Genomic DNA, 217,683 nt, shown 5'->3' on the forward strand with positions numbered 1-217,683 from the left:
GCAGAGGGTGCTGATTCGACCATAGAGGAAAGAAAGTGGGGTGACCCCTATTTATACCATTCTGGTTGGTGTACGTATTTATGATATTTTTGTCTCAAATGAATAGTCTCGTTGTTGCTACCAGTATATATAATTAAAATTATAATATTAATAATATCACTAATAGTGTATTAGTAATTGATGATGCATGTCAAGTCCATTAAAAATCAAGTTAGATCAGATGCAGGGCTCGTGGCATTGCCTATTATGCGTCTATAAATGTTGCCAACTGCTTGTGGACTTTCCCAAAGATGGGCCTTCCATAACTAAATTAGACTTTGACAATAGATAAAAAAGATAGTAATTGAGACCAAGAAAATAGGATAGGTGTCACATCCATGTAATATCTCGTATCAAGTGATAAGAAGGACCGGAATAACTTACCCTGATGGACCTATATGAACTTTCCAGGGAGGTCACACATCCTTGGATTACCCCATGTCAAGCATGTTTAACTTCGGAGTTTTTTGCCAACATTTAGCCCAAAAGGTATTCAACTGGTGTTGTTTCCTTCCTTACTTATCCTCGATATATACTTCTCTTCTCTGAGCTTTCGAGGTATTATATCTATGCATGCATATAATACCTCAATAATTTTTCTTTTTTACAAATTTTTGGAAAAAAATGTTGTGTGTGAAAAAAAAAATAATATAATATATATAATGCCAAGATAGTAATTTTCTTAAATAGAAAGATTCATAATTTTTAACCAAAACAAAGTGAAATGAGAGAATCTGCAAATTTAAAGGGTTGTGGAGGAATCAAAACATTAACAGAGACCAAAATGCAATTTTAGAAGCATCAAGTGAAAAACTAGAAGGAAAAGAAGGGCATGGGCGTAATTCTCAAAAGAGCCACGAGAGTCAATGTAAAAGTTCAAGAAAAAACTTGCACATCGATCGATGATGATGCATTCTTACATGGCAGGTTACGATGAAGGTACTCGAGCAACTTACTACCTCCAATGAGTTCCTAGTCTAGCATTAGTCAATTTAGGAGGCTAGGCGATCGAGTAAGGCCTATAAAATGGAACATTGCCTTGGCCCAACGATTGAAGGTTTAGGCTAAAGGGATACCAGCCCCTTGACATTTTATCATTTAATTATTTTGTTCCTTAACTTAAATAAGGATATATTAGCTCTTTCAACTTTTAATTTTGAATCTTACACAAACCTGGGTCAACGCGTGTATTACACACGCGATTGAGGCGCATGCAGCACATCACCTCTTTCTTCCTTGTTATCTCCGGCGACGTCTTCCCGCTCGCTACCTCTCTCTCGCTCTCGCTCTCTCTGTCAGTGGTTGCCAGCAGCGTCCGAGGCGTCGACCGAGACTGGGGGGACGTCGATAGCAGCGGCCAGGCGTGGGCGGGCAAAGGGCGATGGCGTTGATTGGGGTCGGGGGGCGGCATGGGAGGTGGGTCACAGGCAGATTTGGCCGTTGGGCGTCAATTAGGGTCGGGGGGCGGCGATGGCGTCTTCCTCTTCCGCAGTCATCTTCTTCATCTCTCTCGCTTTTGCTCTCTTTCTCTGTCGGTCTCTCTCACTCTCACTCTCGCTATCTCTCTGTTTGTATCTCTCGCTCTCTCTCTGTCTATATCTCGCTCTCTCGCTCTCGCTGTATCTCTTGCTCTCGCTCTCTCTGTATCTCTCGCTCTCCCTCTCTTGCTCTGTATCTCTCGGTCTCTCTCTCTTGCTCTGTATCACTCGTTTTCCTTGTGCGGGTGGCCGACTATGGCGTCGGAGGGCGGTGCAAACGTCGATTTGGGGCGGGTGGCCGGCTATGGCGTCAGATGGAGGCGGTCGTCTTCTTCCTCTCTCTGCCTCTCTCTCGTTCTTTCTTTGTCAGTCCCGCTCGCTCTCTCTCTCTCTCTGTCATTTCAGGCGGCTATCCACCGCCGCCCGCCGCCCGCCGCCTCTTCCTCTCTTGCAGATGGAAACACGTGGCATGCTCCCATTGGCTTGATTAATGTGGGGCCCACCGCGTGTAACTCATGCCCAAATGCTTGCTGCAGTAAGGTATGTATTTGTTACAAAATTAGTAGTTGAGGTACCTATTATCTTTAAAATTGAAAGTTGAGATAGCTAATAGGTCATTCTTTAAGTTAAGGGGCTAAATGGTTAAATGATAAAAGGTGATGGGGCTGATTATGCCTTTAGCCTTTTACCAAATAAATCATGCCATTTTTCCAATGGTTTGGTTGAATTTAGGATAGGGTTTTGCTCTAAAAGACGGAGTAATCCATAAATTCCACAATGAGGATGTTTAGATGAGATTTAAAGGAGAAGCCAATGAATTGCCAAAAGTTGTAGATCACTAGAACCAAGAGAATTCCAACTTAATTTATGGGGTTTCAACTTCTTTCCATGACATTTTGAAGGCTAGAGGGAGGTAAAGGAAGGAAAAAGAAAAACAATGGTAGAAAAAGACCTAAAAATAAGAAAATATAAACTCAGACGACGAATGATAGAAATAGGAAGAAGGTCGATGCATGGCTTGTGAGGCAACACCAATAAATGCATGGCTTAGGTGCTTAAGGGCACATGGTAAGTCTATAAAATTTAATATATATATATATAATATAATATAATATGAAAATATGGAATAATAAAAATGATACAAAGTATTGATCCTTATTTATATTTTAATAATGGACGTGAAATTTTTATGTATCTAGATTTGAAATATTTGTACTTGCACACAAATAACAAGACAAATACCTTGAAAAGTAAGTGAATGATTCTCTCCTTAAAGCACTTAACTTCTTTTATGCTGTTTACATATATGCTAATATGTTCTTGATACAAAAATTACATGCACAACATTGTGATATAATAATTATCCATGTTTATGTAACTTCTTAATTTTTTTTTTTGGCCTCTTTTTGTGTGAAAAAATTAAATATCAAATCTTAGATTTATATTTTTCTTTCATAGGATAATTTTCACAAAAGGTTCTATTTTGTCCCTAGTTTTGTAATTAAGCAAAATTCTAAGATATTAGTGTAAATTTCAGAATGATGCCTGAAAATGGTATAGATGAAACCTAAATTTGTATCACTGTGAAATAACATAAATTTAAGTGTCAAAATAAAATTATTACATGAGTCAATCAAGTTTAATCACTTGTAAGAAATTTAAAGATTTAAGTACAAAACCCAAAGGTAATCCAAATCTTCTAATCTTTTATGTTCTCATTAATTTTCAATGTGTTAAGACTATCTATAAGCATGTTTGAATATGTTTAATTAAGTGATGAACCATTTATTAACTCTTAAAAATTATAGTTTTTCATACAAATGATTTTAACATATGATATGCATGTATTATCTGCATCCAATGATAACGAATGAGGTGATACTTGTCGTTTAATGTTTATTAAGTGAATCCACGCCATTTGATTTAGGGTAAAATGCTAATCACCCTATTGATAACACAATTTATTTCTCCGTCTATCCATCAAGTCATAATAGAAAATAATATTGTCATATATACATGCACAATGATAAATCGAGTTTAAATGTAATAAATATAAACTTTATATTTTATAAATTTTGAGGATGTAGTAGAATTTATGCCAAATAAACGGTCCTATATGCAATGAAATATAACTTGCAAGGTTCTAGGGCAATTTGAGCAAAACAAAGGTTATATGCATAATGAATTAAAAATAGAAAATCTAAGTGCAGTGATCCAGAATTTTAAGAGTAGAAGTGTCACTTGAAGAAGTTCAGAAACTTGTTGAAATTACACCCCCATTTCCACAAGGTTTTTACAGATCACGCCTACATTTTTATTCTTCTTTGATAACCTATATTGCATGAAAACACTTCACATGAGTCGTTTTCCCATTTTAAAATGTTTCATATTCTCATTTCAGATCCTATTTATGCCTATTTTTTTAGAAAAATGTTCGTTTTCACGTTTCCGTTTCCGTGGAACATAGTTGATAACCACCTATTTTATGGAAAATATAAATAAATTGGCTTTTTTTATGGAAAACGGTGGTAATAGTGGCCCTGTTTGTTGCAGCTTAATTAAAGAAATTATAGTTTCTAATTTTTAGATTATAGCTTCTAAAACTTAGAATAAATTGTGAACTTGTTTGTTATAACTTCTCAGAAGTTGTAGTTAAATAATTGTGGTGTTTGATATCATAAGCTGTAAAATAACTTATTTCTGTATAATTGTCCATAATACCCTTAATAGTTATAGAATGATAATTTAAAAATTAATTAGTGTATATGCATAAGTTTCAAGTGTTATAAAAAAATTAATTAGTGTATAGAGAGAAAGGGAGATGGCGAGAGAGAAGAAAGAATTGAAAATGGAGATGGCGGTAGAAAAGAGAGATCCTTAATTGCGTGGACAGAAAAGTAATTATTTGTTAAAAATAGGGCAAAATTGTCAAAAAAAATGTAACTGTTTAATCAGAAATGGTAGAAGCTGGGGTACCCTAGCTTTGAAAAAGTCAGTTTCTATCCCTTTCTAAAAGCTAGTAGAAACTATAAGTTAGAATTCTAAAAATTAAAACAAATACTACATACCCACTTTTTTTAAACTATAAGCTAAAAGTTACAGCTTTTAAGTTGCAACAAACAGCCTAATGATTAGCACATAACGATAAGCATTTTTCTACTATCAATAACAGTTTCAGATGATGCTAGCAGTGGTTGAAGGCTCAATCTCTGACATGCATTTGATTATAAGTGACTTATAAGGTTGCATTTTTATTTGGATGAATTTGATGTTATTCATCATGACAACAGCATGAAAGGTTGAAAAAATGGTCAAGCCAAACAAATTAATTCATCACAAATTCAAGTGCAAATTAAACACTATGAATCAATGCAATAAAGCAAGGAAATATTAGATCAAAGATAACTTTTTTTTATCTTTTCTCATTTGATTTTTGTTTATTCAATGAATCGTTGTCATAGAAAAATCCTAGGTTTCCCATGTTTGTTGGGACCATAGAACCCTTGAAACCAATGAACCATCAAAATTCATCATAACTCCTGTCTTATTGTTTTTGAAAATATTAATTGCCATTAATTATGTATAGTTCATTAAAATATTAATTGCCATTAATTATCCTTTTTTCATTTCTCCTATAATTGATTTTGACTCAATTTCAAAACCTTAACCCAATTCGATAAACCGACTGCACTTGAGATTCCTAACTATTTGGCTACTTAGATTTTAGCCAAGATCTGACCTAACTAATTTAAGTTAATTACATTTTAAACCTTTAGGTGGTGTTCTCTTTGTATTTTAAGTTTTGAATTTTGAATTCATTTTCAATTTTGTGTTTTGAGTGTTTATTTTGAGATTTTTGAAAACGTGTTCTTTTTGTCATTCTGAAAAACTATTTCTGAAAACAAAAAATTAGAAAACACGTTTACTTTGAAATTTTGAAAAATTATTTCTTTTTTGTTATTATGATATTTTATTTAATAAATTTAATTATTAATTAATAAAATTAATTCTTTTAAATAAAATTTTACCGTTAAAGTAAAATAATAAATTACTAACATACATCTTAACAATAATTTATGTTAAATTATACACTTAATAATATAACATATGTTATCTCATATTTTTAGTTATAATCTAGATATATTACATTTTTAAAATTTTAAATAAATATATAATTTTATTTTTAAAATTTAATAATAATTTTTTTAATTATGTTTTCTCTTTTTTTTTTTGTTTTTTTTCTTTTCTTCATTTTCTTTTTTTCCTTTTCCTTTTTTCTCTTTCTTCTTCTCCAACGCCCTGCATCTTCTCCGGCGCCGACGACCACCACCGGTCGGACATATAGACGATCAGAACCTACCATTAGAATCTCCAAGACAAGGGGGTTAACATACCCAAAAACTAAGAAGATCCAACGGCCAAATCTCCTTAGATCTAAAGTTAATCGTTCGACCCATCTGCCTATCGTGCTACCAGTCGCCACCGACCACCATGGCCGGTGGTTTCGAGCGATCTGAGGTAGTCATTCTACACCGCCCATCAACCAACATACCCAAAAATAAACAAGAGAAGGAAAAAGAGAGATGAGTAAACAGAAGAGAGAGAGAGAGACGAAGACTAGCAAGATAAAACGGCGGGGGCGGGGGCTGGCGTAGTCGATGGCGGTGATGGCGATGGCAGTGGCGAGCATAGTCAATGGCGGTTCACGACGATGACGAAGATGGCGGGTGTAGTTGATGGCCGACGCTGGAGAAATGAGACGAAATGAGAGAAGGAATGAGAGAGAAGAGATGAGAGAGAGAGAGAGAGAGAGAGAGAGATAAGTGATTTGGAGTTGGGGGGCCGAGATTGGGGGGGGGTGTTGCGCGCGTTTTCCATGTTTTGGCGTTTTCAGTGAATTTTAATTGAAAACGCCCAAAACAACAAAATCTTGTTTTGGGTTTTCTTTACAAATTTTTTTCTTATTTTTGAAAACACTTTTTTGAAAATAACAAAGATAACACGTTTTCAGTGTTTTGAAAAATTAAAAACAGAAAACGGGCCGAAAATACCAAAAAGAACATGCCCTTAGTTTTTAGAAATTTTAAAAGGCTTACAGTGACTTAAAGGTAACTACAAAAAAACCCTAGCATTCTATAAAATTATAGAAACACTCTCGTACTTACATAAAGCACACAAACACCCTGCAAAAACCATTTTTTTTCAACTTTGTACCCTATTTTTGAGTGGTCTCCCATTTATTTTGGTTGGTTACATGTTAATCCCTTCATTATTTTCCCTATTTCATTCTTTAGACTTTACCCAAATTTTTTAGAGATAAATATTGGAAGACTTTCTTGTTCTATTTCTTTAATTGTCCTCTAATTTCTCATAAATTTAATAAATCATAGATCTCCATAGTTGATCGATTTTGATCTTTAAAATTGTCTTAATAATTAGTTTTTGTTGTCTAGAGTCATGCCTTAAAATCCCCAATATCATAGCCTAAAATTCAAATTTAATTTGGATTGTTTGTAAAAAATTTCACCACTTTAATCAAATGATTTGTCTTTACTGGTCGATCAAACTGTCCAAGGTGCTAGGTTGAATATTTTTGTCTCAGTATTTTCAACCAAATGGTTTAGTTTGGTCAACAAAACTGGTTTAGTGAGTTGGACATTTTTTAACTTTCATTCCGATTGACTAAACATTGAGTTTGGTTGATCAAATTGATCTAGTGAGCTTGACTAGTTCTTTTCTTCATAATTTAGTCGACCAAAGTTCCTATACTTTCATCTTTGATCGATTGAAAGTGTCCCCAACGATTTTTTATCATTGTTTCGTCTTTATTTGCTCTCTTAATCTTTTAACTATCTTTTATGCCTACCTTAGGCATGAATGCCTCTCATTGAAAATTTTACGCGATTCATTTGGTATGATCGGGTCTTGCTTGATTAGGCTTGAATATTCAATTTATTTCAAAATTATCATTAAAAGTGTGTTTGATATTATGAAAAATACATTAAAAATATTCCATTCAATAAATTGAATTTTATATTTATTGTTTGATATATTATATTTTTCATGAAATTAAATTTTGTGGTACAACTATTAAAGTATTATTTGACCTATTTTTCATGAGAAAATTCATCTAGTGAAGGTGATTTTTGTTTTCCACATAAATTGAAAAATATTTTATTTTTTAATTAAATGTTATCAAACACACCCTAAGAAATTTAATTAATTGAAACAGAAATAAATGCCCTTACACCATCAATACTGGTTCAAATATTTTAAGTTAAAATCAACTAAATTCTTTCAAAGTTTATAACTTGAAACATTTAATCTGCTCATAATTTAACTTTTGACATGTAACCCGATTTGATATAATTTTTTGACCATTTAAAGAAGTGTTTGTGTGTTTGAATTTAAAAATTTAAGGTTGTGTTTTCTTTGTTTTTTAATTTTTAATTTTGAGTTTTAAATTTATTTTTAATTTTTTATTTTGATAATCTATTTTTAGAAAATTAAAAACAAGTTCTCTTTTTCATTTTGAAAAATTATTTCTCAAAACAAAAAATTAAAAAACGCGTTCTCTTTTAAATTTTGAAAATAATTTTTAATGATATTTTATTCAATAAATTTGATTATTTAATAAATTAAAAATATTTAATATTAATATATTATTAAAAATATATATACATTTTAAAGTTAATGAATTTTGTAATATTTTTTCCATTACAATAATAAAATATGAATAAATAAATAAATATGTTTTGAGTTTGAAATTTATTTTGAATGAAAACACTCATAATAACTTTTTGTTGTTATGAGTTTTTTTTTATATTTTTTTTATTTTCAAAAATACATTTTTAAAAATAGTAAAGAGAATGCGTTTTCATTATTTTAAAAAATTAAAAACTAAAAATAACTTAAAAATAGCAAAGAGAATACAACCTAAGTTGTTAAAATGTTTTGTCCAGAATGACCTTTAATCCCAAGTCAAGTAACGTTCTTACAATTTTAAACTCAAAATAAATTCAAAGTATTTAGTAATATTTATACAAAAAAATCAACCTCACTCAAGAATTCAAACTGTCACAAGCCAATAATAGGCCATCCATAGCATGTCGAGCCTTGTCAAAGGTCAAAAGCGTAGCTAAATGAACTATACCTAAAAACCAAATAAGGAACATTAAGCATATAATCCAAAAGTATTGCTTTAAAAGGGTAATATTATTCATCTTCAATAAATATGAACATCGATGATGATGAGAGTGTTTAATTGATATTACACATCTATTTAGGTAATGTTTGTTAAAATGAGTAAGATAAGAGAGTATCAAGATAAGTTCGGAATGATTTTCGGATCAAAATATAGAATGATCAATATAAGGTTGAGAAATATTTCAAAATTTTTATCAAACTGTTTATTAAATTCTTTGGAATGCATTTGAAGTCACAAGCGTCATTTTTTTTTATATATAAGGACCAAGATATTTTTATCTTGAGGGAGATGAGAGATATGCATATCTTAAAAAATAAAAGTAAGAGGTCACAAGATGATTTTTCCAAACATAGTCAAATAAGTTTAACAAACATGTTAAAAATGATAGAAGTTTGAAATATATCTCATAGCTTAATTTTTTTACTCTATATCTTGATTAACAAATATCCTTTAAAAAATATAAAAAATAAAATCTATTAGGTACCCTTTTACCTTCTCCCCACAAACTCAACCAAGCATTAACGGTGCCACCAAGATAAATAAAAACAAATTAATAACCAGGACACAATTAAATATTCCCCTGCCAACCAAGCCAATATGATGAACAAATAACAAATTAAACATAATAAATAAATAAATCAAAAAAACAGAAACATCGCAGTCACAAGGGCTAAAAATTACGAATCGTTTAATAAAAAGTAAACAGGAACTTAAGTTTAAGTGGTTTGAGATGACTACGTAGGATAAAATTCTTGAAGCAAAATTCAACAATTGCTCCTGACCTGTCGATATATAAAATTACAATAATATTTCTATGCGCTAGCAGTCTCGCTCGCCGTGTGAATTGTCTGAGAGATCGACACGTGACAAGTCAACAATTTGGTACGGAGTTTGAAAAATTCGAACTGAACTGCGAAACTCATTCTAGCTTGATTGGAGTTTCGGAAGTCGTGCCCGTTGATCTTGCCCATTTTGAGTGTTGAAGTCTACTCTTAGGGATTTTAGTCCCGTCACTCTATTGTCTTGTAAGTTTTATCATCGAGGTTTGATATTACTGAGTTCGACATTTTATTTTCGAGATCCATTCTCATAGGTGGTATGTGGTGGTCGGTTCCAAAAATCATCATCAGCCTCAATTCACCTGAAAAATCTCCTACGTCCTTGGGGGTTAGTGATTTTATTTTTTTATTTTTTTTTATTTTTTTCCTCTCAAATTAACCATCAGGGACAAGAAGTTTGGTATTTTTGCATTGAATTAATTTATTTATTATGTGTAATTATTTTGGATTATCAAGGCATATGTTAATTTTTTACCGGTGAATATAATTTTTGACCAAAAAATATGTTGAATAATATTTGTTGTTAAAAATAAAATTATAAAAAATTAAATATTTCAAATCATAAATAAATCTTAAAAGAATTGAATGGGCTTTACCCAATATTTTATGAAAACTAAACAAAACGGAAGAATTGAGATTTGAGAGCCATTACCACATCTTGAGTTTTTAACGGAATTCACTGCCAAACACACCTTTCACGGCTTCCCATCACACGTCAGTGTCCTTGCCGTGGGTGAAAGCGGCCAGCCACTTCGTCCGCGTGGGAGGAGAATTGATAACGTCACCATGCAAGATGCTGAACCACCAATCAGATTTAAGATTCCGCTGGAAATTCGAGTCAACCGCGACATGATTTAACATCCCGCGGCCAATCGTGTTCCACGTGTGAAACTTCTGGTCCCCTGTGGTCATTTAATCTTTAATTTAACCAGCTATCCGTTCTTATAATCGTTCGATTACTGACCCGTTTAATTATTATTTATATTAATATGTACGCAAATATTTTATAAAATCTTCTTAATAAAATATTATTTCAAAATATTGTTTTATCTCATTTAAACTTACATTATTTTTAATAATTTCCCCATAAATATTGCATCCGAGTTTGAGATTATAAAACACTTAATTTCTTATTCAAACCCAATAAAATAAATAATTTTTTTGATTATTATCTTTAATTACTTATTCATATAATAATTACTTATTTTAATTTGATTTTATAACTTTTAAATAGGATTATAATTTATTTAAGGTTCATATATTATATTTAAATAAATTTAAAGACAAATCTAATGCATAAACACCCTGATATGGACGAATTAATTAATGCGAGAGATTACGTATATCTTTTTTAACTTTGTAATCAGAATGAGAAAATAATATATTAATTAAATACCAATAATGGTTTCCCATCGATGGGGGCATAATCGTTATTACTGTTACTGTAGGCCCTTGAGACTAAAATTAGAATCTATATATATATATATATAAATTATAAAGAAATCTGTGGGATTGGATGCAAAAGGAAAGGTGATAGGATACTAACGAAGGAAATCCATTTCTTCTGCCATTAATGGGCTTCGCTGCAAAAGAAACGAATCAATTTCTAATCCATTGGCATAATAATTAGCAACTCTTTTTAGGGTTTTCTTTTTTAATTTTTTATTATAGGTACAAATTAAATTAATAAAGTATATATATATTATATTATTATTATAAATTACAAAGCAAGTGAGTAGATTGAATATTATTCAAATCTAAAGTATAAAAATATTCAACGGCCTCTGGCTTAGCAAAGGCTCCATTGGCGGGCGGTTTTGGGTTCTTAATTAACCCAGTACTTAATGAATCAACCCACCCACTAATTGCATTTTTTTAATCCGTTAATTGATAATATTAACGGCCCCGGTTGAAGGGAATCACTTCTCTCTCTTGCGCTCTCTCTCTCTCTCTCTCTGTCTCTCTCTCTGTCTCTGCATTTTACGCTTCTCTCTGTCTCTTCAATGTCCATTTTCTAGGGTTTTCGCTTTCTACGCAAGGCAAAACTCCACGTATCTGTCATTCTATCCATACAGGCTTCGAGCTATTACCCCTCCGTTGAGGAAGAAGTTTCGAGGGCTTCAATTCGAGCAATAAACAGTTCTCAGATGAAATCTGGCCGCCTGATGTGATGACTCTTCTCACCATCCAATGGCGGCGAAATCGAGTTCGAGTTCGGGGCCTCTTGCTGCTGTTGTTCTCCTTCTTCTCCATTTCGTCGTTTTGGTTTTGCTAGTGATACTCATCCCAAACCCTAGCTCGTCATTGGCCCTTGCGAATGCTTCGCTCGATGATTTCTCTATTCTCGGTGTCGACTCGGACCTCCTCTTCCACCAGGATTACTCTCCGCCGGCGCCGCCTCCGCCGCCGCCTCACCCGCCGTCGGTCTCATGCGAGGACGATCTCGGGGGGATTGGGACCGTCGACACTATGTGCAAAATAGTATCTGATTTGAACCTAACACGAGATGTGTATATACAAGGGAAGGGCAATTTTTACATCCTTCCGCATAGGACTGTGAATTGTTTGATTTCTGGGTGTGAGATTACTATAAATGTTACCGGTAATTTTAGTTTGGGCGAGAATTCGACGATTGTGGCTGGGACTCTGGTGCTCGCGGCTAGAAATGCGACGTTCGGCAATGGTTCTTTGGTGAATACCACGGGGTTGGCTGGTTCTGCGCCGCCCCAGACTAGCGGGACGCCACAGGGGGTCGAAGGGGCCGGTGGGGGGCATGGGGGAAGAGGGGCTTGTTGCTTAACTGATCCCGAGAAGCTGCCAGAAGATGTTTGGGGCGGGGATGCGTATTCCTGGTCATCGCTGCAGGATCCGTGGAGTTACGGCAGCAAGGGCGGGACAACGAGTAAGGAGATAGATTATGGCGGGGGTGGAGGCGGAAGGATTAAGTTGATGATAGGGATGCTTCTTGAAGTAAATGGTAGTTTGTTGGCTGATGGGGGTGATGGGGGTCTCAGAGGTGGAGGTGGGTCTGGGGGCAGTATCTTCATCCAGGCTCGTAAGATGTAATTTCTCCCTCCTTTTAACTCTGATTGGAGTGATGCTTCACTGTTGCTTGGAGGTTTATCCGATCATCTATTTGCATGCTTATGAGTTTTCACTTTGACCTCAAATAGTCTTTTTGGAATGACTTCAGGTGTTGAAGGAATGCCTTCTTTTTGTTCCATCACCTTTGCGCTGCTAATGGAATTATGAATATTATTATTTTTAAATAAAAACGTGAGTTTGTGCCTAACTTATTTTTGCCTTAATGTTTTGCAAACGCATGATTTTGTGTTATCTGAAGGCCGTGTTCTTCTGCTGGAACCCATTCATAGGTTATATTTATTAAATCTGATTGAAGAAATTTCTCTCCAATGTTACTCAAGATTGGTATGAGAATCCTATTGGATGTTGTGCTCTTGCGTAGTGCAAGCTGATAAGAACCATCCTTGCTGCTCCCCTTTATATTAGACATTGAAGCAGAAGATGGGGCAAGGATTCCCATTCATTGTACACGTGCAGCACCAATCCAACAATGCCCTGTTTCTAAACAATTTCTATCACTAGAATAGTTTGATGCGCGGAGTTCTAGAGGAAAAAAAAAATCATAATTGAAGTTGCCTAGATTTAATTTTTGTCCTAAAAGTTGCATTTGATGCACTGGTTTTTGGGCTATCTAATGCAACATTTCTCCTTTATCCAAACTTAAGACTCTGGAAGAACATAATGCTTGAGTAGCAGTCATCACTTATGTTATGATGTTGATAATTGTAATGCTTATATTGCTGTTGTATTGTTATAAGTAATGTTCTGTTAGTTAGGCTGTTATAGATTGCAACAACAATCTGTTATTAAGGTGAGTTAGAGTATAAAACTCAGCTACACCTTCTTCCTCATGTAACTTTGTCTTACATTTCATTTCACCAAAATTGAGCGAGATCTGTTCTTTCTTCTCTTGCGAGTTTCTTTTCATGCCCTAGGTTTCTGCTTCATGGTATCAAAGCCACAAACCTATGTCAATGGCGTCTAATCCAGATCTTAGTTCCTTCTCCTCACCTCCTCGTTCTTCTTCCTCCATGTCATCCGCCTTGCAATCTGATTTTGCGGTGGTGGCAAAAGCATTCAGTTTTATCCCTATCAAGCTAGATTCCAGCAATTACATTTTATGGAAAGCTCAAATCCTGGCAACGATTAGAACATTTGATCTTCTGCCATTCCTCAACAAGTCTTTACCTCCGACGAAGTATGTGGCAGATTCGACAGTCGGTGAGTATGGATCTCCTATGATCAATCCCGAGTATATGAATTGGATCAGATTCGACCAATTGCTGCTTGGATGGCTATTCTTTACAATTGATAAAGAGGTATTAGCGCAGGTTATTCATTGTGAATCATCTGCAGAGGTATGGTCTTCTTTGGAAAATCTCTATTCTTGGCAAACTATTGCTAAATCATTTCAATTAAAGCAGCAATTGAGATCAATTAAGAAGGACTCGTTATTTGTAAATGATTATATCCTAAAAATCAAGACTATAGGGCATGCTCTTGCTGCTATTGGAGAGCCTTTAAATGATAAAGATTTACTACGTGCAATTCTCAATGGTTTAGATCATGATTATGAGACTGTTGTTAGTCTCATCACTTATTAAATGGATGACGGAGATCTAGAGAAGGTTTAATATTTGTTGTTGATGCATGAACAAAGATTAGCTGCTAAAAATATGCCACAATCTGTTGTTAATTTTGAGTTTGTTATGCCATCATCTATGCATGTCAATATGGCTTCATATTTTTCGAGAAATGGTAGTGGATCTGTGAACAATAGAGGTGGTTTTGTACTAAGAGGAGGTGGTTATATCAATAGAGGAGGAAGAGGCCGTGGTAGAACACCTGGTAGGAGGATTTACTATGAGTAGTGTGATAAATCGGGACATTTTGTTGATAAGTGTTATCACAGATTTGATAGGAATTTTCAACGGACACCTAGTCCAAATTTTGGGAGATCTAGTACTATTGCTTAGTTAGATTCAAGAGCATATATAACTTCCCTTAGTAATTCTAATGAAGCCTTCATAAGTGAATTAGGGTCAATTCAAGGGGCTCATTATGGTATTTTTTCACAGCCTTCAGAAAACCTATCCTAATCTTCTTTGCTAGAACCCTCATGGTTTGTTGATTCTGGAGCAACAAACCATATCACTTCTAGCCTCAACAATTTGTCTTTGCATGCTCCATACAACGGCGTTGACAAGGTTGCCGTTGGAAATGGTAAGAAACTTCCTATTTCTAATATTGGCGTTAGTCAATTATACTCAAACCAATCTTACATCCATTATTTCACTACCTAATGTTCGTCATGTTCCTCATATGAAGAAGAATTTCATTAGTGTTTCACAACTTATAAGATACCATAATGTTGTTGCTGAATTTCACTCTAATTCTTGTTTGATTAAGGACGGGGGGGTGTTACTTTGAGGACACCTTAAGGATGGGCTTTATCAATTGGCTTTAGCATTTGGTCATGCTACTAACAACAACTCGGCCCAATCCATCAAGCCTGATTTGTTTGCTAGTAGTGATTTTTCTTTGAATAATTGTAAAAGACAACATTCATTTTGTCATGAATTGTCTTCAAATGTCAATGTAGCCCAAAACAATAATGTGTGTCAACAATGGCATGCAAGATTGGGGCATCCCTCTTTTAATGTACTGCAATTGATTCTGAATAAAACTCATGTTTCTTGTTCTCGTTCAGCTATTTCATTTTGTGATTCTTGTAAGATTGGAAAACTTCATTAGCTTCCTTTTGCTGATTGTGAAATCATGTCAAAGAAACCATTAGAATTGGACTATTCAGATCTACGGGGTCCTTCCCTTGTTGTATCTACTGAAGGGTATAGGTATTACATTATCTTTGTTGATGCATACATTTATGCATGGCTATGTCCTTTGAAATTTAAGTCTAATGCATTGGCCACCTTTATGACCTGTCATAAGTTTGTTGAGCTTCAATATCAAACCAAACTTAAGGCTATCCAAACTGATAATGGGGGGGAATTCAAAGCCTTTTTGCCTTACCTTCATAGTCATGGCATTTAGCCTCGATTTACCTACCCCTATACCCACCAACGGAATTGTGTAGCTAAAAGGAAACACAGGCATATAGCTGAGATGGATCTTACATTATTAGCCCATGCTCACATGCCTCTAAAGTTTTGGGTCGAAGCCTTCCAAATCGCTATTCACACCATCAACTTGCTCCCAGCTCCTCCAACACCCCATTTGAATTACTCTATCATAAACGACCTAATTATCTACTATTGCAATCCTTATGGTGTGCTTGTTTTCCTTACCTTAGACCCTATAACAAGCACAAATTTGATTTTCACTCCACAAAATGTGTTTCTTGGATATAGCCATGCTCAAGCTAGTTACAAGTGCTTGCACCCATTGGGAAAAGTTTATGTTTCTAGGTATGCGCTGTTTAATCCTGATGAATATCCATTTCCTACTTGTTTTCATCCTCATCCTCTTCTTCTTTTACACCTCAACCAGCTTCTAATGGCTTTTCTACTTCGTTCTTTCAATCCCTTCACTCTCTTCCAATTCTTCTTCTCCTCAAGTAGCACAGCCCTCAATTCTTGCCTTATCTACTCATGTCTTTGCTGATTCTTCTTCCTCAACTAGTGATCACTTGACTCCTATTCATGAACCACAACCAATTCAACCTGAGTTACCTAAACCTAAAGCTGCTCCAGTTCCTTCTATTCACCTATGCTTACCAGATAAAAGTCTAAGTAGCTTTTGGTCACTTCCCCTCATGCCTTAGTGAGTTCCCTAGAGCCTAATTCAATTCTTGAGGCTCTATTAAACTCTCGATCGGTTAAGGCTATGAAGGAGGAATTTTCTGCTTTGCAGCGCAACCATACATGGGACCTTGTTCCTTTTTCTAAAAATATGAATCTCATCGGCTTCAAGTGGGTGTTTAGAGTTAAGTGCAACTTTGATGGATCAGTTCTTAAGCATAAGGCTTGGTTAGTGGCTAAGGGGTTTCTTCAAACTCTAGGGGTTGACTATGTTGAAACTTTTAGCCTTGTTATTAAGGCTCATACTATTAGGTTGTTGTTCTCATTGGCTGTTACTTTTGGATGGGACATTTAGTAGGTAGATGTGAACAATGTTTTCCGCAATGGTGACCTAACTAAAGAGGTCTTTATGTCACAGTCGGAAGGCTTTGTAAATTCTCAGTTTCCCACTCGTGTGTAGACTGAAAAAGTCACTTTATGGCCTTAAACAAACTCCTTGAGCTTGGTACACAAAACTGAGATCTGCATTACAGAATTGGAGGTTTTCAAGGGTTGTTTTTGATGTTTCTTTGTTCATTAAACGAACTTCTAAGTATGTATTGTTCATTTTGGTGTATGTAGATGACATTCTTGTTACGGGCTCCGATTCTACAGCCCTTCAAGCTTGCATTCAGGACTTGGATACTCACTTTGCTCTTAAAACTCTAGGGTCTGTCAATTACTTCCTAGGGTTTGAGGCACATAGAGATAATAGTGACATTTATCTCACTCAATCCAAGTATACTTTGGACTTGTTGAAGAAGGCAGCTATGCAAGATTATAAACCCTGTGCCACACCTGTGAATTCAATTCAGGTGTTTCTTTGACTGATGAGGGTGATTCCTTTTCTAATCCATCATTATATAGGACTATCATTGGTTCTTTACAATACTTGACATATACAAAACTGGACATTGTATTTGTGGTTAACAAGTTGAGTTAGCTTTTGTCTGCTCCTAAGCTGCAACACTAGTTGGCTTGCAAACGGTTACTTCGATATCTTAAGGGAACTATTGGTTTGGCCCTACTGTTTTCTCCATCTCCTAGTGATCTATCCTTAACTGTGTACATGGATGCTGACCATGTAGGCTGTAAGGTTACTAGGAGATCCACCAGTGGGTTGTGTGTGTTCCTTGGCAAGACTTTGATAGTGTGGGGCTCACAGAAACAATCCATGGTAACTAGATCAGTTGGAGAAGTTGAATATAGGACTATTGCATAGGGTGTTACAGAGGTTTTGTGGCTAAAATCATTGTTCTTTGATTTGGGATATTCATGTGTTAATACTCCAATTATTTGGAGTGATAATCTAGCCGCTAAGAGCATTGCTGAAAACTTGTTTTCCACTCACGTGCTAAGCACATCGAGATTGATGTGCATTTTGTTCGAGAAAAGGTGGAGAATGGTGAAGTTGAGATTAGATATGTTCCTACTTCTCATCTGGTGGCTAACAATCTTACTAAATGGTTGCCAATGAATCGATTTCAATTTTTGTGTGACAAGCATGGTCTTAAGTTGTCATTAGTGCATCTTAGTTCTAGTGACTCTTCAGATAGTCCCAAGATCAAAGTTTCTTCTTCTGTCATGGAGTCTAATTTGAGGGGGAATGTGGAAGAACATAATGCTTGAGTAGTGGTCATTACTTATGTTATGATGTTGATAATTGTAATGCTTATATTGCTGTTGTATTGTTATAAGTAATGTTCTATTAGTTTGGCTGTTGCTTAGGCAGTTGCGACTGTTTTAGATTGCAACAACAATCTGTTATTAAGGCGAGCTGAGTATAAAGCTCAGCTACTCCTTCTCCCTCATATAACTTTGTCTTACATTTCATTCTCAGTAAAATTGAGTGAGATTTTACTTTCTTCTCTTGCGAGTTTCTTTTCGTGCCCTAGCTTTCTGCTTCAAGGACCATCGATGAATAGGAATCCATGAAAGTAGGGAAACACACATATCCCCACCTCCCTATTAGTAGTTACTATTAGCCTAATCAAATTAGGTAAAAGCTTGCTCAACGATCTATAACAATGCCAACTCTTCATCTTGGAATTACCTTGGATGTATTACCACCTTGAAACTACACATATGTCGCAAATTGTTTGTGCACCTTCATTATACCCTTCAGGGTCATTGTTTGTTGGGTAGGGTGAGGACATATGGGTATGATGTCCATTGTAAGGGGGGACATGCTTTGTCCAATCTTGTTATAATCCCCTTTGGTGCAAAGCGAAAAGAGGACACTGGCTTTCCTTAGAAAGCCGTGTGAAACTCCAACTTTCCCTGCTTGTATTGCCTTCTTTGGGCAACTGTTCGTTATCCTATTCTTACTTCTGAATACCAGTAATGTGTGAAGTTTTAGACAGGAGATTTTGGAGGTTATCTTAAATTAGTAGTGGTGGCACTAAATTTCACTTGTTTTCCTTTTCTTACACTTGTTGGAGTTTATCTTAAACTAGTGGTTGATGCTTGTATTTTGGGAAGCTTGGAGTAGAGGGATAATGCATTTTGAGGGTGGAGGTTGAAGGCGCTTATATATTAGCTCTAGCTTGTCAATATTTGTAGAAATCCTCTTTTTGGGAGAATAATACGATGTGTTTATCCCCTTGGGAATGCCACAAATATATACACAATGGATCCTAAGAATTCTCCTAGATTTTAGAGATTAGATTCTTACTTTGTAGGACTAGATTATAACAACCTTAAATACAAACAAATCTAATAAAAAATAACTAAGAAAGATAAGATGTGACAATAATATAAATCAAGATAAATCCCGGAGGATAAATTAGCAGATAACGAGCTCAATAGCTCGACCATTAGCTCAGCAGCTCGGCCCTCTATCGACTCGGCTTTCCCTAAGCTCGGCTTTCCATTAGCTCTGCAGCTTGGCCTAATAGCTTCCGATCTACACTCCCCCTCAAGCTGGGTTGAATATATTATTCAAGCCAAGTTTGGTACTTATCTCATCAAATACTCTTCTTTGTAATGGCTTAGTTAGAATATTGTGGCCTAGCTGTTTGTAGAAGTGTAGCTTAGCTGAAAAATTCTTTCTTCTAATTTCTCTTTGATGGAGTGCCTGTCAATTTCTACATGTTTTGTTCGATCATGGTGGATAGGATTTTTAGTAATACTGATAGCCGATTGGTTGTCACATACTACTAGTATTGGTTGTGCCATAGTAACTCTCTTACCAACCTTTTTAGCCACATACCCTCACAGAACCCATGAGCCATAGTTCTAAACTCAGCTTCTGTGCTATTCCTAGAAATCACTGATTGCTTCTCACTGCACCAAGTAACTAAATTTCCCAAACAAATGAGCAATATCTCGAGGTTGACCTCTTATCAGAAATTGAACCTGCCCAATTAGCATCACTGTAGATTCACCCCTATGTTCGCTATTTTCTTGAACATTAGCCTTTTGCCTGGAGTCAACTTTAGATATCTTAGAATCTGATATACAACCTCTAAGTGTCTTTCTCTAGGATCAATCATGAATTGGCTTACCACACTTACAGTTTTCTGGTATAGTATGTGACATGTTAGAGTAGAACACAACAATCTCGCTAATTCTCTCAACTCAGTTACTCATTGCCTGAAATCACTCACCACCTCCAAGAACACAAACAACATAAGTGAAGCAAACAAGAATAATGAAAATAGTAAATAACAAACAAATTTATCCTGGTTCAGTCTAAAAAATGAGACCAACATCCAGACTGAAGCTGCCTCCTTCCAATCCACTATCTTGAAACAAACTTTAGGATGATTACAAAAAGTACTCGAATCCTCACCCAGTCCATATACCCTGAAAGCTAACTGGATTCCCGAGATTACAAGACTTATCCCCAGCCTTACTCTTAGCCTCTCAATCGATCCCAACCCACAAGATAGAAACATGAAACCTTCTCAGAGTGAAGCACTCTACTGTCTTGCCCCACGATCCCTATTTATAGACTATAGGGTCGTGAGTTACAACTGCCCTATCGCTTGATCGAAAATAAGTAATAACTAACTCGGTCAGCCATCCTTCTAGAAACATGCCTTCTAGAAGTATACTTATTCTAACCTTAAAACAGAAATGGAAACATACGAATGCAGTCATACAGAATATTTGTTTACACGTAACTCCTAATCTAATACAAATGTTATAACATGACAAGTATTTCAGTTTTCCCACCAATCTTTGATCCCTTTATCCACTGGAGCACTTTCTTTGCCAACATCCAGTTTTGAAGTGGTTTCCATTGGTGTATAAGTTGGTTTGCATCCCAACATACCTGTTTCAGTAAGAAGATCTAGGGTATATTTTTGTTGAGAAACTGAAATTCTTTCTTTGGACCTTGCTGCTTCCATGCCTAGGAAGTATCTTAGGTTTCCTAGATCTTTGATTTCAAATTCTCTCTCCAGGACTTCTTTAAGATCCTTGATTTTAGGAATATTATCTCCTGTAACAATTATATCATCAACATACACAATAAGAATGGATATTTTACCTTCTAAAGAATGCTTGATGAATAAGGTATGGTTTGCCTGACATTGGCTATATCCATACTTCTTGACTGCTTTTGTAAATTTCTCGAACGAGGCTCTAGGAGACTGTTTGAGCCCATAAAGAGATCTCCTTAGTTTGCATACCTTGTTTCTTGTGAGGTTAGTTTCAAATCCGTGAGGAATTTCCATATATACTTCTTTTTCGAGATTTCCATTTAGAAAAGTATTCTTCACATCTAATTAGTAAAGTGGCCAATCCAGGTTTATAGCTGATAGTATTCAATTTTGCCACCGAAGTAAAAGTTTTTTGGTAATCTATACCATAAGATTAAGTGAAACCTTTTGCAACTAGGCTCGCCTTAAATCTGTCAATTTTTCCATCTTCTTTGTATTTGACTAAAAAATACCCATTTGCAGCCCACATGATGTTTTCCAGGGAGTAATTCTGTAATCTTCCAAGTCCCATTCTTTTTCAAGGCCTTCATTTTCTTGAGAACCACCTCCTTCCACTTAGGATGTTGAAAGGCCTCCAGAATAATTTTAGGAACCTGCACCTTATTGATATTTGATACAAATGTTCTGAAATTAGGTGAGAGACCTTTGTAAGAAATGTAATTGTGAATGGAATGTTGAGTGCATGATTGTACTCCCTTTCTCAATGCTATAGGTCAATGTAAATCTTCATTCATAGCAGAAATTTCAGAATTCTCACTAGCAGTCATGGTATTCTCCTTTTGTAACAATTCCGGATCCAAGTTCGGATTAGACTCTTGATTAGTCCCGGGACATGCTGGTTCCCCACTTTCTTTTTGTTTAAACTTTTTTCTAGAATAAACGTGAAGTTCATGAGGATAAGAAGGATTATGACCAATAGGAGGTGAACTGAAAAAGACTGATCTACTTCTGACTCCTCAAATTGAAGGCTGGGAGGAGAAGACAGATTTGTAGGGTTTGTAGGTGGCTGAATTTCAGGCTGTTGTTGGTATTTCCAAAATTGATATTCTTGAGGATTTTTTGGTGTATTCTCCCCCTGAATATCAGATTTGGGATAATAAGGCTGGTCTTCAAAAAATGTTACATCCATTGAGGTGAAGAGTCTCTTAAGACTTGGAGAGTAACATTTGTAACCTCTTTGGTGGAGAGAGTAGCCAAGAAATATACATTTGATGGACTTTGGGTTAAGTTTGCTTTGAAATTGAGGGTGAATATGAACAAAAGAAGTGCAGTCAAAAATCTTGAGAGGAAGTTGAGAAAAAAATTGAGGGTGGGGAAAAGAAGCAAGGAGAAGCTGACTTGGAGTGTGATGTTTGAGGATTCGTGAGGGCATTCTATTTAGAAGATAGGTGGCTGTAAGAATAGTCTCACCCCAAAAATATTTAGGAACATGGATGGAGAACAATAAGGATCTGGCCACTTCCAATTGGTGTCTATTCTTGTGTTCTACAACCTCGTTTTGTTGGGGTGTATCTACACAAGAACTTTGATGAATGATGTCTTGTTGTGATAGATAAGTGCCTAGAACTGTATTGAAGTATTCTTTGGCATTATCTGTTCTTAGAACTTGAATTTTAGTATTAAACTGCCTTTGCACCATGGAATGGAAGGTTTGAAAAATGCAGCCAGCTTCAGACTTTTATTTCATGAGAAAGACCCAAGTAAGACGAGTATGATTATAAATAAACCACCGAGCCCCAGTAACATTTTTGACTCTAGAAGGCCCCCACACGTCACTATGGATCAAAGAAAATGGATAGGATGGAGTGTAAATTTGACTAGGATAATTAGTCCGAATATCCTTAGAATATTGACAAATTTCATATTGAAACATGTGTAAATCTGAATTCTTGAACAAAAAGGGGAACAATTTTTGAAGGTAAGAAAAGTTTGGATGACCTAATCTATAGTCCCAACATATTTGCACTCTTATTTGAATGAAAAGTAGAGAAACAAACAAGTGGAACAGAGTAGCAATTGCTGGAATTTACTTCAGATTTTGAATAAGTCCTTTTAAGATGTAGAGCCCCAAACATGCCTCAGCACTGCCAATCATTTTCTCCAAAGTTCAATCCTAAAATTCACACACATCTTTTGAGAATTTTGCAACACAATCCATATCAGTAGTGAGTTTACTAATAGATAAGAGGTTGCAATATAGGTTAGGCACAAAAGTACAACATGTAGTTTGAAACTGGTGGACAACACAATCGATCCAATACTTGCCACCTTTGATAATGAGCCATCGACAATCCTTACTTTCCAATCTTAGTTACATGGTTGAAAATTAGTTAACAGTGCACTATTTCTAGTCATGTGGTCAGAAGCTTTGGAGTCAACAATCCATAGAGTAGATAGCTTACTTTTAGCAGTAAAAAAATGTAGAGGGTTACCTTTGTGGGCTATAGAACCTGTTGCTATTGTAGAAGCCTGAAGCTGTGTTTTACCAAAAGTATTATGTAACCACTCCATCTGTTCTTTGCTGAATAAGCTCGGATTTAAGGTAGTAACAGTGTCTTCGACGGCTGTTAGGTTACCCCTGCTCTTTTACATGCTGGTTTCCAGTCCGGAGGCTTGCCATGGATATCCCAACTTGTATCCTTTGTGTGACCGGTCTTGTGACAATGGTCACACCAAGGACGACCTTTCTTTTGCTTGATATTTGTTGGGTTGCCTCCTCGGGTAAATAGGGCAGAGTGTTCCAGGCTTGGATTTGAAGGCTCTAACATCAGTTTCAGCCTACTTTCTTCTCTACGAACCTTAACAAACGCCTTCTTGATACTTGGTAGAGGTTTTGTGTCAAGAATCCTACCTCTCACGCCATCTAGATTTTTATTTAAATCAACCAAGAACTTATACAACCGCTTCTTCTCCACTATTTTCTTGTATTGTGTTGAATCTTTAGTGCACTTCCATTGAATAATGTCACACTTATCTAGTTGAAGCCAAAACTTATTCAAGGAATTGAAGTATTGAGTGACTTGAGACTCACCTTGCCTTAGATCATTGAGAATACTCTCTATCTCAAACAACTCGGAGGTATTCTCAATATGGGAGTAGGCTTCCCTAGCAGCTTCTCAAATTTCTTGTGCTGTGTCGTATAATAAGAAATTCTCACCTATCTTATTGTTCATTGAATTAATCAACCAAGACATCACCATATTGTTCTCGACCTTCCAGATCCGGTGTTGTGATTCCTCCTCCTTCGGTTTGCTAGCAGCTCCGGTTAGATAATCTTCTTTTCCTTTCCCACATATAAACATCATCATCGATTGTGACCATTGAATGTAGTTTTGGCCATTCAGTTTGTGACCAGTGATAGTAAACGGACTGCTGTTATCTGTGTTTACAGAATTAGTTGTTTGGAAAGGAATAATCTCGGATGACTGGCTGTTTTTGTCGGCCATGATGTAAGTCGATCAGGTTTGGCAGCTATAGAAGTGATGGATTAGGGAGGCGGCGGATAAAGGCTAGGGTTAATAAAGAGAAGGGAGAAAAGAATTCTGCTCTGATGCCATACATAAATCCTCTTTTTGGGAGAATAATACGCTGTGTTTATTCCTTTGGGAATGCCACAAATATATAGACAATGGATCCTAAGAATTCTCCTAGATTTTAGAAATTAGGTTCCTACTTTGTAGGACTAGATTACAATAACCTTAAATGCAAAGAAATCTAGTAAAAAATAACTAAGAAAGATAAGATGTAACAATAATATAAATCAAGATAAATCACAGAGGATAAATTAGCAAATAACGAGATCAGCAGCTCGGTTATTAGCTTGGCAGCTCGGCCCTCCATTAGCTTGGTCATTAGCTCGTCAGCTTGACCCTCTATCAGCTTAGCCTTCCATTAGCTCTACAGCTCGGCCTAACCGCTTCCGATCTACAATATTCCTACTATGTATTTTTTTAAATGCCATTTTTGCCATTTTTCCTACAAGTAATGGGCTGATGTTTTGGATGTTCTGCTTGTTTATGTTTTGAGCACCATTTCTTTTAGAGTGAAGTTATATTATCTCTAAAAGCATTGAGATTATTTGTGTTGGCAAGACCTACAGGATAAGGCTTATACCCAATCTTGAATTAGCTTTTCTTGTTTTCCCCATATAAGCATAGGTAGAAGCATTTTTTTCTCTTCTCTTGTGTTGCCATCAATTCAACAATGGAGCTTCTATACAACTCACGTGCCATTTTATCATGCTTGAGGTTGTGCTTCAATTCAGAACTATGTTTTGTGTTCCCTCTAAGAAGCTTGTAGATCTGAAAATTTCTTTTTGTAATATAACTCAACTTAGTTCCCTCAAGGTTTAAACGTAAACAAACTATTTATTTATGTCTTAGGTAATGTTTGTTAAAATGAGTAAGATAAGGTTACATCAAGATGACCGAACTGTAAGGTTCAAGATAACTTATTCAAAATGGGAGAGAGATAAATTTATCTGGAAAGTTCGATAAGAAGTCACATGACTTCTTTTCAAATAAATTTAATAAATACAATAGAAAACACTTTTGTTTGGAATGTTTTTCATATTCTACTTTTTTCGGTCTGTATCTTGGTTAACAAATATTACCTTAGTGTACAAAAAACTTGAAGAAAAAGAGGCAATACAACTATAAAAATTACCTTAATTTCTTTGTAATAAGGCCTTTTCTATTTGATATTTAAAATTTCAAAAATACTTGCTGTTGTTATCTGCACATGTAATGTTGAAGTTATGCATATGCGGGACATGGTCTGGATGGATCCTCTGTGATAAAAAAACTTTGAATCATCCTTGGCTGTACATTCCTTTCTTTCATTGTTGAACTTGTTCCCACATTGTGCTTTTTAAATGATTCCTTTCCTTTTTTTTTCTGTTGGATATTCATACATAAAATTTGTGCTCTTATTAGCACTCAAGACTCTGAGCTTCTTTGGTTTTAGTAGTGATAAAGCTAGGATTTCGGCTCCATAGGTGCAAACTTTTTTTAGTATGATATCATAGTGCATTATACGTTTAATTTGAAAATTTGAAGAAATTCCCCATCTTCTTGGCTAATCATATTCTTGGAGAGAGAACTGATGATCTATGGCATTTTTCTTTTAATAAACTTGTCTATAAGTATAACTTATTGAAAACAAATATTCTAGCATAAAAAAAATATAATTTAAAGATTCATTAGTTAATAATACAAATAAGTATAATTAGTTACCATTATTTATCCTTGAAAATTAGTTTAACTAGAATATAAGATTTATAATATTAAAAAATAGAAGATGCGGATTTTTCTCCATTGACTTGTCAAAGTAAACTTATCATATAATTGTTAAAGATTTTTGATCCTTTTGCAATCACTTTTCTTCTTCTCTTTTCCTTGCTTCCTCTTTCTTTTCTTCTATTTTTTCTTTCTTCTTGTAACTCCAATCAGTTGTTCACAAAGACAAGATTTTTGTTTAGTTTGTCAAGAGATGAAAAGGGAAAAAATTATTTCTGGTATTTGTTTTTAGTCCACCAATCAAGATTCAAACGAAATAAGGTGACGGATCAGTTATCAAGCTTCAAAGGTGATAATGAAGTAATAAAGGCGCTGCTTGATTGTATAAGAAAACCTAATTTTGGTTATGTTTTGAAAATTAAGAAAAACAACATTTGATATCTTTTACTTATTAAATGTTTGTAAAACTACAAAATATAGTCCATTTCCTTTTCTTGGCCTGGAAGATTTTAAAATTTTATTTGATAATTAAATATTTTCTACTGTTTGTTAATTATGCTTTTCTTTAATTTTTTTTTTATCCATATTGACACACACTTTATATATTCAAGGGGGGGGGGGGGGGGCAATTTTGAAAAAAACATTAATTTTCATAACATATATGTAATTTTTATAAAATTGAGAGGGAGATTTGCCCACTCTTGGCTATGTGACTCTGCCACTGGGTTTTAACACTTGTTCTCTTCATGGACTAGTGCCCTTTATTGCCGCCTTCTTTTGCTATTTGCAGTATTCATACAAGTACATTCAAATATATGATATGGATATGAATGTGAAATATATCAACGTTGACGTGATATTATAATCTCTTCAAATTTGTCAGTGTGTGGGTTTTATTCTAGTTTCTACACCTGAAGATGCGGGATGTTATGCAAAATGTGGAACATGGATATAAATATCTTGTTATCTTTTTATGATTTTAATCACGTATATCTTGTGAAGAGCAGGATTGGAATTGGTAGAATAAGTGCTTGTGGGGGCAATGGCTACGGTGGTGGGGGTGGCGGAAGAGTCTCTGTTGATGTTTTCAGCAGGCATGATGACCCTAAAATTTTTGTTCATGGTGAGAATCAGTATGCCCTGTGTTTTTCTTTCTTTTTTTTTCCTCCTTGAAAGGTAAGAATCAATATGTTTGCTATTGTTTTAAGATGGCTTTGGGGAGCTCATTACCTCTCAAATGGTATATCTAATGAATTGATTTCTGTTTATAACCTGAATGTTATTGTTCTTTTCATGTATCTAGTGTTTTCTCTTTTAAGCACTTGTGGATTAGTAACAAGAGACCACAAATATCTGTTTTCGGTTAATGATGTGAAACCCCAAGTTTATGTGTTTTAGTTCAGTTGAATTGTTAGACATTTTATCTTTCATTTCAGCAATTCATCAAGTAAATTTCATACCGTTTATGAAAGACTTAAATGTTCATCAAATTCTCTTGGGGTTTCCGTTACACATATGCATTCATGAACTAGCATTCTCCATTAACAATTCATGACATGGAAAGAGCTTCATAAATGTGTTATTAAGTGAACTAGATAGTTTTTGGAAGTGCAATTGTCAAACTTAATTATAAAAAAGTGTAATTGTACAAAATTAAGTATAAGAAGCTTAATTTTACAACGAATTTGTTTTTGATAGATGAGAAAAGAACCTGAGGCCTAGTCCATGCACAATAAGTGTAGGCAAAGATCTCACAAAAGAAGCCAGACTCAAAGAAGCTTATCAAGAAAATGAGCAAGAGAGAAATGAAACTATTGCACCACAAGCATAATGAGATCAGAATGAAGTTCTTAAGTAAAAAAGTCGACTGTTCTATGTCCTCTAAGGCTCTCTTATTTCATTCCTGCGCCAAAGATGCCAAATTGCAAAGAGAAGCATCTACTTTCACATGTATTTTTAAGTTGAAGAAGGGGATTTCCTACCCTAAGCAGATGATAACTCTTATAACAAGGCAAGCATGATCCAACAGACACTGATGATGTGAGAGAAAAAAGGAAAAAGGAAGCTGGTATTGGGTAAGAATAGTGTTTCGATTTCTTGGCCTGTGGCTTGTCCAACTCTTGAGATTGAGAGAAAAAAGGAAGATGAAGAGGCCTAGAAGGAGAAAAAAGGAAAAAGGAATGAAACAGATTGAGAGAGCTGGTATTGGGTAAGAATAGTGACCAATTGCTGAAGTTCTTGAGGACAAGAACTTTTTCAAGGAGGGGGGAATTGTCATGACCCCGAGGATCCCCAAGGATAGAGTAGGAAATATAATAATTTTTAGCTTACATGCATTACTATACTTTGTAATTTCCTTTCTTCTTTCTGTTATAGCTAATTGTTTAGGCTATAGACAGTTATAGTCATTGTTGTAACTGCACATGGGTGCATGGGCAATGCTGTGAGGCTATATAAGCCACAGCTAGAGAGGATAGAAGGCATGCTTGAATTGATAATTGAAATCTGATTCTCTCTCTACAATTTCTCTACAATCTCCCTCTCATTTCTCTATTCTGCTCTCCCTCATTTTCTCTCTAATTTCTCCCCCATTCTTCTTCAATTTTCCCTCTAATACATTCTGCTCTTAGTCTTAATTCAATCGGATCTTTTCGATTGTCCATTTCAGTCCGTCTTGAACCCTAGGTTCATGACACACCTTTTCATATCACCAGGTGGCATCATTTCAGTATCAGATTTTGGATTATCTGAAATTCTATTAGTTTTCAAGAGTTTGTCAGTCCAGAAGATATGCCATCCGAGGAATATTTTGAGGTTGCAACTTTACTAACTTATATTATGTAATTTGTTTTGGTCTTGGTTATTTATACTGATTTTTATAATTTGATTTCTATTTGAGAAGTTGGCCTAGTATATGGGCTTTAATAGAAAAAGTTAATGAGGACCAGTAGATGGCTGGTGTTATAAGCCCTGTCACATGGACTTGGTTATGGTGTGTGTTGGTATGTTCTAAGTGTCATGTTCTTCTGATTTTATGACCAAGGACACAAGACAGCTTGATTTTCATTGTTTGGGTGGCCACCTTCTGCTTTCTAGGATAGAATAGTGAATACAAAATAAAATTGAGTATTTTATAATCATAACATGAATTTTATGCAATGATATACTAAATTACTAGCCATATGTACGTGGAATGAACTTTACACATCAGGTTCACTTACCTTAATCAAGTGTTAAGTGTATCACACCTATTTCACACATTTCAAGTATGTCTGTTGATATGTTTGCCTCATGTTATCCTAGAAGATCAGTGAAGACAGTGGCTTATATCGGCTAAGGTTTAGATAGGCAGTTAGAAATGATACCCTAAATGTGATTAGTAAAAGTTTGGGGGTTAAAACTGTAATTATCTAATTCCTGTTAGTTATGTTGGGATGTCCGCCCCTATTATAAATAGAGGGCGAGGGGTAGCCAGTTGTGTGTGGTTCTCATTTTCTGTTGTAACGAGTACTGTTTCGTTCTAAGAGAAAGGCTAGTGTTTTTGAGAGATAGGCTGATAGCTTTGTAATCTTGGGGAGCGAAGGTTTGATGTACTTGGGAATAGAAGGAAGGGAACTAGCTGTTGTACTGATTGTTCTTTTTGAATAAAGAAGACTGCTCGAGGGGTGTTTGACTGCTGGATGTAGGGTTACAACATTTGCAATCTGAACCAGGATAAATTCGGCTTCTTGTGGTTTGATTTTTGGTTTCTGTCTAAATTTGTGAATTTTTTAAATTCTGTTTGTATTAACAATTCTTTCTGTTGATCCGAGAGTGGGAAGAATATTTGAAAGAGGTTAGTTCATCTAAATTCGCCTAAACTAGTGAGTCTAAAACAACAATGTCTAATAAAGTTGGCTGGTATAGTCTCTCAACTTCTGAAACCATTTCAGTGCCTTTTGGGAACTTCTAGCCTTATTTGTTTTTGAAAATTCTGGGTTATCTTCAGCCATATTTTCATGTTTGCAGGAGGGAGTAGTTCTGGTTGCTCCCAAAACTCTGGTGCTGCTGGGACTTTCTATGATGCTGTCTCCCGGAGCCTTACTGTTAGCAACCACAACATGTCGACAGATACAGACACACTTCTTATGGAATTTCCTAATCAGCCGCTTATGACAAATGTTTATATTCGAAATCGTGCGAAGGCTGCCGTTCCCCTGCTTTGGAGTCGTGTCCAGGTCAGTGGGATTCAAGTTGTTATTTTCCTGCTATTCTGAGTGGACTTGGGAAATGTTGGCTGCAAGTCTTATTTCTGTATTGTATTTGTGTTCTTCAAAACTAGTAGAGTGTTAGGAACATAATCTAATTGGCCCTCATGAATAATCTGTCCAATTTGTTTCTGTCAGATAAAATGAATGTCTATTGTAACATCCTTCGAATAGATATGGTAATTAGGATGTTGTGAGGGGGAAGATATTATTCATATATACTTGTAAACTTCTTGTGGATGAATGGGCTTGTCTCTTTACAAGGTTTTTAGCCTTTCTCTTTGTGTTGGATGCATTTCTGATTCATGTTTTAACTTGAAGGTCTAATGCTGATACTCATGTTTTGGTTGCTTGTAAGGTGGTTAGAATGTGATGTCCATTCGGATCTCTTTTTCCATTAATCTGTGGTCCTTTTATTTCTTACCTGTGTGCATCCCAATATGGACTCCTGGAAGTCAGTTTTCCATATGCGTCCTTCGCTGGTGATCATCCTCTTTCCCAACCCAACTCCGCCTGCTCACTGCACAGAAAAAGGATTTATTTCCTGCCTGAGGGTTTTACTTGTAGAAGTTTCTATAAAGATCTTATAGAAGTAAGAGGTTGGATTATTAGGTGGCTTCATTGGACTTTCATTAAGGGCAGGTTGCATTGGTTACTTAAAAAACTCTGGAATATGAGTGAGCTTCTACATTCCCCAAGAGAATTGTGCAAGTTTGCATTTTTCAGCTCATAGGGGTTCCCACCATAGAAAAGCCTGTGTCCTATTGCCCAAGCCGAAGTAGGTTATTAGAAGGGAATCAATGTGAAACCAGGTTATTCCATACAACTGCAACTATGATAAATGCCTTCTGAGTATCTAAAGATGCCACTGGTTCTCAAATGCCATATTGTCTGTGGTTGTTACTTGTTTTCAGCCTTAAATTGAATGAATCTGTGTATTTTTTCTTTTTTTGAATTTCTATGTTGTTTTCTGGAGGTTGTTATATTTTCTCGTAGTGATCTATTTGTCCAATCCTTTTGCTGAACTAATCAGGTCCAAGGCCAAATTAGTCTGCTGTGTGGTGGAGTGTTGAGCTTTGGGCTAGCACATTATGCTTTATCAGAATTTGAGTTATTGGCAGAGGAGCTGTTAATGAGCGAATCTATAATCAAAGTAAGCTGGTTGCTTTCTGGGCTTCCTATGTAGTTTACATATTTCCTATTGATATAGGAGCTAACAATGAGTTAATCTGTAATTGAAGTAAGATGTTGTTCTCTAAGCTTGTTCAGTTCTTGGCTTTGATCACCAATAACCTTATCGAATATACAATATCTCCCTCTCTTTTTGATTTGTTGGTTTCTATGCAGTTTGTCTTCTGTTAAGTATTGCATATATTTTGCCATGTATCATCCAGCCAGCTTGATCTAACATGCCAGTTAAACAAATCCTTGCAAAAGCTTTTTATACATTAAGAAAAATCACAATTCATTTGAACAAATAGAAGACCAGAAGTAGGTAAACTCAAGGTATAATATGAGGTGAACGAAGCAAACTGTTTTTCACACTTGTATTTGAACTTAGATGAGGTATCTATGCATGAGCAGGCTCCCGGTTTGCTCCTAGAATATAGGAATACAAAGTACAAATTCAGATATGGTATAACAGATAGGATAGGATTCGAACATAAGTGATAGTTCTATCTTATCTTTATGGAACTACTTTATCTCTAACTTCTTATCCCTTCTTTATTGTCTCAAACCATTTTTAATTTAAAACCTTTTTTAATCTCTTCTTATCTCCAATCTCTTCTTATCACCACACGGCAGTAAATACTTCATATTTTCTTCCTTCGACATCATTAATTAAACTTGAATTCTTTGAGGAATGTTTTCGTTGTAGTTGCTATTATGAGAAATGGAACTGCTTTGGAAAATTAAACACAAAGTACAGTTCAACAATATTATAGTTGCAGGAGTTGCTAGGTGATTTAAATTTGGATATGATATTTATGAAAAAATATTAATAATAGGTACTGGAATACTTTCACGATCAATTAAAGAGCAAGTTGTAACCCTATGTCCGGAACAAATATTTTTTTTAAATTTTTTTCCATTGCAACTGCTTGAATGTTTTTTGTTTGCTATGTGGCCGAAATAAAACAACAGAAAAATAAAATATTAGCATTTTAAAGAAATTCCATGAGACTTGCTGAAACTATCAAAACTCTATGAAATGTCCAAATAATGAATTATTTTGTTGCCAATTAGGCATATGCTTCTAGTGATTTTTTTATTATGATAAAATTATAAAGAAAACAAAATTTAAAATTTATTTTCAAGGGGAGATAAAGCTAAAAGAGTATGGGTTCCCTTCTTATTTGATTGATTATCCCCTTCTCATTTGATTGTAATCAATCCTTCTGTGAATCTGTGTACACAGATTTGTGTATATGGTAGACATATGCCTTTATACACTTGTATATATTTATATTTATATTTATATTTATGCAGTGCTTGCTTATATAAGTGTATGCATGTATGTGCATTTGGGTTACTTAATTGGAGGAGAAATATAGGTGGAGGAAGAAAAGGAGAGGGCCAGTGTTGGTAAGATGGTGAGGAGAGAGATAGAAAGTAGAATGTGATGTTTTCCAATCCAATTTGGTAATGTGCTTTATCAACTAGACATATTGTGCACATTCATTATGTGTTGTCTGATCCCCATGCTTGATAACTTCAGGTTTATGGTGCTCTAAGGATGTTTGTAAAAATGTTCTTGATGTGGAACTCAACAATGCTGATAGATGGTGGTGGAGATGCAACGGTGGAGACATCTTTGCTCGAAGCTAGTAATTTAGTTGTTCTCAGGGTACCCTAATGATACATACACCTATTGCCATTTCCTATATTTTGATGCTCATTGGTCCTCATCAGTTACATGCCTTGCTATTTTTCCTTGTCAGGAATCATCTGTCATAAGTTCTAATGCAAACTTGGGAGTTCATGGGCAAGGATTACTGAACTTATCAGGAGCAGGAGATTGTATTGAGGCACAACGTCTGGTTTTATCCCTTTTCTATAGTATCCATGTAAGTAGATGTCTCATTTAATTTTGATTTTCTTCTGTTATCATCCCGAGTTAGAAAGCAGTTATTTATTTATTTTTTAATTTTATCTTTGTTATTGATCCATTCTCCTTTCTAATTTTTAACTAACATCCTTCTTATTGAGCATGCTCACTTGTCTTTTCGTTAGTAGTTTAAATTTGCTGATAAAGTCACCTATTGCCTCAAATGGATTTTTTGTTTATTTATTTCTATAGTCAGTTGTTTCAATATCAATCCACACCCTTTTCCATTTGTATTCTGATCACCGGGTATACTGTTAAGAAGAATGTAAAGTTATATGCCTTTTCTTAATCCACTTTAAAACTGTATTTTAGAAATAAATTCTGTTATCAAAGTTCTTAGTGATCTTTGGTTCTTGTCAATGATCTGTCTGATTAGTGGTCATTGTAGAAAATAGGCTAAGGAATATAGAAGAAAACAAGAATAAGTCAACAAAGAATGGAAAGATGCACTATACACTGTACAAGTAAACAAGAGATACAAAACAGAATTAGGAAATCTCTAAAACTGGACTGCTTTCTAAATCTGGAGGATAGGATCAGTTGTGATTTTAGAAAGCTGACTTAGGCGCTCATTCAATAATTCCGTGGATTATTCAACACTCCCCTTCCCAGCTTGCTTGTAAGCTCTTCAAACCTTTTGATAGGCAATCCTTTTGTTAGTAAATCAGCTAGCTGAGTTTTTGAAGTGACAAAAGGGATACATGTCATGACCCAAGGAATAATTAAAAGGGCAATAATGTAATTAGTTACCTTAGTTGGTTAGGAGCTATTTCTATTACAGCACATGAGTGTTGTTATTTTATTATTTTCCCTTTTTGTCTTGTAGCTTAGTTGGTTAGAGAGCTTTGTCTGATAGCTAAATGAGGCTATATATATATTGACTCAGCTTTAGGAAGGGGCATCCAGAATTAATGAATTGAATATTATTTCTCTCTAATATTCCACTATTTCTCTCTCGTTCTTCTTCCTCTTTATTCTGTTCTTCTATTTCTCCCTTTCTTTCTCTTAATATCTCTCCCTCTTTCTACTAATTTCCCCCTTCCTCCAATATGATTTTCTTCCCCAATTCCTCTTTTAACCTATCACGAACCCTAGGTTCGTGACAATTAGTATCAGAGCAGTACCATCCTCGACTGTGTTTCTGTTGCGACTCTGATTTGAGGTGAATCCGACTGGGGCTTGACGGTGTGCTGCTCACTTGGGCCGGAAGGTGATTTTGACTAGAGCTGACGGTCTTGCAGTCGAACGGAGTTGGGTCGACCGACGAGCACGCCAAAGAAGCGGACAACAATCGTTCGTTAGAAGCGGACAGTGGGGTGACGCGAACGGATGTTGTTCGTGAGAAGCAGCAGTCCGTCGGAGAGTTAAGCGGACCACCAAGCGTCTGCGAATGTAGCGGACGTCCCGAAGAAGCGTGAGTCCATTGAAGGGTGAAGCTGACGGTCTAGGCGCGTGCGACTGAAGCGGAAGACAAGTTGCAGGAGCTCCGCTGGAGTTGATGATAAGGGTGAGGAAGGTTGTCACAGCCAGTTCAAACGGATTCGGTGAATAACCCTTGTCAAACAAGGAAGGATTGAGGGAGAAGCAGGGTCAAGTGATTTTTGATCACCTCACGGACCCAATCGAAAGGCATCACAGAGCGATCTTCCTCGGCTAGAGTTCAAAATTCAAAATTCAATAGTGTTCGATTCGAGTTGAAGTAAGCAAGCTGGGGGGGGGGGGGGTGGTTCTTTGCGGCCAAGTCGAGATTCCATTGAGTAAGGACGCAAGTTTGGAAGTAATTGTTGAATCAAGGCAATCGCATGTTGGATCTGAAGTAGTAATTGATTCCGATGCATGAGAAGGTGAGGTTGGCTAGGATTTGAGGGAGACGTAGGAGGAGTGACCTCCAGCTAAGACGCTGGTCACTTGTTCGACATTGAAAACGAGCAAGGTAGGATGTTCCAACTAATCCTTGGTGGAATTCCTTGGTCACGGCTAACGACGAGCAGTGATTTTCGTTGGTGATTTGGAGGCGACTACTAAGAGGTGAGATACGGACATGACTCTTGGCGTGAGGCTCTAAATCGAACTCTAGAAAAGCTTCATTGATCCCTCAGAGACGGTTTTGGTGAGAATCAGGAAGCCTTTTAGCAGTGATTAAGGTAGAATTTGAAGGTGACTTCCAGAAATGAATTCTAGCCTAGGCAGACGGTGATTAGCGGAATATGGCAGAGATAGCCAGGTGAGTTCCGACTGATTCTACGCTATTACTTTCCAACGTGATTAATTCTCAAAATAGGAGTGTCAATTTAAATTGTGGAGGAGTGGAAGCTGCGAGTAAGGCGGGCAGTCTAAATTGAAAGTAAAAGCAAGACAAGTGACTGCCATTGAACTAGACAGTGGGTGCGGTGACTTCCGGCCTGAATCCGAAAAATTATAGCAATCGCATGGGAGCCGACTAATATTGGAGGCGAATTAGGAGCAGCCAATTATAAATCAGTAAGCAATACCAGAGGGGAAGCTGTGGAAAAAAATCAGAGGTGGATTCTGCTTGAGAAGCGGATTCTTCCAATTTATTCTGCCCATTGATTGTTGGTGTTTTAGGCTATGAGTAAAGGAAACAAGAGGTCGATTTTGGCTGTAAAATTTTGGCTAACTTTGGTTAAAGTGGAAAGGCAAAGAAGAGCAGGTGCCCCAGCTCTTGAGTTGCAATTGAGGTGAGTATAGAAACTGCTATTAAAAAAAAAAAAAAAAAAAAGCATGCATAAAACTCCCATTCCTTGGCCGTCGAAGTATGTTGTTGGTGAAAATTCGACCATGGGTAGCAGTGTATATATGAGACCATTGGAGTCTCAAGTGCAGCAGAAGAAAGCTTCCTTTTCAGCTGGAATAGAGTCTCAATGGCAGCCAAAGAAGGCTGCATTTTCAGTTGGCAGCAACAAGGAAAAGAAGAAGGGGATCAGCCAAGTTGACAAGGAAACAAGAAGTGTAATACATGAAGTGTGTAAGGAATTCGGTCGAATGTTTCACGAGAAGTTGTAAGAGTTTGCAATGATACTATCTAAGGAGTATCATTACAGTTTTCCCGTCGAATACTTTGATGACTATCATGGAAGTTTCAACAAGGAGGAGTTTCTTAAAATGGAGAAGCCAAAGGAGAAGATAAGAAGGTGGGAAACTGATTCATCATTGACTTCCGAGTATGTGCTTGGGTACTTTGAATTAGGCAGCAATATCAAGAAGGATGTTGGCAGCATCAGAGATAATATTAGTGATGGATTACATCCTTCAAAGGGAACTTGTAATGAACAGATTGATAGGGCAGCCAATGCAGAGGGGGATCATCTGATATTGCTGAAAAGGAAGTCCAAATAGAGGGGAATTGCAGCCAACAAAAGGAAAAAGAAGCTGCTGGATTACTTACATGGAATCAAGAGGAACAAACTGAAAAATCAATCAATATTAAGGAAGTTGTTGCTGGAATCAAAGCCAATTTATTAATGGTAACTAAGGATTTAGAACATGGAAGTAGATTGGATGAGGAGATCTGTAAAGATCACACTTTACAAGAGCTGGAAGCTGATAAATCGGGGATTGAAATCATAGTAGCCCCTAATTCCAACGCTCACAGACAACATTGGTCCGAGCACCCAAGGCAAGTGTACAACTCTTCATCACTATATTTCCAGGATGTTGTTGACTTTTTTGCAACAGAGATTGGCCATGGGTTGAATGGGAACACAGTAAAGGAAGCTATGGTTGTAGAGTCGTTATCCATCCTTGTATTGGAAAGGGAGACCGATTTTGGTCGGCCAGCTATGGCAGAAGGTGGGGGCATCGAAATTGAACTCGATCAGATTTCTTCAATTGAAGCTCTAGGCCAAAGTATGCTTGGGATGGATCTTGGAAACCTAAGAACGAAGAAGAAGAGACCTAAAAGATGCAAGCAAGCAAGAAGAATGAAACAACGGGTATTGGATGAAAAGTAATGAATAGTTGCTGCAAGTTCTTGGGGACAAGAACTCTCTCAGGGAGGGGGGAATTGTCATGACCCAAGGAATAATTAGAAGGGCAATAATGTAATTAGTTACCTTAGTTGGTTAGGAGCTATTTCTGTTACAGCACATGTGTGTTGTTATTTTGTTATTTTTTCTTTTTGTCTTGTAGCTTAGTTAGTTAGAGAGTTTTGTCTGATAGCTAAATGTGACTATATATATATTATCTCAGCTGTAGGAAGGGGTATCCAGAATTAATGAATTGAATATTATTTCTCTCTAATATTCCACTCTTTCTCTCTCGTTCTTCTTCCTCTTTATTCTGTTCTTCTATTTCTCCCTCTCTTTCTCTTAATATCTCTCCCTTTTTCTACTGATTTCCCCCTTCCTCCAATATGATTTTCTTTCCCAATTCCTCTTTTAACCTATCACAAACCCTAGGTTCGTGACAATACAATTCACTCTAGCTTCTATCTTTTCCTTGATAAAATGACAATCAATCTCAACATGTTTAGTGTGATCATGTTGCATTGGATTATGTGCAAATTGCTAATTGATTGTCAGAAAGTAATTTCATGGGACCATTGATAGAAACCTTTAGATCATCTAGCACAATCTTAAATCAAAGTAACTCACATAAGCCAAGAGCCATTGCTCGAAACTCTACCGTAACACTAGGCTTGGCTACCACACTTTGTTTTTTGCTTCTTCAAAACACCAAATTTCCTCCAAAAAACACACAGTAGCTTGTAGTAGACTGTCTATCCATAAGAGAGCCTCCACAATCAGCATCAGTGTAGCCTATGACTTCCAGTTCCTTCCCTGATTTGAACTGTCGGTCCAATATATCACCCAATAAATCAAGAAATAAGTCCACTCGACCACTCTCTCACCGATTCAAATATACAACAAAAACAGAAATTAAAGAAATAACAGGAGACAAAGATAGAACAATCAAACCACATGGAAGACATTGAGAAATATCATGGTTTGAACTGTTTTACACCAGTCCTACATCTAGCCTTCAGAGAGAGGAATCCACTATAATCTTGATGAAAAACAGTACAATCAATCACTCTTGCACACCCCCACAACCCTCACCGATACACTTGAGAACCCTCACTGCAGATTACAAAGCTTTCTCACACTTTTCTCTAACAGTACAACACTGAAGACTCAATGAGATCAAACAGTTTTTCAGGGGTTCATAAGACTGCCTATCGCCTCTTATTTATAGACATAAGACGTGTTAGTTACAAGAGGAAATACCCAGAATACAATACCCTAATTTACCCCTCACTTAAATACATGCAATTAGCCTTTTATTCCTAATTTTTCGCTGTCGAGTATTTAAACTAATATGCCCGAGTTCTTCTAGAATGTCCAGCCACTCAATGCAAAACTTGAATAACATGAACAAAAGACCCTTTCCTGGAGTTGCTTTGAGATAACATAGAATTCTTCTAACAGCTTGCATGTGTTCTTCAATAGGGTGATGCATGAATTGACTCACCAGGTTGACAATAAATGCTATGTTAGGCCAGGTGTGAGATAGGTAGATTAATCTACGTGCTAACCTTTGGTATCTCCCCTTATCAACCATCAGACTATCACTGTGACCTAACATCAGGTTAGGTTCCAAAGATGTGCTAGTTGCTCTGCCACCAAGCATCCTAGTCCCTTCCAATAGATCCATAGTGTATTTTCTTTGGGGAAGTAATATACCTTCCTTAAAGTAGGCAACCTCTATCCCCAAGAATTACCTAAGTTTGCCAAGGTCTTTGATGTCAAACACACGAGCCAAATTCTCCTTTTCGCAACTTTTGTTCATCACATTCATTTCCAGTGGAAATTATGTCATCTACATACACAAGAAAGGCTGTTAGAGTACCTTTATTTGAATGCTTGATGAATAGAGTGTGATGTGCCTTGCTTTGCCAATACCCCATTTCCTTCAATGCCTTTGAGAATGGAATAAACTAGGCTCTTGGGGATTGTTTTAGGCCATAAAAGGCTTTCTTTAATTTGCAAACATAACCTGCATCAACTCCATTAGCAAAACTTGGTGGTGGTTCCATAAAAACTTCTCTACGTCACCATGTAGGAAGGTATTTTTAACATCTAACTGCATCAACTCCTTGCCATAACAACTAGTCAAAGATAGTAGAATCCTCACTATAGTCATCTTAGCCACGATGCAAAAGTCTCCAAGTAATCTATGCCATAAGTTTGAGTGTAGCCCTTTGCTACTAATCGGGTTTTGTATCTTTCCAATGTTCCATCAACGTTATACTTCATATTAAACACTCATTTGCACCCACTAGTTGAACTCCCGTTGGTCTAGGCACTATTTCTTGGGTTTGATTTTTCTCCAAGGCCCTTATTCCTCATGCATAGCTTGTACCCAATTCTGATTCTGTAATCCTCTTCTACGGTCTTAGGAATAACTATGGAATCAAGAGAGGTTAGAAAACTCTTGTGATTTGGGGAAAGCCTGTGATAAGAAATGAATTGGGCAATATGGTGATGTGTGCAGCTCCTAACACCTTTTCTAATAGCAATAGGAAAATCCAAATCAGAATGTATAGGATTAGAACAATCAAAAGGATGAGAAACATTAGAGGGCTGAGTGAGTTCCAAACCTGACCGAGAGATAGATGATGGGCCTTGCTTAGCACATGGATTGGGCTGTTCTTTCCTCTTGTACACGTATGGTGAGACCTTGAACTTGACGAGAGATCTTTTGGGCTGAACAGAGAGTGGGGAATTAGGAGATGTTTGCAAGTCTCTTGATTCTATTGTCTTTGGATTAGGAGTAGTAGGTAAAGTTGAGGAATTGGGAGAAGAATGTGGTTGAGACACTTCCAAGATAGGTAAATCATGATCATCAGTTGCAATCTCCCCCTTAGGACTAGAAGTAGGAGATGGGAAAAAAGATTGATTCTCCACAAAAGTTACATCCTTATACACAACAATCTTTTGAGTAGGAGGATTGTAGCACTTGTACCCTTTTTGGGTAGGAGAATACCCCGAAAAGACACACCTAAGAACTCGGGAGTGAAACTTATCCTTGTGATGTTTAGAGACATGAACAAAAGCTACACACTTGAATACCTTCCTTGAGAGGAAGAGAAGTATGAAGATCAATTTTTGGGAAGTAGGAAGAAAGACACTGAAATGGGGTAAGTTGATCTAGAACTCTTGAGAGAACCCTATTGATTAAATAGGTTGTAGTTAGCACTGCCTCACCCTAGAAAGATTTAGGAACAGAATGTTGGTGCAAGAGAGCCCTAGCAACATTTAGGAGATGCCTTATTTTTCTCTCAACAACTCCATTTTGTTGGGGGATTTCAGCACAAGAGGATTCATGAACAATTCCCTCTTGTTGGAAAAATTGATTGAGGTGATGATTCAAATAGTCTCTTGTATTATCAATTCTGAATTTTTTGATAAGAGACCCCAAATTGAGTGAGTGAGAATCATCTTATAAAACAAGGGTAGGATGTTGCTGATGGCTGCCTTGTCTTTGAGTAAATATACCCATGTCATCTGAATGTAGTCATCAATAAATGATACAAACCATTTAGCCCTAGAACAATTGGGAACTCTAGAAAGCCCCCACACATCAGAATGTACCAAGGAGAAAGGAAACAAAAAAAAGTTTATTACTAATAGCATTGGGTACTCAATGGTGTTTAGATAACTCACACACATCACAATAAAAAGAATTGACATCAACACCTTTAAATAGACTTGGGAACATGGTTTTTAATAAAGTAAAAGGTGGGTGCCCTAATCTAAAATGTTGAAGCCATACATCTGACTGAGTATAAGTGAGCAAAGAGGAGTGGGTAAGGCTAGGATGATCTCCTGCAGGTGACTCACTGTTTCTTTGTAGGTAGTACAACCCATTCAATGCCTTAACAACACCAATCATCTTCCCTGTTGCTAGATCCTGAAACACAGCTATGAGGTGAGAAAATCACCCAACAATTAAGACTTTGGGTAAGCTTGTAAATTGAAAGCAAATTGGTAGAAAGGCTAGGTGCATAAAGGACATGTTGGGCAGGTAGAGATGGGTTTAAACACACATTTCCTTGCCCAACTGTAGGAACAACCTGGCCATTAGCAACTGTGATTTTTCTGGAGTCGGTTATTGGTTCATAGGTTTCAAAAACTTTTAGATTAGGTGACATGTTGTCAGTGGCTCTAGAATCTAAAATTCATAGTTCATTCCTAGTTGTATATGAGGCAATTGAGAGCTTAGAATTAAGACACATACCTGCTTGAGTTAAAGAACAATCACCTTGGAGAGTCTTTAGGAAAACTTCAACTTCCCAATCTCTTTTGCATTCAATTCTCCTAGGTCTGAGGAGGTAGTTGAATCAACCTTTTTAGTTGGCTCCTCTATTTCTTTGGTGGAGAGATGGGCTTTTCCTTGATTCTTTGGCTGTAAGTTCTTGAAACCTCCAATTTTGCTTAGTACTGCCTCTTTACCATGCATTTAAAGCATGTGTCTCTTGTTGTATGCCTAGGTTTTTTGCAGTAAGAGCACCAAAGCCCCTCCTTTGTCTACTTTGATGAGGATTGATCTTTGCCTTGTAGAGGCTTCATCCATGTACCTTGCACCTTCTATGTTCTTCACTTCTCACTATAAAATAGACCTCATTTAGTAAAGACATTTTTTCCTTGCTAAGTATTTGGGCCCGCCCTTGATCAAACTCAGGGTTAAGTCTTGCTAAAAACTCCACTATCCTATCTCTCTCTAGCATAGAGGTTAGAATGATGGCATCCTCACTACACACCATTTTTATATCTTGATAGTGGTCTAATTCCAGCCAAAATCCATTCATCGAGTTGTAATATTCAGTTAGAGTTATAGCCCCTTGCTTTGTACTATTGATTTTAGTCTTAATCTCATACACAACCAACGCATCTTGTACCTTAAAATAGGTCCTCTTCACCGTTTTCCAAATGCCTCTAGCGGTAGATAAAAACATATAGTTTTTACTTATCTCTGGAAGCATATCACTCCACAACCAAGACATCAACATCGAATCCTCCACATCCCAGACAACAAAGTTTGGATCTGTCACCTTAGGTACTAGTCTGGTGAGATGGGCTATTTTCCCTCGGCCCTTTAGAAAAGTCCTCACCAATTGGGACCACTAAAGATAGTTTCCATCATCTAGTCAATAGGAGTGGTGCATTCCCAGTAGTTTGTTGGTTGGAGCTCCACCGGCAGTCTGTTCAATAAGCATAGCTTCTCTTGTTGACATAGGAGAAGTGGTTTTAGAAATCTCCGACATTATAGGGAGATATAACACCAGAAAAACAAGACAAGAACAAACAAAGGAGGGATGTGGCAATGAAGGCTCACAAGAGTTCAAATTGAGGCAATGAAGGCACACTAATACTTAGAGGTTTTTGGCTCTGATACCATGTAGAAAATAGGCTATAAGGAATATAGAAGAAAACAAGTATAAGTCACTGTGTTCTCTTGATTATGCATGACATTACATTCCCTATTAATAGGGATGAGAATTACACTTAGAGGAAAGCTAAAAAGAATGGAAAGATACCCTATACACTTTACAAGTAAACAAGAGATACAAAACAGAATTAGGAAATCTCTAAAACTGGACTGCTTTCTAAATGTGGAGGATAGGATTAGTTCTGATTTTAGAAAGCTGACTTGGACACTCATTCCATAATTCTGTGGATTATTCAACCGTCATTATTGTTAGAGCTGATCACATCCTTCAATATCATTTACATGCCTTTAGTGTCTGCCTATAAGTTTTTTTTGATGGAAGGAGACTTGTGGTTGTTGCAGTAGGAAGATGTTCAAAATTGCTTCATTGTAATTGTTTATAGAATGAGATGCAGATAATATATACTTTTTCAATATTGGATATGATTTTTGTTACTAAATAAATTTATCTTCTTCTCTTTCCTTTTTTTCCCTTTGCTTTTTTCCTGAATGTAGGTTGGTCCTGGATCCATTCTGCGAGGTCCTTTACAAAATGCCACAACTGATGCAGTGTAATTTGACTACTATATTTCTTATGATCCAAAGTTCTTGCCAGATTTGTTTGAATTTATTTAACTGAATACAATTTTGGTGGATGTTAGGACGCCGAAACTTAACTGTGAACATGAAAGTTGTCCCTCCGAACTGTTACATCCACCTGAAGACTGCAATGTCAATTCTTCCTTGTCCTTTACGCTTCAGGTGTTTGCATAGTAATAAAATTGCTTGCTCTGTTATAGAGTTGGATAATTATTTATTTAGGCTTTTTAACATTTTTATTCATCTGCTTCTTTAGATATGCCGTGTTGAGGATATCCTTGTTGAAGGCCTGATAGAAGGATCCGTTGTCCATTTCCATAGGGCAAGAACTATTGCTATCCAGTCTCTTGGAATGATTAATGCATCAGGGTTGGGTATGCAGTTTTTTTTTAATAATGTAAATCCAGTAAATTTCTGTACATCTTCTGTTGTTCATTTACTGCCTTGAGAGAAAGAATGTTGTTATCACGTTACAGTTAGAAAAAAAATTGTACACTGCTTAACTAATATCTTTAGATGACAGGTTGCACTGGTGGTGTGGGTAAAGGAAAAGTTTTAAGCAATGGTATTGGTGGTGGGGGTGGCCATGGTGGTAAAGGTGGGGATGGATATTATAATGGCAGCCGTGCTGAGGGTGGTATTGCATATGGAGATTCTTACTTGCCTTGTGAACTTGGTAGTGGAAGTGGAAATGAAAGTTTAGCTCCAACAACGGCTGGCGGTGGCATAATAGGTAAGCAATAAGCTTGAATACTTTTATTGGTCTTTCAAGGATCAGCTTTTGTGGCACGCTCAAAACAGATTTCTTTGTTAGTTTTGTTTTGTTTTGTTTTTGTTTTTTGGTTTGTTCTCCTTTTGGATTAATATGTGCAGATCAGCTCTAGTGGTCAGATAGTGTTAGTTTTCTTGTTTCATTACAAAAATAAGAAGTTTTTCCTGATGATATCTACATAGTAGTTAGTCAGCAATTAGAAGGGCGGATGCCAGGTTCAAACTCTAAAATCTGCCAATAATTATTCTTAATAGAAATTAGGAAAATTTACTGAAATGTTCCGGGAAATCACTTGAGTGATTTGGTATTATCTCCGCATTTTTCTGATTTCAGTTTTGGAAAAAAGTGAGTTTTTGAGAATCTCTACTTATTTTCTTTATGGTTCAAAAGATTTGATGTAAATCCCCTTTAACAGTTAGATATTATTGATTATGAGTACCTGTCTTAGAGGTGGATTTTCCAAATTGACAAGCATGCATAGAATTGTCCACTCTGCTGATTTTTCTTGTGCTTGTTATTATTATTTGTTTTATGTTCTATAAATGTTTTATTAAAAAAATGTTGAGCCCATTATTGCTCAGATGATCCCAAGTCAATGGTCCATGGGTTCAAGGGAGACCGATGATGCTACTAACAGTGGTATAACAAGTTTAAGGGGGATCAATAAGAATGGTCTCCAACTGGGTATTAAAGATGGGCAAGGTGTGTTGGGGTTTGAGTTACCGTAAAATGAGCTCAACAGGGTGGCTTTGAGTTCTTTTATACCGTTTTCCTTGTGTTTTTTTTTTTTTTTTGGGGGGGGGGGGAGGGGGGGTGCGCAGCATGAAGAGTTGCTTATCTTCCCAATGGTATCCAACTGGGTATTAAAGATGGGCAAAGTGTGTTGGGGTTTGAGTTACCATAAAATGAACTCAACAGGGTGGCTTTGAGTTCTTTTTTTACCATTTTCCTTGAGGGTTTTTTTTTTTGGGGGTAGGGGGTGTGTGTAAAGAGTTGCTCATCTTCCAATGCGTTGATGCTGGTATAGACCCATAAAATCTGCAAGGAAATCTCCTTATGTCATGTACAAACCACATTACCAGTACAGAAAAGAAGCTGATTTATGTTATGTTCATGTAGTTAAAAGAAAATAAAGAGATAATATCAATGGAATGAAGAGAAGGATAATTCATAGAACAAACTGATTTTTGTTTGCTGAAGCTGGGGGAGTAAAAATGATGTTGCCTGATAGAAAGTGAGTCAGCGCTAGAGATAGGGCCCCTGACTTATTTAGTTGTCTTAGGTTTTTATATTATTTTACATTTCTGCCAAGAACCTTTTAGCAAACTAAAGAGGCAGGCCTTTGATCTTTTTTAATTAGTTTTTCTTGAGAGAATTGCCTGTTTGGAAACATTTTACAGCTGTTTGGAAACACTTAAAATCAGGAATTAGAATTCTAATTCCTCCTTGTTTGGAACCAACTGTTATAGAATTGGAATTCTAATTCCTTAGTTTTAGTGATTCTAACATAATTAGGATTTTGATTATTATTTCTTTGAAACAAGACTTGAAAAATTATTGGATTCAAGTTCATATGTTTGGAGTTAAGATGGAAATAGGAAGGTGTCAAAAATGGCTTAAAAAGATATTCAATCTTATTCCCCTTGCAGGGTTCCAATGAGTATATATACAAGATAGTCTATCGCAATAGGCAGCTTCCAAATCTAGATTAGGCAGTTTCCTAATCTAGGATATAACCAAAACAAACATAATCTTCTAGAAGATGTATCACACAACTATAGAAAGCAATATCAATCAAGAATATCTCGTGTAGTTTCCAACAGAAAGTAATAGTTTGACTTAACAACTCAATCAAAATAAAACGCTGATGTACAATACTAAAAATATAATTTTAGTTTTAATTTTTAGATGTTAACTTTATCAAATAAATAACATTGAGTTTTATATTATAGAAGAAATTTAAATAATTAAAACATTACAACAACATGAAACCACCTTTATCCCCTATGTGAGGTCAATTGCCTGAATTCTAGCTTTTTGTTCATCTCTATCTGTGACCTTATCTTTTTGTAAAGTCCATATGATTAAGAATCAAGCACCCCATTATTTAGTTAAATACTGTTGGTTATTTATTATTTATGATTTTATAAGGCTGCACTTACCTCATTATGTGTATCTATTGAAAATAATGATATAAGAGTATTTTTATACAGATTTTTTAAATGTGCGCCTTGCATGCAAAAGGCTCACGCCAAGGTTCCAAGCACTCTTGTTCCTCAGTGCGTCTTGAGCCTTTGACAACTATGGAGGCAAGCAAAGCCTAAATTTCCTCTATGATATTGGAGGTTACCTCATTTTGTTTGTAGGTTAAAATCTAAGCATTAAAATTATCTTTTTTGTGTTATATATAAATATATATCTTTTTTGGCTGACCCTAAAGTGTGATAAAGGCTTGATTAGTTGTTGTATATTTAACTTTTTAGTTTAATTATGATGTTAAGGATAATATGGTTAAGCTATTTAATTAATTCCATACATAAAAATTAGGATTCAATTTCTATTTTTGATGATTTGTTCAAAACTGAACACTTGAAATTCCAACCCAGTTGAAATCACTAAAACTATGGAATTGGAATTCCAATTTTATAAGAATTGGTTCCAAACAAGCTATTACTGATGCCAAAGGTACCTCTTAACAGTCTATATCCTTTATATTGGAATATGGTGTGTTATGGAACAATGCCATTATGTGAAGTGAAAATACAAACTCATCTTATGGAAATGGTGGTGCTCTTGTTGGACGAGTTTGTTTGGCACATCATCTTATTTTGCATGCAATGAATGGTAGACAAACTAATAATCAGCTGGGGTCATGGAAGGGGTTTGACCGCCTTTTTTACCTCTCCTCTTTAGTGAAGTTTTTGGGATGGCTTTTCATGTCTTAAGACATTCAATTGGTTTTTTTGCGCTTGTAAAGTGTTCACCTCCTTGAAGGCATTTAGTTTGTGTTGTTTCACGTCATGACCCAATCCCACATTGTTAATCTATTGAGAATGTCTTGGGTATATTATTTGGTCCATTGAACCTGTAAGTTACCTTGAGCTAGCACTTTGGATGAGGTCCTGTGGTGTTGCAATGATATTAGAGTTCACTTAGGGCCACTATTGAGGGAATGTGGGTTAGGAAGGTGTTTCAGATGACTTGGGTTACATTTAGATACAAGGGTTCTGGCCTGGCAACTGGCAAGGGCACAAAGAATTAGAGTAGTCCTGACCCAATCCCATGTCTGTAGTCTATTAGAGAGGTGGGGTATATTACCTTGTCCTGTGAACTCATTAGTTACTTTCATTTAGCACTTTGCATGAGGATCTGTTGTGTTATATTACAGGTATTGATAAAAGAAAAAAAAAAAAAAAAAACCCTATCAGCCAGGGGAAGTTGGTTAGACCAGTCCTCTAATGCCAGGTTCATTTGATTTTTGGTTGGTTAAGATGAATTTCGGGTGGAGGGCAGTGGTGGTGCTAATGAATACCTCTTTTTTTTGGCAATGTTGCCTGATATTCTGTCATTATGTTTTACCACTATGAAAATCTCGGCATCTCGTATACTCATCTCTTTCTGGAATGTTACTTGGGTTCTAAAATATTGCATGGACCTATGTCAAAAGCGTGATATATTCTGGTTGAGTTTGTAGTCTCTTCAAAATTTATCATACTGAAGGTTATATGTATTGCTAAATATTGATGACAGCAGTTTGATTTTATTGTTGTTCATTTATTTATGTTATTATTGTCATTATCATGCAGTAATGGGTTCAATGGAACATCCCTTGTCAAGCTTGTCTGTTGAAGGTTCTGTTTTATCTGATGGAGAAAGTTATGGAGAAAATAATTGGAACAATGATAGCAGTAGCATTACTGGTCCTGGAGGTGGATCTGGTGGAACTATTCTTGTGTTTTTACATTCACTAGATGTCAGTGAATCTGGCACTCTTTCCAGTTCTGGGGGCCGTGGTAGTCAAAATGGTGGTGGTGGTGGAGGCGGTGGACGGATTCACTTCCATTGGTCGAATATCCCTACTGGGGATATATATCAGCCAATAGCTAGTGTGAAAGGAATCATCCATACCAGGTTTGATCAAATAAATTTCTGTAACATTTTTGTGAATGACTGTTTCACCTTGTTTATACTTTATATCCTTGTGTGGATTTAGAGTAGGGGAATCATTTTATTGCTTGTGTTGAGTTTGCATTCCCTAAAGATTTTCAGCTATATGGTTTTTGGATTAAATTGCTTCTTTTCTTAATAGTTGTCCCATCAAACCTAATGCTCAAGCACACATGGTTTAAATTTAGTTTGTCTTCCAGTACATGCTTGAGGGGAGTTTCAGGATGAATTGGTAGTGGATATAGGAATAGATTGAAGATTTTAGGTTTTAGTTTTATATGTTTCACCAAACAAATAGTTTCTTGGCATTAGTCCATTGAAGGCAAATATAAAAACTCCTGTTTGCTTGACAAGTGACAATAGAGTAGTAAATTAGAAGAATTTTGTAATAGGATAATAAAAATTGGTTAGGTTAAATATGACAATGAAGAGGTGGAACTGGTTAAAATATTTTTTGGAGTCCATGGGAATACTCTAATTTTAATTTGATTAAAAAAATTTCTTGCAATCATGGTGGAACTGTTCTATGAAAGTGTTTTAGATAATGTGTTAATTAATCTAAAAAGAATATCAAATATTAATTCAACTTTACAGGAATCAAAGTTTCCCAAGTTTGATGCTTTGCCGGAATTTGGATTCCAAATAAAATACTGAGAAGAATACTTGTTTGGTAACTAGTTCAGACTGTGAATACAAATTGATATTGAGATGAATACTGATTTGGTAAATGAGTGTAGAATCCATGTTATTTTCTTTTGCTTTACGTCTCATATTTAAGCCTGAATTTTGATTCCAGTCATGTTCCATGCATGGATATATTTCATGATTTATATGGATCAAAATTTTCTTTTACATTTTTTGTTCTTTGTCTTGTGTTCTGATTCTTATTGAACTACTTGTGTAGCAAGATTTTCTATGATTTGTATAATTTAAAGTTGTCGTGTATGTTCTGAAATAATTTAGGAAAGACAATTCTCTTAAATTTTTTTGTACATATAAACATGTAAAACATATTTGGCATTGTTTATATTATAGTCTTCAACCTTGTCATTTCAACGCAGATCTGTAGAGCACCCGGACAAAATTTTTACGGTGTAGGGATGGTTGAAGAACTATAATATAATACAGTTAGAGCAGTTGCAATATTTTGATTGGGATCCTTACTGATGAAAAGGTTCTGCTTTTTGAGAAAAGGGACTGTGCTTATTTCATCGAGAAGACTTGTCTTAATATTGGTTGGTCACTTTAGGTGGTGGGAGAGGTACAGAGCAGACCTATAAATATGTTAGTGCAAATGGCTACTCTCAGACATGGAAATATTTGTCATGTTAGCTAAGTGCTTATGGTCAACTACATCAAAGTAGTGGGTCAAAAAGAAAAAAAAAAATCATTTTGCAGATTAAACGTGCTGAATTTCATTTTTATGATGCTCGGGCTGTAGCTTGTACCATTCCCTGCTAACATGTTGTTGTTTCCTTTCTATTACTGTAGTGGAGGGCAAGGTAGAGACCAGGGTGGTGCAGGGGGCAATGGAACAGTGTCTGGAAAGGCTTGCCCAAAGGGGCTTTATGGGACGTTCTGTGAGGTTGGTTTTTAGTTTTTATCACTTATGCCTTTTGAGTTTTAAAATATTTCCTTGTTATAAACCATCTCACTTTGAGGTAGTCGTGACATGTATGGCTAGCAACTTTATCTTCCTAATTGGATTGCAGGCTATAAATTGAGTTTCACATCATTCCAGCTTGAATTGGACAATACTTTCATAGCATTTCATGTGACTTCTGATATAGATACCCTTACATTATTCAATGTTACATTTTCTTAACATAAGTTCAGTATGTGATTGAATCCTAAAGCTTTTAATAAGTCACACTAAGAGATCATTGTCTTGAATTTGTTTGTAATTGTTTTTCATTTTTAACCTCCAACTATGGTGTTAAATAGTCAATGCTGACAGGATGTTATTTCCTCTTCTTATAACTGTTTTTAGAGATTATATCTTAAAAGGGTTAAATTTCTGCAGGAGTGTCACACTAAAGCTTTTAATAAGTCACACTAAGAGATCATTGTCTTGAATTTGATTGTAATTGTTTTTCATTTTTAACCTCCTACTATGGTGTTAAATAGTCAATGCTGACAGGATGTTATTTCCTCTTCTTGTAACTGTTTTTAGAGATTATATCTTAAAAGGGTTAAATTTCTGCAGGAGTGTCCGGCTGGCACCTACAAGAATGTTACAGGATCAGACAGAGCCTTGTGTTGTCAATGCCCAGCTAATGAGCTTCCCCATCGTGCTGTTTACATTACTGTCCGAGGTATATGTCCCTACTCTAATGAAAGAGATACAATGTACTTTCCCATTTTTGTGCAACTCTTTTCATGAGATATTGGACAAACCACATTCTAAGGGTATTATTGTTGTTTTCTAAATCATTACTGCTATTTTGAGCTGAAAAAAGCTGGTACATATGGACCTGCAGTTTCACTGGCTATACATGCTTTCTCTTTCTTTTCCAATTTTGTTTCTTTCATTGCTTTAGTTGTGTTAGAAAGATATTTAAATCAAGTATCATGAAAAATATGGTATCAAACATAATCAATATATCCTTCCCTTGATCTTTTATTACAGGTGGTATTGCTGAAACACCTTGTCCTTACAAATGCATTTCAGACAGATATCACATGCCACACTGCTATACAGCTCTCGAAGAGTTGATATACACATTTGGTGGGCCTTGGTTATTTGGCTTTCTGCTTCTGGGCCTTCTCATCCTTTTAGCTCTAGTCCTCAGCGTTGCACGGATGAAATTTGTTAGTGTTGATGAAATGCCAGGCCCAGCTCCCACTCAACATGGTTCTCACATAGACCACTCCTTCCCTTTCCTGGAGTCATTGAATGAGGTTTCTGTCTCTAGTTATTCCTGGACTCTTATACTTAGTTAATTTTCATTTCTCTCACTCTTCCTCTTCCCCTTCTCTCCTTGTTTTTGTCTCTGTTATCATGGGTAAGATGGTTTTAGTCTTGTTGTTCTTGGATTGTCACACTATCTACTTTCAGGTCTTGGAAACTAACAGAAATGAGGAGTCACAGAATCATGTGCATAGAATGTATTTCATGGGACCAAATACATTTAGTGAACCTTGGCATCTTCCTCATACTCCTCCAGAACCAGTCAAGGAGATAGTGTAAGTTAAATTTTCTCTTATCATATTGGTTCCCTTGCTGATTTATTTGTCGATAAAGATTATCTATATGGTGGTGAGGTAGATTTTTGACAAACAGCTATGCTATGGCTATATCCATGTTTTAGTTGTTTCCCTTTTCTTATTAATTAAATTATATATAGCAGTTGAACAGATAAGAAGTTGAATGTGCAGATATGAAGGTGAATTCAATAGGTTTGTGGATGATATTAATGGGATTGCCGCTTATCAGTGGTGGGAGGGATCATTATACAGCATTCTTTGTATTATTGCATATCCTCTTGCGTGGTCATGGCTACAATGGCGTCGGAGGATCAAATTACAAAGACTACGTGAATTTGTGAGATCAGAATATGATCATGGTTGCTTGCGTTCTTGTCGCTCTCGTGCCCTTTATGAAGGGCTTAAGGTTTGTTCCAGTAGAAATTTTGTTAAATACACTATATATAAGAGTAGTGAACTTTATGCGTTGTCCGTGTGTCCCTGTCTTGTCCGTCCCTTTTGTTGCATAGTTACCAGTACTTTAGATAAAGAAAGAACACTGGTTTGGTGTTCCTCACTTTTGATATGATGTCACAATTTTTTGTGATCCTTAAATGTTTTGCATATATAACCTTTTAGACACTTCTCTTTGAGTAATTCCTAAATAGTTATAAATATGGAAATTTGTACATGGTAGATAGAACTTTATTATTATCCTAACAGCATCAATCCATGGTTACCTTAACTACATAGATACAGGGCAAGAAGAATGTTGATGGAGAAAAAGTGGAAATTTGAAATAAATCCATGAGTACTAGGTCCATATTGCGTATGCATCTGTGACTTATAGTGTGTTTATAGTACTGTCTGTCCGTTCCACTGGGTGCTTTGTGATTTGTTTAGTTTAGACCCACATGCTTGTGCATCTTGTGATCAGTCTAGTATGGACATGCATGTGAAGCGTGCGCGCGTGTGCATTGTACATGTAATTTATGCTTCTAATTAAACAGCTGACATTTATGGGGAGGCTGAAATGCTGGACATACATAAACTGATTCAATCAGGGTATCTCCCAGGTCACTATATATTTGGAACCCCTCCACCGCAACACCCGTCCCCCCCCCCCCACCACCACCAAAAAAAAAAAAAAGGCTTGATTACAAATTGGATTACTTTCACTGCCTTACCTTATAGGCTGGCTGATCCTAACTTTAAATCCATTTCCATAAATATAGTAACTTCTGTGGTGTTTACGTTTGAGTTCTTCACAACTGTTCATAGATGGGAATCATCCTTTCAATATTTGTTATACAGTTTCGACACCAAGAAGGCCACATGGATCACAATATTCTTCTACAGTGGGGAAATTATTTTCACCCATTTAAAAAATTACATGGCACATGCAGTATGAACACACGAGATGTCATATTGCTGCTAATTCTCACCAGGACCTCAGAATACACTCACTGATACTCAGCTTCTTCTGTCTTCCTTTCTTCCAAGCTGGAGGAGATAAATAAAATAAAAAGAAAAATTAAGGTTTTTTGCACTGTTGGACGCAAGAGGGAATGTGCTGGGGAACAATAAACATGACTCTGTCAGCAAAGCAGTTGATTCATTTCCAATAATGTGTTTTTTTATCATGTGGCATACCACTTCTCAATACCTGTTTCACCTACCAAAATAGTCCATATTCTGAGTAACCTAAATTCTTAATTTGCTGCCATTTTCTTCTATATGCTTGAAACCTGGGTGAAGTATACTTATATTGCTCACTTTACATTTGTGGCTGTGACTTGGAAAAATGTTTTGAGTTTAATTGTTGAATTTTGTTCCTCATGCTGGTCAATTTTATGATCACATCAATGCTCTACTGTTTACACTCAATAAAGTTCAATTGGATAGGGGAATCTTATTCTTATTGGATTGTTAATTTTTGTTAATCAAGTTAAATTGTTAATAAGATTGTCATTCTTATTCTTGTTGGAGTTCATCACATCAATGCTCTACTGGTCAATTTTGGAGTTTATTGTTGACCTTATGGTTTAACTGGTATTCTTTCCCATGAAAATTTACTACTCAATTAAAAAAAGATTAGTGTTGGGCTATGAACCTCAGAAACTTCTCAAGCTTGGAGTCTTTGGTTTATGATAATGTAGGTGGCGGCAACGTCTGATCTAATGCTAGCATATGTAGACTTTTTCCTTGGTGGGGATGAAAAGAGGAGTGATCTTCCTCCTCACCTTCATCAAAGGTTTCCCATGTCCTTGCTTTTTGGAGGTGATGGAAGTTACATGGCTCCTTTCTCACTGCACAGTGATAATATTATTACAAGTCTCACGAGTCAGGTTTGTTATCTGATGCAACAGTGGAGTTATTATAATACGTATCTTATGTCATAAATTGATTGGCATGCCTTCTGTTTTCAGTCTGTTCCACCTACTACTTGGTATCGTTTTGTGGCTGGTTTAAATGCGCAACTGCGTTTAGTTCGTCGGGGACGTCTTAAAGTGCATTTTCGACCTGTCCTTAGATGGCTTGAAACTCATGCCAATCCTGCTTTGAAGATCCATGGTGTGCGTGTTGATATTGCCTGGTTTCAGTCTACAACTTCTGGTTATTGTCAATACGGACTTCTGGTATATGCTGTCGAAGAACAAATTGAGCATGCAACCTTTGATAGGAGCATTGGAGCAGCAAGAGTGGAGAGACAGTCTCGGTAAAAATATAATATAAATTTCAACCAATACTGATTCTCATGTACCTATATATATATATATCTATATTTATGTGTTTTTATGCATTACTGTGTATACATGTAAGCTTCTGGATAGAGATCATATGTATACTCCCAAAAAGATCACCATGTTCTTTCTTCTATATATTATCTGCCCACAAAAACCCCTAGAAGTTTATCTATTTGAAGGCAATAAAGGGCCACTTCATATATTAACAGTACGCACCCATAAAATATCATATATATTTACAAGTGTGTATAATTCCAGACAAAAATATATATAAAAAAAACGTATAATGAGGAAAGGACATCCTTCTGCTGCCAAAAGAGATGATAGAAGCCACATCAAGCCCCCTTCAGCCCTCATCTTCACCAAAGGCATTCTATCAAACATAAAGGGGCAGTCTCCCCCGTCTTTGCATGGTCTTTGGTGCAATCCGTACTTAAGCAAATGGTGTTTCACTGATTTAGGCACCCTCTGTTTGATATGGTTTTGGGTTTGGACATTCACATGCTGTTATCTTGAGATAACAAGGTCGATTGTCTGAAAGAGAGTCCATGACATAGCTTCTGTGTATTACCATATTATTCTTGAACTCTATTTGCCCCACTTCCAGTCTGGCTCACTTTAGGTTCATATTGTCCACATTGTGCCTGCAACCAACTAAATCTTGTAGACCTGTTATGCATCCTACTAGGACATGAGGGAGTCCATTCTAAGTTATATTTTGCAGTTCTCTATGTATGTTAATGTAGTGCCCAGCATGTCAATTACCAACAGTTTTATGGCTGAATTTGAAAGATAGCTACCACTTAAGAGGAAAAATACGAGTTGACACTAAAGGGGGAAATGGAAAGTGGTCACAAGTTGACCCATTTATTAAACTAATTATGTTGAGTTTTTGTATTCCTTCTTTTCTTTCAAGCAGGACTTATAAAGGAAATACAGTGGATCGTCAGAGAGAGGAGTTTGTCTTAAACCAAAGCCTGCTAAGCAATGAAAATCTTTTGCGGAGGAAGAAGACTTATGGTGGGATTATAGATGCTAACAGCTTAAAGATGCTTGAGGAGAAGAGGAATATATTCTACCCCCTTTCTTTTATAATTCATAACACTAAACCTGTTGGACACCAGGTATCATTCTAAAGTGGTGCATTCTTAATGCCTGTAGGATTACTTACTAGTTACCTTTTTAAGGCAATTTAAACTTTATAAGATTATTTTTGGTTTCTTGCAGGACCTTGTTGGTTTGGTCATCTCAATGCTTCTTTTAGGAGACTTCAGTTTAGTTTTGCTTACTTTGCTCCAGTTGTATTCAATTTCATTGGTGGATGTCTTCCTAGTTTTGTTTATTTTGCCGCTTGGGATTTTACTTCCGTTCCCTGCTGGCATTAATGCTCTTTTCAGTCACGGGCCTAGGCGTTCCGCTGGTCTTGCGCGTGTTTATGCATTGTGGAACATCACATCGTTGGTTAATGTTGTAAGTTGCTTTGTTACCCAAAATAATGTATGGCTTTATTGTCGAACTGATATTTGCTTGCCTTCTGTTTCAATGCATAAAATGCAATGATCTTCGTGTTTACTTGGGATTTTAGAAGACAGCATAGTGCAGACATTTCTTAGACGGTCTCTAGATTGTAGGAGAGAATGAATAAATTGAATATGAAAGGGGAACCAAATGGGATTTGTTTGCTATACTTGTATAAATTAGTCGTATTTGTTGGTTTTTCAACCAGTTTCACCTGTTGAACATGTCGTGTCCTTTGCATCAATCATCCATGTTGCCAAATTAAAAAAGTTTTTGACTAGTTAAAATTTCTCACCAATGTAATAATTATTGATACTTGATTATGCTTTCTGCGCTTCCTCCAGGTCGTTGCATTTATTTGCGGTTATGTTCACTATAGCAGCCAGTCAAGGAAGAAAGCTCCAATTCAGCCATGGAATTTTAGCATGTGAGAATATATGCTTGCACTCGCCATTTCTTCGGCCCTGACGCGGACTGGGTGATACTGATTTAGGTTGTGTTTTTCTTTGTGGGTGCAGGGATGAAAGTGAATGGTGGATATTTCCGGTGGGACTGGTATTGTGTAAATGCATCCAATCTCGGCTCGTTAATTGGCATGTTGCAAACTTGGAGATTCAAGATCGCTCATTGTACAGTACCAACTTTGATCTTTTTTGGCAGTCATGATTTTTTGCCAAAGCATAACAACTTGCAGAATGCTACAATACAAGCTGTATTTTTTCAAATTATGTTTGTCATTTTGTAAGCTGGTAGAGGAGAGTAGATGAATGATTGGCATAGCTGAGAGAGAGAGAGAGAGAGAGAGAGATGACAGAAAAGAAATAGATAGTAGTAGATGGAAAAGAGGTTCGGTTGGTTGGTTCTCTATTCATTGGTGTAAGCAACCATCTTTTGAATATGCATCCAAAGCTTTTGGACTCCAATGTAAATATATATACAAACAGTGTTTAACTATTCCATAACCCTTTTATTGACTTCATCCTTTTGGGGCTCTTGAACCCTTTTTGTTTGTTTTTTTTTTGGGGGGGGGGGGGGGGGGGGTGGTTGTGGGGTGTTGGTATAATCGGTGATTCTGGTGTGTGTTTGCTTGGGTTGATGATCGTTTGTTTTTTTTTTATATTTGGAACTCTTTTGAATTGATTATTATTAGTATACTTTTTTGTTTTTGTTTCAGAAGTATTTGTTAATCAAGATAAAAGAGAAAAAAAGTTAGATATGAAAAGTATGTCGAATGTTTGGTCATTTTAATGTGTTTGTTAAATTTATTCGATTATTTTCAAAAGAAATCTTCACGATTTTTTCTCCTTCTCAAGAAAAATTTATTTGATCACTTTTTTTAGATAAATTTATCTAGTATTTTAAAATTTATTTGATCATTTTTTTAGATAAATTTATTTGGTATTTTATAAATAAGTCTCAATTATTTATATGTTTTTATAAGATAGTTAATGTTATTTAATTTATTTAAAAATTTTAAATTTATTAAAAGAATTTATTCATTTAAATTTTATAATTAATATTATTTATTATATTTTTAAATTAGCATATATTTTAATAATTTTTAAAATTTAAATGACATTATTTTTTTTATCGATTTTTAAAATTTAAATTTCTCTTTATATATATTTTATTAACTAATATAATTTCTTTCATTAATTTTTAAATTATTTTATTTAATTTATATTTTATTATTTATTATAAAAATATATTTTGATCATTTTTAATTATCTAAGTATAATTATTATAATTTTAATAATAATTATTTTTATTTTTCAACTCTTTAAAATCTATTTTTAACATGAATTTAGAAAGTAAAATATTATTTTTAATTTTTAATTTTAATTTTTTAATAATTCATATTAATCGTAAAATATTATTTAATCATAAATTTGTTGTTAATGTTAACAAATAGTTTTAAATAAATTTGATAATAGAAATATTTTGATAAACAAACTCTTATCTTGGTGTTTAGTATATACATTAACAAACACATAAGAAGAAAAAGTACAATTATAAATAAATTTTAAAAAATTTAACAAACTGTTTAATAGAAATATTGAAATACTTAAAGGATTAATCGATCAATCCTTTAAACTAACATGATATTGTAAAACTTATAATAATTTTATCTAAAATCAATAACAATTTATAATAGTTCTATCAAAAATTAATAATAATTCATAATGGTGATTAAAATTATTATTAATTTTAAATAAGACTATTATGAATTATATAATATTAGATCAATATATATATAAATAATATTGTTATGAAAATATAGTAATTATTTAAAAGATATGAAAATTTATACATATTTTAAGTAATATGCAGAATAAATTTTTTTATTTTATATATTATATGTTACAAAACACACAATACATTAATTTTTAGATAATACATATTTGTTATATCTTATTTTTAAAGTCTAACGATTTATTTTTGCTATTTGTATTGGTAAAGATATAGTGATTCACCATTATACTATTTTGTTAAAATTTTACCACCCTATTTTATCAGATATATTAAGAATAAATTAAATTATTTTCAATACATCATCCATTAATTTAATAACAATTCTATATTTGTTTATAAAGTTTGTCTTTGTTATTAAATAGTTTCACAATTAAAAAGATCTATTCGTATGATCATTAAAATGAAATAAAAATTATAATATAATATATTTAATTATAAAACTTTTCAATTGTCGTTATTAATTTACATTATTAAGAAATCACATTACGCAAAATTTAAGGGCCAATTTGACACCGTTGTGTTGTGAACCAGGGGTTAGGCCAAGGCCCAAACATATAAGGAAGAAAACCTAGGGTTCCTCCCCCATTTTGTCGATTGTGCTTTCCAGTGAAACGTCGTTGGTCTCTCAACTAAAGACAATTATCCCTATCGTACTCTTCATTTTGTCGCTGCTTCGTTGTCTCAAAAAGAGAGAGAGAGACAGAGAGAGGTTTCTTCTTCTTTTTCAATCTGTCTACTGTGCACATTGGTAACACTTCTCTTTCATTAATCTTTAATTTATTATGTGTAATCATCTGTTTGTCATTTGTGCAAGTATTCTTCAATTTTATTGGACAATGTGTGTTTGATTCAACATAAAATTTGATCTTGTTTTGTTCCTTAGAAACCCTAAGAAAGCTAAAATGTCTTACTGTGAAATCTTTTGATCCTTCGAACTTGAGCTCGAGCCCGAGCTCAACAGAAGCTTGTTGAGGTCGGGTAAGGAAAGATATTCAATGCAAATTCTACCACATTGTTTTCGGAGCGTATCACTACCCTTGAGGCTTGACTTAACAAGGATAAGGTGATGTGGGGTTGATAGGGTAGCCAACAGAAGGGAGATCGATCATGTATAACAAACCTTAAGGATCTTGACCCAAATCCATCTAAAATCGTAGTTGCTACAACCTAGTCACTAAGAACCAGGTTTAATTACTCAATTAAACTCGTTAACGGATTTAACTATGCAACTAAACCCGGACCATGGGGGACTAGGTTTAACTACCTAATTAAACCTGGACATTAAACCCAATAGGTTTAGGGAGGCTATTAAATTCAGTCTAGGTTTAAATTAAGCTTGGTCTGGGTTACTGGGTTTTTTTTTTTTGTGTGTGTGTGTCCCATTACATCCATGGTGATAATGAATCTAATTTCTTCCTATGAATCTTGCAGCAATGGATATAGTGATGATGATCATCTAGTGGAATGGGGAATGAAATGGTAATAACTAGGTTGGGGGTAATGTAATGTGTGGGGTCAACAAGAATTTGACTTTTATCAATTTGGTTGACATTGTTTACATGGTGAGAAAAATTGATATAATAATGTACGACATCATTATTCATTATATAATCAAACTCTCGGGAAATGTTCCAGCTAGTAAGTTTCATATCAAATGTTAGTTTGATTAATGGCGAAAATATCCCAAGAGAGGGGTGAATTGAGATATCTATAAATTTTTTATTTTAATAACACTATATAGAGGAAGAAGGAAGGGGTTTCGAAATACACAATATATGTTTCAAAACTAAACTTTCTGTTTGACAAGTTTTGAAATGTGGATGCAATGTGTAATATCCCAAATTTTCTAAAGGGCTCAAGAGTAATTTTAACTTGGGCTATAAGTGAAATTACCAAAAGATTAGGGGTTTAAATATAATTTCTTATAGTTATAAGTACCGAATCGATTGTAGGGAATGTCCCGGAGTGTAAATGTCCAAAGAAAATGATATGATCTCGATGAGCGTTCCGAGATAGGATTTATAGTATTAAAAGAAATTGGAATCGAGATAGTTTTCAGTATACTTTCGATTTAGGCTGAAAAATCGAATCATAGTATGGGACTCCCAAGAAGTTAACGAGACTTTGAGGGAGTTCTAATTTTTTGTAAGGATCAACCCTGAAGTGGTTTCAGGACGAAACAAGGGTCTGACGAGGGCGCATGGATGAAATCATTCTTATCGACTAAGTCTTAAATTATTAATTTTGGATTTTTGGTATCATAATGCAAATTAATTTGATGTTTGAGGATGTAAATGCAATTAGAGAATTAGTTAAGTGAAATAGAGATGAATTTTGGGATTTAAATATGAAAATGTCCTATTATTATGAGTAATATATATAGTGATAAATATATATATATACACACATTTACAACTGTGCATGCGTGTGTGTGTGAGGCGGCCGAGAATTGCGCTAGATTTGGAGGAAATTTGCAGCATGATTTGAGGAGGGAAATCCGCAATAATTGATGGCAAAGGCTAGTGTGGGGCAGTGAGTTAACCTATAATTAGAGAGGAAGAATTTGAGAGAGATGAAAAAGAGAACTGAGAGAAGTAGAGAGTTTGGGAGAGAGGTTGGCCGAGAGAAACAGAAGGTATGGAGATCAAGAGAGAGAGAGGGAGAGATTGAGAAAGAGAGGGAGCTGGGTGTGGTGGCGGCCAAAAGAGGCAGCCATGGCTGCGAACAGCAAGCCACGACCAGCGGTAGTGGGCGACCATGGTCGCGGGCAGCAAGCAACCGTGAGCAGAGTAGGCACGACAACGGCCTCAACGGAGGCCGGCGAGGGCGTGGGCAGCAATCGGAGAGGAGGCAGTGGCCGGTAGAGGTGGCAGTGCGACTGCGCAGAGGGCTGGCATGGCAGTTCGCGTTGGAACAGGTCGCACAGATGAGGAAGAAGAAAAAGAAAAGAAAAAAAAAAGAAAAAAGGGAAAAAAGAAAAAAATAAAGAAAATAGGGGAAAGTCTCCAAAAATCCTAAAAATTAATTTGGGGCTAGAGGAACATGTTTGAGGCCAAGAAATTGTCCATGTGCTCATTTCGAGGTCAATGCACGCATTTTGAGGAAGCCTGAGAGGCTATGTCAAGGTGAGTAAAATTCTTTAGAAAATTTCAAAAAATTAGGAAAGTAATTTTATGAATTGTTATAGAGAAATATTTGAGAAAATAATTGAAAAATATTTAGTTGAGATTTATTGAGGAAAAATAGGAAGAAATATAGGAAAATTATGAGAAATTTAGGAAAAAATAGGATATTTATATTCTTGATTAAATATGATGGTCATGGTATATTGAGGATCTGAATTGAGCACGTTAGAAGCTTAGCACAAGAACCAAGATGTTATGAGATACGTTCAAAGTAAGTGGTTCGACCCAAAAAACCCGATTTTAAGTATATGGTTTATCATGTTATCATGCTTTGATGTGAGTATGTCATATAGATTACATTTACATATATTGATGATGAAATATGCATGTGTACATGATGATATTATTGATCATGCATTCGCATAAGGGTTTAAGAGTACGAGCCGGGACTGCTGCTCTTCCAATGGTGCACCCATACACCTCGGCTTGGTAAGAAAGTTGTAAAAATAGGGAGTAACATTAAGGTACGGTCGGCTCAAAATGAAATGAAGTGAAAAATGACATTTTGCATCCATGTACGAAATATGTTTATTATTCCCTTACTTATATGATTCATCATCTAACTTGGACTTTGCCCATGGAATATTCAATCATTCCAGATGGAGATTATAACAGAAATGAGGATGAATAAGGCATGAAATGACACTTAGCAAAATGCATGATGTAATGATTGAATGTTATGTAACCCATGTATTTAAGTTCTACTACTTTGAATTCTGAATGTTTTGAGGAATGATGGTGTATAACATTATTTATGGTTAATGTTAAAGTTAAGGTTCGATTCTAAGTTCCGCATTTGATGTTTATGATGATTCTCTTTCGAGATAGATGTATGAAAATTTTGAGATGAATATGAGAAATGATATGGTTTAGCAATAGTTTTGAAAGAAAAAAATTTATTATCCTATAATTGTTTCGAGTTATAACACACCTGAAAAAATAGGGTGTTACACAATGTTTCGAAATAAAGTTTTTTGATTTTAGATATTTCGAAATCTTAAGTTTATAATTCAAAAACTCAATTTTACCAAAGTAATGACTTTCTTGAAAAACAATAGGGGACAATGTTTATGATCAATTTTACTAACTTGCTTTGGTTAATAAATTTTTTTTTTAACTTTTAACAAAATACCTAAAAGTAATTGAGCAATGGACAATAAAGAAAAGAGAAATGAGAACACGACAATTTTAGAGTGGTTCGACACTAACTTCTAGTCCACTACCTTCAAGTCTCCCCACTTGAAGGATTTTCAATCCAATACTATCAATCAAGATAAGCAAGGGTTTTACCAAGGTTCATCCTAAAACCTTTACATATAATGAGTTTTTAAAGCTAAACTCAAACATTACAACAATTGATAAAAAAAAATTGATTTAATTTTACAGCCTCAAAAAAAATTATAACAATAACTCCTTACCAATGGTTGTACCAACCTCTTACCAAATCTTTAGACAATGAGAGCCTAGGAATAAATATACCACTTGAATTCACTTGCTCTTCCTTTTCATATTCAATGCACAAGATTGATTGAGAAACATAGTTTGATGCTTCAATAAATGTTTTTGTTCTTATCTTTCTTGTTTCTATCTTCAAACACTTGTTATTTATATCAAGATATAAAATTTTGGTCGTTTTTAGCCGTTAGAGACAAGTTTTCAGGAAGTTTGAAAATATATTTTGAAACACAATATATGAGGTTTTGAATCTCAATTTGCACTAAGGTTTCGAAACATATACCTCATGTTTCGCAATCTCTAACTTTACTGCTAGTTCTGCAGACTGGGATAGCATTTAATGCAAAACAAAAACTCTTACCCACCAAGATTTGCAATTATTACCTTTTTAAATTGAAATAACTTTCACAAAAATGGTTTTAATAGCTTGAAAAAATTTTAGATATAAAAAGAAAAATTTCCATAAAAATGTATTTTAAATTTTCTTTAATCTGCTATAAAAAACGATAGAAGTTTCGAAACATGCGAAACAAGTTTCAAAACATGAATACTTAGACAAAATCATTTGAACCAAAAGCTTATTTTAAAAAACATATTCATTATAAGATATTTCGAAACATAGTATAAAAATATGTTTCACAAAGGTTTCGGAATATACTCACCAAGTTTTGAAACATTACTAACAAAAACATATATTTCGAAATATGAGCAACAATGTTTCGAAACATTATGCACAAACTTTAGAATTTTCGAGCCAAAACCATACATACAAGATTTGAAACCTAGAATGGTTGGTTCGAAATATGAATTTAATACATTGAAATTTTAGGCTCTAATTTGATTTTTCATCAAACACTTTTTCTCATAGATAAAAAAATATGTCACATCATCAAAGACAACTATGGTGTCATTTTTGTTATGTTCAATGAATGCAAATATAAAGTGATTTATGTTGATATAATTTGTAAAGATATTGGAGTTTGTAGGTCTACAGCTTCTGTCACCCCTAACCTAATTCCTACATTCCCTCAAGTTGCCATAACCTGAATCTTAGCCCAAGTCAGCCGCAAAACCAATTTCCTTCATATAGTGGTGGTAATAAAGTTTTAGCTATTGTTGTTCCATTTACATCCGCACGTAATCCACTGAGAAGACTATTGGGTAGATCGAGACATGATCGGATTCCTTCCATTGGGAAAACTCGTCAAAGAAAAATTTGTGAAAAATGAGGTGCACAAGGACACAACCATCTTTGTTTCCCTAATGAAGGTATTTTCTCCATCGGAGAGTCAAGTACAGTCGCTACTTCAGAAGCTACAAAACAAAAAATGCAGCCTTTGCAAAGAAATTGGACACACTTGTCGTTGGTGCCCTGTACGATTTCAAGAAGGTACCGAAAATGTTGGCAATAATGCAGACAATCAATAGACATCTACTCATTCAGGTATGGTATAATGTCATCACTTTATTTTATTATTTTATTAATAGTTGTTAGGTCATTTGATTTTTTATAATAATATGATTTCTTACTTGCATTTACAAAAAAGATAATTAAGTGTTCATGGATTTTTTACTCACCATATGATCCAGTGACTTCAGATAGAATAATTGACGTTGGTAGAATAGCTATTGACACCACATTTTAAGTATTCTACTTGAATTCACTGGACCATGTGGGCATGAACAATTATTTGTAAATGTGGGTAGGATATTGTGATTTCTGTTTTTGTTGAATAGTTTGTGACATTGTTTTATTTTTTTTAAATGTAGGGAAAATAGGGAAATTTGAAAAAAATGTGGGAACTCTATCACGAGGCATCCAGGTTTAGTGTGGCAACGAAAACATGACCCACCGCATCAAAACAATTCAAAAAAAGCAACGAGTTTTCACATGGTTGTCCAATGTGATGAGTATGGAGGAGTGTATGACGCTGTGACAAAAGCATTGTTAGAAATACATGAATATAGTAGCCTAAGCGGGGATATGCAACTCCAAAGCTGTGGAACTTATGTGAAGATAGGAAGGCGGCCATAAAAGAGGTCATTCCATGCTTCACTACATGGAAAATGACAAAGGGCTTACGACGCCATAAAACGCTAAGGACAAACTTGTTGAAACAAACCCATGTGCTAAAGCTTGAGTGATCAAAAGCCACTTCCATGAGAGAAACATATCCTTCGTGTTTCAACAATAACATGCTCAAAAGTCACTGCCACGAAAGAAAAATGATGACCAAAAGACTTCTGACACAACATCAATCAAATCTATTTTGGTTGGGTTCCAAAAATAAATGTTGTTTTTTAAATTATTCTTTGAACTGGATTTCATTCATATTTTAGCAATTGTAATCTTTCGATTTCCTTTACCTAAACTTGTAAGTAATGATTGAAATGTTGTGTGGTAGTACATAGTTGGACAGAGAGACTGAGTCTAAATGAAATAGATAAAGTGTAATAATAACTTTTTATGCAGGTTCAATGGCCTGGATAGTAAAAAAATTGGGGAGATTTTGTCAAAATTTTAATTAACTATATTGTAAAGAAAGAGAAAAAGAAAATAAAGATAACCTAAGATAAAATGATACCATTTTGTGGCTAAAATTGAATTTTGTATTTGAGAACTAGTTAGTTTTAACAATTTTCACAAAATATGCATGTACATTATAAACAATTAATTTAAATTTTGATATAAATATACATGTACATATCTAATCAACATACTCAATGTGAGAAACGACAATGGAAAGAGAGCAAATGCACTAAACATAACATCAAGAAAATTGATCGAAGAAAACTGAAAGCTTGAATTTTGACTGTAAAATTCGGTTCTCCATTTTTTTTTTCCTCATATTTTTTCTTGATTACCCAAAAAATGAAAATTTAATTCTTTAACAATAATTTTTGGCCTCTTAGGTCACAATAAATTAAAAAATAAATAAATAATAAATGACTTTAAAAAGAGTATGATCGAGTTTAATTGGCCAATTAAACTCGTGGTTGGGTTTAATTGGTTATTTAAATCCGTTGCCAGGTTTAATGGGTCCATTAAACCCAGCCTAAGTTTAATTGACCTACTAAACCCGATTCTCAATTTTTTTATTTTATTTTGTTTTCATCTTTTCCTACCAATCCATGAGTTTCAATAGTTCTAAAATGATCTCTGGTGCTCGAAAATTATGTTTTTCAGGTTAATTAAGTTAGAATGCACAACAAATCACTGAATTGGTCACATTGGTGCATGGGAGGCCATTAACTGACTATACATGATCGAGTGTTTTTCTGCTAACCATAAATGTAATATCCCAAATTTTCTAAAGGGTTCAAGAGTAATTTTAACATAGGTCATAAGTGAAATTATCAAAAGATTAGGGGCTTAGATATAAATTCTTACAACTATAAGTACCGAATCAATTGCAGGGAATGTCTCGGAGTGTAAAGGTCTAAAGAAAATGACATGGTCTCGATGAGCGTTTCGAGATATATGGGATTTATGGTATAAAAAAAAAATCAAATCAGAGACGGTATTCGATATAGCTAAGTTATAGCCTAAAAGATCGAATGATGGTAAGGGGCTTCCGAAAAATTCACGAAACCTTGAAAATGCTCTAATTTTGTGAATAGAAGAACTCTGAGATGGTTTCGAGATGAAACAAAAGTCCTGTAAGGGCATTGGGATAAAATCGTCCTTGTCAAGTAAGCTTGGAATTATTAATTTTGCATTTTATGTATCGTAATCCAAATTAATTTAATGTTTGATGATATATTTGTAATTAGAGAATTATCCAAGTGAAATAAAGATGAAATTAGGAGTTCATGTAGTAAATATGAAAGTTTGAGGACTTGAAATAAGGGGTAAAATGGCATTTAGAAGAAGTTTGGGGTATAAGTTTTGGATTTCAAAATTCATTCCGTTCTAACTTTGGATTTCAAGCAACATTCAATTCTAGTTTTGAGTTTTTGGAGTACAAATCTTATCAAGGGACAAATGACGTCATGTGATTGGTCCGAGAAATCTATAAATAAGGACCACGAGTTGTTCTCAAATCATTCCAAGCGAGTTTGAGGATTGAGGCATTCTAAGGTGAGGAGCTTTCTCTTGAGAAAATGGAGGAAATTCTGCAAGAAAAAATCGGAGGAGAAGTGGGGGAGAACCAGTCTCGTTGGAGTTTTGGGTCTTCACCAAAGTTCATCCCAAATAGTTAGAAAAAAAAAAGCGAGGTAAGTCTTTTCTTTAATAATCCTGTAGAGGGGGAAGAGAGGGACTCGTAGATTCAAACGGGGGTCGAATCAGAGTTAAAATGAGGGAGATATGGCCGAAATACGAAAGTGACGCAGTGCTGTCATGGCTGCGCGTGAAGGCACGTGGGCCACCTTCATAGGGCGCGTGTGGGGCCCATTTTCATCGAAAATTTTCAATTATGACCCATATTTAATTCTCTTCAACCCTATGTAAAAATTTTGGAGGTTAGGTTTACTGAAACTCATGTTTTCTACAGAAACCTAAACCATGTACTATGAAATCGTAACTTCCAGAGATAAACCTTCAAGGTGAGTAATATTTCCTAGAAAATTTCAAAAATTCAGGAATGTTATTTTTATGAATTGTTATAGTGAAATATTTAAGAACATATTTGAGAAATATTTAGTTTGGATCTATTGAGGGAAAATATGAAGAAATATAGAGAAAAATATAAAAAATTATGAAAAAATAGGTTTTAATGCTTATTTAAATAAATATGACGATTAGAGTGCTTTGAGGCTTAAGTCGAAGTGAGTTGTGCGAATATTGATGTTGGCACGCAAATTGAGATGATACACATATTTCGAGACAATACGCGAATATCGAGATAGCCCGATAAGCTTGAGAAGGTAAGTGGTACTATTCAACTTGATTTAGTTTATGAAAATGGCTAAGTGGTTCGACCCCAAAACCTGATTTTAAATAAATGATTTTATCATGTTGCCATGCATTGATGTGAATATGTCATGTAGACTGCATTTATATGTATTGATGATAAAATATGCATATGTATACATTGATATTATCGATCATGCATTCGCATAAGGGTTTGAGAGTATGGGTCGGGACCGTTATTCTTCCAAGGGCACACCCATACACCTCTACTTGGTAAGGAGGCTGTGAAAATGGGGAGTAGCAATAAGATACGGTCGGCTCAAACCGAGATAAAATGAAAAAAGACATTTTGCATCAATGCACGAAATATGTTTTTGTTTCCCTTACTTAGATGATTCATCATCTAACTTGGACTTTGCCCCTAGAATATTCAAACGTTTCAGATGGAGATTGTAGTAGAAACGAGGATGAATGAGGCATGCAAAGGCACTTAGCAAAGTGCATTATGAATTGAATGTATGTTATGTAGCCCATGTATTTAAATTATGCTACTTCGAATTCTGAACGTTTTGAGAAATGATGATGTATAACCTTATTTATGGTTAATGAGGATGTAAGATTTGATTTATGATTAATGTTAAGATGTTAGGTTTGATTCTAACTTCCGCATTTGATGTATATGATAACTTTTCTTTGAGATAGATGTATGGAAATTTTGGGATAGATGTGAGAAATGATGTGGTTTAGTTTTAGTCAGTTTGAAGAAAAAAAAAATTATCCCAAAATTGTCCCAATTTATAACACGATTGAGAAAGTAGGGTGTTACAAAAAAACATTAGACCATGATATAATATTTGATTACCCAAAAAATGGAAATATAATTCTTAAACAATATGTTTTGACCTCTTGGGTCATTAGAACCCACCTCCCCCCAAAAAAAGAGAATAAAAGGTCAACCAAAAGGAGAACTGGGTTTAATGGGCTAATTAAACATGGTGATGGGTTTAATCTGCCCATAAAACTTGATTTTACCTTTTATCTTTTCTTTTTTTTTTTGAATTATGCATTGTCTTTTTGTATATTGATCATGTATATGAAATAGATTTTATTTTTTGTATCATGCATTGTCCTTTTGTATATTTGATCATGTATAACTTAATAAATAAAATAATTTTCAGATATATAATTTCCTCACATACAAAATCTCTCAATTATAAAAATTTATCATACATTTTTCTCCCCTATGCAAAAATATTATATCTTAAAATTACAACTTGCTCTCATACATACAATCTCATTGTTCTCCCCCTTTTTATCATAATCAAAAAGACATATTAGTGGAAAAAATAATAATATAAACAATAGAGCTTGTGAGAGACATTTACCGAGCATAATCCACATAAACAATATAATGAAAATATGAAAGATCATTTTAGTTAGAATAGCAAATAAACAATAATTACAGCTCATATGTCAGAGAATTACGTGCTAATCATTCAAACCACAAATCTAAAGTTACACAACATCTAAGAAAATAATTATAGAATATTCAAGGGGTATAATATCATTATAGAATTTACAAAGCAATAATCTAATTCACACACGTTGATAGTTTTGAATTTCGTCGATGCTTAGTGCTGATGATGGTTATCGAACACGACAGATCCAAGTTCATCGACATCACCTGGGAATGGCCACTTGCTTGCTGCTAGTTTCGACTATGTAATGTTGCAAACTAGCCTCTTAGAAATAAGGAAATGACACATTTTCTTCTGGGATGATTTCATTTTCAAAATTCCAAATAGGGTTTGGATCATCCACAAGTAAAGATCCATTGTCATAATATGGGTTTGAATTAGTTTCTAAGTGGAACCAATTTTGAACATTGAAATGGTTTGTATAAGAGTTTGCAAATAGTAGTTTCTCCAATAAAGTTAGATGAAATTGCAGATTGATAACCTGCTATTGGAGGGTAAAAATATAGGAGACACAGTCGTAAATGGGATCTTGAAGCCTAGCTTGAGCTTCATACAATAGTGTAGTGGCAGCCCCATAACGGTCACTTACCGGAAGCCGAGCCAAGAGTTTGGAGGCATTATTAGCACCAAAAACCTTGTGGATGGCTACAAAATCAGTAGATCATTCTTCATGGCAAAAGTAAGTGCAAAGACGCACGATTGGGTACATTTTCTTCTCAATTCTTTGCAAGCATCGCATGAAAAATTGATTGCTGACATGATCTTTTAGTTTTTTTTTTTTATTTTTTTAATTAATGATTTTTCGTTAGCAGAGTTTTGATCAACAGAGGCGAGAGGGCGGGGGCAAAAATAAGAGGGCGAGGGCAAAAGGGCGACAGAGCAGTGAGATGAGAGAGAGGCAGCGAGTGATGAAGCAGCAATAGGCGAGAACGAGGGCGAGGGTGAAGGGCGACAAAGTAGTGAGAGAAGATAAAGGCAATGAGCGATGGAGCAGTAAGAGGCGAGAGCGAGGGCAATGAGGGAATCAACTCGAGGCAGGGGATTTAGGGGCTGGTGAGCAAGCCACGAGCGTTGGCGACAACAGCAAGGATGCAGATGGCTGTAGATGCGACAGACGGCTATGGGCGATAGATTTGAAGGCCGGAGCTAGGTAGATCTGGTTGGATTTGGGCAGATCAAGTCACGACAGGGAAGAAGGGGGAAGCTCATAGGGGAAATCAAACATGCGAACAGATTTAAACAAGGTCGGGTTTCAAAGCAAACAAACATTTGATCGACGGAGGGTTAGATACGAGATAAATGAAGGAACAAAGAATAACTGAAAAAAATAAAAAATAGAAACTCACCATGGATCCAATCGGTGGGATAAGGGATTTATTATCCTTAATGTAACAATGGTCAAAATTCTAACTGTTGGGGGCACTGTACATCATTGTAGTGGTACTGTAGCTAGAGGTGTCAAAAGGGTCGGGCGACCCGCGGGCCGCCCAACCCAGCCCGTTATTGTTCAAACGGGCCGAGCCGAGCCAAAGAAATTATTGATATTGGATACTAAAAAAATTATTCTTTAGTAATTATTGATATTGGATACTAAAAAAATTATTCTTTAGTAATTATTGATATTGGATACTAAAAAATTTACATTTCACAATATATATAAATAATAACCATCAATTTATTTAAAATTTTTAAGTTAAATTTTTTATATATTTAAATTATAAATAAACATTCTCATTTTTATATGTACATTATTTTTCATATCAATTCACAAGAAAATTTATAAGGCATATAGAATTTTGAAATATAAAATGATGAAATAATATTTAAAACTTAAGAATTAAGATAAAAAATATTTTTAAAAGAAAAAAATTGATTTTTATATATGTATTATTTTGATATTTATAAATTTTATATATATATATTATATGCATTATTCTTAAAAAAAATATTTTAAAAAAAAAGAAAAAAAGGGCCAAGCCTACCGGGCCCTATCTACGGCAAAAGGGCCTGAGCTCGGCCCGACCCTTTTAGTAAAAGGGCCGACCCAGCCCGTTTAAAAAGCCTGTAGGCCGACTCGGGTCGGCCCTTTTGAAATCTCTAACTGTAGCAATAGTAAAAAAATAATTTTTTTTGTTTGAATTTTGCAAAATTATTTTTTATACATTTTAAAAATACTTTAAAAAATAATTTTAATGAAAAATAACATTTTTGAAAATAAATACACTATGAAAAAAATGTTTAATAAATTAATTTTAAAAATATATTTTTAATAGAAAATAATATTTTTTTGGAATACATATGCTATGAAAAATATTTTACAAATTAATTAAACATAATTCGATACTATAATTAATATATTTAATAAAAATACTATTTTTGTTAATAGCTAAAAATATTATATTTTGTATATTAAAAATTCTCTTTTTGTTAATAATTAAAACTTAATTAATATGAGCAAGTTGGTTCAACACATCGAAGCCTCCACTCTTATCCCATCCATCATGACATCTTCTTTCTCCTCTTTCGATGAGTCGGATCCGTGTAAAGTGGTTGATGAAATTGCCATGGCAATCGATCTCGCATAGATCGTTCGTTGACTGTAACCACTTTTCCTTGTAATTATATGAAAACTAATTGTTACAAAATGGTATTTCAGAATGATATTTAAACGTAAAAAATCTTAAATGTGGAAATTTACCTTGGAGCTTACTCTAGATGGAGATGTCTGGTCCTCCTCCTCATCAGGCATATGCTTGTCACAGTCATCGTGTATATGACCATCAACATCTATCTAATCACTACCTCGGTACTGATCATCTCCTTCTCGTTGTTGATCATCACCATCAACATCTATCTGATCATTGTCGTGGTGCTGACTTGCATCATCTCTATGGTGCTCTCGAGGTGTAGACATACAGGGATGATGAATAGAAGAGAATTCACCGCTATGCTAATCATCATCGTTGTGATATGGGGAATCAAGAATAATTGGGACGAGTAAATGAGTAAATAGTGTTTCCTGCCCTACAATAGTCTTCTTTATTGTTGGTCCCTTAAAGTATGGCCACTCAAAAGAGGGGTGAATTAAGTGTTTAAATTTTTTTTATCTCTTTTAATAAATATTATTGATTAATTATTTTCTTTAAGAATATATAAATTATTTTCTTTTAATTAAATTCTTGTTATTTAATTTTAAATAAATTAAAATTTTATAACTATGTATATGTGAGTTTGAGATTAATAAATTGTAAGTCATAAGATATAACAAGAATAAATAAATGAGTCACAAGACAATTTATAATGGTTCGATATCTCTACACACACTCACTCCACTCTTTCAATATCTCAATCACCCTTGGGGTTCCACTAATCTCACAAAGGTTTTCACACTAGGTCATTTTGAAAACTAGATACACTCCTAAATTATAATGAGTTATAGAAAAACCACCAACACCAAGGTTTTCTCCCTAAGTTACATTAAAAACTAGATTCATTTAGATTTTAATGGTTCTAGGAAACATATACAATCCATAATGATAATTTAAATCTTCACAAATAATCGTCCACACTTGGACACAAATAAGTAATTAAACAAAAAATATACAAGGTAATAATATTTAAATAAATAGATAAACGGTGACCTCGGTTTATGTAACATCCTGCATCGAGCGATAGAAAGGACCGAAACAACTTACCCTGATGGGCCTACGCAAATGTCCCAGGGGGTCACCCATCCTTGAGCTTCCCCAACTCAAGTACACTTAATCCGAGAGTTCTTTGCCTACATTCAGCCCAAAAGGTATCCAGTTGATATTGTTTTCTTCCTTACTTATCCTCGAGATATACTACCCTTCTCTGAGCTCTTTAGTCAAGTTCACTGTAACAACCATAATATATACTGTAGAAACGATCAAAATTATGACTGTTAGGGGCACTGTAGCAATAGTGAAGAAATAATTTTTTTTGTTCGAATTTTTTAAAATTATTTTTATATATTTTAAAATTACTTTGAAAAATAATTTTAATGGAAAAGAACATTTTTGAAAATAAATACATTATAAAAATATTTTAATAAATTAATTTAAAATATATTTTTAATATAAAATAATATTTTTGGTAATACATATACTATGAAAAATATTTTATAAAATTAATCTAAAAATTATATAAAAAATATTTTAATAGAAAATAATATTTTTGGTAATACATATGCTATGAAAAATATTTTATAAATTAATTAAACATAATTCGATACTATAATTAATATATTTAATAAAAATACTCTTTTTGTTAATCACTAAAAATACTATATTTTGTATATTAAAAATTTTATTTTTTTTAATCATCAAAACTTAATTAATATGAGCAAGTTGGCTCAACATCTATCCCCTTCGCAATCGCATCTGTTCCCTTTCTAGTTGCCTCAACCTGTGTGCTTATTTCACTCGTTTCCCTATCTAGTCTCTACAACAACTCCAACGACAGAGTGAACATCTCGGTGATATGCAAAAGGAAAAATAAAAATAAAAAATAATTACAAAGAAACGATTGCTCTTCATACAAAAATATTATTATAATAATAATCATACCCTAGATTCATACTATCCACAGTGAGTACTATGAGGGAGTCATCCCTCGTGCCTAAGCTTTGACCTTCTCTCTCTATGTACAGATTCCAATATAGACGATTCATTATGTCGTCGGGGCATCCGGTCGTGATGGTCGGACTAGGTCTCCTCTTCTCCCTCCTCAGACCCCCTACTTGCATCCTCATCCCTAACCATCCTACCTGCATCCTCATCCCCAGCCATCTTACCTACATCCCCACCCTCCTTGCCTTCACGCTCACCCCTTCTGCCTTCATTTTTGTGGAATTCAACTCCAACTGCATGCAGAGGGTTAAAATTTGTGTCCTATTCCACATCGGTGGACTTGAGCATCATACTCAATCATCGTGCCTACAAAATTGTATTATTTAGATAAATATTATATAAAAAAAGAAACAAAATTAAGTTAGGTTACACACTTAATTCCTAAGGCATTCATCGTAATTTATTTTTTATGGCCTTTTTCTATACAAGCACTTCCTACACCTTGAAATCGTGATTGGGTCAGAGAGTCTTACAATCCATTTACTCTCGGTCCATGAAAAAGTCTTGATCAACCACAACTATAGAGAGCAAAAAGATTTATAATAAAAAACAAAACAAGTCAAATGTTTACTTATTATAAACAAATCATATACAATAATATAATACAATACGAAAAAGGTATATATTACTAGTTGTATCTAAAATGCCTAAACAAAACCATAAAGGTTAATTTTCTTTTCAACCTTGCCATTTAGCTTGCCATCGCTAGTAACCATAGTGTAGATATATGTACCCAAGGGAACATCTCAAATGCTAGTAAATCCTCAATTATAGTGCACAAGAAATCTTCTACATTTTCGCGCTCATCATGACCCAACAATATCATGTTGACAACAACAATGTAACCTAGTTTGAGACATCCTCTGGATCCAGATCATTTCTGCTTCTGAGTAGTATTGTTATGTCATCCCCAACCACCATTTGTTGTTGCAGTGGGAATAATCGTATCCGTAAATTATCCGACCCAACAGGTCTCACTTCAAAGCTCTGTTTAACAATCCAGCCTAATCGGAGTCTAATCATTAGTATGAACTCTAGCTTCCCATACATAGCACACTGCCGATATCAAACCACAAACCACATTTCATCGTTGTGAGCACTAGGAAATGTCACCTCCTTAATAAGAACTTAATAGATCAATTGTGATGCAGTCAAATGGAAAAACATAGGGATCTGCAAGAAATGTCTTAGTGGGCCTTGCATGAACCTATTCAACACCTCTATAATGATGGAGAGCCTCTTGAATTGGCCCAAGATGGTTGATTCCATAGTAAGTGTTTACCCCGCGTTCCAGACTGGACTACTCGACGAGTGTGAAAATAAGTAAATGGCCTTATCTATTGATCATCCATTTGTAGAAAAAAAAAATACAAAAATAGCAAATGGATTAAGAAGGAGAAACATCGAATTTTCTGACTGAAAACCTAAAGACACATAAAACTTGATATCGAGATTTCATATCTCAGTGAAAACCTGATAACGGGTTTCATAAGGCCATGAAACTTGATATTGGGTTTCATGGCCCAAGAGTGAAACCCAAAATCGGATTTCATTGGCCATGAAACACGATTTCGGGTTTCATTGCATAATGAAACCCAATCATTTTTGAAGAAGATGAAAATCGGGTTTAATTATACAATGAAACTTGCTCGCTGTCGAACAGTTGTCTTCTTCAACGACGACATCCACGTGTGCTCCACAAAATCTCATCATAAACTTGATTTTTAACTCTAAATCACATCTCAAATTATATATAAATGATTTTTGCACGATTCTAAAAACAAAAAAATCACACAAAAAGAGAAAGAGTGATTCGAGGTCTAACCTTAGGCGTTGACGTCAGTGTTCTATGACAACGATGGTCACTTGGTTGGCAGTCAATGGTAGTAGCGGTGGGGCCCACAATGGTAAAGGTGGCCGTGTTTTAAAGAGAGAGAGAGTTTTTGGGTTTGAATGGTTTGTGGGTGTTTTTTTATGGCGAGAGTATTTTGGTATTTGATTATTTTTATTTTTTTTAAATAAAAAATACATATTTATAAAATTAGTTGACATGATCAAAATTAATAATGTGATTATAGCATGCAATTAATTTGTTTGAGGGGATAAAAATATTTTTTTCAGGAAAGAGCTTAAAAATGAATCTTTTATTTGAGATATGCTTAGTTTTTGTAATTTTTACATTGGAAGAAATAATAATAATAATAATAATAATAATAAAAGGGAAAAAGATGCAGCGGATCTGGGCGACCCAGCCCGACCGCCCAACTCGACCCGGTCGGCTAAAATACAGAACCAGAACCGGAACCGAAAGGTCCCCTCCAAACCCGCCCCCCCACCCCCCTCCCCAGTTCTCTCTCCCTCGCCAAACCATACTCTCTCTCTCTCTCTCTGTGGCTACCAAGCTCCGACGTAGCGCCACCAATCACCGACCACCTCAGGCATCACTGCCTCGCCGGTTTTCCGGCTCCGCACAGTCGTTCGTCTAACCATTGGTAAGGTTTGCGGCGACCTCCCAGCTTCTGATCTATATATATATATATATGTATATACACACACACACGGACAAAAGGGTTTTCCGAAAATTAAAATCTAGACCTACAAAGATCCAACCGTTATATCTTTCTGATTTTTGGATATGTCGGTCACACCGTCAAGACAAGTCCGATGGTCGGTTCCGATCGCCGGAATCTTCCGTGGATGGTGACCGGCGATGCTGTTCCAAAAACCGGATTTTTGATAAAAAAAAAAAATTAAGTTTTAGATCTGGCAAGGTTTAGCCGTTGGATCAATCTGTTTTTTGGATATGTGAACCACCGCAGTCCAGGGAATCCGATGACCGGCTCCGATCATCGAAATATCCGACCGGCGGTGGCCGACGGCAACAGTATGTCTGAAGATTAATTCTCAGATCTAGCCCAATCCGACCGTTCGAATTTACATGTAATGTTACCCTAAACATACCGACCACCGAATCAGTGGTCACTTGCATTTCCTGGCCTGTCTTCTTAATCTTCAATTACTCTGGCAGCGTTTCCCAAGTGAACTATTATTATATGCTGGTATGTGTGTAACTAACATTCACACACAAACATGTGTGATCTTGCTCCACTTCTTTATATTTCCTTCTTGTTAATATTGAATAATTCTGGCTGCTGGGGCAGATTTAAATGTGCTTTGAATGATAAGATGTGCGTTCTACTTGCCAATTTCAGAAACTCTACGATGTGCTTAATTCCGAATGATGAGATGTGGGTTCTACTTGCCAATTTCGGAAATTCTACATTGTGCTTAATTCCACCTAGCAAAAAAGGCAATCCGCGTCTGTCTTATTTATTATGCTTTCTGTATGTTAAATAAAGATACATATCTTCTGTTGCCACATTTGCTTGATGACAATTATAGCTTTCATTTATACTTATTTTGCGCGAATCATAGTTGCACCGGTGTTTCACTGAACTAATAAATTGGAAGAATAAGCAAGGTTGAAGTAGTAGATGTTGACAGGTCGAATGCGATAGAATTGAGTCGCTTGGGTCTGTTCGGAAAGCTTTTAATTACTTTGCCGGAATGACTTGACTTTACTGGTTTGTTGCAACAGTACAGGAAATCAAGAGAAATGAGGTCTCGAATCATGCTATTCAATTCTTCAAAATGAAGTTTAATGTTCTCTAAAATTTGCTATATTGTGGTACCATCTTCAAAGCTGAGTTAATTGTCCTCTTTTAAGTGTCATCTTTGTTTAATGTACATTTATTTTTATGTAAGTTTTTGCTGCATCTTTTGATTTTCCAATGATCCGGCACTAGCTTGGCCTAGAAGGTTAGACCAACTTACAATTGAAGTATCATTGGTGATCTTTCTCACCAGGACTTCTGCGTTGGCCATTATTGGCGAGAATGGCAACAGAAACAAGCAAACCTGAAGAGCAACAATCAGCTGCCACCACAAATCCAGCCATAAGCTCGTGTCGAAAGAAGAAATCAGAGTCTGCTACCTTCTTGCAGGATGTAAGGGATCATATTGACGAGTTTGTTCATGCATCAATGGATGAACACAAGACTTGTTTCAAGAAAACGATACAGAAGGTTAGAACCAACTCCATGATTCTAGCGATCTAACTCTGAACATCCATCTTGTTGACATGATTATCTCCTTGGCTATGTTTCAGATGTTTGGCATGTCGAAAGTTGTTGCAGAAAGGGTTGCTGCCACTGAGGAAGTTGAAAGTTCCCTGCCCCTTAGAACCATCGTCTCTGACTAGTAGAAGCTTAGTATTTAGCATTAGAACTATTATCATTTTGTTAGAAGCTAATAATTAAAATCAAGTGTGTGACTTTCTCATGTTGTTGGTTGGTTCAGTTCTGATGATGTACATGAATGGATTGGCTCGTTTTCGACATTGTACGTGTGTTGTGGCTTGAGAGTGACAGCAAGCAACCATAAAGTTGATCTTTTTATGAATAAAAAGCCCTGGATTTGAGTTGGAAGAGCATTGGAACGATTTTTTATTTTTTTTTATTTTACTCTTGCAAAGCAAGAAGCCTTGTGTAAGGCGAAGAATTTGTGGCTTACTACTCGACTCAACTCCCACTTTGATATCCTTGCACGTTTCAGTTAAAACAATTTAATTAATTTGGGTCCATAAAATGTAAATGGAAAGTACAGAACCATGTCTAGATGGAATAATCCTCTTTCATGCCGGCTCATTATATTATGCGTTCTATACATACTTGGAAAAGTGGAAGAAAACCTTCCTAGACAAGGTATCTGTCACTCTGTATTTATAGGCTTGTCACTTGCAAAGGCATGCCCCAATAAGATCTGGGAACATATACATTAACAAAGTGACAAAAATTTATATATTTATGCGTGTCACCTCAAGATTGGAAAGTGGTCATATGTTAGCAACAGAGGCTTTGGCTGACAACAGTCTAAAAGCAAAATCTGATATGGCAAATGGAGTCTAGCTTTTACCGGGATCTGCTCCATCTTGTGTATCCACAATACTCCTTTCAGCAACAACAGTGTTGCACGGAAGCAGATGTGGAGACATAATCATATGATTCTCACCGGTTATGCTTGGGCTCCTTGTCAAGTTGCCTTCGGGCAAAGGAGAGATCATGCTTACGGTCTCACTTTTGGGCAATGAAGCCGGTGCCTGATTTTCAGCATTCTCATTTTTGGGTAAAGCAGTAGAGGTTGATGTGTGAGCAGTAGCCTCTGCTTCACTGTATTTGCTTGCTCCATCTTTCCCACATCCTACATCAGGATTGTGAATAAAAGTTAGTGGCTAGAAATTACAAATTAACACTCAGACGTGGCTTAGGAAGTAATGGAACGCAATAGTCCCTTCTCGGATCAAAGATCCAACAAATTTCTAACATAGTACTCAAACAAGTAACCAGACAGAAAGAAATGTCTAAACTTGCAAACAACACCCACACTTACAGTTGGTTGTGATGAAAAGCAATCCAAACTTAAAAATGCAGCTTCCAACTTACTAGACAAAATGGGAAGGTCACTCTGCAGAGCAAAGCTGAAAGCCTGCGCTTCTCACTTTCTCAGCCTGCTTAAATAGCTTATACTTACCAAGTCTAATGGAGTAAAGGGAAGAGCAATTCTGAGTGTTTAGATGACAAGTATAAGCCTTGCAGCAAGCATAATTGCACCAAAATAAGATTTTTGGGGAATACAAGAACAAAGTCCTCATTCACTCGTCTCCTAACGCAAGCAAAACAACAATTAAGCCTTAGCACTTTGGTTCCTAGAAGAGCTGTCTTTTCTAGCTTCATTGGTGGCTTGAAGTCTACTTTCTTGATTACATCCTGATAACCACTTCAAACATAAGAAGTAAACTATCACTTAATTTCCATCATCAGGAGTTTGGGTAAATCCCTTTTGATTTCTGCTAGTTCTCTTTGTGTTGAAACATATTCAAGCTTTGACCTTGGTTATGTAGTGTTGTTTGGGTCTTCACATTATTTGCTATCCCTAAGACTGTTCACTCAGGAGTGGTTCCCTCAGTCTTGGGTCATTATAGAGTCATAGACCTCTTTAACTAGCATGGATTTAGTGTTCACAATGGGGACAAGTGCACAATTGGTACTCAGGGCCTGGGGGTATCTAAGTGCATAATTCGTATGATTAGGATCAATCAGAACAGCCTCACCCTCACCTTCTTCTTATGTGAAGGTATGTCATGCCCTGCCCAACTCTTATCTTCCTTCCTATGGGACATTGGTACGTTTCCAAAATACTCCTACCCACCTGTAGAGTCTCTCCGACCTTTGAAGTTGAACGCTTTCTCAAATAGTGTCTTAGGAAGCACAAACATTTCACTTAGGATGGATGCCATATTCGTGTCCAACATGTACTGAACATAAATACTTATCAAACACTCTAGGATATGTGTTGAACATCTCAAGTAGCACATCTTAGTATTTCATTATTATTTTCTCTTTTGGACGTGGCTAAGACATGCAACGAACAAAAGGTTTTTTTTTTTTTTTTTGGCTGGATGACACAAAAGGGTTTCTAGAAGAGCTCTCAAAACTTTCTCAGTGAAACTACAAATAAAATAAATTTTTAAAGATTACAAAACTTAATTAATATTCATTACCAACAACAAACAACAATATATCCAGCCTTTATCCCACTATGTGGGGAATTAATATTCATTACCATTGAGCAAAAATAGTTACTTTTTCCTTTTCTCATTTGTTGAATAATGATTATATTATCATTATTATCAATTTAATAATATCCTTACGCTGGTGGGGTATTTGTTAATACTTACATATAGTATTGATGTAGCACTGCAAAATTACCAAAATGGCCCTTAAGGAAGTCAATCCAAGCTTGGCATGTGTTCGAATCTCAACCCCTCAAGAGGATGACGTGTTGTCTCCTCTAGCCAAGACCTAGAGATAAGTCTTAGCTCCAAGAGTGAGACGTGTCAACGCCATGATGAAGACCCAAATCCAAATCTCAAAGGATTCAAGACAGACGGGGAGGATTCAATACCATCCTCATCAGATTTGGGAAATCCTTCCTAAACCCATGGGTCATGAGCTTGGGCCCGCTTGCAATCACCCTATAAGAGGTAGGGACTGCCTCCCAAGTATGTGATTGGACCTGAGTTCACTTTTAACTCTTGCCTTTACAGAGCCATACCTATCTCTCCTTTACTAACTTGAGCATCAAAAGGCCAAACCGAAGGACCTAGTCTTACCTCATTCTCTTGCAAGTGTACCTTCCAAGGTCAAAATCCTGAGGTGGTGGTGTGCCTTTCTCTTGTAGATGCAATCCTCGAGGTGCAACTCTTGAGGTTAAAATCCCAAGGTAGTGTGTGGTGATCGGTCCCAAAACTATCATCATTTTGGCGCCAACGTGGGGCTGATCTTTTAAAGCTTTTGCCTACCCCCTCCAATGCACCTACTCTTTTCAACTTGTAAGCCCCGTGGCTCTAAGATGTGATCCATCTCGCAATCAAACAAGTGGTACCAACTTAGAGAACCAACCACCCCCAGAGAACCCCCCCTCCACCTCTTGATCAATTGGCTTATTTGGAAGGACAGCTGCAACACCTTGTTGACCTACTCATGAGATACATCTGCCAGTCCAAACAGTAACACTAGGAAAAGCAATGCCAGACCGAGCAACAACGCTAGGAAAAGCAGCAATAGGAGAACCAAATTCCAGCACATCGAGTGTGAGCAACACCAATCTAAAGAGGAAGCCTCAAGTTCCTTCCCTTCCTGAGAAGGTAAGACCTTGTAGGAGAGGCAACCCAAGCTCCAATGTTTTGGGGGTGGTCAAGGACCTCATAGCTAGATTTCACTATGTGAAAGTCAAGCACATGCCTTGGCCTCAGAATGCAGTGGTGAATGCACTCTCGAAGATAGCCAGCTTCTCTATCCCCACCAACTCCAAACCCATACTCGTTGAGTCCTTACCCTTGAGAAGCATCAAGAAAGAGGTTGAGCATCTCTATCCGGACCTAAAGCCAAGTTGGATGGACCTGATTATAACCCACCACACTGATGTTGGCTTTTAGAGGACGATCAGGAGGCTCAAAAGCTCAAGCGTCAAGCCACCAAGTTTGGTCCCATTGGCTCCAACCTTTACAAAAAATCCTTCACTCAGCCCCTCCTAAAGTGTGCTAGGCCAACCGAGGCCAACTACATCCTGAGGGAGATTCATGAAGGTATTTTGTGGAAGCCACATCGAAGCTCATTCACTCACAAAAAGCTCTTTGAAAGGATATTATTAGCTAACAATGATTAGCAACTAATTCAAACATGCAAAAGATGTCAAAAAACTTCAAACCTGGTTCATATCCCAGCAAACGAGCTCACAAGGGGGCTCGAAACCTAAACAGGCCTAAAACCTAAACAAGCTCGAATTATGAGTGTTATTTTTACCCTAGTCTTCTTAAACAAATACTTGGATATAATTATTGTAATTGTAACATTCTCAAACAATGAAAAAACACCTAATGCAGTCGTGAATGTAGGCATTCTTTGTCAAACCACATAAATTCAGTCTTTCGTGTGTGTGATTTTGTTCCAAGTTTTCCTTATCGCTTGATTCGTTCCCTACCAGTATGGACATTCTTGGGCCCTTTCCCCCAACAACTGGGCAAGACAAGTATTTGATGGCGGTTATTGACTACTTCACCAAGTGGGTAGAAGCCGAACCAATGGCCACTATAATTGCCCAAAGGGTAAAGCAATCTCTCTAGAATTGTATTGTTTGTCAATTTGGGTTCTTGCGAGTCTTGGTGACTGATAATGGGACCTAATTTGAAGATTGCTCGATCCAGGAGTGGTGCCAAGAGCTAGACATCAGACAACATTTCACTTCAGTGGCCATTCTCAAGCAAATTGCTAGATTGAGCTAACCAACAGGACCATTCTTCAAGGACTCTAAGCTCGATTAAAAGAGCAGATGCCTAGTGGCTTGAAGAGCTCCAAAGTATCCTATAGTCTTCACCAAACTATGCCTCAAATAGCAACCAAGGAGACCTCGTTTGGCCTATGTTATGGCTCAAAGCCCTCATCTCAGGGGACAAAGGGCCAACCAACTTTTGAGTTGAACACTTTAACCTTGAAGTGATTGAGCAAGCCTTACAAGGCAACCTTGACATGTTGGATGAATTGTGTGACCGAGCTCAAATTAGACAATCCACTTATAACCAATAGGTGGACAGGTATTATAATTGACAGGTACATGCCAAAAGCTCCTTGCCAGAAGACTTGGTCCTGCATCAGTCCAGCATCAATCAATCCAAGGATACCGATAAGATAACCTCTAACTAGGAAGGACCCTATAGGATGAGTAAAGCCTTGAGCCCAAGGGCCCATCACTTGGAAGATATGAGTGGAAGACCCATAAAGCACCCCTAGAATGTCCAAAACCTAGGAAAATTTTACCAATAAGAAGAAAGGGACCACCCCACTCCGCATGTAATACTTGCATCATTTCAATAAAGTACTCTTTTCAATCATCTATGTTGATGTATAAAGGTTAAGCAAAGGGCAATCCCGATCAATTGTTACTCTAAGGATTGTCTCAAACTATTACAAGCGGGTACCAATCCCTTTGAGGGACACTTGGGTATCCTGGGGAGGTCAATAGTCTCAGTTGTATTGACCTTAGCCCAGACACCAAAAAGGTTGATAATAGGCTTGAGCCTCCTGTCTTAGCCTCACTCTAAGGTGCACATAGGAAGAAATTCCAGCTCCTTCCTTTGGGACTCCACAATATCTTCTTTCTCTTTTAAAAGGGTGTCCAATTCAAGGGTGTTCTTAGAATTTCAGGTCATGTGGTTGGAAAGCTCAAAGAAGACAACAACACCGTGCATATGACAGGTGTTGATGATTGAACTATAAGGACTTAGGCAAGAATACTGGTAGGATTCATAGGATTCATACCTGAGCCAAAAATATGCACATGGAAGCCTCCAAGACCTTCGAAGATATCTCTATCATGGCCTCCTGATTGACAAGGGTGGCTAATCCATGAACCAGCTTTTGGGAAATGTGACTTCTCTTGTTGTAGTCACTCTCTCACACACCCCACTAGGGGGGGCATGGAAGGGTGTGCGCATTAGGGACTTTACAAGCGTTGGGGAACTCAATGAACAATGAGCTATCATCGAGGACTTACCCTAGGAAGACCTCGCTTAGGAGGAGCCAACAAATACAGCCTCTACTTCAGGGTTTGATTTTTCCCTCTTTGGGGCTAAGCTACCCTCACCTTGCTTCTAGGCTTGTCAACATGCGACCGCTTGGTTATCCTTTTTCTTGCCCCAAATGTAGGAATTACTCATCATTTCTTCTACCAACATGAAAAACAAAGATTAGTTCAACAATTAATAAGGTTAAGTAAGACACAAGTAGTGGAGCCAAGCTAGGAAGGGATAAACAACCTAAGGTGGCATCTAGCTCAAAACAGGGATGCTTAGCCAAGCCGCCCATGTACAATGCTCAATCACAAACAAGCATTTAGGCACTAATAGGATTGAGCTTCCTCAAAGTCTTGACACTCTCTACGTCCTTCACTGTGATTTTGGCACTAAGTGTCTGTGAAGGTTCCCAGCTTCATTCGATGGGGAAGCCAAAAGTGGAATCCTCATCTTCTAAGCCGATAAAGAAAAATTTATTCCTCCACCCCTTGGTTAAGCTAGGATTGTCTCCTACAAATCCCCTTTAGTTGATAGGGGAGAAGGTGAATTAGGGCTCAAACTTATTACCCCGAAATAGTTTAAACATTCTAGCAAAGAGTTTAGCTTCATGAACAATTTGCCTAGCCTGACAACAAAGAATGAAGCATATAAGACTCCTCCATCCATTAAGCACGCGCTAGGATGGACACAAGATTCCATAAAAGGGTATTATAGTAATAGACTTAGCAAATTGTTAGGAGATATTTTGTAATGTTGTTACAGCACATGGATGCTATTATTTTTGTTAGGGAAACCTATAAAAGGCTGTTGGTAGGAGAAGGGAAGGAGGTTGTTGAATGAATGAAAATCTTATTTCTATCTCTCTCTCTCTCTCTAAATTCTCCTTCCCCTCTCCCGTCTCTCCCTCTCGTTCTTCTTTCCCCTCTTCTGTTCTTCTATTTCTTCCCCCCTCTTCTTCTGATTCTTTCCCCCTCATTCTTCTCATTTCCTCCCCAAAACCAAGCAATTCTTGGTTCTAAACCTATCAGATCCTTCCGATTTCTGATCTAATCCTAGAGTAAACCCTAGGATCATGACAAATTGGTATCAGAGCCTTACCATCCTCGGCTGTGATTCTGTTGCAACTCCGATTTGAAGGCGAATCCGATTGGGGCTCAGCAGTGTGTTGCTCATTTGGATCGGAAGGTGATTCCGACCAGAGCCAATCGATCCTCGGTTGTAAATTCAATCGTTCTTGTAAGTGAGTTGGTACATTTGGTCGACTGTAATTTCCGTCGCCGATTCATACCGGAGCCATCATCGATCAGTACAGAGGAGCATTCGTGATTGGAGTGGGTCGATAGGCGAGTATACTTGAAGCGTTACGAACAGACAATGCTCGCTGTTGGTAAGGGAGTTCGTCAAAGACGGTTGGATGAGACAAAGGCGCTAATTCTGGCAAAAAAGAAGGCGCGAAGTGGAAGCGAGTGGGGGTAGTCGTTGAATCTCAACAAACACACACAGAGCTTGGGCAATCTGAATCCGCTGTAATCTTGTGTGGAGAGCGATCAATGCAAGAGGCCGACAGCTTGCGGCTAAGATTCCAATAATCTTGTCTGGAATCGAAGACGAGCAAGCCAGGAGGATTCGCGACTATCCAAAAACGACTGGTACGGGAGATTCGCTGAAGTTGGTGACGGGACAACCAGAGGATTGCGACTGTCCAAGGCGAGCGTGATTCCATCGCAGGTGAAGCGGACGGCCCAGAGAGTAGCAACCAGACCGGAAGTCCAGACCGATAAGCTTCCTATAGGCGAGGCTGGGTGTTGCGGTTTTGATCGAGAATTCCGACCGGAGTTCTGTGGGGTGTTGTCGCTTGTTAGGTCAGTGATTTCGACCCAGACGGTAAGAAGCAAATCTGGGTGACTTCTTGAACCCATTGTAGTTGCTACCAGATTTAGGAAATACCAGGCGAGAGCAGTTCCTTGGCCACAAACTCCTTCTACTTGATTTAATTGAGTGCAGAATTGAAGGCGAGGCAGACCTAGCTCTTGGCGGGATTCCGTTTGAGGCGAATTAAGTCTAGGCGACTTCTTGAAGCAGTGGGTGAGGTGGCGCTCATTAGCTGTAAGCCGCAGATTCTGTGTGAGAAGTGGATGCTCCCAGCTCATCCAGCTCGTTGATTGTTGGTGCTTGAGGCTTTAAGCAAAGGGAAACAAAGGTTAATTTTGACTTTGAATTTTGGTTTAACTTGTTTGAAGAAGAGCGGTATGTATTGGTCTTCCAAGTGTCATGTCCGTGAGATGTCAACCATGGGAAGCAGGGCACACATGAAACAAAAGGGATCTCAATTGCAGTCGAATGATGCTGCATTTTCAGTGGTTAATTTTCAAGCAAGAGAGCAGCCTCAATTGCAGCGGAACAATGCTACATTTTCAGTGGGGAGTCCTACTCGTGAAGCTAGGGGCGACAGTGCATACATGAAGCAGAATGCTTCACTTTCAGCTGGAATTGAACCTCAATGGCAGGCAAAGAAGGCTGCATTTCCAGTTGGTAGCAACAGGGAACAGGAGAAGGGGATCGGCCAAGTTGACAAGGAAACAAGAAGTGTAATACATGAAGAGTGCAAGGAATTCGGTCGAATGTTTCGCGAGAAGTTGCAAGAGTTTGCAATGATACTATCTAAGGAGTATCATTATAGTTTTCCCCCTGAATACTTTGATGACTATCATGGAAGTTTTAACAATGAGGAGTTTCTTAAAATGGAGAAGCCGAAGGGGAAGACAAGAAGGTGGGAAACTGATTCATCATTGACTTCCAAGTATGTGCTTGGGTATTTTGAATTAGGCAGCAATATCAAGAAGGATGTTGGCAGCATCAGAGATGATATTGGTGACGGATTACATCCTTCAAGGGGAACCTGTAGAGAACAAATTGATAGGGCAGCCAATGCAGGGGGATCATCTGATATTGCTGAAAAAGAAGTCCAAATAGAGGCGAATTGCAGCCAACAAAAGGGAAAAGAAGTTGTTGAATTACTTAAAGGGAATCAAGAGATCATAACTGAAACTGCAGTCATCATTAAGGATGTTTTAGGTGATAATTGAGGAGGTCCAAACCAAGAAATGATTGGGGAAGTCAATCAAAAAACAGTACTTATGGGAGCCAGCAGGAAATTGGGAGACTTGGACATGAATTCGGCCACAACTGCTTTGCAACCAGCTCTGCAACAATGGAAAGAGCTAATACCTCGTCAGAACTGGCAGTTAAAAAATGAAGGATTATTGAAGGAAGAGGAAGCGGAGGATTTAGTTGATAAGCAAGCTATAAATCGTGTGGGAAAAGATGGAAAGGATGAAGTACATATGGCAGCTCCTAATTCTAAGGCTCACAGACAACCTGGGACTGCATATCCAAGGCAAGTCTATAGTTTCCCAATGTTGTATGTACAGGGTGTGGTGGATATTGCTGAAACAGAGCAAGGCCATGGGATGAATAGGAATAGAGTAGAGGTTGCTATGGAGGTAGGTATGTCATCCTTCCTCGTATTGGATAGGGGGATTGAGTGTAATTGGACAGCCATTGCAGGACTTGGGTGCATCGGACTTAAACTTGATAAAGTTTCTTTTGCTGGAGTCTTGCACCAACTTAGTCTTGGAATTAATCTTGAGAACCTACAAACGAAGAAGAAGAAGCCTAGAAGAAGAAAGAAGGAAAGAGGCATGACATGGATTGAGAAAGCTGGAATTGATTAATAGCAGTGATCAATTGTTGAAGTTCTTGGGGACAAGAACTCTCTCAAGGGGAGGGGAATTGTCATGACCCAAGATTCCATAAAAGGGCATTATAGTAATAGAATTAGCAAGTTGTTAGTAGATATTTTGTAATGTTGTTACAGCACATGGATGATGTTATTTTTGTTAGAGGAAGCCTATAAAAGGCTGTTGGTAGGAGAAGGGAAGGAGGTTGTTAAATGAATGAAAATCTTATTTCTATCTCTCTCTCTCTCTTAATTCTCCTTCCCCTCTCCCGTCTCTCCCTCTCGTTCTTCTTTCCCCTCTCTTCTGTTCTTTTGTTTCTTCTCCCTTCTTCTTTTGATTTTTCCCCCCTCATTCTTCTCATTTCCTCCCCCAAACCAGGCAATTCTTGGTTCTAAACCTATTGGATCCTTCTGATTTCCGATCTAATCCTAGAGTAAACCCTAGGATCATGACAATCAGCTACAAGCTTAGCTAGGGGGAACCTAAGGCAAGAAGCAATAGCATGCTCATACACAGTAGGCAACCACCAGGAGGCGCCTGATAGGCTTTAAGCCCACTAGCACCCTATACTAATAACCATCAACAAATCTCAATAAGCCGACTTATCTCATTCTCAATCAAGCAAGAATCAGCCTTTATTAGGTCTTTCGCTAGACCCATCAACTTGAAATCATCCTTATCACTACCTATTGGACTCAATTTGGAAGGACCCTCTTCTAACCTCTTGGCTCTTTGCCTCCTCAAAGGATGATCAGAGGCATCAAAGGGGTTAGACGACCATGATCTTGACCCCTCACCATCAAAACTTAGATGTCGATTTTGGGAATCTTCGAATGGGGACATTGCAAGAAAAAGAAAACTCAAGGTAGGAGGAAGAACTGACCAAGGGAAGTGCTAGTGACAGAACTCAAGGACCTCCTAATGCCGAAGCTTAACCTAGAGAAGAAACTTAGCTGGGAAAAGCTATTATGCCTTGACAGGACTTGGGGGGGTAAGAGGTTAAGAACTTCAACATCGACTTGCCTCAACTAAGTTGCAAGCTATCAAAAAGACCTAAAACAAAACATCTTGATGGTCAAGACAGGGCAACCCAAGCCGACTCGAGCTCATCCAGCCAAAACAGCTTGGATGGCTAAGCAGCCCGAACCTAACCACGACTTAAGCTCGAGGCTGCCCATGCAGCCTTACCCCAAGCTTGGAGGCTGCCAAGTTTGGGGCTACCCATAACACCGCACCAAGCCCGGAGCTACCTAAGCAACTTGGGCTTGGGGCCCTGAGCATGGTGACCTTGGCTTCATCCAAACTCTCCAAATCTAATTCCCTCAAGCCGCCCAAGGACAAATTCAGCCAGATCTGATAGGCTTAAGCCACCCATTTCAAGCCATACCTCACCCAAGCCAATCAGATCTAGTTAAGGAAACCCCAAGGTGGCAAGAGCTCAACACCAAGCTTTTGCCAAGCAAGAACTCAAAGGAAAAGACAACCAAGGAAAGGAAAGAAACTGAAAACTTTGGAAGAAGACTAACTTGAAAGCCAAGCTTTTCCTCTGAAGCCAAGTGTGGAGCCTTTGGGGTGAGGACTAAGTCTTATATATAAAGGGAAAACGCCACTATCTGGCATCCCTTACATCCAAACACCAAGCCATTGTCCATACCTCTAACAAAAGATAGGCACACGACACCAAAAATTCAAATTAACAATTGCCAGTCTTTCAATATTGGGGAAGGAGAGAGCCACAACCAAATAAAGTCAACAACAACAATTATCTAGGTTACTCCCTGAACTGAACTAGACTAGCAGCTTAGCTCCAAAGTGAGGGGGCAAGTGATGTGGCATTGCAAAATTACCAAAATGCCCCTCCAAGGAAGCCAATCAAAGCTTGCCACGTGTCCAATCTCAAGCCCTCAAGGGGATGATGCGTGTTGTCTCCTCTAGCCAAGATCAAGAGATAAGTCTTAGCTCCTAGAGCGAGACACATGTTAGCACCAAGATGAAGGCCCAAATCCAAATCCTAAAGGATCCAAGACAGATAGAGAGGATCTGATCCCATCCTCATCAAGTCCAAGAAATCCTCTCAAAACTCATGGGGCACGAGCTCAAGGATCTCAAAATCCACTCCAAGTACCCCGCTTCCAATCACCCTATAAGAGGTAGGGACTCCCTCCCAAGTATGTAATTGCACGCAATGTCACTTTAAGCTTTGCCTTTATGGAACCATACCCATCTTTCCTTTACTGACTTGAGTGTAGGAGGCCAAATCAAAGGACCTAGCCTTGCCTCATTCTCATGCAGGTACAGCTCCCAAGGTCTAAATCCCGAGGCAACGTCTCTTTCTCTTGCAGGTGTAATCTCGAGGGTGCCAACCCCAATGTGCAGCTCCCAAAGTCGAAATCCCGAGGCGACATGTGATGATTGATCCCAGAACCATCATCAAGATTCATTATATAAAATGAATGGTATCTTATATTGATTTAGTGATACTTTTGTAATATTCTCTGTGCTTTCAGGTTATTATGTTCATGAACACTACTAACAAAGCAAAATATTTTCCCTTTTGGGTACCTTTGTCACATTTGCATTCACTTTTTTTTTTTTTTAAATTGATATATCCCCATGTTCATGTCTATCCCTTTTTCATGCACACAATTGCACACTTGGTAAAAAAGAAATCTAGGTTACTTTATAAAAGCATCACAGTTGTTATGGCTGATGCTCTAAGTTATATTCTGATACAATTGCATTAAGTTGCTGACCCCATCTAGTGGGATTAATTATTAAGGCTTTCGATTGCTGTTGTCCTTCTTGTTAAACTAAGTACCATGTTATCACTTCTAATCAAATGATCCATTAGCCTAACTAACTAGTCAAAAATTATTATGGGAATTATATTTTTTTTCACTAGAAATAGATTGAAGTTATCTGTCTCTATGGTTTGTGCTTGTCTAAAACAAGTATGGGAAAGTTTGGCCAGCATGCTCTTGCTGACTAGTAGGGGCTTAGTGCTATTGCCTTATTTTAAATGGCATACTTATTTGCACCTCTCACCAAGAATTCAAGTGTAACTGCTGCCGCAGGGGCAGTACCACAAGGAACCCAAAGCCTGAGATACTAACCTTAAGCCCAAAACATTTGGCATGGTGTGGGTGCATAGAAAATAAGCAACATCAGAAAGATGAGAAAGTAAAACCAAAGTTGACCTGTATGAGAAGTTGCAGCAGCAGCAGCAGGTAAACTTGTATTTGAGGCTACTGACAAACTTCCAGGTCCCTTTTTCATCTTTGACTGCAACACAGAAGCATAATACAATATATATTAGTTCCATTAACAAATAAAACCTTTAATCTGCAACTTAACATTATTCCTAGTTGCTTTGGCCACTTTTGCGCACATTCAGGTTGAATACATGTTTAATCAGCCACAGAATCAGCCAACCAGTCACCACAGATTGTACAGGCAAAAGGACATTTTGGTGCTAGCTCTCTCCTACCCGCTGATGGTACAAGAACTCCTATTTTTCAGCAGATAGCAGTAAAGGTAAAGAAGAGGCACGCAGAGGAGGGGGGGGGACTGCCAAAGCATTTTTTCAAATCAAGTGTGCTTCTACAAACTGTAACACCAGTTAAAATACCCCTTGCATCTTATGTATTGCATTTTGTCATGCAAACCAAACACCTCTATAAAGGCTGTTCTAGTAAATACCTTGACATTTTCTTCACAGTACTTTATTACTGTCGAGATGCTTGTGTAACGGCCATGTAACAGTGTGTAGGCCCACAAGAGAAGCTTCCTTGGATTATTCAAATCAAGAACGCTGACACCATCCATGCCCAGGTAGAAGTGTCCAGCAGATGCTAACCGAAGAGGCACCACATACAGGTTGACACCTGATGGGAGCATAGCACAGTTGGTGTCCCTGCAGAAGCTGTAACAACCTCTAAGCAGAGTGGCAGCAGTCTCCTGATCTTGCACGGAAGCTTTCTTTACAATGACATTTTTGCATTTTGACAATAAAGCATCCCATTTAGTTTCAAGATTTTTCAGATGGTTTGGGTCCTCTGATGAAGAATTCCACATTTCATTTTTTTGCAGATCAATGCAAAGCAGCTGGCAGCTCTCTGAAGCAGTACCTGGCAGATTAGGGACTTGGATCTCACTAGAGAGCCCAGAATGTGATGGAGTGATTAAGGTCAGACTAATAACAAGTGACCTAAACCAAGCAACAGTGACATGCTTATAAACTTTAGCACAATTACTATTTGACAACTTTGGGTTCTTAAAACGCTTCCGTATCTTTTCACTTATTCCTTCCAGCACTTCCACCCTGATGTTCCTCTCCAATAACTGGATATATTGGTAGATATATCTGTAATAAGTAAACATATTAGAACATTCACACAGCAGAGAGGGCCTCGCCTTTCACGAGTTGGAATTCTAAAATAAAATGTTAAACCTTAAGAAAATAAATAAATAAAATAAAATGCTAAAGAATTATGCAACCAAGGAATGCACTCCATTGGATCTTGAGCCAACACTCGGATGGATTAACAACATTATAGAAAAGTTGATTGCCATGGAAACTCAGGAATTTAGAACTTGGTAAGCATGCCAAGTCAGTTACAACTTCAGAAAAGTTCAACAAATCTCTTTATAAGTAGAAAGTGGTGAGTCAATGAACCAAAAGGAAGATATACACCTGATGTCAATAAGAGTTCCAACAACAACAATCACAAACCTTAATCCTACTAAGTCAAATAAGCAATAAGAGTTCCAACAAATGATAAATTTTGCAAGTACATGGATGTTTATTGCAAACTATTGATTAGATTTCTTATACTAAGAAATGTTTAACAAATTTGCATATGATACAGGTTTCTTTGGAAGCCAATTTAAAAAAACCCTTACCCATATAAGCTGCTCTCTGATAATTCTGAGCTAACAGTCTCAGGCAAATAGCTTATATCTGACCATAAATTCATCTGTTCCATGAACAAGGAGAAAAATTTTTCCAGAAGAGGCTCAGAGTTTATTGCAGCACCAGAGACAACATTCTCAGCTTGATGCATGGATGAAACTAGGGCCTTGACATACCTCCCAAGAGCCACTGGAACGAGATCCTCAAGGCACAAGGAGAACTGGAATTACAATTGAAGTTAGAGACCAATTGTTTCAGAGAACAAAAGCACAAGAGAGAATGCACTAGTCTAGCTGGAGGAAAGGCATGTAACATTGCAACAATGATAACAGCTTCTTACAAAAGAATCACCTCAGATAAAATCAACTAGACGTGAACTAAGAGCTTATTTATGGAAAAATGTTGCACGTGTTGGATTTATTATGAGTTATTTCCTTCCATGTATTTAGGAATGTGTAGAATGTGTATATAGTCAACAGGTAATTGGCAGATAACTAGGGTAATTAGTCTCCATAATTTTAGACCCCATTTGTTGTAATTAGCCTATAAATAATAGAATTGAGAGGCTAATCTCTCAAGTTTTCTCTCCCACTCGCTCTCACATGGTATCATAGCTGTGTTGATGATGCGGTCACCAATCAAGACTCGGCCCAAAGCCGACCCGACCATGCCGGAACAATATTTTAATATTTCTTAAGTTTTTAAAATTCAACTTGATTTAGGATTTTATTTCATGTTTCTACTTGATTTAGGATTCTACTTCATGTTTGATTAGAATTTATTTCTATTAGGATTCTAGTTGGATTTTGTTTTCCAAATATTAGATGGATTTGGATTAGCCAAATACTATAAATATGCCTAGGATCTAGAGTTTATAATCAAGTTTTAATCAATCAAATTTCAGCAACCTATTTGAGTTTTCTTAGCAAAACAGTCTTGTTTTTGCGTCTTTTTGAAAGCCAAGCTTCGGCCATTGAAGTTTGCTCTTTTAAGGGTTTATTTTGGTGTGTTTTTTCATACACGCGCTACACGCTGCATCAGGTGGTATCAGAGCGGTTAATCAACCAATCAAATGGCCAATCTTGAAGGTAACGGTAGCAACCAGCCTCGTGACGGTGATCAGGGGTTGTCCGCAGTTTGGAGAGCAATCGAAGAACAGCGGGAAGTAACTCGTACTATCCAGCAGCGATTGGAGCAACATAGCAACCAATTGGGCACCTTACTACGAGTTGATGATGACAGGAACCTGAATAATGGGGTGAATCAAGCCAGAGCGGGAAGACTACCCATTAATCATGTCCTTGTTAATCCTAGAAGACCAGTGATTGAAGATAGCGATGAAGAGGATGATTTTGGTCGAGCAATAGCTAACCCTGGTGGTAGAGGGGTTAAGAGGAATGCACATCAGCACAACCACTGAGGCAACGATGAGTATAAACTAAAAGTTGATATTCCTACCTTTAGTGGAGATCTTGATATTGAGAGGTTCCTGGATTGGATCACTGAGGTTGACCGTTTTTTCGAATACATGGAGATCCCAGATGAACGACAAGTAAAGTTAGTGGCTTACAGGTTGAAAGGCGGTGCATCTATTTGGTGGGAGCGATTAAGAGAAACGAGATTGAGGGAAGGCCGATTGCCAATTCAGACCTGGAGACGAATGAAGAAGCTGTTAAGAGGTAGGTTTTTGCCCCCTAACTATGAACAATATATGTTTGAAGCTTATCAAAGATGTGCATAGGGAATGAAGAGTGTGAATGAATATACCTCTGAGTTTCTGCGATTGGCAGAGAGAAACCAATTGTCAGAAAGTGACAATCAACAAGCAGCTCGTTACTTGAATGGATTGAAGCCTGCTATTCGTGATAAAATTGGGGTCCAAATGGTTCTGAGTGTGCAAGAAGTAAGAAACTTAGCTTTAAAGGATGTTGAGTGAGAGATCTCGTAATGACAACTATCGTCGATATAGTGGGAATGAAAATAAACAACCAGCTTTTGATAAAGGCAAGTCGATTCAAGGAGCGCAACCCTCCAATCCACCCCATACAGTCAACCCTAATAAGGCTACAACGGGGGGAAACATTCGAGGTACTACTTCTAATCTTCCAAAATCCCCTAATCCTTATGCAAAGCCTATTCTTTTAAAATGTTTCAAGTGCAATAAGGTTGGGCATCGATCTAGTGATTGTCCAAGGAGGAAAACAGTTAACATTTTAGAAAAGGAAGAGGAAGATGTTGCTGAAGATGAAGTATATTGTGGGCCTGATGGGGAGGATGATGAAGAAGATTATGGACATGGGCAATATACTTGTGTAGTGAGGAAGTTAATGCTATCTCAAAAGAATGAAGATACTACTCAATGGCATAAGCTTTTTCGCACGAGATGTACGGTGAAAGGAAAAATCTTTGAGTTGATTATTGATAGTGGAAGTCAGGAGAACATCATAGGAAGAGACGTGGTGGCAAAGATGCAGTTAACTCCTGAAAAACATCCAAGCCCTTACATGATTGGATAGATCAAAGAAGTTGGTGGCATACATGTGGATGAACGTTGCAGGGTGCCTTTCTCTATTGGTAAGTACTCCGACGAATTCTATTGTGATATTGTTGATATGGATGCTTGCCATATTTTATTTGGGAGGCCTTAGCAATTTGACGTGGATGCTAAGCACTCGGGTAGGAAGAACACATATCAGCTTGAGAAAGGTGTGCGTTATACTTTGTTACCCATAGTGGAAAAGAATCAAACCAAAGCTTCTAAAGTGGAGGGGCGAAATTTTCTTACCATTACACATAAACACACTGAGTTTGTGAGGGAGTATAAGGATACTCGAGAGGTTCACTTATTGGTTATCAAGGGAGAGAGTGTGAGTGAGCCACTGAAGGTGAATCAAATTCCAGTGGAGGTGTAGGGATTATTGGAGGAATTTCATGATGTGGTTCCTAATGAGTTACCTAATGAGCTACCTCCTATGAGAGATATTCAACACCACATTGACTTGGTTCTTGGTGCTAGCTTGCCTAACCTACCACACTACAGGATGAGTCCTAGGGAGAATGAGATTTTGCATGGACAGGTAGAGGAATTGTTGAGAAAAGGGCACATTCAGACTAGCATGAGTCCATGTACAGTGCCAGCATTATTGACACCAAAGAAAGATGGGAGTTGGAGGATGTGTATTGACAGTAGAGCCATCAACAAAATTACTATTGGGTATAAATTTCCAATTCCTAGGCTCGACGACATGCTTGATCAACTTAATGGGGCTGTGATTTTTACCAAAATTGATCTTAGAAGTGGTTATCATCAAATCAGAATTCGACTTGGAGATGAGTGGAAGACAGCTTTCAAGACGAGAGATGGGTTATTTGAGTGGTTAGTCATGCCCTTTGGACTAACCAATGCACCAAGCACTTTCATGAGACTAATGAACCAAGTATTACGCCCTTCCATTGGTAAATTCGTTGTGGCGTATTTTGATGATATTTTGATATACAGTAAGTCTATTAATGAGCATGAGGGGCATATTCGGGAGGTGTTGAGTGTGTTGAGGGAAAACAAACTTTATGCTAATTTGAAGAAGTGTACTTTTATGAGTGAGAGTTTGTTGTTCTTGGGCTTTGTTATAAGCAAAGAGGGCGTAAAGGTAGATGAGGAAAAAGTGCGATCTATTAGAGAGTGGCCAACCTCTAAAAATGTCAGTGATGTGCGAAGTTTCCATGGGTTAGCAACTTTCTATAGGCGGTTTATCAAACACTTTAGTAGTATTGTGGCTCCAATTACTGAGTGTTTAAAGAAAGGAAAGTTCCATTGGGGTGAAGAACAAGAGCGAAGTTTCACCTTGATAAAAGATAAATTATGTACCGCTCCTGTCTTAGCTTTGCCAAGCTTTGACAAATTGTTTGAGGTTGAGTGTGATGCAAGTGGAGTGGGTATAGGTGCTGTATTGTCCCAAGAGAAAAGACCAATTGCATTTTTCAGTGAGAAGTTGTGTGAAGCTAGAAGAAAGTAGTCTACTTATGATAAGGAGTTTTATGCAGTAGTGAGGGCTCTTAAGACATGGAAACATTACTTGATTGCCAAAGAATTTGTTCTTTATACGGATCACCAAGCTCTTAAGTACTTGAGTAGTCAAAGGCAATTGAGGAGTGATATGCATACTAGATGGTCTACTTTTATTGATAAATTTCCATATAAAATTGTACATAAGTCGGGACAGCATAATCGAGTAGCGAACGCTTTGAGTAGGCGTGTGGATTTGATCAAGACCCTTAGTGTTGAGATTGTTGGATTTGAGTGCTTGAAAGAATTATATGCGACAGACGAGGATTTCAAACATGTGTGGGAACAATTCATGTCTCAGCAACCATCAGGAGATTTCTATGTGCATGATGGGTTTCTCATGAAGGGAAATCAGTTGTGCATCCCTTGCACATCTCTTCGTGAGAAAATTATTCGGGATTTGCATGGTGGTGGCTTAGCAGGGCATCTTGGCAGAGACAAGACTATTGAAGCTATTATGGGAAGGTATTATTGGCCAAGAGCAAGGAGAGATGTTTCTATTATTGTGGCGAGGTGTTATATATGTCAAACAGCTAAGGGGCACTCTTCTAATGCCTGGTCTCTACATGCCATTGCCTGTTCCCAATGCTATTTGGGAAGATTTGTCTATGGACTTCGTGTTGGGTCTACCACGAACCCAACGAGGTATGGATTTTGTTTTTGTAGTGATTGACAGGTTTTCCAAGATGGCGCACTTTCTCCCATGCAAGAAGACGGCGGATGCAGCAGCTACAGCCAAACTGTTTTTTAAGGAGATTGTTAGACTACATGGAGTCCCTAAAACTATTACTTCGGATCGTGATACAAGGTTTTTGAGTCACTTCTGGATTACCTTGTGGAAAATGTTCGATTCATCTTTAAATTTCAGTAGCACAGCACATCCCCAGACTGATGGACAAACCGAGGTGGTGAATCGTACCTTAGGAAATCTGATTCGCAGTGTTTGCAAAGACAAGCCAAGACAATGGGACCTAGTCATAGCTCAAGCGGAATTTGCCTACAACAACGCCATGCATAGCTCAACAGGAAGATCACCATTCTCTATCGTATACATGAAAGTTCCTAATCATGCATTGGATTTGGTAAAATTGCCAAAGGTACCAGGTTTCAGTGTTGCAGCGAGTGACTTAGCCGATCACGTGCAAGCAGTTCAGGAAGATGTCAAGCAAAAGTTGCACGAGGCGAATAAGAAGTACAAGGCAGCAGCTGACAAGCATAGGAAGCATAAGATATTTGCGGTTGGAGATGAAGTTATGATATTCTTGAAGAAGGAACGGATTCCTACAGGACAACAGAACAAGCTCAAATCAAAGAAGTATGGTCCTTACAAGATTACAAAGAAAATCAATGATAATACTTATGTTGTGGATTTGCTAAATCATATGGGTATTTCCAAAACATTCAATGTTGCTAATCTTTCTTTGTATTTGCCAGACGTTGAGTTGTCATACCCAGATCATAATTCGAGGACGAATTCTTCTCAAGTGGAGGTGAATGATGCGATCACCAATCAAGACTCGGCCCAAAGCCGACCCGACCATACCGGAACAATATTTTAATATTTCTTAAGTTTTTAAAATTCAACTTGATTTAGGATTTTATTTCATGTTTCTACTTGATTTAGGATTCTACTTCATGTTTGATTAGAATTTATTTCTATTAGGATTCTAGTTGGATTTTGTTTTCCAAATATTAGATGGATTTGGATTAGCCAAATACTATAAATATGCCTAGGATCTAGAGTTTGTAATCAAGTTTTAATCAATCAAATTTCAGCAACCTATCTAGGTTTTCTTAGCAAAACAGTCTTATTTTTGCGTCTTTTTGAAAGCCAAGCTTCGGCCATTGAAGTTTGCTCTTTCAAGGGTTTATTTTAGTGTGTTTTTTCACACGCGCGCTACACGCTGCGTCAGTTGAGAAAACCCTAGTCTCCCGCTGTCTCTATCTCTAGTGGCACTCAAACCCTATTGTTTCTCTCTCTACCTGCTGTTTCTTTCTCTACCCACAACTGACCTAGCCTATTGGCACTTTTTCCAATGCCTCCCCCCCCCCCCCCAAAAAAAAAAAAAAAACCACACCATCACCCCCAAACACCTCCAATCGACCTACCCTTGGTGCCACGCTGCCACCGTTGAAGGCACGCTCCACCACACACAATCTACTTCCATCTCCACGCGTTGGCGCGTGTAGACGCGTCTGTCATCGTCCTGCCTCCGGCCACCCTAGATCGAACCGCTGACGCCCCCAAATGAAACCATGACTGACCTCGGTGACACCATCTCGACCCCTGGTGCTCCCGTTTCAGCACCTAAAGCTTCCTTTGCCTCTCAAACCTTTGTCGTCTCTAACCTTGGGACACCCAACATCACCACTATCAAATTGATAGGGTTTGCCAACTATCTCTCATGGGCAGCCTCTGTTAAAATGTGGCTCAAAGGACAAGTCCAAGCAAATCATTTTGCCACAAAGGCTGAAAGTGTGCCAAGAGCCAACCAGGCTAAATGGGAACAAGTCGATGCCCAGTTGTGTAGTATCCTATGGCAATCCATTGATTCGTCAATCTTGCAACTCTTTCCCCCCTTTGAAACTTGTGTTAAAGTGTGGAAATAAGCTGAAGAGTGCTATACTAACGATATCCAACGCTTGTATACCGTGGTTTCCAATATCAAGAACCTCAAGCAAAAGACCTCCATGGAATCTTATCTGGGGCAAGTTCGAGCACTCATGCAAGAATTTGATGTTTTTCTCCTTACTACAACGCGTGCTAAACAAACTGCACAGAGATAGAAGTTTTTCATGGTTATTGCTCTCTCTGAACTAAAACCTGAATTTGATGCCCTCAAACATCAAATCTTGACCAGCTTCACTAATCCAAACATGAAGGATTCTTTCAAAAGGTTGTTGAACATAACAGGTGCGCACAGTGTGTCCTTTTCATCTACTGCTGCCCCTCCATCTGAATCTTCGACTCTTGTATCTCAGGCTTCCAACTCAAGAGGAAACAGGGGACGTAATAATGGTCGTTCACATCCACGGTGCACCTTTTGCAAGAAAATGGGTCATCTTGAGGAAAAATGCTAGAAGAAACATGGTCGCCCAGCTGCTCCACTTGCATCATATACCAGTGCAACTAATGTGTTTTAAAGCGACCCTAGTCCTGCCTCGTCTCCACTGGTTCACAGTTGATACCTATGTCTGTAGCAGAGTATGATGGTTTCCTGAAATTTCAGGTTGCACAACAGTCTCAAACTGGTAACCCCGTTGCTTGCATTGCTAAAGGTCAATCTCTTGGTCATTGGATTATAGATTCTGGCGCCACTAACCATATGTGGTAATAAACTTCTTTTCTCCTCACTTATCTATTCTGATACTTTGTCTACTGTTACCCTTACTAATAGCACCAAAAGTGTAGTTAAAGGGATAGACCAAACCACACCAAACTCATCTTTATCTTTGAAAACTATTTTATATGTTCCCGATTTCTTTTAATTTAATTTCTATTAACTAGCTCACTAAAACCCTTAAAAGCTCAGTCACCTTCACTCATAACTCTGTTTGTGTACAGGACTAGGGTACAAGGCGGATGATTAGCATCGGACATGAGTCACAAGATCACTAACATCTTGTTACGCTTGTTAAAAGTTTGCCTCAAGTCAATACGATCAATGAAGGCAATTGTGTTTAGCGGCTAAAGTATAGATAGGCAGTTTTTATTTGTTCCAACTGTAATTTAGTTAAGTTGGGAGGTTAAAACCGGTAATATCTAATTCCGGTAATTTGTATTGGGATGTGCTCCCACTTAGTCTATAAATAAGGGGGCAGGGGGTTAGTCGTTTTACTAAGAATTCTTGTGAGTGCAACTTTTGTTTTCATTCAGAGAGAAAAGGCTAGAAAATGGGATAGACCTTTGTAATGTTGGTGAGCGATTGAGGGTGTACTCGGGTATTGTTGTACTAATCGTTTGTCAATAAAGAAAGGCTGCTCTCAGGAGGATTCTAAGGTCGGATGTAGGTTCACTCTAAGAGTGAACTAAACCAGGATGTGTTCATCATGTGGTTTGATTTCTTGTTTCTATTTCTGTTCAATTTATTATTCTATTGTTTATTTTTCTGTTATGTTATTTCAATCAATCGTGAGTGTGTGCAATTGTGAGAGGCCCAATCCCGTCTAAAGATTAAATGTAGTGATCCCTTAGTTAACAACGCCTAATTCACCGATAGCCTACACTAGCATCACCTCTCTCGAACTCCTCTATCATCACCTTGGTAACCCAAGTCTCTATAAATTCAAGAAATTGGTTCCAAGTTTATCCTCTTTATTTGTTTTAGATTGTAAGTCCTATCAACGTGGAAAACACACTCAGTCATTTTCCCCCGTAGAGTCCCTAATCAAGCTAAGTCCCACATGGGGTCATCCTAGTCGTGTTAACTTTACTTTGGGCATTTCTTATTTTGTTACCTTTATTGACGAGTATTCTCGTTGCACTTGGATATTTTTAATGAAAAGTCATTCAGAGTTGTTTTTCATATCTCAAACATCTTGTGCTGAAATAAAGACTCAGTTTGGCGAAATTATTTGTGTCTTGCATAGTGATAATGCTCCAAAATATTTTTCATCTCAATTTACAACATTTATGACTACTCAAGACATTCTACATTAATCTTCTTGTTTACACACTCCACAATAAAATGGAGTAGTTGAAAGGAAAAATCGTCATTTGATTCAGACTGCCTAAACTCTATTATTACATTCTAATCGTCCTTCTAAACTTTGGGGTGATGCAGTTCTTACCGTCCGTTATCTTATTAATCATATGCTCTCTTCTATTTTGCAGGATCAAATCCCTCATAGTATTTTGTTTCCTACTCAGCCACTCTATTTCCTTTCTCTTCATGCCTTTGGTTGTGTTTGTTTTGTGCATTGTCTAACTCCTAGACAGGACAAGCTCATTGCTAAGGCTCTTAAATGTATTTTTCTAGACTATTCTCGGTTACATATGGGTTACAAATGCTATTCTCCTGAGTTAAACTGATACATCATGTTTGCTGATATCAATTTCTTTGAGCAACAGTCTTTCTTTTCGGTTACTCAACCCGACTCGCAAAGCATTGATTAGGTTTTGCTTATTCCCTTTTATTCTCCTCCCTTGCCTTCAGAGGATTCACCTATTCCTTTTTCCACATATCCTCCTCTTCTCACTTACCATCATCGTCCTCAAACTACCATCAAAGACAGCCAACCGACTAAGTTGACCCATGCTGACTCACTCTCTCTGCCAGACATCCCTCCTACCATAAATCTAGACCCAGACAGTCTCCCTATTGCCTAACACAAAGATAAATGGTCCACCCTTAATCCGTACCCCATTTATCATTTTTTGAAATATGACTGCCTATCACCTGTCTACTGTGCCTTTCTTTCGAGTCTTTCTTCTGTCCTTATTCCTAAAGGTACAGGTGAAGCTCTATCCCATCCTGGTTGGCACCAAACTATGATTGATGAGATGGAAGCCTTGCACTCCAATATGACGTGGGAAATGGTTCCTCTCCCGCAAGGAAAGACCATAGTTAGTTGTCGATGGATTTTTACTCCCAAGATTGGCCCTGATGGAACCATTGATCGTACTAAAGCACATTTGGTCGCTAAATGGTGCACTTAGATCTTTGGACTGGATTACAGTGATATATTCTCTCCGATGGCCAAGATGGCCTCTGTTCAGCTATTTCTCTCTTGAGTTGCTATGCATCATTGGCCACTCCATCAGCTTGATATTAAAAATGCGTTCGTTCATGATGACATGCAAGAAGAAGTGTACATGGAGCAACCACCTAGTTTTGTTGCTCAAGGGGAGTCTGGGTTAATTTGCAAACTCCGTAAGTCTCTCTATGGATTAAAGCAATCTCCTTGAATGTGGTTTGGCTAATTTACTACTATGGTTCAAGCATTTGGAATGACCCGGAGTAAAGCTGATCACTCTTGTCGACACTCACCATCACAACAATGCATCTACCTCGTGGTTTATGTAGATGACATTGTCATCGCTAGGAGTGATCAGGTAGGCATACAGCAGCTGAAGGAGCACATGTTCAAACATTTTCAGACAAAAGATATGGGACGGCTCAAATACTTCTTGGGAAATGAGGTGGCACAATAGAGAGATGGTATTTCTATATCACAGAGGAAGTACGCATTTGATATCCTGGAAGAAACTGGTCTATTAGATTCCAGACCAGTCGACACACCAATGGATCCTAACATCAAACTCTTACCCAAGTCAGGGGGACATTGGAGACTGGTGGGAAAGTTGAATTATCTCGCAGGTAACGAGATCAAATCTCTTTCGTTGTGAGTGTGGTCAATTAGTTTCTCAACTCCCCATGCAACTCTCATTGGGATGTTGTTCTTCATATTCTAAAGCATATGAGTGCAGTAGGGAAAGGATTGCTCTATGAGGATATGGGACACTCAAGAGATTTGTTGCTATTCAAATGCTAACTGGGTAAGATCTCCTTTTGATCAAAGATCTACTTTAGGGTATTGTGTTTTGATTGGAGGTAATTTGGTTTCTTGGAAGAGCAAGAAACATAATGTAGTAGCAAGGTCGAGTGCTGAAGTAGAATACCTAGCCATGGCTAATGCAACATGTGAGCTTATATGGCTCAAGCAACTCCTACAAGAACTAAAGTTGTGTGAAGCATCTCCAATGAAGCTTGTGTGTGACACTCAGGCTGCCCTCCATATCGCCACCAATCTAATATTTCATAAAAGGACTAAGCATATTGAAATTAATTGTCACTTTATCAGAGAAAATCTAGCTGAATGTGTTATTGTCACTGAGTTTGTTAACTCCAATAATCAACTAGCAAATTCCTTCACAAAATCACTCAAGGGTTCTCAGATAAATTACATTTGTAACAATCTTGGCACATGTGATATATATGCTCCAGCTTAAGAAGGAGTGTTAGATTTATTATGATTTATTTCCTTCGATGCATTTAGGAATGTAAAGAATGTGCATATAGTCAACAAGTAATTACCAGATAATTAGGGTAATTAGTCTCAATTAGTCTCCATAATTTTAGGCCTCATTCATTTTAATTAGCCTATAAATAATAGAATCGAGCGGCTAATCTCTCAAGTTTTCTCTGCCACTCACTCTCACAAGAAGCTTCACAAACTCTCTACTATCTAAGGAAAACTGCAGCAATCAATTCATCATCATCAATTGCACCTTATCTTAACCAAGTTAGGGTTGGTGGCATGGAAATCATAATGTCAATTAACTTCTAAAAGTCACATTGACAATACAAATACATGCAAAAGTACAATGTGACAAAATTTTATGCTGGGCACCCTTCCTAACACAACCCTCTAGGGAATGATGAGATAAAGTTCCAAGGCCATTTTCTTATGGAAAAGTTCCATGAGATGGCAGTGAATGAAGATAATCGATATGGCCCCGTCACATAGCTGATATTGTAAGACCAACTTGCATGACATGGAAATATGACTCACAACTAATATAACAAAATTGAACATGCATAAAAAATACATAGTAATAGAAAAAGAAAGCAACAAAAGAAACTGCAAATGTTAAGAATCCATCATTCAGTAGGAAAACCAACTGAAGCGTGCATCATTCTGCAAGAAAATGACTTATGAATCAAATGACCTGAAAAGAAAAGAAAAAGGTGAAAAAGAATAATGAACTACTAGTTATCTTACTTCATGTGTCCTTAAGAGTTTAGTTGAGCTAAGCATCAATTTTCTTCTGTTGAAACGTAAGTTCAGATTTCTACTGATCCAATTCAAATAATTGACAATTTATGCCCTTTACTTGACAGTGCTAAGTAGGCCTTTGACAAAATATATTTGATCAAGCAAATCTTTGAAATGAAGATATGGTTTTACCCTCTTATCGGTTCGAATAGAAATGTAAGCCCGGTCAAGTGTACAGACATCTCCCATCTCCTCCAGCAGTTTCCAATAGAACAGAATATACTTCCTGATGCAAGTGATAAATTTACGAGAGCTTTCTGGTAAGTGTACTTCAAGGAGCTTTCGGTTCCCAGAAGGCATTGGTGTTTTGCGCCTGACATTTAGAGAAGGAGAAAATGACAATAGTGTATCAAGGAAGCAAACAAAAGAATTTAAGTTTGTTTACATCCTTAATTGTTTAAATGAGTACATCATTAACATTTGAAGGATCTGTGGATTTCAATCTCATTTCAAATTAGTATGACAATGCCTTCCCCGTTTTCTTTAATTACTTAGCCATGTTCATAAAGACTATATGTTCTCCTTTTAATTACTTAATGGAGCCGAACAAGATACGTGTAATTATTTTCTGTGGTGTCCAAATGTACTACTGAAATAATTTGAGCAAAAGATACAAAAATAAGGGTGCTACCTTCCTTTTTTGACCATGCTATCAATCTCCCACATATTAATTGTAAAGGAAGAGCGAGATGACTTAAAGCAAAAGGAAAGCTCATCCTTTGCCCTCTCCAAATCCCCACTCTCACCCCTTTTGTACAGCCCTTGAGCTAGCATATATCTGGCCTTATGAAAATGTTTGAGGTCTCCTTCCACACAAATTTCAAGGGCAGAAAGGCAATCTCTGTAGAGTATATGCCACGCTTCTTCCAACTGATGTGAATCTGCTTGTGTCATTTCCTCAGCATTGATTTGGATTCTTTTACCCTCAACATCCATTGGGGACTCCAGAATTTCAGGACTCACTCTACTAAATATATTCATGACAGTTTCCTTTGTTGATTGGCTAAAGGAATACTTCGAAACAACCTGAGGTGGACCCAATAATAAGCACTAACAGTTAGCATAGACATCTACTAAAACATCACTTATTGAAGTAGGATTGTCAATAATTAAAATAAAATAACGCATGAAGAAGAAACAATTAACTAGAATCATATGCATGCATGTAGTTGTCTTCATGTTTTCCCTGTATTGCTATATCTCTTCATGTATGAATGAACACAATGCACAAGCTTAGTTACAATTGTATTATACCTTTAGGGAGTAATTTGGAAATTGTATTAATAAGGGAAAGGGGAAAGAAGAAAGACCACCCTGTTCCATTAATGGGAATACATGTGTACGATGCCTAGGGAAAAGGAGGGCTTTACTGTCCATTCCAGTCTTTCCCACGACTGTACACGACAAGGGAAGATTTGACATCCTTTAGGGAGTAATTTGCAGATTGGATTTTCCTAAAAGAGTTGCCTTCTGTGTTCCAATAGCTTCTCTCAATGCTATTCTTACTTCCGATAATGTGAGCAAGTGTAGGCAGTTAGTACTAGATTAGGGTTTTATGTGCAAGAGTAATGGCAAGTTGATGGACCATCTTCACTTAATTGTCCTGTGGCCTGAGCGGAGAGGTGAGCATTTTTGTTTTATTCTCTGTTGGTGTTTAGTGGGTAATGCTGGCCTCCGTCTTAGACTTTCTACATTCTGGAGGTGATGCTTCCTGCAAGCTAACCAGCGTAAAGTTTGGGATTCCTTTCCTTTTTTCTATTTTTGGTGTACATGCTGTGAAAAAAATAGAATAAAACAGGAGAGCCGGTTTCAAGATGTATTGAGTTATTTTAGACGAGGGTTAACAGAGCGTCTTCCTTTTTGCATAGTTCAAGACTGACTCTTTCTTTCTGTCGTCCTTTGTGCAGTTAATGATGATATTATGTCTCCTAGTTTTGGAGAGTGTTAACTTCTATTTCCTTATTGTTTCTTTTGTATGGGGTTTTGCACTCTTCTTGGCACTTTCTATTTACAACATATTTACCAAAAGAAAAAGACTAAAAAAGAACATGAGTTTATATGCAATTTTATTATACTTTAATGTATATCTTGCGTCCTCTAGTAGCATATAAACCATAAAAAGGACAAATCAACATTCAGGAGGAATGAAAATTATGAAGAAGAAACAAAAACTAAAAAAAAAAACAGAACGGATGGTGATCAGAAAAACAAAATGGAAGAGAAGTTCTAAAATGGAACAACCTTTAAAGCCTCTTTATTTTGTTTGCCACATGTACAAAGTAACTTCAAACGTGAAGCATGCATCCTGTACACAGCATCTACTGCTGAGGGATTCAAATCAATAGCCTTGTCATAATATGAAAATGATGTCTCACGTGAATATCCAAGCTTTTCACAAAGTTTACCCAAGTAAAATGCATGAGACCAATCTTTCCTGCAAGGGGAAATGTCATATCTGTTGGTTCAGTTCATATTTGAAAACAATAGCAAATTAATAAAGAATATCAAGTAGGAAGGCAGAAATACTTGTTGGCAAAAGCCTTCTTAAAATGTCTCATTGAGTTGTGACAAAACATTGTCCATGATGCATCCTTTGAGGGTACAACAGATCTCTGATCATAGATAGGAACCACATTTTGAAGGCCGTCATAGTACACTAATGCCAACAACTCATGTATCTCACCCTGGAAGAAAACAAAAACTTATCAACTGGCAACAACTTTAGTAAAAATATATTAGGACCCAAAAGAAAACCACTCCATCTTAGCCTACATCAAGTCATTTTTTCCCAAGAAAATTTACAGGTTACATTGCAGAAAAGTATGTTGGTTCCAACATGGGATCAGACTCCCTTTTTCAGTGTCAAAATGATCAAAATGGCACTAACAAATAGATCTAATGACCATTCAAATGATTAGGCATTCAATTGTTCATGACATCTAGTTAATACGGCATGCCTTTGTCACAGAATCTGTATTCTGTTGCATTTATGTTCTTCAATTTGCAAGCGATGCCTAAATATAAAGGTGAATTACAACATAGGCTTCAATGCCCCTAAACCAACAGCAGGACTGAGTGGAACCTGTTGAACTGGTGTCTTTGCTAAAGCCAAAGTCATTAATAGACATCGCCTACTTCTCCTACGACTTGTCTCAACTCTGTAAGGCAGTGTTTCATTCTTCCTCCAACCTGCAACGTTTATCTGCTTACTACCATCATTTAGCAGTAAATCCACCTCCTGCATACATAAAACCAAGGGAATACCAATGATCAAAGCACAGCTATAAACCTTTTTATTCCTTTTCTTCACATCATTCAAACCAAGAAATACAATAAAAAAACACAAATTTACCTCATCATAAATATTAGCAAGCCGTTGCCAACTTTCAAAGCGTGAAGGATTGTATAGTAAATCATATTTAAAGAGGTTTGCATTCTGCTCTACGAACTCTTCCCCTTCCTTGGTGAGTACAAAACCAGCCCATTTGTCAGTTGCACTCATTTCCTCTGACTGGGCAAGGAGATAATACAAGTTGCAATAAACCTCCAAATATGGGTCAGAGCTGCAATCAATTGACACCAGCTAGATAGCTCATTCAAAGTAATGGGAGTCTATAGATTAAGGCATCCATTTGGAAGAAAAAATTAAATAACACAAAACTACATCTTTGTGTGACTGTATACCTCCCTAATGAAGCTGTCTTCAGTTGTTTAAGCCCATCAGGAAATATGATCTTCATGATAGAATCAAGAAACCCATCAAATCCAGCCTCCTCTGAGAGTTTATCTTCACACAGATTGGGATCGTCTAGGAATTTATCTATTGCATTCCCAGCCAAAACATCATCTGGGGGTTGTGGAAAGTGCTTGCGTATTGCTCTTAACACTCTCCGAAGCTTTACTAATCCAGTCCTCTGTGACACAATGTTATGCATTCAATGGAGAAATCACCAAATAATCATCTGCAAAAACCAATGCTAAGGAAAGATAAAATGAAACCACAAAATAAGTAAAATGAAGGAACAGAAAGCACTAACAGATGACGCCTTTGCATATGGCAGTATATAATGAAAAACATCAGCGCACTGCTCTTTTGTCTGATAATTGCCACGGCTAGTGTTTTTATGCAACGCTAGATCGTCTTCATAGGATGAATCTGATCTAAGATTTAAACCATACAAACAGAAAAAGCATTGATCCAAAGCATTATCAATTCCTAGTTCAAGCTCCTCTCTTTCCTCTTCACTTAGTTCACTTCCAAGTTCATTTAATTGACTATTTTCTTTTTCTCCACTATTGGAAACACCATTGCTCCTGTCACTACAGCAATTTCTACAACCAAGTCCAGCATGCTCGTTCTCTGGACTCTCATGACAAAAAAGGCCTTTGGAAGGCATTCCTTCTAGAGAATCCTTCCCTTCAATATTGCCTTTATCTATATTAGGCTGATCCATGGCAACTCTCATTCCATCTGTTGCAACATTTACCATGTCTGGCTTTGATTTATCCAAAGATGTTCCGACATGAGTACTATGAAAAAGCTGCTCATTGCTTTGCCTTGTTTCTAGTCCCTTATTTAATGAATTAAAGTTTGATTTAAGTTTCATATCCAAACACAATAGATGCTTTATTGCGAATTTAAGAAATGTTCCTTCCTCCACTTCACCCTGTCCACTTGCGCAGCAAAGCCCATACTCTGCGAGCAAGTCATGCATTGCCACGATCAATTCAGTCTGGGATAATACATCAAAGAAAATGAGTGTTACAAACATAATGCAAAAGAGATAATTCATAGCACAGGCCAACACAAGTATGCAGCTTCATTTCTTCACAAGTAGGAGGTACCACTCACTTGAGTTTTGATAGAGGCATTAGGGTTCAGATGTTGAAGTTTGCAGAATGCAATGGCAGCATCAAGAAAGGAGTATCTTTGTATTTGTTCAAATTGATCTGAAACAAGTCCAGATGTTTTCCTGGAGAAGTATGTGCTTGCAATATTGCACATGAGTCCCAGCAGCAAAGACTGAATATCAGCAATGATTCCCAGTGGAGAAACATTCTGCAAAATGAGTCATGTGGTGCAACGGAATATGGTATAAGTTTATATTTGAAACAGTTCAAAAGCAAGATAAAAAATAGAAGATCAACAGGATCATAAATATAATAACCTTGCATCTACTTGAAAAACTGGAATCTGCTTTTAAAGACAAAAATTAATAAACTCACTAAACATATCGGGGTAGAGGTGCCTTGGTGTGAACTATTTGCATATGACATTTTCTTGCTGAATGAAACAAAAGAAGGCATGAATACTAAGCTTGAGACATGGAGGAACACTTTAGAATATAGAGGTTTTAAGTTGAACAGACTGGCAACCAAATATATGGAACGTAAGTTTGATAAAAATATAAGTGTGTATGATGTTATGGTAAAACTTGAAGACCAATCTAAGAAAAGATCAATTCAAATATCTGGGGTCAATCATAAAAAAAATGGAGAGATTAATAAGGCTGCTGCCCATAGAATTAAGGCAGGATCATGGAAAAGTGTGTTTGGTTTTTCATTGGATAGTATGATTCTGTTAAAGCTAAAAGAAAAATTTTATAAGATGGCTACAAGACCAGCTTTGTTGTATGGCATAAAATGTTGTGCAGTAAAACATCCAAATATAAAAAAGAAGTTTGTAACAAAAATGAGGATATTATGATGGATGAGTGGCCATATAAGAAACAATAAAATTAGAAATGAAATTAATTGTAATAAGGTCGAAATGACTAGTATTGAAGATAAGATGCATTAAACATGATTAAGATAGTTTGCTCATGTGAATCAAAGACCAAGAGAAACACATGCAAAGAGAGCAGATGGAATGGAACAAGTTGTTAGCAAAGTACAGGAAGACCAAAAAATCTCTGTGGGAGACTCACTGGTATTACATGAATTATGAAGATCTTATAGAAGATATTGTCATAGATAGAATGATTGGCAAGCCAGAATTTATATAGCCAACCCCACCTAGTAGAATTAAGGCTTGATATGCTGGCGTATCAACTATAAATAAACCAGCACGGTAGCACCTACAGTTGTAGTGGTGCAACACCCACTGAACTGCTTGTAGAAAAGGGAGAAGTTAAATAAAGTGTTGTACGTGAATGCAAGTAAGTGTTCACGGTTGACTCCTACAAATATTGAGGCTGCAGGCAGGATGAAGTCCAAACAGTAAATGTAGCCATAGGGTACAAACTGCCTAAAGATATTTCAAGCACAATGCATGGATTTTCTGTGTTACATGGCAACTTCTAGGACACTCAACCATCAGGAAAAGATAAGTATATGCATCCAACATATCTAGTTGATTAGAAATCTAGTAGACATGTCTAGCAACATGAACTCATATTTGGGTAAATTCAGATATAGTAATTTGAAGAAGAATCTAGTATTCACTCACTTGCACCTGATAACACTCCAGCCAATTAAATATAAAGTTCCTCAAACACCATACGAGAGACAAAAATGCACAGGACAGTTATGGTTGTTTCTCCCTTTTTTGAGGATAAATAAAAGCATCTTTTTGTGCACTTAGCTAAAACAGAAAAGCATCTTTCCTGCTCACCACCCAGCAGTAGACATACATGCAAAAGTGTGAAAAAGCCTATTCAACAGAAATAAAAAATAAGGGCAAATAGCCAAAAAAACCCCAAACCTTTTCACGAATTTGCATATTATTTTTTTATTTTTTTCTTACGTGTGCATGGGGGTCCCACTCATTTTTATTTTTTAATGACACGTGGCATGCCATGTCAATAATAACACACGCCTCACAAATCGATTTTAGGTGTTGGATAAAATTGTACCCTATTGAGCCAAATGGGACATAATTGCCCAAATTGAAATGATTGGATAAAGTTGTAAATTCGTGAAGAAATTTGGGTTTTTTTTTCTATTTGCCCTAAAAATAATAATAATAATCCAACCTTCTTACGGCTTGAAGTTATATCAAAGAATGTCTGAATGCCTTGTCACAAAACAAACCCATTTCCAAAACCCTAACAATTTAAGGTCCTTCTCTACAAACCATGTCATTTACCTGTTTCCCCTAAAATGCAACAAATATGGAGAGGTCTGGTGATATCCCCCACTCCACTCTTTGCACCTTCTATCTTACTACCTCTCTATGAAAGAAATAAAGGCCAGGGCTTCTAGAGCCACCCTACAATGAAATAAGATGAGAGCTCTAAGATGCATTGCTACATATGAAGGAAAACCATGTCTCAGAAGGAGTTCTATAGTTTCACAATTTAACATGTAAGGACGTAGTTGTTGAGAATTCATATTAGCTTGTGTTAGAAGGGTTGTATAGACTAGTTGTACATTGTACCTACCTAGGTAGCTTGTACATAGCAGTTACAATGTATTGGTATAAATACTTGTAACCCTAGCTTAATGGATTTGATTAATTCTTCTCTCTCCAATTCCTCTTTTCCTCTCTTCTTTTTCTCTCAGTTCTGTATATTATTTTTCAGTAGTCAAAGTTACTTGCACTGACCTCCACCATGCAAAAAAAGAAAAAGTAAAAAGAAAACTCCACCCCCACTGTCTACAATTCCAAATCATAGCCCATCTCAGGGAAATGGCGTCTTAAAGAATGCCATTTTTTGTCACTGATAATCAGCAACTAATGCAATGCTATTTACTACTACTAGACAGTTCAAGAAGCCTTCCCAACACCACCAAGCCTCTTATCCCTCCCCCCAACCCTTTGAACATGCTAATTTATCTCTGTTGACCGTTCCTTTTGCCTCTCCAAAAGATATGCCCAAGAAGAATTGTCACTGCATAGTAGATTATCAACCTCATATAAGCGGAGAGCAGCATAAAAAGATACAGACATAACAAAAAAAAAATGAAAACAGAAAAGAACATGCTCCCCCGCCCACAACCACCACAACAAGCTTTAATCCCATTAGGTGAGATCAATTACAAGCATTCAAGTTCGTCAACCACCACAACAAGCTTTAATCCCACTAGGTGAGATCAATTACAAGCATTCAAGTTCGCCAATCATCTCCATTCGTGACAATATCTTTCACCACTCCCAAGAATAAAAAGAAGGCCCATACTTGTCTGCCAGCACCTCCCAAAGTTCTTGGATTTAAGAAATTTATGGAATATTTCCTATAAGAACTTTGATGAAGGAAATTCTTCAGTCCCCAACCTCCAACCTAGATAACTTAGCAACTTTATCAAATCAACCAAGTAGTGATAGAAATTGTTGTCCCATCAACAATGTCTTTAGAACTTTTCAAGTGCTAACTATCAATGATAAAACTTTTGTAAGAAAAACCGTGTACATTTCCAGCACAATAGAACTCAATATATACAGTTCTGAGAGTTAACAACCCACTTCCTTAAAAATAGGACACACTACCTAACCAACTATCTTGAAACAAACAAAAAGATAAGCACCAAGAGTCAGTCCACTTTGACCATAACCATCAGATAAGGAAAATCAAAATAACCAACAAATGAAGGATAAAATAATAAGACACGAGCCACCAGATAAAATTGAGAAAATCACACTACTTATCTTCCGACACTCCCGCTCAAGCTGGTGAATGAATATCCTTCATTCCCAACTTGCTTGTTATCCTTTGAAAAACTACACCCGGAAAACCTTTAGTCAGCAAGTTGATTTCTTGTAGACACAAATAATGTACAAATTATACCACTTTCAAGTTTTTCTTTTATAAAATGTTTGTTAACTTCCACATGTTTAGGACATTCATATAGCACTAGATTGTGAACAATATTAATAGTTGACTTATTAACACAATATAGCTTCATAGGAGCCTTCCACCTGATTTTCAAATCTTCTAGAATTATTTTTACCCATAACAACTCACAAATTCCAAGGGCCATTGACCTGAATTCAGCCTCTGCACTTGACATTGTCACAACACTATTTCTTACTCCAAGTCACAATATTTCCCCCTAGGAATGTGCGATACCCAAATGTTGACCTCATGTCAATCATTGACCTTATATAGTCAGCATATGTATAAGCTTCAAGAGTTAGTTCTTGCCCTTTTTTGAACAAAATTCCCTTACCTAGTGTACCCTTTTAAGTAATACAAAAAATCGATGCACTGCTTTCAGGTGTATCTCTTTAGGATTGTGCATGAATTGACTAACAACTCCCACAGCATAAGCTATATTTGGCCTAGTATGTGACAGATAAATGAGCCTCTCAACTAATCTTTGGTAGAGGCTCTTATCTATTGTTGTATCTTCTGAGTTGTCACCAAGACGATGATTAGGCTCAATAGGGGTTTCAATAGGCCTACATCCTAGCATACCTGTATCCATTAATAGGTCAAGAATATACTTCTGTTGAGATATAAAAATCCCTTGCTGAGAGTAAGCCAGTTTTATACCCAAGAAATACTTCAGCTTGCCTAACTCCTTAATTTCAAACTCTTTTATCAAACACTTCTTTAGACTTTCAATTCCTTCTAAGTCATCCCTTGTCATTATAATGTCATCCACATAGACAAATAGAACAGTTACCTTTCTGGAAATAATATGACTTACAAACAAAGTGTGATCACCATGGCTTTGCTTGTATTTCGAACTTAGCCTAGCTTTAGTAAATCTTTCAAACCATGCTCTTAGAGACTGCTTCAAACCATATAGAGCTTTAATCTGCATACAACATCTTGTCTTGCTTTTGCCTCTTGATCAGCTTCTAAGGACCTCTTTGGGAACTTATTCCGGTACTAAAATTCAGCAAACCTAAATTCACTGAAACTTAATTCAGTAAACCTAAGTTGCCTCAATTGTTGCTTCCAGTTCAGCAAATCTATTCCGCTTCAGCAATTGCCGATGATCTAGTGTGACCTATCGCTGATGGTCGCAATCGCTATCCGCTTCCCATACGTGCCTTCATGACTCAATCGATCTGTCCTACTGAAATTGTCGAAATTTACGGAACAGACTCCTAAAACAAGCTCGACTCTATTAGCACCTCCTACAATTGATCGCTTCTTTTGCAGCTTCTTGAAAATCGCCTTCAATCAACTTCCGAGGATAGCCTGGCTATGTTTCACTATCAACTTCCAGCACTTGCCTTCTTGCTTCACCTCAATAGCACTTCAACAACTGAGAGTTGCTTGCTTGCATCGCGACCTAGATTGGACTTCAGTAGTGAGTTTTCACGGAATTGAACTATTGAGATGGTCAAATGACTTCTTGAAAGTGCAGGGCCATTTGGGGAAACATTCAAGGAATAATGTGTTACAACAAGAAAAGAAATCAAGGACCATAATAGAAAGCTAGAAGACTTTTTGATTCTATTTTCACAAAAATTTCATGATAGTATTCCAGCTGAATGTTTTTTTAAAGAATATTATGTTTCCTTAAATCAGATTGGAGATGAGTGTTGCAACGAAAAGTTTGATAAACTAAAACAAGAAGGATTGGTTACGGATTATCAGGTCAGGTTCTACTAGAGACAATAATATCCTTATGGTGTTCATTTTTGCAACCGGAGCAAAGGTTTCAAGATAATCTACACCATATGTTTAGGTATAACCCTTAGCAACCAATCTTGTTTTATATCTTTCTAATGACCCATCAAAGTTATATTTAACTATGAATATCTGTCATGAACCTAGGGTTTAGCTAGGATTAGATTGGAATTCAGAAGGATCCGAGAGGCTTAGGATTAAGAACATAATGTTTAGAGGGGAATTTGGATAGAAATGGGGGAAGATAACATATAGAATTGAGGGAGAGATATTGAGAGAAAGGGGCAAGAACAAGAGAGAAACATGAGGGAGATTGAGAGAGAATTCTAGAGAGAAATGAGAATATTCATTCAATCAATTCCAACATACTCTTCTCTACATACTTGAGCTTATTTATTGGCTATACAACTGAAAGAAACATCTAGAATAACAGAAATAACTCCTAACAAACTAAGGTAACTAATTACATTATTGCCCTTCTAATTACTCTTGGGTCGTGACAATATCCACCTACACCACACAGGTTTCTTCCCTTTGGGCAACCTTATAAGATCCCATGTCCTATTTTTTTCAAGTGCCTACACCTCTATCCTCATAGCATTCCTCCAATTCTCACTACTTAATGCCTCAAATACGGTTTTTGGTATTGGAAAGGAGCTTATGTTAGCAAGGAAAGCCTTATGACCAGGGGACAGATTTTTGTAGGACATGAACAGGTGCAAAGGATGCTTTGTGCAAGCTCTAGTACCTTTAGCAATAGGAAGTTCACTATTACTTGAGTTAGATGGGTCAGCAATAGATTCAATCTCATTAAGGGAGATGGAAGGAGAAGTGATTACCTCATTATGATCAACGTCAAGACCAAGCGTGGATTCGGATGCTTGAACAGGTGCTGGATGAGCAGTTGGTCTCTTTCTTCTTGAGTATACCTGAAATGGACGGTGTATAGGTTCCTAGATTGGACCATCTTGTATATCTACTCTTGAGTTTTGGAGTGAGTGTTAGATGTAGGTTGTGATGATGGAATAAAGGGGGGTAATGATGATGGAAATTCAAGAAGAAACAGGTCTCTATCATTATCCTCAGTTATTGAGGTCTCCCCCTAAAGGGAATGCTGAGCAAAATACTGATTTTGTTCAACGAATGTAACATCCACTAATACAAAGAATTTTTTGGTTGGTGGATGGAAACACTTATAGCTTTTTTAAGTAGGTAAATACCCCACAAAGATACATTTAAGAGCTCTAAGATCAAGCTTTCCCCAATGTTGAGAATGTAGATGAACAAATGCTACACACTCAAAACACTCTAGATATAAGACCAATAGAGATTGAGACCTGTGGAAAGAAATGAGACAACAGTTGGAGTGGACTTTAGGAATTTAGATTTCTCAAAGGCAATCTGTTCATAAGGTGAGTAGCAGTTAAAATGGTTTCCCCCTAGTACTGTTTTGGAACATTTCTTTGAAATAGAAGAGCCCTTGTAATAGTAAGTAGGTGTCCATTCTTCCTCTCGACCACCCCATTTTGTTGTGGGGTATTAACACAAGAGGATTCATGAATTATGCCTCTTGCTTGAAAATAGGAAGTAAGGAACTTATTAAAATAGTCCTTAGCATTATCAGACCGAATTCTTTTGATTTCAACATTGAATTGGGTTCTCACCATATTATAGAAAACTAGAAATATGGAACTCACATCAGATTTGTTCTTTAAAAAATAAATCTAGGTGACACGTGTACAATCATCAATAAATGACACAAACTACCGAGCCCCAATGATGTTAGGAATAGGAGAGGGACCTCATATGTCACTATGGATAAGAGCAAATGGAAAAGAACTCATTTTCCTATTAACTGGAAAGGATGTTCTCTTATGTTTTGCAAATTCACATATGTTACACTAAAAGTCTTCCCCAACTAATCCTTTGAACAATAAAGGATATATCAATTTAAGAACATTAAAAGATGGATGGCCAAAACGTAGGTGTTGTAACCAAATTCTCTCTTTACAAGACTTTAGGGACTCAATCAACAAGGATAGTGGGAGAACTTAGTTGCCCTATTCTCCTGTCCACTTTGTTCCTCAAGATAATAGAGACCTTCTTTCTCTCTAGCATGCCCAGTCATCCTTCTCGTGTCATGTTCCTGAATTTAAAAATAAGAAGGATGAAAAATCACCCTACAATTAGAATCTATGGTGAGTTTTTGGATTGAAACAAGGTTAGCAAACAACTTAGGTACATGCAAGGCATTTTTTAATATAAGAGAGTCACTGACGTAAGCATCTCCTTGGCCAGCTACCGTAGTTGTTGTACCATTAGCTATAGTAATCTTTCTATTGTTAGAATAGGGGTATATGAAATAAACTATTAGGAGGAACAAGTCATGTGATATGTGGCTCCTAAATCAATGATCCAAACATCTGAGAGAATAGTATTTGAGGCATTTAAAGCATGAGAGTAGAAAGAAATACCTAAAAAGGTTAAGGTACAAGTACCTAATCTAGTTGGCTTCTCTAGGGACACAAGTAACTGCTTCACCTTTGTAACTTCTTCGTTGTTAAATTCAGCTAGTAATTCTGAAGAATCCCCTTCCCCATATTGCTGAGTGTTTGCCACGTAGGCCTGCTCTTGACTTTTTTGCTTGCCTAACGTCCCTTTGTTCTTAGCTTGAGGTTTTCCATATAGCTTCCAGCATTTGTCTATTGTATGTATAGGTTTCTTGCAATAAGTACACCATAATAGATCCTTGTTTGACCAAAACCCATCTGGTGTTCTTTTAGCCTCACCTCCATGTTGTTCAGAACTAGTATGTTGGGGGTTCATTCTTCTTCTCATTAGAGTTGAATTCTCTATCGTAGGAGTCTCAAGCATAACTCCTCTCCTTCCTTCCTCAACACAAACTATGGCTAGAGTCTCATTTAGGGATGGCAAGTCTTCTTTCCCAAGAATTTGCACCCTCACTCCATAAAACTCAATATTTAAACCAAGAAGAAATTCATAAATCTTGTCATTTTCAATAAACCTTTTTAGAATGATTGCATCATCAATGCAAGTCATCTTGACACACTAATAATGATCCATCTCCTGCCATAAAGTTTGCAGGAGATTGGAGTATTCAGTGATTGACCGGTTTCCTTGCTTTGTAGCCGAGATTTTTGTTTTAATCTCATAAATATGGGCTGCATCTTGAACTTTAGAGTAAGTTTGCTTAACAGCATCCCAAATTTCTTGAGTTGTGCTTAGGAACATGACAATGTCACTTATCTTCGGAAGCATTGAATTCCATAGCTAAGACATTACCATTGAGTCTTCTTCATCCCAAGTCTTAAATGTAGGATCCCCTTTTTAGGTCCAGTACCAAGCAAATGGTTGAGCTTGCCTCTTCCTTTCAAGAAAGTGCAAACCAGCTGGGACCATTTCAGAGAATTTTTACCATTTAGCCTATAGGCTGCTTGGATATTTTGTAATTCTCTAGTTGGAGTTGTACCTTTGTTCTCTCCACTGACAATTGTTGTAGCAAGTGCCTCAAATGCACCACTAGATTCTGTTGTGGTAGACGTGGTCGCTAGATGACTCTTGCTTCATCTCTCGAGTCAAAAAATGGGGTAGAATCTGATCTTGCCATATTGCAAGTTTGTACAGCAAGGACATGAAGGATGGTAGAATCGATTTCCAGAAAAATCGCTTACAGCTCTGATACCATGATAAAACTTTAGCAAGAAAAATCGTGTACATTTCCAATACAATAGGACTCAATATATATAGTTCTGAGGGTTAACAACCCACTTCCTTAAAAATAGGACACACTACCGAACCAACTATCCTGAAACAAACAAAAAGACAAGGACCAAGACTCAGTCCACTTTGACCATAACTGTTAGATAAGGATACCAAAATAACCAACAAATGAAGGATAAAATAGTAAGACATAAGCCCCGGGATAAATCCAATAAAACTGAGAAAATCACACTACTTATCTTCTAACAATCAATCAATGAAAATGGACACAGCAGGGATGGGACGGCCAAACAAATAATACTGTCATGCCTCACCTCCAATAAATCTAGAAATATAAGGAGTCCCTAAATGTTTTGGTGGACAATATGGTTCAGTGTTTTGCTTACCAACAGAATATTTGAGAAACAAAATAATATAGTTCTGCATTTCTGAATAACCTAGAAATATTCTGAAGGCTCAAACCACTTTGATTAGCATCCAGAGAGTTCCAATTTCTAAGAAAAGAGAATAGATTAAAAACAGGATCCCTTCGTCTCAATATTCTCAGAGGAAAGGAAGACCTAGCTAGAAGCCTATTAACTAATTTGCAAGGTTCAAATCCTCTTCTGTTAGACTTGGTATGCTTACATGAGGCTGTAATCCATGAAACCTCAGAGATTCAAGAGAAATTTGAACTTATTCTACTTTGTGAAAAACTCAAGGAGCAACCTGGCAGCAAGACAGCAAAAGAATGAGTAGTTTATTTTAGCTTTTTGTATTATGGCTTAACATGATCTCATATCATTAATTCAAAGGTTGACCAAGTAGAATATGTTTTAACTTGGTCGTATCACTCAAGTTGGGGCCACCAACACTCAAAGTATTACTTCATGCGCTAGAATTAAAAAGTTACACCCAACTGCTTCTCTAACTGCAATGCAGTTGTGTTGCTCTAAGCATCATATGCTTGGTTGTGACTTGATTCAACCCAACATAAGAAGTCATTGGGCAGATGTCTACCACAGCTACTTGTTGAACTAGATTCATGGCCCAATGGAAGGGATCAAATAAGCATTTGAATATTTGAGGGTTCTGACATAATCATGATTTGAGGGCGCTCTTAAAAATTCTGAGATTTTAGAGGGCAATACTGATACTTTACTGTTTGTTGCATAATGTACATGACTGAGGTGAAAATAACCAATCTAAGTGGTCCTTCAAATACATCAGTTTTAACTAACAAATTATACTTGATGTGATAGAAATTTACAGGAATCACAGTTATCTAGGGAGTGAAGGTATAGAGGCTCTTTCACTCATATGTGATGGGTAATTGAGTGTATTAGGATGCCTTCAGAAGGTATTCAGATAAAAAACCAAGAAATGAAAATATAAATTTCTAAATATAAAGCAGACATACAGAATTTCCAGATGGATCAATGAAGTTCTTCATGTGTGATGCACATTGAGAGATTTCCTTCACTTCTTCTGCAACCAAGTGATTCCAATGTTTTCTTGAATTCCCATTTGATTCTGTTCCAGAAGCAGGAAGTGGTTGTAACCCTGGAATCTTGTAAATAGATTTACGTGAAGCAAGACATTCACCTATGCCAGCTGCAGCCAGGAGTATCTGCAACTTCCTCCTGTGGCAACTCAAGAACACCTCAGAGTCCATTCGCTTTACCTTTTCACATGCTTTAATTAGAACATCTATTGCTGATAATTCAACTGAATCAACCTCTTCACCTTTTTTCTCAGTAACACATAACAAATCAAGGTGAATGTCCTTCACAGAAAACAGAAGAGGAGCTAGCAAATCTACACACTCAAGATACATTTCTTTCTCAATCATCTTGCCTATATCCTCCAACAAGAAGTTGACCTCCAACAAATTAATCTCATGAAGAATCCTATTTACAGTCAACTCTTTAAAAACACTGCAGTGGGGCAAGAAAATAGACCCAAGAGGACTATTTATATTTTCTTTATCATTAAAAAGTGACAAGGAAAGACAGAATTCTTTCTGAGCTTTTGCCTTGTTGCCTTCTGAAAATGACACTCGCCCACTTATCCAGAAAAAGCGAATCCAAAAAGGCAATTTAGTGGTCAGACGAGAAAAGGTTCCAACTGAAGTTCCAGAACTGCATGAAGATCTACCTGTTGAAGAGTTACCTTCATCCCCAGATACACAACTTATTTGGTAAGGATAATCTAAAGCTACAGATTCTATGATTTTACATAGATGATAGCATGCCTCAGACATGAATTCAGACGACCTGGAGGAGTCAGAAGAACAGGAAGCAAAGTCATTATACAGCTCAGCAAGAAAAAGACTGCATTCAGGTGTCCTATCTTTTCCCCAGAACCTTGTCAATTTCTCCAACTCCAAAAATTTAACAAAAGAGTCCTGGTATGAAACAGCTCTGTTTGCAATCTCCTCTAAAAGCAAGTGAGCAAAGTGGTAAGCACCATAATTTTTTGAATTTTCTGTAACAAATCTTGTAACATCATTAATTTCGGCTTGTACAGGATTAGGCACATCAGGATAAGATACGGAACTCAGAGCATTATTATTATCTTGTGCTTCCACTCTACCCACAATAAAAGATTCTAAAATTTGAACTACGACTTTACCAAGATTCTTCTCATTAGCAAAATCCAATTCTTCTTTACCTGGCTTGCGACTTCTGAGCCTTTCAAGACGACTACTACGCCTCTCATGTGGTTGTTCTTCACAAACATTTGTTTCCTTTTCTCTAAAAGAACAAGGTTTTTCAGAGTTACAATTATTGACTGGCACACCCTCACCAACAGAGGAGACTGTAAGTCTATTCTTTTCCACAGTCCAAACAGTATTTTCTGAACCATGTGGCAATTGTATCCTTAATCTAATGTCACCAGATTTACACAATTTTCCAGAACCTTCTCTAGAATTGCTTCCACTTAACGGAAGTAAGATTCCCAGCAGTGCATCAGCTAGGGCAGTCCAGGAAGCTTCTGCAAGATGCAATTCTATATTCTGATTCAATTTTTTAGAAGGGCCCTCATCCAAATTTTCATCTGTTGCTTTTCTCTTGTCCAAGAACTTAAGACGTGCATGTTTTGGTTCCAGTTTGTCTATACCTTTTGGCGCAAATTGTATTGTTTCCACTTCTTCAATGGTATTTTTGACATGCAAAGCCCGAGAATGTGATGGCCAATACCTCAAAATTAACTCAGCAACAGAGAGACAAGCAACTTCATCGCCAATAGCAATCAAAACTTCCAAGAGTTTCTCCATGCAATTCCCTGCATGTATTTTCCAAATAGTAAAGTTCATAAATGACAACTTAACTAATGAAATGACTATAAGAGCATAAATTTCTAACATGAAATGAAAATGGCTGCTTAATAGACCAATGTAAATGCTCACAGTTGTTTGGGCTGCAAACAAGCCCCTGCTCAAATGCCCATCGGGAGATACTCAATAAGCCCATTGAGCATGATAATGTTCCTAGCTGATTCCAAACAACAGAATCCTTGGTATCAATCTCTACAGCTCGAAGATAACAGCGTAGAGCACCCTCATAACATGAAGGGCCTTGTTGAAAGAAAACAGAGGCAAGGTTCTTTAATGCCAAAAACCTGGAAAAAGAAACAGAAATTATAATTTTAAAATAGGAACTTGCTGAAAAACACAGAACAGGGTATCAAGATAAGTGGGTAACTCTATTGGAGAGTACAAAATCATAAAGTTCAACCAAAGAATCACTGAAGCTATTCAATAAGTGCATGATATCTATACAACTGAAAATATCTGGCATGCTCTCAGAAGAAGTCGATATTTGATTAACGTGCACAATAATTGTTACTGCTATCATGCACCCACTGATTTTTTCCAAAACTATAAAAATAAGTATGTTGACAAAACTCTTACATATTACATGATAGCTTTATCATATTTGGAACATCCTTTAATAAATTTTTAAGGTATAATCTTGGAGGAAATACCAATGCCACATCCCACTTAGGGTGAGACTGATTATGAACCTCAAGCCTTAGCTCAAGGAGCACAAAATCCTAAACCATAATGCAATTCTCTGTCATTAAGTACTCCAAAATATGCCATCTAAAATATTGAAATTAATTACATAAGCCAATTGACTAAAATGTTCACCCATAGAATATCATCCATGCAAATGTAAATATCCAAATTATTATAAGTCCTTCCAACAAAAGGAAAATTCACAAGCAACTAAATAAACTGCAGGACCTATACGTATCATGAAATAATGGTCCCCATGCCAGATCTGACTCTAAAACTACCCCTATTCACTTGAAAATGATGAACTTGAGCGATAAGCTCACAACTCAATGAACGATAATCATATAATAAATATTGTATAACCAGACTGAATGATAATCATATAAAATTTGTATGACCAGACTGTAATGATTTTCACTAGTACAATAAATAAAACAGCATTAGTTCCCAAAAGATTCTCGATTGATAAGTTAATTGCAACTGACAATGTTAAAGGTGGACCAAATCTCTCTTTGCCAATCTTCCAACTTTCCTGTCCATATCTCTCAATTTTCCCCTCTTTCTATTCCCCATTCCCTTCTCCTTCTTGGTTCTACTTGACACCCTCTCTCCCAATTTCTCTCACTCTCTGCAACTCTATCTCCATACTCTCTCCCTCTCTTGATCTCTCCCCCTCTTTCTCTGTTTCTCCATCCCTATTCCCCTTTTTATGTCTCTGTGTTTCTCCCCTTTATGCCCATTTAGAATGAAAAATCCACACACACACACCTTCCTCCATGAATCTACAGCCACCACACTTACACACATCTTCGCTTCTTTCAACTGCCACATGCCCCTACTCTCCATTCCACACTTCCACTCCCCTTTCAACCGTTCTGTGTGTGTTTGTGTGTGTTGTTGTTGTTGCTATTTTCCTATCTTTAAATCATAATCTAATATATTTTTGGGGTCATTAGAACCAATGTCAAGTGAAGCTCCAACACTAGGATCATATTGACATTGCACTTCACAATGGGGGGTCTTAAATGATTTTTTTTTTTTTTTTTTTGGTTGGCGTGAAAGGATTCTCAAGAAAGGAAAGAAGAGGAGGCAGCAGTGCAGTTTTTAGAATGTTCTATTTGATCTTGATTAAATTTGTTTCTTAAAACAGATTAAGAAACTCTCCTAATCTTTTGTACTATAATCTTTCCTAAACGTTTTGTAATCCTTCCTATTGTAAACTTCCTATAACTATATATTCCAACCCTATAACTAGGGTTGCATATAAATGAATCAATAAGCTTTTCCGTTCAAAATTCTTCATGATATCAGAGCCACTTCCGATTGCCCTCTGATTTCCAGCCTCAAGTTTTTTCCATGTTTCAGTTTCAGCCTACCCTCCGGCCTTCAATGCCATTCCTCGCCCTTCTTCCTTTGACTGGTTCTGGCCGTTATTACCATACTTCCAATCACTTATGTTTCAAAATCCCTTCCTGCCTTTGCCTTCATTGCAATAGACTTTCTTCCCTCTGATTATGTTAGAAGTATTTGAGGTAGTTCTAGCACTAGCGACCGATGAGGCTAATGCGGTTGATGCTCCAATGGGGGGACTATCTTCTGGCAATCAACTAGGGGTGCACCAATCATATCGATTGGATGGACACAACTACTTGCAATGGGTGCAGTTGGTTCGAACATTCCTAAAAGGGAAAGGAAAGATACGCCACTTGATAGATTCAAGCCCAAAGGAATCAGATCTAGGGTTTCATGCTTGGGATATAGAGGATTCCAGGATCATGCCATGGTTGTGGAATGCCATGCAACTTGAGGTTAGTAAAAACTACATGTTCTTGTCTTCTGCCAAGGACATATGGGAGAAGGATTCAAGATGTTTCGGTTATCTATGAGATTAAGATGAAATTACATAATACTAAACAAGGGGCTTCATCAATCACTGAATATTATAACAAAAATGAATGGTTTTTGGCTGGAACTTGACCACTACCAAAACATTAAAATGGAATGTGGGAAAGATGCAGCCACTCTTCATTCGATTTTTGAAAGGGATAAGAGTGGTGGATTTTTTGGCCGAACTCAACAATGAGTATGACCAGGTAAGGATTCAGATCCTTGGAAGAGAAAAACTTTCATCTCTTAATGAAGTTTTTTCAATTGTTCGAAGTGAAAAAAATAGGAGAATAGCAATGCTAGGAGACATGAGTTCTGAAGGATCAGCCATGTTTACAAACAAAGGAGCAGGGTCAAGGTTTAAATCGCTGCAAGGAAGGGCAGATAGACAGGGCAAGCCGCATGGAAAAGAGGGTGTATGGTCTGATGGATAGAACAAGATGTATGGAAAAGAAGGATTGTGGTGCTCACACTGTAAAAAACCGAGCCATACTCGAGAAACATGCTTCAAGTTGCATGGGAAGGAGGCAATGCTGCAGAAACTAAGAGGATTCAAGAATATAACCTCCAGAAATTAGGCTTATCTTTCAACTAAGCAAGAAGAAATGGTGGAAAAGGTAGAGGCAGTACCTGAATTGGAGCAAAATCAGCTGAAAACTAATGAAATCAGCAAGCTTGCTGATGAAGTTAGCAAACTCAAGATGTTCATGAAAACTATTAAAGATGAATCATGCTTCATTGCCCAGCAAGGTAATCAGTTAGGTAATAGCCTCCATTTGAGTTCTTTAACAGCCTCTAAATCCAATAGGAATGATATATGGATTCCAGACTCAGGAGCTACAGATAATATGTCCTCTAATCCAAATGTTTTTAATACCTATCAACCCCTTGTGACACCTAAACAGATTGTTATTGCTAATGGGACATCTATTCCAATCAAAGGTCAAGGATAGGTGACTTTTAACCCTAAATTCACTGTTAAAAGAGTATTGCATGTCCCTAACTTGTCAACCAACTTGATTTCAGTTCATCAACTCACTAAGGATCTAAACTGGCGAGTCATTTTCTCTCCTTATTCTTGTGAGTTTCAGGAAATGGCTACAGCGAGGATGATTAGAGCTGCTGAGGAGAAACATGAACTATATGTTTTGAGAAGGGAGACCTTGCAGCCTCATCAAATCAAGCCCAAACCGGCCTGTACTTCTCAATCTTCTCACAGTGATATTTGGCTCTATCACTATTGCTTAGGGCACCCACCTTTCCACTTACTTAAAACTATGTTCCCTATTTTATTTAAGCAAGTAGATCCTAGTATTTTTCATTGTGATGTATGTGCACTTTCAAAACATCATTAAGTTTCCTATTCTATTAGTAATAAAAGATCCTCTCATCATTTTGCTCTTATTGATTCAGATGTTTGGGGACCATCTAGGAGTCTCAATTGTTCTGGGGTTAGATGGTTTGTTACTTTCATAAATGATTGTTCTAGGATGACTTGGGTTTTTCTTCTCAAAGATAAGGTTGTTGTTAGTACTGTGTTACCTCACTTCTATTCTATGATTTTGACTCAATTTGGTTCTATTATTCAGAAATTTCGAACTGATAATGCAATGGACTATTTTCATCAACACTAGAATAAGTTATTCCAAGACAAAGGGGTTATTCATGAGTCTTCTTGCATCAACACTCCACAACAAAATGGAGTGACTGAGCGGAAGATGAGACACTTCCTAAACGCACTAAAACTCTTCTTCATCATCATAATGTTCCAAAAGGTTTCTAGGGAGAGGCTATCTTGACAACAACCTACCTAATCAATCGGGTGCCATCTTGGGTTCTTGGGCATAGTAGTCCCTTTCAGTGTTTTTCCACCTTTTTTCCCTCTCTTAGTTTGCATACTTCTCTTCCTCTTAGGGTTTTTGGTTGTGTAGCCTTTGTTCTTATTCCCCCACATACTCGAGACAAGCTGGACCCTAGGGCACTTAGGTGTCTCTTTCTTAGGTATTCTTCCACTCAAAAAGGCTATAAATGCTATCATCCCTCTACTCGAAAAATCCTTGTTTCAAAATATGTGACTTTTGTTGAGTCACAACCTCTCTTTGGTCATTCTAATCTTGGTCTTCAGGGGGAGCATCACAGGATTGAAGACCAAGTTGTTGATCCTAATCTTCTTAGCCTAGATCTTGACCTTGGCCTTCTTTCCTAAATTCCTCAACACCAATAGATTCTAATAATCCTACTCCTAACCTTGTTTTGCCTACTGATTCAATCTCCTTATCTCCTTGTGATCACTCCCTTGTTGTTCCAAATGATTACCCGAGCCCTAAGCAAGTCAGTCAACCTAGATCATCAACATCTCCGGTAAGGTTCAAGGTCTCCCCTTTTGTGTACCACAAGAAACAGCAATTCATGTCTCATTCTCAACATCAAACAACATCTAATTCCCAGCCAGATCTTGAGAAGGTATGTTCCCTTAAGCCTGTCCATATCTTTTCTACTGATCTGATTTGGATATTCCTATTGCCATTATAAAAGGTGTTAGGCGATGCACTCAGCATCTCCTAGCCAATTACCTCTCTTAAGACAAGCTATCCCCAAGACATAGAAGTTTTTTTATTGTTCTAGACACCATTGTTATTCCTAATTCGATGGAAGAGGCTTTAAAGGATAAAAAATGGGAGCTAGCCATGCAGGAGGAGATAAGGGCATTAAAGAAAAATAACACATGGGACTTGGTTCCTAAGCCAAAGGGAGTGGTTCCAGTGGGTTGTAAGTGGGTTTTTAACCTAAAATACAATGCAGATGGTTCATTGGAGAGGTATAAGGCTCGATTGGTTTGCTAAAGGCTACACCCAGATATATGGGATTGATTACTTGGAGACTTTTGCTCTAGTTGCCAAGATGACCACAGTAAGAATTCTCTTGTCCTTAGCAACTCACTATGGATGGCAGCTACACCAACTAGATGTGAAGAATACATTTCTTCATGGTGATTTAGAAGAAGAGGTCTTCATGGAGCAGCCACTAGGATTTAAGGAAGGAAAAGGAGATGAGGTGTGTAGACTTAAAAAGGCCTTACATGGTCTCAAGCAGTCACCGAGAGCTTGGTTTGATAGGTTCTCTAAAGCAATGAAGTGTATGAGGTATCAACAGAGTAAAGGAGACCATACTCTCTTTCTCAAGCACTCAAGGAAGGAAAAAGTGACTACATTATTGGTTTATGTGGATGACATCATTGTGACAGGGAATGATATGGAAGAACAACAAGATCTAAGAAACAAGTTGGCCCAAAATTTTGAGATCAAAAACCTAGGAAATATTTCTTGGGAATAGAGGTAGCCTACTCCAAAGAAGGTATATTTCTATCCCAGCATAAGTACATATTGGACCTCTTGAAGGAGACGGGTTTATTGGGAAGCAAAGGAGTATGCACTCCAGTAGAGTCTCATGTGAAATTGGGAGAAGACACCAACAGTCCACCAGTGGATAAAGGTAGATATCAGAGGTTAGTAGTGCATTTGATTTACTTATCACACGCTAGGCTAGACATAGCCTATGCAATGAACTTAGTAAGTCAATTTATGCATTGCCCTATTGAGAATCATATGCAGGCCGTAAGAAGAATATTATGCTACTTGAAAACTACCCTAGGTAAAGGAATCCTATTTAAAGCAAGAGGTTCTTTAGATATACAAAGGTATACAGATGCGGACTATACTGAATCTATAACTGATAGGAGATCTACTATAGGGTATTGCATGTTTTTTGGAGGAAATTTAGTCTCTTGGTGAAGTAAGAAGCAGAGCATAGTGGCGAAATCAAGTGTTGAAGCCAAGTTTAGAGCTATGACGCTTAATCTATGTGAATTACTATGGATGAGGATTGTGCTAGAAGATTTGAAGATTGTTGTCAGATAACCAATCAGGTTATTTTGTGACAACCAATCGGCCATAAGCATTGCACATAATCCTGTATAACATGACAGGACCAAGCACATTGAGATTAATCGACATTTTATAAAAGAAAAGCTTGAAAAATGTATAATTCAAATTCCCTATGTTCCTTCTGAGCAACAGGTGGCAGATTGTTTGGCCAAAAGATTGGTGACTAAGAGATTTGAATACCTAATATGCAAGCTGGGAATGATAGATATTCATTCACCAACTTGAGAGGGAGTGTTGGCGTGAAAGGATTCTTGGGAAAGAAAAGAAGAGGAGGCAGCAATGCAGTTTTTAAAATGTTTTATTTGGTCTTGATTAGATTTGTTTCTTAAAACAGATTAAGAAACTTTCCTAATCTTTTGTATTATAATCTTTCCTAAACGTGTTGTAATCCTTCCTATTGTAAACTTCCTAAAACTGTATATTCCAACCCTATAACTAGGGTTGCATGTAAATGAATCAATAAGCTTTTCTGTTCAAAATTCTTCATTTGTCAATATAAGGAATATACTGTAAAAAATGTAAAATATAGCTCAATTATCTCTAAAAACCCAAGAACTAGATTCTTAACCAAGCTAATTATATCTCACGCACTTCCTGTTTTCCAACACACCACAACAATGAAGTTGATCAAATAAAAGCAGCCAATAAATGGAGCTTAATCGGTTTTTTACAATAGAAATGCAACCTAAAACCGGAGGAGAGGAATTCAATAATCTCATGGATATCAATAGACATAAATGTTTGCCTGAATTGCTTCTTCGTCCTCAGTATAATATGTCTAGATGTCACAACATTTTCAGTTCATATATTAGCAGTACATCTAAAATTTCATAATTTTATATGATTTATTTTAAGTATGGTTTTATATAATAATATTTATCATGTGAAAATAATTGCATAGACAGATGTGTATGCATGTATATAAAGTAACAGGCATTTATTCATATCCATATAGACAACCAACATACTATAGTGTGTGTGTGTGTGTGTGTGTGTGTGTGTGTGCATTTGGTGGAATATTATTCATACAGGATTTCTGCTTGTATAGGACAATCAACAAGCCCAAAATTTTGGACATTCTAGACAGGTGCTTCGTGACTCCAAGCCTAGTTCTGTGGCCAAAAACAGCCTAAACCTCCCTCAATTTAAAATTTATTCCATCCTTGAGTGTGCACAGGCACATAATACATTATTTCATGCATCTGTTTCAATATGTAGCTTCTACAACCAACTTGGAAGAATTCTCCTTTAAGCTTTCCCCAGCCCTTCTCACTAGTGGACTCTTGGCGTACACAAATGAGTGTGGTTCATTCGATGAATTCCTACCTCAATATCTATCTCTAGGATGTTTGAATTTTTTTAAAAAACTCCATGGACATGAAGAAGATAAATGCTATCCCCACCCAAACCAAGACAGAACTTGCATGACCCTGGATCAGTTCCCACACCAACACTGTCTTTAGTGCATATATCAGAACTACATTTTCCAAATCCAGGACAGCATAGAAAATTAATTCTTCATTTCTGTATAAGTGATAGAACTATCCTTCACATATTAACTTTCGTTCATTATGGGGCAGGGCCATATAACATTGACTAGTTGGTATTCCACTTGACAAAAACTGTTGATATCAGGTTGCAGGGCTTATATATATCAGAAAGATTATAAGTATCAAGTGTCACCAGGGCCATTAATAGATTCAGTAGAAATAGAAACGAAACAAGAATGGATGTTCAATGGCTATGGCAACTTATTTAGAGAGAGTAAATAATCTAACAAATAAAAAAATAACATAATTATATTAAAAGTAGAGGCTGAATTTAAACCTGAGTTGTAAAAGATGACCATCACCGCCCGTGCTATCCACCTAATGAAAGAAAAACACCAGTAAGAAACCGTTCACAAACTAGAAATTTACTTTAGGCTCTTGAAAACCTTTGAAGTACATGCTACCTGAGCACTAGAGATAAGAGGATCTTTTAACACGGATTCTAATAGTTCACGAGCCTTTTCATATTCCTTGGACTCTAACTTAAGAAGTCCTTCATGATAAATTTGTGAAAGATGAAATTCCTGCATCAACCAGAAAGAAAAACACCATATGAGTAGAATGCCATAAAACAACGACAACAATCACAAGCCTTAAATTCCAATTCTACTTGATGGGATTTACATGATAATAATAATTTGAAATTATCATAGCAATAAAAGAACTGGAAAATTTTTTGATGGATGAAAAGTCAGTGACTGCACCCCTAAGTTAGCTAAGCACCTAAGAAATCCAAGAAAAAAAATTTGCATGACATGACAGGATAATAAACTGTCCATACCAATGCTATCGAGGAAACCACTAAATGGAGACATTAAAGAGGAAACACCCAATAAAGCTTTGCTTCTCAGTGAAAAAGTTAGTCACCAGAGCAACAGGTTTGTCTGTCAAAACCCAAGTTAAATAAAACAGTGGCATTGGGTTGAAGTGAAGTAAATGAAGCAACTAGGTGACGCAAGGCATTGTTCAATTAACATTCAAATACATACACAATTCCCAAAATAAAACTGCTGCATAACTTGTTCAGTTCTTAGAAAGTCTAATTCTTCAAAAAGAAAATATACAATTAACAAATGCCCTGCCACTGAATTTCTTCAATTTCATGTCCTAATAAACCCATGGACAAAGAAGTATTGCACAAGGACTTTGTCTGGTTGTATTAATTCATCCTAGGTAGCAAAAAACTCAAAACTAACAGATATTTCAGTCTGATCGTTTTGTCGGCAACCAAAAAGACCGACAGCGCCTGCAGTGATGCAAAAACTAGTTGCAAAAATCAAAAACACGTTCCCCATCTCAAGTCAAATCAAGAATTACAACTGAACATATGCTTGTATACTCCAGTAAGTCCACTATATGCGCACAAATGTATGAATAAATGAACACGCAGGGGGAGAAACTTGCCCGAGCTTCTTTGGTTGGGGCCAATGGTTCCCACTGGCTCTTTGAGTCGGCGTCATTGATAGCTGCAATTGAGAACTGAAACATGGGGCAATGAACGAAATAAAGAGAACCAAAAGGTCCAAAACCATCAGAAATCATTGTATTTGGCGGTGCAATTGCAATAGCGAGATGTGTGAAAGGTTGAACGATGAAAGAAACAAGGAAGAAGCTCATAGAAATTGCGTACCATGGCTTCGATCTGCCGGAAGGGAGAGTGCCCACCGACTGTCCGGCCGTTTGCGTGCGGAGGCTTCTTTGCAGCTCTGTTTCAGGCGGTTTGGGGCTTGAAGTTGTCCAACTCGGGTTTGGACGGGACAATACAGAGGGAGCAAAGGAAAGCAAAGGAATGACAGTGTTACTGAAAATAGAGGGCCAATATGGGAATTTCCCTCTCGTCCACGTGTTTCGGCCCATTTGGCTCGACAAATAAATTCTCTTTCAAAACGATGGTGAATAAAAACATTCTCCATATCAAATCGAAATGGAAATAAGAAACCTACTCAATAAACGAAATAAGAAAATGTATTCGATATAAATAAAAAATGATTTTTTTTTTTAAGTATGAAACAAAAATGTGGAGTAAATTATAAATTAAAAAAATATAAATATATTTTTTAATATAAAAAATAAAACCCACACATATAAACAAAAATGACCTAAAGATGAACAATAAGAACCAAAATACATTGAAGCCAATTAAGCAATCAATGACAATCAAAAGAATGAATAACCAGCATCAATTGTGAAAATGACCAATGACTTTTGATAAGACTTGATCTTTAGGATTCAATGTCGAGGGAATGGTATCAGTAACAGAGTAACAAGAAACAACGATGATGTTAAATGAGAGAGTAACAAATTATAATGCACAGCAAAAGAACTTCAAAATTTAAAAACACAAATAATAAGAAAATTGAACACTAGATCTTAATTATATAGTGCAATTCCATTCTTAACATAATCGATTGTCAGAAATGCTTATCTAGCCTAAAAAATATTTTTCAGATCATCTTTGTTATTTTCAAAATAAGAAACAGTTTAAAAACGCAAAAATAACGTTTCTGGATGATTTATGTGCATTAAAGTGAATGACACATTAAATTTGGGAGCATTAAGCGTAAATTATTATTTAAATTTAAATATGAAATTTACTATATTATTAAAATTTATTATAGCTAATTTTGGAGCATTCCAAACTATGAAAAATATTTTTTATGTAAACAAAACAGCAAAAAAAAAAAAAAGAAGGAAGAAAACCCTAGCTATAAAGGATAATCGAACGAACTATCAAATTTTCGATTGTTGCGGATCCGATCCGATCCGATGCAATGCGAGGGCGTAATTCTGTTCTTACTTTACGCAGCCCAATTTACTGATTACTAGCTGTTTCTTTCTCCAGGTTTAGCCCTGTTGTATTTGGATATATTTTGTTACTATTTGTGTGTTCTACCTGATTGACTGTTTCACTGATTTCCTTGGCATTTTGTTTTCAGAATCATCCGGCATCACCAATTGGGTCATAATAAATCTAGGGTTTCGTTTTTGTTTTTTTGGTTGGTTGGTTCCTGAGTAGTCTCCAAAGAGAATTTATTGCTCAATTGTTGTGTTTTTCAGTATTGGGAATAATACAGCAGTCTCAATTGTGGTTTATTGACTCACTGTCCTTTATGAGTTGAAGTTTTATTATTGTTTTTTGTTCTTCGGCTTAGCAGATGGTCACTGATGTTGAGTTCTTCTACTGTGTTTATGATGGCACTTTATCTGTCATTTCAATTCAGGTGACTATCAAATTATTATTAAGATATTTTTACTAGCAATTTTGCATGAAACCGTGATGATCAAAAGCTATAATTGGCAATTGTTTACGGACCTTTTTGGAGATAGCATTGTGCGTGCAATTGAATGGCTTTACAACAATGTGGTGTCATATGGCATTTGCAGTGATACATTGGAACCTTGGGTGCTTAGAAAGGAAAATAAACCCCATAGAAGCAGATTGGAATCATAATCTAAGCCCTTTTCCTTTTGCCTTCGGAAACAACCTCTTCACCATGACTTGTACTACTGTAATTGGTAACATTTAATCCCATCCAAAATATTTTAACTTTAAGCATCAAGTCCAAAGGTGCATCATCATCATCATCATCACTCTTTAATCCCATCAAGCATAGTCTATAACGTAGATTCTAGTTTTCTAATAATCTCTATTCATGACCATATTATATTCCCAAAGGTTAAAACTTCAATCCAAACAAAAAATGCCGCCTTGTTGCAACCCCTGTTTTCCATCCAAAGAGGCAGTTTGGCACATCTTTCTAACATAAACATAACAATATTGGACCATAAGACCCTGTCTTATAGCCAGAACATCTTATGATCCCAGTTCATATCACCTCTACCTTGCACGAAACATCTCTTTCACCATTCTAGCTTTAACTCTTACACTGCTGTATAAAGGAGGTGCTCCTATGCAACTCCCGTCTCGAGCAAGCACCAAGCTGCAATGTAGACGTTCCCATGCAACTACTCCCTTGTCAAACAGGAACCTATCAGCTGGTTCCTATTATGTGGGGCCAACTAAACAGCTATGGAATATAATGGAGTTGTATCTGGACTTCCTGCTCCTGGTTATTGATTATTTGATTAGAAAATACTTGAGATGCATGCTGAACTGACAAATTGGAATGCTTACCTGATACCTGTATGAGGTTTTATTGGATTTTAATTCCGTATCAAAATTGATGGAATGAGATATAATGGATCTCTCTGTGGCGTCATTTTACTTTATCATATACATTTCTGTTTATATGCGCGTGTGCATGGCTATGTACCTGTTTTCTTCCAGGAACCTACTTTGATGGATTAATCAATCCTTGCATTACTTACATGTACAAGCTTATCATCTACTATGCATATATATCTCACAACACTTTGATGTGTTCTCTTTGAAAGTTTTGGATCTGTCATGTATGGATTAACTAATGTTGACTTTATTAACTTGTCTAAATACAGGATACTTCCCGACAGATGAGCAACCCAATTAACTGATGTGCAGTTTGAGCTTCCAAAAGGCTTCCAGCACACTTCATTTTTTATTTCTTTTTCAATTTTTCCTATTTTGGTTTTAACAGAATGATTAGTGCGTGCATGCAAAACTTTCTTATCCTCCACTTCATTATGTGTGGCATGCCATATAGTCTTGGGGTTATGTAAGTATGCCTTCAGGTGTTGAGCTTTGGATTTGTTTCATAGTTCCTTCAGAAATATCTCACTGGCACCATCTCCTTTAGTTGCATTAATGGAGTCTTATTTGTTACACAACTTGACAGGACTAGTAGCACGATGCTGACTGTTGAGGTGGAGCTATCGAAGGAAACTCTGCCATTGCAAATGGGTTCTCATCTTTACCAACTGGAAGGGCTTAAATCACGTAAGTGAAGATATCATATCCAGCTTCTGTATGTAGAATCAATCTTGTCTTTGTTTTTTTTTTTTTTTCAACATTTTATTTTGAAAGCCTACTCATTTTTTGGACGAAACAAAGACCTTCTAGCTTTTTCCTACTGCTGACAAGAGGCAATTCAAGCTCATGGCAGAATTGGAAAAGAAAGTTTCTCAGCACTGAAAAGTTAATAGTCAAAACTGAGAACCTGGACTTGCCTAGTGACCAGGTTTGACAATACATCAGACTGCCTAATGGTTATCTTTTGTTTTAAGATATTTTTTTATTGAAAGACTTGTTCAGGGGGAGTTTATGTCCTCGTGACTGTGGAGCCTGTTGGGGTTATCGCAAGACCATATTCACAGGAAATAAAAGAAGTCATTTTTAGCATAGGTAATGTTGAATTCCCCCCACCCCAGTTGTTATTTATTTATTTATTTTTTCATTTCTTAATGTTTACCCTCAACATGTCTTTTACATATACAACAATAAGAACATGAGTTTTAATCTCACTAGGTGGTGCTAATTGATAAAAGATCCAATAATTTTCATGCCAGCTTCTGGCTTCGTAATGCTACCCTCCTTTTCTTGGGCTTCAGACCGACTGAAAATAAGAGGAATACCTATAGCACTTGAACTGTTGAGGTGAATAGGGTTTACTCGATCCATTGGCAGAATTTTCTCCAATTCATACAATTTTTAAGTTTTGCTGATGTAAAAGTATTTTTTGAACCATGAAACTTCGTTTTTGCCAGTTTCATAGGATATCCAGGATTGTCATTTAAATCTCCATTTTGTTTCAACTTATTTTGGGGATTTCATTTCAATGCCCTCTATTACTTGGATCTATATTATTTTTTCAATAATATGCACACATATTGTAACAACCCATAATTTTATCTCTTATTTTGGAAATAATGGAGTAAATTGGAAAAAAATATTTATTTTGAAGGAAAAATAAAGAAAATAGCTTGAGGCTAGTAAATTCTTGAAATCGAGTTTATAACAAGTAAAAGGTGACCCATTAGATGACTTACGGGTTGAGTGGCAATTTTTTTTTTTTTTTCAAATTGCAAGGATTTAATTTAATTTGAGTTGGATAAGAGTGAAGTTAAATTAGAATAAGAGATGGTGAAATTATTAGTCAAGTTAGTAATTTAAAAATATATACAAATATTGGTATGTGGAAAAGGAGACGAAGAAGACAAGGATATATATACACACACACATAACTACATATATTAATGGCAAAAAAATTAAAATTAATTAAGTGGCGCAACCTGGCGAGGCCTACTCTTGCTGGCCAAATAGTCAAGGGGACCACTTGTATCCCCTTCAACCCAAATCACCCTTTTCCTTTTCTTTTCTTTTTTTTTTTGAAATTTCAAGGGGAAAATGCCAAAATTAAAGAGTGCAATATAAATAGAAGATGACCCTTTCATACTCTCATTTTTTTCTTTGAGCGTAAGTGCAAGGGCAAGTCAAGGGAGAGCAAGGTTAGAGAGGATAAGCTTGAGGGTAGATTCTTGAGAGTTCTGTGGAGTTGGATCATCCCTCACCAAAGTAATGAGACTAACTTCATTAAGAATTGTTTTAAAGGTGGGAAGCTTATTGATTTGAGGTTAACTAGCTTCTAAACTCATCCTGGTAAGTCCTCTACCCTTGTTTTCATAATGCATAGAGCATTCGTTGGTATGACATATTGTTGGTTTGCTTGTTAGGTGCATTATCGCCTTCTATATACATGTCATGGAGACGTGTTGGGGCTATGTGCGTGAGATCTTGAGACGAGAATGCTTGAGTTTAGGGGCCACCATCAATAAGAGATCAATGTGTAAGATTTCAAGACGAGAATACTCGAGGTTAGGTGCTACCATCTTTGGAAGTCCAAATGTCCTTGGTCATAGAAACCTTAAAAATGTGGAGAATGTGGTTGGGGGTAGCATTTCATGGTTTGTGTTCTTGGACTTACTAAGCTTTCAAAGCTTATAGTTGCATCTCCATCATTTTCAAATGCGTGCGAAGGTATTTCAAGTACTAGAACTCGTTAGAAGACTATCATTTGTAGTTTAAGGTATTTGGTATTAGACTGTGATGTGATACCTGCTACTTGGGACTTAAACGGGGTAATTAAAAGTGGGCCATGCATTGTATTGTATTTTTATTAGAAACTAGAATGTCTCATGGAACTTTCGGCACAAAAACCATGGGAAAATGATTTTTCCACAAATTGTTATGAAATTTCTCATAAACCTTGTCTAAATAATTTGAGATGAAATACGGCGGTACATCAATATGTTTTGGTGAGTTGCTAAAAATTGTGGGTAAATCACATCCAATATCAGAAAATTTTTGACCATTTTTTCTATTTTGATCACTAAACTTTAATTCTTTACAATATGGTCACTAATGTTTGAATTTTTTTGCAATGTGATCGCATTTAAAATTTTTCAACAAGCCCCCTACCGGAGTTGGTGACGTGGTGCTGATGTGGCAAATAAAAAAACTCACACGTTAATTGTGCAATGGAAATCAATAAGATTTTGCCACGTGGTAGTGCAAATCCCAGAAACCCCAAAGAAGGGGAGATGAGGGAAAGATGGGTTTTCTAGGGTTTGTACTGTTACATGGCAAAATCGTATTGGTTTCCATTGCATAATTAGCATGCGAGTTTTCCTATTTGCCATGTCACCAACTCCGATAGGAGGCTTGCCAGAAAATTTTAAACGTGACTGCATTGCGAAAAATTTTAAACATTAGTAACCACCTTGCAAAGAATTAAAGTTTAGACCAAAACAGAAAAGGGTCAAAAGTTTTGTGATATTTTGTGTGATTTACCTGAAAATTGCTCATGACATGAAAAATTTTGAGAAAATTTCACATAAAGTAAAAAGAAATCTAGCTTCTAACAAATTTGGTCCCACTGTTGTTCGAATTTTGTAGAAAGAAATATACCCATTTTAGTAACAACTACTATGTGTAGTCATGCCAGTTCAATTTGACCCCAACTTGGGATTGTCAAATCTTCATGAAATAAAATGAAATTTGGATATATTGTAGTTCATTGAGTAAGCTTTCTGATGGCATAGGGATGGTATAAAACAAGGAATATTTGGTTAGTGAAATAATTAAAATATAGAAGTGTGCTGTAACTACAACGTAGTTGTGAACGGCCGGCTTCTTGAAATTTCTTAAGGGATCAAGTGGTGTCCTTTAGAGTTGGTATTTCTACATAATGTTGATTTATGGACTTTCTAATTTTTGTAAAATTTTCAAGATTTTACATGATGGCTTGAATAATTTAAAATTTAACAGAAGGTCGGGTGGTCATTATCTCGCGTGAGCCGGAAGACCAGGTAGCTAGCTAAGAAACCCCAGGATTTCCAATTAATGGCTCTGCTTTGCAACCCAGTCCCACATTTAAATATGGGAAATAAGTATTACTTTGAATATATTTCAAAAAAAAAAAAAATTAGTCCCTATTTTCTTTCTCATATATAAATTAGAAATAAATGACAGGTGATGCATATATTTTACCATGTAACCTGGATTTTGTTGGCATACGTGTGGTAGTTTACCTTTTTTCTCCCTTTTGTGTGTGCACAAAGACTGTTGTGTTGGTTTTGGCACCTTATTTTTTGACCTGCTTATGTGTTGGAGAAAATGGGCATGGAGAGAAAGTTCAGGGCATTATTAAATTAAGAGACAGATTTAGTAACCTTGTATTACATTTACACATCTTTCGGACACCAGAAGGTTCACTGGACTAAATAGAAATGTATGAAATCCCACAATGCTATTTTTATGGAACCAGTCTTAGGGCTTTGGAAGCAATGGTAAAGTAGCTCCTTTCTGATTGGAAAGTTATGGGTTTGAGTTATAGAATAGTATCCTCTATAAAGCTAGGTAGGTTAAGACTGCATATAAAAACATCTCTTTTCCGACCCTTGCAAAGTGAGAAAGTTTGTGCACTTGGGGACACCCTATGGGTACTAAAATTAAGATGTAGTTGGCTGATTTACTAGCCTCCATATGTTGGGTTTTTTCACAATTACGCCTCTAACATGATGTACATTTTCTTTTTTCATGGCTGAACTGACGTTAGGCGTCCCTAGATATGCCTGGTGGGTTGTCATCTTGGTATTGCTTGCTTTGCGTGATGCCAGTGCTTTAATTTGTGGCTTTCCATTTTGTTCCATCATTTCTGCCGAGCCAAAATCGAAGCCCACGGTTAGTGAGTGATAATGATATCATTAACAAGGATTCATGAATTTGACATGCTACTTGGCACTTGGATCAGACAGGTTATGCAATAGACTTGTTTATATAATAATGATAGGAGTTATGGGTGTGTAGCATTTTTATTGAAAAAGACTAAACTTGATTATAGAATAATAATATGAGTATGATTGATGATATCGTCATCAGTCATATGTTGTATCTTTATTGGAGAATGTGTTAAATAGAGAAGAGAATAATCTCCTTAATCAACATTAGTTATGTGTCGTATTTTTATTAAAAAATATATTAAGTAGAAAAAACAATAATAATATCTTTAACAATTTTTAATGAAAATGCGTTTAGATAACTGATGACAACTATTAGCATTATTTTTCATTATATTTATGTAACCAACTTCACAAAATAAGAACTTGACAGTGCTATTGTAAGATGAATTGCATTGAAGTTTATATAATTGAAATTGCAGAATAGAATAAAGACCAAAGGAAAGGAAAAAATAATTTTATATACCCACTCTACACATGCACCTAGATCCCCTTAATATAACGATTTGTTGTGTGTTTACAATTTATATTGTTTGATTCAATAAATTATTAAGTACTGTAAATCTTCTCTTTTATTTGTCCCGTAAGACTGCTTTTACATTCAGAATTCATAGCCAGATCAACACAATCCAACCAAAAGTCGCCACTGCATGGATTGTTCGGTAGAACTCATTGGTTAGCACCGCCGCCTCCACCACCACCGCGGCCGCTGCCGCCCTTAGTTCAAGACCCTTGAGGACCCACCTCCTGAGCCTTGTGCTGAACATACTCTTCGGCCCTCTTCTTCATATCCCTGGCCTTGTCGGCGATCCTCCTCCTTGCAGAAGGCAGAGGTTCCGCCCTTGGCCGGTGTCTTCCGGGGACACCGGAGCATACCCAGAACAACGCCGCCAAGCTGCAGCTGCTGGACACCACGAACCCGGCCGTGGCAAAGAGTAGCAGTATCCCAGCAGGAACCAGAATTGGGCTGAACAAGATCAAAACCGAGGTAGCGACAATCAGGGATACCACTGTCGCGGTTAAGGCTAATCCCGACAGGAACAAGAGGGAGGCGCCAATTGCTGCCGCCCTCAAAAGCCTGATGGCCTGGCGGCGGCGGCTAACCGAGGCCGAGCCGGTGAGGTTCTTGGTGGTGGGTATTGATCGATCGGTCATGACGGACAGTTGTGGCTAAATTTGGGTGTGATCGGCGGTGGTAAACGCTCGTCGGCCGGAGATAGGACTAGAAAGGAGCAGCCGGTGGTTATGTACATATGTAAGCGATAATAGGGGGATGGGGGACAGGTGTCAGCAGATGCGGAATCATCTTTTCGTGACGTGTTAGCCGGATTTGGGGTTGGGACCACGGGCAGCTTTGGTCTGTCAATGTGGTGAAGGGTTGCAAATGCCAACATTTGTGGATTTAGATAAAAGGTGAGCGTGCGGACAGGCGAGTTGCAAGCTGGAGTTCGTGGGGTCTACCCTTAAATAGATAATAGATTATTTGGATAAGGCTCGAACTCAAGATGTTATTGTAACTTGAGCTTTTAAATGTGTGCAAAAAATTATATCTCTTACCCCAAAAAATTCAAGTCCCGTTAAATCACTAGAATGGTTTAAGTTTAAGTTATTTGGTATATATTTTTTATAAAATAACTATAATTAAATTTTAATTTGATAATTTATCAAACATTATACGTATTTATATTCATCTCATCTTACTTTAATCCTAAATAAAATATATATAATTATACAAACTGTTATGTTAGCTGACGTAATCTTATAAGGGTAAGTGTGTAGGGTCCATTTGCCCCTTATAGGGCTTATGCCCTCTTCTCAATCTGTCCATATTACATAGATATTATGTTATCTAACTCGAACAATATAATATTTTTGTTTGATCATAAATATATATATGTATATGGATATAAATATATTGTAATTAGGAATTTTTTTTAAAACAATAAGCATGTTATGGTAAATTTAAAAATAAGATAAATATTATGGAACTTTGCCCAAGGATTTTTATTTGTTATTGGGGTCAAACTTGAATAAGGGAGAAATATAGTGTTAGGAAGATAAAATAAACCTAAATTTTGGGCAAAACAAAAATAAATGAAAATTTGTACTCATCTTATTTACTTAATCTGTAAATTAGTGAACACATTAGATAGTTTATTTTTGAAATTTGTGAGTTCCGGTAGTTTTTCAAACTATTCTTTTTATTGGGTCAATATATATATTTATTTGGTTTTCAAAATATACAATCCATTGGTGGAGAGGTGAGGTGACGTATGGGCTATAGCCACCTCACGGGGCAATTTCATCTTTCTTTAAGCCAATGCCATTTGACTAAAATAAACACATCAATAATTAATTCACTATCTTAACATGATCAAATGAATAATATAAATTTAAATAAAAATGAAAGTATAGTACATGTTGAGTTCTTGGAACTCTGGAATCTATAATTTTTTGGGGGGAGTTTGATGTGGAGGTTCTACATTGTTAGCGTTTAAAAAAATAAAATTATCTCTGTTAATAATTATAACTTACTGATAGAAATAGTATAATTATGAATGACAAAATTCAAGAGAAAAGTACATCTCAGGTTCCAATCCTAGGGATGGGATTGTGAATTGAGATGTTAGTGATAGACTACAAGCGGAGGTGTGGTCCTCTTTAGTTGGTTATAACTTTTGACATGGTGATAAGCGTTTGATCCTACATTCAACTAGTATTAGAGCGAGGTTGCGAATTCGAGCTACCACATAAATAATTTTGGGAAAGGGGTTGTTGGGTCATTGGTACCCATACTTTTTTCGAGGGTTCATCGTGGAGGTTTTACACTGTCAAGGTTTAAAAAAATAAAGTTACGTCTTTGCTAATAACTATAGTTTGTTGATAAAAATGGCACAACTAAGACAGGGCTCAAAAGATAAGTAAGCCTCTGGTTCAAATCATATGGAAGGGATTATGAATTGAGTGATTTTTGTAAAGTGGGGTGTAGCCTTCTCTTGCTGGCTATAGCTTTTGGCACTATGGTAAACGCTTAATCCTGAGGTTAATAATATTAAAGAAAGTAACAGTTGAATACATAATTAAAAACACAATATAATCTAAATCTTTGTGTTTGCAGTAGAATTAACCTAATCATAAAAGACAGAGTAAACTTCACAAAACACTCATGAGGTTTGGTCAAATCACAACTAGTATCCTTGTGTTCTTGAAAATGCCACCTATCTCAATTCTTGTTAAAAAAAATTACTAAGTCAACTATTTCTCTCTTATATTTTAATTACTTTTTTTTCCCTTATCTTTCATCTTAGCTATCATTCTTTTACTTCTCCCGGACCTCTCTATTCTTACTATTTTCTTACAAGTCAAATTTGCTCAACATTTATCTAGTACCATTTTTCTATCATTATCATCTCTATCTTTATCTCTTTTAATCTTGTTGGTCGTTAACGATCGAGGTAAAAATGATTAGATTGATTTGGATTTGACAAAATCCTAATCTCTAAGTTCATCAAGTCTAGATTTAATCTCTCATTTTTTAAGAAGTTTCCACCAATGGTAATTAGGTTTTCATAAGTCGTTAAAGATTTTTGCATTTAGGCAAAACAAGTGGAGTCAATGGCAAAAACAATGAATTCTAACAAGTTATTATATTTCTTTCGTTCACTATTTAATCTAGATATCTGGGTTCAATTTCTTTCTCTCTCTTATTAATGATTGGTGATGTATATCGTCGATGACAATGGAGTTATTCTTATTTTTTTAATTTTAAATTTTGTGTGATCTTAGAAGAATTTATGAGAATGAATTACATTTTGAAATTTTTTACAAAATTTAGCATGAGAGTATGTATTTCACAATAATTAATATTAAAAAATATTTGTGTCATTTTTAAAAATACAAATATAGTCAATATAATTTAGATAAATTTTAAGAATGATTTGTAAAATTTACCCCTAACATATAATGCTTCAAAAAAGAATCAATTATATAAGTTGACATTTTTTAATAAATTATTTAATCAAATGAAAAAACTTTAAAAGACATTATCAAATCTCAACGTTCTTTATCCCACCCACCTAAGGTATTTTCCCAAACGAGGCTCCCCCACATGTAAAAACTTTTGAAAAGGAGAACAAACTCAAGCGGGATTGGTCCACGTGTTCATCCTTACAAATTCCGACCGTTGTGAGATCCTTCTTCCTATAAGTTCAGACCAAAAACGTCTAATTTTGGTCTCTCTCTCTCTCTCTCTCCGCAATGGCGATCGCTGCAGAGACACAGCCCGCTGAGAAGGTAAAATACAGGAAAAAGTGTTCCGATTTATTCTTTTATTTTATCCGTTTCAGGTTAAGGATTTATATTCTAGGTTTTTCTTTGGCTGGATTTAGGGTTTTTTTTATTGTTTTCCCGTTCAGATCCCTAGTTCTCCTAGCAACTATGGTTTCCTCCTTCAAATCATTTGGAGGTTTGAGAGCATATGGCGTTGTGGGAAAAGAAATAAAACATTTGGATTTACGCTGTATTTGGTACTTGGATTTGTGGAGATAAAGGAAGAGAAAAGAAAATGGTAGGAATAGAACACGAAACGATTCAACCTAGATTTTTAGTGATCGTCTTTGGTTTCGTCAGAAAACCATCAGCGACTGAATAGGTATGCATACGAAAAAAATCTCAATTTTTGGTTCGATCGCCCACTAAAATGTATTTACCCTTCATCTTTCTTTTCCTTGAAAAGACTTAGTTCCAAAGACAGAATTCCTGCAGTTTCCCATCAATTAAACATATCTTTAAATTCTCTCCCTGTAACTCCCTTGATTTTCCGTAATTCTCCTCCTTTTTCTTTGGAAATGGAAGTTTTTTAATTAGCTTTTTGTGCAGCCTAATGCATCATCATAATGCAATTCCCCACCATTGTTTTGGGATTAGTGTTATGATGTAGGAATTAGGAAATTGAGGAATTGGTGTTTGTCTGTGTACTTAGTTTCTTGTTAACAGATGGGAAAGATTTTAGTTAAGTATGTAGGAACATCAACCTGGAGAGGAATTTTTTCTTTTTAACCGTGAAGAAAATTGAAGAGAAATGTTATTTTTGTTCAAGGTGTAAAGATCTTTATTGTGCAAATGAATGGATGACTTGAACAAAATTTCCCATCTGTCCAGAATCCTTAACCCTTGAACATAAACATCGGAAAATCCAGTTTCAAGTATTATTTTGGCTAAGAAGATAAAGTTTATAGTTAAAAGTAATCTTAAACAACAGCAGCTACAGGTTTTTTCAGTTTGCGTTAGGTCTGTCTCACTTTATTACAAATTGGCTGTGGTATTCAAGTATGGTAGGATTGTTAAATGCACTTTTACTCTGGTAGGCTTCTTCAGAGGTTGCTGCTGTGGAGAAGCGAAGGTGGACTCTCAATGACTTCGACATCGGGAAGCCTCTTGGGAGGGGAAAGTTTGGCCATGTGTATCTGGCAAGAGAAAAGAGGGTTAGTGATCTTGACTTCTATTTATGTGAAAAAATGTTAGTTTGGTCTCCTATTGTGGACTTGCTTTACTATGGTAATAGTAGGCTTTGCCATTTTGTGATCTTAATATATGGATATTTTGTTACCCTATGAAAGCAGGCCCAACACTTGTACAAATCCATTAGCTCCTCTACCTTGTTCTTGAAAAATAAAGGAAAGTTAAACAAATACTTTGTATTTACTTACTGCTTTATTTAGTTAAAAGGCAATTAGTGATGTTGCAATTTTTTACTTATAAACAGCCAAAAAATAAAGGGGTGCGGATCATGTTTCACAATTATAAGCGACCGTGTTATTCGTTTTCTATGTTTCATGTGGTACAAGAAAATACATACAATAAATAGTAACACACAAGTCAAATTGGATAAAAATATTTATATAAGCTTTGGCACAGAGGGTTTGACTGGAGAGAGATGATTTCAATACAGAGAGTATTAATTATAGAAGAAGTGCAATATGTATTGAGGATATATACAATAAATAGTAACACACGCCTCAAATTGGATCAAATATTTATATAAGCTTTGGCACAAAGGGTGAGACTGCAGAGAGAGATGATTTCCATACAGTGAGTATTAATTATAGAAGAAATGCAATATATATTGAGGACAGATTATTAGACAAATAGAGTGTTGAGAAGCGGGGTTGAAGCAAGCAATAGTATGTGGGAGGGAGAAAAAGAAAAAGAAGGGAAAAAAATAATGGACGCTAGAGAGGAGGCAAGTCTTTAATTTCAGTCCCGAGTATTGCTGTCAATTTATTGGGATATTTTTTGGACAATGTTAGGCTTGAGTTGTGGAACCCAGCCTCTTTGTAAATATAAGGTTGCATATAAAAATGACCTTCTCCCAAACCCTTGCAAAGCTCAAATTATTGGCATATTTTTGGACAATTTTTTGAAATGTAAAGGTAAGCTTTCTTATAAAAATGCCCTTCTCCCAAACCCCCCCTCTCAAAGCAGGGGAAGCCTCAAGCACTGGGACACCCTCTATGGTAAAATTATCTCTTTCACCGTGAACATGGTCAATTTGTGTTGAACCAAGTAAATACTATGTGTAATCTTTTCCTTTTGTTTGTGAGATCAGTGAATAGAATGAAAAAGCTTGTAGCAAAGAGGTGGAGGAAGATTAAAAAAAAAAATGGTAGATATGGTAAAATTATTTCTTTCACCATGAACATGGTCAAATTGAGTTGAACCAAGTAAATACTATGTGTAATCTTTTCCTTTTGTTTGTGAGATCAGTGAATAGAATGAAAAAGTTTGTAGCAAAGAGGTGGAGGAAGATTAAAAAACAAAAAAAAACAAAAAAATGGTAAGAAACACGCAGAAGAATTAAAACGTTTGCAGCAACAAAGGTGAGGAAGATTTTAAAAAACTTGGTAAGAAGCATGTAGGTGTGTTTTGATAGCATTTAGTTGAAAAGAAAAATATTTTTCAACTTGCATGAAAAACAAAAACCATCTCTCCCTAAATGGAATTTTCCATGAAAAAGAGGTAAAAACATGTTTTAATGATTGTACTATGAAATTCAATTTTATGGAAAATATAGTGTGTCAAATATCAAAGATGGAATTCAATTTCTTGGATGCGACATTTTTCATGTATTTTCTATTCTATCAAACATACCTGTGGATATGACTATGGATAGAAATGGTTGAAAAGCTAGAACTCATCTAGCTGCCTTACACCCTATTGAAACTACTTTTTCCTCGAAAATAGCTTGTTTTCGACCTTTTAAATCTTTCCATTTGATTCTTGGATTTTCTTTTTTTATCATTCTTCTTCATTTTTTAATATGGACTACCAATGGAATATATATTATTTTGGGAGCAGAGCAATCATATCGTAGCTCTTAAGGTGCTTTTTAAGAGCCAACTGAAACAGTCTCAGGTAGAGCATCAGCTTCGCCGTGAAGTTGAAATCCAGAGTCATCTTAGACACCCCAATATTCTACGACTTTATGGATACTTCTATGATCAGGCAAGAGTTCATCATATGTAACACCTTTCATAAATTGATTTTTACTTTCCTTTTGTGGATGCCTCACTCTCTTAGTTTACAATCATCGCAGAAACGGGTCTATTTAATATTGGAATATGCTGCCAAGGGAGAACTATACAAGGAACTACAGAAGTGCAAATTCTTCAGTGAAAGGCGTGCTGCTACTGTGAGTTTCCATGACACTCTCACTTAGTCTGTTTTTCTTGTTCATCCTTATTTCTAGTAGTCCTTTCCAGATCTAATTAGTTCTTTCTTCAATCTAGTGAATTTAGATATTTTGCCACATATTGAATTTGAGGACCTTCATCCACCCACTCATAATAGTTGTTATTTTTGTTTATGGAGGTCTGGAACAGTATATTGCATCATTAGCTCGAGCCCTTATCTATTGTCACGGAAAGCATGTCATACACAGAGATATCAAACCAGAGAATCTTTTAGTTGGTGCACAGGTAACTACATATTAGTTTTGTAATTAATTTAGAGATTTGAGTGATAAATATTGTCGACGTGTTTTTTTCTTTGTCAGGGTGAACTCAAAATTGCAGATTTTGGGTGGTCAGTGCACACATTCAACCGCAGACAGACCATGTGTGGCACACTTGATTACCTCCCACCTGAAATGGGTATGTGTAACTGATCTTGTTAAACGATTTTGACTACTAAGTTTTTCTCTATCTTACAATTCAGGTGTTCAAGTTTCCAATCTACTCGTTACTTTTACAGCAATTTATATTTTCATCTTTATTTGGGGAAAGAAAATATTTTTATGGGATATCTTGGATCAACTCGTTTGAGATATGACCATTTTGAAGCAACTCATTTTGATATCTGTTGTTCCATTCTCTTTGACTGTTATTTAACTTCCTACGTGCAGTGGTTAGCACTGAGCATGATTCAAGTGTAGATATTTGGAGCCTTGGTGTCCTCTGTTATGAGTTCCTTTATGGGGTTCCTCCTTTTGAAGCAAAGGAACACTCAGACACATACAGAAGGTTGAGATGGATAAATCACCCTCACACGTATATTTTAAGAGAATGAAGTACCTCAAAGCTTGGCCTTTTCAATAAACATATGTCAAATAAAAACATATGAATTCAACTTGTATTGCTTCTTGTGTGCAGGATTGTACAAGTGGATTTGAAATTCCCTCCAAAGCCTATAGTTTCTTCAGCTGCAAAGGACCTCATAAGTCAGGTAATTCTCTTTCCATCAATAGTAGAGATTTGAACTTTAGTATATGTCAATGTTATGAGGTAATTCTCTTTCCATCAATAATTTATTCTAGATGTCCAATTTGGAGTAGTCACAAATAACATTTTGTGAGGGGGAATGGAACAAGTTCACCAAAACTTCTAGAATAAATTCCACCAATTTCAGCCAATGAACAAAATCTCCCCAATTTGTAAGAATTTGCAAGGAAGCTAAATATGTAACTGTGTCTCCAAAAATCAGATCGGTCAGACCATGGATCGCTTTAGATTGTCAAACAGCTTCCTCCAAAAAACAAAGTACTATTCCGAGTATAAATTGCGAAGATCTGACCGTTCAAATTAAAGCTCCACGAGAATAGAGCACTTATGTAAAAAATTGTGAAGATCGGACCACGGGATGTTCGGATCGGCCATTTGATCACAACTGCGTTTTTTTCTCTCTTACTACTTTTCTCTGCTGCTCTAATTACAGCAAATGTGTTATATATGTATATAACACAAAATTGGGTCAAGAAAAGAGCTTGCTTTTTTGTCCACCAAATTTAGGCTTATCTTACCCAATTTTGTGGACAAAAGTTCATTTTAGAAGCTCTTTTTTAACCAAATTTTGTACTATATATATAGTTATTTGGTGGACAAGATATGAACAGTTAAACTTGCTTTTTTTGTAGACATACTATTTCTACTCGAACCAATATTTTGATTTTGGGATAAAGTTGTTTTGCAAGTGTTTCCAGTTTCGCGCAGTTGTGATCTTTTGCTTACATTTTATTCATTGATCAAAATTGATGGAATTTTATTCTAGAAGTTTTGGTAAATTTGTTTCGCTCCCCCTCTCACAAATTTTGCCCTCTCTTTTAACAACAGATGCTTGTCAAGGATTCTTCGAAGAGATTGCCATTACACAAGCTTCTTGAGCATCCATGGATTGTGCAGAACGCAGATCCGTCTGGCGTCTATAAGGGTCAATTTTCTGTATAAATAATAATGTGTTTGGCTACCACCATCAAGCCGGCTTGCCCCTTTGCAAACATGACTTTGGAAGAGTTGCAGTGTTCAACACCTCATTCAAAGATCACCAAACAAACCCTCCTTTGCAACTCAATTTTTGTAAGGAATTCCAGGGTGACCACAAAGGTTTTTCTGGGACAAGTTGGCAGTGAGATTTGTGCAGGATCTAACATCATTTGAGGTTCACCATTGTAGTTCTATTGCAATAAAATTATATTCTTTCGTGCTACATTGTAATTACACACATCCGAGACTAGTTGGGTTGGATTGATTGAGCATCTGCAGCTTGTTAGGAACAAAAACTTGTCCCCAGCTTTTGCAGGTTGGCATGCTGAAAGCTTGTTGAGCAAACACAAGTATCGGCAAGAAGAGGCTGCAATTGCCCCCACGGCATAGTCCAGCGGTTGAGTATGTTGATCCTGAAGAAAAGACTGCAATTAAGCTTATACAGAGACTAGTTACCTCAAAATATGCAAATTTAAGATTTTTAATTCATAATATCCAAGGAAGATTCTGGACATGAATTGGACAATTATGGGATATAGGGAAATTAAACTCAATCTTAGTTGTGTTTATGCTAGACATTATTTCTTCAACTTTTTGATAAATTTTTTATCAAAATAAAAAAAGAAAGAAAAACTCAAAGCATTGTTATATATTATCTTTTAAACTTATCTTTAATATTTATAAAATTATCGATGCATCTTCAAATAATAATTAATAATTTATAAAAAGTATTATTAATTTCTTAAAAAATACTTAATTTTATGTGAAAATCGATGCATCTACAAATGTTTAAACTTTGTTTGGTTCTATAATGGTGCAAGCAAACTCAAGAGGAGGGCGAATTGATTTTTTTTTTAAATTAATATTTTTAATTTTTGTTGAAAACTCTTAAATTTTTGTTGAAAAACTATTAAATTTTTAAGATTAAGCAATCATATGAACATAAGGAAAAATATATGTAATAACCCACCTCTGGTTGTGTTATGTCTTAGTAAATTTGAATTTTTTTTTTTTTTATTTACATTGCTCCCGAAATTCCCTAAGACCTATCTAGTGCTTAATTTACACACTAGAGATAAATACAATCTTATAAAGCGGAAACTGAATCGAACCTGCTCATGGCATTACATAAATAATTGAACATAACATTTATTATAAAGTTGGTACATAAGCTTCTAAAATTAAATTAAAATGTACATAATTCTTGAATTATTCATATTACAACATAACATGACACATTTTCTCATTTCTTCACGTCTCGCGTCACTACACATATTCAACCTCTATATCATCACTGCAAATCTCGACTGGAACATTGAATGTTCCGGGGGCGAACCCAAGTTAGACGATGAATCATTTAAGTAATGGCACATAATGCTATGTCATGTGTGTATGTAATGTCTTTCATCGTAGGTGTCAACTGCACCCCTCATGCTACCTACCATTTTAACGGCCACCTCCTTTGAAGCCGAGGTGTATGGGTGTATCCTTGGTAAAGCAGCGATGCCAGTTCGTACTCCATATAGCCTCGAATACGTGTGATCAATGACATCAACGTGTATTTATGCATTTCATAATCATGTCATGGATGTAGTCTACGTGATGGGTATATTTCATAGTATGTCAATATGATATAAGCATTCTCGAAGATAAACATTTATAACCGTACTAAGCTTGAAACGGTACACTTACTGTTAAGTTGTCTTGAAAGACGTGTCGGCCTCGAAAATCGCGTTGAGCGGCTATTTCTCAATCTTCTTGCCTCAAGGCCTCCTAAAACATCAATTTATTTTTAGAATATTATTTTACTATTTTTCATATTTTCTATAATTTTTCTAAGCCTTATTTCTTCAAAATTATGTAATAATTATCTAGACTTTCATATAATCCCATTTTTCTTTACTAATATTCCTTAAATAATATTTCTAGTATTCTGAAATTTTCTTGGATTTTTTCAAATTAAATTTCTATTTTTTTCCTTATTTCCATAATAGCAAAACTATTTAAATAAATGGCTAATTTAGTTTTTCCAGAAATATTTTTCACAAACAAGACATAAATAATATTCTAGATTTAATAAAAAATCTTACAAAATTTTATTTCTTTTATTTTTATTTTTATTTATTTCTTTTTTTCCTATTTATTTTCTGACGGGCTCGTGCAGGCCACGCCCCTTTTTCCTACTCGTGAGCACATGGCTTACACGTGCCCTACTAGTGCGTCTTCCCCTGCAGCCCTTTCGCCGCCAGTAACGCTGCCGGGCTCCAAGCTTCAAAGGAAGCTTCCTCTTCCCCTATATCCAACCTCCTGATTCAAAAAATGGCCTTAAATTTGCGAAAAAACATAGCTACATACCTTGATTTTGCGTTTTAATCCTCGGCTCCGGCGAGTGCTTGGATCTCCCTCTTCACTGCTCCGTTGCCCACCAAAATCACCAAGAAGTTTTCCCACGACTCAAGGACCAAGACCCCGCTCTCAAATCTCTCAAACACTGCCTCAAAAAGCCCGATCTAAGAAGCGAAACTCTCGGATGAAGGAGGCTGCTCGAACGCGGCTATTTATAACCGAAACTCCGTTGCGAACATCCCATCGAGACACCCACGTGTTCGGGAAACCACTCCGCGGTCACCTCGGCATTAAATACCCCCTCTCTGATTTCTTGCTTGCAGACACGGCCATGCTCTGGCCGCGCGTCTGCTCTGATTCAATCCAGATTTTCTGGATTTTTTGCTTTTTTTTTTTAATTATATACATATATACATATACACCTTTATATCATATATATATATATACATACGCATACATTTATACATATGCCTATTTATATTCATGCATATATACATATACATTTATACATATTACATGCCTATTTACATTTACATATACATTTATACTATATTTTCTGGCATAAGCATATCATATAAACATAATTAAACTAAATTAATTACATATCATTAAAAACATAAATTTAATAAACATTTAAAACTCTAATAATTTCTTTAGGGTCACATACCTTATATCATTAAATAAATTTCACTACTAAATTTATACATACTCACTTAAATTTCTTTAGGGCCTAAAATCAGGATATTTACGGTATTTCAGAGTATTACAATATATGATTGGAGAACTAAACATATAATCTCTTGTTTAAACTATTAATTGAGAAAAAATAATAAATTTTTAATCAAAACATAATTCCAAACGAGTCACAACTTGAGAATTTCGCCAGTTAGCAACACTTCTAGTACTTGAACTTTCTCACTCTTATTTGAATGTTCTATCACCAATTTGTTCTCTTACTTTGTTTTTGTATTCACCTCGTATTTATATAAGTTTCTTCAGTCAACTAGCTGTTACACAAAGGGGAGGGGTGAAGAGTATTTTTGAAATTAAAAAATTTCTTCAATTTTTCTAGGTTGTAACTAAAACATTTCAACATTTGTTGGGATCTTGGCTAACAAACATATCAAAAAAATAATTTTGTGCAAAATAAAATCAATTTGAGAAAGTAAATAAGGCAACCTGATAGATAAGCTTTTTAAAAATAAAAAGGCAAGAGGGTTAGAGACAATCAAATCAAAATCTACAAAAGCAAAATCAATAGAAAATTTTCTCAAAAAGATATTTAACTTTTTGCATTGATAAATCAGGCCATGATTTTGAGATACATGATAAAAACATATAGTAAAAATGTATAATTGGCGTGCAACAAAAAGAGACACAAAAAGCAATGCACATATAGAAATGATTGTTAAATTTCAGCTAATCTAAGTGAACAAGCCAACATTCTGGCCTACTTTTGTTGACCTAAGGCACAATTTTAGTCAAGCGAAGTTGTTAAGTGGCCAAAACCATATCTTTGGTCGAAGACCATATCGACCTAAGACATGAGGCTAAAGTCTCAACTTCAATCAACCAAAACTAAATTTATGTCGACTTAAATGACATACAAGAAGGTTTGAATATTCTATCTCACTTCAATCAATTTATACTAGAATCTCAATCGACCTAAGATACATAAACATGAAAAATAAGATTTTTACTTCACAATAGGCTAATAAAATACATTAATATCATAAAAATCATATATTATTTACTCTTGAATTTAGCAATTTATATATGGCCAAATGTGTAAATTTATCCCTTAACTTACACCTCTCTTTTTTTTATCAACTTTGTTTGGTTCCATTTATGCCAATCATTTAACATGGCATAAATTAACTACTCAACTTTTACATTTTTTAATTGTAGCACTTTAATTTTGCTTGATTCCAATTGCATCCCTAAACTATCAAATTTCACACCACATAACACTTAACTAGTTTTTGACACCATCTTTGTTCTAGTTTCAAAGTTTTTCAATATAACATAGCTAAATAATATTGTTTTTGCTCTGTCTTCCAAGAGATTTGCCTGATTCTTTTAGTTTAGGGTTTAGTTTTTAGTGGGTAGATTTTGGTATTACAAAAATGTTTCATTCAAGAAGAAAGAAAAAGGAAAAAATTTATCTTTTCTTTTAGTTTTTAGTTTTTAATACCAAATAAATGAATATTTCGCATTGTGAGTCACGTCGATGTCAATCAAGTATTCATACAACATAAAATTATCTAATTTAAGGGTATAATTAAAACTAAGTATCATAAAATTAATTGATTTAAGGGTGCAATTAAAACTAAGTAAAGTTGATGGTGCCACAAAAAAAAAGAATATAAAATTTGAGAGGTAAATTTATGTCATATTAAATTATTTAATGGTACAATTGACATTAAATAAAATTAAAAGTGTTATGATATATAAAAAAAAAAATCTAATTAAGAGTGTCATGATATAAAAAAATAAAAAATAAAAATTAAGGGGTGAATTTATGCATTTATCGCTTATATATTTATAAATCTCCCTGTCGCGCATTGTTCTCTTTTCAACGCGACCCCAAAGTATAGTTCACGAAGGTTCCTATTTCGTCGGTGGATACCCTCTGGTTTGCACTTCTTCTACTTCCCAAAACCCAAATCGAGTAACTCAAAGAGGGAAGGAGACTGAAAATTACAGTGGACAAAGATGTCTTGGCAAACCTACGTCGATGAGCACTTGATGTGCGAGATCGAAGGCAACACCCTCGCCGCCGCCGCCATCATCGGCCACGACGGCAGCGTTTGGGCCCAAAGCGCTTCCTTCCCTCAGGTCTTCATAGTTCCCAATTTGGGTTTGATTTTTTTTAACACCTTTTGATGTGTTCCAAGTGAAAATAATGGCGTGAGTACTATTGGTTTGATTGAATTGATATGATTAGTTCCGATTTGGGTTTGCTTGATGTCTAGTCGGGTTTTCTTTAACTAGGGCTTTGTTTGGCTTTGGCAGCTCTGGTTTGCTTTTAATTCTCAAATGTATCGAGATCCATGTTTTTGGAGATGTTGTGACTTCACGAAAAAAACGCTTTTTACAGTCTACATAGAATAAAAAATGGATATGATTCTTGCTCGAAGTTTTCTGTTGCGGCTATGTTTATTTATATGTTTGTTTTGTGCCTTGTCCTTGTTTATACAGGTTTTACTTTGGTTTTGAGAGCTCAAAGTTTTTTGCTTTCTTTGATATGTGTAATTTGTCTACTGTGAAGAAATCAGTTATAATGATCCCTCCAGCTAGGTCACACCTTTGCTGGGAGTGAGCGATCAGTTAATGGCTGCTTATAATGATCCCAGTTGCTCTTTGTAACTGGGACGTTACAAGTTTGAGTTGTGGAAACTTCTTTTTCTTCAAAACTGGGGTGAGACTATGTACAAAAATGATTCTCACCAACTCTTGCTAAGCAGAGAGTATTGGCTGTGGAGATTCTTTTTTACTTTTTTGGTTACTGGGTTGGGATAATTCACCGTTCGTCAAGAAACCACAAGTTGCATGATGATGGCTCATATTATGGGGAGATTCATTATACTATTTTCATTGTCTATAAAGTCTTTGAATGATAAATTAGCAAGGGATGTTGCCCCCCCCCCCTCTCACTATTTTCAAGATGATTGACCTGAATAACATGTCAAGAACTCAAGATGTTGTGGGTTTGTGATCGACATTACATAGGAGGTTGTGTTAACATATCTTATCTTGTCAAATCTATTTTTCATGGACTGAAAAGTAGGTCCTTCGTTTCTGCACATGCTACTTCTCTACTCAGCTCTCCGAGTGCCTGCGTTGTAAATGCATATTTTAGAAACATAATTTTTTCTGATTAGAACAGTCTAATGTATGGCTTTTAAGTGATCTCAACCGTTAAATTCTAGACTATGACAATTAATTTAAGCATTCACTTTTGTACAGGACAAATAAACATGTATGTTGATGTGCTGCAGATGTCAATTTCTGTAATTTTTTTTGTAGAACTAAGCTTTATTGTTTATTTGATTGTTTTTGCAGTTTAAGCTTGAAGAAATAACTGCTATTATGAATGATTTTTCTGAACCTGGATCACTTGCACCAACTGGGTTGTACCTTGGTGGCACAAAGTATATGGTGATTCAAGGTGAGGCAGGAGCTGTCATAAGAGGGAAGAAGGTAATGGTTCAACAAACTCGACAATATTCCTCTCTACTTTCTACTATATTATATAGTGACACCTTCTCAAAGGCTTTGTTGTTGTGTATCGCTCAAACCAAAAGGCCAATCATTCTCTTAGAACTACTATATATTTGGCAATCAAGCAAGGGCATGTTCGAACTAGTGTTTTCTACTTTTTAGACACTATGTCTGCATAGCAACTTTTCAGCTTTAATGTGATTATCTGGGAATTAAAAATTATGTCCTTTTCTTTTTCTTTTGAACCCTAAGAAATCTTAAATTCAGATATAAGAGAATATGTTTTGTGGTTTAATTTTGTGAATTTGATTTCAAAATCAGATAGCACAGAAGTGCAACAAGGCCAGTCTCATTCATAGGACCTTAAAAATCGTGCATTAGATTTATGCTCAAGCATTGATGACTATGCCGTCAACCAACTCAACAGATCCCACAGTTACCTGGGAGATAAACAGAGTTGGTTTCTCTTATCAGCCTAAATCCTCATATTGTATTGAGGCAGTGGTATCTGTCCTCGAACACACAACACATTTCTCAGTTTTCATGGTTTCCTGATTTTAACTTGGACCACATATATCCATTCCATGATTCATAATACTTTACTTGCATTGTTTTCACTTTCATGAGTGGTATCTTCTCTTATAGACCACTTGTATATCTTAATTCCATCATTTGGGATACTTCTTTTTTTCATGTATTCATAAGTGAATGTTCCCCACCTGATTACTAGGAATTTATGCTGAGAACACTTTTTAAGTCATTCTTATGCTCCATCATTAGGCAATAACCATTTTCATCCTCCTCCAAGTGCTTCCACCTTACATATGGCTAACCTATTTTTTGTGGTACAAAATATATTGTCTATGGACCTTGATATTTGGCCCAAATTGACTCCTTGGGCCAAGTGACCAACAGATTGTTTTTTCCCTTCCCATACACTGAGCTGATGATACGAAGGCAGTGGGCAGAAGTGACATTTTGATCACTCAGCCTGAGGAGTCGGACTGACTTCTTGGGCCGAAAAACATTAGTCATTGTCTATTCAAGAAAAGAAAAGGTGGCTTTACCAGACGGTAATCCTAGCGAATGCATTAGCATTTGCACTTCGGTGGACTTCCCTGTGAAATGCATGTGGTTGGCTGCCAACACAACTTGTGTTTTCCACCTGTTGACCTGGCCCCACACCCGCTAATTAATCTTGTGCTTCTTTAGTTCTCTTCGGTTTGACTGATACTTTGGTCTATCCTTTTTTCCTGAATTGACCATATTCTCCTTAATCTCCCGATTGCACTTCATTTGAATTGAAAATCTATATGGCATTTGTTCTTCACAGTTGATATAATTCATTATGCTTGTGCAAAAGTTGATTACTAATAGTGAATTATTTTTAGGGCCCTGGCGGCGTGACTGTGAAGAAGACCAATCAAGCTTTGATAATTGGAATATACGATGAACCGATGACTCCTGGACAGTGCAACATGATTGTGGAAAGGCTGGGTGATTATCTCATCGATCAGGGTCTCTAATCGCCTTCACTATCACTTTATTTTTCTTCTTTCTTTTCTTTTTTCCCTTTGCGTGTTCCCCACCCCTGCCTTTTACCTGTCTTTCGGGAGCTTGCTAGAAGTTGGAATTGTTGCAGTGTCATAGTATGTGTACCCTTGAAAGTAGTGGAGAACTGGGTTCTGATTGCTGCTTGAAGCATGGCATGGAGCTCTGCCTTGGCCGCCCCCCCTCATATTAGAAGTGTTTTTTGATGATATATAATTCTGGAATGTAAACATTTCCATATTTCAGTCTTGAATGGAAGTACTTCTGTTGGATCAGTTAAAAACTGCGAGCTTGTTTGCAGATTCTCTCTTCCTTCTGGTATCTATGAGAATTGTGTGGATAAATAAAATTAACAGTACAATAATATATAAAATTGAATGGAAGTAGTGTATGGGGTAGAGAATTGAGAGGCCTGTGTCATATACAGTGTCTTTAAAATAGATTTGTCTCCTCGTTGAGAGTGATAGAGATTCTTTTAAGTGTCTTGTCTTTTAGGGTATAACGGTATACAAATTTTAAAGTTAGCATAAACACTTTAAAATTTTTCAAGTGTCTGTCTTTTAAGGTATAACGGTATACAAATTTTAAAGTTAGCACAAACACTTTAAAATTTTTCAAGAACTTGAACAATGACAGAACACTATTAAGATATTTTTGTATGTTAAAATGTTTTGAAAAAATGTAATTTTTGTGCGGCACAAATACTCCATTTTTAAGAAAGAGAAAGGTCATATCTGATGGAAAAGGTTATCAGTTAATGGCATTCGTCGCCCTTGGCTATTAATGAGTTAAATCGGTTGTTATTGTTTTAGATCAACACTTACATGTTTTGTGAATCATGGCTAAAAAATAAAAATAAAAAAACCTGGAAAACTTACCTTGGTCCACGGTGTTGCATTCATTTACTTAGATCACACACTCCCATATACATTCGGTTTGTCGAGCTTGAGATTTGCACTCCCGTGTGCACGCACGAACAAGAAATAGCCTTTTGTCTAACAAGTTTGCTCACTCTAAAATGTGTAAACTTATGTAAACATTAGAATGTTATATTTCTTTTTTCATGTAGAATAAGAGCTTTTTTATTATTATTTTTCAACCCAACGGATATATTTAAGCATTAATTTCTCATTTACCCATTTATCATTTTGGACGTATAAATATACCAAATCGATCTCTAAAATAATTAATGGGTCTCACTTAATTTTTAGTCTTATTATGACATGTCATAATACTAAATTTGTGTCAATTTTCTAACACATTGACCATTGTAGAAGTAGATAACCTAATTGTTATGGCCTCTGTATTTTTTTTTTATTTCTTATTTAGTTTGGCCCCTGTTGTACAGGGACAATAACATGTTATTCTTTTATATTTAAAATGTTTTTTTTTCTATAACTAAAAATATATTAATCAAAAAAATAAAATTGTATATAAGTAACATTATAATATATTTCGAACACAATACAAGTAACCGAGAAAAATTAACACATAAAAGATTCAGACGTTAAGACTTAAAATTTTTGACCATGAAGCTTATAACCTAAAAAGACTATTAAATACATTATCGAGAGAGGTGCTAAATGTGAAATAAAGTCAACTCCTTGCAATAACATGGAAAATTAAATGGTGAAAAAATGATTTTAAATTGTAATTTGAATCAAGTGTATGAATTGAGGCTTTGCATGTTCTTGACTCCAAAAATACCTATTATTGCAGTAATACCATAAAAAATAACTCAGTCCTAAAATCTTAAAAGACTCGAATTTGAAAATATTTTCTTTTAAAAAATAAGATATAAGACTATTCGTACAAATGTTTTTCTTTAACCTATGCAAAGTGTAAGCCATAGGATCATGTCTTGTGCATGTCTATTAGATCTAGATCCAATAAGCCATAGGTTGGTCCAAATATATTTATAACTGGATTGGATATTTATGTTTTTATTTTAAAACTTTTTACTTACAAAAATAAATACATATATTATTTATAAATATACAAATAATGAATAGGATAGGGATGAAATGAAATGGAATGAACACAAAATCTATTTTTAAGAGTTCTCAATAGTTTGGAAATGGACAAATCTATATTTTTATTTTTGTATTTTCGTGTTTTTAGTGGTTATTCAAAATTTTTATTATTTGAATTACATTCTTGAATTTTATTTTTGAATCAATTTAATTCTAATACTTTCATATAAAACAAAAGTAAAATGAGATGATAAAGTACAAATTATATTTTGTTCATATCAAAATACAAAAGTTAAATTGACTTGAAAGTACATGTTCAAAAATATAATCAAAACTATAAAAAATTTAAATTACCACAAAAAAAAATCAAAGTATACGGTGTTAAATTGATTCAAAAATTTAAGTTTAAGAATGTAATTAAAATTAAAAAGAATTTAAATAAACAGATTAAAAAAAATAAAAGTACAAAAGTAAAAATATAGATTTGAATATTTAAAAATTAAATTAAATTTTAAAAATAGAAAAAAAATGTAAACGGACTTAAAACTATCTTTATATTTCTTTGCTTACAAGTTTACTTTTAATTTTCATAATTGTAAATATAGTAATGATAATAATGATTATATGATTCATTTTGTAATTTTTGTTATATTTTATATATAATATAATATTTCAGATTTAAGGTCATAATGAATGAATAAAATGACCAAAAGTAAATTTGTTTATGGTAGGAAGATAATTTAGGACATTTTAAAGTTAAAACCCTCGATAGAAAATAATTGTTGGGATACATGAAGTATTTAATTATTTATTTGGGGTTCCAGGGATATTGAATGGGATTTAAGCGGCCTGCGTATTAATTAAATATGCTCGTGGGTGGGGTTAAATGGAATGAAACTGAAGTTTCATGCGTAATTTTGTGGAAAGATAGTTGGGGTGCTTGTGCAATATGCAGAAAATTAGAAACGAAATGCGTGAAAGGGAGCAAAAATAACAACATTCTAACTCGGGAAGAGCCTCATTGCACACCACTCGGGCAGATTTCACTTGGGATTTCTGTTTCTGCGTCAGTGACGAAGAGGGTGGATTCTGCGATTGCACACCCCTCGCCCTCGCCCTCGCTGTAGCCTCTCGCTCGCTGCCTCGCCCTCGCCCTCGCCCTCGCCTCTCGGTCGGAAGCTGGGGAGGTCGCATCTGTGGCTACTGGATCTGACTCTCTAACTCTTGCTCTCGCTGGGTGACTGGGTCGCTCGCCTCTCTGCATTGCCATTGGGACACTTTGGTTCAATCTTTGAGGTTTGGTTCAATCTTTGGTGTTGTGTTCTGTTCGGGTTCAAATTCAATACCAGTGACAGAAAAATCTTTTGGTTCAATCTTTGGTGTTGTGTTCTTGTTCTTGGCAGCCAGGCAGTGGCCAGTGGGCATCCCTTCATACTCTAGAGACCAAGAGACTAGAGGTAAGTTAATCTATTCGATTATGTTCTATTTAATGTGTATTTCTATTTTATTTTGCCTAATTTAACACCTATAATGAGCTTAGGAATTATGACTTTAGGTTTCTTGCTAATTGTTACTTGACTACTTCATTTAGTTAGGAATTACTGTGGCTGAGATGTGTTAATTGTGGCTGAGATTTGTTAATTGTGATTGAATATTTGAATTGTCCATGCTAAAATTGTTAAATTTTTTATTTTATTTTTTTGATATGATATGAATATTTATTTATTTTTGATGTTTTATTATGAAAAATAAAATTTAAATGTACATTACGATTTAGGGGCCTATTTTTACATTTCGACTCAGGGCTCAAAAATCTCAGGTACGACCCTGTACGTGTGCTTGAAAAATTGAATTGAGGCCATGTTAAGCTTGATGATGAGTAAGTTGCTTTACTTGTCAGAGGGAACCTGAAACCTGGATTCGGGAGGGTTGAAACTCATGCATTGGCATTTCAAAGGGTTACTCATATCATGTTTGAAATAGTTTTTAAGTGGCTAGCCTATTTTGAAATGTTTTTGTTCAATGCCATATGAAATTCTTTTTGCATATGGTCACAATGGTTATCTGATTACACGTAAAAGCATATTTTGGATTGAATTTTAGTATATTATGGCACGATAATCTCATTGAGCTTAGCTCATTCCATATATCTAGACGTTCCTCACAGATTGACATGTTTTGGGTTTGCCTAATGGAGCTTGACTGGGAATTTGAAGACCTTTGGGTATAGTTGATAAAGTGTCATGCTTGTCGCAATAGATTTTGTGTTAGTAGCATGTTTATAGCATTTTGGGAGACTTCCTGCATATATATTTGGGCATGTATGGTGAGTCTTTAGCTAAAGTTTGCCATGTATGTAAATAGTGATACATGAAATTTGTAATAGACTAGATTATGATATTTTTGGCCTTGATAGGCTAAGTGATGAAAACATTTTGGACACAAGCTTTTGATGTAAATGTCTTTTATAAAAGTTACAGATTTGGTCTCTAAAACTATATAAATGAGTAGGACACTGTACATTGCTTGAAAGATGTCAAATTGTGCTTAGTGGATGCTAAGGTATGCAATGCATATTGTAATTCAATGGAAATGCATAAAAATGTCTCTAAATTACATGTGTCGGTATTAGTTGCATAGGATTGAATTATAGACTAAATTGGTGCATATATATAAGGAGTGTAGCCATTTTGTAGGTGAGTGGCTGGCCTTGGTTAATGAACAAAACAGGGGAAAACTGGACCTTACACTTGATTTAGTTCGAGAACAGTTAGCATGCCCAACCAAGTCAAACAACTTGGTAAAGGAGGAGGGTTTAACACACTGATGTTCCTGGAAATTTGTCCCTAAAATGGCTAGGCCAGTTTGGCATGTAAGAATCATCCAAGTGCTTCATATTAGGTCATAAGCAAGTCAAGAAACTATCTTAAGTAATGACCATGTTTAATGCCATTACATTGGGTGTTCCAAAGGGCTAAATTAACTTAAGAATCAAATGGCAAAGTGTCCCAAAGCCAAAGAAAATGGAAATTCTGAACAAGAAAATAATATTGGAATACATCAGTGTGGGTCTTGAGAATGGAAATGTTTCCTATACATGTTAGGTCGGTGTTTAGGGAATTGAACTAAGCCTAGCATATGAGAGGAATCCGTTGCTGCTTCTCGTAGAAGGGTCATGGGATCAGATTCAGGGTGAGGGGTCTGATATCATTGTTTGATTTACTCCTTGAGAGATCTTTTGACACTTTTGAGCAACCAATATTTTTGGCAGGCTATGCGCTTTGACTTTGGCATCTTTTAACACTTTATGCTATTTTCGTAGATTTTGAGTATGATGTACAGTTTGGATCATTTTGACTTGATATGTCCATTCAGTGTATGATGACCTATGATGCATGGAAACTTCTTGGGGGTGCCGTTTCGGCGTTTCCGAAACACCAAGAAATGTTCCTTGGCTACTTTTGCAATTTCAGAAACGTTTCGTGGCTATTTCGTAATATTAGGAAAATATTGAAAACGTATTTCCAATGTAGAAACACATTTCCTTCCACGAATAGAAATGAAATTTTTTCCGTCTCTAACTTAAAATTCTTAATTTTTTCTGGAATTTGTTTGAATATATTATGGAATTTATGTTTATTTTTAGATTGAATAACTATTTTTTATAATTTTTTATATTTAAAAATATATTTACAAAAAGTCCCCTATATTTTTTTATTTATGTGTTTCCCCATTTCCGTTTCTGTGCAACCTAGATGATAATATTGTTGTTGGTTGTTGTTCAGTATATAATGTATAGTAATGGTATTAGTTTCTACATGTTAAGAGTGAGAGGTTTGCAGGTTTTTAGTGGGCTTATATCCCACATAGGGATTTTCACTGGTGATGGCCCCCAGGGTTGGGTTGTGACAAAAAATTGGTATTAGAGCATAGGTTATTTAGTTTGTTTGGTCCTAAAGCTACATATATAACCTTAGCATGATCTCATTAGCATGAAGTATTCTTAGTAATGTCATGATCATGAGTGTTCACCCAAGCATATTCATAAATGTTCCAGTAGGGATGGCAACAGATGACAGGTACACTCGACTCGACCTGCCTATACCCTCTTAGGCTCCATTTGGGATTGAGTGTCAAAAATGAGTTGAGTTGAGGTGAAGTGGGTTGGATTTATCAAGTTTAGTTGAGTGGTAAACTTAATTGTAATAATATAATTATAATATAAACATATGTTAAAATAATATAATTGTAAATATATATTATATTTTGTATAATATAATGCAATGATATATTTAATTGATAATGTCGGACATCATAGCAAGAAATACGGTCAGATAGGGCGCAGGCCCTAATCACAGCAGGTGCAGCCTAGTTCCACAGTCTTCTCCATTGGTTTGGGCCTTGTGGGGAATCCTCCAAGTACCTGTTGTGAGAACTGTTGAGGGCTTTCCTCAAAAAGACACTCTGGTTCTTAAATTAGAAGACATGCATGAGCTAACAAAAAATGAGAGTGTAGAAGAAAAGGAAGAACTAAGCTGTGAACTAGGGTAGTCATGTTTTTTGGGATCAATTTTTGAGGTTTTTGTTTTAGGATCCACAACCCATTTTTCTGATGGGGAAATCCCTCCTTTTGAGTGGGGATCCTGGAAATTCACAGGGCTCTGCATCTGGATGTTCAGAAGAAATTCTCTTTGCCATTTTGGAAAAGGTTTTGGCCCAATCTCCCTTTTCCAGATTTTTTTCTTCCGGGAACTGTTGGGCCATTGATTTGGTGGCTTGCATGTATCTTCGGAAGGGAGGGCTTGGTGTGCTTCGAGCTGATAGTATTGCAGGGTCAACCTACTCAGCTTCAAGGACCATCTGGAGCCCTTAGAGTGGGCCATGTGGCAATAACTTACAGGCAGGGGAGTTTCCTCATCAATAATATAATAATATTTTCTATTTCTCTGTATGAACTTATTAGGTATGGGTATTTGATGGGTGCTCGAGAATTAAACAAAATACCAAACATGATGGGGACAAGGACAAGGGTGGGAATGGGCATGTTGGGATGGGGACATGAGGAGGGGTCCATGGTACAAACCAGCCCTATTGCCATTCCTATTACCACCAAGCATTGCATGATTCTGCATTCACTTCAGCAAAATCTCCCATTTCCTCCACTTTTATTTACTTGTTTTCTCTCTCCCTCTTCCTTTTCCTATTTGCTTTCAGATTATTCAGAACCAGAATAAGGGAAGGGTATTCTCTGAGAGAGAGAGAGAGAGAGAGATTTCACAGCAAGGAAAAACTTTGAGCTGATTCACTACAATGGAGTATCGAAAAATTAAAGATCAGGTATTGCTATAACTTTTGCAATCTTCTATGATCTACTCATTGAAGCAAGCGTACTAACCTTATGCTACCTTGCCTACCAATACCATATCTTCTTCTGCTTTATTTGTCTGTTGTTATATCTCTTCCCAGTTCATTCATTTCTGCTTACATGTCCATTTTGATTGTCTGAAATCTTCTTTCCAGCTCAATTCAGTACTCTTGCTAGCTCCTTTTTGTAATTTGGTTGACTTTTATTTCTGGGCTGATTGGATCTTATTTGTTTTGCCTATTGCAACTAATTATTGTGATTCATATGTTTTGCTTGAAACATAGGTGCACACGAATGCCATGTCAACTCTCCTTACTCCTTAACGTGATCTGCCTGCATGGCATTCTAATTTTCAAAATGCATTTGCTCATGTTACTTTTTGTCAATTTCTTTAATTTCCTCAACTCTTGTACTGTTTCCAAGTTGCTCAGCCTTTTGGTTCTCAAATTTCAAGGTGTTCTTGTCAATTTTATTTTATTTTTATCATCAAGAAATCAGTGTCCATCTCTGGTCTTTTTCTCTTGAATTGTGTCTGTTGCTCCTTTTGGAATGCTGTCTATTTTGGGCTGGTTAAAATTTTATCATATTTAGCTCATCCCTTGTGTTCCCACTGATATGTGGAATTTTTAGGATAAAGATGGGGGTGCCATTGTTGATGATATAGAGAACCCACGTGGGAAACCTCTTTTGAGTGGTATGTTTTTGTTGAGGCATCAACCTTGGAGTTGGTGTACCAGCTCAATGGGTAACCTATCATTCTTCTGATTTCAATCTACAGTTGTTGCTCATAATAGCTGTAACTTTGCAGTCCCTAACATGGCCAGCTTAGGAGGCAGCCCCAGTGAACGGTCAAAGTGGAAGCGCAAGTAAGATCTATCACTCAATTCTAAATGGATAATCTGTATTGGCTAAATTACACAAAAATACTTATTCAAGAAATTCTTTTGTTGTTGCAGGTCAATTGTTACACTTGCATTGACTTTTCTTACAAGTTCACAGGCAATATTGATTGTCTGGTCCAAGAGAGCTGGAAAATATGAGTACAGTGTTACTACTGCAAACTTCTTGGTTAGGAAATAATAACTCCATTTGGGAATATATAACGAAAATGAAGTGAAATTTGTCTTTGGAGCTATTACTGTAAATAATCAGCTTATGGTTGGATATGATGGTGATCAAATGATGCTTAATTGAATTTGAAGTTGCTTTTCATTCTTTTGGAATTAGGTAGAGGCTTTGAAATGCGCATTGTCACTTGCAGCCTTAGTAAGAATCTGGAGAAAAGAAGGTGTTACTGATGATAACAGGTAACTGGATTTCATCTCTCTCTCTCTCTCTCTATATATATATATATATGTATATTGTTAGAAGATACAGTTTCCTTTCCTAGGAAACTATATTTTTGGTCGATTATATTACAAGCTGTTACGGATTTGATTCAGTTTATTCTTTCCATTCTTTGTTTCCTAATTTCAGTAGACTCAATTATAGGTGGTGTTACTCTACTACAACAATGAATTTAGGTATGGGAGACCGTCAAAGGATGGCACAAGGGTGGCTTATCTAGATGATGGGTGACTCTTTGGAGAGATGGATGATTCTCTCGGGGTGGAGTGATAGTGATGGCTGACTCTATCGGGGTGGAATGACAATGATGGGTGACCCCTCCAAGTGATGGATGAACTGTTTGGAAAGAAAATCGGATAGGGGCGCAGGTGAAGATCCCGACGCAAACCCTCTAATGCCTAAGTTAGCATCTTGAAAGTATGGAATACTTGAACGCAAGAAAGAAATGTGTGGGAGAGATGGCGTATCTCAATTGGAGGGTGGGGGGTGGGGGCGGGGGGGAGGACTCCCCTATGTATAGTGATGGATGAGGCCACTCATCACTTGAAGGGGTCACTCATCACTATTATTCCACCCCGGGAGGTCATCCATCACTGTCACTCCACCTTGAGAGAGTCATCCATCACTCCAGAGAGTCGCCCATCATCCGGATAAGCCACCCTTGTGCCATCCTTTGATGATCTCCCATACCTAAATTCATTGTGGTAGTTGAGCAACAACAATAGGAACTTAGGTTTAGGAAATTTCCTATTTTAGAGATTAACATTCTGTTCTATTCTTCATCTACCAATTGTATATATTTCGGGAATGCTTCCCTGAGATAATATATTGGATTACTAGTTCACTTTTGAACATGGTATCAGAGCCCTAGGTTCATATTCCTGGAATCGGGCACTGCTTTTGTTCTTCTTGGTTCTTCAACTTTGGTAACCAGTATCGTCCTTCAGTAGTATCTGAATCATGCTTTGACTGGAACTGTTCTCCTATGAACTCCTTGCTTCTATTAGGTTGAGTACAACTTGGGATGAAGTTAGTGTTTACCCAATACCTGCTGCCCTTTACCTCATCAAAAATTTGCTTCAGGTATGTTTATTTATTTTTTTGGTTTCTTTTTCTTCTTCATCCTACACACCTGGACACACACATTTTCATGGTCCACAGTGGTTTCACTCTTGGTAGTTTCTAAATCACATGAATGTATTTGGCAGTATTACATCTTTGCTTATGTGGATGCCCCAGGGTATCAGATACTGAAGAACCTGAATATCATTAGCACTGGTGTGTTGTACCAGATTATTCTTAAGAAGAAGTGAGTCCTCTTATTTGCTGTAGGACTCGTAGTCTTCACATAAAAAGAGAGCGGGAAACTTTTTTGAACTAGTACAATATATTTGTCCTTTCTGTTAAATTTTCTTATCAATTTTATTTTGCATAATCAGGAGTGTAAAGAGTTAATAGAAGGATCCATGAGTGAGAATTAAATTCAGCAAATGATGCTAATCTGAGTAGTTCCAAAGAAAAAAGAACAATTAAAATTCAAGGTTTAACTAAGAAGAAGCCCTAAACCAACAGGACATTGAGACTCTCATTATGCTTTACTCGTTACTTTTCTTCAGGTTAAGCGAGATTCAATGGGCTGCATTTGTGTTATTATGTGCAGGATGCACTACGGCACAGCTTAATTCTTCGTAAGAGCAATTCTTATCATCTTTTCATGGTTCTCGTGAGGGGTTTTCAGAATTTGTTTACTTCAGAGTTTTCTAATACATTTTTGTTTCTAGCCCGTGTTGTACATTGCTCATAAAAATCCATTTTAGGTTGTTGTCAAATGGTTCAGTTGGACTTGCATATATGTTGAGTAAGCATAATATAAAACGCAACTTGTGACCAAATGGGGAAGGAAAAGTTGGAAATTTTGAACCACTGATGTCCTCCTTTTACTTGAAGTTATTTCTTCAGTGATTTGAAATTCTGTGTCAGTTTCATAATTAACCTAATTATATTCAAGGGCGGACAAATATTGTTTCTCTTGTAGTTTTGAATTCTTTATCACCTGGAATTCCATTTTGCTGTCTATTAGATTTTTCTTACGGAATGGTATGTTTTGTGCAGTTCTGATCGAGTACTTCAAACTCCTTTGCAAGGTTGGGTGATGGCCATTGTGAGTTTTTTGATATATTGAAGTTTGATTTCACCAAATTGAATAGAAAAGCTTGTTTCTTTTGTTTCTTCATACATTGTCCTGTAACATTCTGTAATTTGTATGCAGGTTATGGCCCTTCTAAGTGGTTTTGCAGGAGTTTACACAGAGGTAAAAAAATTTAAGCATGTGTCTTGCCTTTTGTTTTCTGCAACTGCAGTTCATGTTTAAGCATGACTAGTGCTCAAATGAATTGCCCAACAAATAAATCTGATCAGGTTCTGGTTTGATTCCAGTTTTGCGTATGGTTAGAATTCACTTGAGAGGATCTTTGATGCAGAAGAAATTAGTTGGACATCTCAACCAAGTATTATGTTGTCATTCTTATAGAGTTTGCTTTTTAACCTGCAGGCTATAATTAAAAAACGGCCTTCAAGGAACATAAATGTACAGAACTTCTGGTTATATGTTTGTGGAATGGGCTTCAATGCAATTGCAATATTGATTCAAGATTTTGATGCTGTTGCGAACAAGTAATTCCCAGAATTTTCTGTGCTTGTCAGCTCTTGTATCAGACCATGATAACCTGACCTCTACAAAATTTTGGATTTGCTTTTAACCCTTTGCATCACGTGATCTTCTGATTGTAATTTAAATATTATGTTAAATGATTTAGGTGATAACTAAGACCCTCATCAACGCAGGCCTAGTATTCATGCCTTTTTTTTTTTTTAACAATATACCTGTATTTCCCGCACTTTTTTGGGGTGTGGTTGGGAGTTCTGTCAGATCATACTGGTTCTGCTTAGGTTTATTTCACTACCTTAATTTCTACATTTGTTGCCCTAAAACTTTTAGAAAAGACAAACAAAGCCTAGATGTTTGACTCTTATAACTAAAAACTAAAAAGGGGTGGTTGTTGACTCCTCTTTCCCCATCTGCTATTGTGTGTGAGTGTGCCCGACCCTCATAGGCTAGTGGATTCAATATGCCTTTGACAAGTTTGGCCGTCTAGAATTTATTACTTGATCAGTGTAGTTCTCATGTAATGGTGCTTAAATGAATTCATGAGTAAACTTTCTCTTCCAGGGGGTTCTTCCATGGATATTCGTTGATTACAACTCTGATGATTCTTAACCATGCTCTAAGGTAAGATCACTGATTGATATAGTCCCTCTAACTTACCTTATTGCTACTTCTGAATTTTCAGTTTCGAATGAGACTTAGTTCTCTAGGACAAAATATTTCGTATCTACAAATATATTCTGATCTTGCTTCAAGCTTTGTCAGTCCAGATATTCAGATTGGTTTTTTCTACTGTTTCTATAATTTTCCTTTACTTTTTCTATTGTTTTAATTTTCTTTCTTTTCCTCCACAAGCCCAAGTTACAAACATAGCCATGATTTTTTTTTTTTGGTTCTGTAATTTTGTTTTACATTTTATGATTCCCCTTTTGTAGAAGAGTGGGGAAGGCAATACATAAATTTTTCTTGATGGTTTCCTATAGCAAGAGAGTGTTCCTTATAAGTCCCCCCCTCCTCCCCACCCAAAAAAAGAAAAAAAAAAGTGCGTTCCTCTTGCTAATAGGGGTGCTCATGGGTTGGGTTGATTTGGGAATTATATAAATATAAATCCTAACCAATCATGATCAGATCTGAAGTTTTGGACTTAAAACTGACCCAATCACAAAGCAAAACCAAACCAATCCAACCTAATTAAATTCAAGTTTGATTGAGTTGGGTCTTGGTTCCTAAATCTATATAATCATATCAAAATTTTATAATACAAAACTTGCGGCACACCAAAATTTTACAATCCGTAGGACCTATTTTAACATAAATTCTGAAAACAAAAAAGCAACCACAAGAAAAACAGAGGAGCCAAAAAAACATATTAATAAGCAACATGACTTTGATATTGTTTATATAAGTTGGTTAGATTAGGTTGGTAGAACCAATGGTCTAACTCGGACTTGGTCCGATATCATTTAGATCCAAAAAATGGGACTGGAAATAAATCAAGTTGGAAAAAATCCCAAACCAAACTGACACAATCATCTTGATTTAGATCAATTCCCATGTCTACCCAGATTCATCAGCACCCTTGCTATTGCCATAAATTGGCCAGTTAATGGGCATCTAATGAATGCCCATTGCCTAATGGAGATTGAGATGGAGGCTATACCTATCTGGTGGGGACTGGGAGAGCAATAGGGATGCTAGACAAGGATAGGGGAAGGTGTCCAAACCCAATCACTGCCATTCCTTCTTGGTTGTTTCCTGCTGATAACTTCATAGTAAAATCAACTCCAGTCATTTTCAGGTGACTCATGCTCCCAATTGATTCAATTAATTTCCGGCATGAAAACATTTGAAGGCTTCCAAACTATGGGCTTAAACATTGAATGTTATATTATAACATTGACATCTTTTATTTTCCTTTCTTATTGTTGAAAATTATTTTAGGAAGACTGCAAGATGTGCAAAATATGCTGTGGAAATTGTTCATGTTCTGTAATGCTATAGTCAATATGCAATTAACATCAATTTTTTATTTCCTCCGGTAGAAATTAATATATTTATACATGCAGTGGCATTGCCGTGTCAATGGTCATGAAGTATGCTGACAATATTGTGAAGGTGCGGTTGAATATTACCATGAATTATCTCATAACATACTAGTTCACATACTTTTTTCGTACTCTGTGTTAAATGATGCTTGTTGTCTATTATATTCACTCTTTTTTATAGCACTAGAACTAAGACATGTTGGCTGGAAGAAATAGCTTTTGTCACCTCAGCTTGGTGATTTCATACAGTTTTCTGTTCCCTTATCTTACAACTTACAGAAGGATTTCTGGAGTATATTCCAGCATTTTTTGGGTTGTTGAAACTAAAAATTAATACTTTTTGAGTGCCAAGAGAACACTTATGAGCTGTTTGATATCAATTATCATGTTCAAAATTTTTGTTTCCAGGAATAACTGCTGTTGCACATTGTTTTCATATTGGTGTAACAATAGTTTTATGTACTTCAGAAATGATGCACAACTCTGATGGAGGAGGAGAAGATGATTGACGAACTAAAATCCATGTAGCTAACCCCACTTAATAAGATTAAGGCTTGGTGTTGATGTTCTTGATATATTGTTACCGAGCTATGTATAATCATAATCCAATTTTAAAGGCCAAGGGAAAGGAACCATGAGATATGAGTACACGTCACAGGTATGGGTTTCCTAGAGGCATTCAACATAGAAACCCAAAAAACAAATAAATCATTTCTTGTTACCAAGAATTTGTCCAACATTCCTCCATGCTTTGATGTGCATAAGGTTGTTACAGATATATTCACTTTGCAAAGTAAAACTTACAGATACATAGGTATATGACATCACCTTGCCCTTTCCACTTCATACAACTCAGATAAGTGTAGATCCTCGTAGCATTAATGAAAACCTTGCTACTTTAATCTGCTGATTTTGGAGACCCAGGTCATTAAATGTGCTTGGATACCTGGATGCGATGGATTTATTTTTGGTTCCCTATGCATTCTGTGATTTGCAATTATTGTCTTCTCATTTAGTTAAATAAATCAATCTCACAGGTGTATTCTACATCAGTGGCGATGCTGCTGACAGCAGTTGTTTCCGTGTTTCTATTTGGGTTTCATCTCTCCCTTGCCTTTTTCCTTGGCTCAACGTAAGTACTTCTAGGGAGGGCCCACAATATATCCTAGGCTTTTGCTCATTATCTGCTATATACTAGTACAAGTTTGATGTTCATTCATTTGTTCCTCGATTTCCCACGAATTGCGTTCGCACTGTGTTCGTGATAGGGATAAGTCCTTCCAACTGAACTAACCGGCAGCTTTTGAATGTGAAACAGTGTGGTGTCGGTCTCAGTATATCTACACTCCATAGGAAAGGTGCAAAGATAGATAGCGACGGGCTCGCCTCATCCATCTTCCCCAGCCAAATCGCCGGTGGCCTCTCTCTCAATATCTTTTGTCTCTAAGTCTGTTTTACCTGTTTACGGTCCTGAACTTGCCTGTTCTGATATGATACCAAACATGGATAGGGGGTTTTGGGTTTTCTTATTGTTTTCTCAACATTAATGAATTCATTCTACTCGCTTCCAAGAAACAGATGTCCATTGCATGATCCACTCTGGTTGACAAAAAATTTCATCTCTCTTAACAAATAGATGTCATGAATAAAAGGTTTGTGCTTTAGCTAGCTTTTGATATGTACATTATCTGTAAGGGTTAGAGGGATGTAACCCCTTTTATCTATGATTTTGGGTTCAATTTAAGACTAAAAGTCATTATAATCACGATGCTTTTTGGGATTAATCAATTTTATTTTTTCATTAAATTTTATACGAATACTTCTAGGCATCACAATTTGTAAATTATAATTTTTATTTTTTTTAAATAAAAGAAGATAGAACGACGAGCTTAACAATCTTATTTAGATATGACTATAAGACCCTTATTAAGAAATGTTTAATTTGAGCCATAATTACTGCTAATGTGAAAAGCTTGTCACCCTAATTTCACCACAACATACAAAGTTAAGCCTTGTAACCACCACTTCACCTTACAAATGACATAGGTTTAATACTTAGCATTACATTACTTAAATTTTGTACATTTAAAACTGTAAACTATAATGCTTTATTTTCATTTTATAATAAAAATAATGCAAAACATAGCAACCGGTCGCCAAAGGTTTGTGGGGTCCATCAATTGAGTGCCACGTAGTGCCAGACGCTAGATGACAGATCCCTTAGACATAATGTACCCTTATTAAACCTATATATATATACACACAAAATTACAAATACCGTAAATTAAGAAAGGATTTTAGGTATTTGTACCCTTATTACTTAAACTACAAGCAACCAAGCTTGTGTATCAAGAAAGGAGATAGGAAGAAGAAAATCAATGGGGACGGGGAAGAAGAAGATCGAGATCAAGAGAGTGGAGAAGGAGCAGCAAAGAATGGTGACGTTCTCGAAGAGGCGGCAGGGGCTGTTCAAGAAGGCCGGCCAGCTCCACTCCCTCGCCGCCGCCAGCGTCGCCGTCCTCGCCTTCTCGCCGGCCGGCCGCCCCTACACCCACGGCGACCCGTCCTTCGGCGCCATCGTGGACCGGTACTTGGCGAACACTACTACTGGGCGAGAGGATTCTGCCGCCGCCATGAACACGACAAAGATGAGTTCGTGGCTGCATGCTCTGCAGATTGATCGGTGTGATGATATTCAAGAACTGGTTTTGATGAAGAAACAGTTGGAAGAGATCAAAGAAAAGGTGGCTGAGAAGATTATTAATGCTCGTGACAGTTCTTTCTGAAACTATATATGTTATGTATGGTTTTGCCTGCGTGTGATCAGTTTTGTCTGCATTGTCGAAGAAAGGCAATTGGGATTTAGGGCTGCTTAACTTTTTGAAGTTAATTCCTTTGCAGTGGTTAAGTGATATATATATATATATATATAAGATTGGTTAATGTCAATGGCTTGATTTAGGGTTCTGTTTTGATCATCTTGATGTACATTCTTCTTCATACAAATACAATCCTAAGCAGCGAGGGAGTTCGATTTCCAGGCAGCCGGCGGCGGCCACCAGTGATTCTAATCGCCCCGGTGATTCGCGCCTCTTGCAGATCTGGGATCGGTCCGAGATTGTCGGGTCAGTTGCAGATCTCGGATCGGTCTGCTATGGCGGTTTGTCCTAGTGTCCGGTTCCTTGATGCGGTTCTTGATGAGCTTGAACTACTGCGCGCTATACATTGGTTGGGCACTTCATTGAGAAACGCCTTTCGTTTCGGTGGTGCAATCTCTAGCCAAGAGAATGTGGCAAAGATTTGGTCTCATGGAGGTAATCTCAAATAACTCTGGTTGCTTCTTATTTTGGTTTGATAGTGAAGACAACATGATAAAAGTTTTTGATGGCGGTTCATGGCACCTTGCGAGTTGTCCATTACTCTTAAAAATTTGGGATTTGGGTATGAACTTGTCCCAAGAGACACACGCATCACTTCTTTTATGAGTCAAGATATTTAATATTCCGTTGGAATGATGGGACGAGGAAGGGATTGTGACGGTCGCTAGTGCTTTAGGGTGCCCCATCCATGCTGTTTTTACGACTGAGGATAGGACTAGATTGGGGTTTGCCAAGGTGTGTGTCGAGATGGATGTGTCCTCTACATTCTCTAGGTTTATTTACCTGTATCAGGGCCTTGATAAATGCACCAGGGAGCTCAAACTGTTTTGAGGATACCAGTTGAGTATTAGTGGGTTCCCTCCATATGTTCCCATTATTGAGTTTTTGGCCGTCCTTTGGCCCGATGCCCTCGCCAGCCCTTTGGCCCGATGCCCTTGCCAGCCTAGACAGGATGTCCAGTCAGATCAGCCTTTCAATGTCAAGGTTGCGGACATGGGTGAGCTACGCAAGGAGAATGTTAGGAAGTCCTCTTCCCTTGTGTCGTTGATGGCGATTGTTGAGCATGCGTCTACGGCTCTTTCTGTTCATCCGAGTGATGTGGGGGCGTTGCTGGCAAATCGGTTATGCTCTCCTAAGGAACTGCTTTTTCTAGTGGATGCGGAGTGTCTAGTTGAGGCAGATATGGCTGTAGAGAATAGGGGCAAACGGGATCGTGTTGAGGAGGGGGATGCTTCATCCGACAGAACTGAGAGATTGGGTTCTGAATATGCTCCTGTGAAGTTCAAGTCCCAGTTGAAACGAAAAAGAAGAATGCTCTTGCGAAGGCCAAGCAGGTGTCTAGTGCAGGAGGCCCTGTGATTACGGATCCAGTGTGAAGTTCTTGTTCCAGTTTTTCTTGTTTTGTCTGTGCTGTTAGTTTTCTCGCTTGCTGAGGAGGTGGTTTTCTGTGTTCTTGTACGGGGCATGTCCATACCCTAAGATGCCATTTTTTTTCTTTTTCAACCAGTTGAATACGAAGAACAAAAAAGAAAAAATCTAACTCATCCAGTGACTATTATGTATGATCATAACTGAAAGGAGCACCAAGTTTATTTATTATGTTGCCATAAAGAGAGATCAGCAATGTGTAGTACTACAGACTGCATAAACTGATTCAACTTGGAAAACAAGCTCCAGTCCCATCATATATACAGACTAAGTTGAACACATTAACATTGAAGTTACCCTCAGATCTTCATCAGATTCGGGATTCTAAGCAGTTCTATCGTAGGAAGCATTCTTCGTCGCGGCTTTCAGGATTGTTTTGTCGGCGGTGATGAAGTATGCAGCCACAGATGCTGCACAATAAAAGCACAAAAATTATTTCTCCAAGGTTATCGGGTAATCATGGAAACACCGATTGATTTTTCCTTATTCATAGCATTTGATACAGTTCTAGTCATGAACAACGATGTCTCGATTGCCAAATTGGTGTTCTTCCCGCCTCTCCTTATGATTTTAATCGTGTTCTCACAAGTCATTAATGACCGTAAATTTAGAAGGGAAACACCATCAAGATGATTCATAATTACAGAAATGCTACTAATTAACACATCATTCGGATGGTATTTTGTTATTACCAATTGATAGAATGGTCAAGAAAAATCTATATTCAGGTGAAAAGGAATCGAACAAGAGACATGCACATGATCGAGCAAACGAGAATGGGTGTCAAACTTAGGCAACCCATTTGAATATCTAAACACAGATTTTGAACAGTCGTAAGATAATTGGTATGTTTAAGGTGATTGAGCTAGCTATTGGAGTCATTCAGAGACATAGTCGACTCTGATCGAGGAGTATGGCAAGACAGATTATATACATCTAAATCATAGAAAAGGGCAGATTAGAAAGGTAGGAACATGGTTAGCAAAATGATGGGTTTTCTGAATTCACCTCCTGAGATGATGAGCGCCTGACCGGTATGATTAATGTTAGCCTTTGCCCAAGGAATCGTCCTAACCGCAACCAACTAACATAAAGAGGGTAAAAGATTATAAGACACAGATAAAATCATCTGGTTTTCCATATATAGGGACAAAAGACAAAGCATGCAAAACCAATCTTCAAAACAATTAAAGCTTCATCTCGTCTAGCACCAATCTTTCTATTTTTTATTTTTAAACTGGATTGAACCTATCTTCTTTTGCGTGAATTCGTATTGCCAATGTGACTTTTTAGAAGTCAATTAACATTATAAATGCGGTGCCATGACCTCAACTTAATTAGAATAAAGTGCAATAAATAATGGTGACGATGATGATTGAACCTCTTATTTTTTGAATATTTGTATTTTTTTCTTTCACCCAAAGCTTTAAGGAGAGTAGAAAAATATAATCCAAGGACACTTCTAGCTTTTCTTTCCATACTTAAGGTAAAAAATAAAAAATAAAAAACTGAAAAATAGTGTTCTCATATGGATGGAAGCATTTCTTATCTTACAACATGATCAATGCACATGGCCTGTTTGGTTGCCCTAAAGTAGGGAACTACCCAAATTTGAAGGGTTCATTAGTGAATTCATCTTCTTTATGAAAAATATGTTGAATTATTGCTGTGGTGTTAATCTGCTGCCTCAAAATCTTGATAGAAGTAAAAATGGTTTCCTTCACACAACCAAAGCAGACCTAAGAAGGCTCTATGGACTGACCGCCTAACAAGCACTGATACAGAGTACTGAAGCAAATATAGATATATGGAAATGCACATCAATTTGGTGAATATACATAACAGATTAACATTTTTATATACAATAAAATGTATAATGTGGTGAAAGTCCAAGATTGAAATTGAAAGGGTAAAGTGTTTTTACTAAAAAAATTAAAAAAATGGTAAATTGAGTAGAAAGAATATAAATGAAGATGATAACCACATACAGTAGGCACAGCGACAATGACTGCGGTCATGACAGCTGATTTGAGCCCCTGACGAACACTTTCTACAAATTTGGAAACACAATTCAATATTTAGAACTTTTGAACAAATAAAGAGTTCTCATGAACTTGATTCAGAATGGAGAATAATTTCAACTTATTTAACAAATAAAAGTAATTCTTGAAGAATATGATCAACAAGATTAGAGCCCAAAACAAAACCAACACTAGCATGTTCTGCTTAAAGGATTATGATATAAAATACCCAAACAGAAAGTTCTACGCAAAATTTTCATACGAAATAAGGAGCTTGATGTTGCATGAAATCTTATGCCACTACCATCTTGAGTCTTGACAAGTAGATAGAAAGACACCTTAGATCCAATTACCAAGAAAACACACGCATAAGACCCTAACACATAAGCTGTGAGTGCCATCGACTGTATCTCATCACGGTAAGTACGAGGTAGACCCCAAATAACTATCTTAATATCTCGAAATTGTAATAAGTACATCATCAAGAAGATAATCAAGGCAACCCTTATCATGCCTGAATCAAGAGCATCTAAACTCTAGAATCCTAGTGATATGGGATCTTATTGCCACTCACCATAATTAAGGGTACAAAGGAGAAATATTTTTTCACGTCTTCTTTCCTATTTTGAACATAATATTTCAGTCATTTTTTTTTATTTACTTCACTCTAATTTAAGCATCAGAAGACCATCCGGAGCAGGTTTCCTTCATGGTTGCAAGTGCATCACCCCTCACGAAGCATCAACTGCTCCACTGTTGGTACAGGTCAGATTACATTTGTTTTATAGGTTATGTCTTGCATCATAATAGTTGTTAATGACCATATACATTGAGAATCGAAACACTGCCAAATTGGCTCACATTTGCAAGAATGATACTCCTACAGACCACATCATTCTGGTGATTCTGTGCAAAAATGTTGTAGTTATGGTATATTACACACAAACCCAACAATTGGTAAACAACTCTAGAAAAGTCGCCAACATATGAATATGATGCAACTGCAAGGCCAAAAAATCTTGTAAAAATACTATAAGATGACAATTTTATGGCACAATTTTGGAATGCACACAGTATTGACCCAATCTAAAAAATAATAGAAAAACAACATTAGTTAGGCATTTCAATCATAAACAACTGACTAATATCATATAGGGGAAGAGAAAAACATCTGACAGAATGGTTCCTAATTACGAACAAACAGATCATTTTTGTGACTTTTTGCCTTGTAACCATACCTTGGGTGCAGTTTTCGGCAGTGACTCTTCCATGTTGCGCTGAGAGACCCATGATCGCTGGCTCTTGCTCTGATAAAAAATGTTTGAGAAAAGCTGAATCCCAACTTGGAGAAACAAAGAACGAAGAGGCAGGGCCATGGGTTTATACATATACATGGTGCTAACCCAAAAACAGCGGGGATTGTGGTTGTGGCTGCCCTTTTTCTTCTCTCTCCCCCCAGTTCAAGTTTAGCATTTAACTAAAAAAGTTCTTAGAAAGTGTCTCAAATCAAGTATGTATATATATATATATATGTAACACTTAATAATATTGCATATAATAGCACATAAATTAATGCGCACCGAATAAATAAATAAAAATTTATCTGTAAAATCACTCTTAAAAAAGTTTGAAATTTGATTTAAAAAAAATAATATAATCTCTTACCATCAAGTTAACTGTATAAAATTGACATGATTTTTTATTTTTGTTATAATAGAACTACATAAGTAAATTGTAGCGAATTATGTAATTCTTTTGTCTATTATTATCTAGTGCATGTGTGTGTATATATATTTTATATCTATTATCATTGCCAGTGTATTGATCTTCACTTGGTTAGAAAGGAGTATGTTGTGCTCGATCAAGTAAATATATTTTCAAAGTAAATACACACATTTCATGACATCAAACATCATGTTTTGGATGAAACCAAAATTTTTAAAAAAATTCAATGTAAAAGTATATACTTATTCATGTTCATGATGTATACATTGAAAAAGAAAAGCTTATCAATGTATTATAACTGTAAAAGTAGAGAACTGTGTCCATGATGAATAAGAAGCTGCAGCCATTCCCGGACCCGTGCAAGTTCATTGCTTGAACTTAGAACCTGATAGCTTCATCTTCATCTTATAATCTTCCTCATTGCTGGCAATTACAAGTCACCTTAGCTTACAGCTTTTGCCTTGTCTGATCCATTGCCACCATTTTCACCATCACCAATGGCTGTTATCTAACAATCAACAGCAAAAAATTTAAGACAAAGATCACTGTAAATTATCGGCATGAAAACAGACATTTCTTTCTAGGCATAATCACAATGATACTGTCGCGAGTGGTTGCTTCAATTATTTCAAGATATAATCACTTGTTTAATCTTCTAACTAAGGTGATACATCAGTTCATCGATTCATTTTTGGGTGGCAGAATCTGTCTGTAAACGTAATTTTTTAAGTTTTATGTTTCTTTTTTTGGGAATTCTCCTGATAAATAACTCCTTTGCATAAAACATAATTTAAAAAAATAGAGATGGATAAAGGGAGGGAAGGGGGAAAATATTTTGGAAAATCACGCTTTCTGAATATGAAAATTTAATGAGAGAAAATTGGAAAATTCATCGACATTTGATGAATTTTCTAGTTTGAGTTCAAATTTGGAAAATTGAAACCCAGATTTTCCATCTTCTATTTAGAAAGTTTTTGTATTTTTAACATGTTTTCTAATTTTCTATTTTCTACAGGGTGATTTTCTGGAAAACTAAGGTTGTTTTCCAGAACTAAATAGCCCCCAAATATGTAAGTCTAGGCCTAATCTGGAAAATTATGCAGCAATACATTGAGATGTCATGTGTGCCCGTATAGCTAATTTTCATAAAAGATCCTGGAAGAAGCATAAACTAGTGGAAGAACCATAAATTTCAACAGGCTAAAATGCATTCAGTTTCAACCAAGGGGAATTTATGCAGTCTAAACACAAGCGAGTAAACAGAGGAAAACTTTTATCCTAAGTGGAAAATAAGAACTGAAAAAAGAAATAGAAAATTGAAAGCCTTGTCGAGCAGCCCTAAAATGTGATGATAGAATTTGTATCTATGGTTTTAGGAACCATGAGTAAAGAGAGTATATAGCATTTACCCTACCGCAAACATTGCATAACAGGAATGACAAAAAGGTGAAGAGAAAAACTGGTAAGATGACTCCAGGAGAGACGTTAGCAAAATTTCCATCTTTTCCTGCTAAATCTAATCTGCCAAAATGTGTATAACAGCTAGACGAGGGTATCTTGCAGCATTAAAGTTTACAAGTCATAACAAATATATGGTTCGGAAAATAAATAGTAGCTTATATAAGAGACGCAGCAAGTACAGAAAAGATGTAAATAGTGACCTAATGGTCCTTACCTTTCCAATGGCTATCACTTTGTCATCCCTCAACAAGGTCTCAGAGATTTTGCAGTAGTTGAAGAAATTTGGTTTTGGTTGATCAGCGACACGTCTTGTTTCTGCAATGCCCTGTGACATGGTTGAGAGAAAGTACAACGTTTAACATTTACATCTTCAATCAACTACAGATGATTGATGCTTATAGAGTCAGTTCCAGTATGAGCAAATCAAACTAGCTTAAGTAAATGCCGGGGTGATCCAAATTCTGATACTGTCACTTGCACAAGGCAGTTAGGGAGGGAATGGAGAAGATGTATACCTAGTGAGTTGAACGATAAAACGGCTATCTTTTTGTAGTTCATTTTCAGCTCTTCCCAGAATTACGTTTTATAATCTGATTTACCACAAGATCCTTGGAAAGAGATATTGAACCCAACCTATCAAGAACTCCTTTTTTCCCTTTTCGATCAAGACAAGCTCCGTGCATATTCCAATGGTGCTTTTGGTATTCGTAAACATTGAAGAGCAGCTTCACAGTATCTTTCGTTCAATGTATAATCTCTGAGGAATAGCATACTGCTCAAACAACTTTCACACAATGATCCTATTGTAACTTCTGAAATGTTAAGGCTAAAACACTCTTGTAGTATTCAAACTGTAACCCCACAAGCATCCCATGATTGCTCCTGAAGATATGATACAGCATTACCGGAGGTTTACTTAAACTCTCTTACTCTATATGCAGGTGATAAAACATTAAAATTTCAGAAGAAACAAATCCTTTTATCAAACTCCAACTTCAAGGAGATCACATTAATAACAAACTTAAGTCAACAATTTTCTTCCAATTTCCCATCCAGTCAATCAGAAGAGGAATTAAATTCTATTTTTCTTCCAACACAAAAGTAAGTCCACAATTTCCTATCCAGTCAATCAGAAAAGGAATGAATTATCTTTTTGTTTTATCCTACCATATGTTTCCCTTTCCGACTTCTGCAGTCACAAATCCAAGTTCCACGGACAGCTTAGCCAGATAAGACGACAACACATACGAACGCATGCATATTTAGTTAGAGAAACTCGGGGTAAAATACCATAATTTCATGATCCTCAGGCAGCTGTTCTTGGATCCAGATACTGACATTCACCTCCAACTCCTCCTCCTTTACTCTCGCCCCTCGCCGCTGCCGCGCAGCTTCCTGGACCCCTCGAAATGTTGCGATTCTCACGCTGGAGAGCGTCGTGCTTTCCACCAAACGCCCAAGAATCCAAACACCTGGCGATGCAAGTGAAGAAGGAATCCGAATCGGAATCGAATGCGGCGAATATCGGCGGCGATGGGCGGACGGGGGAACGACGCGCGAAACGGAACACGCTGCCTTATGTGAAGAAAGGTTTCCTTCTCCCAAATATATTTTTTTAAATGCAAACTAATTGAATCTAATAAAAAGTTAGAACAAATTTTACATTTTTTGTTGCATTTCATAATAATTGAATTTTGAATTTAAAAATTATCAAAATTTTATTTTATCAGTGAATCATGACTTTATTAATCTTTTAAAAATATTTTAAATGTATTAATTTATTTAATAATTAATTTTAAATTTAAATATAAAGTTATGAGTAAGAATTATAATCCTAATAAAGTTAGGATATATATTATTTGTAAAAATACTAATCTTGAACTATTTCATATTACTTTATAGTTCTTTATAAATAAATAGACACTAATTTTAAAAAATGTATATCTCTGATACTAGTATAAATACTATTCTCGAGTTTTCAACATCTACAGTATTTTTACTTAAGTATCAAAGTGTTTGTGTAGAGATTTTATTGCGTCTTCTAATTGTTTATTTTCTTGTAAATTCAGACAGATTGGTAATAATGTTTATTGTTAAATAAATTTGTTATATATTGATAATAACACAATATATTAAAACTTTGAATATGATTGAGTCTGGGGCAAATTGAGTCCGATTTGCAATAGAGATAATAGGTTTTGTATTTTTAACGCGACAACTCTATTAAATCAATCTTATGAATGTGATGGTAATTTGTTTAGGTGAAATATTATATTTCAATTTTACCCTTATGCAAATTATATACTTGCTTATAGTTTAGTTATATATCACTTTAATCTTTTAATATATTATAATTCAATTCAACTTAATAAATTTAGCAAACACTTATCTATAATTCAACCAACCTTACCTTAATTCCCAGATAAATAAGTTTATTTTTAAAAATAAAATTCTATAATAATTATTGTAACTGACACCGAGATAAGATAGTGAAGAGGCAAAACCAATAATTACTGTGATTGTTGGTGTTGGGGGAAAATTGTAAAAAATGTCAAATTTGGCCAATTTTTATCGGGCGGTGTATTAGCGCCTAAGCCCCCCAAGACTTGGAAAAAAGGTTTATAATTTTATTAAAACAAGGGGTGGCATGGGTGTTTTAGTAAAACTAAGGGGCTGGTCAATGCAATTTATTTAATGTGTTTAAATAAGAGGGAAGACGAAAACTCAAAAAAAAGAAAAGAAAAAATCGGCTGACAGGTGGGAGGGAAAAGACGAGAACAGCTAGCTAGAGCCAGACAGATCGCACACGATCTTTTAATCCGAAAACTCTCTTTGACCGCTCCCCCAAACGCTGCCTTAAGTCCATTCACCCACCGGAATCTCTTAAAACCGCTCCGATGAACCCGGTTCTTCCATCCTCCGATCCACCTCTTCCCTCTTCTTCTTCGATTGCCTCTCGCTGGAGCGTCTGAATCTGGTTCTCTCTCTCTCTCTCTCTCTCTCTCAGATATTTGTTTGTGTGTGCGCGTGTGCGTGTACGTGTACGTGTACGGTAGATCTCGTATATGCGCGTGTGAATTTCAACTGTTTGATTTTGGTCTTTTCGTCCGGGGCGACGAGGAGTTGTCGTGTGTGGATTTTGTTTACTTGTGAGGCTGGATCTGTGTTTTCTATGGTTGGATTGTTGTGGAATTCTGATTGAAGTGCGCAGATATTTTCTAGGGTTTTTTCTGGTGCCAAGATGGTGGGGCCTGAGAACCTGGATGGTTCTTCGCCGCCACCGCCGCTGCTGTCACAGCCGGTAATCACGAAGAAGTACGGTGTCACGAAGCCGATATCTCTTGCCGGTCCGTCGGAGGCGGATTTTCAACGGAATGCGGAATTGGAGAAGGTAGGTGTTTATAGTAGCTCGTACTCGTGAATAGAAGAAAAGAATAGTTCGAAGATGAGAATTTCTGATTGTTTGTTCTTAATCTTGTGAAGTTCTTGACTGATTCGGGGCATTATGAGAGCAATGATGACGCTGCGAGGAGAGGAGACGTGCTTGGGCGTATTGATGAGGTGATTAATTAGTTTACCTGTTTGGTTAGTCATATGGACTCTGGGATATGCTCTTAGATTTTATTTGTATTTCAGAGGATACTTTAAAGGGTGGTGTTTTAAGCTACGCACTGGCTTATGCCAATTGTGCAGCTGATTGATTGTCTTTGGCGGTTGAAGGTCTTGTAATTTCATGTCTGATGAATTGCTTTGGAACATAATTTTCTATCTGTGTCCATGACTCACAAATGTTTTGCATGATTAGCCTATACTGGGTTTTGCTTGTTTGATTTCAACCAGTTACATAAATGGACGATATGGGGCATGACTTTGAACTGTACATGGTATATCCTCGTATGGAAATAATTGTTGCTTCTTTGAAGCATGTTTTTAGCTCTATATAAGTAATAGCCCAAAGCATAAGGCAGAGGGTCAATATAAGATTCTAGATTATTGGGGGCCTACACCAGCCCTATTACAGAAGTTCAATTCATGTCCACCGTACACACCATACACCCAACAGTAGATACACTGTATGTGGAGAATCCAAGGCAAATAGAGGAAACAAGTAAATTAAAGGTTTTTGTTTATAAAAAAAAAAAAAAACCAAAAGTTCCTATGGACATATAATAAATGAAAGGCGAAAATTGAGGGAGAGAATGGTTCAAAATCTCATTTAGTATTGGAACAGTAGAAATGTTGACTTATATTTTTGGGTTTGAAGAAATTATTAAGAAGACAAAAGCTCTAGAAATAAGTTAAGAATGAATGTAAAGACATTGTTATGATAGAAAAGGATTCAGTGAGTATTTAGAGAAAAGAGCCCGTTGTAATCAAACGCAGTTTTATTTCCATAGCAGCGAGGTTATGCTCTCTCCTATATAGTGTATTGGTCTACTTTATAAAAGGCATGCAGACATCTGAACATCTAATGTATAAAGGTTCTCATGCACCAGTAAGCAGCTCATTCCCTCTGCTTTTGATGTTGAGATGTCAAATGAGAAACAATGTTGAGTCATAGTTTCATATATATGAAAAGGCAAGAGCCTTCTCTGGCGGCTGTTCTATTATTATAGTTATCACCTCCTTGAGGCTGTGCTAGAAACTTGCCCATTCAGTTACTGCCTAGCAGTGAGTTAGCAGCATTTCTGCTAGCATTGCCTTACAGTGGCAAGAACTTGTCCCAGTTCAGTCGTTGCCTTTGCTAACTGTCAATCCACCACCATAACCTTCAGAAACTTTTTGGTCCATATCCGTGTAATGGATTATGCAATAGAAAGTAAGAGTAAAAAATTGCAACTGTACTGCCATAGGAACTGATTGAATTGAATATGAGATAAAATCCTTTTTCTGGAGAAAAGAAAGCAGGTGCCACCTTTTTTTTTATTTGATAGGTAGATAATATAAGGGCTAAGTCGTGTTTTTGTGTTGTATAGGTTGGCTTTACAAGATCAACTATGTGATCGAACATGACTATATCAATTGTCTTCATTCCTTCGCTAGATAGTGTTTGGTCTAGCGAAGGAATAATGATAGATAATATAAAGGCAAATTTTTGCAATTAAATATTCTATTGCTTCAAATACTTTTCATGCCTGCAGATCTATTTTATCAATGCCATATAGATGTCTTACTGAAATGTCTTATTGTATTCTCACAATCTAGTTCTTTGGTATTTCAGTGTGCTCCTTTTTTAATATACTCGAGCTAGTATTGACGCGGGTTGAAATAAGTAATTCTCCTGATTTCATTAATTAGCATAGTGGGCTTGCAAGTCATTCAGATAACATTGATCTGGGGCTGAGGGCAGATATCTTTTCCTTGTGTACTTCTAGCTGAGCCTAAATACCATGAGATTAAAATGAACTGAGGTCCTGGCATCATGTTAGGCATTGATTTCTTATTTCAACCCAGAAAGGCTCATAACTTGTATAGTTTGGTTCTGAAGTCAATTGTTTTGTAGTGAGATCTTTTATCTGGAAAACCAGAAGTTGAGGCATCTTTCAATTATTCTGATACTCTTTTTTAAGAATTTTGAGCCTTTGTGTTGGTTTTTGACTGAAAAATCCACCTTTTGAGTCATTTATTTTATTGATGTTGATATAGGAAAATAATGACATTACTTCTTTTTGAAGTTTTGTTGCATATGCTGCAATTGAAATTTTGTTTGCATGGTGAAATATTTTACCTAGACAAAGAAGAAGTTGAGGCCTTTTTCAAATGATTTTTTGGTCCTGCTTAAGCAACTAGTTTCCTTTTGACTGGAAAATCCAGGTTGAGAGTAATTTTTTTTGAGTTTTATTCTTAATTGGTACCTATATTGGAAAAAACGAAACATTACTTTATTTGAAGTTTTGCTGCCTATGCTGCAATTGTAATTCTGGTTTTTTGTGTAAATGGATTTCTGTAGTGGTTCATTGCGTAGACCTAATGGCATGGAGGCTCACCTCAACTTTATTTTTAATCTTGTTATAGTGAAGTCTCTTTACTTAATGAGAACAAATTCTGGCAGGCTGTTGTAAATCATATCACTTTTGACTTTGGTAGCTTTACAGCTTTTCTAACTTGATAAGCTCTTGGCTGTCAGCTATACTTGATTAATATATTAGCTCAAAATGTCTGTCACACTGCATGTTGCTTTTCTATCTTATGAGGTCATTGGCTTGATTTTTCCCAATTGATGTTTGTGTTGAATTTTTTGAACAGCTTCAGTTGTTAATAAATTGATCGTTATAAATTTCTTGTATTGCAGGTTGTGAAATGTTGGGTGAAGCAATTAACTCGCCAGAGAGGTTACACAGACCAAATGGTTGAAGATGCAAATGCTGTTATTCTTACTTTTGGGTCATATCGTCTGGGGGTAAGTATAGGCTTGCAGTATTATTTGAGTGCGAAAGAGAAATCCCATTTTTCTGTTTTTCCTATGTATTTCAGATCTTGTTATGGTTTAATTTTTAGCTCATTTATGTAGCTTAAATAGAGTGGAAACAGTTTGCTCAGTTTTTGGTTTAGATGGATGAAAATATAAACATTCAAGTTGTGTATGGCCATGAAAAACTTTTGGATATATTTGCAGTTGCCAAATATTTTGTTGTTTTCGTTTGGGATATTTAAGACTTCATTTAAAAGGTTTAGTCTTATGGACATTCCTGGGGTGTAGTTTTCTTATGGTTGCTTGATAGGACTCACCAGGATAGGCTTGTCAAGGAAGAAAGTAATATTTGAGATGGAAAGAAGTGCAGTCTAGTTGGAACAATTGCAACCTCAGTCAAAGAATAGTATAAGAATGAGGTCAAGAACAGAAGGAGAATTTAGAGAGCAGGATGTTATTTGGGTGGAGATTGGAGGAAATAAAAAAGAAGAAATGAGCAAAGACAAGAACAGAGGAGAAATGGAGAAGAGAGAAAAATAGAAAAACTGAAATGAGAGACCTAGATTTTGAACCTGGACCAGTAAGGGTTAGTAAAAGGAAGAAGTGTTTTCTGGTGCCTTGTGCTTTATTAATGTTGATTATCCCAGGTAAGCATCACTGAAGCACATTCCAATACTGTGTAGAGCCTGTTTTTGATGGAAGAATAGATTTCGCTTGATTTTGTGGTTGGTCTTATGGTGAAGTCAGCAATTCTTGGACCATTTTTTGCATTTTGTTAATATGTTTGAGAAATGTTGAATGGAGGATTTTGTTTCTGATTCTCTTCTGTGGTGCATGGGTGGGAGCATTGGAATCCTCCTATCAACTCATTCAAATTTTCTTGTTGAGAAAGGAAAATGTTTTTTGAATTATGAAACCCTATAGTATGAAATTGCTTCAATATAGTGAAATTTTTAGTGCAAGGTTTCCTCTTTGGATAAATAAAAACATCCAAATACAGAAGTCAATTGATCAACCTCCATTTTTTGATCTTGGGATTTTTTTATTCTCTTGCTTGCACATTTTGATCTTGGAAAGTTCCTTTTAAATCTAAAAAGGAAGTTTTGTTGGAATTGAATAGCTATAGGACCAACTTCATTAAGTTTTGTGTAGTTAAGTTCTAGCATATGCAAAATATGTGTGTAATTGAGGTATGTGACCATAGAAGAAGCTTTTAAATTAGAAAGTTGAACATCTGAAAAGAAGAGGAATATATTTGAGATGGAATTTAGAATATGTGAGAAGCATAGTTCTGAAAGGCGCGAGGCGCAAAGGGTCCTGGAGCCTGAGGCACGAGGCGCACGAGGCGAGGCACGCCTTTGCGAAGCGAGGCGCACCTTTTAGAAAAAAAACTAAAAATCTTGTAAAATCATAAAAAACTATCAAATTATCAATAATAACACATGCATATCATTAATGTTTCATTTTCTTCAAATTCTAAACTAACAACATCAAAGTTAATTCATTCATCATACAATTTCTAAACTAGAAACATCATCAAAGTTCAAACTTAAAGTCTCAAACTCAAACAAGTACCAACCATCGTGCAAAGTTCTAAACAAACATATAAACACTACAAGTCCACAATCAATAAAGAAGTTTTAATCATCATCATCATCATACTCTTCACCAAATTGAAAATCATCATCTTACGGTGCCATATTTTGCTCATCCTTGATTCCTTGTTATTTTTCTTCTTTTGCATGTACTCTCAAATCTCTTGTTTTATTGATGGAGGACATTTTGGAATAGCTTTAGTATTCTCCACAATCAATAAACACTACAAGTCCACAATCAAGAAAATGCTTTCATTTTGAAAAATGCTATTTTTTTAGGTTTGGAAGATTAGCGCATTTTTTCTAAGTCTGGAAGATTAGGGCATTATAAGGAGACATATAAGAAAATGTTTTCATTTTGAAAAACTAACTCCCGGTATTTTGATAGTTAATATTCATTGTTGTTAAAATGATTTTTAATGAATTTTTCAAGAAATAGTAGGTATGTATTTTGGGGGTGGTAAAATCGCTAAATCCTGAATTTGTACTAAAATCAAAATTCTATTTTCTTATTGTTATGGATTTTGATTTTTTAGATATTTTTATTGAATCCAAATGGGGGGTACTTTCTTATTTACATTTATGTATTAAAGTAAATGGAAGGTAAAATATAAATAAAAGAAAATGTGGACATTTACTTAAACTAAAGAAATGTAAATAAGTAGTGATGTATACATGCTGAAACTGAGAAGAGGGGATGCTGGAGAGGAGAGAAAGAAATGATGCAGGCAGGATGCAGGCGCGGTTTTCATGAGGCGCGCGCCTCAGCGCCTCACCTTGCAAGGCGCGCGCCTTGCAGAAACCGCCTTGCCTCAGCCCAGGCGAGGCGCCAAACTGGCGCCTTAAGGCGCCTTGCGCCTAGGCGCGCCTTTAATAACTATGGTGAGAAGAAGACCAGTAGATGTACATGTGAAGACAGTGATGAGTGGAATGAGTTTGTAATGAAACAGGTAGAGAAAGGCTTCAAAATATTTGGCTGGGAATTTTTATGCATGAAATGGGATTTACTGGTCTTTTAGAAATTATGGTCTTGGATGGAGATTATTGGTGAGTTAGAATCCGTGTTCTTATCTGGTGACATTAAAGCTTGGCATGGCAGTGTCATTTTTGGTGTTATCATGAATTTGTAGTGCAGGATGGAACAAACTGAATGGATGGTTCTAACAGGTTGGTGGTTGATATAGAATAGTCACTTACCTACCTAAACATGTCAATGGGCAAAGGCAAAATGATATGTTGAATGGTAACTTATACTCGATTTGGCATTGACATTTGAAAGACCAAGATTTTTTTTTTATAGAACAGTGGTCATATTATCCACATATAAGTGTTTGATTTGCTAAATATGTACCTTTTCTTGGCAAAATATTTCATTAGATAGGTGCCCAGGGCAGACCATGAACAATATACTAAAAGCGAAAATAGAATAACTGGAACTCCTGACACCACTCAATATTTAAAAAAAGTATAATTAGCCCACCACAACACTTCTTCCAAACCATACAAGAATTTCTTTAACTCCTGTCACACAGGGATACTAGTTTGATCTTCAATTTCTTTACACTTTCCTTGAATGTGCTGTGATGTGGAGAATTTTATATTGGCAGGTTCATGGGCCTGGGGCTGACATGGATACCTTATGTATTGGACCATCTTATGTGAATCGAGAGGTTGGCCTCAATTTTCAATCTTTTTTTTCTCTGTATATTTTATGAATCAGAAATTTTATATCTAAAGGAGATACAATGTTTCCTCAGGAAGATTTCTTTATTATATTGCATAATATGCTGGCTGAAATGGAAGAAGTTTCTGAGCTCCAACCAGTTCCTGATGCTCATGTCCCTGTAATGAAGTTCAAGTTTCAGGGAATATCAATTGATCTCCTTTATGCAAGTATTTCGCTACTAGTTGTGCCAGAAGTAAGTGTAGAAGACTTTTCCAACTTGTTGCATGGTTGCTAACTATATTTTCTGCTTGCTCTCTTGTTTCAACCTTTTCTACCTAATATCTTTCTCCTCTTCTCCAGTTCCTACTCGGGAATTGTTTTCTGAAAATCGTACTAAATATGAGTTTTTGCATTTTGAATCAGTGAGCACCCAATAGATTTTTTCATTTTCTATTTCAAACTATTATTATGTTTTGGCATCATCTAAATTATGACTAGGTATATGTTGGAAATTTTAAGTTTGTTTTGAAGTTCCCTTGCTCTTTTATACAGTTTGTGAGGTGGAAATTTACTTTTATGAGCAATGCCCATCTTAATGAGGGATCCAGTATCTTTCTATAACCATTTAACATTTCCAGCATCTATGGCATACCCTTTTCATTGATGAGGATGGCTTTACCTTTCTGTGATATCACTGTTAGTTTTGTGCATTTTTTTTTTTTGGTCATTTTTTTGTCATGTTATCCACTAGAGATTAGAGAACGTGTCGGTGCTCTTGATTTAAAGCCCTGTTTACATTGTTTATCTCATTCTAGTTTGAATTATGTCATTTCTTATCCTTCTATCCACTAGTCATCCTATATCTGCTCTTGATTTGAGACCCGTCAATACTACATTGTTTATCTCATCATATTTACAGTATTTATTTCATTGGTCCTATGCTTTTTTCTTTTTTTTTTCTCTTTTAGTTTTGGGGGGTTTGGGATTGAGGGGCTGTCTGATTGTCAGGCAGTTAGATTTAATAGCTATCAAACTTTCTGAATTACGGGTTCATGTTTCAAAGGTTTGGTCATAAAATTGGACGGTTGTAAAAGAAAGGGAATGGAAATGTGGATGTGATAGCTTGATTGATGCATATTTAGATGTACCATTGCATTACAATTTGAGTTAATCATTAAAAGTTAAACTGTTTCTGAAGACACATTTTATATTTTTAAAACTTTTTCTTGCTGATAAGCGATGTTCTGTTAATAGAACTAATGGATACAGAGTTTCACTTGCATTCTACTGAGATTTTGTTGCCAGATAATTGTGACACTGACATCTTAACAGGACTTAGACATCTCAGATCGCTCTGTGCTGTACAATGTTGATGAGCAAACTGTTCGAAGTCTTAATGGATGTAGGGTTGCAGATCAAATTCTAAAGCTCGTTCCAAATATTGAGGTGAACATATTTTCATCCATATTTAATGTATTTAACTATAATTAGTTTAACTACCTTTTGATTCTTTGGAACACCTATAGCACTTCCGCACGACGCTCAGATGTTTGAAGTTTTGGGCTAAAAGGCGCGGTGTTTACTCAAATGTGAGATGGCATCCTTAAGTTTAATCTTTCGCCATTTCCATTTTTACTTTTAGAAATGGGCTCTTACCGGATTCGTTCTTTACTGCTTACATAGGTTACTGGATTTCTTGGTGGTGTAAATTGGGCTCTTTTAGTTGCTCGGGTCTGCCAGCTTTATCCCAATGCAATTCCCAGTATGTTGGTCTCCCGGTTCTTCAGAGTTTATACACAGTGGCGTTGGCCAAACCCCGTGATGCTATGTTCAATAGAAGAGAATGAACTAGGTTTTCCTGTATGGGATCCTCGAAAAAACCCTCGGGATAGAACCCATCATATGCCAATTATAACCCCTGCATACCCCTGCATGAATTCTAGCTACAATGTATCTACAAGTACCCTTCGGGTTATGATGGACCAATTCCATCATGGTAACAGGATCTGTGAGGTAGGGGCATAAGGCTGATCTGTTATTTCTGTTGTTTTTTTTTTTAATTTTTTATTATTGCCATTGCTTACTTCATTTGGCCAATTAATGATTTTTTTTTCTTTTTTTCCTTTTTATGTTATTGCCTTCGTTTTTCTCTGGCATTGCTTGCTTCTCTTGACTTGATTAATGATGGCTGTGATTTCTGTTTTTCTAATTTTTCTGTGTTATTCTTTTCCCAGGAGATTGAGCTAAACAAAGCCCAGTGGTGTGCTCTGTTTGATCCTTACCTGTTTTTTGAGGCGTACAAAAACTATTTGCAGATTGACATAATTGCTGCAGATGCTGATGATTTGCTAACTTGGAGAGGCTGGGTAGAATCTCGGCTTAGGCAACTTACTCTGAAGGTAAATTTCAGTTTTCTTTTGATGGGGGACTTGAAACAAAATGTCGGTCCATGATTATTGCCTTACGGACATAATCATGAAAGAAAGAGTTTTCTTTCGTAACTTTTCTTTCTCTATGTTGCATTGCAGATAGAACGGGACACATATGGAATGTTGCAGTGCCATCCTTATCCAAATGAATATGTAGATACTTCCAAACCATGTCCGCATTGTGCATTTTTCATGGGCTTGCAAAGGAAACAAGGGGTAAAAGTTCAAGAAGGCCAGCAATTTGATATTCGCGGAACAGTTGATGAGTTTAAGCAAGAGATAAATATGTACATGTTTTGGAAACCGGGGATGGATATTTATGTTTCCCATGTTCGTCGGAAGCAGATTCCTGCTTACGTTTTTCCTGATGGGCATAAACGGTCAAGGCCATCAAGGCACACCAATCAGCATAGTGAAAAAACTTTTGAAGAAGATGCTGAAGGCTGCAAGTCTCGTTCTGCTGAAAAGCATCTCAAGAGAAAAAAAGATTCTGAGACTGTGGATGCGAGGGCAGATAGACCAGAAAAACAAGCTTCTATTAGTCCGCAAAGGCAGGGATCTGTTTCTCCAGAAAGTTGTGCCAGTAGGTCTGGTGGAACATCTCAGGCCAGCTGCTCTGGGGAGATCAAATTAGACACCTTGGTTGCTGGCGATGTAGATAGTAATTCCAAAGATAGGTCATATAGTGGGTTGCCAGAGATTGGAACATCCATTGATTGTGCAACTGCAGGTGGAACTGATGATCAGGAACCTAGAAATAATAAGAGACCTTTAGATCGTTGTAGTTCACTTGGAGTGTGGAATGAAGTAAAGCCAAATGAACCCATGGCCAAACCCCTTACTAGTGTGGAAGTAACTAATGTCAGGATGGGAGAATGTCAGATCTGCTTAGAAGGACACAAAGGGGGCAATCCTCCGCTGACAGATGCCGGCTATCTTGAAACTGGATGTACTGCAAGAGTGCTGAGTCAGAAAGAGGGTATCATTGATAGTGGGGGAGACCTAGGGAAACCAAGCAACCACTGTGGAAAGGCAGAAAACATGAAGAATGCATCGGGTCCAAATTTCAGCATTCAGAACCTCAGTTGCGAGGTGAGTTCATCCATTCAGGATTTTGGGTTAGCAGATAAGAGTACTGGAAATTTTGAACATGGTAAGAGCTGGGATCCTTGCAGGGTAATGTATGTGCAGCAGGTCTAGATTCGACATTGGAAAAAGGGTGTTTAAATGGGAGCACTGTGTTAGAAAACAACTCGGCAGAAACATTAGAGGTTGTGAATCCAAGCTTCTGTTTCTTTCTTTGTTGTACTGTCTCTTTTATCCTGCTTGCTTTCCATTTCGCACTCCTGAAGCATGAATCATCGCTTTTATTCTGCCGCCTTGCATCATTCTCTTACTTCATGGTAGGTTCAGTTCAGCACAAGAAGATGTTTAGTACAAATTGTGTCTTGAAAACTGTCTTAGAAGGGCAGTTAAGACTTTTATAGGCAGACCTTTTTGTATGGCTTCCAAGTAGAAGATAAGGATCAATAGTGAGGGTGTCCCCATGTAACAGTGTCCAATGGCAAAGATCAGGATAATCAGATGATATTGGCGAATAGTCTGATTTAATCTTTCTCCCTCAGATACTAATTCTTTTACCTTCCCACTTTATTTAACTACTTTTTCCTTGATCATTTGATTATTCTAATTTTTTGCACAGAATCTCCTAACTGGTGTGTGTGGTGGTTGATCTGCACCACAGCATGTGCTACATCTCCAGTTATTGTTTAAGAACTTTAACACATGTTTTGTGCCTGAGGCTTGGATAAATACACTCCCTTCTCAGTTTATTCTCATCTTTACTGTTATTTTGTTGTCTACCGATCTAACTCTTCCATTTTTCCTATGATACTCTTGCACATGGAATGGCGATGGAATCCCAGAATGCTGCTAGTTCTGAATCAGTGCAGAAGCCGGTGATGAGGCATGTGTTTGAAACCCTTAGTTTTTCATTGTGATTCATGTTATCTTTATACTGTCCCCCGTTTGGTTGTTTCTGTGCTTTTCTCCTAGCAGGTTGAGCCTGGAATCAACAGCATAAATTCGAGTCCATCTTTCAAGAAATCATCGCTGTCAAGGAGAGGAGAGGAGAGTATAGAAGAGGAAGGTCACCCTGGGTGGCTAGGCTTTTGCCATGCTTTGATGTATACAAAACTATACACTTTGGATCGGAAGCAGGGGTGAGGCTGTACAGAGGACTGTGCATAGTGTGGCCGCGTAGGTGCGGTTCGTGCTGTTCTCTGCTGTGCCATTGAAGCTCAGTGCTTCTATCACCCGAAACATCCCCCCCCCTCTCCCCCCCCTCCTCAAAAAAAAAAAAAAGAAAGAGCGAGAGAGGAAAGAAAAAAAAGAAAAGAAAAAAAAGAGAGAAGGAAAATGCTTTGAGCTTTGAAGTAAACTATTGGGACAGAACTTGAAGCTGTCAAGCCTATCTCAGTTGAGCAGCTTTGGTACTTGTTGGTTTGTATGGAAACTCTTTCTATCTTTGTGGGTTGTATCTTAAGGAATGGGATTATGGACGACCTAACTAGAGCACCTTGTTGAGCAAGGGTGAGTTGTGTGGTTAACATTTTGTAAGGATTCCTCCATTTCTCTGTTAGGCTCTGTGCCTTCTCTTAACGTGTGGCTTGTGTACCTAATAATTTTGCACTACTCTCTCTCTCTCTCTCTCGTCTAAACAGTCATTGGACATGATTGCAACCTGGGTAAAATTAGTATCTTGTAAATTCCCAGCTGATGATTAGGAAATATAGTGCAAGAGCAACAAAGGATTATAAATTTCTATATGGACGAACGGGTGCTTTGGCTGGGTGGTGTTTTCTTTATTTCTTCTCTGTTAAATGGGTAAAGCCATGGCTTTCGAGAAATGTCATGGAGTAGTAACCTTAACCCCTCTGCCACGCATGAGGTTAAACTCGGCTTTGTTAAGTTTATGCGCACGCTAATATCTTCTCGTTGTATTTAGGTTTTATTTATAAAATTAATAGTACATTTTCCAGATTTTAGTGAAAGGATTAAATGTTCATTAAATTCATGATAATCATCCCATGTTGGTAAATGGTTTGTTTCTTTTAGTAAGTTTAGGGTTTACTGTAATTTATTGGCGTATTCATAAGTAATCCCATCAGGATGGATGCAAGCATTATTCAATGGTTTCGTCCTAAGTCGCTTTCATACAAATTTCTTTTGTCATCAATATGATGGAAAAGATCTGATCATGACAGATCTGAACCTGCCACTGCAAATGAGATTATTTAGTTATTTATGTATTTTTGAGAATAGAGAGATTATAGATTCCTAAAATTTATGTATCCGATCTACTTATTGGGATTAAAGTTTAAAATTGATTTTTGATATTGGGGTTGTTACATAGTATTGGACATTCAATCAAAATGTTGTTTTGATTTGTTCTTAGTTAAAATAATCTCTGAGTCCAAAACATGAAAAACATAATTTATTTTTCATGTTTTGAGTATAAAAATGAAAAGAGAAAAAAAGAAAAGAAGAAAAAAATAGACAAATTTATTCTTAAATTTAAAAAATAAAATTATATATTTATTTAAAATTTAAAAAATATAGTATATCTATATTATAATTAAAAATATAAGATAATATATAGTATATTACACATATTATATATAGTAATATTTAATATAAATTATAATTAACATAATTTATTATCTTATTTTAATAATAAAATTTTACTAAAAAGAGTTAATTTTATCATTTAATAATTAAATTTATTGAATAAATATCATTAAATAATTTTTCTCAAAATTCTAAAGTAAATGTGTTTCCTAATTTTATGTTTTAAGAAATAGTTTTTTAAAATAATAAAAAGAATACTTTTCAATTTTCTAAAAATAAACTATCAAAATAAAAAATTAAAAATAAATTCAAAACTCAAAACTAATAATTTAAAAATATAAAGAAAATGCAGCCATTTTCCATTTCCTTTGAAATTGATATAATGGATACGTTTCATATTCATTTCCAGTTTCCTTTTCCTCTCAATCTATCTCTTAGACACTTGCTAAATTAGTTTTTATATTTTAAAAATAATCAAATTACAATTATATCCGATTCTTTGAATCCGAATTTAGATTTCTATTTGAACATTTGTGATTGTGTGATCTTTTGATTAGGGATGATACTATTGAAAGTGTTAAGATGATATTTATCACAATGATTAAAATAATCCCTGACTTTAAAATACAATGACTTATTTAAAATATAATGACTAATTTAACTCTAAATTTAAAAATATAATAATTTATTTAATTCTTCTTAAATTACAATATCTTGTTTGAAATTTCACCCCTTTCTTTTTCAATATATATATATATATATATAGTGAGATTATGAATGTCTAAAATTGATGTATCCAACCCATTAGAAGGGATTAAAGTTACATTAGAGTTAATTACATAATTATGAACATGCAGTCTTCAAAGTTCAAACCATATTGCCATCTTCATCACAAACCTTGTGACTATGCTTATAGTTGTAAAGATACTTGGCATTGCTGAGAGGCGGGGCGACGTCGAACTTGCGCCCTATCCCGTGCCGCCGGCCGCCCTCCGCCGGGGCAGGACAGCGACACAGAATCTGCAACACCTCCTCCATGGAAGGCCGGTCGGAAGGCTGCGTGGTTGTGCATGCCAGCCCAAGTTTGAAGACAGTGTTCATTTCTTCAAAGTACAATGTAGCCAATAGGCGTGGCATCACTATACAGAGAGAAACTCCATGGAAGATGCCTTGGACGAGGGCATGAAGGAGCCATCTGACTTGGAAGAAATGACCATTGTCTTCAACCTTGGGCTTGGCATGCACAAGCACACGGCCATCCGACAGGCCTTCCATGAAGGAGGTGTTGCAGATTCTGTGTCGCTGTCGTGCCTCCGCGGAGGGCAACCGTCGACATGACGCTCCTAAGCAATGCTAAGTATCTTTGCACCTATAAACGTATGAAGATGGTTTCTGATGAAGACGTTCCTCCATATAGAAATTTATAATCCTTTGTTGCTCTTGCACTATATTTCCTAATCATAAGCTGGGAATTTACAAGATACTAATTTTACCCAGGGTGCATCACGTCCAATGACTGTTTAGACGAGAGAGAGAGTAGTGCAAAATTACTAGGTAGTAGGTACACAAACCACACGTTAAGAAAAGGCACAGAGACTAACAGAGAAATGGAGGAATCCTTACAAAATGTTAACCACACAACTCACCCTTGCTCAACAAGGTGCTCTAGTTAGGTCGTCCATAATCCATTCCTTAAGATACAACCCACAAATACAAAGAGTTTCCATGCAAACCAACAAGTACCAAAGCTGCTCAACTGAGATAGGCTTGACAGCTTCAAGGTCCGCCCCAATAGTTTACTTCAAAGATCAAAGCATTTTCCTTCTCTCTTTTTTTTTTTTCTTTCCTCTCGCTCTTTTTTTTTTTTTGGGGGGGGGGGGGTTGATAGAAGCACTGAGCTTCAAGCACAGCAGAGGACAGCACGAGCCGCACCTACGCGGCCACACTGTGCACAGTCCTCTGTACAGACTCACCCCTGCTTCTGATCCAAAGTGTAAAGTTTTGTATACATCAAAGCATTACAAAAGCCTAGCAATCAAGTCACAGCCACCCAGGGTGACCTTCCTCTCCTCTCCTTGAGAGCGATGATTTCTTGAACGATGGACACGAATTTATGCTGTCGATTCACGGCTCAACCTGCTAGGAGAAAAGCACAGAAACAGCCAAACGGGGGACAGTATAAAGATAAAATGAATCACACTGAAAAATTAAGGTTGTGTTTTTTTTTTTTTTGGTTGTTTTCAAATTATTTTTATTTTTTAATTTTTTAAAATAATAAAAACTAGTTCTCTTTATTATTTTTAAAAATAAAAAAATTATAAAAAAACTCAAAATAATAAAAAATTATTTTGAGTATTTTCATTCTAAATAAATTCTAAACTCAAAACATATTTATTTATTTATTTATTCATATTTTATTATTATAATAAAAAAAATATTACAAAATTCATTGATTTTAAAATTTATATATTTTTTTAATAATATATTAACATTAAATATTTTTAATTTATTGAATAATCAAATTTATTGAATAAAATATTATTAAAAAATTATTTTCAAAATTTTAAAGAGAACGTATTTTATAATTTTCTGTTTTGAAAAATTATTTTTTAAAATGAGAAAGAGAACGTATTTTTAAATTTTTAAAAATAGACTATTAAAATAAAAATTAAAAATAAATTTAAAACTCAAAATTAAAAGTTAAAAGCCAAAGACAACGCAGCATAAAGGTTTCAAACACACGCCGGCTTCTGCACTGATTCAGAACTAGCCGCATTCTGGGATTCCATCGCCATTCCATGTGCAAGAGTATCATGGGAAAAATGGAAGAGTTAGATTGGTAGACAACAAAATAACAGTAAAGATGAGAATAAACTGAGAAGGGAGTGTATTTATCCAAGCCTCAGGCACAAAACATGTGTTAAAGTTCTTAAACAATAACTGGAGATGTAGCGCATGCTGTGGTGCAGGATCAACCACCACAAACACCAGTTAGGAGATTCTGTGCAAAAAATTAGAATAATCAAATGATCAAGGAAAAAATAGTTAAATAAAGTGGGAAGGTAAAAGAATTTAGTATCTGAGGGAGAAAGATTAAATCAGACTATTTGCCAATATCATCTGATTATCCTGATCTTTGCCATTGGACACTGTTACATGGGGACACCCTCACTATTGATCCTTATCTTCTACTTGGAAGCCATGCAAAAAGGTCTGCCTATAAAAGTCTAACTGCCCTTCTTGGACAGTTTTGAAGACACAATTTGTACTAAACATCTTCTTGTGCTGAACTGAACCTACCATGAAGTAAGAGAATGATGCAAGACGGCAGAATAAAAGCGGTGATTCGTGCTTCAGGAGTGCGAAATGGAAAGCAAGCGGGATAAAAGAGACAGTACAACAAAGAAAGAAACAGAAGCTTGGATTCACAACCTCTAATGTTTCTGCCGAGTTGTTTTCTAACACAGTGCTCCCATTTAAACACCCTTTTTCCAATGTCGAATCTAGACCTCCTGCACATACAACCCTGCAAGGATCCCAGCTCTTTACTATGTTCAAAATTTCCAGTACTCTTATCTGCTAACCCAAAATCCTGAATGGATGAACTCACCTCGCAACTGAGGTTCTGAATGCTGAAATTTGGACCCAATGCATTCTTGATGTTTTCTTCCTTTCCATAGTGGTTGCATGGTTTCCCTAGGTCTCCCCCACTATCAATGATACCCTCTTTCTGACTCAGCACTCTTACAGTACATCCAGTTTCAAGATAGCCCACATCTGTCAGCGAAGGATTGCCCCCTTTGGCTCCTTCTAAGCAGATCTGACATTCTCCCATCCTGACTTTAGTTACTTCCACGCTAATAAGGGGTTTGGCCATGGGCGCATTTGGCTTTACTTCCTTCCACACTCCAAGTGTTCATCAGTTCCACCTGCAGTTGCACAATCAATGGATGTTCCAATGTCTGGCAACCCACTATATGACCTATCTTTGAAATTACAATCTACATCACCAGCCACCAAAGGGTCTAATTTGATCTCCCCAGAGCAGCTGGCCTGAGATGTTCCACCAGACCTACTGGCACAACTTTCTGGAGAAACAGATCTCTGCCTTTGCGGACTAATAGAAGCCTGTTTTTCTGGTCTATCTGCCCTCGCATCCACAGTCTCCGAATCTTTTTTTCTCTTGAGATGCTTTTCAGCAGGACGAGACTTGCAGCCTTCTGCATCTTCTTCAAAAGTTTTTTTCACTATGCTGATTGGTGTGCCTTGATGGCCTTGACCGTTTATGCCCATCAGGAAAAACGTAAGCAGGAATCTGCTTCCGACGAACATGGGAAACATAAATATCCATCCCTGGTTTCCAAAACATGTACATATTTATCTCTTGCTTAAACTCATCAACTGTTCCGCGAATATCAAATTGCTGGCCTTCTTGAACTTTTACCCCCCTGATTCCTTTGCAAGCCCATGAAAAATGCACAATGCGGACATGGTTTGGAAGTGTCTACATATTCGTTTGGATAAGGATGGCACTGCAATGCAACATAGAGAAAGAAAAGTTAGGAAAGAAAACTTTTTCTTTCATAATTATGTCCGTAAGGCAATAATCATGGCAGACATTTTGTTTCAAGTCCTCCATCAAAAGAAAACTGAAATTTACCTTCAGAGTAAGTTGCCTAAGCAGGAGATTCTACCCAGCCTCTCCAAGTTAGCAAATCATCAGCATCTGCAGCAATTATGTCAATCTGCAAATAGTTTTTGTACGCCTCAAAAAACAGGTTAGGCTCAAACAGAGCACACCACTGGGCTTTGTTCAGCTCAATCTCCTGGGAAAAGAATAATATAGAAGAATGAGTGATGTTATTCGGCCACCCTCAATGCTACCCTCAGTGCCACCTGTATATTTGTAATTGTACTGTCAGATTCTTGAAGACTAATCATAAGCATAAGATGTGAAAAAGACAGAAGTGAAGACTATCGAAGAATGATTTGGAGTACATTCATGTTGTAATCCTATTCTCCCAACTATTGGAATTTATCTGTAGTATTTGATACTTCGTTTATTCTAAACTTTCATTTGAACTAGTGTAAAAGAAACAAACAATGGATAAAGCAAGTATTTTTACTTTGAATTATATGGTTGCATTTAAATTTGTATATTGAGTGAGTTTGATTTGGGTTGTTGAAATGGAAATTAAAGAATATGATTTGTTTTGAGTTGTAAAAGAACACAATTTGTTTTTTATGGTGTCATGTGTATTCAGATATAGTTAATTTTATTTGACTGATTAGGCTAGATTGAAATTAATTTTTTTTTATTTTAAAGACTTAAGACGGGATCAATTTATTATCGAAAAAGATCGACATAGTTCAAATTGAGTTAATAAATTTTTCTATCTTATTTAATATGAATTTAAAATATATATACACATTAATAAATACCTAATTTCAAATAAAATTAACAATAACTATTTACCATTCAATTCTTGGTTAAACCTAATAATTTAACTAAAAAGGTCCACGAAACAAATACAAACCAATTTAATTTTTTGACATTCAGATCAATTTATTATCGAAAAAGATCGACATAGTTCAAATTGAGTTAATAAATATTTCTATCTTATTTAATATGAATTTAAAATATATATACACATTAATAAATACCTAATTTCAAATAAAATTAACAATAACTATTTACCATTCAATTCTTGGTTAAACCTAATAATTTAACTAAAAAGGTCCAATTCTTGGTTAAACCTAATAATTTAACTAAAAAGGTCCACGAAACAAATACAAACCAATTTAATTTTTTGACATTCAAATTTCAACCAATCATTTCATTTTAACCTTTACAATATTCAAAAGATCACATATCCAACATTCAACTTCAACCTCTGTGCAATACAAACTCATAATTAAATATCACATTCAATATCAACATTTACATAACAAAATCATCAACATCAATATCCACATAACAGGAACTAAAATAATTATCAAATAATATTTAAACATTGATTTGCATCTCCCTCAACACCATCTATAGCTTTTTCCCCATTACATTCGGTAGCGGGTGAATTCTATTCGACGGCCCCATCATGTAGGCCCGATTCTCCCCCTCATTTGTGAATGAGACCCCAAACTCCTTATCTACATCTGAATGCATGCAGAACACAATAAAAGAACAAATCATGTTCTTTAATTTCCATTTCAACAACCAAATCATCATCATCTTCACCATAAAAAAAACAACATAAGCAAACAAGAAAAGCTAAAGTCGAAAAAAGGGGAATATATAAATGTATATATGTATGTACACGCAAAAACAACCCAAACCAGCCACAATCGCTGCCACCAGCAGCCGTCAGTGGCCACCGCCAAATAGAGATTCCTACGATCAAAGCTTACTATTAGAAACATCAAATCAAGGAGGGTTAACATACACAAAAGTGGGCTAGATTTAGCGATTAAATTTTTGTATATCTGATTTTTAATTTTTGGCCACAACTTAAAAAGGCACTGCCAGTTGCCACCAGCCACCATGGCCAGTGATTCCTGACAATCAGAGGCAACCACCCCGCACATTTATCCCCATCGACCAACATATTCAAAAACCAACAAGATCGAACGACCAAATCTCCATAGATCTAAGTTTAAAGCCAGAACTGAAAAACGCAGTACTAGTTGCCACTGACCACTGTGGCTGGTGGTTTACGGTTATCAGAGGCAACCGTCCGACACTCTTATCCCAATTGACCAACATACCCAAAAATCAACATGATCCAACGGCCAAATCTCCATAGATCTAAGCTTAAACTTTTGGCTGAACCCAACACTCCCGTATATACGCATATCATTGCTGATAAAATTAAAAGACTTACCTCCTTGTAGATCAAGGCTAATAGAGACTGCGTTTAAGGGACTCCGGTCGGTAGTGGTCACACGGGCAAGAGAAATATGTTAGACCATGAGGTGCAATGGCACACACCAAGAGGGGGGGTGAATTGGATATTTTAAAAATCTTGATAGAACTTGAAAAGTTTTTAACCCAATTGAGGTTTTAGTGATTTAAAACATAGAACATATGAAATGACAAATGTAAAGTAAGAAGAATAAATAACACAAATGATTTATAGTGGTTCGGCTTAAATCAAGTATAATCCACTACCTTAACTCCCACTAAGGATTTTGAACCAATTCACTAAAACCTCCTACTTACACAAGTAGGCCCTCTAGCTACACAAGCTAGGAAATACAACCTCCTACTTAAACCAAGTAGGCCCTCTAGCTACACAAGTTAGGAAATACAATAAGTGTACAATTGGAGAGAATCTAAGAGATGAATCTCTTAATTACAATGTCTCTCAAAAATGATACAAGGCTTGAAGTAAATAATTACAAGTGAAGATCAAAGCCTTGAAGAGAGAAAATTAAAGTATAAACGATTTTAAATACAAATGAGAATAACAGTAAGCTCAAATAAATTCATTCCCGTCCATTAGTCTTCTCTTTATCATCCTTGAGTTGTATTTATAAGCTTTCTAAAAGATTGAAGAGAAATGTAGCCGTTTGTGACCGTTGGAGTTTGAAAAACTAGCCGTTGGAAGCTTTCTGCAAAAGATATAGTCGACAGAAGAAAATGCATAGTTGACTATTTTTACAAGTAAAACAAGACATAGTCGACAGACAAGAAGACATAGTCAACAGCATTAAACCACATAGTCGACTATCTATTTAAAAAGATTGAAAACTTAACAAATCCTCATTTTGATACTTTTGAAAGTAAGTTAAGATTATCAAAAATATATTTTGAAATAAACCACACTTCAACATTTCTCCTATATAAATTTTCATAACTTTGCTTTAAGGATATTTAACTTTGCTTCAAGGAGATTTAAAGATTGTTTTTCACAAACTTATCCATAAATATTTTCTCATAAAGATTTAGAGATTGATTTTCATATAGTCATTATCAAAACTATTTTATTACCAAGAGTAAACTATCAAAAGAGAGAGGGAGGAAAGAAAGATGAGTCGAAAGGAAGCGTAAGAGAGAGCGAGAAAGAGAAAGAAATTTGAATTTTAGGACTTCTGAGCAACTCTTTTAATGGGAGATATTGTGATATTTTGGTGTCAAAACACCGCGATATCTCTTGAATGGCACTGAGGGTGGCCGAATAGCATAACTCTAGAAAAATTAGAAAAACAAGTCATAACCATCATTAATCAAGTCAAAAGCAGTCATCCCAAGAAAAGCAAGCAATGCCAGAGAAAAACGAAGGCAATAACATAAGAAGAAAAAAAAGAAAAAGAAATCGCCAAATGAAGCAAGCAATGGCAAGAATAAAAAATTAGAAAAAAAAAAAAAACAGAAATAACATATCAGCCTTATATCCCAACCTCGCAGATCATGTTACCATGATGGAATTGGTCCGTCATAACTTGAATGATCATGCATCTTCACCGAGTATGTAGAGTCTCTCTCTAATGCCCATCTCTTTCAAGTCCATGCAATCTTTCTTACCATTTATCGATTTTCCTTGAATATGCATGATCGTTCCAATGATATTGTCACATACATTTTTTTCAATGTGCATAACATTTAGATTGTGACGTAACAAAAGTTCTTTCCAATAAGGCAACTCAAAGAAGATATTTTTTTTCTTCTAATGTTTTAGCCAAGTATCACTAGAATTATCTCATTTTTTTTCAACAGTGCATAATTGTTCAAACACATCATATCCGGACACTTGTGGAGGTTGGTCCCTTTGTTCCACCTTTACATTGAAATGAACTCTATTATTACGCCATTTATGTTTCCTAGATAAAATCGATGGTGGCCCATATAACAATTTTTTTTCCCCATAACTTAGCCAATGAGACTCGGTGTGTTTGTTGCAACAAGAACAAGCCCACTTTCCTTTTGTACCTATATTCAGACAAATTTGCATAGGCAGGAAAGCCATTAATAGTCCATAAAATAGCTGCATGCAATTGAAAATTTTGCTTTTTTGAGGCATCATACGTTTGAACACCGACCTCCCATAACTGCTTCAATTCTTCAATCAAATGTTGCAAGTAAACATCAATGTGGTTTCCAGGGGCATTTGGATCAGGAATAAGTAAGGTTAATATGAGATAAGACTGTTTCATGCACATCCAATTGTGCAAATTATATGGAACTACAACCATAGACCATGTACTATGAGCAATACTCATTAAGCCAAATGGATTAAATTCATCACTTGCCAATCCAAGTCTAATATTATGAGGTTCAATTGAAAACAAACGATAATGCTCATCTAACTTTTTCCAAGCTTTAGAATCATCTAGATGACGTAATAACCCATCCTTAACACGTTTCTCTTCGTGCCATCGTATATCTGAAATTATTTTGGATGACATATATAGCCTCTGAAGCCTTGGGGTTAATGGAAAATACCTCCGAGTTTAATTTTGTAGGTACCTTTTTCCCAGTTACATCTTTTTTCCTACCACTGACTTCCACCTAGGAGTACCACACTTCACACATTCATGACAATTTGCATATTCTTTTCGAAAAAGTATGAAACGACGTGATTTGAAGCGATTAGGCAGAGGTCTGCAAGGTGGAACAACAACTAAAATAGTTGGCACGCGTCAACTCCCAGTTCGAAGATCGCGCTGTGTGCTAGGGGGCTTGTGTTATACATATTTTTCGCACCACTTCTTATGAGCTAGACTCAGTCCAATTGGCCAGCCCAATCGCCTAAAACCCAATAAGCCTAGTTGAGCTCGTCAGATAAGCTCATATATCTCTGAAATCCAAGCTCAGATCACAGAACCAAGTGAGCTCTTATCGACACATCTAACGACCTGCCAACAACACTTCAAGCTCGCTGGTCTTACCGATCAGCTCGCCGGCCAAACTATTCAGTTTGCATAACACCATTGCTGCTGAATAACCAAAGATAGAGACACATCTACATTATCTGATGCAAACTAGATCCCTGGTAATACGGAGCCCCACTCCCGATTTTATGGAGATGATACGGACATCTTGTCCCCCATGATATCATCTCCACATTTTTGTATTTTATGCAATTGCAAACACCCCTCATTATAAATAGGGGTCAATAACACTATTGTAAAGGAGAGAGAATACTGATAATACTATATTGTTACTCTGTCGGAATACCCAGAGAATAGTCGTGGAGTAGGCATCGTTCTGGTCAAATCACCTAAAATTCTCGTCTTTACTTCTACTTAGTTCTTCTTTTTGCACTTTGGCTTATTTTCTCATTGCAGGCCTACGAATCACGATCGACTAAATTTGAACGTCGACACAATTCTATTATTATAAATCAATTAAAAAATATAACAAAAATAACTACTAAGCCAAAAATAAAATAAAAAAATTCCAAGTTATAGTGTTTAAAAATTCAATCAAAAACTGTATTTACTGATAGAAAAAACTAAGAAAATTCAAAAAATAATGTGCTTAAAGATTCAATCAAAAACCATATTTACTAATAAAAATAAAAAATTTCAATTATTTGGTGATTATTTTGCTTCCATCATTCAAAAATAAATTTGAGACTAATTTGTTTTGTGATTCAAAGATAAATTAAATTTCACTTTGGTTATGCATTCACTCCCTTTTATATTTTTTGGAGATAAATTAAAATTTTTCTTGGATTTAAAGATTGATTAGGGTTAGTGGTTATATTTTTTTTTTTACTTTTTTTTTTCTATTTTTGCCTCTCAAATTAATTATCAATTTACGCGGCTTTTCTTCAATTATAAAAGGCAAAGTTTGGTCTTTTCGTTTTTAATTAATTTGTAATAATAGAATTATTTATAATTATTTAAAATTAATTGAGTTATTGTGGTAAATTTTTTGATATGTAAACCTAGTTTTTTTTTTGTTAGAAAATGATATCATAATATGCGGTTTTCGATCAAAAATAAAACTACAAAGAAATCAACCGCATCAAGTAGTAAACTTTGAGTAGTTTAGTTGATTTTAGCCAATTTATTGGACAATAATTCTATTTGTACACTAACTTTTAATATATAATTAAGGTGTCTTCCCAACCAACTTACAAGAGAGAGAAACATTGACCATAATTGAGAATTTGTTGTACATATGCTGTGCCTTTTCTAGTCCACACCGTACACGCACCGTCTCTCCATTTCAGATGCATATAAGACTGAATAAAGATTCTTCGGGGGATGGTGCATTGGTAAAGTTTTTAAATTTTTTTAAATATTTTTAAGAGTGACGAGAAATTAACTTTTTGTAGAAATTAGTGGTAGAGCCAAAAAAAAAAAATTTAGTCTGAGCTAAATTATAATTTTAGCCCTGGCCAAATTATAAAAATTATAATTATTTATAATAATATATATATATAAAATCAAAAAAATAAAAAAGTCAGTTGGAGCCTTGCCAAAACGTGGCTCCGCCACTAGTAGAAACATACATATTTTATTTAGTAGAGATTAATTGCGTATCCATTTGGAAGTATATAAATTTACGACTGCATTCAATTTATTTAGAGATCGAATCAAGAAGGAAAGCCAACTTCCTCCGGGTTAAATCCAAGCACCTAAATCATAAAAAAAAAAAAAAAAAAAGATTGAATAAAGACACTTGGACCATCCTAGCCCAACTTCCACGGTCCAATCTTGACCCAACTTCCATGGCCCAGTCTCGGCTTGACCCTAGCCTCGCGCCATCTTGCAACAACATCATTGCAGCCCCATACAGGGTATCCACGCTCCCTCTTAAATCTCATCATCATTTATGGCAGATTTTATCCTCATTAATGACAGATCATATCTACATTAGTGAGGGTCACGTCGACACCATGTTACCACCTGAAAATCTCTATAGACGCCAGATACTCGGTCTCATCACCTGTAAACGCATGATACATGCAGAAGGACTTCTTCTCTTTCTATATGAACCAGCTCTCTTCAGAGCCAAAATATATTATTCTCACTGATTCGCTGATATTTTGTCACTTTCTACCCCCTTTTACTCACTTGAGCATCAGAATACTTGTAGGTGCTAGCCACCTCCTGTTGGATCGATCACAGGGGGTCGTCCCTCGCCGTGGTAAGTTTGCTTCCGACCGTCTCTTTTGTCAAGAAGAAACAACACCATTCTCCATTGTTGTACCACCAACCTCCATGATCTATATATATTCTCCTCAATTGCAGCCACATTTGTGTCTCATCTCACAAACATTTAAATATGCTAATTTAAACCTTTCCCCCTTTCTCGGTGAGGGCAATGGCCCCCGTTAGTTAACTTCTTGGGTTTCTCTTTACCATTTGGGAGGATCTGTACTTATACAACAAGATAATATTTGTTAAAATAAATAAGATAAAATTATATTAAGATAAAATTAAAATATTTTTTAAATTAAAATATGAAATAATCAAGATAAGATTAAAAAGCATTTTAAAATTTTTATCCAATTATTTGTTAAATTTTTTAAAATACATTAGAAGATACAAATATTATTTTTTCTTATCTATAAAGACTAACATATACTTATCTTAAAGAGGAGATGATAAGTACATTTGAAAAAACTCAAATAAGAAGTCATATAATTTCTTTTTCAAGAGTTGTCAAATAAGTTTAACAAATACATTAGAAATGATAAAAGTCTAAAATATTTTTCATATCTTATTTTTTTCGGTTTATATCTTAGTTAATAAACACTATCCAAGAAAAGTATAACACATACATATATAACACAAAAAACATCATATATATATATATATACACATACATACATACATAAAGAATTTTCATATAGTAATTGTATAATTTTTACTTTGTTTATGTAGTATATTTTTTGTATTATGTATCATATTTTTTACATTATACAAGATATATATATATATATAAATCATAAAATTAAGATAATTTTTTTTTTTGTTACGTGGAAAACTCGAGAAGTTCCTAATATACAAACGGCATTTGATTCAGACTATTCCATCATTTTTAAAACTCACGATCTTTTTGTACCCCATTCTAAATAACAAACAAGTTTAACGCAAGTCAAAACTTAAGAACTAACACTTTGAATAGACACAACTCTAGAAAATAGGGGTGTTCAAAAAAATTGATGCACCACGGAAATCAGCCAGACCAAACCGAACCAGACTAAATCGGTTGGTTTTTTTTTTTGGCGGTCGAAAACGGTTTGAAAGCTGTCCAAACCACGCGTGTAACGACCCATTATTGGGTTTAGAATTTTAGAATGATATATTAACTTATTTTAGTTATTTTATATAAGTTGAGCAAATTTGATTCTTAATGTTGAAATAGATCTATGGGCTTGTATGTATGAGTTTAAATTAAATGGATGGGATAATGAGTTGGGCTTCAATTTATTTAAGGCAAGTGGGCTAAGAGTTGGGCTTGGGCCTTTAAGGAAATAGAAGATGGGCCATTTATTGGGCTTAAGCCCAATACAAAAAAAAAAAAAAAAAAAAAAAAAAAAAAAAAAAATCATCTACGCATCATTATTTCCCAACCCCCATTTCTTTTTCTTCTTTCACCTTTTCTTTCACTTCTTCTTTATTTTTTTTCACTCCCTCTTTTACTTCTCCTTTCTTCTTTCACTCCTCCTTTTACTTCTTCTTTTTCCTTTACTCCTACTTTCTTCTTTCACTTCTTCTTTTACACCTTCTTTTTCTTCATCTTTATTTCCTTTTCTTCTTCTCCCTCCCGACTTCTTCTTCTTCTTCTTCTTCTTCTTCTTCTATTCTTCTTCTTCTTCTCCTTCCTCTTCTTCTTCCTCATCTGATACGCATTCTTTTTTTCTCCTCTACTGCTTCTATTCTGTTAAATTTTCTGTGGCAATTGGAGCTTCTGTGCGGGTGCTTCATCTTGATTTATTCATCCTCAGGCAAGTATCCCTTCTTCTTCTTCTTTTATTTTTCTCCCCTTCCATGTATAGCATTTCTATTAATTTTTTTTTTATTATCTACATAGTATAAAAATTCCTAAATATTGTGAGTCTATTTGATGTCTCAAAAGGGGTTTGATTCACCCCAATATTATTCTGTGAATGGCATTTTTCGCCTCCATTATGATGGGAGTTTGTTCACCTTCATTGCTCATTGTAGTATATTTATTGGTATATCTTATATGTGAATGATGTCTGGATAATTAATGTCTATACCCGAATGTCCCATGAAATTGTGGAAAAATATCAAGTTAATGTGTGAAAAATTCGAATGCTATAGTACCATACAGTACCTATACAGTATCTCGATACAGTACCTATACAGTATCTCAATACAGTATCTCGATACAGTACCATACAGTACCTATACAGTATCTCGATACAATACCATATAGTATCTCGCTATAGTATAATACCGTATTCGTACAGTATACATACAGTATCTTGATACAGTACCTATACAGTATCTCAATACAGTACCATACAGTACCTATACAATATCTCAATACAGTACCTATATAGTATCTCGATACAGTACCATACAGTACCTATACAGTATTTCGATACAATACCATATAGTACCTCGCTATAGTATAATACCGTATTCGTACAGTATACATACAGTATCTTGCTACAGTACCATACCGTATCCGTATAGTACCCCGCTACAGTACCCATCCGAAAATTTTTATTAATATTAATTAAACATTTACTTAGTGTATTAGAGCGATTGTATGGTGGAAAAATAACAATTTTTGCCATAACATTCTTCAATGGTATTAAATGTATATTGAGAACGAGAATTTAAATTTTACATTGCTGGTAAATGCATACATGATGCATACATGTACATGATGCTCATATATATATATGTTCTTAGCGCACTTATTATTTTGCGCGGAAATAAAGGGTACCCTAGGAGCGCCTGACGCGGGACGAGGTGGCCATAGCCCGGCAGGTTGTGCTCAATACATTATGTGTTGATTTACTGATATGATGATTAACGCATATTTTGCATCGTGGCTTATGAGCCTATGGGACTTATACTTATGATGTATGCACTTGTATGATTATACATGAACAAAAATTTGAAATTTATAATTCTATGAGATATGATTTCCGACTTCTATAATTGAATATTGATATGAAGTCGTTGTACACTCCTCTCGGTATCATCATGATTTCTCTTTCTTCATACTGCTCCTTTGTACTAGAACTTGCTGAGCCTTGTGGCTCACTTGATCTTCTTATGCCATTCCAGGTAAAGGTAAAGCAGTCATTAAGGGCGAGTCCAGTGGGACTACAACCCAAGGGTAGTGGTGTACAGAGGCACTCAACTCGGAGATCCTAGTTGCGTTTTGGTGAGGAAGATTGATGAGATTTTAAATTGTTGTTTTACATTAGAGCCTCATATTCGGTTTGTATGGCCTAAGAGCCTAGATGTATCAACATTGGTTTGTAACGAAAGTTATTGATATTTCGCTGCGTGAAAATAGATAAATGTGTGTGTTTATTATGAGGTATTGTTCTATATCATCCTTGTGATGACCTCCTTTCGAATGTCCTATGCTAGCAGGCACATTCGGGAGTGGGCCCTTACAGTTTTGGTATCAGAGCGATTAGGTATAGGAGTGAGGAGAGTCTCTGTACACTTAGGATTGGTGGGTAGAGTAGATGTGTGTTTAGTAGTCTAGTGAGACTAAGTTAAGATGGAGTACTAAAAGGTCTTTTGGTTGTACAGGAAATGAGTGGACGTCGAGGAAGGCCGCCGACACGAGCCCGAGGCTACCGGGCAATTCTTGCTCCAGGTCATGATCCCATTCCGGAGCCTGCACCTGTACCTAACCCTACACCACCCCCAGCATCGCCTACTCCTACAGATTCAGTGGCAGAGTTGCGCCAAGAGGTTATTGAGTTGAGGGGCACGATGGCTTCCATGTTGAGGCATTTCGAGGAATTCATGGCCCATCAGGGCAGGACAGGACAGGCGCCGCCGGGTAGCAGGAAATGAGCCAGTCTTACAAGAAAATGTTAGTGGTCAGACGTCGAACCCAGTGCAGCAGGAGGTCGAGCCTCAGGGTATGGATGGTAATGTTGGCAGTCAGTTGGTGAGGAACTTCATAGCACTCAGGCCATCAGAATTCAGAGGGGGAAACGACGTTCTGGTTGCAGAAGAGTGGCTGATGGCAATAGAGAAACATCTGCGGACCATAGGATGCACTGATGCACAGAAGGTACAGCTGGCCACATACCTATTTCGGGGAGCAGCTGAGAGGTGGTGGGAGACGGCCAGACTGCGATTCAGGAACAGGGAGCCATCTTGGGCTGAATTTAGGGAGCTCTTCAACGCCAATTATTTTCCCGCCTGGGTTCGTAGCCAGAAGACATACGAGTTCATCGAGTTGACCCAGGGCAACATGTCAGTGGCTCAGTATGAGGAGGAGTTCACCTCCCTAGCACGCTTTGCCCCCGAGTTAGTAGACACTGATGAGAAGAAAGCGACCAAGTTCTTGAGAGGGTTACGAGTGGAGATTCGATTTCAGCTGGCAGGTGCGCAGTTCACTGACTATTCTACACTGGTACATCGGGCATACATCATTGAGAGGGAGAGGAGCGAGCTGAGAGCAGCCCTGACAGCTTCTAGGGGGTCAGGCTCAGCCCAGGGCCAGGGCAATGACAGGAAGAGGAAGGGTGCACCAGGGCCTTCGAGAGGCACGCCAGACATCCCCCCATGCAAGACATGTGGAAAGAGGCATCGTGACCCATGCCGCTACGACAGAGGGGTGACATGTTACACTTGTGGTCAGGCGGGGCACGTACAGAGGGACTGCCCTCAAGGGTCAGGTAGAGCAGGTAGCCAGGAGGTGACATGTTTTAAATGCGGGCGCAAGGGCCATAAGGCCAACGTTTGCTCAGTGCCACCTCAGCGAGGGGGCCAAAGGCCGGGGTATCAGAGTGATAGATCTGGGCAGAGGCAGTCAGTGCCTAGACTTCAGGGGATGGCACCATCATTGGCACTACCATCAGGACAGAGCACCGCAGATGCTGATAGACCCCACATCCAGGGGCGAGTGTTCGCCTTGACTACAGCTGAAGCAGAGCAAGGGAAAGACACAGTGCAAGGTATCTTATCCTTATATGATATTGATGTTTGTGTTTTATTTGATACGGGATCCACACACTCTTTTGTTGCACCTCGGGTGGTATGTCATATTCCAATTTCCAGTACATTGTTACCATATTATTTGATTGTGACTACTCCGGGAGATACGAAAATGGTGGGTAGTGAGGTGTATAGGGATTGTAAAATCATGGTGCACGATAAGGAGTTTCCGGGGAATTTGGTGGTGCTAGACATAAAAGATTTTGATCTTATTTTGGGCATGGACTGGCTATCCCAACACTATGCTAAGGTTGATTGTCGGCACAAGGTAATTCATTTTGAGTTGCCTCATCAGCCAATTGTTGTGTATAGAGGCATTAAACCAATGAGCTCCACACCCTTGATTTCGGTGATGAAGGCGGAGAAATTAATGCGACATGGTTGCGAAGCATATTTGGCTTTAGTGATGACTGGTAATGAGGACAAGATGGAATTGCCAGATATTCCGGTGGTCTGTGAATTTCCCGATGTATTTCCTGAAGAGTTGCCAGGATTGCCGCCATCGAGGGAGGTTGAATTCTCTATTGACTTAGTACCAGGTACGCAGCCAGTTTCTAGGGCTCCTTACAGGATGGCTCCAAATGAATTGAAAGAGCTAAAGGTGCAGTTGGAGGAATTGATTGAGAAGGGATTCATCCGCCCGAGTGCCTCATCTTGGGGTGCTCCAGTTTTATTCGTGAGGAAGAAGGATGGATCCATGAGATTATGCATTGACTACCGACAATTGAATCAGGTGACGTTGAAGAACAAGTATCCCCTCCCCCGTGTTGATGACTTGTTGGACCAGTTACGTGGAGCATCCGTCTTTTCGAAGATTGACTTGAGGTCTGGATACCATCAGGTGAGGGTCAGAGAAGAAGATGTAAAGAAGACTGCTTTTCGCACTAGGTACGGCCATTACGAGTTTGTGGTCATGCCATTTGGGTTGACTAATGCCCCGACAGTCTTCATGGATTTGATGAACAGGGTGTTTAGAGAGTATTTGGATAGCTTTGTTATAGTGTTCATTGATGACATACTCATCTACTCGCCGAGTTTGGAGGACCATAAGACCCACCTTAGGCTGGCATTGCAGAGGCTGAGGGAGAGGCAGTTGTATGCCAAGTTCAGTAAGTGTGATTTTTGGCAGCGACAGGTTGACTTCTTGGGACACGTAGTATCTGGTGAGGGTATTTCAGTAGACCCTGAAAAAGTGAAGGCAGTGATTGAGTGGCCACAACCGACTACAGTGACCGGCATCAGGAGCTTTTTGGGGCTAGCAGGTTACTACAGAAGATTCATTGAGGGTTTCTCTAGGCTTTCCTCTCCTATGACAAAGTTGACTCGGAAGGGAGTCAAGTACGAATGGAACGAGGCTTGTGAGCGTAGCTTTGAGGAGTTGAAGAAGAGGCTAACCTCAGCACCAGTATTGGCTATTCCTAGGAGTGGAGAGACATTTTCCATCTTCAGTGATGCGTCACACTCAGGTCTCGGATGTGTATTGATGCAGGATAGACGAGTGAATGCCTATGCCTCGAGACAATTGAAGAAACATGAGGTGAACTACCCTACCCATGACTTGGAGTTAGCGGCAGTAGTGTTTGCTCTCAAGATTTGGAGGCATTACCTTTATGGAGAGAAGGTGGAGATTTATACTGACCATAAAAGTTTAAAGTACCTTTTCTCCCAGAAGGAGTTGAACATGAGGCAACGTAGGTGGATGGAGCTTTTGAAGGACTATGATTGTGAGATCTTGTACCATCCGGGGAAGGCCAACGTGGTGGCCGACGCATTGAGTCGCCGAGGGGCTTATATGGCGGCTATGAAGACCCAGGAATGGATGCTTTTGAGTCAGATGGGGGAGTTATCTATCTCTGGACCCGAAGAGAGACCTACGGGGTATTGTTCGTACCTAAGGGTACAACCTGATGTGATGGAACAGATTAGGGTGCAACAATCACACGATGTGAAGTTGGCCCAGATCTTGGCAGATGTGGGGAAGTTTTCCCCAGTGGGTTTCAGCCAAAGGGGCGATGGGATGCTACTATTCCAAGATCGGATTTGTGTACCAGATGATGCGGAGATCAGGAACGAGATTTTGGCAGAGGCTCATAAGTCCCGCTATACGATTCACCCCGGCACGACGAAGATGTATCAGAATCTACGGAGGCAGTTTTGGTGGGATGGTTTGAAGAGAGATGTGGCAAGATATGTATCCCAGTGTGCAGTGTGCCAGCAGGTTAAGGCAGAACATCAAAAACCAGCAGGTCTCCTACGGTCGTTGCCCATTCCAGAGTGGAAGTGGGATAACATATCCATGGACTTCGTGTCAGGGCTACCAAGAACAACGAAGGGGTGCGATGCTATTTGGGTGATAGTAGACCGTTTGACGAAATCAGCCCATTTCCTACCGATTAAGAAGACTTACCGTTTGAACCACCTTGCGAAGTTATATGTGGAGGAAGTGGTGAGATTACATGGAGTTCCCTCTAGTATCGTGTCGGATCGGGACCCTCGATTTACTTCACACTTTTGGGGAGCGTTGCAAGATGCTTTGGGGACGAAGCTAAAGTTTAGTACCGCGTTCCACCCTCAGACAGATGGACAGTCAGAGAGGACCATCCAGACATTAGAGGACATGTTGAGGGCATGTGTGTTGGATTTCCATGGTAGTTGGGATGATCATCTGCCACTAGTAGAATTCGCTTACAACAACAGTCACCACTCTAGTATTGGTATGCCGCCTTATGAGGCACTTTACGGCAGACCGTGTAGATCACCCATTTGTTGGGAGGAGATTGGAGACAGAGCATTATTGGGGCCAGAGATTGTTGAGCAGACATCAGAAAAGATTCGGATTATCAGGGCTAGAATGAAGGTCGCACAGGACCGACAAAAGAGCTATGCGGATAAAAGACGTCGAGACTTGGAGTTCTCAGCTGGGGACCACGTATGGCTGAGAGTGATGCCCATAAAGGGCGTACGCAGATTTGGGGTGTCGGGGAAGCTTAGTCCTCGCTATATTGGACCGTTTGAAATCTTGGAACGAGTTGGCCCTTTGGCCTATAGGTTGGCCTTGCCACCACAGTTAGCTGGCGTTCATAATGTCTTCCATGTGTCCATGTTAAGGAAGTACGTGCCGGATCCCCAGCATATCATCGACTATCAGACTATAGAAGTCAAGGAGGATGTCACATACGAGGAGAAACCTGTTAGTATTTTGGAGCGGAAAGAGAAAGTGCTACGAAATCGATCGATTCCATTTGTTAAAATTCAGTGGCAGCGTCACTCTTTAGATGAGGCTACCTGGGAGCGCGAGGAGGAGATGAGGTGTCTTTTCCCCCAGTTATTCGAGTGACCAGACAGGAATTTGGGGACCAAATTCTTTGAAGGGGGGGAGAAACTGTAACGACCCATTATTGGGTTTAGAATTTTAGAATGATATATTAACTTATTTTAGTTATTTTATATAAGTTGAGCAAATTTGATTCTTAATGTTGAAATAGATCTATGGGCTTGTATGTATGAGTTTAAATTAAATGGATGGGATAATGAGTTGGGCTTCAATTTATTTAAGGCAAGTGGGCTAAGAGTTGGGCTTGGGCCTTTAAGGAAATAGAAGATGGGCCATTTATTGGGCTTAAGCCCAATACAAAAAAAAAAAAAAAAAAAAAAAAAAAAAAAAAAAAATCATCTACGCATCATTATTTCCCAACCCCCATTTCTTTTTCTTCTTTCACCTTTTCTTTCACTTCTTCTTTATTTTTTTTCACTCCCTCTTTTACTTCTCCTTTCTTCTTTCACTCCTCCTTTTACTTCTTCTTTTTCCTTTACTCCTACTTTCTTCTTTCACTTCTTCTTTTACACCTTCTTTTTCTTCATCTTTATTTCCTTTTCTTCTTCTCCCTCCCGACTTCTTCTTCTTCTTCTTCTTCTTCTTCTTCTATTCTTCTTCTTCTTCTCCTTCCTCTTCTTCTTCCTCATCTGATACGCATTCTTTTTTTCTCCTCTACTGCTTCTATTCTGTTAAATTTTCTGTGGCAATTGGAGCTTCTGTGCGGGTGCTTCATCTTGATTTATTCATCCTCAGGCAAGTATCCCTTCTTCTTCTTCTTTTATTTTTCTCCCCTTCCATGTATAGCATTTCTATTAATTTTTTTTTTATTATCTACATAGTATAAAAATTCCTAAATATTGTGAGTCTATTTGATGTCTCAAAAGGGGTTTGATTCACCCCAATATTATTCTGTGAATGGCATTTTTCGCCTCCATTATGATGGGAGTTTGTTCACCTTCATTGCTCATTGTAGTATATTTATTGGTATATCTTATATGTGAATGATGTCTGGATAATTAATGTCTATACCCGAATGTCCCATGAAATTGTGGAAAAATATCAAGTTAATGTGTGAAAAATTCGAATGCTATAGTACCATACAGTACCTATACAGTATCTCGATACAGTACCTATACAGTATCTCAATACAGTATCTCGATACAGTACCATACAGTACCTATACAGTATCTCGATACAATACCATATAGTATCTCGCTATAGTATAATACCGTATTCGTACAGTATACATACAGTATCTTGATACAGTACCTATACAGTATCTCAATACAGTACCATACAGTACCTATACAATATCTCAATACAGTACCTATATAGTATCTCGATACAGTACCATACAGTACCTATACAGTATTTCGATACAATACCATATAGTACCTCGCTATAGTATA

At 36.5% G+C, this 217,683-nt stretch overlaps 10 protein-coding genes across 20 annotated transcripts; 7 read left to right on the top strand and 3 right to left on the bottom strand.

The window, feature by feature from the left end:
- The first annotated feature begins 11,498 nt into the window (after window positions 1–11,498).
- Window positions 11,499–56,907, top strand: LOC127812870 (uncharacterized). 3 transcript variants are annotated; one of them, XM_052353395.1, is made up of 22 exons: window positions 11,499–12,625; window positions 27,140–27,255; window positions 30,141–30,349; window positions 31,413–31,532; window positions 33,099–33,227; window positions 33,322–33,447; window positions 43,455–43,510; window positions 43,601–43,700; window positions 43,795–43,912; window positions 44,062–44,271; window positions 48,117–48,441; window positions 49,969–50,062; window positions 50,684–50,792; window positions 51,107–51,378; window positions 51,536–51,663; window positions 51,856–52,090; window positions 53,823–54,011; window positions 54,093–54,382; window positions 55,330–55,534; window positions 55,638–55,880; window positions 56,273–56,355; window positions 56,447–56,907. In XM_052353395.1, the coding sequence occupies exons 1-22, from the start codon at window positions 11,754–11,756 to the stop codon at window positions 56,592–56,594; spliced, it is 4,377 nt and encodes a 1,458-aa protein (XP_052209355.1). In that variant the 5' UTR covers window positions 11,499–11,753; the 3' UTR covers window positions 56,595–56,907. The 3 variants fall into 3 exon arrangements, with proteins under 3 accessions (XP_052209355.1, XP_052209356.1, XP_052209357.1); XM_052353397.1 differs by lacking the exon at window positions 11,499–12,625 and adding an exon at window positions 12,821–12,839; XM_052353396.1 differs by lacking the exon at window positions 31,413–31,532.
- A 19,234-nt stretch (window positions 56,908–76,141) lies between these two features.
- LOC127812427 (uncharacterized) lies at window positions 76,142–78,304 on the top strand. Of its 3 annotated transcripts, XM_052352796.1 has the most exons (4): window positions 76,156–76,298; window positions 77,405–77,513; window positions 77,674–77,891; window positions 77,975–78,304. In XM_052352796.1, exons 2-4 carry the CDS (start codon window positions 77,468–77,470, stop codon window positions 78,065–78,067), a joined length of 357 nt encoding a protein of 118 aa, XP_052208756.1. In that variant the 5' UTR covers window positions 76,156–76,298; window positions 77,405–77,467; the 3' UTR covers window positions 78,068–78,304. The 3 variants fall into 3 exon arrangements, with proteins under 3 accessions (XP_052208758.1, XP_052208757.1, XP_052208756.1); XM_052352798.1 differs by lacking the exon at window positions 77,405–77,513 and having other exon boundaries at window positions 76,142–76,303; XM_052352797.1 differs by lacking the exon at window positions 77,405–77,513 and having other exon boundaries at window positions 76,142–76,298.
- Window positions 78,305–78,480: 176 nt separating this feature from the next.
- Window positions 78,481–131,916, bottom strand: LOC127812426 (calcineurin-binding protein 1). Of its 2 annotated transcripts, none has more exons than XM_052352795.1 (19): window positions 131,771–131,916; window positions 131,545–131,619; window positions 130,545–130,664; window positions 130,418–130,458; window positions 122,148–122,359; window positions 120,156–122,023; window positions 109,342–109,548; window positions 108,527–109,222; window positions 108,174–108,403; window positions 107,842–108,052; window positions 107,572–107,727; window positions 107,016–107,173; window positions 106,731–106,923; window positions 105,121–105,515; window positions 104,622–104,802; window positions 92,638–92,867; window positions 91,435–92,098; window positions 90,933–91,017; window positions 78,481–79,065 (listed from the first exon to the last, which is right to left on the bottom strand). In XM_052352795.1, exons 1-19 carry the CDS (start codon window positions 131,771–131,773, stop codon window positions 78,770–78,772), a joined length of 6,021 nt encoding a protein of 2,006 aa, XP_052208755.1. In that variant the 5' UTR covers window positions 131,774–131,916; the 3' UTR covers window positions 78,481–78,769. The 2 variants fall into 2 exon arrangements, with proteins under 2 accessions (XP_052208755.1, XP_052208754.1); XM_052352794.1 differs by having other exon boundaries at window positions 130,542–130,664.
- Window positions 131,917–140,034: 8,118 nt separating this feature from the next.
- Window positions 140,035–140,466, bottom strand: LOC127812827 (oleosin Ara h 15.0101-like). The gene has a single exon (XM_052353352.1). The coding sequence runs from the start codon at window positions 140,464–140,466 to the stop codon at window positions 140,035–140,037; it is 432 nt and encodes a 143-aa protein (XP_052209312.1).
- A 2,984-nt stretch (window positions 140,467–143,450) lies between these two features.
- LOC127813108 (serine/threonine-protein kinase Aurora-2) lies at window positions 143,451–149,517 on the top strand. Its single transcript, XM_052353872.1, has 9 exons — window positions 143,451–143,604; window positions 144,678–144,794; window positions 146,668–146,814; window positions 146,906–147,001; window positions 147,192–147,287; window positions 147,365–147,461; window positions 147,713–147,830; window positions 147,960–148,032; window positions 148,917–149,517. The coding sequence occupies exons 1-9, from the start codon at window positions 143,569–143,571 to the stop codon at window positions 149,028–149,030; spliced, it is 894 nt and encodes a 297-aa protein (XP_052209832.1). The 5' UTR covers window positions 143,451–143,568; the 3' UTR covers window positions 149,031–149,517.
- A 4,461-nt stretch (window positions 149,518–153,978) lies between these two features.
- LOC127813701 (profilin-like) lies at window positions 153,979–157,470 on the top strand. Its single transcript, XM_052354813.1, has 3 exons — window positions 153,979–154,250; window positions 155,478–155,615; window positions 157,028–157,470. The coding sequence occupies exons 1-3, from the start codon at window positions 154,128–154,130 to the stop codon at window positions 157,160–157,162; spliced, it is 396 nt and encodes a 131-aa protein (XP_052210773.1). The 5' UTR covers window positions 153,979–154,127; the 3' UTR covers window positions 157,163–157,470.
- A 2,706-nt stretch (window positions 157,471–160,176) lies between these two features.
- LOC127813156 (CMP-sialic acid transporter 4-like) lies at window positions 160,177–172,250 on the top strand. 2 transcript variants are annotated; one of them, XM_052353959.1, is made up of 17 exons: window positions 160,177–160,456; window positions 160,564–160,617; window positions 164,375–164,497; window positions 165,156–165,219; window positions 165,334–165,391; window positions 165,482–165,593; window positions 165,753–165,832; window positions 166,880–166,955; window positions 167,081–167,181; window positions 167,489–167,560; window positions 167,985–168,033; window positions 168,142–168,183; window positions 168,424–168,545; window positions 169,102–169,161; window positions 170,604–170,652; window positions 171,620–171,714; window positions 171,901–172,250. In XM_052353959.1, the coding sequence occupies exons 3-17, from the start codon at window positions 164,471–164,473 to the stop codon at window positions 171,950–171,952; spliced, it is 1,059 nt and encodes a 352-aa protein (XP_052209919.1). In that variant the 5' UTR covers window positions 160,177–160,456; window positions 160,564–160,617; window positions 164,375–164,470; the 3' UTR covers window positions 171,953–172,250. The 2 variants fall into 2 exon arrangements, with proteins under 2 accessions (XP_052209919.1, XP_052209920.1); XM_052353960.1 differs by having other exon boundaries at window positions 160,568–160,617.
- Window positions 172,251–172,376: 126 nt separating this feature from the next.
- Window positions 172,377–175,057, top strand: LOC127813157 (agamous-like MADS-box protein AGL61). Its single transcript, XM_052353961.1, has one exon. The coding sequence runs from the start codon at window positions 172,961–172,963 to the stop codon at window positions 173,366–173,368; it is 408 nt and encodes a 135-aa protein (XP_052209921.1). The 5' UTR covers window positions 172,377–172,960; the 3' UTR covers window positions 173,369–175,057.
- Window positions 175,017–181,686, bottom strand: LOC127813158 (early nodulin-93-like). Its single transcript, XM_052353962.1, has 6 exons — window positions 181,387–181,686; window positions 180,311–180,421; window positions 178,149–179,143; window positions 176,878–176,939; window positions 175,898–175,973; window positions 175,017–175,299 (listed from the first exon to the last, which is right to left on the bottom strand). Exons 3-6 carry the CDS (start codon window positions 178,198–178,200, stop codon window positions 175,214–175,216), a joined length of 276 nt encoding a protein of 91 aa, XP_052209922.1. The 5' UTR covers window positions 178,201–179,143; window positions 180,311–180,421; window positions 181,387–181,686; the 3' UTR covers window positions 175,017–175,213.
- Window positions 181,687–182,857: 1,171 nt separating this feature from the next.
- LOC127812923 (nuclear poly(A) polymerase 4) lies at window positions 182,858–194,882 on the top strand. 5 transcript variants are annotated; one of them, XM_052353513.1, is made up of 14 exons: window positions 182,861–183,073; window positions 183,319–183,487; window positions 183,580–183,657; window positions 186,389–186,496; window positions 189,711–189,773; window positions 189,861–190,022; window positions 191,102–191,215; window positions 191,296–191,358; window positions 191,453–191,782; window positions 192,004–192,168; window positions 192,298–193,290; window positions 193,374–193,469; window positions 194,124–194,164; window positions 194,257–194,882. In XM_052353513.1, exons 2-14 carry the CDS (start codon window positions 183,338–183,340, stop codon window positions 194,279–194,281), a joined length of 2,388 nt encoding a protein of 795 aa, XP_052209473.1. In that variant the 5' UTR covers window positions 182,861–183,073; window positions 183,319–183,337; the 3' UTR covers window positions 194,282–194,882. The 5 variants fall into 5 exon arrangements, with proteins under 5 accessions (XP_052209475.1, XP_052209474.1, XP_052209472.1 ...); XM_052353515.1 differs by lacking the exon at window positions 193,374–193,469 and having other exon boundaries at window positions 182,858–183,073; XM_052353512.1 differs by having other exon boundaries at window positions 182,860–183,073; window positions 183,308–183,487; window positions 194,124–194,882.
- Window positions 194,883–217,683: the final 22,801 nt, after the last annotated feature.

The sequence above is a fragment of the Diospyros lotus genome, chromosome 11 (assembly GCF_014633365.1).
Source record: "Diospyros lotus cultivar Yz01 chromosome 11, ASM1463336v1, whole genome shotgun sequence".
NCBI classification, from domain to species: Eukaryota; Viridiplantae; Streptophyta; class Magnoliopsida; order Ericales; family Ebenaceae; genus Diospyros; species Diospyros lotus.

Excerpts from the sequence above, each read along its gene's own strand:
- LOC127812870 (XM_052353395.1), top strand. The coding sequence starts at position 11,754 with ATGGCGGCGAAATCGAGTTCGAGTTCGGGGCCTCTTGCTGCTGTTGTT. Across the intron at positions 33,228-33,321 it reads GTAATTTAGTTGTTCTCAGG|GAATCATCTGTCATAAGTTC; the intron begins GTACCCTAATGA and ends TTTCCTTGTCAG. Across the intron at positions 50,063-50,683 it reads TTTATGGGACGTTCTGTGAG|GAGTGTCCGGCTGGCACCTA; the intron begins GTTGGTTTTTAG and ends AAATTTCTGCAG.
- LOC127812427 (XM_052352796.1), top strand. The coding sequence starts at position 77,468 with ATGTTCTCTAAAATTTGCTATATTGTGGTACCATCTTCAAAGCTGA. Across the intron at positions 77,514-77,673 it reads GGTACCATCTTCAAAGCTGA|GACTTCTGCGTTGGCCATTA; the intron begins GTTAATTGTCCT and ends CTTTCTCACCAG. Across the intron at positions 77,892-77,974 it reads TCAAGAAAACGATACAGAAG|ATGTTTGGCATGTCGAAAGT; the intron begins GTTAGAACCAAC and ends GCTATGTTTCAG.
- LOC127812426 (XM_052352794.1), bottom strand. Across the intron at positions 109,223-109,341 it reads ATGCCTCTATCAAAACTCAA|ACTGAATTGATCGTGGCAAT; the intron begins GTGAGTGGTACC and ends GTATTATCCCAG. Across the intron at positions 107,728-107,841 it reads TTGCTAATATTTATGATGAG|GAGGTGGATTTACTGCTAAA; the intron begins GTAAATTTGTGT and ends TTATGTATGCAG.
- LOC127812827 (XM_052353352.1), bottom strand. The coding sequence starts at position 140,466 with ATGACCGATCGATCAATACCCACCACCAAGAACCTCACCGGCTCGGCC.
- LOC127813108 (XM_052353872.1), top strand. The coding sequence starts at position 143,569 with ATGGCGATCGCTGCAGAGACACAGCCCGCTGAGAAG. Across the intron at positions 143,605-144,677 it reads AGACACAGCCCGCTGAGAAG|GCTTCTTCAGAGGTTGCTGC; the intron begins GTAAAATACAGG and ends TTACTCTGGTAG. Across the intron at positions 148,033-148,916 it reads CAAAGGACCTCATAAGTCAG|ATGCTTGTCAAGGATTCTTC; the intron begins GTAATTCTCTTT and ends TTTTAACAACAG.
- LOC127813701 (XM_052354813.1), top strand. The coding sequence starts at position 154,128 with ATGTCTTGGCAAACCTACGTCGATGAGCACTTGATGTGCGAGATCGAA. Across the intron at positions 154,251-155,477 it reads AAAGCGCTTCCTTCCCTCAG|TTTAAGCTTGAAGAAATAAC; the intron begins GTCTTCATAGTT and ends TTGTTTTTGCAG. Across the intron at positions 155,616-157,027 it reads CTGTCATAAGAGGGAAGAAG|GGCCCTGGCGGCGTGACTGT; the intron begins GTAATGGTTCAA and ends AATTATTTTTAG.
- LOC127813156 (XM_052353959.1), top strand. The coding sequence starts at position 164,471 with ATGGAGTATCGAAAAATTAAAGATCAG. Across the intron at positions 165,594-165,752 it reads TTACTACTGCAAACTTCTTG|GTAGAGGCTTTGAAATGCGC; the intron begins GTTAGGAAATAA and ends TTTTGGAATTAG. Across the intron at positions 170,653-171,619 it reads ATGCTGACAATATTGTGAAG|GTGTATTCTACATCAGTGGC; the intron begins GTGCGGTTGAAT and ends TCAATCTCACAG.
- LOC127813157 (XM_052353961.1), top strand. The coding sequence starts at position 172,961 with ATGGGGACGGGGAAGAAGAAGATCGAGATCAAGAGAGTGGAGAAGGAG.
- LOC127813158 (XM_052353962.1), bottom strand. The coding sequence starts at position 178,200 with ATGGGTCTCTCAGCGCAACATGGAAGAGTCACTGCCGAAAACTGCACC. Across the intron at positions 175,974-176,877 it reads TCATTGTCGCTGTGCCTACT|TTGGTTGCGGTTAGGACGAT; the intron begins GTATGTGGTTAT and ends TCTTTATGTTAG. Across the intron at positions 175,300-175,897 it reads GGCGCTCATCATCTCAGGAG|CATCTGTGGCTGCATACTTC; the intron begins GTGAATTCAGAA and ends TTTATTGTGCAG.
- LOC127812923 (XM_052353512.1), top strand. The coding sequence starts at position 183,338 with ATGGTGGGGCCTGAGAACCTGGATGGTTCTTCGCCGCCACCGCCGCTG. Across the intron at positions 190,023-191,101 it reads CGCTACTAGTTGTGCCAGAA|GACTTAGACATCTCAGATCG; the intron begins GTAAGTGTAGAA and ends ACATCTTAACAG. Across the intron at positions 191,783-192,003 it reads ATGGTAACAGGATCTGTGAG|GAGATTGAGCTAAACAAAGC; the intron begins GTAGGGGCATAA and ends TTCTTTTCCCAG.